Genomic DNA, 288,358 nt, shown 5'->3' on the forward strand with positions numbered 1-288,358 from the left:
TTTAGTGCACTGGATGAGGTACACCACATGTTGTGATAGGCATATGTAGGAGCCGTGAATCTTGTGTTGTGGGGGGTGTTGATCATTGTAGCAGTGGAGATGTGTCTGCGGGTTTTGCGACTGTTGTTCTGTCAGGGTCTGGTGCCACTTTGAGTTGATGTGTCCTGTTCTGTGTGGACCTTGCTTTTTATGATGAGCTTGGAGAGGTTGTGGGGGTTGTTTGAAAGCCAAAAGTGGGGTGCAGGTTACTTAATATAGAGAAATTGTTCATGGCCTCAGGGGCCATAACTAGGTCCAACTATATGTGAAATTTAGGCTGAATATCATAAAAACATTAACAGTATGTTAACAGACAAAACACAAACAGACAAAATGTTAACGGACAAAACACTCAGCATATAGCATATGCACTCAACCAGTCTAGGAGCAGAAACAATGCAATGTTACTTATTTGACTGGTCATGGCTATCTAACATAGCTCGAATATTGAATACTGGCAGAGAACTGTTTGTCCATAAAGTTAAAAAAATCCATTACTTTTGTTTTTAAAAAGTGCAAAAATGTCACCAAATCCTTTGAATAACAAATGTAAGACAGTCACGGTCTGCTGGTGGATGTGCCATGAGCAGAAAGGGGCTAAATTTAGTGGATAGATTATTCAGTTAGGAAGATGGGCTCAGCTTCACCATTGATACAGAATGTGTAATCCAGCTCTGGCATGTACTGAAATTTGTATCACCTTCAAACCTAAGGAAAACCAGCCTATGTCTGAATTGGAGTTTTAGGCTCATGGCCCTACTTTCTCTGAAGAGATTACCAAAGGGGCTGCATCTCTGACAAGCTATCACATGCCGTACAAATCTCTGCAGTGGTATGTATAACAACTGTCATCTTACAACCTATAACTTGGATTTATGATGTTATATTTTAGGGTCCTGAAGTAGTATCTAGGTTAAGGGGTCCAAGCATTAACTTTCTTTTTTTCTTCTTCCTGTTTCCTTTCTTTTCTTGTAATTTCCAATAAGTGTTTTCTTTTAATCTGAACTGGGCTCTGACTGTCTTGTATTTGATATGCTATTTGCTGATGTTCCCAAACGAAAAAGAGCTGTGACCTGAAGAATGGCACAGTGAGATCATTTTAAAACAACCTCAGTACCAGTCAGAACTACAGCCTTCTTCCTGTAGAGCAGTGTGGCAGATGGATCTACAAGGACAAATGAGCTAAGGGTTTGAGATTGTATCCACAGTGCTACTTTTGGTGACAGTTAAACATTTTCAGATCAGTGCTCTGGTCATTGATCCATCATCCCAGGCATTCAATATGCTTGAGATTCAAAACCAGAAGCTAAATCAATTCCGGAACTCAGCATCTTGCCCTTATAAAGAGCCTAGACAGAGAGGTAAAAATATTAGAAAAAAATGTGGGCCTTTCCTGCCTCATTCTGGAGGGGTAACTGTAAACAACAACCAAAACAAAACAGAAATTAATATCTGTCATTTGAGTAGCTTTGAAATGTTGAGCACAAGGTCCTCACAAAGAAAATAAGAATTTAATTTTGTTTTCTAGTTGACAACAATTAAGTGTAGCGAACCAAAGACAGACTAAAATTATTAACAAACTAACAGCATGCCTACCGCCGATGGCAACAGAAAGCTGATGGGTGAAATAGTGATACTCATCAAATGAATCTTTATTTGGGCTTCCTACATTCTGTTTGCTAAATAAGTTAGTAAAGCCACCCATACCCCTGGAGTGTTAAACTGCCGCAGCAGTTGAGCTGTCACTGGTGCTGCTCTATTTTGGGTTCAGCTTTTTGAGTTACATAATCCGTGGCAATCTTACTGCATGTTAACAAATGGGCTGACCCAACAAGAGGCAAGAGACCATAATGGAGAAACTCATAGCAACGGGCCTGGTAAGAACAGGAAACCAAATCATACTAGAATAGTAGTGCTAATCCTCATCTCATGTAAAGTATTGTCGACCCATTGACTTCAAGGGGCCTTCTCTGGGGATGAATCAGGGTTGTATAATGAAGGAAGTTGTTGTCTGTAGGACCCTTGCCTTATTTGTTGCAGAAGCTGGAAAGTGTGTAGTGAATGAGGCAGGCAATTGAGGCAGGAAGAGAAAGGATGGCCTTAAGGGTCAGGCAGTTGAATGCTGCCCTGGAGAATTGGATTCTATCCCTGCCTCTGCTACATAAGAAAAGAAAATATTGCATAGCTGTTCATTCTGTGCAGTGAATGAGGCTGGGATCCTATGGAAAAAATGTTTGATTGTGTAATTAAAGACTGTATCAGAATGCACATGTAGAAAAGGCTGAATTCAGGTTGCACAAGCAACCTGAATTCAGGTATTTCCTAATTTTTGAGTAGTTGACTTTATTTAACGTTCTATTAATGTAGTTTTGTGTGTGTAACTTTCATATAGTCTGCCAGTGTAAGAATGTGTGCACCATGGACAGATCAGCTACAAAATTTAGTTCCATCCAGTGTCTGCCAAAACTGATGAGCCTTCCCAATATTTTGATTAATAAATGTAAAGTCTTTCTACGTAGATTTGCAGCTAAGGAGGCTGTAAGCTATTTGTTTAGAAATTTTTATATTTTTCTTAAAGCGCTCTGCAATGTTTTCATGAAAAGTACCTTTAACAGTGTTTGTTTTGCCTACAATGAATTTTAGCAATGTTTTGTTGAGCATAAAATGGAAATTGTGTAGTTAGATATCCTGATGACACAATTTTTTTGATAAAACAACCTTCTCGAGACAGAGTAATGTTCCTTTAATTCCAAGCATAGATTTCCCTAATATTGTTCAGTGATAGAGAGGAATTGCCATGAAGACAAAGGTCTATACCAGAGCAACAAAGAAAGTTTCAGTACAAAAGGGCAACTGTCTTGTTTGCATCAATTAATTGCCTTAATGTCATTTTTGTTATAAATTGGATGAGGTTATCACATTGGAACCAAAACACAACATAGGGGAAAAATGAACCCCCAACTGAGCCCTTTACTGTGTCCTTGGTTAAGGAAAGGTGAGGACATGCCATCTCTTATGGAATCAGAGGAAGGAGAGGTAGGACAAAACAATATAAAAGGAATTAACATGCTTACTAGCTGGAATGGAGTTTCAGCCTGCAGCAGTATCATGTTAAAAGGTCAATTGAAAGCTGCAGCTGGTTGTCTCTTCCAGATTTAAAGAGCCCTCTACCAGGAGACTGTAGAGAAAGGCACTTTTAAAAGGGTAAACCCAGGAGGACAGAAAATGAGAGGATCTGGAATTCCCAACTTTTGAGAGGTCTAAACAAGAGGCATTTTGACATTGCTTTAGCCCTGTTATGTTAAACTCTGAAATAGATCTGTCTTTCTTTCATTCTGCTATGGCATTACTTGTTTATTATAAGAAAAATCCAGATCTTTCTGCGTCATCAGTTGAATTTTGAGCTTGATCTCTACCACTATATAATCACATAGTAAATGTTTTGAGTGCACTCACAGCTGCACAGGTTTCATAGACTGACCAGGTTTATTTAGAATTTAGTATAAACAAGAGCATGTACTATATAATCTTTGATTATCATTGTAAATTCTATAAATTTCTGCAGTTGTAATAACTTTATTTTAATCTGTGACAAACTATGCAAATTGATATTTTTACTATTAACAATTTCTGTGAAATTTGTCACCTTTATCTATGATTACTAGGCCATTTCTAAAATGCTTCAATGCATGAGATTAGCTAATTATTTTTGTAATTGACCAAATATCTATATGGTATTTCAGAGTTCTGTAAACTTTATTATTCAGATAAACAATGGTTTGACAATAGTCCTAAATCTACAAGATAGAGAAATCAGGAGAGTTTAGTTAGTTATAAAGGAAAGATTGTCTCAAAATCTCATACTATAGAATAGGGACTTGAATCCAGCATCTGCAGTCTTGTATTTTAACTTATAGGTTCCACAACACCTTTATGTGTTCTATCAGGATTGGAACTGGAGGGAGAAGGCCAACCAAACACTATTCCTTGTAACCTAAGATATGAGAAGCAGCTGAAGAACAACTCCCTGCTTATAATAAGGGGGAACATTGAAGGGCCAATGTCGCTTTCAGACCAATAAAGGGAGCAAACTGAGCCCCTAGGAATCACTGTAAAGTATAAGGAGAAAATTACCTAATCTGCTGAAAGCTGCAATTGAATAAGTATGCTTTGAAATCTACAGCAATTCAGGAACAAAGTATAGTAAGCAAAAGAGAGAAATAACATCAGTGACCCTGGCATCTCTGATGACCAGCTGGTCTCAAAGCCAGTTTATAGAGCCTCATTGAATAGTTGTGAAGACTTATTATGGTCTATTTGACTACTAATTAAAGGCATAGATGTGTGCTAATTAGCCTTCCAGAAGGAGCATAACAAGAGCGTGTGTGTGTGTGTGTGTGTGTGTGTGTGTGTGTGTGTGTGTGTGTGTGTGTGTGAGAGAGAGAGAGAATATGAATATTTTACTGTTTTACTTACTGTAAGTAGAGATACAGGGTATAGATTTTTTTTATTTTCCAAGAAAAGTTACCAAGTTTGCAGTGATTCAGTGTTGGAGTAACAATAAATTTGCCAATATAACATTATTTACAATAAATATTAATCAGAAGTGTAAGCAAAATGCAACTTATGTCACACATTTTAACAAATGAAAGAGAAGGTGGAAGAGAGAGAAAAAGTGATTTAAATTCAGTAGAAGAAATATTTTAAAACTACTAGAAAGGTCAAATTACCCTAAACTCCCTGGCCAAGGTTACTGGTGATAGTCACTCAGTGCTGAGAGCTGTTACTAGGACTTGGAATATCACCCAGAATTCTTAGTTCACTCCATATCTTTATTTTTTATTATCTAGACTCTTCCTTAGTTTAAAGATAGCAAGCTCTGAATTTCTTCTAGGTATCTTGATGTCCCAAGGTACCATAGCAAGGTTTGTATAATGTACTAATTACAAATAGATATTGCCAGCATAAGGAAGTATATGCAAAATATCTATACTTATGCAACATGAAGTTTAAGATTCCAGTCCGTTAGCCATCAGAAAATGCAGCTGTGGTTTCCACAGCAAACTTCATGCTGTTTCCCATATAGGTTTGCTTTACAACGGAATCATTTCTTTATCATATGACACATGTGGAAATAAAAGAAAAATGCTACAGATGTGCATCTGCAATTATAGAAGTGCATATCCTTTGTATAGTATTTTATTACTTTAATTTACATTTATCTCACATTGTCTGAGATTGCATGAGCATATAATGACAGACCCTGTTGCTAAACACATACTGCCACTTAGGTGGCACAGCTGAAGTTCTGGCGACTGCCAATAAAACTTACCATCTTTGTTCAGAAGAATAGGCTAGCAAACGCATTAGTAAATAGTAGGGCTGTCAAGTGATTAAAAAAAGTAATTGTGCGATTAATCGCATTGTTAAACAATAATAGAATGCCATTTATTTTAATATTTTTGGATGTTTTCTACATTTTCAAATATATTGATTTCAATTGCAACACAGTATACAGTGCTCACTTTATATTTATTTTTGATTACAAATATTTGTGCTGTAAACAAAAGAAATAGTAATTTTCAGTTCACTTCATACAAGTACTGTAGTGCAATCTGTTTATCATGAAAGTTGAACTTACAAATGTAGAATTATGTACAAAAATAACTGCATTCAAAAATAAAACAACGTAAAACTTTAGAGCCTACAAGTCCACTCAGTCCTATTTCTTGTTCAGCCAATCACTCAGACAAACAAATTTGTTTACATTTGCAGGAGATAATGCTGCCCACTTCGTGTTTACAATGTCACGTGAAAGTGAGAACAGATATTTGCATGGCACTGTTGTAACTGGCGTCGAAAGATATTTACATGCCAGGTGCGCTAAAGATTCATATGTCCCTTCATGCTGCGGCCACCATTCCAGAGGATATGCTTCCATGCTAATGACAGGTTCTGCTCGATAATGATCCAAAGCAGAGCAGACCGACACATGTTCGTTTTCATCATCTGAGTCAGATGCCACCAGCAGAAGGTTGATTTTCTTTTTGGTGGTTTGGGTTCTGTAGTTTCCGCATTGGAGTGTTGCTCTTTTAAGACTTCTGAAAGCATGCTTCGCACCTCATCCCTCTCGGATTTTGGATGGTACTTCAAATTCTTAAACCTTGGGTCGAGTGCTGTAGCTATCTTTAGAAATCTCATATTGGTACCGGCTTTGCATTTTGTCAAATCTGCAGTGAAAGTGTACTTAAAATGAACAACATGCTGGGTCATCATCTGAGACTGCAATAATATGAAATATATGGCCAGGGCCGGCCTTAGGGAAAATGGTGTCCTGGGCGAACTTGTATTTTGTCGCCCGTCGCCCTCATGGATGTGGTGCCCCCCCATTGCCCCTGGCCCCCATGGACTCCCCAGGCTCCCCAACCCCTGCACCTCCTTTCCTGTGCCCCTAACCACTGCACTCTGTCCCCTTCACCCCCAATTCCTGCACTCCCTGCCTGCACCCCAACCCCCTCCCACCTGTGCCCCAATCCATGCACTGTCCCCTTTTGCCCCTAACCCCTGCCCCCTCCCATGCTCCAACCCCTGCACAGTGACCCCTTTGCCCTATTTCCTGCGGCCCACCATAGGCGCTGACTCCACTGACAGCCAAGATCCCCTCATCCCCCACCCCCTGCCTCCGCCCCCCTGAGCACACCTACCGCCTACCTCCCAGTGCTTCCCACCACCAAGCAGCTGTTTGGTGGTGCTTAGGACTTTCCAGGAGGGAGGAGGCGTTGCCAGGGTGGGGATTTGGGTAAGGGGTTGGAATAGGGGCAGGGAGGGGGCGGAGTTGGGGGAAGGGTGAGAAGAGGCAGGGGAGGGGTGGGGCCTCATGGAAGGGGTGGAGTGGGGGTGGGGCCACGGGGGGGCTTTTGTATCTTTGTATGAAAAGGTGTCAGTGATGCGGCCCTTGGGTCAATGTACTAGTCCTCATGTGGCCCTCATGGTGATTTGAGTTTGAGATCCCTGCTCTTGACCATAGTGCCCCTGGGCGGTTGCCCCGGTGGCCCACCCATAAGGCCAGCCCTGTATATGGCAGTATGCGGGTAAAACAGAGCAGGAGACATACAATTCTCCCCCAAGGAGTTCAGCCACAAATTTAATTAATGCATTATTTTTTTAACAAGCGTCATAAGCATGGAAGCATGTCCTCTGGAATAGTGGCCGAAGGGGCATACGAATGTTTAGTGTATCTGGCATGTAAATACCTTGCAGTGCCGGCTACAAAAGTGCCATGCAAATGCCTGTTCTCACTTTCAGGTGACACTGTAAATAAGAAGCGGACAGCATTATCTCCCATAAATATAAACAAACTTGTTTGTCTTAGTGATTGGCTGAATAAGAAGTAGGTCTGAGTGGACTTGTAGGCTCTAAAGTTTTACATTGTTTTGTTTTTGAGTGCAGTTATGTAACAAAAAAAAATCTACATTAGTAAGTTGTACTTTCACGATAAAGAGATTGTATTACAGTATTTGTATGAGGACTTGAAAAATACTACTTTTGTTTATCATTTTTACAGTGCAAATATTTGTAATAAAGTAATAATATAAAGTGAGCACGGTACACTTTGTATTCTGTGTTGTAATTGAAATCAATATATTTGAAAATGTAGAAAACCATGCAAAAATATTTAATACGTTCAATTTTTTAAATTGCAATTAATTTTTTGAGTTAATTGCGTGAGTTAACTGTGAGTAATTGACAGCCTTAGTAAATAGTCTATGCTAATGAACCAAGATAAGATATACACCTCTACCCCGATATAACGTGACCCAATATAACACAAATTCGAATATAACGCGGTAAAGCAGTGCTCCGGGGGGGGGGGGGCTGCGCACTCCGGCGGATCAAAGCAAGTTCAATATAACGCGGTTTCACCTATAATGTGGTAAGATTTTTTTGGCTCCTGAGGACAGCATTATATCGGGGTAGAGGTGTATAATTTGCAGACAGACTTTAAGACAAGTGTCAAAGTAAGTCTCCATTTTTGCAGGTGCAAGTTTGTGCCCCCAGTAACTGTGCCATATTTCTGTGCCCTGGGCACAGTGTATCCTCCCAGTACGCAGCTCCTCCTCATACTCCCCTGTGCAAAAGGTAGGCTAGGCTTAAAGCCACAGTCTTACCCATGTTCTTCTTCTAGCTCTGTGGTCTGAAGCAAGACTTCTGTCACAGAAAAATAGAAATGTAGGACTGGAAGGGACCTTGATAGGTCATCTAGTCAAGTCCCCTGCACTGAGGCAGGGCTAAGTATTTATTAGACTGGCCCTGACAGATTTGTCTAACCTGTTCTTTAAAAACCTCCAATGATTCAGATTCCACAACCTCCTTAGGTAATTTGTTCCCATGCTTAACCACCTTTACAGTTAGGAAGTTTTTCATGAGCACTTCTTCTATAGCACGACTATAACAGCATTTAAAAGAGAACTTGATAAATTCATGGAGGTTAAGTCCATTAATGGCTATTGGCCAGGATGGGGAAGGAATGGTGTCCCTAGCCTCTGTTTGTCAGAGGATGGAGATGGACGGCAGGAGAGAGATCACTTGATCATTGCCTGTTAGGTTCACTCCCTCTGGGGCACCTGGCATTGACCACTGTTGGTAGACAGGATACTGGGCTAGATGGACCTTTGGTCTGACCCGATACGGCCGTTCTTATGTTGCTATTAATTCTAAAACTGATTTTAAAAAAATATTAGGATGAATGTTGGTAGATATTTTTTCCCTCTGGGGATCAGCTTGAAATGAAAAGTGCATATTATTGTTTTGATGTAACTTCTTAAAAATTAATGGAATCTGCCTCCATAGCTCTTTATTAATGTCATCATCAAGCTTGTGGTATTGAAAATCATGATTTACAAATAATTCTTTCTTAGAGAAATACTCAGTTGCTTGGCTACTTCTTGGGAAAGTACTTTCAACCCATTCAAGGTTCTGTAATCGGTTATTAAATATCAAGTTATTTCTTCCTGATTGCCTACATTTTGGCCCTCTTGGCTTTCTTCAGAGCTGGGAGGGGAATAACTTGATGTTAAACTAATATTTTAATCCAGTTATATACATAAAAGATTTTCTTCAGCAAAGGAGTGCAGTGGACCTGCTCTGTGTTTTATTATTTTCAAATATTAACAGTTTCATCAGTGAGGTTTATGTTATTATGGACATTTGACTGGATTAATGGACAAACAGAAGATAAACATAGCTCTTAAGTATTAAAACATATTACCAAGGTGAAATTTATTTTTGTAATGTTGGAATGATAGGAAGACTTTGATTTTTTTTTTCTTAATTTTGAAATCATTGGAGAACCCTGAAACTCATGATTGGTGAAGGACACGTCCCATGAGCCAGACTCATTTCTGGGTTATTATATATTTATACTTCAAGTATTTCTAAAGCACATGTTGCCATAAACAGTAGTAGAGGGCCCTAGTGATCAAAAGTGTTTCAGGGGAACAGGTTGTGGTGATACAAAAACACCTGAAATTTCTTTTACAGAAGGAGGTCCTTGTAAGACACAAAAGCCCTAAAAGTGACTAGTGCTGACCAGAAAGTGGGCATATTTTAAGAAAAAGGTCTTTTATGAGAGCACCCTGCAAAGTCATTCCATGTTAACGACTTCTTTGATTGTCCTGTAGCTACTTCCAAACAGGAGGTGTGGTATGTGACATGGTCCCTGTCAGCCAATGATTGATTTAATACACACTGAAGGTTACTGTTATAGATGGAGTTCATAAAATCAATGAAAATTCCTATCTTGTACACATACAGATGCCTCAAACCATGTCACACCAGGTGTACTGTTCTGTAATCCCGCAGAGCTTTGCTCCCTGTGGACTGGATCCAAAGGTAACTGGTGTCCATGGGAAAGTTTCCATTGACTGGAATCGGCTTTGGATCAGGCCCTTCTTGCTATTAAAACTGATTCTCTCCATAGCTGCAGTTGCTTAGACAAATCTGCATTGCAAAAGTAGCACGATCAGAGGTGCTGCCAGTCAGAGAGGAATCTTACAGTGGTTCTATAAAGGGATCTTATAAAGGGATCTTATTACACCTACCCCTACTGCTTGAATGGCTGGGGCATCCCTGTGCCCTAGTGATTCCCCGCTGTGGGGGGGAAAAAAAAAGCCGCGATCGCAATCGCGACCGGCGGCAGCAATTGGCAAAAAAAAAAAAAAAAAAAAAAAAAAAAAGCCGCGATCGGCGGCGGCAGTTCAGCGGCAGGTCCTTCGCTCCTAGAGAGAGTGAGGGACCTGCCGCCCCTGAATTGCCGCACATGCCGCCCCTCTCCCTTGGCCGCCCCAAGCACCTGCTTGTTAAGCTGGTGCCTGGAGCCGGCCCTGGCTATGGGTTCAACTCCTTGGGGCCATTGGGGTCAGCATGAAAGCTGATGTAATTTGTGCCAGGGGACAGTCTGGTGGACAGGTAGCCTGGGGTGAGGAGTAGAGGACGAAGGTGCCTTAAGTCATCTTAAAAAAATTATTTTAGTTACAGTAACAGCCCCATCCAAGGGCAGGGCCCCATTGAGCTGGGTGCCATTGTACCCTATTCACCCCCTTCTCTGAGTAGCAATAGTAATACTTCAAACAGCTAGGGATGGGGGCCCATCATGTGAATATGTATGAAAGCAGCTTAATTTGTCTACAGTTTTTTGTTAAATCCGAGTCGTTGAATTTTCATAGGACTCAAAATCTTTTTTTAAACAACAAACCTTAAAATCTGGGGCAAATACTACTTGCTTTTAATATATAGGCAGACTGACATACTTCAGGGATATAGATCATGGCAGAAGAATAAATGAAACACTAAGTAACTTTTGTAGGTATTTAATTGCCCAAACCAAAACCAAGGCATAAAACATCAGAAGCGCTTTATTTCAAGTACACTCCAATACCATGAATGTTGATCCTGTCATGCAGCACAAAAAGAAACAAGGCTATTTGGACTAGGCAGTTCTTTACTTATACAATTATATCAATGATATGTTGGCTGAGCTGGTCATTAGGAATCAATTGATTAAGAAGGGAGATGGTCAATGTCACTTTATCATCAACTCTTGTACAACAGAACGCTATTTGGAACATGTATGATAGAACAGAAATATTTACTCAATCCTAATGGATAAGAAGAGATTATTTTACTTAATGCAGTTTAGAGACTGTTTAAAAGCACTGTACAAATTTCTCTTATCTGAGGTCATACTCTTGTATTCTTATGCTATAAACCAGCAGTTTTGAACCGGGGGTCGGGAGCCCCCTGGGGGTCTGTGAATCCTTTCAGGGGGGCCGTGAAGCCACATGGCTGAAACCCGGTCCCCAGCGCTGAAGCCAGGAGTGGCACAGGGTGGCTGAAGCCAGCGCCCCCGACCCCAACCGGGAGTGGTGCGGGGCTGAAGCTGGCGCCCCCCCTCCCCAAGCCCCCGAAGCTGGGAACGATGTGGGGCTGAAGCTGGCAAACCTCCCTCTCCCCCCCCGCAAACCAGGAGCAGTGGGGGGCTGAAGCCAGGAGCCTCAGTGTGCCCCCTTCGCTGAAGCTGGGAGCCCCCCCACCCCCGCCCGCACACAGCCCGTAGCTACCCTCTGCCTGCCCCCTGAGCAGGGCTGGCCTTAGGGGAAATGGCACCCTGGGCAAACTTGTATTTTGGTGCCCCCCCATCACTCCTGGCCCCCACAGGCTCCCTGGGCTGCCCCCATCACCTCTGGGCCCCGCTGCCTCCCCCAATGTTCAATTTGTATTGAAAGAGATGCCAGAGGGTAGAGCTCAGCCCTGGCACAAATTAAGCACTGGCAGGGCAGCCTGATACTGGCGGGTGCTGGCCGGGCACCCAGCTTTGAAGGCAACGCCGCCACCAACAGCAGCGCAGAAGTAAGGGTGGCATGGTACATGGCATATTGCCACCTTTCTGCGCTGCTGCTGTGGCTTGTGGCGCCTGATGCTCGGGCATGTGGCTCAAGGCAGACTTTGCACTGTCACATGGGGTCTGCATCAAACTTTTTGAACTGGGTCCATCCTCTGATTTATATTTTTTGGTTGTGTCCCCCCACAGCCCAGGCAGGCTGGGTGGCCTCCTGAGTGAATCAGACAGTGGAGGTGGCGCCCCCTCCCTGGACCCCACTGTGCAGAGCAGGCTCAAGCCCCGCCAGACCTTGCCCCCTCAAATAGAAGTAAAACTATGCCTATGCCCAAAGGTCCCCCCAGCCCGGAGGTGCCCTCCCCCCGCCCCCCCAGTCCCTGGTATTTTTATAGCATGTTGAAGGGGGCCTCAGCAAGAAAAAGGTTGAGAACCCCTGCTATAAACTATGTATTTTCTGATCTACAGGGTATCTTACTTTTATGCATATATTTTAATAAATTTGTGTATGTGGAAATTACTTTTCACACCGTATGGCCTTCGTTCTAAGACTCTTATGTGATTTTGCAAGAGCTGGCCAGCTTACACATCAGTCTATTAAGAACACAAATTAAAGGTTATCTCCTTTTTGATGAGTTTACAGAGCGACACTTGGTCACTATCAGCATAGTAGTAGTCCAAATTAAAGTTCCCTCTCTCAGCTGAGAGTTCATGACCCTAAGGCCATCTGTAAAGTCACAAAGACCTGACTGGGGAACCTTTGTACTGTGACTGGTGGTGAAGTGGAGATTAGCCAAATCATTACAGAACAAGTTAAACTCTAACCCACTGTCCCAAATGTTACCTGATGCCTAACTTTACCTGAAAAGTTTTCTAAATATGGCCCTCCTAGTGTCATACTATTCACATGGGTTAATTTCTCCAAGCATAGTTGTCGGACTAGAGCATTTTGTTAGGTCAGTTTCAGTAGCACCAATTAGTATTTCTATATACCAATCAGCCTTTTGGCTGATTTTGGAGACACAAGGAACAGAGGGAGTTGGATGGACAGAATTTATAAAACTGTGGTACTAGGGAATATGCAGAACTGAAGAAGAGGAGACAAATTATCTATTATTCCAATATGCGTTGCTAAACCAATAACTTTTGTTAGCCAAAAGATTCCTCCAAACAAAATAAAGTCATTTGGTATAATAATTTATCTTCTCAGATTTCCATGTGCTCATTTCATGCCATTCTCATTTCTGTATCTTCTCCCTACAGGCTATATAAAGTAGAATTAGGAAAGAGGTATGCCTGGGTTTTGATAGCTATACCCAGGACTTTGATCCAGATCATGGGATACACACAGCAGGTTAGCCCATGTCTAGAAATGCCTCTTAAGTTTTTAGAAAATTCCATCCTCTACTTTTAAATAAACTGACCAAAACTTTATGCAAAAAATAGAAAAATCAAAGCTCAGAAGAAAATTATTCCTTTTTTAATTTTCTGGTGCAATTAATTTAGGTTTTAATCAGGTTGATAAAGCAGAAATAAGATTACATTACACTGTAGAAAGTCCAGTTTAACAGATGTATTTTTTAGCTATTTTAGTTTATTACAGTGAAATGGCAGTAGTTTTTGCAAATAATTAAGCATGTCACTTGTCACTACATGCAACTCACTTTTAAATTCATAGTTTGGTTACTATTAATTTTGAGTTAATTTCAGACTGTTTAATTTTGTACTATTGTACGTGTATCTCCATCTTTTTTAAATGCAACTGATAAAGACTGAGTGCTATATTCGGATAGCACAGACTGCTCTGCACAATGTAGGTGGAAACTGAGGCATGGTTTTTGTCTTTTTAATTTCAAGTTAATATAATTGTAGGCTAGGTCCCACTGTCATTCTGAGATTTAATTGTCGGATTAGTTATTATAATAACTGTCTATTGTACTGTAAAACTTTTATAGCTACATGTTCTCAGTAAGTATAAATATGTAGCTTTAAATTTTTCACACGTAGAAAATACATGTCTGAAATAGCATCTCTAGGTTGTTTACCTGTTCACTCTTCCCCTCTAGTATATAAGATTCTTTTACATGCTCCCTTATTTACTCACAACAGTGGAACAACTTTAACTTTTTAGTCACTGTGAGATTTAAAGAGCTTTAGTAAAAAATGCTAATAAGAGTAGGGTAAAATACTTTTAAGCCTGTTTCGTCTCATGTGATTCACTGTGGGATTGTTTTTCTGCTTTCTTGTACAAACTATAGTAATCACATTACCCACCACTGACACAGGCCAGTTTTTCAAGCAGGGGTGCTGGAACAATTTGTATGGGGGGAGGGGGGGCGTGCTGAGAGCCATTGAACCAGACTGTAAACCCTGTATATGATGGAACCACTTCAAGTCAGCGGGTGGTGCCATACCCCTAGTTCCAGCACCTATGTCCTCAAGACAGCAACACTACACAACTTTTTAGGACAGGGCATGATGAAGAATATTGTATCCAGTTGAAGATACACAAGGACTATTAGAAAGCAACAGAGGGTCCTGTGGCACCTTTAAGACTAACAGAAGTATTGGGAGCATAAGCTTTCGTGGGTAAGAACCTCACTTGTGCCACAGGACCCTCTGTTGCTTTTTACAGATTCAGACTAACCCGGCTACCCCTCTGATATAAGGACTATTAGGTAGGAAGAATATAATTACTCAAATTGGAATTTACCCATGGCACCAAGGTTAACAGTTGTACTTACAAAAAAGTACCATGGGATCTTAAATAACCACAAGTGGTCTCATTTACAGTTCTTGATTGGTTTGGAGAGTAAATGTTTTGTCTAGTGAGGAGTATTCCTCTTCTTACAAAAGCATCAACACCACTGAGGCCTCTCTTGTGAATGTGCAGTACAGTTACTAACCTCAAGAGGTTGTACCAAAGGGAATTGACTTCTCATGAACTTCCCTTTTAGTTCAGAAATGTTCTTTATGGGTGATGAATGTTTGCTTTACCTTTACGGTTCTGCTTCATATCTTTTTGTCTTATTTGATTCATCAGTAGTCCTGTGGCTTGATGACAAGCAGTCACTTGTTCAGAGATTTGCTTAATAATATAAATTCACCCTCCTCCATTCTTTGAGTTCAGCCTAGATATGCACATTCAGCATATTTGGAACCTTTTAATTAAATGAACAAAATAATAACTGGTGACCTAGTTAAAAAAGTGACAATTATTCAAAATGGTGGAGGAGGGAGAAGTGGTAAATGACTTGTCTTTCCCTGTTAATTCTTTAACCATAAGCTTTACCGCATGTGTTAGATCCATTGAGAAATAGAAAAAATATTGTTGTACTCCCTCATAGTTCATTTAGGGGGGAATGAAGATTAAGAATAATTTAATAGTTGGAATATGATGAGGAAACATGAGCCCTCTTACTCCTAACGGTGTTGACATTTCTCATCGGAATATTTTAATATCACAATCACCTGTATCCATTTGTGGCTCAGTGGAAGGAGGTAAGCTCAGTGGAAGTTTCCTCCACCACCCACATTTCTGCCACTGACATGCAAATGAAATGGGAGCTAGTAAGTGGAACAGTAGCATAGAAAAATAGGAGTATGGCCAGGAATGGCTAGTGGTATCAGAAACACACCAAGAGACACAGATTGAGAGACTAAAGAACATTATCATAGGAGACTATCTTGGGCATTCAGCAAAAAAAAAAAAAAAAAAAATCTGATATTTTTCTGGCTGCAAAATGGAAATGGATTTATTCGGGTATACAGCTATGTTTTATTTATTTAAGTTATTGCCGTGGCAAGAAAATGTTTTCATTCTAATTCCAGAATTTTTTTTAGAAAATCTAGAATTCATCCAGACTTTATTGTGAAGTCCCAAACTTCTGCTAGGTTTTCTGTCAGTGATGGATTGAACATGGATATATCCATAAGAAATGGGAGCTCAGCATTTGAGAATTTGCATGTGCTGTGGGTAGAGAGAAGTCTTTTTTTAATCTGATTGAATCAACCAGCTGCTGAAGGCTAACCAAGCAATGTGCCATGGGCAAACCTCTGAAGGCAATTGCAATAGACACACTTAGAATAATATGCAGAACACAGTTCTTGTTTATGCGTTTTCCTCCAGTTCTGCTAACTTTAATGACAATCTTCAAGATCAACAAAGAAGTGAACATGGGGTTTCCTGAAGTCCGTCTTCTGCCCAAGAAAGTCATATTTACCTTGCCTGAGGTAGCTTTGGATATTGGAGGAGGCAAGTCTATGAATATATTGTTTGATTTTGGGGATGTAATTGTGCTTCCCTGTAATGATCTAGGGGTCCAAAGCAAAGTAATGGACTTTAGATTCCTAGGCTAGCCTTAATAAAGGTAAAAATCCATCTTCAGAGTATGTTCATCTTAGAAAGTCTTACTGTGTTTTGAAAAATAACGGACACTGTAAAAGAGTGGATGGACTTGAAAAGTTTCTTCCCGTTTCAAAAGTTGTATTGCTTCTAACGATATTCCCCATTGTAGGAATAGGAAATATCACACAAACTGTGGTGTATTATTGTTAATTATGGTAGTGCTTAAGGACCAAATAGAAAACATGTGCTAGACATTGTAGAAACAGTAGTAGACAATGCCTCCAAGAGCTTACAGTGTAAATAGACAGGACAGGTGAAGGGTCAGGGAAAGGGTATAACACACAAACTGCATGAACACTGTGATGGAGGCCAATGTAATGTTAATTCCAGGATTTATTTATTTTATTTTGGGACGTTAGGTGGGGATAAGCTAAATGGAACAAAGGAAGGGAAAGGGATATTGAACGGAAGGTGGTGGGGGGAGGGTGGTGGAGGAAGGAGAAAGGTATTGAGAGACTGAGGTGAAGAGACTGACCGGAGAGATGGGAAGGGCTTGGAGCAAACAGTCATTCAGCACAGGAACCTGAGTGGAATACAATTTCTCTCTCAAACTGATAACTGCTTTTTGACAGTAGAAGCTTTTAAGTGCAGCCACCTTAGGTGGCAGTTGGGAGCATGTAGAAGGGTTCGGTTGGGGGTCGCCCCTCTCGGAGGCGGCTGGGAGCCAGGCCGCCTCACTACTTAGGTCCGGTGAGTTGGGGAATTAGCCTGGTGGGGCAGGAAACAGTCAAGGGCTCAGGCCCTCAGGCAGGGGCTGAGCAAATAGTTCAAGAGCAAAACCCAGGCTCCTGATTCTAAGTGTCTGTCTGGGGTGAGGGGGAGACTGCCACCCATGAGTGGGGTGGCAGGGGGGACGCAGGCCTGCCCACTCCACTGCGTCCCAGCCCGGGGCCCTAACAGCGGCAGGCAGCCTGCTGCTGTGACAGTGGGGATCCTGGCCGCAACACACTGACATCGGCTCTGGGTGTGCCGCAGCCAGACTAGGGTCAGCTGCCCCCGGGCTAGTTCCTACCTCCCCCTCTAGCAGTACCTGCGTCTAGTTGGTGTTCTCCACGGAATCAAGCACCATGGGCTCCTCAGGGTACTCAGCGAGCGGTAGGCTTAACAGCTTCTCCGGGGTCTGGTCGCCATCAGGCCTTGACTGGTATGGCCAGTCCTTGGGTCGGTCACAGGCTACAGGAGTCTCCCCAGCAGGAGCTAGGCCCCCAGCATCTGGCTTCTCCGGCGGCCAGGCAGCTTCTGAGCCCTAGGGTGGGGCTTTTATACTTCCTGTCCTGCGCTTTGACCTTTGGGGGATGGGCGCAGGCTCCAGTGGCTCCGCCCACTTTGGCATCTGGAGGGGCTCGGCGCTCTCTGGGGCGGCTGGGAGCCAGGCCGCCTCACTACAGAGCACTGTTGAGGTTTCTTTTAAAATGCTAACTTAATAAATCTTTAAAACAGAGATGGGCAAAAACAAAGGTGTCTTTTTGATTTAGATGGTGCAAATTTCTCTGACTAGATTTTGGCTTTGCAAAACCAAACCCGAAAGCAGCGATGATTGAGATTTGAGTCCCAGTTTATCCAAACCTACAAAGTGATGAGGTAGTTTTGAATAATGGGCTGCAGTTTTTAAACATATTTTTAAAGTAATATCTCCATTAAAACAAAGGAGAGAAAATATCAACCATTTGATATCGCAATTGTATTCAATTGTGTGTATGGGCAGAAAGAGTATATGTTTAAGAAGCTGATGCTGTTTAAATTGCTAGAAGATAGCATTGGCCTGCTAAACCCAGGGTTGTGAGTTCAATCCTTGAGGCGGGGATTTGGGGATTTAGTTGGGGATTGGTCCTGCTTTGAGCAGGGGGTTGGACTAGATGACCTCCTGAGGTCCCTTCCAACCCTGATATTCTATGATTCTATGACTTCTCTTGATATGTTAATAGAGAAAACATGGAGAAACGTCTCTTTTAAATAACCCCCTTCCTCCAGTTTTCTTCTTGAATTACCTCTATGCATTTCAGATATAAAAGACGGACACCCTTGATTTCATGTGGATGTTAGGAACCTTTGGAAACTTTATCCAGAGAGAATAAAATCCCTTTGAATGATTAAAATAAGTTTCAGTACAAACTAGGCCACTAAGATGCTAAAAATCTCTTCATGGATCAGTCAGTTCACTGCAGAGGAATAGAGGATCTTTAACATTTATATAAGCTGAAATGATGTTTGGCAAGTAGAAAGTATCAAGACTGAAAGAGGTCAAACATACAGCATCATTAAGTTCCAGACTTCCATTTCCTGAGCACGTTTAGCTAAACTTGGAAACCAGTCAACAGCATTTGCAAAATGAGTACTGCATGTAATTATGTTCCATATATTGTCTCTCTGGAGGCTGGGAGATTTGATTGTTCCACTTGTGCTGTTAAGTTCTTTAGTGTTTGTTGTTTCATAAAAATAAATCTCATGCTGGTGATGTAATAAACTAATGAAAATAATGTTTTATTAAATTATTTTAGTTTAGAAGGTATTAGAAGAATTATATTGGTAGTATTTTCTCTTCTACAGTTGAATAATCTCTACCTTTATGTAGAAATGTCCTCTTTCATTTCAAGTATAATACTTAATAGTGAGTTTAGTGCCTATAAAAGGTGTTGAATTGAAAGCCCTAGAAAATGAAGCCCTCTCTCTATATTCAAAAGTACAGATTGGATAGTCAAAAGGTTTTCCTATGCCAATGTGTCTCAATGGCAGCCACCTTTAGGAATGGGAGGCTAGTTCGGTCTCCATAACTATTCCTTCCTGGTGCACCCCCTCTCCCCATCTCTCTCAACAAGTGTCATCATTGTGATGGTCATCTTGTCTGCTAAGAACTTAACCAGCACTACCAGTTCATTTCACATACAATAGCCCAGCCCTGCAAAAATTTCATGTGAATCAGGGTAACTAATATATTTTTCTCTTCCTGGTGAGTAAAATGTTAATTTTCACCATCACAGTAATGAGAGATATGTAGCCTTTGAGACCGGACTGGCAAACTTTCATGACAGTTTGGCAAGGGTGCCTTAGGTCTCTGAAGAGCACGGTAACAGATAACCTTTGGGGTGAAATCCTGGCCCTACTGCAGTCAATGGAAAAACTCCTAATCACTTCAGTATGATCAAGATCGTTTTGTTGGTCAGTAGTGATCTAAGTGCCTGATTGGAAATGGCAATTTAGAAGGAATTGCTCTGTATCACATTGCCCGCCCTTGAGACACAGTCCTTTATCTGCATTAATTTCAGTGTATGCTATAGCTATATTTCTGATCATCAACAGTATTTATTTATACATGCACGCACAGTATCTTGGCTCAAAAAATCAGTTCAAAGCCTTGGCTAGATTCTTTGGGATCATCCATAGAACTGAGGAGGAGCAGTCTGCATTCAAGCAACTAGCATGAGTTCACTGCACTTTCAAGCTGACCACTATGCTGCTGTAATCTATTCCCTACATATCTAGACTGCCTGTGTATCTTCTTAGACATTTTACTTGTATCCATTTCACAGATCTCTAGTTCTACTCTTTAGGCTAGCATAAAAGCGATGTTTCAAAAAGCAAAGAGGAAAATCAATCATTTATTCATGTCCTCAGTTCTCCAGATCCATGAAACCTCAGCATGTGAAACGAATAGTTCTGAGAGCTCTGTTTTCTTCAGGATCAGTGCTGGCAGATGGATATAGCTAGAAGGTGCACTCTGTGAATAAAGCACAGTAAACAATTGCAGGAATCCAAACAAAATGGTAACATCAAGCTGAATGCTCAAGCTGCTGAAGCTCAGTGTTTGAATCCTGTACAAAGCAAAGCCTAGCACCAAGGCTGTCCGTCCCTTGAGAAATATTGGAATCTAATTCACTAGACAATATCTGCCAGGGTACCCAGGGGTATTCACAAAAGCTGCAGTTGCTCGTCAACTGGGCATTTCAGATGCAGAGGCATAAGGAATGGGAGCAAGCTGAGCCAGGCCACAGTAGGGACTCCATTTCAGCCCCCCGCCCACAAAATTAAAGCCGTACGCACCATTCTGAGCAGAGCATCTTCCTCTCAGTGGGCATGGGGATGTTTCTGTGGCACAGAAGGCAGTTTGTATCACACAGCCCTTCACAGGCTTTTGCCTTATTTTCTATCCCTCCCAGTATGGAGAGCTGGCTGGGAGACCTTCGGTATTGGAGGGGTTTGAAAGAACTCCCTCTCAGATCTGCCTCTTCCTGTTTTCCCTCCAAAATCTCTTCTGCCACGTTCTGCTTTTTCTTTGCTGTGTCTCCCTTGCCCTGCCCCTTCTGTACCTCAGCATTTATTAAGTATTAAGAGCCAATATTTCCAGTCAGTGGGCACTTTATTTTTGTGTAGAGCTTTGTTGACTTGAGCAAGAGACATGAAGATGGTAAGGGACTACAAAAAATTGCACAGAAATAATCAGATTGAATAAAATTTTTGCTGATCTTACTGTTGACCTTACACTACTTAATATGAATTAAATATGAGGCCATGACTTTATAATATTCCTTGTGACAGGTCATTTTTATGTACTTCAGTCTTTATTTGTGCATGTAACTATTTATCCAACCACTGCATGTAGCTGTGTAAACGTAATAAATTATCTAGTTGGCGACGACAAAATCCCAAACCAGTTTTCAGAAAGAACATATTTTAATTGTATTTTACCAAACTCTTAGCAAGATTCTTCTTTATTAAAGATTCTAAAAGTCTCCTCTAATATAATTGAAGTGTAATTTGAATGCTACTTAGTTAATAAACATTGAACCAAGGGGAAAGATTGAATGGAGCACAAAATATTTAATTTAGGGGAAATGTCCAAATATAGATAGTACTGTAAGTAATTGTTATATAGCTTGATCCCAAATAGGACTGACTTTCTATAGTATTTTCAGCACATGTTGCTTCTAAAATCCTATAAAATCATATATCCAAAGTTATTAAGGAAAAGTGAGTGGAAAAGAGATCAAATCTAAAAGTCTGTTTCAAATACTGAATAATTTAGCAGTGGCCTACCTGTTAAAGGCTGGTGTAAGGAGCTCCACAAAGGAAGCTGTTTGAAATGCACAAGTTTAGCTCAGTGGTTTGAGCATTGGCCTGCTAAACCCAGGGTTGTGAGTTCAATCCTTGAGGGGGCCATTTAGGGATCTGGGGCAAAAATCTGTCTGGGGATTGGTCCTGCTCTGAGCAGGGGGTTGGACTAGATGACCTCCTAAGGTCCCTTCCAACCCTGATATTCTATGAAAAGCCAGGAACAATGGTTGATACTCTTGAGCACCATCTGCTGGTACTTTATCGGTTAACAAAATAATTACATGTATGTAAACATGCCTTTTACAGAGCACTCTTGTAACAACAGCAAACTTAGAACCAAATGTAGTCATGGGGAGGTGAGACACAGTAATAGCAACAAAGAAAGTAAGTTGATTGTATGCTCGCTTCATTTTAGTACACCAAATATTTTATACAGAAGTGTAAGAGGGACAGGCACCAGGGTAATTTCAGATATACCTCTAGTGATGATGGAAAAATACACCTCTCCTTCGTTAGCCAGGAAGTAGAGGAATACATAATGAAGTCAAGTATCCATAATTGTGAAATTTATTTTAAATCTAGGTCCAAAAGAACCACACACAGGTTTGGCTTACCTTGCTTGGGGATATATATTTTGAAGCCTGGTAATAAAGAACAAAACTGGCAACTAGTAGTTTAGACTCAATATAGATGGAACTGGTTTTGGCAAACCAAATTTTTTTCTGAATCCAGACCAAACCGTCCAAAGGTCTGGGTTGGTTTACAATCCCTTATGCTACTGTCAGCTGGCTGGTATTTTCTAGTGCTGATTGGTAAAGAGGTAGTGAAGGACCCATTTGGTGAATGCAGGAGAACCAGGTTCCCAATGCACTTCAGGCTCCATAGTCATTACTTTTATGATGCAGCATTTATCAGTGGAAGTCCTTTTGGTATGGAGCCAAACTTCAGGTGAGTGTGACAGGCATAGATAAGTGCTGGAATTTGGTGCCGCAGACTTTGCGCAGGATGGTATATCATTGTGCTGTTGGTTGAAGATTTCAATGAAGTATTCACATTGACCCTTGGGGGGAAAAAATCAAGAAACCTACTTGAAAGATGCAGCACTTCTCTTCTCTCTTTAAACACTTTGCTGTTGAAATTATGCTGAAGCTCTCTCCAGTCACTTTAATTGACTGAAAGGTTAAGGACGGTACTGGTGATCACTTTTAACCTTTCTAGCTGATTATCTCTATCAACAAGCTTGTTGTGTTCTTTAATGGATATGTCTATCGCTTTAGAATAACAAGAACCTCAGAACAGCTTTTTCTTCTCTTTCAATATAAACAAATATGTTTAGGATATCTGCAGCATGTGCTAAACTAGCATGAATGGGCAAAATTCTTCTCTGGTGTAACTTCATCAAAGAGGTCAGTGTATCGACTGGGTTGAATTAATTCAGTAAGTCTAATCCTTGTCATGGTGGTATTATTTTATATGTATTCAGACCCACTCAGAGGTCTCTGCTGTTGGGATGAACATAGTGTGAGGCACTGTACATGAATGTACAAAGACATGGGGTGAAATCTTGGTCCTATTGAAGTCAATGACATCAGGATTTCACCACATTACTTTCCCTATTGTTTTATTTTTTTCAGACATTTTGTTAGTTGACCTTGCCTATTTTATTTATTTTTTTATAACTTTTTAAAACTTTTGCACTTCTTAAAAATAAATTGTCCTTGCCTACTGAGGGCATGTATTTATTTATGTAAAATCAAATTTAATTTTGTAAAAGTGGCAAAATAACATCCCAGTCCCCTCCCATCAAACAATGAAATATTGTCTCAACCTCTTTTTTTCCCCTCACACCCTCCCAAAGGGCATCATCTCCTGGCAGAAATAAAGAGCTCCAGGGGCCAAAGCTTGGGTTGCAACTGGGGAATACTTGTTGTAGCTCAGGAAAGTGTGACTCATCCTATCCTGTAACAAACTGAGTTCCAGGCCCGGGGCAGCTGGGCATTGGCCAGGTCATGCATTTTTTCCCATCAACCATATGCTTTGCACTCGCAGCTGGCAGTGTAACATCACCTGAGGTTCCCTTATGCAGGGGAAGAATTTTCCAGCGGCTGGATAAGCCAGTTGTGTTTTTCTGAGCGGTAACAAATGTTGAGTTTCCAGTTGGAGAAGAAATCAGTGACTTAGTTTGTTACACTATGTAATCTCCATCTTGGAACAGAGGTGATCATGTACAGCATATACGCAAGTCCCTCTTCCAGGAATCTGAACCAAAACACCAGTGCTGAGTTCCTAAGGAGGAACTCTGCCCCAAGAATTGACACTCTTTAGAAAGACATGGGCAGAGAGCTGCTTTCAACAGCTCCCCAAAACTAACCTGAATTGAAAACTAACAATGGTGTAGCATTTTTTCAAAGACTGGAAAGGCCTCTCCCCCTAAAAAAAAAACCTTGTACAATTGTTACAGCACCACCTGGTGACTGATGCTGTAACAGCACCAGAGGATTGGGCCTTCATTTTTCTCTTCTTCTGGCTGCTGCCAAAACTTGTATGAGAGGACCTGGTGAAGGGATAAACTGGGGTAATTGAAAATCAAAAGGCTTGCTGTAATAAAGGGATATAGTATATCTTGAATTCTCATATCCTGAAAGCCTTGAAGCTGTGTTAAGGCCATTTCTTCATTTGTTTGACTGCCACTTGCAGGTTGAGAGGAGAAGGAAGGCCAGGTTTGAGTAAGGATCCCAAAGGAAAACTCCTGATCTTGAAATATATTCATTTTCTCCAACTAACGTGAATTGTATAGTTCACAGATATTTATTCAGTCTTCTGGTCAGAGCTGTTTACTATTATAAATTTTGTAATGAAGCAGAAAACAGCAATCCCCTAGTGACTCTTGATGTAGCTTGTTATAATACCATGATGTGAAAAGTACCCTTTCACAGAAGCCTTTGAAGAAATCATTTACATTTGTTTAGTAAATGCAATCTAAAGTAGAACTAATAGAAGAATGAGCTACTCATTCTCCTTTGCCTCCTCCTTATTTAACATCTGTAGCAACAGAGACAACAATTATGACTATTTACAGAGCACGGCACAGCCATTGTAAGTCCGCGTGGCAAGTGATGTTAGATGTTGTTTCATCAAGTTATGGACGCAGCAGTGAAATGAGGACAGACACATGCATGGAATTAAGCAATTTTTATTCAACTCTAGCACAGGGGAGGGGCACTATCCACCCATCACCTATATTCTCCTCTACAGGTATTTAATTGGTTCCGGTGCGGGGATTACAGGGCTCCTTACTGTTATAACCCTTAACTCGGGGTACGCTTTCCTCAGCCTACCCCCAGGACTCAGCTCACTGAGTTCTAGCACCCTTCCCCCACACACACACCCAAAGGAGGACAGAGGGTGCTAAAGGGTGAGGACCTCAGCCCAGGAGGCCACAAGATCTTACCCTATCCTATGAGCCCAAGGCCCATCACCAAAGCCCAGATCTTTTACCTCTGGGAACCCTTCATTTTATTCTGTTAACTGTCCTGGAAACCGGCTGCAAGTTGCAACAAATTTACAACTCTGCTGGGGGGGAGGGGGGGGGGAGAGGAAAAGAGAGAGATCCCTATATAAATATAGTAAACACTGATGCCTATATAGACGTAACTGTATCTACCATTTTTTCACATTTCTATAAATGCACCCATTGCATGCGTCAAACAGAACTTTACTGGCAAATGTTAACTAACTAGCAATAGACTCATTCCCAGATTTAAAGTGAGAGGCATAAAGTGTTCATCGCTCCATAAGGAAAAAGGCTGAATGAACAGATAAACTTTGAAGCATTTCCTAAAGATCAATGAACTAGGGCTTTGCTAGACCAATGGGGGAAGTGAATTTCAAAATCAAATGTCCTGCCACTAGATATGCAAGTCTAGAGTCCTGAGTGGATCTCAGTTTTGATGCGCAAGGAGGGATTTGCTAGGACCCAAAATGTATAGGGTTTTACAGATCAATGTCAACATATTGAATTCCATCTGGAAGCAAACAGAGAGCCATTGTAGTCTTTCAAGCACTGATGTAATATACCTCCAGTTGCTAAACTCACTAAGCAGCAGGATCACAACAGTATTGTCGTCATGGTAGGCATTGGTCTCAGCATTCCAGCAGCCTAATCATTGTCAAGTTTTTTGTAGCCATCGTGGCAGAATTGGGTTTTGAGGAGGGACTTGAAGGTGGATAATGAGGTAGCTTTGTGGATGTTTACCTCCCAGGTGTGAAGGCAGTACAGAAGAAAGCCCAAAGGTGCTTTGTATGACAAGTTAACTAGTGGACAGTGGAGGCTGGCATTGTGGGCCAATTGGAGGCAAGTGCTGACAGCTTGATAGCAATTGATAGGTAGGGTAGGGATTAATTATAAAGGGCTTTCTAAAGGTGAATACAAAGCAGCTTATGTTTGATGCAATAGAGAAGGGGGGAGCCAGTGGTTATATTTGTGCAGTTTAAAAGTAAGGACATGTTGCATTCACAATTGCACCTTAACTACATCTATAATATCCTTAGTGCCCAAGTTTCTGGTGATAATGTATGAACAGAAAAGAACATGTTGACCAATATGCTGAAAAGCAACTAGTGTAGGGTTTTTTATAACTTGAGACTTCTTAAAGGGGCCTGATTTTCAGTAAATGCTGACCATCTGAAAATCATGCCATTTTCACAATTCCTTTTCAGAGCAGCATCATGTTTTAAGGGCTCTGTCTCTTTTCTAGGAACCAGTTGCTCCACCAGTCACAGACTGCTGGCTTTGTCTGCCCTTTCCATATTAAGAAAGCATAGTACGGTGGTGTTCTTCTAACTCAATTAACTCCCTGAGCCAGACTCTCAGCTCCCTCTGATAGACGGTTTACTGAACTGCTGCCATCTAAATCCGCAGTCTTCTGCCTGCATCTGGGGAAGCAGAAGTTACTCCAGAGCTCTCTCCGAGGGTTGTACATGAGGCAGCTCATTGGCAGCCTGGTAGTGAAAGAGATTCATTAGAGACATTGAGGAAGGCATGGGGATTCCCCTCACTTAGTAAGTTCCCCCCATCACTTGTTATGGCAGCAGCAGTTTGCAGCAGAGCCCAGGAGTAACATCAAAGAGCTCCCACCCTCAGAACCTCATGCTGGCACCCCTCAGACTGAATCATGCTTTGAAGATGAAAAGCACTATACAAGTGCTATGTGTTTTCTATTATGAGTAACGATAGCAAATGCAATGTGACCGTGTGTGTGAGCATGTTTTAGCAGAGATCTGTCACTTAAATAACTTGAAGTATAGAGAAAATATGCAGCCAACAATCCAATTTGCCCAAATGAATGTGGGTTTACACATGCATACTAAGTACTCAACCATTTTTTACTCTTTTCATATGACTAACAGAATCAGTCAAGCTTGCTTTTGTCTGAGAACTAGGCCCGCACTTTGTATAAAGGCTTGTTAGGAGGGGACTTCATTTAAAAAAAAAAATCATATCCAGGAAATAAACATGGAGGTTTTCTTACTACCTTTTAATGAAATCTCCTGGATTTACCTCATAAACCTATAAAATAGTAATATTCTGACTAAGAGTTTGGTATTGAGTATTTTTGCATATACCCAGGTCCATCTGTGTATTCTACACAAATGCTTGATTACTAATAGATTTGAATTAAAGTATATCTATCATGGGGGAAAGGGGAAGGGGGCATTAAAGCTATTGACTGGGTGGTAATATAATAACCACATTCCTTTCTTCTACCAGCACCATGTTCCTCTGATCAATAGTTAGTCCAGTGCTGATAGTCCCATCAGAATACTGTAAATAGGGAAAAGCCTCAATTCTGTACTTCCACCCTCTCCCCCAACATCACCCACAGATAGGTAGTCTGCTTATTTTACTGGTCACATTCAGTGTAGGGAGGGGAGTCATACAGAAATTAGTCCTTCCTGTCTGTCACTAAATAGAAATTACTGCTTCTGCGATTGCTGGTTCAGCAAACCGAACAAGATGAATCAGCAAAAGCAGGACAGGAGTGTTTGTAAGTAAGAGCGAGGTTGATGAAATATTGCATGAGTTAGTTGACTCTTTGGTATGTTAGCCTACTCAGCAGGAAGGTGGGCCTGACATGAAAAGCAAAAGAGAACTACAATGGGTCTTTGATAACACATTGCAGAGCTAGATGGGGAGATGAGTTCCCAGAAATGATCCCCCTTCCTCCTGCACTTTAATCCATCCATTCCACCTCCATTGTAGACAGCACTCCAGTTATCTTATTGTAGCTAATGTAGAAAGACGTTCGATGCAGACCCTTTTTGCCTAATGTTTGACATCTTGTAGTTGGGAGAGGGATGGCTTCTGTCCCCTCCTTTTTTCTGAGGGTTTTTCTCTCTCTTTCATTGGTTGAATTAGGAAGTGTGTTTACCAAAAAATGCAATAGATGGCTGGACATCACATGGTCACCAAAAGCTTTGGTGGCACAATAAGTTTGCCATTGATGGACATGAATTGAATCTGGTTGGTGCTCAATCTGAATCCTTTTGGATTTGCTATGATGAGGTCTCCTATCCACTGTTGTTCTATTCCCTAGCTCAAGTCATCATTGGGTCACAAGATTTCTTCTGTCTTCCTTTCTGTCTTACCTAAGTATTTATACCACATGGATTACTATGGTATCAGAATCCTGGGGGCCCTACATCACCCCCTCATCACCTTTTATTTTCATGAGTGAGGGGAGGAATTTTTAGATGGGATTCTCTTCTTCCTTCTCTCCTTGGCCAGTGAGCAGCGCTGCCAGTCAGAACAAACACAATAACTTTGTGCTCTGGCTCCTTTAAAATTTATAACTAAACAGGAGCCTGCAGTGAAAAGGCCACATATATCTTCCAAAAAGTTTAGCAGCTATTTCCAAACAGCCTCCATATTTATGGAGCTTCCACATGCCAGTAGCTGAGCAGGCTCCTTTTGTCTGGATTGGTCCCTTAAAATGGAAAATATTTCAGCCTATTAGACTCTGCTTTGTATACACAGTAGGAGGGAGGAAAAAAACCCAGCTTATGGCCCTGCTCACGTGTGCACAGTAGCTCTCTTCATACTGTAGTGATAATCCACACAGACAAGAAAAGCTCTCAACAGCCTTAAAGAACAAAAACAGTTGAAGACCAGTGAGTTTAAACTATGCTTTTCTCTTCAGAGAACTTTGCCGTCTAGGATTTTGTATGTATTTACTGAAACATCAGTGACCCTTTCTTTCTTCTGCCTGTGACTTTTGGGAGTAGCTATTTGAAAGATTTGTAGCTAGCAGGGGGAAAAAAAAGGCTGTTTGTGGTTTGGAAACTATTGTCCTCCTTGCAGTTCTATCCACTTTATTTTCTTTCCATAGGTGCACATATTGTAGCAAGTGCCATTAGCTTTTTCTTTAGCTATTGCCTGGAGATGTTACTCTTCCATGTGATGGTGGTTTTATTTCTCTCCCCCTCCCCCGCTGCCCCAAGCTTATTTTTCAATCAATAGCAATTCCATTTCTGACTGTCAGAATTCCCTATTTCACACATGGATATTTAACTCCATCCGTGCCTCCATTTTTACAGCACATAACAATAGATGATGACAAAAGTGGCAATTAGAGCTAATTGTCTACTTCTCAGCGGTACCAAGCATCCACAACTCCCACTGAAGCGAGTTGGGAATGTTTAGCACCTCTGAAAAATCAGCATCAAATTTCACATTTATCTTAGTCACTGCACCATTTCTTCATTATAAATAATGCATCTGCATGTTTCCCCACAGTCTCACCAACCAGCCCTTTATGCTGTCTTTAAACCAGAGCTTCCTGTTAATTAGCCCATCTTATTTTTATATTTCCCCCCATTTAATTTAAAGTTATGAAATAAACTGTATTCTCAAATGTTGTGACTACCTAGGTGGCTATAGCTCATTTGTACCGAGTGAAGCTATAAGGGATGTTGCTGAATTGATTTGACAGACTAAAGAAATATGAGAGACTTTTTTGCTTCTTGTGGCATATTGTATTCCTTTTGTGGTTTCATAAACAGCCATGGATATTTTTAGAAATGAAAGTCATTTCATGGAAAAGTTAGGCTAACTGTATTACTTGTTAATGGTATATAAACAGAACTCTAAAAAGGCGTTGCAATCTGAAGAAGCAAGACACTAAAAGGAAAAAAAAATACAGATATCTAGGGCACTAACTTATTTTCTTGAAAAATCCTCTTCACCTATCACTTTATTTCTGGGCACACGTTATAAATTATTTAATAAGACAGAACAAAAGTGGCTGCTATTAAACAAAACCTTGAACCCCCAAAGAAGCTACAAACATCTGAGCTTCTTTGATTTTTATGCTCATGTCAATTGTACCTGCTTCTGTGCATGGACTCAAGAGACTACCCCTGAAGGTAAAAGATTCAATTTCTTGTCCTCTCCGATCAAATTGACAATAAAATTCTTCAGTGATACAATGGTTTTTGTGCTGTGGGCATTTGTTTACTGGAACTGGACTGAGACTGCTAACTTATCTTCATAGGCTACTGAACACCACTCAGACAACTTTCAGTCACTATCAGCCTGGATCAGATTCAAACCAATGACCTAGAAGTTAATGTAGTTGTGCTGCTTAACATAGCCTAGCATAACAGCACAGACGAGGACACACCGATTCAAAGCAGCACCAGGGATCCTACACATGCCTGTCACAACGTATGGTGTACCTCATCCAGTACACAAACTGCCACAATAGCAACTGTGTAGGTGAAACCAGACAATCACTACACTCTCGATTGAACTCGCACAGGAAAATGACAAAAGATTGAAAACATCACATCACCTGTTGGTGAACACTTTCGCAAAGCAAACACTTTATACCTGACCTATCAGTCCTCATCCTCAAAGGAAACCTGCACAGCACGTTCAAAAGACAAGCCAGGGAGCTTAAATTCATAACTTCGCTAGACACGAAAAAAATCATGGACTGAATAGAGGCACTGGATTTATGGCTTATTATAACACTCTGTAACCCACTAACAACCCCCGCAGCTGCTTTCCCTCCCTCTTCACTTCCCCCACATCCCCATGACTGGAGGGGTGTTAGCAGGCCACTTCATCTCGAATGGTCCCTTGAAATGGGACCACTTATGCTAAACAGTTGTTCCACCTTATATTTAGCAGTGACACTCTAAGATAGTTTCCCAGACCTGAAGAAGAGCTCTGTGTAGCTCAAAAGCTTGTCTCTCACCAACAGAAGTTGGTCCAATAGAAGATATCACCTCACTCACTTTGTGTCTCTCATATCCTGGGACCAAAATGGCTACAACAACTGCATATAGCATAGCAATGGCTTTTGCCTCAGGAGTATTCCAGTCCCTCCCTGCACCAAGGCTAATTTCTCAACAGCATCTTTTAACTGAAGGCAGGGCTACGTTTAGGCAATATGAGTCTGTCTACACTACAAACAATTTGCTGGTATAGCTATGTTATACCTGTAATATAGATGGTTATATCAGCAAAAGATTGCTTTTGTTCTACTGGCAAAAACACCTTTTGCTCATATAACTTTGTCTACATTAGGGGCTTTTGGCAGGATAAAAATGTTGTAAAACATCACACCCCCTGAGTGACATTACTAAACTGGGGAAAGTGTTTAGCATAGATCTGGGCTGAGGTCCTAGGCTGTGTGGTCCCCATTTGGTGTGGAGGTGGCTCCAGCTTTTCCCTTAGGAGTGCACTAAGACTCCTGTACTTCTCAATTCTCTCCAGACAGTTTCCCCAGTACTTACCTCAGGGATTATCCACTATGACAGGTGGACTAGGACCACTGCACTCTTTCTTGCTTGCCACACAGATTTCTCTGCTCGCCTGGTGTTTGCAGGGACCCCCCCAGGGCAATGGGACGTGGAATTAAGTCCATATTGAACTGTATGGGGTAGTTCACTCTTCTGGGAACTATTGTTTCAGGCTGCCTGCAGACTCAGGCAGACATCACAGCATTGTTTACACTTGGTCATAGAATCATAGAAGTGTAGGACTGGAAGGGACCTCGAGAGGTGATCTAGTCCAGTCCCCTGCATTCAAGGCAGGACTATGTAATGATTAGACCATTCCTGACAGGTGTTTGTCTAACCTGTTCAGTCCAAGTGTATACATCTTTGATAAACAAAGCATCTCCTCCCTTTTTCCCGCTGTCTGTCCTTCCTGAGCAAGCTATACCCTTCTATACCAATATTCCAGCCATGTGTATTATCCCACCAAGTCTCTATGATGCCAATTATGTCATAGTTGTGTTTATTCACTAGTATTTCTAGTTCTTTCTGTTTAGTCCCCTACTTCTTACATTAGTATACAGACATCTAAGATCCTCATTTGATTTCTTCTCTGTGTTCCCTCATCTCCCCTTTGTCCCTGCTATAATGGCCCATGCGCACGCCCCCCCCCCCCTTAGATTCCTACCCTTCTCCCAGGTCTCCATGTTTTTGACTTGGCTTTTGTCTCCTGCCTCCATCAAACCTAGGTTTAAGCACTCCTCACTAATATCCAGGTACTCTTCCCCTTCCTCGATTGCTGGACCCCATCTGTGCTCAGCAATCCTTCTTCCCAGAACAGCATCCTGTCACATCAAGTTTTCCTTCGTAACCATGACAGCTAGAAATTTACTTTTTTTAATGGAAGCTAAGATTCTGATATAAACACTTTACTCCCGGGGCTCTAGGCATGAGTCTATAATGTTAATGCCTTAATCCAGCCCTGGCTGCAGGCTGGGATCAGACTCCCTTCAGAACACTTAAATGGGCTAGCATAGTCATGCTATACTAATGGCCTAAATTTCCTTTCTTTCTCATCATAAAATATGACACGTGATCTTCGTTTCTCTTCTATAGCCTGCCACCCCCAGTGAGCTGTGAAAGACAGAGAACAGGATTCAAATGCTGATCCCCTATATAGCAATGTCTCACTGCTCAGTCACTAGCATGGCTATCAAGTTGTTTAATGACCTGTAATAGTGCATTTGGCTGGATTTTCTGTATAATTCATAAGTGGGGATATTGTCCCTCTGGATTTGTCTGACACATGGATTTTGTTGTTCCTAATGAGATCTTCACAGGCTGTCAATTATTTATGTAGTTTAAGTGAAATACACAGAATGGGGTTGCTATACTTCAAAATGTTAGGAAAGGAATCATCCCTGATTCCATGTCTCATACCCATATTTTCTCCTTTGTGTCTGTTGTAAAAAGGCTGTAAGTGACATTGCAGGGGGTTTAGAAGTGAAAAAAGAATTAATCCCAGTACTCTTTTTAATTACACCTCTACCCCAATATAACGCTGTCCTCAGGAGCGTTATAGGTGAAACCACCTTGTATCGAACTTGCTTTGATCCACCAGAGTGCGCAGCCCCGCCCCCCTGGAGCGCTGCTTTACGGAGTTATATCCAAATTCGTGTTGTATTGGGTCGTGTTATATCAGGGTAGAGGTGTACCTTGCAAACGGAATACAGTAAGCAAATAGCATCAGCTTTCACAGAAACAGAAGCATGAGAGACAAAGGGGGAAAAGAGATTTCCAACTTTATTTTGGTGTATTGTGTGAACTCTCTTCTACTGTAATTCACAGGTAAATGCAGGCATGTTGTCATTTAGCTATTGTGTGCAGTAGAGAGCTTAGTGCAAGGCATGCATGGGATTGAATGCAAGCAGCGTTGTGTAAACATTTATCCAAAGCCGAAAACTAAACTATCCTTTACTCGTGCAATATAAAGTTTAAGGACATTTAAGATTGTTCTCTGAATCTTGTCTGTACCTTGACAGCTCTATTCTGCTGGTTTTTTGTTTTGTTTTTGTACTTGCTATAAATGTGCATGTTGTTCTCCTCCTCCTTGTCCAGTCATACAGGCTGTATGACGGGCTCGTTGTCTGCATAACTCTTTGTAACGGAAGCCTTCAAAAGATTGGCTCAGAGCTTCCATCCATTAATGTTAATGTGCTGATTCTCTGTAGCCCTTTACCATGTGTAGTTATTTATACCAATGCAAAGCATGACCAAGTCAGAGTGGTAGCATTTTAAACCTGCTTTGCATTCACTTTGTACTGATATAAAGGACTACACAAGGGACATGTCTATACTGCCCCGAAGATTGGACTATGGGGTGTGAATAGCAATGCACACTAAAGAGCTGCACTGTTACTTCCCTGGGTGGATGCTGCAGATGCAAACGAAAAGGTTTCTATTTTGCATTTACATAGCCATCTTCAAACAGGACTTTATTAAAGGTGAACTCTGAACATTTCAGTTCATGCCCGCAGCATCCACATGGGGGAGAAACAGCACAGCACTTTTGAGCGCATTGCTATTCGAACCCCTGTAGTCTGAGCTGTGGGACCAGATGGACATGCCCCTTGGTGAGGGCAGCAGGGAATCAAGCCCTGAGTTTCATATAGTAACTGACATGTATATGTCAAGAACTGTATGTGCAAAAGATTCCACTTTAAGGGAACACACTACAAGTCTTAACATGGACTACGCACTTGCCACAGTATTAAGCATTCAAGTCCGTCTCTGATCTTTATGTACAAGAAGATAATGTATGCTTGGAGAACTGTATCAGTAAGATTATTCATACAGAGCTCTTAATGCTAACACTTTTGATGCCATTAAGCTGCTGTCTCCACATCCTTATTGGTTGAATCCACTGCCCACACTCTCCAAAACTGAAGCCAGTGGCACAAGCCAAGTGAAGAAAAGTGGATTTTAACTCTCACAGGGAGGAAAAACCAGTGCAGTTAATTACTAAATGCTTTCTCATGGTCTTTGCCCATTCAAATTTTGCAATGTGATTATGCATTTAAAAGTGTGATTAGATTTAGATTGTAGGCTAGGTAGGACAGAGACCAAGTCTGCCTTTGTCTTATACGGGATCTAGCACATAGGTAAATACTAAGTAAATCCCTTGCTCCACCAATATTCTATGCTCGTCATAGAGATTTAAGAAACACATACAAAAAGAGTGAGAGTTCCCATGCACTGTCTATATAAAGGGATTTGTAAACGAGAAATGGAATAGAAAGACGAGCACAGCTGGTAGTGAAGGAAAGCCCGCTTGTGCCTTGCACTGTGGAATTTATATGTGAAGTAGTCATTTTTTAAAATGAGACCACCAGAATGCTCCTCTATACCTGGGGAATTTGGGCTACCTGCTGGATATGTGCCAGTTCGCTTTTCCAGTGTACTTAAACAAAAATTTCAGTGTTGATGTGATTTGGTAATTCAAGCTACTTTATTTTATTTTGCTCCTACCTAGCTTGTTTTCCTCAACCCCATTATTCACACTGTTTTAGTTTGTGACTCCTCTTTGCTCTCCCCTTCTACTCATCAATCGGGAGTATTGCAAGGTAAGGAACATTTGTAGAACAAAGAAGCAAGCCTTGCTTCTTTCACTGTAAAACTGACCAGATGGCATTAATCACACCAGCACCACAGGGGAGTGTTGTTTTATCACACAAGGTGAAGCCCTGAAAAATACCCAAGCCCCATTTAAGATTCTTGGCTCATGAAAGGCATCAAAATACAACTGTGTCCACTCTTCATGGAAACCACGGCTTCTTTCAGAGCAGAGAACCCACCAAACTCCCTTGAAAAATACAGGAGCATGCTCAATCTTCAGAAAGCCAACATTTCACAAAGCAAACCTCTCCAGTTCTCATCCTACCTCCAGCCACCCTTCCTGGCAAAACTGTCAAAGTAACGACAGCCAGTCTCCAACAATGGAATGTGTACCAACACTCTGGGTGCTTTGGGCAGAAGCTGTATCTCAGTGCTCATACTATTTACCATCCTACATGCTACTGCTAGAGTAGATGCTCAGCACGACAATGGTTCCTAACATTCCTCTCCAACAGGACTGGTGATGGGTAACTTCTCACCCTCAAAAACCCTCCCCTACGGCTGCTCTTCTCATAATTTCACTTCCCTGAAATGTTACGACGTGTCCTTCTGCCCTCCCGCTTAACCCTAGGTGAAAATTTGACCACAAAAAATTAATTCATGTTGTTTTTACCTCGCTTTAAGGCTTTCACTGATTTTTTTTTCTTGCCTGCCTAAGTGAACATTGCACCCATTTTGTGCATTCAGAACTCCCACCTGTGTGCACAGGCAGAGGGATACCCAGCTAATCTGCTTTTTCCATGCAAATAGCTGTGTGTCAATATCAATGTCAGTGCTATATGGTGGGCACCTAATATCAGAGGGTAGGGCTGACTTTTTTAAATGCATTGATAATTGGTATCATTCAAACTGTGCATAGGAAGGAAGATGATTAATGTATAGTCTCTTCTTTTTCAGATTTCTCAGGGGACATATTTTCACTTATTCACACCTTCTACCGTGGCAAAAATGGACTATTTTCCTCACCGAAAACCAGCAGTATAATGCCCATCTGATACATGCCTCAAGGAACTCTTATTTAAAATCTGTTGAAAGTAAGTCAATGAACAACTTGCTTAAAGATAGCTTTAGTCGGCTGTATGGCTATTTGTGGCTCAAGAATAAGCATAAACTAATATTAGCAGTCTGGCTTTAGGCTATTGGGGGAAATAAAAATGAGCAATGAAGCAGACGTTGAAGTTGTGCTGTTCCCTGACTATTTGGTGCCAGTGCACATCACAAATGTTTTATGCACCCTGACGATCCATCATGTTAGAAGTTCACTGCAACAAACTGTAAATCAGCAGCTCAGTTGTTGCAAGTGTACAATGTGAACTAGAAGATTATCTGCATTGTAAATGAAGATTTGGATTCCTGTTGCTGTGACAGTTAATTTTAGAATTGACGATGTAGAAGTGGGGACTATAGACCACTTGCTGTTTCCTATATTGTGTATAGAGCCACTCTACTTCTGCTTTTATTGTGGTGGTAGCTGAAACATCTTGCAGTTCCTTGTGACTTTAGATCTAAGTGGAAGGCTTGACATTTATATATTGTGACAAAGTTCTGTCCTTGACTCCGTGGGTCCTGCATTTCCTGGCGGATTTTGCTAGCTTCAGGGGCTCACTGTGACCGTCCACGTAGCCCTTCTCTCTCTAGAGGCAAGGATCACAGCTTACTGAGACATTTTCATCATAAGCCAACAAGGGAGGTGAGGAGAAGCAACCCCCCCTCGCACAGTCTCTGTTGTCTCCCAGTCTCAGTGATTAATCAGGGAGGGGAGAGGGGAGCCTGGGCCCGCCCTCTACTCCGGGCTCCAGCCCAGGGACCCTAAAATTAGCAGCTATGGTAGCTGACTTTGGAAATAGGACATGTACAATTCCCTGGGCCACTTCCCCACAGCAGCCCCCCACTCAATATCTCCTTCACCGTTACCTCAGGGCCTCCTTCCTTGCACCTGATATGCTTCATTCCTCCAACAGCACAGCTCCCTCCTATAACTCCTGACACCCACACCTCACTGACTAACTGAGAAGTTTTTAACTAGTTCCAGCCAGCCCTTGATTGGCTTCAAGTGTCCCAATCAATCTAGCTATCTCCACTGCCTTCTAGAAGGATAACATACCTGTTCCTCACTACTTTACTGTAGCCATCTGGCCTTGCCCCATCACAATATGCACACCTAAATTGGTCAGGACTGTGGGAAAAAAACCACACACCTGACTAATGTAGCAATGCTGACGTCCCCCGCCGCCCCGCCCCCCCGTGCAGACACAGCTATGTCAGTAGAAAAGTGCTTCCATCAACGTAGCTAACATCATTCAGGGAGGTGGTGTTCCTATATTAACAGGGAAAAAAACCTTCTGTCAGTGTAGGTTGTGCTTACACAATGGTGCTATGCCGACATAGCTGTGAGGGTTAGCCTCCATAGTGTAGACTTAATCTCTTTTAAAAAATGCAACTACGCTTTAAAAATCCAGTAATGATAGATCGACAAAGGCCATACTGAGGCCATAATTCAGAACTCAGGTGCACATGTACAGTTATCTGGCGACATGTGCACATGAGAAATGCATAGCAATGGGCATATACAAGGTCAGTGTTCTGTCCAGAATCACTTCTTAATCCAAAAAGGAGAGGAGAATAGAAAAAGAATGTATTTTACTGTTCTCAGGCAGTTTGTTTCTTGTAGGATCCAGCAAATTTCTAAATGACTGTGCAGTGGGGGGTGGGGGTCAGGAGGAAAAAAAATGTTACATTATTTTATTTCTAGAAATCTCTTCCAACCACTCTTTAACCCGCTTAAAGAATATTTTGTAATTGGTTCCAGCATTTGGTTTAGTGTGTGGATGGCTTGTCTGGGGGGATTTCTTATAGTTTCTTGGCAATAAGATTTGCATTACTTATTCTGCTTCTACTTTCCACCAAGGTTTCAGTACAATTTCCTTAATGCCATTCAAGTCCTTTACCAAAGCCTACTGAAACCAGGTGAAAGATTCCTGTTGGCTTTGCTTTGGATCAAGTCCTTAATGCGCTTTTTTTTTTCCCCACAAGCAGGGTAAGGTATTTCAGATCAGACCTGAAAATATTGACTGAAGATCATATAGGATTCCATACCCTTAATTTTGTTTAGTTCATCTCTGGCACTGTTTTCCCCTATCCCTTTCATTTGTCTGTTTTCATTTGCTGTGTTTGTCTGATGCAGATGGTGAGCATCCTTGGGTAGGGACCATTTTGTTATGAAATCTCTGTAAAGCTAAATTTGACATTTTGGTGCTATATAAATATAGTATAAATAATATTCATATTACGTCCATATTCTTAGCCTCTGTTTCAGGTTCATTTGAAGGTGCTTCAAGCTCTGTAGATGTTTTAGAAAATCTTGAGAAAATTCAGGTGTTCTTCATTTATCTCAGTACCTTAAGCTCTCGCCGCAAGGTTTCTAAAGTTATTCTTCAGGAAGTAAGTGGAAGGTTTAGGTGAGACAGTATCTCTCATTCTCTAACTCTTAAATTCGACTTGATCTCCTCAGTCCTCCTATTCTGTGGTTTTTTTGCACCTGAGTCACTAACCTCAAATGTGAAATATTCTCAAGCAAGTTTCCTGACCAAAGAATATTCAGTGGAGTCCTTTTATCTCTCTTGGTAGCTTTTATTCTTAAAGAACTCAAACAAGTTAGAAAATAATAGGTGATTAAAACCAACAATGCTTCAGAAACCTGAACTATTTTAATAAATACTCCCGATTGATCTCTTAAAATAGATGATAATACTTTCTCTAAGGCTGAAGTTAAAAATAATTGGACTGAATTTTTTGTTCTGTTCTTTGCTCTCTCTTTTTTTTTTTTTAGATAATGGCACTATCTTGGCTAGTTTCCTGTTATCAGAGGTTTTTATATATATTGGCTGAGGCTTCTTCAGCATCTCTCTCTCTCTCCCCCCTTTGGTTCAGGATGTCTGATCCTATATCAGTTGAAAGCGCTTCTAAGCAATTAGTAACAGTCTTTGGTTGGAGGTATTTTTTTAATTTACTAAATTGTTATTTTTTTGTCCTGTAGCTCTGAGTTTTGGATACAGGGAAATCTGTTATTTTTGTACAGAAAGATGAGGGATAGCTTTAGTGTGGCTTCATGGGTTAAATTGCACTCATAGAAATGATGCCCAGATTAACCAATGTGCACTTATCAGGGGGTAGCCGTGTTAGTCGGTATCCACAAAAACAACAAGGAGTCCGGTGGCACCTTAAAGATGCCACCGGACTCCAATGTGCACTTGGTCACTTCCACAGGGGCCCAATCTCAGGTTTCGCCTGGCTGCCCCTCTGTCATGACAGAGGCGCAGCTGACAAATTTGAGTGAGTGGCATTGTGACCTAGTACATAGGTTACAGGGCCATTCGGGTTTGGCTGGGTCACCCCTGCATCATGACAGAGGGGCAGCTGGGCCAAATTTGAGTGAGTGCTGTTGCAACTTGGTGTTGGCACCTGCCATTAATAGTAGGGGAGCAACTCACCTACCCAGCTGGGCACAGATCCCACAGTCACTGCCATTGCTGGCATCATCATGCCAGCCTGAGGAGGTCCACAAAGCCGAGAGCCCCGAGGTAGGAGTGGGGTTCGGATTCAGGGATACCACACCTACTGGAGCTCAGGGAGAAGAGGGACCAGGAGCAGCACCGTGGCTGACTGTAGGGCAGAGCGCCTTACCCGACTACCCCACAGACCTGGGTCCTCTGTAACCAACCCATCCCTACAGGCCTAGTATAGTGATATTTTAAAGCTTTGCAGGCTTAGGATATAAAGCTTGATTAGTGAATATATCCTCTGATCACTCCTCCCCATGTCTCTCACAGATTTTTCCTGTCCCTGGATGGACTAAACTGCTGAGAGAGCAGAGCACGGGGCAGCAGATAGTCTGAATGAATCTATATTAACCTGTAACAGAAGTTATGATAAATGTGCTTATGGCCTGAATTTGGCCACTTTTTTTTCTCCCTTTCCAAAATAATAGTTGATTCTGACTAGCTTCTGGGGAGACAAAATAAAACTCAAGTACAATGACACAGGGTACGATATGGATCATTGTAAATTTAAGAGGCTCTATTCTGCATAGAGCAAGACAAGAGACTTCATAAAAGGTTTTTTTGTCGCTATGAAATGTAGAATAATATCAAACTGCAGCATCTGTCCAGGCAGCTTCTATGCATGGAGTCTCGTTGAGTTCAGTGGAGTTTCATGTGCACTCTGGGTCATGCAAAGCAACTTTCAAGATCTAGGCCTTAGGCCCTATTGTTCCAAGACATATTCCTAATTTAAGCAGTACTCATCTGTTTTTATTAGTTTAGCTTTTTTCATGTTTACAACACAACTAAAGAATGTGTCTGTAGTATTTATATAAGTTCTTTTCCTGTAGACACCCGAAAATCAAGATTAGGAAGGTGTGATGGGGTGTCCACCCCATACAAGGCCCGACTAGGTAAAAAGCGCCAGTTAACCCTGTGACAGGCTGCACCTGGAGGAGGGTCAGGGTTGATGAAACCTAATGGCTGATGAAGCCCAGCTGGGGGAGGAACTGGGACAGGCATAAAGAGAGGAAGTTGGTGATAAGAGGAGGGCTGCAGTCACTCCTTAGAGTGGAGGGGAGTTGGCAAGAGTCAAGGAGGAGTCCTAGGAGGGAGTAAGTCCTGGGATCCTTCCTGGGAATACAGACTGTGACAAGAACCCAAGAAAACCAAAATAGGAAGCTCCAGTGGCAACCTGGGGGGAAAGGGGTGGGGAGAGGGCAGAGCAAGAGACAAAAGGTGGGAAGTAGCCCAGGGAAACAGCAAAGGGGTCTGGGATTGTATAGACTGTGGTTGCTAGTCACAGCATAGCATGGACTGGAACCCAGAGTAATAGGTGGGCCCAGGTTCCCTACCAGCCACTGGAGAAGTGGCACCATCTGGGCAGTGGAGCAGAGGACTGCCTGAGACACTTCATCCAGCAAGACTTTGTTACAATGGAAGGGGGAAAACGGCAGTGACCTAGGTGGAGGGCCAAGCCACAAAGAGGGAGCAATTGAGTCCAGAGAGAGAGAGAGAGAGAGACCATGGGTCAAGCAACTAGAGGAGGGGGCATCAGACTGGTTGAGAGCTAATTCCCAGATGAGCCACAAGGAGGTGCCCCAACCAGGGCTGGCTCCAGGCACCAGCTTAACAAGCAGGTGCTTGGGGCGGCCAAGGGAGAGGGGCGGCACCTGCGGCAATTCGGGGGCGGCAGATCCCTCACTCCCTCTAGGAGCGAAGGACCTGCCGCTGAACGGCTTTTTTTTTTTTATTTTTTTTTTCTCCAATTGCCGCCGCCGATCACGATCGCGACTTTTTTTTTTTTTTTTGCTTGGGGCGGCAGAAATGCTGGAGCCGGCCCTGGCCCCAACAGTGAGCAGCAAACCCTGTGACAGTTTGTCAAAGGGCTATCATTTATCATTCTAAAACATAAATAAGGATTCTTGGTTATTGAGCATAGTTGCTATAGTAATTTGATGATTAGTCAAATACCATTTTGTAGATTTAGCCAGTCACATCTTAAAAATCCTATTCCACAGGTTTGAAATCCTTAACATTTAATCAGACATTTGCTGTTATCAGCAAGCATGACTTGTTTTCTGAGACTGGTTGCTGGCTGCTACTTGAATGTGGCATTGTGAATTCCAGATAGGATGACCAGACAGCAAATGTGAAAAATCGGGATAGGGAGTGGGGGGTAATAGGAGCCTATGTAAGAGAGAGACCCAAAAATCAGGACTGTCCCTATAAAATCGGGACATCTGGTCACCCTAATTCCAGGGGAGTGAGAAAAGCATGATATCCTTTTCTGGCAATAGTGAAAGTGTGAGGGGAAAGGACAGAGTGAAAGGTAATGATCAGAGAGGCACCATACATAGATAAGTTTCCCCTTCCCTTAGGGTTCCAACCCAGAGTGAGTAGGCTTTTACTCTGAAAATTCAGCAGCCATAATGTGACAGTTGAGAGATGGTTTTCAGGCATATCTCTCAGCTTGCCAAAGTTCAAATCTGTGGGTTAAGAGAGACGCAAAATAACAGTGCAGTAGCTTTAAATGTGCCTATATATTAAACAGCATTTGTTTATAATCCCAGTTTCATGATTGCAAGTCTTTTTGATATAAACTGTAGTGGAGATTTCAGCCCAGAGAGACTATTCAAGTAACTCTTTTTTTTTTTTTTTTTTTTTAAACTCACCACAACAGTCTCCGGAGCAGAGTTGTATTTCCCCTGATTGTTTTCATTTCTTAAAAGCTGGGAATACTAGAAGACACTTATTTAATTGTGCTTGCCTATCTGTTAGGATTGCCTTGTGTAGATGTAAGGAGTTGCATGGATTTGTTTGGGGAGAAGAAATGTTAGTCGGGAAAACAATAAAATATTAGTAAAATGTGTTTATATTTAGCTTCAAGGGGTTTAAAGGTATCACAACTGGTGATTACAGAATATTGAGAACAGTGTAGTCTGCAGTAAATCTGGGTCTCATTGGCCAATGGATGATCCCAAATGGTATATCCTAACCCAATGGGAGCAGTTAGTAGCAATTGAAAAGAGGAGGATAAGAAGCAATATGTGCCACACTGAAACCCTGTAGAGCTTTGACAACATGTTGTAACATGTATGGAGGGGTAAGATGATGAAATAAGACCTCTCATCAGCAGTGTCAAATTCTACCAACAAGTTCAGCAGAAGAATGGAAAGATTCCTGCTGTTAGAATCATGCTGAGATTGGATGATTATCTTAATTCTGTAATTTGGATGGAAGCTGCTGTACTACTCCTCAGATTTCTAAAGTGATGGATTGGAGCTGAGAATTTTCAGCCCGTTTCTCCCCATGGGCATCAGCACCACCTGTTCTCTCTTCCTTTCCCCCTCCCACTCCTTCTTTCCCCCTTACCCCGTCTGCTTACAAGAGGCTGAAAAGAATCCCAATCCCACCCACTTTCCACCTGCACCTCTTCCACCTCCAGTTCTCTCACTGCTTTGTTCTGAACTCCTTGTCCTCAGCTGTTTCCCAGCTTCAGGCAACATAGGGAGCTTGGCAAGACTCAAATACATTTTGAGGTATAAGAAGAGGCTTGCTGGCATGGCAAGGACACAGGGCCTGTAAGGATCTTTTATCCCAACTCAGCTTCTCCACCTGGTGCACAGAAACCCTCCTTCCTCCTTATTACAAATTATGTCCCAGAGATTCCTTTTTTGCTGAGGAATATGGTCAGTGCCAATGCTGTGTAACATTTCAGGATGGGACAGTTTCCTAGGGGTTAAAAATAAAACCAGATGGTCATGTGTCAGAATGTCCCTATGCAGTCTAAAGCTCTTAAAGAGCTACCCTATAAATTTGATTATTTGGCACATTATAAGAATTAGAATACAATCAGTCTGTAGGTGCAGGTACAGCATGGGAAATCCTGTCACCAACAGACTTACTACTGCACACCCACACTCAGACTTCCTACCTCATCACCAACACTCAGACCAGAGTCTGAGAAAAGAGATTGGCTTAGATTGTGCCTTGAAGGGCAAGAGCTTTCTCAGACCAGTTGAGGCAAGCAAACTCTGTAGTTAGATGAGAATGCCCTTTCTCCAGCTGCCCGAATGGTCATGTCTAGAGGGGCTATAATTGCCCTAAATAACCTCATCTACCATCACAGCATTTGGGGAAAAGAGTGATCACTCAAGTATCCAAAAAGATGGGGAAAAGTCTAGAGACCCAGATGATGTGCAGTCATAGGGAAACCACAAGAGAAGAACTATAGAGATAATGTCACAACTTGACTTGCACCTTGAAGCAAATAGAATAAGGCAGCATAGTCTTTGGTTTTACAGGATCTCTGTGGCTAACACTGCAAAACTGTCAAGCAGCTGAGTTATGCAACAGCTAGAGCTTCCCACTGGAGAAGTGTAGATTGAACTGCAATAATAGAATCACAAAGTCATAGATAACTGTGGCAAGTTCTACAGCAGAGAGGGATGTAATCTCTTTACCAGATCCAAATGAAAAACCAATATCATCTGAAAATCTAGAAGCAATTAGACATCCAGAAATTCTGACATTTCAAACCTCTTGCATAAAAGTTTACAGTATATGATTCAGCTCTCTAAAAGGAACAGGTACCACCCTACCACATGCCCTCTGGCCCCAATTCAGCAAAACATTTATTCATTTGATTTCAGCAATACTTAACATATGCTTTAAGTTAAGTACAACTTAAGTGCTTTGCTGAATCAGGGCCTAGATCTCTTTTTCTCTGTATAGAAATGTTTCAGATATGTATGAGTCAATATGTATCTTTAGTTTTTAGAAATTATAACAGCATGTGCTTGTCTATATGGTCAGTTCATGCGTGGAAGGCTAAAGTGCTGTAGATTTACATCCCAGCTTGCCATACGCTAACTGATCATATCAATGAGCGTCTGTAACTTTAAAAAACTGATGAGGCATTTATGTTAATTCCCACATATACTGCTCATGCACATGCAGAATTGTGCCTTTTTCCTTCAGTGAACTATATTTTAAACTATTGTTTCTACTTGATTTTGGAATATAAAGTGTTACCTTTTTGATTCCTTTCAAAAGGTGTCAGTTGCTCATTTCCCTACCCCCAAAATAATAGCAATATAGTTAATGGACATAGCAAGGAATCCATTCTAGCAAGTAGTGTCAATTTGCCATTAAATCCCATATACTCCTTGTAGTGATAGAGATGTAGAGAATATCATTACCCTTATGTCAGCTGTTCACATTTTTGCTTACACACATTTGCCATTCTGAACAGATGCCAATGAATTGAAAGCAATGACATTTTTGTAGCTGTATAATGTGCTAGTATTTTTCTGTGTTTTATCAGATACAATATAACCACCAAAATCTTTCTTAAGAAAGGCTTATGAATTCTTAAAACTAATGCTTAGAGGGACTGTAGAATAAAGCTAATAGAAAACTATTTTAATGATGCAGTTGTGCAGGGTGTTTTCTAAACTGTTTCCTATTAAAAACTGTGTCAACCTGGTACAATGTGATTTTTATATACACGTGTGTGTATATTTATTATTGATACATTGTATTATCTGTCATCTATAGTTGGAGATAAACTTCATAATATGGGCTGTCCTGCAGTATGCAGGACTTTTATCATTTGTAAAGTCAGCACACAGAGAACAGAAGGAGGTTCCCCTGGTGCCCTCCTTCCCCCCACCCTCCAAAGACTCCTGTATATTCTGGACTAGATTCTCCATTGCCCCTCTCCTTGTGTAGTCATTTCCACTTGTGCAAAATGGATGTAAAATGTCGTTATGACTTGGTAGCATTTTACACTCACTCTGCACAGGTGTAAATGACTGTGAGGTGGAAGGAAGTGGACAATCAGGCCTTTTAATCTTTAATATTACATAACGGTATACTTAGGCTCACGTTTCTTTAATCACTGCCAAAGACACTGCTGTTCATTCTTCTCCAGCCAACTCATATTTTCAGGCACTTATTCCTATTTTAATTTTCCAGGGATACAGGGAAAAGGATAAAGTTTAATACAAGATTTTATCATCTGGAAATTTTGTGTTAACAAAATGCAACCAGTACTGTATTATTCCATTGCCAAAAAAAAGGAGTAACCCTGAAAAGTGTTCTCTGCATCTGCAAAAAAAGATTTGAGAGTGTCAAAAGTGCCTGGGACAGTTGTATCTATACAGTCTTCCTTACTCTGTTCTGTTTTGAACCTTGTGAAACAGAAATAAATCTGAAATTTCATTTTTCTTTGTGTGAAATTTTGTCCATTTTTCAATCAGCTCCAATTTACATATCTTGTGGACTTGGTGTCGTGGGAATTCATTAAAATGTAGTTCTAACACAAACTCATAGTGGATTACAAAAGCACTTAGGCATCTGCTTAAGTCCTCTCCTGTTCAGGACAGTACTTAGGTAAATGCTTAACTTTAATATGCTTAAGTCCCATTAATTTAGAATGCTGAAAATTTAGCATGTGTTTAAGTGGTATCCTGAATAGAGGCACTTTACTGAATTGCGGGAGGTCATGGTGGATAAAATAAAGTGGAAATTAAGGTAATCCTAATAAACCAAGGCTCAGGAGAAGACAATCCATGTTTGGAAATAGCCACATTTCTCTTAGATGACCTATATTAATTACTAACAGAGGGGAGTCCGTGTCTTGGTCACTGTAAATACTTTAGAGATTCAAAGTAATTCCTATAAATTATTTTTGATTACACATTTTCTTTCTGTCACTCAGGCTGCTGCTCTTTCCTTAATAATTCACCACCTTCTTACCTGGGCAGACGATTTTCTGAGCAGTTTTGTGACCTAGTGAACTAAAAGCTGAGCGACAGCATTAACTCCAGTTCCCTTACTGTTGATGGTTTGTCAACTCAAATTCAAAGCAAATCTGATCTGATGGATCTGATGGTTTAATTTTGCTTTCTCCCTTAATAATGGTTCGGCTATTTTGCAAATGTGCATTTGGCAAAATGTTTCTAATCAAAAGTGGAACATCTTTAGAAATGCTGTAAAAAGAAATGAAAAGTCTTTATGTAACTGTCTGAATGCTATGGGATGCACGTCACATGGAGAAAACTGAGGAAGAAATGATGAAAGCCTTAGTTAAAAGAAACCAGTTGTTTGCTGCATCAAATGTGGCTTTATTTCGTAGATTTATTTTATTTACTGAATTCAATCTAAAGGGTGGACTAAGTGACATTTTTTTAAAATACTTTAAAATGTGATATGTCTCAGTAAAAATTATTTTCAGTGTCTGGAGCTATGCAAAGCTGGGGGTCTTTGTACCATACATGTCTGCAAATTAAAAAAAAAAATACAAATTCTACCACAGAGAGATGGTGCTCCTCTGAAAAGGATAACAGTGTGCCCTTATCTTTCACATTGCCTCACCAGTCAAGAGGAGTCAGCAATGTTAATCAGACACTTAGAGTATTCACATTAAAAAAAATAAATAACCTTTGTGTGCCATCTCCGACCATTGGATATATTTGCTAATAGCAATCGCAGAAGGACCGCATGCCATTGTAGGCAATCTCATCATACCATTCCCTCCATAAATTTATCAAGCTCGGACTTAAAACTAGTTAGGTTTTTTGCCCCCATTGCTCCCCTTGGAAGGCTGTTCCATAACTCAATCTTCAGATGGCTAGAACCGTCATCTAATTTAAAGCTTAAACATATTGATGGCCAGTTTATAGCCACTTGTTCTTGTGCCAGCATTTGCCCTTAATCTAAATAACTTCTCCCCCTTCTGAGTGTTCATCTTGCAATCATATTGCCCTTTAGTCTCCATTTTGTTAGGCTAAACAAGCTAAGCTCCTTAAGTCTCCACTCATAAGGTAGGTTCTCCATTCCTCTGATCATCCTAGTAGCCCTTCTCTGTACCTGTTCCAGTTTGAATTCATTTTTCTTAAACATGGGAGACCAGAATTACACACAGTATTCCAGATGAGGTCTTCACAAGTGCCTTGGATAATGGTAATAACACTTCCCTATCTCTACTGGAAATACCTCACCTGAGGCATCCCAGGATTGCATTAGCCCTCTTCACAGCCACATCACATTGGTGGCTCATAGTTGTCCTGTGGTTGATCAACACACTCAGGTCTTTTTCCTCCTCTGTAGCTTCCAACTGATAAGTCCCCAGTTTGTAGCAAAAATTCTTGTTGTTAGTACCTAGTGCAAAATGCAAGGTCATGCAAGTACAAAGTGCAAGTATCAAATTTCATCCCATTTCTATTACTTGAGATTTGAGGATTTCAGAAACTCAGCCAGAGGTTATGGGCCTATTACAAGAGTGGCTGGGTGAGGGTCTGTGGTATGCAATTTGCAGGAGGTCAGATGAGATGATCATGATGGTCCCTTCTAGCGTTAAAGTCTATGAGAGCAGATGAACTGATCCAAAGCCCACTGAAGTTAATGGAAACCTTTCCACTGACTGGGCTTTCGATCTGGTTCATAGTGTATTTTTATTAGCTGTCTTTGTTTTTAATTTTAAATCTTCAGAAGTGAAAACATTTTGCTTGTGATTCAACCCCTTTGTCCGTTGGATGCAAACAGCATGGCATTTCTGAAAGTCATTTTCTGTAGTCCTTCAAAGTGGATTTCAACTTCCTCTTCTGAGAGGATTCTGATATTATATAATGAGAACCTCAGGTGCTAAGTATTACATTTATTTATGCATTTATTGTCCATAAGAAGAATGTTGTTCTTTGAGGAAGACTGTGCTTTCATAGACTGATGATATCTGCTCCAAGTGAGTATGCAACATTATGAGAGTGAGCAAGTGTTAATAGTTACAATTGCCGTTAGTAGCAAACATGGTGATGGTTCGGTAGTGTAGGAGGTGCTGTGTTCATCTGGTTAGAACAAAAAGTCTGGCAGCCAGCTGGATTCTGAATTTCTAATTTGTAGTGAGTCACTGCCTCCTTCCTTATAGTTTGTTTTCTTTCCTTGCTTAAGTCATTCTTTCCTGTCCCATCTGGGTGTGTTTTTAGTACTGAAAGTGGCTTTCTGGCAAAAAAGACCTTTTATCAGAAAGTCTGATTGAAAGATTAATTCTTGCCTAATTTGAAGAAAGCTGAGAGAACAGAGCTTACTGGCTTGTGTTATACGCTGCCCCCGTCATACAGAGGCAAGATTCTCACAGTTCCCTCATAAAGCAGGGGTGCCCCTGTTTTCTCTTGGGTTTTCTGATTAGTTACTACTTTAGAGAGCATTGGCAATGGGATAATGCCACACTTTGACTTGTTCTATTTCAGTAAAAGTTGCAGCTGTAGCCATAGTCCAGTTACCAGTGTGTCGCATTCTCTTCCCGCATCATCCAGCGTGGCATTAACAATAGAATGCCCAAGTATTCTCTCTCTTTGTATGTATGGGTCTTGGAAGATGAAGCGTCTACAACACAAGGCAACATCTCTTTTGGGAAAAAGCCTGCTTAGGCTGTTGGCATGACCTCTGGTGCAACTTATGAGATGGTTACATGTGAGCTACAAAGCTATTGGCACAGAGAGTATGGGGTTCTGATGACCTGTGTCACCATGAGAGCAATGCAGAGGTGATTCATGATGTCATAAAGGCACTGCAAGATGGCTCTGGCTTTCCTATATTTCAAGGATTTCAAGCTTATTAAGAAAACCTTGTTCTAGTTCATTTACATTGTGGGTTGGATGGCTCAGGATATTTGGATTTAAGGGCCGTTCACTTTCAAGTCAATGTTTTGGGTCTTTCCCAAGTTGAGGCTGACCAAAAGTTATCAATATGGGTAAATATATTTATTTGGTCACCTATATGATCTCAGGCCAATCCTTGTCACAAAAATCCATTCACAGTAATGACTGTCAGCCTCTGAATTGAGGCCAAGGATTAAATCGGAATAGAGAATGATTTAGCCACTTGCCCTCATCTGGACCAAGACATAGTGACAGGGCAGAGAGGAAAAGCCTGAACTGCTGCCTGTGTTGCACCTGTCCTGTGCAAAGAGGACTTCAGTTTCTAGTGTTGCCAATCTTGCACATCCCTCAAATATTAAATTAGCTCTGAGGAGGCTTAGTTAAGGCCTCTCACTAGTTTTAAACTCCAGATTTAGGTTTGAACGTGTCCGATCTCTCTGATGGGCCACACCAAAAATCTCTTTATGCAAATATAAATGAAGTGCTGTGGGTCCCACCCCTCACACACATGGTAGATGGACTGTCTATTTATGGCTTGTGTCATGTTTTGGGTAGTACTAAATCAGCTAAATAAAATATATATCCTTGATTTGTGGCTTTCTGTCTCATTATGGAAAATACCAAGGAAGAAAAACTATGAAACTGAGCAGTCAAACATGTATGTGGAACCCATATTACGCCACAAAATATTTCTCAGCCTGAAGTGCTTTTCAGAAGATATTTGAAATAATGGGAGGGGGGAACCTAGCATTAAAAATAGTGAAATGTTGCTAGTATACAGATCCATGATTTGACTCGTTCAGACTGACATACAGCTAAAATTTCCAAATGTTTGAATGATCTGTCCCCCGCACTGATTAATGATTATATTTGACTACCCTGAATGTACACATTTCTAAAAACCACAAAAAAGTTTTACTGCCAGATGAGTCATTTATGATTAAGATCTGAAATTTACTAATGCTTGGCATCATTCATCTTCAACAAGCTCTTTAAACTTGACTCTGAATGTCTGCATCCTTCTGGTGCAGGTTTATTTCATCTATTCTCCCAGTCATAAAGAAAATTAATTGTCGTGGATTTTTGGTTACAATGTTCTCTTGTTTGCCCCCCTCCTCTCCTTGTGTGCAGCTATTTTAGAAATGAATGTGTGTTTACTAGGAAAATATTTGAAGCAGCAACATTACTCCCTTTGTACCTCATGTTTAAAACGGTTTTAAAAAAATTCAACTGCTGTATAGTATATATACCAAACTGTAACCCTATGGCCAAATTTAGCCATAATCTATCAAGGTAATGGGCTTTTGTGAAGTGCTTGCATTCTTCTTGTAAGAGGCCCTGTAAATCTTTCCATGTTTCCCTCGATTACTGATTCTAGGTGAACTTTTATAGCCTTCCCTTGTCCAGTTGTGCTAAAAGTTGTAACCCAGCTGGTTCTCTTACCTTTCTGAAACGCAGCCTGATATGACAATAATAAGTGCAATGTACGTAAATTAAATTAAATAAAAACTTATGTGGCCTAGCTTGCCAGCTCACATTTGACTTCATCTCCAACACTTACAGTTTGAATGGACCCATTTTTCAAGGTCTTTTGGGCACCACATCTTTAGGAGGGACAAACCATTTCCTATGCAGCAATTGCTTTCATAGCTGGTGAAATGATTCTTTTGTAGCATGTGTATAAATTTAGTTTTATAAAGTGCTTTAGAGTCCTTTGAAGAGAGAGACGCTAAGAAATCCAAGATATTTACTTACTTATTATTAAACTTAAGTGATAATCCTACCCTATTGTAAGGGCTATTTTCTGAAAACCTAATGCTCACTGAGGGCTTTCTTTCAAGAAATTCCTAACCTTTTGACAATGTCCAGTTGAGCAACAGCTGTTAAAATAAACTTCAGAAGAGTCTGTGTTTGTTTGTTTGTATATATGGATACATACACACGCATACTATAATGCAGGGTGTGAGGGAGAGTATGCTAAAGTGTGGCCTAGCTGGCACAGAGGCATAAGAGCATCCAAATGCCCCTTCGCACGTCAGTACTGGCTACCCACATCATGGGTGGCAGTATGGGAGGGGAAGAGGACTCTGTAGAGCTGCTACTTCCCCTCTTGTGCAGGTGAGCTGGAGGGGGGGAACAGAGGAGGCACAGGGTATAGCTGCACCAGCATGCTGGGGAACATACACTGCATTGGCTCTAGACCCGGCACAGTTTACTCCCTCTTTGCTGCAGTGGCAGAACCAGGAGCCAACTAAAAGTCTGCTCCCAGTGTAACACAAAAAGATATTTCCCCTTACTCTCGACTCATGGCAAAGGCATGAATGAGCCCATGAGATTAAGTGAAAAGATCAGATGAATGTGTAAAGATTAGCTTTGGCCTCTTGATGGAATGAATGACAGATGCTGAATAAAAGTAAAACTTGTAGTTTCATTTATATCCTACACCATTTAACTTGTACCATCTCCTCTCTGATCTGTTCTGATTCCTTAACAATCCTCAAAAAAACCCTTAAAATGGAGTTTGAATACTGACTATATGATAAATAGGTCTGATTCAGCTCTAAATTTTTGTAGGGAGAGTTGTCTATGAAAATAGATTAGCTTCTACTTGTTCAGGAAATAATCAATAATAGGTATTAGATACAGTAGGGGGCATATTAATCTGTTATCCAAAGGCTAGACCTTTCCTTAGATCCAAGGGTATTTAGAAAAAAAAAAATTAATATAGGAGAGAGATTCCCCTCTGGTAGATTTTAAAAACTCTGGGGACAAATTGTCCTAAAGCTACTTCTATTTTAAGGCCACTTTACTTGGTCAACAATTAAAGTAAAATACTAAAGAAAAGCTCCTGATTGCACATAAACAAGGCTATGTTGTGCCTGTCAGTAAATGCCAGAGATGGGACATACAGTGCACTTTCCTTCCCAATTATTTTTGCTTTGACACTGTAAAGAAAAATTTGTGCATGACAGAAAATGAAAAACCCTTCTGTTTTGTTTCCAGGGGTTGTTTTTAGTACACAATAGGCAAAGGTGGCTTCCAGAGTATTTTTCTAACTAAGTTTAAAATATTTCACTTGCTTAAGATTTAATTGCATACTGCTTGTATAAAAAAATCCATTATCTATACAAAAACAAGAATACATTTGCATTTCATCAGCTATGATTGTGGTTCCATTAGCTGCTACGTGCTGGTTCCTAGGCCATGAGTCATTGTCACATACTGGTGTGATTGTTACTTTTCTCAGCAACTGGATGGTACAAACAACCTACAGTAAGCTGCTGAACACATACTGCATCACTCTGCTATAAAACAAGTGAATCATTCTGCAAAGGAAACCTGACTTCCTACCACTTCAGGAAGATTTTCTTTAGCAAAAAGAACTTTTTGTTAAAGTCTATTGTGAATCCCCTGATATTAAATAATTAATAGTAATTACTCTAGCTGGCCTGGAACAGTTTCTGTAAAATAGGTGGCTGATGGCTTTTAAGTAAAGCATTTTATTGATTGTGTTTTAACTAACAATTGGGATTATTTTAATTTTATTAACGTGATCTATAATTGCATCTGACACAAGCAGAAGGCATGGGTGAAATCCTGGTCCCATTGAAGTCAATGGTAAAATTCACATTAACTTCATTAGGGCCCAACTTTCACTCTGTGTCTGTGGTAGTTGTTCCTAACTTCTTCTTAGTTTTTTGGGGTGGGGGGAGGGGAATTCCATCACTGGAAATTCAATAGAAGAAAGAATCCATTTGCAGAGTATGCTGGGATTACTACACTACAATGGTGTCTGTAATATTTATAGTAATATGGTTCATTGTTTGCCTGAAAATTACTTAATTCAAGATGAAAATGAACTTGTATAGCAAATGTAGTCAACTCCGTTCCAGTTAGTTTTGAGTGGGGTTGGTGTGTTGTGCAATATTTTGCAGTATGTACGTTTATATTTTAAATAGTTGTTACATTTGAGGGAAACAAGGGAAGTGTTTATAAAGATCAGTCACGTAACAATGGCTTTCTTAAGAAATGTACAATGTTATCCTGAAAATGTGTTTAGCTTGTCTTAATTATGCTGATATGAAAAAAAAAAAAAAGTTGCTGCTGCAGCAGTGAAAGGTGTTGCTTTGTGTGGTCCTGACAAGATTTCTATTAATAGCACGTGTCATTGATTGTGATGCTGAAAGCCGTGTAAACCAATGAGATAAACTGCCATTGTAGTGTGTGGGGGTCCCTTCAGACTGTCAACTCAAATGATAGAGAGGAATTGGGGAGAGTAGATAACCACCACCTTCCAGAAATATGGCCAGTAACAATCTGGAGATTGGCCTAGTAGTAGCATTTGGTGTCATTCCATTCATTGTGGTTGTCATCATTATTGTAGTTAAAAGAGATGCACTAATGCAGATGTTTAGAAGGCTAGTTAATACAACCTCTCAAACAAAAGAGGTACAGGTCACTGCTGCTGTTGGTGATGGTGATCATGATTCACAGCACCCCCATGAGGAAGACAGCACTAGTTCTGAGGAAATGGGAGAAAACCCGGATTCCCTATCAAGTACATCTTCAAGGCAGGGAAAATAGAAATAACCTATGTATTGGTACAGATATTGATACAATAAATAAGGGAACAAGTAAGGAGTTATAATATAAGTGTATTTATATTAAAAGTATATAAATACAAAGGTCATGTAATATGGCCCTGGTCCAGATAAGCACATAAGCATATGTTTAACTTGAAGCACATTAACTGAACCAATGGGACAGTTCTCAGGCTTAGAGTTAAGCATGTGCCTGTTTGGAGTCTTTGACATTTAACACCTTACTTTTATGGAGTGTCAATTTTATAACTTCCTTGTGCACTGAAAAGTTGTGCAGAAGGAATATTTTAAAAGAGCAAAGAAAATGAGAAAAGAACACTAGAAGTGTGAAAGATGAGAACTAGTTATTAAAATACTCAGTCACTGGAACAGATTGTGAGCCCAGGCAGAGGCAGATCATAAATGCTATCAACATGGTATTTATGTAAATTTATTTTCTTTTTTTAATCATTGTAACTTTGACCTTTTATTGCCATTTATAAAAAAAAGTTAATTGGGTGTTTCGTTTGGAAAAAATGTGTGATTTCCATTATTGTATAGCCTATTGTGACAAATACATCTAGAACTCTGTATTTTTGCTCTCATTTATAGATGGATGTCTTGTAGCCTACCAACAAATCCTGCTACTGCTGCATGTGTGGCAGCACTTCTACATGATCACATGACTCTTGATATGGACGCGGTCCTGTCAGACTTTGTTCGGTCCACAGGGGCAGAACCAGGTCTGGCAAGAGACCTGCTGGAAGGTAAGCATACCCCCTAAACCTTTGGCACCTTTTCCTCACTTTCAGTACTTTCATGCTGTGGTCAATAAAATGTGAAACAGTCTTTTAAAGCTTCTAGTATAGTCTGTTAAATCACTGATTCCTTAGTATCTGTGCCAACAAGCCAATGTTCCTGGCAGTTCAATCACACAAGATTGCACCAGTACAGCTGTTTTCAGCAAAGGCCTTAGAAAATCTCTTATTGTGATAGAAGCTACATTCTATATTAGTTATAATCTTACCTAAAAAGTGAGGCAAAAGGCTTTCATCTTGATTCATACTCCGTCATTTTGAGCTGCCTGCCACGCTCATTAGTCATCAAAAGAAATTCTGAGAGTATGGAAGAATGGTTCCATTAGTTACTTTAAGCTTCTAATATGGAAAACCATACTGAATTTTGAGTGTGTCATGTTCGTTAATAGTAAGAAAAATGAGGATTGGTTTTGAGTGTGTCTTCTAATCTGGGCTGGTTGTAGGTGCTGCCAAGTGTGGACAGTTACAGATGTCTTGATGTTATGTATATAAAATGCCCACATGCCAAGGGCAAATATTTTTGGTTTTCCTCGTATAGCCAAAGTTCAACGTATACTGAGCATCTATTATGTGTTTTTAAAATGTACTGGTGAATATTTCTCCTGTTCCCATTAGCAGATCAGTGTAATAGTAGCTGGGCTTGAATAGTATTTATTTTAGTGTTATGTATTCAGGGCCGGCTCCAGGCACCAGCCAAGCAAGCTCATGCTTGAGGCGGCAGATTCCAAGGGGCGGCATTCCGGCCGCCCTATTTTTTTTCTTTTGGGTTTGCCGCTTCAGCCACCCCGCAAGTGTTTTGTGTGTGTGTGTGTGTGTGTGTGTGTGCTTTGCCCCTCCGGCCACCCTGCAGGTGTTTTGTGTGTGTGTGTGTGTGTGTGTGTGTGCTTTGCTGCCCCGCAGGTGTGTTTTTGTTTTTGTTTTTTTGCTTCGCCGCTCCGGCCCCCCCACAGTTTTTGTTGTTAGTGGTGGTTTTTTTGCTTGGGGCGGCAAAAAAGCCAGAGCCGGCCCTGTATGTATTGTAATGTATCTTCTTTACTCCAGGTTTATTACTCCAAGTAATAAGGAATGATACGGTAGTAACTCTGAAGTGTATACGATGTGGAGTGCAGTTTTACATGTCATACTTGTTTTGTTTCCAAAGACATCTGTGTTACATAAAAATAAGTCCTTAGAACGTGTAACTGTGAATGTTCTCCTTAGCGCTCACTAAATGTAACAAAAGATCTTTGTTTTGTCTGACTCATTTGATCAACCTGCCATTCTGGGCTGAAGTCCATCATTATCTTCATGACATGGCAATTCACCCAGGTTCACTTAGGGAGTGGAAGAACTGGGCCCCATCTTAGTGGGGCTACTCATGGAGTAAAGTACTACTCACTGTGAGTCAGGGTGCAGAACTGGGCCCTCCATGAGGACTTGAAAGTTCTTTAATAAATTCAGTACTAAGAGCCCTGTCCAGTGGTAATATTATGAGGCTCTCTGGGTACATGCCAGGCTGACTTGTTCAAGGACAAGGCTGACTAGGTGACATAGGGAATTAAAAAGCAAAAATAGCTGAGCTGCTTGTGCATGTGGATATCACATGTGTTTGCCAGTGGCCCACAAGCAGCAAGATTTAGTGTTAATATCCGTATTCCTTGGGGTAAAAGAAAAGTTTAAGGATTTTTTGTTGGTTCTTTTAAACATACATGGGATTACTTTCCCCCACCCCCAAATCCCTGTGTGGGCGGATAGAGGAGACTCCTCGAGTCCTTCCCACTCCACATTCTTCTTGGGTAGGTGGGGAGTCTGTCAGTCAGCAGAGTGGTAGAGGGGGGTTGTCTTTTCTTTCCTTTGCATCCCTGGTCGTCTCCTTCAGAGAGAGTGAATCTCCTCAGCTGAGTTTTAGCTGGAGCTGTCCTTCAGTGAGAGGGTTTACAGCCAAGTATCTCTTTAAAAATTCTTCATGGTTATAAATGCTGTATCTCTATAAGGAGGCCTCTGAAATCTATTAGTGGACAAACTTATTTGCATCTTAGTGCTTCCTTAAAAGGGATATGATCACCCCTTTCTTAGCAAAAGTCAGGTAGTTTTGTTATTTACTGTGGGTGCATAGTGTTGTCTAGAAGTTGGAGTACATGTCTGGATCCTGGCTGACTTTGTGCTATCTCTGTCTCGTTTTCTTCACCTGTGGAAAGGGAGCGTACCTACAAAACTAATGTTTGCAATGTGCTTTGCAAACTTCGATCAAAGGCTCTATAGAAGTAATGTTGTTATTGGTGGAGTTGGTGATTTATCACCATTGCAGTAGGTGATGTGATAGACCCAGGCCAGTTGGGTACAACAAAGTAGTAGAAAGCAGATATACTGGCCACTGGATTAGCAGTTTTCTGTTCCCTGACTGACCAGAGCAGGGGCTGCTCTAGACTAATGAGAACACCTGACTCCAATTAACCTCCAAAGAGTCAGGTGAGTCCATTAAGGTAATGTGAACACCTGACTCTAGTTAAGGCCCTTTTGATACTATAAAAGGGCTCACTACAGTCAGGCTGGGGAGAGCCAGGGAGCCAGAGGAGAGGAAGTGCGGCTGAAGGGCTGGTTAATGAAGACACCCTCAAACCATCGGTAAGGGTGAAGAAGGGAGAAGCAGGAGAGCTGTGGGGAAGTGGCCCAGGGAAATGTAGCAACTCTGGCAGTGAAAGGTTGGCTGCCAACAGCTGCTACCATTAAGGTCCCTGGGCCGGAACCCGGAGTAGAGGGTGGGCCTGGGTTCCCCCCAACCTGCCACTACAGAAACACCTCCTGGGAAGGGCAGACAGGCCCCTGTCAGGACAGGAGGCTAAACTGTTCTGAAATAAGCCCTAGAGACAACAGAGACTGTGGGAGTTCTCTCACCAACCTCCTTGCTGGCTTATGATGAAAAGGGCTCAGTATACTGTAACCCTGGCCCTAGAGAGAGAAGGGCTATGTGGAGTGTCCCAGTGAGCCACTGAGGCTAGCATAAACCGCCTAGAAGCGTGGGACCCACGGGGACAAGGTCAGAACTCTGCCACAGTGAATAAAGCTACACTGAAAAGACTAACAAAGAAGTGGGCAACAAGGAGTTTAATTATTCAGTCTAATTCATAGTGTTTAACTTCATTAGACACACACTCCAAATTCTGAGTACAGTACAGACCTGTTTACGCGCGGATGTTGGGAGTCAAGCCGTCACGACCGCATGTTAACGGACCGTGGGTTAAGAGGGCCATGCTGAAATATCTTAAGATATCTATATATATATGTATAATTATCTAGGATTACATACATATTCACAGTGTCCCAAATACTGCAGGCCTATCTGTTAATGGCGCTTTGCAAGAATATAAATTTGAATGTGTAATCTAATAAAAACATTATTACTACAGTACACAGGGGTGAAAGTAACTCAGGACACTTACCGGTACGGGGCAGGGGCAGGGCCTCGGGCGGAAGAGGCGGGGCTAGGAGTCAGCATACCCCAGCCAGCCCTTCCACCCAGTCTGTGCCATCCGAGGTTCCTGTGGCTATTTAAACAGCCCGGGGCTCTGGACACTGCTGCTGCAGTAGCGGTGTCCAGAGCCCCAGGCCCTTTTAAATCACCGGCCCCGGGGTAGCTGCTCCCTTTGCCCCCTCTCCCCCTGCCTGTCGGCGGCCAAGGGGGGGCAAAATGGGCAGGGACCTTAAAGCGCTGCAGGGTCCTTTGCCGCGGCAGCGCTTTAACATTGCTGCGCCCCCCCGTCGGCGGCCCAGTGCTGCTGCGGCAAAGAACCCTGCCCTTTAATGTCCCTGCCCTTTTTGCCTCCCCCGTCAGCGGCCCTGCTGGTAGGGTCCCTGCCGCAGCGCTTTAATGTTGCTGCCCCTTCCACACACCCCCGTCGGCGGTAAAGACGTACAACACATTTCCACTCCGCACTTCCTGTAGATTTCTATGTCAGTGAGTTAGTGAGCAAATCTGTAGTGCTACATAGCAAGTTCCTGTACTGCATGTTAACGAGTCTCGCCTGTTAAATAGGTAGCACTGGGAGGCATGGCGCTCCCACGCGTTAAGCGGATTCGCGCGTAAACGGGTCTGTACTGTTTTTCCTCTCAGACAGGAATTTTTTCAAGCTTATGAAGGTAAAAAGAAAATCTGGGGGGTTTAAGATGTTCTCATAAGGACTTTTCAACACATAAGGATATGGTAGCAGCTTGCTGTGACAGCTGTTAGCATTGCCCAGGATCTTATGCCGGGGTAGTAGTTTTACTTACCAGTTCCTTATCCACTTTTCCGTTCTTGTATCACTCCACATTTTCTCTAATTTAACTAATAATTTCCCATGTGAAACTGTATCAAACACCTTACTGAAATCCAGGTAGATTAGACCTACTGCATTTCCTTCATCTAAAAAATCGGTTATCTTCTCAAAGAAAGAAATCAGGTTGGTCTCGCACAATCTACCCTTCGTAAAACCATGTTGTATTTTATCCCAGTTACCATTTATTTCTATGTACTTAGTTACTTTCTCTTTCAAAATTTGTTCCAAGACTTTGCATACAATTGCGGTCAAATTAACAGGCCTGTTGTTTCTCGGATAATTTTTTCCCTTTGTTAAAAATAGGTAGTATATTAGCTCCAGTCATAGAGTACTACCACCAAATTTGTGGATTCATTAAAAATCTTTGCTAATGGTCTTGCAATTCCATGTGCCAGTTCCTTTAATATTCTTGGATGGGCCCCCCCGATTTGGTCCCATTAAGCTGTTTGAATTTGACTTCCACCTCAGATATGGTAATTTCTACTTCTATATCTTCATTTCCATTAGTCACCCTGCCACTACCCATAAGCTCCTCATTACCTTTGTTAAAAATCGAGGCAAAGTATTCATTTTAGATGTTGTACCATGCTCAGATTCTCTTTAATCTCTACCCCATCTGCAGTACTTAGTGATCCCACTTTCTTCTTTCCTTGTTTTCTTTTTATTTATATGGCTATGTAACCTTTTACTATTTGTTTTAATTCCCTTTGCAAGGTCCAACTCTGCTTGGCTTTTGGCAGTTCTTGCTTTTCCCCTACCCTTTCTGACCTCCAAGAGAGAGCTTTTCTTGCTGAGCCCTCCCATCTTCCATTCCCTGTAGATTTTCTGCTTTCTCTTAATAATCTCTTTGAGATGCTTGTACATCCAGTTTGTTCTGCAACCCTTCCCTGTGAATTTTTCCACTTGCTTAGGATGCCGGCTTCAGATAGCTTCTGCAACTTTGACTGAAAGCAATTCCAAGCTTCCTAAACATTCAGATCCTTGAGTTCTTCAATTCAGTCGACTTCCCCAACTAATTTCCTAATTTTTTTTAAAGGTTGCCCTTTTGAAATCAAGAACCCTAGTTGCAGACCTATTGTTGTTTATCCTTCCATCTAATTTAAACTGAATTAGCTCATGATCACTCAAACCAAGGCTGTCTTCCACAGCCAGTTCTTCTATGAGGTCCTTTCTACTTATCAACACTAAATCTAAAATGGCACCTCCTCTTGTTGTTTTGGTGACTATTTGGTGAAGAAATCTGTTAGCTATCACATCCAGGGATATTTGGGCTCTACCATTAATTAGTACTGCGTGTCCTCCAAGCTATAGCTGGGAAATTCATGTCTCCCATAATCACACAATTCCCAGTAGTATTTATTTCATTAAAAATATTAGAAGTCTCTGTCCATATCCAGATCAGATCCTGAGAGTCTGTAGCAGATACCAAGCACTATCCCAGTGGAGCCTATTTTACCTTTCTTCCTCAAAGTGATTTTGACCCAAAGAGATTCTGCTTTATCCATACCATCATTTCTAATTTCTTTACAGTCCACCTCATTGTTAATATACAATGCTACTCCACCACCTTTACCTTTATTTCGGTCTTTCTTGACCACAACTTACCCTTCAATACTTGTGCTCCAGTCGTGACTACTATTCCACCATGTTTCTGTTTATCCCTATAATATCTGATTTCACTTCCTGCACCAGTAGTTTTAGTTCCTCCACTTTGTTACCCAGGCTCCTTACATTGGTGTGTAGACATCTTAGTTGTTTCTGTTTGCCTTTGCGCAGACTCCTCTCCTGATTAGGTACAGTCATGGTACTGCCAGTATTGCCTACCTAACTGTTACTGTCAGGGGTGTTGGCACTGTCTTTCCTCTTGTCTATTCTCATACCTCTGTTGCTCCTTTATTCCTGTATCCTCAGTTATGTGGTTTTCCTCCTGCTCAATGTTAGAATCAGGCATCATGAACATCTCCCCTGAATTCCTAGTTTAAAGATCTTCTAATCAGTCGTGCCAACCTCCATCCCAGAAATCTATTTTCCTCTCTACTTGGGTGGAGCCCGTCCCATGAGAACAGTCCCTGTGAATGCCTCCCAGTGATTGAACATCTCAAAGCCCTCCTTCTAGCAACACAGCCAGAGCCATCTGTTGGTCATCATAATCTTGTCTCACCTTCACTCTCCTCCATTAGGGACAGGTAGAATCCCACTGAAAATCACCTGAGCCTCCATTTCTTTAACCATCTTCCCCAGCCTGCTGTAGTCAGCCTTGATGCAAGAATCTAGCTATATCATTTGTTCCCACGTGAAGGACAATCAGTGGATTCTTTCCAGCTCCCATTTGGATCCTCTTCAGTTTCAGGTCCACATCCCATATCTTAGCTCCTGGCAGACAGCACACCCTACTGTTCTCAGCATCAGCTCTAGTGACAGGCCTGTCCATTCTTGTTAGTAGGTAGTCCTGGGTCATGTAGCTCTGCCTCTTCCTAGTGTTGGTGCAATTCTACTAGTCCTCTTGTCTCTTGTTCTGTCTTGCAATCTTCTGCAAGTCATCCTGTATCCTCCTGGGGCTCTGACCTCTGAATATCTCCATTGGCCCTCCCCGTCTTCTTACAGGACTAGCCACTCTTCTCTTCTTCCTTACCGTCCCTCCTTCAGTTACAGCCTGCTGTGCCCCTTCTTCTTTTTCCAACTCAGCACACCTGTTCCTGAGCTCTGTTTCTCCTTCACTAGCTGGTCTTTTCCTCTCCCTGGTTCTTGTAGTCACATGCTTCCACTGGGCACTTTCCTCAACCAGCAGTGTACTCACAGTTCTCCAGTCCAGCTTGCATCTGAGAGTCTTGAGTTTTCCCTTCAGCCTCCTCGACATTTGCTTGAATCCCTTCAAAACTCAACCACAGTTTTTACATGCATCTCTAAACCTCGCATCTTCTCTTCCATCTGCTCTATCTGGTGGCACTTCATACAAACGAAGCACTTTTCAAGTACCCGCTCTAGGATAACATATGTGCTGCAGCTTACACATCCAGTCCTCTTCATTGTCTCTTCTGTTACTTGGGTCACTATCATTGTTGCCTTTGTATATACTCTGCTAAATGGAAAAGTTTACCACCAAGGCCAATCTACATCAACTACATCCCTCATAAATGCAGATCTCAAACATACTGTAGTAGCTACTATCATCAAAGACACACGGAGTGGCCATGAGTTCCCTTAGGGTCTATCTCAGCTAACCGCCTTCCAATTTAGGGATGCTCAGTTTTGTCCCATACTATGGTAGCTAGACTCCTGAGGGGGCTTGTTAGAGTTTATCCCCCAGTCAAACAATTGACACCTTCTTCAGATTTAAATATTGTTCTAATGGGATTGACTACAGTCTTTAGAAGTTCATAGAGCCTTGTCATCCTGTCTAGATAGGATTAGCCCTTTAAGATATCCCCTAGATTATATGTAACTTTCATACAGAGGGTCAAAGCTTAATATGTTTTGACCCAGAGAATTTCTAATTGGATTATTAGGCATAGCAGACTATATGCTGTGAATTAGCTAAAATAGACTCACCAGAAAGAGTCACAGACCACTCCACTAGAGCTCAGACAGCCTTGAGAGTTTCTTTGAGGAATGTGCCCATAGTAGAGAGATGTTGGGCAGGTACATGGAGTTCTATATAAGACTTTACACAGCATTACTCCATTGTAGAAGCATCATAATCCGATGCTCATTTTGGCAGGGTTATCTTACAGTCATTATTTAGTTGGACTCCTAGCACCCACCTCCATCACTGCTTGTGAGTCACCATCAGTGGAATGTATATGGTAAACACTCAAAGAACTTACTTTCCTTTCAGTAACTGTGGTTGTTTCAGATGTTTTGTCCATATTCCACAACCTTCCCTGCTTCTCCCCTACTACGGAGTCCCATAACATCCAAATTCTGTATTGATGAAGGAATTGAGAGATGATTGGGGTCATCCCACTCTTTATGGAGGCATGAGGACACTCAGGGCACAGGCACAGCCCCAATGATCACCGCTGGGTTAAAGAATCCAAATTCAAATGCATAGGGTACATGTGCACCATCAGTGGAATGTATATATGGACAACGCATCTAAAGAACCACAATTACTGTAAGGTAAATAACTGTTTTTCCTTTGAAAGGAACAAGTAGTAGTCATTGGTCCAGACCCCAAACTAGATCAGATATGCAGGCATATTTTTACACCTCCCTGTAACATTATGAAAGAAATGTGACTAAATCATAAACTACTGTAGATACTTAGAGAGCACTATACATCTATATCAATATGATTTTGTTCTGTTCTTTACAGCAATCCATTTGAAATCAACAAATTGTATTCCACATTGACAGAAATATTAATGATCAAATATATGAAGGTGTATTTTCACCAGAAAAAAATGTTTTCTATTCTAGGAAAGTTAATTTTCTGAGGAGGAGCCTCTGACTTGAGCTGATTTAAGTTTTTGTCTTAGAAACCTGTAAGGTGGTCTCACAGTCCCCAAAACAGACCATACGTAGGTGTTGTTGCATCCCTATTAACCCCAGTAGTATCGCCTTGACAAATGTATATGCTGCTTTGAGCAATTACTGTCTCCTGTTCCTACCCACCTGAAATGTTAATAGATTTGCCATGCAATTTCCAAGTTATGTTTTTCATCTCTACTTCTACTGCTGAGCGAATAATTCACAGTGAAGAACTTATGCAGTGAACTTACCTCTCCTCACAGACTTTGTGAGGGCAGATGGCAGATTTCTCTCCTTTCTGTATAATTTGAACTTAGTCCACAAATATATTAATCACGATTAATCGCACGGTTAAAAAAAACTAATCACGATTAAAAACATTAATAATGATTAATTGCGCTATTAAACAATAATAGAATGCCATTTATTTAAATATTTTGATGTTTTCTACATCTTCAAATATTGATTTCAATTATAACACAGAATACAACGTGTACAGTGCTCACTTTATATTTATTTGAATTCCAAATATTTGCACTGTAAAAAAGAAAAGAAATAGTATTTTTCAATTCACCTAATACACGTACTGTAATTCAATCTCTTTATCATGAAAGTTGAACATACAAATGTACAAAAAATAACTGCATTCAAAAATAAATGGAAAACTTTTGAGTCCACTCAGTCTTATTTCTCGTTCAGCCAATCGCTCAGACAAACAAGTTTGTTTACATTTTCAGGAGATAGTGCTGCCCGCTTCTTGTTCACAATGTCACCTGAAAGTGAGAACAGATGTTCGCATGGCACTGTTGTAACCGGCGTCACAAGATATTTACATGCCATATGCGCTAAAGATTCATATGTTCCTTCATGCTTCAACCACCATTCCAGAGGACATGCATCCATGCTGATGACGGGTTCTGCTCGATAACAATCCAAAGCAGTGCAGACCGACGCATGTTCATTTTCATCATCTGAGTCAGATGCCACTAGCAGAAGGTTGATTTTCTTTTTTGGTGGTTTGGGTTCTGTAGTTTCTGCATCGGAATGTTGCTCTTTTAAGACTTCTGAAAGCATGCTCCACACCTCATCCCTCTCAGATTTTGGAAAGCACTTCAGTTTCTTAAACCTTGGGTCGAGTGCTGTAGCTATCTTTAGAAATCTCACATTGTACCTTCTTTGCGTTTTGTCAAATCTGCAGTGAAAGTGTTCTTAAAATGGACATGTACTGAGTCATCATCCGAGACTGCTATAACATGAAATATATGGCCAAATGGATAAAATAGAGCTGGAGACCTACAATTCTCCCATAAGAAGTTCAGTCACAAATTTAATTAACGCATTTTTTTTTTAATGAGCGTCGTCAGCCTGAAAGCATTTCCTCTGGAGTGGTGGCCGAAGCATGAAGGGGCATACGAATGTTTAACATATCTGGCACATAACTACCTTGCAATGCTGGCTACAAAAGTTTCATGAGAATGCCTGTTCTCACTTTCTGGTGACATTGTAAATAGGAAGTGGGCAGCATTATGTCCCGTAAATGCAAACAAACTTGTTTTTCTTACTGATTGGCTGAACAAGAAGTAGGACTGAGTGGACTTGTAGGCTCTAAAGTTTTGCATTATTTTGTTTTTGAGTGCAGTTATGTAACACAAATGTAGATTTTTTTTTTTAAGTTGCACTTTCACGATAAAGAGATTGCACTATAGTACTTGTAGGAGGTGAATTGAAAAATACTGTTTCTTTTGTTTATCATTTTTACAGTGCACATATTTGTAATCAAAAATAATAATATAAAGTGAGCAGTGTTCACTTTGTATTCTGTGCTGAAATCAATATATTTGAAAATGTAGAAAAACATCCAAAATATTTAATAAATTTCAATTGATATTCTATTGAACAATGTGATTAAAACAGTGATTAATCATGATTAACTCAAAAAAATTAATTGCGTGAGTTAACTGCAATTAATCGACACCCCTAATTTATTGATTTATTGACAATTGATTTCCTAGAGTATTTAACTGAGCAATATTCTGTTGCGCTCACAGATTTAATGATTGAACTTTTAAAAAATCCGGTTATAAAAGCACAGTAACAGTGCACATAAGCTTCCAGTTGCTCTTAATCTATGGCTAGGCTATGAGGAAGGGGGGTGATTTTTTTGGTTCATGTATAGAAATCTAGCTCTCATTGAATGAGTGCGAGTATAAATAGCAGCGCAGCCGGCATAGCAGGGGTAGTGACAGTGGAGGCATGGCTGAGCTTCCTGAAACCACTGGGTTTCCTTTACCCAAAAGGAAAGATGAGCCTGGCAGTTACCAACCTGGGAATCTAACTCCTATCCCTAGGTACCTATTACAACAAATATTAAGAGAAAAATAAATAGATAAATTGCCATACTAGGTAACTGTCTTTCTGCCCCCCAAGCTTTTATGCCCGGTACAGTACCAGGCGGTACTACAGATTTGTACTGTGCTCGATCAGCCTTCTTATTCAGTGTATGGGATACATTCAGAGAGTTGGAATTCTCAGTATGTAGATGACATACTCTCTCTGTTATCCAGCTGGAGACAGGGATCCCAGTGTCTCTCCCAGGATGTGATTAGGTGCTGCACCTCTTGAGGCCACGCACAGAAGCCTCAGCAAAGTGGAGGAGGAGGTGGACTTTAAAGTTGCTGTAAACCACTATCTGCACTCTCTTGATTCTGCACTGCTTTGCAGGTGGGAGCAGCCACCAACACAATTTAGACAGCCCTGGAGACCTGTCTGTTATAGCAGCTTCCCTCAGTTGCCCTATTGTTACCTGGGGTTCTTTCAACCCAAAGCTCTTGGTAACTTTTACTCTGTGTGAGGAGGTGTCAGGAAATAAATCAGGGGAGACACAGCCGTCCGAACGATAGATGGCTGGCACAAACTGGACAACACGAGTGCTTTCACTTAAAGCTAAACTGTACTTAATCTCAAGAATTTACACATGTTCACAACAGGTTAGTAAAACACCCCCAACCCTCGATAATTACCGAAGCTGAGTGTGGCTCTCGAGAGGCACAGCGGCTGCCGGTGGGGAACACAAGATGTATCCAGAGGGAGAGTCCAGTCCCGAAGAGTCCCACTACTTCAAACTTTCCCCCTTATTTATACGTTAGTAATAGAATGACATGTCACTTAAAGAAAACTTGTTAAGCAAGCAGTTCCAATGGTCAAGCAAGAGGCTTCCTTCTGATTATTGATTAACCAGGTGTGGGGTTTTCCCAGGGTTTGCAGCCTTGAGACCCTGTTAGACACATTCCTGAGGGCACATCCTGCTCTTCTAAGATGCATGTATCAGTAACTTCAACACAATTCTTATCAGGAAGAACGCAGGGTCAAGCTGCCCTTTCTGTGGCACCCAAAACCCCCTCCCCTCCTTCCTTGGTTAAGCTAAGCCTGCTGACTTGGCTGCTTTTAGCAATAAGCAATAGTGGGTTCAGGCACTTTGCTGACATCTCCCTGTACACTATGGGCCACAATGCTACCTTGAATCCCCATAGATCAATTTGCTTAGGCCCCACCCCAAAATGCCCCTCCCACTCTTACACTTCCCCTATGTTAGGCCAAGGGGGTCCTTAGTGTTGGAAGGCAGCCTTACAGGTGCCTTCCTCAGTTCTTGTGCTGGGGCAGTTCTCCCCCAGGTGGATATGTGGCTGTACACTGATCCAGTCCTTTTATCCATCATAAAGCGGCCAGAGCAGGCATGAGGATCATATCCCAGTGTTTGGGTGAAATGTGGGCAGGGGCTATTATTCATTATTTGTATTGTGGTAGCACCTAAGAGGCATTGTACGCACATATAGTAGAAATAGCAGCTGTGCCAAAGAACTTTTACCATATGTATGTGGCCGGAGGGTGGCATCTCTCTCTCAGATGCAGACCTTGCTACCATGATCTTTGCCTTCACTGGACTACAGCAGTGTGCCCCATATAAGGCTATCCCTTAAATCCACTCAGAAGTCCAGGCTACCATCGAATGTAGCACATTATAAAATGCTCTAGGGTCATGATACCAGTGCTTTGGGATCTGCACTAACTGATTCTTGGCTCCAGGATGGAGTTTCAGCTATTGGGTATGACATCCCAAGGCCCTAAATATCATTGAACATTCCCACTTGAGAGATTGCCTATTCCAGGCTAACCCAGCTGAGATCCAACAAGGCCATAATATAAATGGACGGATGGCATCACAACGCTGATTATTTTTCCCTATCTCCACTTTCTGGTAGGGACAGGACATAAACCCACATTTCCAGTGTGCTATAGGTAACTTGGAGAAGCCAAATTAACAGGTGAAAAACTGTTCTTCATGGCCTTTTGTATCTTCACAGATGAATTCTTTGCTAGTTGTTTTCCCTGACAATTTGTTGATGTGTCAGCATTTGATTCAAAATACAACGTCACGTCTGTTGGCTGAAACCAAAGTAGGAGCATGATGGACCTTCCTTATGCTGTCTGCCATCCATTTTAAAATGCTATTTGTGTCTTTTAAAGTCTATTTTCCCCCTGTTCCTTGTAGCATGTACCCTTTATCACAGCTCACACCCTGGGATTTTCCGCACATGATTGTTAAAATTCTGAGGGTAAGTCAAAATTTCTAGGCTCAATTTTGCTAATATGTTACTGCCATCATACCACCTGGTGGCATTATCCTGACAGATACCATATGTTTGGTAGCCTCCATGCAGGTTGTTAGTTAGATAAGACCTTTGAGAATCAGCAGCATACAGGTACTGTTGCTGATTCAGTAAGTGACTCTCCTTCCTATGGCCTGGTACTGAACTAGTTCCCCACCTACAAAGAGCCCCTGGCTATTTTCTGTTCTATCTCTAGGTTTAAGATCAGATTAGAAGTGGTTCATTATCCCTGTTTCCTCTTAAGTATAACATAGGCTTTGCTATCTTGCACCGTAGTCTCACTCTTCCTATTTTTAACCTTGTAACATTTAACTTCAATAATGCAATAATTAAAACTACTAATTAAATCTGCTGTTATTAGCAATTATGACAATTAAAGGACCAGGTGGGAGGAAAAAAAACTAGTTTAAAGTTTTATTTTGATTTTCTGTCTTCAGCATCCTTGCAGTCAAACACCTATTTACATTTTGTTTTTGCAATTAGCTCCCTGATTAGCTCAATGAACTTAAATAGGCATGTGATTACAAAACCAGGCTCTGACTTGAGCCATTTGTTGTAAGTAATAATTAATGAAAGCACAAAATGGTCAACTCTCATATTCATGGTAAATTGTCGTGTGTAACTGTAAATGTTCTAAAGTTACATGCCAGCCTCCAGTGGTGCCAATTAAGATATTTCTTGGTTGGGTGGAGGAGGAATTCTGGTCCCCACCCCTCCAGCAGGGGCCTTCCATTCTCCCTCAGCAGGGGAGTCATCCCTCTCTCTTACCCACACAGCATATGAGCTGGTGTCGCCAGGAGTCGCGTTCTCTGCAGACTGCCCTGCACTCTGCTGTACAGGAACAGACTTCAGGTCACAGCACCACTCATTGAAATGTGGTCAGTGATGGGCGATTGGGTCAAATTTTAGTGGCATTGCAACAGTGCACCCAGAGTGATGCAGATCACTCCAGCAGCAACCATGCTAATTTAGTACGGGATTACTACATTGTAACTGCAATTGTATCTGTGTTTCCTCCTTATGGTCCAATAAGAGCACCGGTTTTAGGTTCTCGGCTCCTTAATTATCACCTCTCTTGGGTGGAGACCCGTGTCTCTTTCCCTCCTGACTAGGGTATTTCCAGGCTGCACAGTTCCCTGCCTATGCCGTGAATTTCCCAGCAATGCAGACTGCCTCAGTAGGTCTATTTTGCCTTCCTTCCTCAAAGGCTCTAAACAGCGTAGTTGTCACATTTAAGTTACCACATAGTTCTTTCTAAGCAAGCAGGTTTGTTCTTAAGGTAAAAGCACTACCGATAAAACATTAAAAATAATAAAAAAACCTGTGCGCATGATGATAAGCTTACAAAAGATCAGCCAAACTCAACCAATGGCTCAGGTGATCAGTCCCTCAAGCCGCACACAGGGGTTTTCCTGTGGTTACAAATTCATAACTCTTATTGAGCGTGTATCTTCAAGAATTTTTTTAATCTGCAACTTACTGAACATACTGTGCTTTTTAATGTTCCTTGCTTTTTAACTTCCTAACAACTGCATGTCCACTTTTGGGATGGGACAATTTCTGTAATTGCATGAGGTAGCTGAGACTGTGAGAAAAGCCCCCATGCAAGTGATCATGAAAAATGAACAAAACTTATGTCGTCTTTTTGGTTTGTGCATCCAGCAAAGCAGTGCCTCCCATTCAGGATTTTACCCACCTCTGCAGTGATAGAAGCAGGTGTCGATCCCCCCGGTCACCCTCTCCACCCCGAATATGCCTGCATGCTTGAGCAATAACTGAGTGAGCAGCTTCATAGGCGTGTGCCGGGTGTGCCCAGCAGGGGTGGGCAAATGGCTCCACTTCCCGGCGCGGCAAGCCGCGGGGTCCACGCTCCCAGGCTGGAGCACCCGGCCGAGCACAGCAAGCCGCCAGCCCCTCCCCCGCCTTCCTCCCTCCCCTGGAGCCATGCCGCTCTCGGTGGGCTGGGGCTCTAAGGGGAGTCGGGCTCTGTGGGGAGTCAGACACGCCCCCCAATCCCCATGAGCCATGCTGCCGTGCACGCAGCGCTCTGGGGGCCAGGGCTGCGCGCTCCCGCGGGGCAGCATTTGGCTCCAGGGTGAGGCAAACATGCTCCCCCATCCCCTGGAGCCATGCCGCCACCGCGCGCAGCGCTCTCGGTGGGCTGGGGCTCTGCGGGGAGTCAGACACGCCCCCCATGAGCCATGCTGCCACGCACGCAGCGCTCTGGGGGCCGGGGCTGCGCACTCCCGCAGGGCAGCGTTTGGCTCTGCGGGGAGGCTAGGAGCCTCCTCTCATGGTAAGGGGTCTGGGGCCAGGGGGGTTGGATTGGATAAGGGGTGGGGGCAGTCAGGGGACAGGGTGGGTTGGATAGGGGGTTAGGGCGGGGGTCTCTGGAGGGGGCAGTCAGGGAGCAGGGGGGATTGGATGGGGCGGGGGTGGATAGGGGTCAGGGCAGTCGGGACAGGGAGCAAGGAGGGTCCCGGGGGCGCAATTTGTGGGGGGGGTCTCTGGAGGGGGTGGTCAGGGGACAAGGAGCTGGGGGGGGTTGGGTGAGTCGGGAATTCTGGGGGTCCTGTCTAGGGGCGGGGAGCGATTGGATAGGCGTGGGAGTCCCAGGGGTCTGTCTGGGGAAGGGTGTGTGGATAAGGGTCGGGGCAGTCAGGGGACAGGTAGGGGGTAGGGTCCTAGGGGGGCAGTCAGGGGACAAGGAGCAGGGAGGCTTAGGTAGGGGGTGGAGTCCTGGGGGGGCAGTTAGGGGCAGGGGTCCCAGGAGGGAGTAGTCAGGGGACAAGGAGCCGGGGGGGTTGGGGGTTTTGAGGGGGGGAAGTCAGGGGGTGGGAAGTAGGGGGGAGTGGATGGGGGCGGGAGTAGGGCAGGGGCGGGGCTAGGGCAGGGCTCCCTGGGTGCACACCCTAATGAAATGGGCTGTGCACGCCTATGAGCAGCTTGCTTCCAACCCTGCCAAAATGCTTGGTCAGCAAAATAGCTGAACTATTAAAAAGGAAGCAGGGAATCTTTTAAGTACAATTCTATGGGCTCTGCTACATCCAAGACACTTTCAAATGTTCCTTTTAAGTGTATGGGACTCAGGGGACCAATAGCACTTTCCATCTTTACATGTAATCTTGCTTTATCTATTTGCGGGGTAAAGGGAAAAAACATCATAAAGCAAGTTCTTTGGATGAAACACAGAGTGTGTCAGCTTTCAGGAGTTCAGTGAACATCTATCAAGCCTTGCTTTCCAAGAATCCTGGTATCCTGGAGAAAGTAAAAACATCAGTTTCTTGAAACCTGGCTCAATGGTCAAAGCAATGATCTTTTTCACATTCATGATTAAGGGTACGTCTTCCCGCCGTATCGGCGGGTAGCAATCGATTTATCCGGGATTGATATATCACGTCTCGATCCCCGAACGCGCTCACCGTTGACTCCGGAACTCCACCAGAGCGAGTGGCGGTAGCGCAGTCGACGGGGGACCGCGGCCGTCGATCCCGTGCCGTGTGGACCCCAGGTAATTCGATCTAAGATACTTCGACTTCAGCTACGCTATTCGTGTTGCTGAAGTTGCATATCTTAAATCGATCCCCCCCCCCCCCCCCCCAGTGTAGACCAGCCCAAAAAGACAAAGCAGCAACAGGATAACGATGGTATTCCTAAGCAAATAAGGCATCCAAACCTATTTCTTGCCTGTACCAAAAACTAATTCAGATCCTAAATTGGAAAGTCTGATCACCTGCTATTTCAGCAAATTACCGAGAGTGAATGTGACAGCTGGCTGGCTCTACAACTAGCATCTGATTCCAGGGGAATGAGAACTGGATCCAACATTATTAATTGTGTTGGTTCAGGATCACATATACCGAGAGTGGGCCACTTTCTATCAACGGAAAAATACCCAGGAGACTGACTGGATAAAGTCATCTCTCTTCCCCCCCCAAAATCTAAATTATTTAATCAACAAGCCTCAACACAGGGATTTCCCTACCTCCACACTATCCCGTGGAAGCAGCCTACCAAATAATTCCCAACAAGACAAGGGACTCATTGGCCATTGGGATAGCAGAAGTATCTGAAAGCAGAATGTGGCCCTCTATATCTTTTTCTAACATTAACAATATTATTTTAAATTAGTCATATCTGGAAAGGAATTTTTGAACTGTGGGAGCCCCTCTAGCTAATTTTCCTTTTCTCCATATACATCCAAAATGTGTTCCTCCAGTCAGTTCTTCTGTTTCATTTACATTTCTCCATATCATTACCCTTTCTTTGTTCAGGAATTTACTAACCCCGAGGAAACTGAGTATATTACCTTCATAGAAAGATAATCAAATGATGCCTAATTAGGGGACAACTCAGGCAAATTGGTACCTTGTTCATTCTGTATTATGGCAACAGAGTCCCTGTACTTCCATGTGAGTCAACCTTTCAAAGAAGCTGAAACCAGGCAAGACTCCCCAGGCAAGAACTTCATTCAATACATAGTTCCTCTCTGGCCACAAAGAAATGATACAGTATATTAAGCCAACACCATAGACATCAATGCTCTCACTTGATAGGTTATCCTCTTCTGATGGTGCTTTTTACTGTATAATTCTACAAATCATTGTTTCAACTCAACACCGTTCATTTTCATTTTTCTCACTCTGTTTATTGTGAGCCTCTTGATTGTTGGAGATACTAAACTGAGACCTATTTCTTGTAAATTTTTCTCATAGCCTGACATTTGCTATTCTGAAGGGCTCAGCTCTTAAGTATACATTGTCTTATATAGAGATATAATTTTCAATGACATAAGTTTAATAGCCAATGTCTTCTGCAGTAGGAGGGAAGGAACATCCACTGGAGAATTTGCCATGTATGCACAGCCTAGTTATAATAGCAGAATCACTTATAAAAAAGACTTCAATCCAATCCAATGGATGAGGGGGAAATCGTAAGAGTGAGCCTCTAGGTTGGTAAATGCACAAAGATGATGAATGTGGAAAAAATGGGCATTGAACGATATTAGGCATTTATTTCCCACTTCCAGTCAGAAGAGAAATGAGTAATCTAAAACATTAGTCATAACTCTCCAATGAAAAAGTAATACTCCCTTCCCCCATAGCATGATTTTTAGTTGATGAAAGTAGCTTATAACATTTGCATGATTTTATAGTATGAATTTGCACTGTCAACATTCTGTATTTATAGAAGTGCTCTTAAATCTTTGACAATAATTGTAAACAAACACTTAAGGATGCCCAGAAGTTTCAGCTTGAATGACACCTGCTGAAGTGAAATGCATCATTACTTGTAGACATATTTTCATACAGTATCACCAGTGTAACAAACAATGGCACTTTTCTACATGTTAATAAACGAGTTTCTCTGGGCCTCCATTTTAGCCCTTATGTGGATGAGTTTTCTGTTTTTCAGAACCTTTCAAGTCCAACTATTCTTTGCTGCTATTTCTTTTACTTGCTCTAATTTATTTGAATTGGCACATTATAAATCATCAAAGTCAAATTGAACTTTGTGAGATTTTTAGCATTTTGTTTTCCACTAACTCATTGCTTCCATGTAGCTAATTAGAAGTTTAGGACATGCAAGTACCAGTGTTGCTGCTTTGTTTTCCAAATAGTAAGAGAATGGGCTCTCGGGGGACTGGCAAATTCATAAGGGTTTAGGTTTGAGGGAACGTAGGCTAACAGGAGCCTATAGACTTCAGACAGCCAGACACATAAGATTTGTTGTTCTCCTACGCTGTTCAGAATTTGTTGAGTGCCATGTAAAAATATTTTTACATGGCACTCATGTCCTATGTTCTAACAACATTTTCATAGGCTCTGTTTTATGCTATCAATTCTACAGTTGCTTACTGGGTGGATTTGTAGTTTTACCTCCATTGGATTCCATTGCTCTAATAAGCATAGTATGCAGTGTAATTGTAGTCGTGTCTGTGCCAGGGCATTAGAGAGACAAAATGGGTGAAGTAAAATCAGCTTTACATATGAGGTTATAAAAAGTAGACTGCAAGCACTTCAGTCAAGTCTTCATGTGTGTCTGTAAAATAATTGGCACAATGGCGCCCTGACCCTGACTGGGGCCTTTGAGCCTTTTCCTAATAATAATCATATCTTTTATAGGACCAACTGCTGTTGATGAGACAGACAAGCTTTCAAGCCACACAGAGCTCTTCTTGAAAGCTTGTCTCTCTCACCAACAGAAGTTGGTCCAATAAAAGATATTACCTCATCCATCTTGTCTGTCTAATAAACATTTATTATCGTACTCCTCCTTCTTTAATATTTTGGTGATTTCTAGTCACGATTTTCAAGTTGAACTGGATCTGACAAAAATATGAGCTGCTCACACTAAAATGAATCTTCAGTTATCCCTACATTATTGCTGCTATCATTATTATTATTATTAGGACATAGCTCAAAGGCCCAGTTAGGATCAGGGCCCCATTGTGCCAATTATTTTAGGGGTCCACAAGAAGACATAGTCCTTGTCTGAAGTGCTTACAGTCTAATTTTTATGTAAAGGTGAAGTGCAAAGGGCAAACAAAAATTGGGGTTTTACCCTGGGATGGGGTGGACTAGCCCCAAAGGCCCCCTGCTGGAGGCCTCAGGGCTCTGCCACACCCATCCCAGGAAAGGAACAGTGGAGAGGTCCTCCAAGCAGGCTAGAGTGGCTGCAGGGGAAGCAGCCAATAAGGGCCCAGAAGGGCCATATAAAAGGAGCTGCAGCACAGAGCAGTGGTTGGTTGCTGTTTGGAGCTGGAGAAGAAAACACCGTGGTCCTGGGTGGAAAAGTAGAAGGACTATGGACAGCTAAGTAAGCTGGCAGGGATCAGGGGAGTGAGAAACTCCTGGCTGGCTACTAGGACTGAGCCAAAGACAGTTTGCTAGCAGGGACCGGAGGAGCAATGAAGGAGTTCCTGGCAGTCTGCGGGGACTGAGAAGGGACTGAGCCCAGGGAGGGCCACAGGAAGATGGTGTTTCCAAGGAGGAAGTCCTGGGGATTCCACCCCTACCAGGGTTGGACTGATTTAAAGACTGCAGACACACCCAACCAGAGAGGGCACTCATGAGAGGTGGGTGCCAACCCCATTACATACCCTTTTTCCTTTTTTATAATGTCTAAAAAGGTTGGCAGCCTCTTAAAAAAAGGGGATGGGAGTTGCTGAAAAATCAGTATTGTCTAGTCATATCTGCTTGGGTTAATTGGAGTCATACACATGAAGATTGTGAGCTGTCTCATTCCTTAATTAAAGAGTCCAGTATGTTGAATCTTTAATAAAGACTCTTTTTTTTCCTCAAGGGTGTTTATGCCCCTGAGTTATAAGTAGGACAAAAACAAACAATTATAGTTTTAAACAGTCAGAATAAAAATCACTTTGTCTTCATCAGATTTCACTTGTATGATATTTCTGATGTCACAATAGAGCAATTCTCCAGACATCTGTAGGATCTTTTGGGAATAACAAGATGGACCTGACCTGATTTCTAAACAACCAAGGGAATTAAAAACAACCAATGGAGATTAAATATAAAAATAAACTTTAAGACCTCCTTTATACAACATTCAGGTCACCTTTTAAAACTACAACTTCCATCATGGTGCAAAAAAAAAAAATACACCCACTATGAAAGGGGTACTATTTATACAAAGAATAATAAATACAAAAACATGGAAATGCTTCAGGCTTAAGGAGGAGGCAAATATTTAATTGACCACAGCAGTTGGCAGCCTCTGAAGGAAGCTTTATTGTTGTTTTTCTTTGGTGGAAAAAAGATGGTGAAATTTAGAGCCTGGATCCTGCAAAGTGCTGGCTTCAAAGGGTGTTGAAGGCACCTAACAACTTGCAGGAGTCACTCAGCACTTTGCAATATTGAGCCCTTATGCCCAACCTCTCCCTAAGCCTCACTTAGTTTCTCAGGGATGAGCAGGAAGAATTGCCTTTGCTTATAGTCACAATAAAAATATAGCTCAGCATAAAATTATAAATATTAAATTAGAAGTTAAATATGAATGAGAGAGATCAAGTCATGCATACCTTAGATTAAAGGGACAGCTCATTTATGTTTGACATCTTGGCAAAATAGTTTTAAAAGCAGTGCATGGCTAGTGAACTTGTGTATCCCTGCCAAGTTCAGGATCAGGATTAGTGTACGTGCTGTGTTCGTGTCAGCTGGAGGAATCAATGCACTCTTCCTGCACCCAGCTCTTCTGAAAGACTTCCTAAATTTCATCTTCATGAACCAGTGCTTGTTCTACAAGGGCCTGATCCAAAGCCCACTCAAGTTGGTGGAAGGACTCCCCTTGACTTCAATGGGCTTTGGATCAGGTCCCTCAATGCCTGGATCCATAGATCTGTGTGAAGAATGGATCCTTCCCTTTTTTCTCATTCTCCATCCAATGTTGAATTCTTATAGCCCAGTAGCAGAGCATGGGAAGGATTTCTTTTCCTATCAAATAATCTTAAGGAGTTGCATTGCCTTGGTGGGCCAGGTGTTAGAATTTTTGTGTAATACACAACATTTGGCATAAGTCATTTAAGAAAATAATTGATTTGTCAAATCAATTTGTACCTTGATGGTTTACACTGATTTCAGAGCAGAAACGTGGCAGTGGGTGTGGATATGCTTAGAGACAATTAGAACAGCAGTTGCCATCTCAACTGGAGGTCCGCCAGCCCTTTCGGGGGGCCACCGAGCCCTGTGGCTGAAACCCAGTGCCCTGAGCCCCAGCACTGAAGCCGGTGCTGTGCTCCTTCCCTGCCCCCCGCCCAACAAGGAGGAGTGCGGGGCAGCTGAAGCTGGTGTCCCGCCCCCCCAAGTCCCTGAAGCTGGGAGCGATGTGGGGCTGAAGCTGGGAGCCTCACCCCCTCTCTCCAAAGCTGGGAGCCGCACTGGGAGCCCCCCAACCCGTACACAGCCCCTAGCTACCCACTGCCTGCACCCTGAGCTACCCCCTGCACGCACACAGCTCCTAGCTACCCCCTGCACGCACACAGCTCCTAGCTACCCCCTGCCTGCACTCTGAACTACCCCCCTGCCTGCACATAGTCCCTAGCTACCCCATCCCTGCACCCTCAGTGGTTTTCAAACTTTTTGAACTGAGTCCACCCTTTGAGTTATATTTTTTTGGTTGCATCTCCCCATAGCCCAGGCAGGCTGGGTGGCCTCCTGAGTGAGTCGGGGTGGAGGTGGCGCCCCCTCCCTGGACCCTGCTGTGCAGAGCAGGCTCAAGCCAGCACACCAGCATGCACATAGTGTCTTTGTGTTTAGAAACCCTGTTTCAGCAACTCTGACTCCAGCAGCCTCCTTTTTACACCACAGCCACACTCTGGTCTCCACCAGCCTAGGTTACAGTAGAAGGGAGGAATGTTATGCCTGTGATAATGGCTGTCAAGCCTGCTAAGCTGTTATAGCTGCTCAGTGCTTCTGTTCTTGGAGCTCCAGTGCTATAAGCATTAGCAGAGAGCTCAGCCTGCTAATTCAACAGACCTGGTGTTACTCATAGGGAAAGACGACAGACGTGGTTCGGAGACAAAGGCACTCAGGTTTATTGCCTTCAAAACACAGTCCTAATGACTCTCACAACTTGCACAAGTACATTAATAAACGAGTGCTCCATGGCAGGGAGTGGCTCAGTCAGCAGCAGGAGTTTCTGCTGTCCCCTCAGACACAAAAAGGGTTAAGGCAAGGTACTCTGACATCTATGATGAGATAACTGGCTCTGTGGATATGGGGAAAGTAGTGGACATGATCTATCTTGACTTCAGCAAAGCTTTTGATATGGTCTCCCACAGTATTCTTGCCAGCAAGTTAAAGTATGGATTGGATGAATGGACTATAAGGTGGATAGAAAGCTGGCTAGATCATCGGGCTCAATGGGTAGTGATTAATGGCTTGATGTCTAGTTGGCAGCCGGTATCAAGCGGAGTGCCCCAGGGGTTGGAACTGGGGGCAGTTTTGTTCAACATCTTCATTATGATCTGGATGATGGGATGTATTGCACCCTCAACAAGTTCACGGATGACACTAAGCTGGGGGGAGAGGTAGATATGCTGGAGGGTAGGGATAGGGTCCAGAGTGACCTAGACAAATTGGAGGATTAGGCCAAAAGAAATCTGATGAGGTTCAACAAGGACAAGTGCAGAGTCCTGCACTCAGGACGGAAGAATCCCATGCACTGCTACAGTCTGGGGACCGACTGGCTAAGCAGCAGTTCTGCAGAAAAGGACCTGGGGATTATGGTGGATGAGAAGCTGGATATGAGTCAGCAGTGTGCCCTCGTTGCCAAGAAGGCAAACGGCATATTGGTCTGCATTAGTAGGAGATCAAGGGAAGTGATTATTCCCCTCTATTCAGCACTGGTGAGGCAACATCTAGAGTATTGTGTCCAGCTTTGGGACCCCCACTACAGAAAGGATGTGGACAAATTGGAGAGAGTCCAGCAGAGGGCAATGAAAATGATTAGTGGGCTGGGGCACATGACTTACGAGGAGAGGCTGAGGGAACTGGTCTTATTTAGTCTGCAGGAGAGAAAAGTGAGGGGGGATTTGATAGCGGCCTTCAACTACCTGAAGGGGGTTTCCAAAGAGGATGGAGCTAGGCTGTTCTCAGTGGTGGCAGATGACAGAAGAAGGAGCAATGGTCTCAAGTTGCAGTGGGGGAGGTCTAGGTTGGATATTAGGAAACACTATTTCACTACGAGGATGGTGAAGCACTGGAATGGGTTATCTATAGAAGTGGTGGAATCTCCATCCATTGAGGTTTTTAAGGCCCAGCTTGACAAAGCCCTGGCTCAGATAATTTAGTTGGGGTTGGTCCTGCTTTGAGCAGGGGGTTGGATTACATGACCTCCTGAGGTCTCTTCCAACCCTAATCTTCTTCTATGATTTATAGACTGAGACAAACAACTGGGATAAACCATTTACGTACCACCTTATGTTTCTTGACATCTGTTTGTTACCTCCTTTTGTATCTTGTTCCTAATATCTCAGACAAAACATCCCTATTCATTACTTTGTCCAGCGATCTTACTTTGTACTAGATTGGGGTGTATCTGTACTAGGCTTTTGAAATATATTTATGTAAATATCTAGTGACTAGTACTTTTTAGGAGGGTCTATGTTTTAGCAATACTAGCAGCAACTTTGCCAAGTTTATGTACCAGACAGTGTACTTGTAAGCATCTGCTTTGATACATGACCAAACTTTGGTTCATGGCCTCTGATTGAGGCCTCAGGTCTTGCACCAGGCCCAGTGCTCCAGGCTCTCTCTATCTACTAAAGTTACTACTAGCCAAATGATCCCAACACAACCTCAGTCCCAAATTTCCCCAAACCATCTGCCCTGATGTGTCCAACCCTCTTCTGGAACACTCAGAGAAGTAATAAAATCCATTGCTGCTTTAAAAAGACAAAAACACAGTAGTTTGTTGTAGTTAATCACTTCAATTCAAACACAGCACTGGGTTGGTTTACTGTAAAAACATGTAACAATTGTATTAACAAAAGGACATAAGTTAAGTTGATACCAAGTAGAAGGAATGATATTAGAAAGGGTTACAAACAAAAGTAAAAATATGCTTTCTAATGGCGATGACCTAACTTCAATAACTTATGATCTTAGTTTTCTCAACAATCTTGAACAATCTTCTGTTCCCAGAGATTTCAACCCGCTTGGTTGAGGGATCAATCTTCCTCAGCTGGCAAGAGCTCTTATGGCCCCTGGTGTCTGTCTAGTGATGTAAGCCAAGATGTTTTCTTCTCTTTCTTTATATTGTCCCAAACTCACTGTTTTGTTCCCACACACAGAATAACTTCATGCTGTTCTTCCCTTCCTGTGGACTTCCCATCCCCGTGCTGATTCATATGTAAATGAGGCTGCCATTGGTTTTGGTCACACATTGCTTAATTTCACTGGAGACAAGTAGATAGCTGCCTTCCCTCCTGTCTGGGAGAAAAACTGTCTCTCTTCGTGTGTTCACAGATTTTAAAGCATAATGTCAGTGATTATTCATGATTCCTCATGTATTGTTAATACAGACATTTTACAATGGTATTAATCACCAATAAATCATTAGCTGTCATAAAAGACCTTATTTGATACACTTTTATAATGCAGTAGTATTGTATGTAATCAGTTCATTCAACTACTCATCATTAGAGCATCAGACCTTCTATTTTTATAGTCCTGTAAACCATTGAAAGTTCTTCTCCTTCTGGGAAGAGATGCCATGCGGTCTAGTGAAGACTTTTTGCTGATTTCGCCCCAGCTGGTGATAGTTGAATTGTTACCTCCACCCCTTGTTAGCTTGATGGCTTTGTTTACCTTTTGTATAAATGCACCTTCATTGTCTGTCTGTCTGACCAGACTGGTCAGCCAAGCAAATACACATTCCATTGTCTAGGGCAGGCTGGGCTTATGCGTTACTTGCCAAACACATTTTAAGAACATAATTCTAGTACACGTCCATAACTCTTTGAACACATCCTGTACATATATCATGCAAGAATATTAATGATCTGTGAGTTGTTTTCCATGACACCTTTTAAATACAGATTATGACAACAGTGTTAGGTGTAGTGACTATGTCAGGCCTGACGAGCCACTGACACAGAGTACTGAAGACAAATGGGCCTCAGTGTCACAGTTACTATGAAGCAAAATGCAAATAAAAAGTAAGCACGTGATTCATTGAAGGTGAGGCGATAGACCTGGGATGAGGTGCATTATCATGATACTGACTTCCCATGTATCCAGTGGAAGCTGGATGCTTTATGAAATTCACATACTTGGGGACAAATTCCCCACTGGCTTCATTTGGAGCTGCATTCACTTATAGCAGTAGTGAAGTTATCCCTTGGACTCTAAAGTATTGATGACAGCTCTAAGCACACCTACAAGAGTCTTTTGGAGCCTCACCAGCTACTCTTTAAAGGAGATTGTAATTTTTTTCCTTAAATGAAAGTGTTTTGTTGCCAGTCACTGCTGGGTGCAGATTAACATAATCCATGTTTAGATTCATGAAGGAGCTCTCCTGACAGTAAAAAAAACAATAATTAAAAACAAAACCCCAGCATTTAAAAAGATATATTTTAAATGAAAAGAGCATGTTGATCTGCAAAAACAGATGACACCGTGCTTTTCTGCTAAGCCATCTGTCCATGTAACATTTCATCAGCTGCTTAAATAATTGTCATCCACCTGCGACTTGGTATATAGCTTAATCAAGATATGTTCTGTTCACCCCCAATATAATCCACCAAGAGATTGGATTTTGGATTTCTAATTCTGAAAATGCATGCAATCAAGTGGATTACACAGCAGAAACTCATCACAGATGCAGTTAGTTGGTGTTTTCTTCAAAAAACAGTGTGTCTAAGTAGAATTAAAAAACAAGGTAGCATAAGTAATAAAAAGGAGAACCACAGCCCCCCACACCCGGCCAGAGCTTGAGAACAGTCCTATGACCCAAAGTGTGAAAACTTGACTTCCTGGGCAGTCTCTTCTCTCAAACAGCCATGTCGTGGCCCTCATAATAGACATCAGTGCAAGGGGAGAAGGAAGCTGAACGAAAGTAAACTCCTTGTTCTACAGAGACCAGAAAGATCTCCTGCACCTTGCCAGTGCAAATTTGTGTGACTTTCTATTAATCCATTCTAATAGAATTTTCACACAACAGTAGTGATATCGAACTGATTTTTTTAACTTGAAAATCATGGAGTGAAAATCTTACTTTTAAACTCAGGCTCTGATTTTAACTCCGTTTTTCATCTAAACATTATGCCAAGAATACAGCTGATATAGAATTTCTCTTGTCTTATACATATGAATGTTTTTGTTAATATATGCATACCAATGGGAAGAAATGATGGCATTTAAACTGAACTTGGGGATTGCTTTATTTATTGGCAGCTAGTTAGTAAAGAGTGAGAGAAACTGGCAATTTCTGACTTGTCTATCCTTTAAAAGAGTGTCAAGCGTTTTTTGCCATACTGATGTAAATGATGCATTGGCTCAATGGAACGAAATGAGAGGCATTTTGCAGTGATGAAAACTAATAATCTATCAACAACCTTGAGAGCCAGACACTAAATACTTGTCATTTCTCTGAATACTTTCCTGGCATTAGGTAGCTTTTCCCATCTAATGCCTAGATTCAATAAATACTCTCATGCTGTAAAATAGCTTTTAGAATGATCAGTGCTAGCAATAAACATAAGAAACAACACAACTCTTGCTGTGGAAAGGACATTTTTGGCCATTTATTTTTTCTCTTTTTTTGTTTTTTGTTTTTGTTTGTTTATAACCCTGCTATATTACTATAATCATTTTAAATATCATCTGGATGGAATATTGGGTTTCCAAAGTCTCCCTTACAATATTGTAAAGGTATAATGTCAGATCTCTTCTCCTTACGACATCACCAATTAAATCAACTCAACAAAAGCAGCATTAATATAAAGAATAAAGGGGCAGAAATATGCTATAAAGCAGGATAGTACTTGAAGTGATAAAAGAGAAGAGAAAACATTCCAGGTTCCTATCAACACAAGGGGAATCTGTCTCCTACCCTAAAAATGTAATGGAGGAAACAATCACAGACACTAGTGATTTCACTAACTGCCACCCAGTGCCTAACCTCCCTTTTCTAAACAATCTCAGGAAGGGCAAAAATCCCAAATGATAGTCAGAGAGTGAATGGAAGTGCCCTGAAATGGCTCACATCCTACAGTGAATTAGAAGGATAATTCAAGGTCCGAGAAACATCACCTACAATGAGAGACTAAAGGAGTGCAATTTATTTAATTTATCAAAGAGAAAGTTAAGAGGTGATTTGATCACGGTGTATATTTACTTAGATGGGGAAGATATCTGATACTAAAGGCTCTTTAGTCTAGCAGACAAAGGCATAATAAGCTCTACTGGCTGGAAGTTAATGTCTTCAAAGTTCAAACTGGAAACATGGCACACATTTTAAAAGTGAGGGTAATTAACCATGGGCATTATGAAAGGTGTGGGAAATACTCCATCACTTGGAACCTTTAAAATAAGGCTTGAATGCCTTTCATTAAAAGGTGCTTTAGTTAAGACAAAGTTCTTGGGCTAGAATCACTGGGTGAATTCCATGCTCTGTGATATTCTGGTGGTCAGAGAAAATGATCATAATGTATCTTCTTGTCTTAAGTCTGTGAATACTGAACTCGGATGGTAAGTTCTGGGCAACTGTTCCTCAACCCATAGAATCTCACAAAGCACAGTCCTCCCTCACATATTAATCAACATCAACAAGGTCTTCAGAGAGCTATTGACACTAACAGCTGAAGTACGGGTAGTACAAAGACAACATTCAGCTCTACAACATTATCTGTAAAGAACACCAGGCCTTATCTTTCTCAATGCCTTGCATCTGGATGGAGAGCAGCTGGCTAAGGCTGGAAACAGGCAGGACTAAGGTGATGCTGATAGGAGGGAAGAACTCCAAAGAACTTCTCGCTCCTGTAACATCCCCCACTACTGAGGGCATTTGCCTTCGGTCAAATCAATCAATGGCCAAGTCATTTTACCTAGGAATGAAGTCACCCTGAAAAACCTCAACTGGTACAAAACATTGTTTAGCAACAGAGATTGCCATGGACCCTTCATCCTGGTGCACTGCATTCCTGCACTGGCTCTGCAATGAATACAGAGTCCAGTTCACAGTCCTTACCTTAATATTAGCAACTATTCATGGGATTGTTCTTTTCTATCTGAGGGTTTGCCTCTTGTCCTCTGTGACTGCCCATAACAGCTACATTCTCCCGGCATCCAGCTGGTGACTTAGAAGAAGATTCATGGGTGCAGGAGACAGAACTCTTCCAGCTGGACCTAGGCTATGAAACTTTCTCAGGCCTCAGTAGGACTCGCCATGTTCAGAAAAAAATGTAAAATTCAATTATTTGTCTTGACTTTCCTTTTATACATATGCAGTTCCTCTTACATACATGCAGGCATATACACACGCAACATCCAACAATCTGATCACATAACTTACTCCTACCTGCTTGGCAAGTAGATTGATATTGTTTTGTTTTTAATTCTATGAAGGTGCTCAAAATCTAAGGTGATGGCTGACACAAGAACCTTTAGTCATTCAGGTTCCAGGGGCAGCTATTTAACTATTTTTAAAGCTATACTGTATGGCTTGCCAAACATAATTCTGAAGGCATTCAGGATGGATAGCTAGCTGGTGACCCATAAATCTCTGTGGTTATACCTTCTTTCAGGTGGGCTTGTCATTCTTAAAGGGGAGAATTAGATGAACCAAAAGTTTTCTGCCCAAAATGCCTGTCTGTTTTATTGATTAGTTATTGAGCTACATTGTAGACTCATTTAGAGTGTTCGGTCAGTTTAATAGGCTAGAACAATGTGTTCCCCTCCTAACAGCATGCTGCGGTTTTACAGGTATTTATGGGGACAGTTGTCATTCAGTGGATTTCTAAATATACAGAGTGACATCACATGTTGGTTTCTCACAGGAAATGTTCCTAGTATACGTTTTGCAGGAATTAAAATGTTTGCGATGGTGTAGAACTGTGATGAGTTTTTCTGACAGCAGGACCATTACTGATATTGCTGGGGGAGAGCTGAGGGGCTTGTTTGCTTTTTGCAATGATTTATTTCTGGCAGCTTGACATGGTTGTTGTGATTTATTGTAAGACACACTGGAAGTGTAAGATTTTACAATAAGGTTTTTCACAAACAAAAATGTGGACCAAAGAGTTTAATAACTAAGGGTCCAAATCAACAGCATGTAGCTTGTGGACTCTAATGCACTGGTGGGGGTGGGGAAGGGGAAAGGGTGGGGTTGTTTCCTCTCCCTATAGTATATCTTTTTAAAATAATCTCAGACTCACATGGTTTTGTTTTTTCCAGAATTCTTTGTTAGGTCACGAGAATATGTGAAACATTTCCTACAGCGACAGTATTCACATAATAATTATCTAAATTCTAGCTCTCTTAGGCCCCAGCCCTGCAATGAGCTCCGTGCAAGCTGATCCTTCGGCCCTGAAAAGACCCATTGACTTTAGGGGGCTCTGTGCAGGAGGATGCTCACTCTGAACTCATTGCAGAAATGGGATCTAGGCACTCATCTATTAAATACACAAATATAAACAAAGACAAAAATATTTAAACAAAGATTCTTTCATTCCCTGCTCCCCCTTCCCAAAATGGAGGATGGATTGGCCCCACTCATTGCTGTCCAGTTTGAACGATGCCTTTCAAAGAACTGTGAAATGCTAAGGTAGCATGTGTTTTACCTCCAGGATTGTCCTGGAGTCTCCAGGAATTAAAGATTAATCCTTAATTAAAGATTATGTCTCGTGATGAAATCTCTAGGAATTCATCCAAAAGTTGGCAACCCTAGTTTTGCCTTTTGTTCTAACTCTAATTAGAGAACAAACTAAAAAGCAAATTGTGCCAATTTTAATTGTATTGCTATATTGCCTCCCCCCACCCCACCCAAAAAAATGTTCTCTTTGTATAAGGACTGTTTTTCAACATGACTATCTCTTCCTCTGACCTTTTTGTTCCTTGTAGGCCTGAAAAACCTTTTGGCTTAGCCTCTTGTTCGATGTCCTTTTCTCTTTATGCTTCTATGTGTATTATTTTTATACTCTTACGCACTTCATTCTGTAATCAGTTCCTAGCTGTCTTCTCTATGTGATGTGTAGCACTTCGCATATGCTTCTTTATATAGCACTTCTTTAAGTGCTATATAAGAGCTAGATATTATTATTATTATTATTATTATTAATGTATTTATTACATACATGTACAGCCTCGTGTGCACCATCTCCAGAGCTAGAACACTGGCTCTGATCCAGCAAAGCCTGTGCTTAACTTTTAAGATGTGAGGAGTTTCATTGACTTGAATGGGGCTACTCACATACTGTTAGGAAGTCTTTAGGTGTTTGTCTCTCTCCCCCTCTCTTACAACACAATCAATTCTGAAATTTCTCCAGGGGGAAGAATACATGACAAATGAAGTGGATAAATATTTTACATTCCTTATATGTGGGCTATTTTTATATTTCAAAATAATAAGGGAAAACATACCTAGGTACAGTGGTACCCATTGAAAAGCTTAGGTCTGATTACCTATTGCATTTCTGAAGAATGAGTATGCTTCCCCCCAAAAGGTTGTGATATGTAGGGTCCCTAAAGCAAAGCTTTAAATGTCAAAGTGCAAAACTCTGCTGCTTTTCCATTTCACCTCTGCAAGCTGATAAGCTCGTTAAAATGCAGAGTGAGCTAGAAATATTTTTATTAGAAGAAGCAAATCCAGGCTGTGTCAGAAGATCACATTGGAACTCTTCCAAGAGTGCAGCCACAGTTTATAATTTTTTTTAAAACTGCAGTATTTAGTTTGATTGGATTTTAAATAATCTGCATTAGGGAATATTTAATGTAAAATCCAAGGTAGTGGTGGTGGTATTTTAAAATAAAAGATGGGCAAACCTCTGACTTTTCTATTAGCACAATTTATTCTAGTTCAGACTAGGGGGAAATCATTATGTAAGCACTGTACATTTTTCATCACGCTGAAATGCACAGACCTGTTATAATGGATACTTCAGACAGTTTGTACCTGGGAGCAGAACCAAACCCTGCCAGTCACTGGTAACAGGGGAATGTCCCACCCACTGGAGTGCCCTCCAGTTTGTTTCTACTTCCACAGTGGCAGGTGGGCAGCTTACCCCAAACCTCCCTCCTGCAGAGCTTTTCTGAGGAAAACTCCAACATTTTATTTCACATTTTCGACTGGCAGTTTGGCTTAGTAATTTGCCATCTAATTCCCAGTCGTGTCCCAAGGCTGCATTTGTCTTTTGGGGTGCTTTCCCCAAGCTACACTTAACCTTTTGAGATCCTGCCATGCCTAGTGCTGCTCAGAAAGTCAGAAAATGCCAAGGATAAACATCAAGATCTGTTTCTCCTGCTCCACTCCTCTTATCTAGTGTCTCACTGGAGGGGCAGGGGAGTGGTGAGGGTCCTTCACGGAGGTCCATCTGAGGTCACCTCAACCCTATTCCCCTGAGGTCACCTTGGCCCCATTCTACCAGAGAAGCCATCTTTGGTGACAAGTGGCTTCCCTCATCTCTAAGGGGAGTGATACTGGAAAGGTAGAACACCAAGTGGAAGATCATACCTATGTGCTTGGAGCCTGCAGCAGCAACCATTCCTGAGTGCAAAGCCTAAGAACCTCCTCCCCCTCTACTTCCTTTCTGGCTGAGAGAGGAGTGACCTGGACCCAGCACAGACACCACTGACTCTGGCAAGTACAGTAAAGGGGCCTTCAGAGCCAGTCCCCTCCTCATTGTTAACACTCATTGTGCTCACTTCTGAAGCAGAGCTGCCCTAGGTTCTCTTCTGATATTCCCAGCTGTGTCCTCCAGTGGAAATATAGCCCCATTGCCCACGTGGATCCCATGCAGTAGGAAGGGGTTGGTCTATGGGACCTCCCCATCCACGTTGAGTTGGTCCCAAGGCATCAGGTTTCTGGGAAGTTCATTCTTGAACACCAGCCCACTCCTTGAGAGATCCAGAAGGGGCATAGAAGAAGGAATAGTAACCCAGCCTCTGAGGGCAGAGAGCTTTAATCACCTGAAATTAGGGCTGTCAAGCGATTAAAAAAATTAAGCGTGATTAATCGTGCTGTTAATAATAGAATACTATTTATTTAAATATTTTGGATGTTTTCTACATTTTAAAATAGATTGTATTCTGTGTTGTAATTGAAATCAAAGTGTACAGTGCTCACTTTATATTTATTTTTATTACAAGTATTTGTACTGCAAAAGAAATCGTATTTTTCAATTCACCTAATACAAGTACTATACTCTTTATCATGAAAGTTGAACGTACAAATGTAGAATTATGTTAAAAAAAATACCCTGCATTCAAAAATAAAACAATGTAAAATTTTAGAGCCTGCAAGTCCACTCAGTCCTACTTCTTGTTCAGCCAATTGCTTAGACAGACAAGTTTGTTTACATTTGCAAGAGATAATGCTGCCCACTTCTTGTTTACAATGTCACCTGAAAGTGAGAACAGGTGTTCTCATGGCACTGTTTTAACCGACATTGCAAGATATTTACATGCCAGATGCGCTAAAAATTCAATGCATTGGTGACCTTCCAGAAAACACCATCCTAGCCACCATGAATGTGGAGGCTCTCTACACAAACATCCCACACACAGATGGAATACAAGCTGTCAGGAACAGTATCCCTGATGATGCCACAGCACAACTGGTTGCTGAGCTCTGTGACTTTATCCTCACACACAACTATTTCAAATTTGATGACAATATATACCTCCAGACCAGTGGCACCGCTGTGGGCACCCGCAAGGCCCCACAATATGTCAACATTTTTATGGCTGACCTGGAACAACGCTTCCTCAGCTCTTGTCCACTCATGCCCCTTCTCTACCTATGCTACATTGATGACATCTTCATCATCTGGACCCATGGGAAGGAGATTCTGGAAAAATTTCACCACGATTTCAACAGCTTCCACCCCACCATCAACCTCAGCCTGGTCCAATCTACACGGGAGGTCCACTTCCTAGACACCATGGTGCAAATAAGTGACGGTCACGTTAACACCACCCTATACCGAAAACCCTCCGACCGTTATGCCTACCTTCATGCCTCCAGCTTCCATCCCGGACACACAACACGATCCATTGTCTACAGCCAAGCACTGAGATACAACGGTATCTGCTCCAACCCCTCAGACAGAGACCAACACCTACAAAATCTTCACCAAGCATTCTCAAAACTACGATACCCACATGAGGAAATAAGGAAACAGATCAACAGAGCCAGACGTGTACCTAGAAGCCTCCTACTGCAAGACAAGCCTAAGAAAGAAACCAACAGAACTCCACAGGCCATCACTTACTGTCCCCAGCTAAAACCTCTCCAACGTATCATCAGTGGTCCACAACCCATCCTGGACAACGATCCCTCACTTTCACAGGCCTTGGGTGGCAGGCCAGTCCTCGCCCACAGACAACCCGCCAACCTGAAGCATATTCTCACCAGTAACTACACACCGCACGACAGTAACTCTAACTCAGGGACCAATCCATGCAACAAACCTTGATGCCAACTCTCCCCACATATCTACACCAGCGACACCATCACCGGACCTAACCAGATCAGCAACACCATCACCGGTTCATTCACCTGCACGTCCACCAATGTAATATACGCCATCATATGCCAGCAATGCCCCTCTGCTATGTACATCGGCCAAACTGGACAGTCCCTACTTAAAAGGATAAATGGACACAAATCAGATATTAGGAATGGCAATATACAAAAACCTGTAGGAGAACACTTTAACCTCCCTGGACACACAATAGCAGATTTAAAGGTAGCCATCCTGCAGCAAAAAAACTTCAGGACCAGACTTCAAAGAGAAACTGCTGAGCTTCAGTTCATCTGCAAATTTGACACCATCCGCTCAGGATTAAACAAAGACTGTGAATGGCTAGCCAACTACAAAAGCAGTTTCTCCTCCCTTGGTGTTCACACCTCAACTGCTAGAAGAGGGCCTCATCCTCCCTGATTGAACTAACCTTGTTATCTCTAGCCTGACTCACTCTTGCTTGCATATTTATACCTGCCTCTGGAAATTTCCACTACATGCATCCGAAGAAGTGGGTATTCACCCACGAAAGCTCATGCTCCAATACGTCTGTTAGTCTATAAGGTGCCACAGGACTCTTTGCTGCTTTTACAGATCCAGACTAACACGGCTACCCCTTTGATACTAAAAATTCATATGTCTCTTCATGCTTCAACCACTCTTCCAGAGGACATGCATCCATGCTGATGATGGGTTCTGCTCGATAACATTCCAAAGCAGTGTAGGCCGACGCATGTTCATTTTAATCATCTGAGTCAGATGCCACTAGTAGAAGGTTGATTTTCTTTTTTGGTGGTTTGGATTCTGTAGTTTCTGCATCGGAGTGTTGCTCTTTTAAGACTTCTGAAAGCATGCTCCACACCTCATCCCTCTCAGATTTTGGAAGTCACTTCAGATTCTTAAACCTTGGGTCGAGTGCTGTAGCTATCTTTAGAAATCTCACATTGTACCTTCTTTGCGTTTTGTCAAATCTGCAGTGAAAGTGTTCTTAAAATGAACAACATGTGCTGCGTTATCATCTGAGACTGCTATAACATGAAATATGTGGCAGAATGCGGGTAAAACAGAACAGGATACATATAATTCTCCCCCAAGGAGTTCAGTCACAAATTTAATTAACATATTTTTTTAACAAGCATCATCAGCTTGGAAGCATGTCCTCTGGAATGGTGGCCAAATACCTTTCAGTGCCAGCTACAAAAGTGCCATGCAAATGCCTGTTCTCACTTTCAGGTGATATTGTAAACAAGAAGAGGGCAGCATTATCTCCTGCAAATGTAAACAAACTTGTTTGTCTTAGCGACTGGCTGAACGAGAAGTAGGACTGAGTGGACTTTTAGGCTTAACGTGTTACATTGTTTTGTTTTTGAGTGCAGTTATGTAACAAAAAAATTCTACATTTGTAAGTTGCACTTTCACGACAAAGAGATTGCACTACAGTACTTGTATGAGGTGAATTTAAAAATACAATTTCTTTTATCATTTTTACAGTGCAAATATTTGTAATAAAAATATACACTTTGATTTCAATTACAACACAGAATACAATATATATGAAAATGTAGAAAAACATCCAAAATATTTAATACATTTCAATTGATATTCTATTGTTTAACAGTGCGATTAATCGCAATTTTTGAGTTAATCACATGAGTTAACTGCAATTAATTGACAGCCCTACCTGAAATACATCTGGGGTAGATCCTGAGCCCAACTTTGTGCCTTCTTTGGAAACATCAGTATGGGGACAAATGCCAATAGAGGCAAGGTGTTTGGGGTTTCTACTAGAATTTTCCCTCTTATTGGAAGAGGACCAATTGTTCCAAACAAGGTTAGAGGATCTCACACATAATATGCACAATGTAGTTTTTAATTTTAAATGAATTTAGAAAAATAGCTAACCAAAGTTTTTCCAACCTCAAGATTTAGTCAGTTTGGCCTTGATTCTAGTCTTGGGCATTAGTTGGGATTTTATTTTGCCCAGTTTATTTATCTCTACATATTGTGATAAAATACTATACTTTACCAGACTGTTCCCTAACACAATACAAGTAAGCTACTCAGACACTACCTTGCTTTACTAATCCACTTTAAGGAGATTTTCTTTCTATTGTGTAATTATATATTGCTGTATCTCTGCCTTCTGTTTTTACTGTGATTGACAGAGCTTCCTGTTCTTGTTATTCAGACAGTGTTATTTAGGAGAGAAATTCTCGCCTACACCTGTACCTGGCTTTATTTTTAATTTTCCCTTTGATCTATGTGCCTGCTATCTCTGACACTAATTAATTCAGAACCAAATGTCTGTCAGAGAGTATATTTTCTATCCTTTACTCCGCTTTATTTGTTGCATTTTTCCATATACTTCTCTCTAACAAACACCAGTTCTGTCTCCTGGCAACCAGGGGCACTTGTATGTGAATCCAGTGACTGTTGACTCCTAATCTTTACTGAACTGTTTGGGAATTCAGACCTCTAACTGATAAGTAAGCAAAGCCACAGAAATAAATGAACATTAGGAATGGTAATAAAGTTGCAGTAATCTCTCCAATGGTTTTATAACAGACACCTTTCAGTTCTGTTAACTTTTACACCTGCTGACTCATGTAGCACATGCAGGTGTTTTTGCAATAAGTGTTCAGTAAGAGCATTATTTCTCTTGACCAAGATAATTCATTTCTCACCCAACTTTACAAGTCATAAAACTTAGTTAAATTTAGTATACTAAAAGGATTCACTAAATGTGATTGTAGAGATGGATTTAAACTGTTTGTCTTTCAAATCTAAAGCATACAATAGTAATAGGAACAGGAGTACTTGTGGCACCTTAGAGACTAACAAATTTATTAGAGCATAAGCTTTCGTGGGCTACAGCCCACTTCTTCGGATGCATATAGAGTGAAACATATATTGAGGAGATATATATATACACACATACAGAGAGCATGAACAGGTGGGAGTTGTCTTACCAACTCTGAGAGGCCAATTAAGTAAGAGAAAAAAACTTTTGAAGTGATAATCAAGATAGCTCAGTACAGACAGTTTGATAAGAAGTGTGAGAATGCTCTAATAAATTTGTTAGTCTCTAAGGTGCCACAAGTACTCCTGTTCTTTTTGCGGATACAGACTAACACGGCTGCTACTCTGAAATAGTAATAGGCCTGAGTTCAGTAAAGTAGGATAAGATTTGTTAGCATTTGGGCAACATGTCTGCTTGGCATTTGTTTAGAGAAAAGCTGTGATTCAGGGAACTGTAGAGACAATAGGAGGGACAATGTGAGCTCAATCACAGATCCTAGCGAGCGCCCATTCCTAGCCACCCATTAGGACTACTATGAGGGAAATCCAAGCCTCTGTGTTCTGGGTCCCTAGGGTGTTTCAAGCTTCTGGAGCCTGAACAGAGTCCAGACCTTGCCCCAATCTCAGGGGCCCTAAGCACACCCTCAGGGCACAGACCTTCTATCTGGCAACCCCTTTGAGTATTGGAACCCGCTGTCCAGCTGCTTAGCCCCCTTTTGCAGCACTGACCCTTCAGACTCCCTGGTACTTAAACATCCCCCTCTTCCAGAACTCCACCCCTAACGGTGTGAAGCTTCTGGTTACAGTTTACTTCTCTCAGGGGCACAAAGCAGTTCTGCAGCTGTCAGCCCACATGTACCTCGCACAGTCCAATACCTTTATGTTCTTTTGTGCTGAATCAGGAGAGTACCAATTATGCAAAACAATACAACACTAAATGCATGTCTGTGCCTCAGTTTCCTCATCGAGGGGGGTTATAGCAGAAGTGTTAATAGGATTGTGAAGCAGGGGTGAGGTGCAGCATGGAACTGATTGAAGTTTTTGATGGGGAAGAGTATTCTATCCAGGGAATGTCCTATGTGTTGCTGGCTGGCACAGAACATTTTTTGAGGGAGCCCTCTGTTAACATTGTGGGAACACATCACGGATCATACAAATTCTATGTTTCATTTGCTGAAACAAGGATACACAGAAGGGGTTTTCCTCCCCTATAGGCTTTAGAAAAACTTTTTGGCCATTTGAGGCACATTCTGACACATTCATTTTCAGCTGTGTCACAGAAATACAAAATTAGATTATTTGCAACTTGGTGTTAATGATTACAGCTCATCTGCAACTGTCACAAGCTCAGTGCATATTTTTTCATGGAGTGTTGCTTAAGCTGACAACCCTACATCCTTCATGTTCAAGATACACTTATGTGCTGCTGTATCTGATGAACTGCTATTAATAGAACTGTGATAGGACTTTGCAGCGTTACTGTTAAATAACACACCAGCTTTCACCCTGAAGTGCCAGTGTTTTGTCCCGCACAATTGTATTCTTTGCACAATGTCCTCCACTGCTTCCATAAAAGCCAGCTATTCAAGACTATGCATCATTCAGTGTCAGAACACTTTTCATAAGAGTAGCCTAAATAAAGGACTTCCATGATGTCAGTCCATTTCAAAAAACAGATTAATAGGTGGTGTAAACAAGTAACATGAGCAGCATCTGGAAACTATCCAAAAAGACTGATTTGAAATAGTTTGTTTTTATACTCTCAGTTATAACTGCAATTCTTTTATCTGAGATGACAAAGCAGTCTTTCAAGTTTTATCAAGTTCTTTGAAGTCCACACCAATCGGTATGCATTTATTCATCAAAATCTGAACTACAGTAGTACACTGTATACCCTAAAGTGTATTGTTTCTAATAGAGAAAATACTATTAATACTCCTACCTCTCCAACAACTCTTCCTGTACTTTTGTGTGGGAAATCACTAAACATGCTCTTTGATCCCTTCTAATCTTTCTCCCTCACCAAGGTGACTAATGATCTCCCTCATAGGTAAGTCAAAAGGGAACTTAGATTTCAAGAATATCTACTGCCTCTGACACTACTGATCACTCGTTTCTCCTCTCTTTGCTCCTCCTTCAGCACCACCTTAAAACACATCTCATTCTTCCATCTCCATTAGTATCCCTCAGTGTTTTGTCCTTAGTCTCCTGGCCTTATCTGCTCCTCCGGTTTCTGTTACCATCTGCATATTGATGATTTCCAAATCTAATGCCTGACCCTCAAGCTCCATTCTTCACTCTCACATCTCCACGTATCAGGCATCTCCTGGATGTTCCACCACCATTACACCCTGTTTCTCCACAAAATGGAATTCTTCCCTCTTCACCATCTCTCTTGTCTGCATCCATTAACAGCTTCATATATCTCCCAAGATCACAATTGCATGCAGGTTTGTCTACCATCTTTTTCAAACATAACATTTTGTCATGTCTTAGCAGTCAGTGTAGACCAGATATCAAAATCTGCATCATGTCAGCTTATAGCAATTAAACGTTGCTGAAGCGAGAAGGAAAAAAAGCCATTAGCTCTCAAATTATAAGGGTTAAGTCTCAAAGAGAATGAGGAGGATACAAATTTGCATTACAGACAAGTCTCTGATTCTTGTCTCTCCATCAGCCCTGCTTGGTTTCTTGATTAATCCTATAGAATGTTCCTCTTTAATATCATCAAAATTGATCCTCTTTCCTTATTATCCCCATTGCAAAAATCTTTTGTCTCTTGTCTTGATATTGTAACTTCTCTGGCCTCTGTCTGTCCACTACTGCTACAGTACTTTACTGCTGTACCAGTCAGATCACCCTTCTCACTGGATCTTTTTGCTATTTACCTGCCCCTTACTGCATTAAATTCAAATTCCCGCTTCTTACCTTCAAAACTATACATAACCTCACTCTCCTCTACATCTCTGGCTCATTTTCTCCCACATCCTCTCTCATGCTCTATATTGCCCCCAGGTTTCTCTTCCTGCCCTCCTACTTCTTCCTTTTTCTCACTTCTGGCTTTCTGCTTTTGTTCATGGGCAACAGGGAAAGTAGAACATCTATTATTGTATTTTCCTGGCAGGAAAAAGGCAATTGAAAAGAAGAAAGTCTCTTTTAGGCCCAGGCGGTGAGAGAGGTAATTGTGTTGATTATGGTCAGTACTTTTTTCTCGATTCAATCACTGCTACAGGGTGGTTTATGGAACATTATTGCAGTTCCCGCAAAGAGGGAGTGCAGTCACACAGCTGCCATGGGGTGGATGTGTGGGAAGGATGTGTGGGAAGAATATACATGGTGAAAGATGATTGAAAAAGCCTATGCCAGCCATTCAGGCTGGCTAATATCCTGAATCACCACTTCATTGATCTGGAGGGCCTCTTGGCATACACTCTTGGTTGAGGATTTGCCTGCATTCAGATGCCTAGGGACTGCAGGAAATAGAAAAAAAATAAACTAATGGTCTTTGCCTGTGTCAGTGCTGCTTTAAGATATCATGTTTTGCTGCTGACTGGCTGTCTCACGTGGGAAGCAGCTACGGATGTCCAGGTGTACTGAGGAGATTTGAAAAGAAAGAAACCACTTACTTCTCTGTGATTTTTTTTTTTTTTTTTTAATTCCAAGTCTGCAGTAGCACGTTCATCTGCCATATCATTTGATGGAGCGTAACGCTACACAATTCAGAATTTCAATGCAGTGCACTTCGATCAAGTCCCAGAGACCACACTCCACTTTTATTGTGGCAAAACTCCCAAAGAAGGTGATTGGATTTTGTCATAGTGTAAAAGCAGACCTCCGGAAGCCTTGAGAAGAGATTATTAGGAAAATCGTCTGGATCCTGCATTCCTTCCATACTCCTGCTAACTTCATCAGGAGTTTGGGATATGCTAGGAATGCAGGGCTAGAATGCTGTTTGTAATGAGCAGACGTGCCAACTCTCGCAGATTAATTGGGAGAGACATGATTTCTAAGTAGAATTAAGCCTGACTCATGATCTCGTGAGAAAACTCTCAAATGTCAGGGATTTTTTTTTCAGCTTGGCTGCTGGGGCCCCCACTGTTAGCAAGATATGTGACCTGACAGCACCTTAAAGGCTCAGAAACTGGAAGGGAAATAAAGAGAACTCACATTGATTTGAAAAAAGAATTCTCATGATTTTGGGGGGGTCTGACTCATTATTTTCCAATGGCGAGGGTTAGCAACACTGAGTGTGCTTTAAATTTCAAGAAATACAATTGAGTGCTAAACTTTTATCTGTGTGGCAAAAACACCACTTTGGCCCCATTGGGACAGTCTTAGAAAAAAATACTTCCTGATTGTTAGGGCTTAATATAAGCATGTTTGCTTTGCTTATGGCATGTGAAAGACACACTGCATAAGTAGTCAATCTTAAGGCACATGTAATGTATGCTGCTGATTTTGCATGCTAGTTCTTATTTGAATTAACAAATAAAACCCTATTCTCGGGATTGATCAAGTTTGTTTATTGTATGCTCTGCTCTGTTGCTTAAAAAGGAAGAGACAGAATTTCTGTTTAAGCAACTGGTTTTGCTCAAGTAGCTTTTGTTGCATGTTTGATAATTAAAATGCTGGCTGATCTTTTACATTTTTTTTTTTTTATCCTTGTGATAGTATGGGCAGTGAGTGTTTTAAAATGGCTTTCCTCAAAGTAATATAGAGAACAAAAGTCTGATGTAGATCTGAACAATTAAGACTGAGTGATGTTATAATTAACATTTTACTGTTGCAATTGTTTTATTAGTCGTACATCAAAGAATAGAATGATAAAAGGCAGATGTGTTCTTTTCTACGGTTAAGGATTCATTTGAATGTATGAGCAGTTCCAGTTAACAATATCAAATTAAGACAAAACAGCTTAAAGTTCATAATGATAAATCAGGGGATGGGTAAGAGGCTTTTATTGGAGTTGATCCATGAAATTAAAGTTAACAAAAATTTAACAGATGTTTTAAATAAATACTGTTAGCTCTTAATTAAATCACACTCAGTGTGTGATCTTTCACTCCCTGCAGCAGAAATTGTACTAGTTTACACAGCAAAATATATACAAAAACCTCCTTTAAATGTGACTTTCTTTATGACCGTAAAGTATGTTGAATAAATGGACAATGCGCCGTATGTGATCCAATGGATAGGTTTATATACCGAATGAGAGAGAGAGGTTGAGTAACCCTAAATGATGGTAGGCACTTTGTGGACAAGTTGCTTCCTAAGGACTATGATCTAAAGGCCTTATCCTGGAAACAAAATAATTGCAGTAAGAAGGCTGAGTGTTATTTGTAGGATCAGGCCTTAACTAGATAGACAACGTAAGCAAAAAAAGTGCAATATTCAGCAGCTGGTGAAGTGACCATATCTATCTGTGTATCTTCTGAAGTGCACATGGTTTGTTGGTTCCCCAATTATTGTTGATTTTAAAAGAAAAATATCTATTAGTTCTCTGTTTTATTCAGAGCTATATCCATTTTCAATTATATGAGCCATGTCCCTAAAATGAATGGCAGTTTTGTTAGTCATATCAGACATAGCTATAAATTGTTAACAGAATATTACCTTCCACCTTTTGGCAGGCAAAAACTGGGATTTGACCGCTGCTCTGAGTGACTATGAGCAGCTCCGACAGGTACACACAGCCAACCTGCCACAGGTGTTTAATGAAGGGAAGTACTACAAGCAGCAGGAAAGAGACCCACCCCAACAGGTGAACAAGACTGAACGACCAAGTCTGCAGAGACAGGATGACATTGCTCAAGGTAAATGCAGCTACTTGACCACCTTTGTGGACAAATAGCTTTTTGGATAATCAAAGTACATTATGCAGGTAGTAGGAACTAAATTATCTGCCACCAGATAAATTATCTCATTGTTATTAACTTTATGGAGTTGCTGATGGGTTATAACACGAATTTGGATATAACGCGGTAAAGCAGTGCTCGGGGGGGGGGCTGCTCACTCCGGCGGATCAAAGCAAGTTCGATATAACGCGGTTTCACCTATAACGCGGTAAGATTTTTTGGCTCCCGAGGACAGCGTTATATTGGGGTAGAGGTGTATTCAAATTTAGGGTTTTTAGAGACAGTGTGACGTTAACTCTGAGAGGAGTGGGCTAGATGAAGTTTGTAGACTTTTCCCATTTCTAATTTCCCATGTTGTGTGAGTCCAGAGAAAGTTCCATCATTTCGGTCATTGACTTCTTGATCATTATTTCATGATAAAGGTGGCACTGGAGAAGACATCTGTTGAAGTAACTTTTGTCATGAAAATGTCTTAGTCTCTTGATTCCACCCCCATAAAAAGCTGATATTGAATTAGTATTTGAAACAAAGGAAAGGGGAAAAAAAACAAGGAACAATTTTCAGTTATAGCAGTTGGTTTCCATTACATGATTATAAGCATTAGGATTTATTTTTTATATTCAAATCGCTCGCTCTCTCTGACTATTGTAACAGGTTTCTTCTAGTTTAATTCACCAAAGAGTTGAGGCCTACATTAAAGGTTAATCTATGGTATGCCAGCTTCTCACATTAAAAAAAAAAAAAGTAAATAGTGACCCGGCAGGAATTTGTTGTCATGAAACCCATCTAGACCTGAGTCCTGTTAGCTGAGGATCTGCCCCTAGGAGTGCTACAGTGGTGATGCATTCATGTATGTGAGAAGCGTTGGAAGGGAAAATAATTCTTTTTTGTTTCTCAACAATTTGTCCCTGACCCCATGGGAAAAAAGACAAGACAACAAGAATGTGGTTTATAAAAGCCATGACTTTATTAAGTAACTGTGAGCTGTCCAGCGCAGACTATCCTTCTTTTGTAATCCATTCCACCCGGTGGAGGGCTGCTGTCAGCCCCTACCCTTCTTTTGGGGTGTTGGTTGCAGCACTGTTGCTACGACCCTATTGCCCTCACTCCATATGGGGGTTAAGAGGGAAGGGAAGACATGGTTGTCTCTTCACTGTACCAGGTGTTAGAAGCCCCAACCCCATTACCCACCTTCGCTAGGAAATACCTTCTCCTAATCTGCTTCCAGTTCTGGTTTATCAGTGAACTAGACCCTTTATTGAACAAGTACCTGCACTGGGTGCCTGCCAAGTTGCAACAAACTGAATTTTGCAAGCTAACCTACCCACTGGGTCCTTGGGCTACCAACAGAACACTGAAAAATCCCACTTTGCCCAGTCCATTCTGGCAGTGAGGGAAAAATTCCTTCTCATCCCCAACAAGGTAACTAGCATGAGCCCACAACAAGGACCAAAAGCCCCAGTCCTTTTCTAATCCCAAGGAGAGGGAGCTTTTCTTCTCAGTGCAGAATGGGCCTCTGAGCAGGGCAAAGTGCTTACAAGCCCTCCCTTGGGTACCTGGGAGCCAATAAGCTGATATTGTACCTTCTGTCTAACCAATCACCCACAGAGGCCACCATCCCATGTCCCTCTCCAGTGCTTAATTTGTAATGAAAGTGCCAGAGCTCAGACAATTAGGTGCCGGGGCTCAAGTAAATTTTTTACTTTAATAACTGATGCGGCAAGGCTAGAGGTGCTGGCGCTATGAACTGCCAAGCCTAGCAGTGCCAGGGATCAGCCCTGGCACAAATTAAGCACTATCCCTCTCCTCAAGCCCACAAAGAGGGGGACAGTGCAGCAATCCTTAAAGGATGGAGAAGGGGTTTTCTTTCTCCTGCTGGCTCAGGCAAATACCCCCACACACACTCCCTCTGAGGCTGCAGGGGTGGGGAAGGGTGGCAGCATTGCTACTGCTACTCCTAATTTAAGGAGCGTCATTGAATGGCTCTGGAAGCAGCCTTTCCTCAGTTGCTACCTGCTGATCAAAACAAGGCTTTGGAAGGGCATGAGGAGGGAATTGTAGGGCTTCTTTTGACTCAGTCTAAAGTGCTGGATTAATCAGAGTTAAAGAAGCAAAACTACACATAAAGGGCTAGAAGTCAATGAACTATGCCCGTTTACATCAGCTGAGGATCTGGGCCCTTGTCTAAAAGTCAATGTTTTTAAATCACTTGTTTGACATTGAAATGGCCACTTCATGTTTGCTATAAGCAGTGCCCCACTGATACAAACAAGGGAACTGGATGCCAGAGCTCACAGTAACTTTGTCACCAACTCAGTGTGTTCCTAGAGCAATTCAAGTAACCTGCCCTGTACTTCAGTTCCTTCATCTACAAGTGGGAGTAGTGAATAGTGCTGGCTAAAAAGTGTAGGGAAAAAAGAAACAAAAACTTCATCAGAATTTCCCCCCCTTTTTTCCCAACATTCAAAAACTTGCTGAAGAATGTCATTTGGATTTCAGAATTAGATAAATTTTGACCAACTTTAGTAATAATAAACTTTTGGATGTTCTGAATGTTAATTTATTATTATTTATAAGAGAGAGACAGTGGGTGAGGTAATATCTTTTATTGGACCAACTTCTGTTGGTGAGAGAGACAAGCTTTCAAGCCACACAGAGCTCTTCTTCAGGTCCATCGATATCTGCCACTGAGGATAGACCTGAAGAAGAGCTCTGTGTAAGCTTGAAAGCTTCTCTCTCACCAATAGAAGTTAGTCTGATAAAAGATATTACCTTACCCACTGTGTCTCTATAATACGCGGATACCGACATGGCTACAACAACACTGCATATCATATCTACAAAGTAATTTGAGTTCTCAGGATGAAAGGCAGTAGAAATGCTGTGTGATGCATCCATACGTCTCCATTTAAATAAATAGGATTTGTGTGTGCATGTGAGAGAGTGGAGTTAGGCTCACATGGTACAGTAATGTTTCTTATTTACAGCACTGTACATGTTCACGGTCTGATCACTAAGAGCCAAGTTTACAAAGATTTGGGCATCTGAGGATGCAGATAGGCACCCAATGGGATTTCCAAAGCTCCTAAGCAGGTTAGATGTCCAACTCTAATTGAAAGTCAATCAGAGTTAGGCACCTAATTCACCTAAGCACTTTGCAAATCCACTAGGCACCAACCTGCATTTTTTGGTGCCTAAAGATCTGGCCCAAAATCACTCACTAACTAAATCCTCACAACTTCTGTGAAATAAATAGGGATACTCAGATTGAGAGGTTGCATAAATTGCCCTCGGTCATTCAGTGTCTCCATGATCATAGTCCTGTGCACTAAGTGGTCCTTCTTCTCAAATTGTATATAGTAATTTGTGAAAACAACACCTAAGGTAATGGGAGGCATACGGTAAAGCTACTAATTTTGGACAAGCACGAAAACCAGGCAGCCTAGAGAAATTACTGGTCCCAGGAATATCAACAGGAATAATGGGTGGAAACTGAACAAAGAAAAATTTATATTGGACATCAAGGGGAATGTTCTGTCAGAGGGCTCTGCATAATTATGGAATTGTCTCCCAAAATAAATGGTAGAAGCCCTATTGCTTAAATCATTTAAAACTAGACTGAATATGTTGTAGGGGGAAGACTTGCATTGGTAGGGGGATGGCGTAGATGATCCAGCCTATGTAGGTACAGTATTTTCAAGTCACCCAGTAGGAATTCTGATTGTGGTAAAGGTCCCTTGATTATACAGTTCATTCAGATTGCACAAAGCAACAATGAATACTGAGTAGTGAAACCATATACATAAGAGTAAGAAAAAACCTTGCATTGTGCACTTTTAGGGAGTCTTTCATTTAGGAATCCATAGTAATTTTTGTATCTCAGGAATTATATTTTCTGGAGTCCATAATCCATTTTTAGTGTGTGTGTGTAAGATTTTGGACTATCCAAAGATATCTCGCATAGCATCTCAAACAATAATAAATGTAGGCAAAATAGTTGGCTTTTCAGCACATATCTTCACAAATTTATACGTATCAGATAACAAAGGAAGGCACTGATTGACAGCCCAGAACTATCATTGCAACAGTGCATAACTAATTAAGGAGGCATTGTCAAAAGAATATTAAGTATTTTTAATATACTAGGCAGTATGTTCCCTAACAGTTAATGGCTTCAATATTAAAACTGAAAAGTCCATTTTAGAGCTGTTTTTCTTTTTCTTTTATTATTATTATTATTATGATACTGTTCTTTGTCATTTGTTTTTAATTGCTTATAGATGAAGACAGGACTTAGAATGTTAAGATTTAACTTCTAACATCTGTTACTATAATATGCTAACAAACAAGATGTTCCACCAAACTTTGGGAATATTTTTTCTTAATAGCTACTGTAGCATGCTGCAGGTGAACCCAGGAACTGAACATAAGAATTGCCATTCCAGATCAGACTAGTGGTCCATAGAGTCCAGCATCCTATTTTTGATGGTGGCCCATTCTAAGTGTTTCAGAGGAAGGTGAAGAAAACCCTATAAATGTACTCACTGCAACTTTATGCAGTGTGCGCTTGTCTGGCTAGTTGGAAGAAAAGGGGTTATTGTCCCTTTAAAGAATCCCCCTGCAACTAGCAGCAGGAAGGGGAAAAGTTTACCCGTATAGACTGGAGGAGGAACAGGAAAAGGCTGGATTAGGTGTGGGGAGGGGGGAGGGTACTGCCCTTCCAGCAGACCACCAGAAGGGGGAGGGGTATTTATCTCCACCCACCCCTGCTGCAGAAGAAGCTCTCTTTCACCTATATCAGGCCGGCAGCAGCTCACAGAAATGGTGGGTTTCCTCTTCTAGACAGACTGGAGCAAAAGCAGCAGCTCCAGATCAGCATGCAATAGGGAAAGGAAAGGGGGACACATGGGAGAGTGTGCAGAGTTAGGGTACCTAGCCCACAGGAGGAAGGAGAAACAGGTAGTAATGGGGGGAGGGTGCTGTGCCGGCATCCCAGAGCACAGAAGAAGGGGAACCCCCCTAGCCAGTGGGACACCAGGCTCTCATCAATCCGTGATCAGCAGCAGCTGTTGCAAGTAGGCGGCAGAGGCAGGGCCGGCTCTAGGCACCAGCAAAACAAGCTGGTGCTTGGGGTGGCAAATTTTTAGGGGCGGCATGGCCGGCGCCAGAATGCCGCCCCTAAAAATGTGCCCCGGCCGCCCTAGCTCACCTCCGCTGCCGCTCGTGCGCCGCTGCTCCCCCCCCCTCCCAGACTTGAGAGCCTGGGAGGGAGGGGGAGAAGCGGCGCCCGCGCCGCGGCCACTTGGAGTCTCCCCCTCCCTCCCAGGCTCTCAAACCTGGGAGGGAGGGGGAGATCCCGAGCGGCCGCGGCGCGCGAAACAGCTGTTTCGCGCGCCGCTGCTCCCCCTCCCTCCCAGGCCTGAGAGCCTGGGGGGAGGAGGCAGGGCTGGGGATTTGGGGAAGGGGCGGAGTTGAGGCGGGGCCGGGGGTGGGGGTAATTAAAAAACGGGGGGGGGGGGGGGCGGCCAAAATTGTTTTTGCCTTGGGCAGCAAAAATCCTAGAGCCGGCCCTGGGCAGAGGAAGCTGCTGAGGTTACAGGCAGTCACAGGGACCCACCATGTGGCACTGGGGGCTCCAGGAGCAAGGATGGGCTGAAATCAGACTCATCCCAGGATCACAACAGAGACAGAAAGGGCAGCAGCTCAAATAAGTGTGACTACTTCCCTCCCTCCACCACCACACCCACAGAAGCTTTTCCTTGGGTGAGTGGACCCCTTAACGGCCTGGGGGCTGATGGCCTAGCTGAGCTCTAAACTCTCTTCCCCAACACACACCCCAATTCCATATGCAGGAGCATGCGTGGTGGGCAGCCTGGGAAGCATGGGGTGAGTGGAGTAAGCACAGAGCAGCCTGAGCCAGAAGAGGAAGGGCTAGTAGCTTCTTTCAGGTGGAGGGGGGCTGGCTGTGCCCCCCATATCACAGACTAGTGAGTGGGTGTCCCCTTGGGTGGGCTGGCTGGGCTCTCCCCACCACCAAGCGGGAGCACATATTATGGGGGGATCAGTCCAGTGTGCAACTAAATGGAAGCACCTGGGTGAATGGGGCAGGATTGCTGGCTGTGCTCATCCCCCCCCAAGTGTGTGGCCCCTCTTGGGGGTGGCAGAAGGGTGGAGACCAGGTGGCTGGCTAGGCTCACCCCACCACCAATAAAGCTGTGAGGGACAGGAATGAGAATAGGGGGAGTAGAGGGACATTCCCAGAGTTTGGAATTTCTTATCTGGGATTTCCAAGGTCCTAGAGTCCAGGCATTAAGGGGTAGGCAAGCAGCCCCGCGGGCACTCTGCAGGCTACACAGAGGTGCAGGACCAGGGTGCAGGCAGCAGCCAGTAGAACATGACTCTCCCCAGTTGACAGAATGTTACATATCAAATCTTAAACCCAACTCAGGGAAGGAACTTAGGGACATGGGCCAATGTCATTGAGAGAGCTCTGCTGGGAGGAGGGGGCATATGGTAACAGAAATGCAGGATGGCTGCAGGCAAGACTCCCGCTAAAGTTGAGAACCAAATTTTGTGAAACTGAAGCACAGCTCAAGGCTGGCTGTTCCCCAGGCACCAGCTGAGATGGGGAATCAAAATTAGGGAAACAGGCATGGCTCAGGGTTGCTACAGCCAAGCTCCCAGCAGATATTGAGAACCAAAGTCAGGGAAACTGAGATGTGACCCAGAGAGGCTGTAGCCAAGATCCTAGCTGAAACTGGAGCACAGGCCAGTGTTGCTGCAGCTAAAACACAAGACAAAATTGGGGAAACTGAGGCATAGCATCCAAGATACATAGAATCATAGAAAATCATAGAATATCAGGGTTGGAAGGAACCTCAGGAGGTCATCTAGTCCAACCCCCTGCTCAAATCAGGACCAATCCCCAACTAAATCATCCCAGCCAGGGCTTTGTCAAGCCTGACCTTAAAAACCTCACTAGGTAACCCGTTCCAGTGCTTCACCACCCTCTTAGTGAAAAAGTTTTTCCTAATATCCAACCTAAACCTCCCCCACTGCAACTTGAGACCATTACTCCTTGTTCTATCATCTGGTACCACTAAGAACAGTCTAGATCCATCCCCTTTGGAACCCCCTTTCAGGTAGTTAAAAGCAGCTATCAACTCCCCCCTCATTCTTCTCTTCTGTAGACTAAATAATCCCAGTTCCCTCAGCCTCTCCTCATAAGTCATGTGCTCCAGCCCCCTAATCGTTTTTGTTGACCTCTGCTGGACTCTTTCCAATTTTTCCACATCCTCCTTGTAGTGTGGGGCCCAAAACTGGACACAGTACTCCAGATGAGGCCTCACCAATGTCAAATAGAGGGGAATGATCACGTCCCTCGATCTGCTGGCAATGCCCCTACTTATACAGCCCCAAATGCCGTTAGCCTTCTTGGCAACAAGGGCACACTGTTGACTCATATCCAGCTTCTCGTCCACTGTAACCCCTAGGTTCTTTTCTGCAGAACTGCTGCCTAGCCATTCTGTCCCTATTCTGTAGCAGTGCATGGGATTCTTCCGTCTTAAGTGCAGGACTCTGCACTTATCCTTGTTGAACCTCATCAGATTTCTTTTGTCCCAATCCTCTAATTTGTCTAGGTCCCTCTGTATTCTATATCTACCTTCCAGCGTATCTACCACTCCTCCCAGTTTAGTGTCATCTGCAAACTTGCTGAGGGTGCAGTCCACGCCGTCCTCCAGATCATTAATGTGCAACAACTGGGAGACTGTGGCCTATAACAGAAGACTCTTTACAGAGGTGACACCTCAGTCAAGGGACCCTGACTTTTAGCACACTTTGAGGCAGGGCAGAGAGAGGAAGCTGTCCCTGAAGAAGAAACATACTGTTTACCCAAAAGAGGGAAGATGGCTTCCTCATAGGCACACAGCCCAGGGGTAGAGGCAAACCCCCAGGAAGGCGTGCCATAGCAAGGGATGGGGGTGGGGGGATGAATCCTTTCCTCACTGACACTTGGTAATTAAAGCCCAGGTGTAAAAGCTCACTTAAAACCAGCTTTGCATGTGGAGGGCCACCTGAATACAGTTTTTTTTGTTTTGGTTTGGGTTTTTGGGGTTTGTTTTTTTAAGCAAGTATGGATTCTAAAGAAGATACAAGCCTGTTGATTTTGTTCCACACTTGCTGATAGGTCTTTTGTTAGATTTGCTTGTCTGGAGACAAATTAGAGACAGGCAGGTGTGACCGAATGTACCCCGGTGTTCACACCCTACACACTATTGTAATAATTTTTGTACAAGGCATGTCTTGAGAGGTATCATTTAAAAACTCACTGTTTGCTGATCAGTAATATCATGGCAAAATGCACGTAGCAGCATTATATGTGAAGTTATAAACCTAAGGTGAGATCATGACTAGAAGTATGTTTTCCAGAGAAGTCTGGGAAGCCACTAAACCAGTTCCTCAGAGACAAAGAGAAAGTTGACACCTCAGCCAGGTGTAAACAAAGCTGATTGACCCTTGCCTGCTTAGTGGCCATTCTTTGATGGGAGAAGGGGCAAGGGCAAAAAATCTACATTTTAGCAAAGAAAAAGCATGGAGTTCCCTTCCACGCAGACTGCCTGCCTTGCTCCCAGCTGGAAATGCTTCTCAAAGGGGGGAGAGGACTATAAAAAATGGGCAGACACCCGAAGAGAGCTCCTCTCTCTCTCTGCCCATTGATTCACTGCACCAGAAGGGACAAAGGAAGCAGCCATTGGATTGGGGGAGGGATCATGACCTAAGAAGTTTGGTCAGTAAGACTGCTGAAAGTATATGATGAGAAAACTTTGCTTTGAATTTAACATGGCTTTAAGTTAGGCATCAGTAGCATTTTATCTTTATTTTTGTAAGCATTTCTGACTTGTATGCGTCGTTACTTGTACTCACTTAAAATCTCTCTCTTTGTTTTGTTGTTTTATCTAATCCAGTGTTTTTAAATTGAAGGTGTCTGGGAAACTCCATTCTGGGGTGGCAAGTTGTGTGCATGTTACTCCTTTTAAAGAAATAACTAATCTAACTTGTACTGTCCAAGAGAGAGCTGGGCAGTACAGGACATACATTTCTGGGGGGGAGAGGGGAATCTGAGACTGGTCGAGTGTTGGGGTCACCCTGCAATATAACCAGGGCTGGCGAGAGCCAGAGTGTAACCCAAGTGTGGCTGGCAGGCTGCAGTTACACACAAACGCTCAGGATGTGGCTGGCAGGCTGTTGAGCAGCCCAGGTGGGAGCTACTTCAGCAAGGCATTGTAAGGCACCCAAGGTTGCAGGGCAGGGATCACACAGCTGCTCATTAGTCTGGATTATACCCTGGTATGTCACAGCAGGTATCTCTATTTCGTTAATACACTGGCGGGATCACAGGGCTGCGCCCTAAAGGCAGTTTACTATCCCTGCTGCATTACAGCAGAATGCCATAGGAAATGCAGGACACTATGTTCAGCTGTCTTTAAATTTCCCCTCTGCGATCATAGAATCTGATAGATGTAAAGTAGCAGCGTGCCCCCAGTTAGAGACTCTCACCACTTACTCTGGGCTGCAATTCACAGGCAAACGTTCACCCCAGTGGAAATTAATGGGTGCACTGAGTGTGTATGTAACCTATCCCCAGCTAACAAGCTTGCAATCTTTTCTGAGGCATCCATGATTACTTTGCATGAATGAAAAGTTTCACCATCCACAATGTCAAACGCCAGGTGGTGCCCTGGGGTTGGGTGTTTTATACTTGGCTGTTGTCAGCCTCCTTCGAGCCAATTAACTGAGGGGAAATTAAAAGATGGAGGTTTTACTGAGTGTTGGACAATCCCTGAGACAGTACGATAGGGTTTCCTTGAAGAGAGGATTGGGTGCCAGAGTCAGACCTGAAAGCTGAGTGGAGCACAGCCCTGCGGGAGCTTTTTCCATACCTCATGGCGGTGATTACCTACGAGAATGAAGTCAAGTAAAGGAGGTAATTCAGGCAGGAGTTGGTAATGGGCAGTTCTTCAGTCACTCAGAGTATGAAGTGGGCAGAACTTAAGACTTGGTACAGGGAACCAGGGAGGAACCCATTCAGGTGCAGTGAAACCTCTGAGGCCAGGTCTACACTACTGCGGTAGTTCGACGGCTGGCAATCGAAGTTCCGGGTTCGATTTATCGCGTCTGGTCTGGACGCGATAAATCGATCCCGGAAGCGCTCGCCGTCGACTGCGGTACTCCAGCTCGGCTAGAGGAGTACCGCGGAGTCGACGGGGAGCCTGCCTGCCGCATGTGGACCGCGTCTGAACCACGGTAAGTTCGAACTAAGGTATGTCGACTTCAGCTACGTTATTCACGTAGCTGAAGTTGCGTACCTTAGTTCGAATTTGGGGGTTAGTGTAGACCAGGCCTGAGACGTCTGATTCTCTATTGACCGCTTTTGTTTAATGCAACACAACTAGCACCTTGAACATCCAGGGTTGTACTGGGAGTGTGGGAGTGACCCAGTACAACCCTGGAGCTATGTCACTATCAGGGGTAATACAGGGTTCAGCAAGGAAGGATTTAGATAGGGCTTTGGCATTTGGGGATCTGCGGGAGGGAGCTGACTTCCTGACTCTGAGTGCCAACAAACAAATTAAGGGATGTCAAGGAGAGTTCTAATACTGCAAGACCATGAGAGAGCCTGGGATTGGCGTCATATAGCAGTCAGACTTGCGTAGATACTACTCTTTTTTCATGGGCAAGGGAATTATCTTGCAGAATGAAATTTCAGTTCATGGCAATGTCAAAAAATGCATACCGTTGACGCTCCTCTGGTGAATTCGTTCAGGGTTGCACGGGCTACACCCCCATCACAACTTGGAATGGGAGCCTAACAAATCGAGCCTATTGATGGTAGCATCCCAATGTATACAAGGTTGAAGCCCCCTGTTGAGGATAATTCAGTAGTTTATGTGCTAAACTTTTCATGTTTATTCCTTCCTTCAGGATCATGTGAACAAGCCCAGGAGTTGGTGACTGGATGGGTGGGCATAATATTGTGCATTTGGCCCACAAATTCACTTTTGGGCCTCATTAGTGAGGCATCTCTGAGTTGGCATGGATGGAGGGGCACTCTACAAGAAGCAAGGGAATTAGTCGAGGAGGGGCATGCTCTGGGACCTGCTGATGCCCCTTGTACACTCTTTGGTAGGCCGGGAGCAGGCCCTGGATGTGATTATCGTTCACGTTGGTGAAAATAATTTGGGAAGGTGTAAGGGGGTTGTCTTGATAAGAGGGATTTGGGGCAGATCCAAGATTTTTCCGGGGGTGGGTGTGGCAACTATTTGGTCTGACATGTTACAGCGCAGGGTGTGTCAGGGAGCAGTGAAGCCTCCAGGGGTAGTGTTAAGACCAAGAGGTATACAAATAAGGAGATGGCTAAATTCATACATACCCAAGGGGGTTTGGTAATTTCACATCCAGACATATCTTACTTGGCAAGCAAGTTCTTCAGAGGATGGGGTACACCTATCCGACTGGGAAATGGGGTTATTTTTGTCTGCTATTAAGGAAGGAATCAGTGAATGTGTGGAGCCTGGTTGCAGGGTTGGGAGGGGGGGGAGTTCACAGCCAAATAGAATTGCTGGCACCTCCTTGTGGCAGATGTTCAGGGCAGATACTCATTATGGAAGGGATATGGTTATTGGATAAAATGGATTGGAAAAGGATGTAAAATAAAGCATCCCTTTAAGGGAGCTGAGGAAACGGGGGGAGGGGGGGTTGGGGCTCCTACGTCTGTTTTAGCAGGGAGCCAACACACCCTCCTTTTCTAGCTCCCTTAAATCTCTTATGAGATGGCTGGGACCAGGTTGAGGATTATGTGGAAAGGATTAAGGGAACAATGATGACCTGCACTGTACAATTTATTGCCAGGTACACCCATATATTTTAAGTGGCTAAAGTTGCATCTAAATAAACCACATCCATGTTTCTTCTGCCATGGCCAGACAATGGACCTGCCTTTAAGGAGTTTCTTCCTAAAGCCAAACAGTTAGCATTGACTTTTGCTGAAGTACGACAACTTAAAATAATTTTAAAAGTTTATCCTATGCAGCTGTGGATAGACTTTTTATCCATATATCCATGTCTAGTCTTTTAGTTTAATGCTCCCAAGCTCTGGGTCTTCATTATGTTTTATGGCTATTAGTTCCAGAGATGGCCTCTGTTATGTTTTTAAAAATAGCCTTTTATCAGTTTTATCGAATAACTCCTTGTGCGCGTATTGGGAGAGGTAAATTAGTGCATGATACTGACCTTCTCTTATCCAGTCATCATTTTTCTAAAACTCTCTCATTTCCTCTTTAAACCGTCTCCATCTTTTCAATGTCTTCTCATACAGAAGGTTTTCCATGCCTCTAATCTTTTTTTCCGCCCACCGTGTTTTTGGGCTTGTTCTATTTCTGTCTTTTTGGAGATAAGGTTACTGGAACTGAACATAGTGTTCCTGGTGAGGGTGTGTCGTCTAATTATAATAATGTCAGTAGTGCTTTAGAGCCCACTCTTTGTAGATCCCTATGTTTTGTTTGCCTTACTGACCTCTCCCTCTATACATTGAGTAGATGTTTTCACTGTTCTGTCACATCAATAGCTGGCCCTTTCCTAACACTAGCAACGTGTATGAGTACTTAAAATTATTCCTTTCAGTGTGCATTAGCTTGCACTTGACTACATTGAATTTCAATAAGGATTTATAGCAAAATAGGACAAAAGTTTTTTTGTTTGTTTGTTTTTGTGGTTTTGTTTTTTTATAAAATAAGGTTCTCCCTTAATATAGGCTTGCAATATTCATTCTTTGTGAACTGCCTGTTATTCCTAGGATCGGGCATATAAAGTGAACTTGTCTTTATAGCAGAATAATGATGTTGAGATTACTTCTGAGTAGACTTTTGAGATTAAAGCAGAATGTGGTATGTTTGATGTTTGGAGTGATGTGAGATAATGGTTGTGTGCTGAATTTCATTTGATCCATAACAAGTTAACCAAACTTAGGGGTTTGAAATATATAATAGTTATGGTCTGTCGCAATCTCCTAGTATATATTTCTTCAAATAAATCCTTGGGAACACAATTCTCCAAACCCCAATTCTACAGAAACACTTCTCTTTTACCATTCATTATTTTAAAAGTTAATCTGTCCAGTCAGAGCCACATTCATCTGTGATGTGCACAACTTCAGGGCAGGAACCATGTGTTCTTTTATGTTTAACAATGCCCAGCAAAATGGTAATAAATAACAATAATAATAAATAGTAAGTCCTCAAATGAAGGAAATGGAGTGCATTTGGAATGAGTTCATTTGTTAACAAAATACCATCATAGGAAAGACAGGGAGGCATTCCTCCTGGTCTCATATGTCAATTGTACCACCGCCTTCCAATTGCCTATTGTTAGGATGAAGAAAGTATTGTCATAAAATCATGACTCTTTTTGTAATGTTCTTACTTTCCTCAATCTGTCTTGGGTTCCTCCACAGAAAAACGACTCTCCAGAGGTATTTCTCATGCCAGCTCAGCCATTGTCTCCCTTGCTCGATCACATGTAGCAAATGAATGCAGCAATGAACAGTTTCCTTTGGAGATGCCTATATACACATTCCAGCTGCCAGATCTTAGCGTGTATAGTGAAGATTTCAGAAGCTTCATTGAACGTGACTTAATCGAACAGGCAACAATGGTTGCTTTGGAACAAGCAGGTGAGTGAATGCTCTGGGTGTCAGCGTGATCTGACACTTGATTTAACATTCTTCGATCACACTTCATTACTGCAGCTGGACCATCCTGCACCAGAAATAAATATGAGCGAGCAAAAACAAATATTGTGTTCTTTGGAATATCGCATGCAGTTCCCAGCTCCATCTTTAAGTCTCTGCAGTAATTAGTGGCAGATTGGTTTACTAGAACAGGGAAACTGAGGTAGAAAAGAGGAGAGGAGGAAGAGGAGGGGAAGGAGAATGATAGGCCAGGAGAGTGAGACTGATCAGGTGGAGGATAAGGGGAGAGAATGTTGTAACCCATTGAATGCCATCAGTCAGTAGAGTTTGGGATCATTTATAGCACTATCCTCAGTTTCCCCATCTATAAAATGGGGATAATGATGTTTATTTGCTTTGTGAAGTGCTTTGAGCTATAAAGATGAATTGAAGCATAAAATAGTGAGATATTTATGATTTTATATATATAAATATTAGTTAAGCCCATATTAAATCTACATTTAAAAATTGCATGTGAAATTGAATTTAAAACTAGCAAAAAATGTTTAAGAACATTTAATTGTAAATGATATTTAATGAATGAGAGACTCTGAGATGGAAGTTAGATAGCAACTTCCTGTTGAGAGACAGCCAGGGTTTCAATCCTGGCTCTGCTGATGACATTTGGAGGTTGCCATAATTTGAGAGACAGTGGGCATAGCTGCGAACTCCAAGGAGCCCCAAAGACCACGCTCCTTGTATGAGCTCCCTGCATCTCCTGCTTCAAATGCCCAGTCCCCCCACCACCTTGTGTCATTCTTAGGCTCTAATGAGCTTCCAAGTAAATTGCTTCACTAGCCACAATAAGAGAAGTGCTTGCTCAAGTGTACTCCTTCTGCACTGGCATAAATAGAACATCCGTTTCACTCATTGCAGCTATGTCTCTTATCTTTCCTTAATCTTACATCAAAACCTTTACATTTTGAAATGCATTTTGTCAATTGGGTAGGATTTGCCCCAGAATTTAAAGGGCATTGTATCAGAAACAGTTAGTGTAACGTTTTTTCTTCTTCCTCCCTTACACTGAAAATTCTGTCATGCTTGATTTGCTTACATCGCAGTTTTACAGGGTGGTGTACATGGTGTCATGTCAGTTAAAAAATGTGTAGTAAGCCATCTGTTAAAATATGGAGTTAATTGATTCTATAACATGTGTGCACTAGAAGAAAATTACTTCTGAAAATCAAGAGAAATTACATGTAATAAAGCCTTGACCTTAAGAAAGCCTCGAATCTGCATTGAGCTGTACTGTCTTCTGCTGATACAGCACCTTTTGCATAACATAGTTAACATTTTCCCCAATACAACATTTTTTTATAATGGATCTATTTGCAATGACTTATTTTAAAATGCTATATTTTCATTTAATACACAGTTATTGGCTAGAGATGGAGTGAGCTGGAAGCCCAAATCCAAATAGTACAGGAGTGTGGGGTATATAAAATCCAGACCCAGACATGGATCTAAATTTCACAATTACAGATGACCAAGTAATGAGCAAAACCCTGAATATGAACACCACTGAACTTTGGATGGGGAATGTTGAAATCCAGACCTGAATTTTGCAGCTCAGGTCCATGAATAGTTTTAACTAAAACTTAAAGAAAATAGAGATGGACAACCATTAGAGTAGAATAAAAACTGATTCAAATTGTTGACCAAGAGTCAAACTGAATCCAAACTAAAACTGTTTTGTGAAGTTCAAAAGTATTTAACATGTATTTTTCTTATATCTCTGCACCACTCTGGGTTTGGGCCAATCGCAGAATTAAAAGTTCCAGTTCAATTTTTATTCAAGTGAATATTTGTGACTAATTCTTTGAGTTATTTCCCCAGCTCTAGTCAACCATAAAATCAGATCACTGTAATTAGAAGCTTCCATATGGTGCAAAATAGCAGCCATACTAAAGAAAGAGTTGCATTTCACTCATTGCATTCAGTACATTGGCTCAGTTAGTTGTTCATGACACACGTGGTATTTATTGGCTGCAAGAAAACAAATGATCTTAGAATATGCTCATCCTTTTCCACAGCTCCATTTTTGTACCTCTTTTTAAGTTAATATAGAAATTAATTATAATTAGACTGATGATTAAAACTATGTGCTACAACTTAATACAAGGGGCAAACAACAGAGGAATAAACAGTGATTTCTAGATGGACTGTTAGGGTTTTATGAATTTTTCTGTAGCTGTAGGAAATGTTTAACAAATAACCTGCTCTTCTATGGAAGTTGTCAGAATTATCTCTGTTTTCAATAAATTGTTATCTTTAGTATTATAATTCAATATATATGGTTTCCTGACAGCTTAAGCTTCATTGTGATCAAAGTACATAATTGTCCTCCTGGGTTTTTAAGTTCCAGAATAGTAATTATTTCCCTCGTTGCCATGATGAGAGGTAAACAACGGACCCTCAAGAAACAAACAAATCATTCATAGTAGGCTTTAAAAGTCCAGGCCAGTCATTTTGTGATAATACCTAGGGCAAGGTCACAATCCTGCACTGAGTACCCGCAGATGCACCCCGGCACCTTCATAGTTCTCAGTGCACAATCAGGGCCACATTTGGTTCATATCAACCATTTGTGGAGGGGCATAATGAGATTTACTCACACAATTAAGCTTCCACAATCTATATTGTAGTGGGTCTTTGAGCCTTTCTTCTTGATTAATTCATGAAAGTACATCTTGAAATTGGTCTTATTTTATGAGACAAGTTTATATATTTTTCATAGACTGACTATAACTTTGTCTAATAAGGAATCTAAACCTTGAAAAGCAGCATTTCATAACTGCTGTGGGGAAAAAATTAAATCTCTAATTTTAATTTTAATTTATGACTGGTTTGGACTTGTAAGTCAGCCATGAAAGTCATTTGAAAAAATATACCTAAAGTAAATAATATACTGTGGGGTTTTTAATAAACACATTAATCTGATGAATGAAGCATGAAATGAGTACATCTGTACTGGTTCTATAATATTTAATTTAAACTTTTACTCAGATTTTAAATTAATGTAATGAATGTTTAATAAATATACACAATTTTATAGAAATATAGGTAGCATCCATAGCATCTAAGTACAATACATTGAAAACTACTGCAAGAGAAGGCCAGATCCTCAGTCCTACCACACTGTCTTTGCCCAACTCTGGTGACATAAAGGGCCCATAAAATCATTTCTATTTGCCACTTGACAAATACCCATGTATGTACAGCCACCACTGCTGCTCTGCACTATAATCATCTGCTGTACAAATTATATGATAATCTATTGTTGGATGTACATTGGTGCATTTTCTTTGTTTGTTGTTACAGTTAGTAGGTAAGACAAGGGGAAGAGGAGGAGTGGGGTTATCATCCAATCAGTAGCAGCACTCAGAATTTTTGCCACAAGTCCTTCATGTGAATAAACAACATTAAATGGTTAAATAGCCTGCTTCCCTAGCTGAGTGTGGGTTGATTTCTAAGTACCAACTACCAGGGGAAGGGCAGGGAAAGCAATTTAAGCTGGCTCCTTCCACCATCAACTCCGTAATCCACCCAGTTCCATAGGCCTCCCATATAACAGCAGAAAACACCATTGTCAAACTTTCGCAGTGTTTCTTAGGCACTTTGTTTTAATTACTGTTTCTCTCTGAAAACCAAATTGAGACCCGGTGTAAGTCTATAAGTCTGACCACAGAGTATAAAACCCTACATGGGGAACAGAAATTTGATGATGTAGCAAAACTCCCGCTGACCTCAGTGATGCAGCACCAGGCCCTCCAGGAGAGAAATAGATAAGGCCAATACTCCCTACTACAGATTAGTGCTATTTTGCCATACTAGAATGAGCTTTCCACTGTTCATATCATTACTTTCTAAACACCACTCTCAGACAGAACTCCTTCTTTAAATCCTCATGAGACTTTAGGACTTCCTCGTCTATACTGCAAAAAAAGACCCACAGCAGCTAGTCGCAAAGCCCAGGTCAGCTGACTTGGGCTTGCGCTGTGGGGCTCAAAATAGCAATGTAGTAGTTCAGGATTGGGGTGGAGCCCAGACTCCGAGACCCTCCTCCTCTCGCCAAGTTTCAGAGCCCGGGCTCCATACTGAACCCAGATGTGTACACTGCTAGTATTAGCCCCATAGTGCAAGTCCGAGTCAGTTGACCCTGGCTCTAAGACTCATTGCTGCAGAGGGGTTTTTGCTGTGTACCCTAGATACAAAGGTTGACATTGTTCTCCTATGTCTTATTAACTCAATTATTGTTTATAGGTAACTGCAGAATCGTATTTCACAAGTTTGGTGACAATTCGCGCTTGTATGTTTGAGCACAGGTCTAGTGCTTTATATTAAACAGTGGCTACATTGCATTCCATTATCATTAAAGGAAATGGGATTTCTATCCTGAATTGCAGAAAAGTAGAACTGCAAACAGTGTGGAATATAACCCAGGAATATTTCTTTTGTTGCAGTCCTGAGTGCAAACCTCCAATGGCTGACAGTTTGGATAACAACAGCACTGTTTTCCAAATGTGGACTAAATGATAGGAATCAGATTACACAACAAATGGAAGATTTTTCACATACAAACATACACCGATGCATACATGTGTGTGTCCGTCCATCCGTGTGTCTCTCTATACCTAGGGTCCCTTCCCTATTGGAGTAGGAGAGAATTGCTACAAAAACCACAACAATTCTTGTTATTGTTTCCGGGACCATTATTAGGCTGGGACTGAAATGAGGAAGGGAGTTACTATGGGGATGGGCTCTAGAGAAAACCGAAGATTGATAGGCAGGATAGTTAAGATTAATGTTTTTTAATTGAACAGAGGCAAAATATTTTATTACTATGCTTCACTATAACCGAGTATAACAACAATTTTAAACCCCTATGCACGCCAAGATATCAGTATGCCTAAACTTTAATAACTCTTAAGTGCTGAGCCTGTGTTTTCTGTGAAGAGCCTAGCACAGTTATTTTGGCCTGGGTTTCAGTGTTCATATCCCAAGAGCAAAGCCCAAGGAATTCTGAAACTTGGTGCTTTCAAGCAGTTGATAAAAGTTAGTCTTCATTAAGCCAAAAATATAATTGTCTTTTGGAAATTCTACAATGTTTTACTTTTCTGGGAGCAGATTTATGCAGAAGAGTGTGCAGGGAGAAAAGCGAAACCCATTCATAATTCTGGGAGATCCGCATTCATTTCCTGAGTACCAGGCTAGAAATGCATACTTGCATAATTTAATTCTAATATGAATGATACAGTGATGGACAGTGCTGTAACTTCTTAGAAAAACTGATGTCTTAATTTTGTGAGACTGTATTAAAAAAAAAAAAAGCCGAAAAGCAGTATATGGCGACTCACATGTCAAAGTTATATGCAGCCGTTTGATCAAGGCAGATCCTCCTGCCTCATTTTATTTTTTTAACATTTTTGTTTTCATTTGCATTCTAGTTGCTGTATTCTCTAACTGTCTGTAGCGCTTATGTACCAGGCCAAAAGAGAAACACTTAATTTGATTGTGCAGTTTTACGTGTTCCTTCATGCATGGCCCAATGCTGCACTTCAAGGACATAAGTAAATGATGAATAGCCTCTCAGGCACTGCTAGGGTGTGGATTTCATATCACCTAAAATAAAGGAGAGAGCTCCTGGGTGAAAGTCCTTTCTCTGAAGGACATAATGTATCTATGGATATACAGCACGATCACAATGCTGTGTCTGAAAAATACAACAGGTCACTTAATGATTAATGTTAGACTCTGGAAAGCTATCTTTTATTTTGTTTACATCAGTACTTATAGGTAAATATTTATAATCGGGAAGAACCAAATCTAAAAACTTTTAGATGCACATAGAATACACAATTACATTTCAAAACCTATAGCTTTACAAACTGAAGTATGTAGTGGTGGTGTAGCCATGTCGGTCCTAGGATGTTAGAGAGACAAGGTGGATGAGGTAATATCTTTTATTGGACCAGTAGTTGGCTCTCTAACACGCTAGGACCAACATGGCTACAACAATACTGCATACTTCTGAAGCTTTTAAAGCTGTATGTTTTGTTATTACCTCACCCACCTTGTCTCTCTAAGCTGTAGAAGTGACTGATGCAGAGTGGCTTTGCTGAAATTTGGATCCAACATGCCAGCTATTAAGGAGTGCTCCTAGCACATTGCGTGACCCATCTTCTAATTCTTACGGGACTGAGTAGTTCCCCACTGATTTAAAGAGTTTGTACTGTACACATTTTAGAATAACTATTATTATAGGATTATGAAAGGAAGACAGTGATTGTTTGATCAAGTCCTAACTCTGCAGGTCTCTGCTCTAATTGTACAAGTAGAGAATTATCGTATTAATCCACTGTTACAAAAAATATTTCCAAAAGTTATCCAATCCCAGCTGTTTAAAACAGTCTTCAGACTATGAATTGTAATTGTCTTTTGTTTTTTCCTGTGTATGAAGTTGTTCCCTCATTCTATGTGTATTTTAAATTGATCCACTCACCTAATCATATTTTAGAATAATGTATATTTTTAATCATGACAGAGTTTAAATTGGCATTGGCTCCTACTGTCACAAAAATGAAAAGCATATACATATACAATAGGCAACATAACCAAATTTATTTAGGAGCAGAGCATCATCATCCTTCAAAATTCATAGCTGATTTGCATTCATCAGGAAATCAGATTTTCCCACATCAGACTATCCTAATTTTTCTGATTTCAGCATGTAGAGATTTAAATGATAAGAAATGGCACTTTTCAGGTCAGTTGTGCTGCAATAATAGAACTAATAGTAGGATGGGAGAGACTCATTCTACAAAGTATGAGCAGAGAAGGAGAGGTGATAATCCTTGAATTAACACTACTGATTCACTGGATAAAAAGTGAACCACTTCTGTACTGTCTCATCTAAGATTGAAGATGTCTCTCTGGACTGTTTTGGTTTGTTTTTCTAGTTTAAGAGAAAGTCATGATAGGATTGGCTGATCTAGGTTAGTCATAGAAAGGCTGCCAAAAAAGCTGGGGGACATTTTCAAAAAATTTAGGATTTTTACTGATGTCAATATTCAAAACATTCAGCCAGCTGCTGCTGTTTATATATAATCTTATCTAATGGGTAAAAGTGGTGGATGCCAGCATTTGACTTGTGTGCCAGGTCACACAAGAATTTGAAGAGGATTATCCGTAGTGGATGAGAGTCCTTTTGAGGCTGAGAAGAATGTCCAGTACTAGACTTGTTTTCCAAGCGAAAGGTATTATTTTGGGGCTTACTCTTTTGCAGGGGAAGGTGGATCACTGGAGAAATAACTTGTCTGGAGAAGTGAAAGGAAGACAGTTTTTTCATGGGGTGAAAGATCTACTATTGCAATGGTCTGAAGGGGCAGCCTAAAAGCAGATTATCTAGAAGTTTGAGATAGGTTGCTGCAAATATCACAAAGCAAGAGGGTTTATTAGCAGACAGTCACCGGTCAACATTATCTAGAATTATATGAGAATGCTCTAGACCAGTGGTTTTCAACCTTTTTTTCATTTGTGGACCCCTAAAAATTGTCAAATGGTGGTGTAGGCCCCTTTGTAAATCTTACACACAGTCTGCAGATCCCCAGGGATCCGCAGACCACAGGTTGAAAACCAGTGTTCTATGGTAACAACAACCTTTTGCAGCCCCCTTAGACGTAGTCTACGGACCTCCAAGGGTCCACGGACCACTGGTTGAAAACCATTGCTCTAGACTGAATTGCCCACTTTTACCCCTCTATATTATTCTCCCTATGTACTGCCTGTTTTTTGAAATGGTTTGTATTAATTTGCTTACTGTGTATGTGTAGTGTTTTTACATATCTGGGAGCCCATATTTGCCCCTGAGGGACTCATGGTGCGATCTAGCTCTACTGTGAAACTGTGTCCAGCTAGGTTTTCCAGAGCTGTTGAGGGCACTTCAGGAGTAATTCCTCCTTTCCCCCTGCTGAGAGACATAATTAATAAGTGACTATGCATCAAGTCCATGCAAGCTGCATAAATAAGACTGTAAACACATTTCATTTATTGGAAGGTGAAACCAGAGCAAGAAAATATAAAATCAAGAATAAAATAGGGCAGGAACATGTAACTAAGGCATAGTGTGTACACACACACACACACACACACACTCTCTCTCTCTCTCTCTCTCTCCACAGAGGTTCTTTAATATCACACATTCCAACTGTTGCATTGAATTAGGACTGCTCTTATGTGTAGCAATGACCTTGCAATAGAGTGGGTAAGGGATATTTCCTAAGTTGAAAGCAACAGCACATTAGTCTTTGTAAGGGACAGTCTTTTAACATAGTCAATTTTGTTGCCGATTTTGATCTTGTGTCTGCATTTTTATTGCAGTTTTGTATGAGAGGACATTAAGGATTATGATTACACATCTAATACATTCTTGCATTATGTAGTCTACAGTATATCAAATCATGGGATGCTTCTGTGGCCCAATCTTTCCAGCTTGCTGGCCAAACATATTTTTTCAGAAAGTTGAAGAGCCTCCAAATCAATACTGTGGAATGCACGCCCTGCCTTGTTCTGCATTTGCTTTGGGCCACTTAGGCAGTGCAAATGAAGCTAAAACCATCCACAAGTCTCCTGCTGATGATTTCCCCTAGCAACGAGGGTCCCAGTAGGCACATATCTCGGACGTAGCTAGTCTTAACGTGTCCCTCTCTGCAGCCAATGGTGCAACGGGCATTTTGGAAAGGGGTGTGTTGGAGGTAAGAAGGCAAGGTGCCAAAGCACACTCAGACTATCCCTGGCCCATGTGTGTTCTCAGGGGTCAGTTGGTAGCTGGTACAAGTTAGAACAGTCCCCAAGCAACTTGTTATTGCTTCTCCTCTTTTTCCCCTTTACTCAGCTGCCTAGGATAGCTGTATGTGGAAGAGGTACTTTGCTAGCCACTCCTCTAGGGTGACCAGATATCCCGGTTTTATAGGGACAAGTCCCAATATTTGGGGCTTTTTCTTATATAGGTGCCAATTACCCCCCACCTGCGTCCCAATTTTTCACACTTACTATCTGGTCACCCTACTAGGCTCAGGCAGAGGCAGTCAGTTGTTGTCTCTCTCTCCCTTGGGTGCCTACAGCCCAGCAAAGAATCAGGAAACAGAGCAGCCAGAATAGCCTTAGGTTATGGGTAGGGATTGCTTTTCAATTCATAGTCAAATATACCTTTTCTTCTTCATACAGTCAGCTTTGAGGGTTACAAGTGGTTGCTGGGCCACAACTTGGACACCTCTCTAATTCATATGATAAAATTTCAGGAATGTCACTGTGTGTGTCTCTCTGAAGCCTACAATATCTGTAGAGTCACCTGATCTGGTCCAGGGGCCCTGTGCTTAACCTGTCCACAGGGACCAGCTACCCTGTGACAGTTAGTGTCCAAGATACAGTTTTAAATACATCTCTACCCCGATATAACGCGGCCCGATATAACACTAATTCGGATACAACGCAGTAAAGCAGTGCTCCAGGGGGGCGGGACTGCGCACTCCGGCAGATCAAAGCAAGTTCGATATAACGCGGTTTCACCTATAACGCGGTAAGATTTTTTGGCTCCCGAGGACAGTGTTATATCTGGGTAGAGGTGTATGTCATGAAATGAGCAATGGTCCTGTAAAGCTGCTACTGAGCTCTCTATCAAGTCGTGTTAACGCTCAAGGAGTTAGTTTCCAAAAGAGCGGTAGAGGTATTAGTATAATTTTTGCTATTGCACTTCATCAGATAGAAGTTGCTTTTTAAGCAGAACTATTAAGCGGTGCTTTGTATCTTTAAAAATTAAATAATAAAAAGTCAGAGGCAAAAGAGGCAGGATTCCAGAGGCAGGATGACCATAGTGGCTGGCTACAAGCAAAGGTGCTGAAACTAGGGGGTGGGGGGTGCTGCTGCACCCCCTGGCTTGAAGTGGTTTACTTATATACAGGGTTTACAGTTTGGTTCAATAGCTCTCAGCACCCCCGCTATAGAAATTGTTCCAGCACCCCTGGCTACAAGTGAGTCAAATGTGCCACTACCACAGCATTTAACTGCCCCTCTCAGAAGCAGCGGCCCCTCTCAGAAGTATTATCGCCTAGGCCAACAAGGCCTAGGCCTAGGGCGGCAAATTTGCCAGGGCAGCAAATTTGCTCTTGCCCCCTCCCTAACTCCACCCCTTCCCCAAATCCCTGGCCCGCCTCCTGCCCCAGGCGCGCCGCGCCGCGCTTCACTCCTTCCACCTCCCTCCCAGGCTTGCCGCGCTGGGAGGGAGGGAGAAGCGAGTTGCAGCGCACTCGGAGGAGGCGGAGCAGAGGTGAGCTAGGGCCCGTGGGCGCGGAGAGTAACAGGGGGCCGGGAACCGCTCCCCGGCCCACCCCAGCTCACCTCTACTCCACCGCCGCCGCCATCCCCCGAGCGCGCCGCAACTCCCCTTCTCCCCCCTCCCTCCCAGGCTTGCCGTGCGAAAGCGCTGGGAGGGAGGGAGGGAGGAGAAGCGAATAGCGGTGCGCTCGGGGGCTAGCGGAGGTGATCTGGGGCCGGCGGGCACGGGGAGTAACTCTTGGGGGGGGGGCAGGGAACCACTCCCTGCCCCAGCTCACCCCTGCTCCACTGCCGCCATCCCCCGAGCGCGCCACAACTCCCTTTCTCCCCAGCTTGCCGCAGGGGAGCGGAGGTGAGCTGGCGGGGGGGAGGGGGGGCGGCAAATTTGTTAATCCGCCCCTGCTCAGAAGATGTGTCCCACTATGAAGATTTGAGAAAGGGGGAGCTGAACATCTAAAACATCTATTATGAAACCAATAAACTGTGAAGGTGCAAGTGGTGGCATCAGGTGGTGTCTGAATGGAAGACAAACTGAATATATTACAATAGAGAGAGAGAAGTCTAGCTTGTCCTTAATACTGTCTTGCAAAAACAGAAATAAACCAGTTTGAAAGATACCCATTTCCATATGGGACTTCACTTAAGCTGCTTTTCTAACTCCCTCCCCCAAAATCCATGTAACTGGTAGATGAATGTAATGGTTAGGTTGAAAGAATAGCAGTGCAGTGGTTTCTATTAAAGGCCACATGAAGCAGGCCTCTTTGTTGCCAATGCAGATGTGTCAATATTTTATAAACCACAGACTTGTTAATATCAACTGAAAAATCATGGTAGCCACAAGCTGGCTGAAAAGCAAGAGAGCACCTCGTGCTCCTAGAAGGAATGGCTATTGATGGACGGGAATGACTATCGATCCACAGAGATGTCCTCCTATGGTAATCAAATGCCCCTTGATCTACTGTAAACATTTATGAACACCAAGCTTTAGGGTTTTAAATTAGCGGTTTCCTGGTCTGTGTTGAAGTGCAATTGAGCCGTCCCTTAAGAAATACATAGGTCTTGCATGTTTTAGGTGTTTGTAAGCCTACTTGAAGTGCTTTAACTTATCACTGTTGTATTAGTACCAAAAATATTCTGTACAAGGCAGGTGACAGGTTGTTATTTCACAGCCCATAGAAACAGGAGTTGCTAAAAACAATAACTCGTTATTTCCAATTTTATCTCTCCCAAAGCTATCCAGTGGCTCTTTAAATTAAGCTATTCAAATGCGTATTTAATTTTGAAAAGACTGGTTTGGGTTGTTAAGCATGTACCAACTGGCTATTGAATTCATGTAGTATTACCAAGTTCATTTAGTAATCGATCTACAGTACATTTATTGCGTATTGTACAATAACTTTTAATCCTGAATGACTGTTTTAATTGAAATTTAATGAGACAATTATGGTCTGATAATGAAATAATTGATTATTAAAGACACATTTATTGATGCTCACCAAAACTATTGTATGTGGTGTTTGTATGCTTCTACTACTGCAAGCAAGCTTCAGTATATTTATTTGTAATAATAAGCATTAACAGGCAATAACAGTCTGATTACACAATATCAAATTTGTATTTGAGAGCATTAATTTTAAAAGCATTGTCAGCTATCCTAATACTATAGATATTTTTCATCTTCTCTTGCAAATGGATTGTGTGTATGTAGTATTTTTAAAGAAAGTTATTTTAAAATAGCTATACACTGTTCTAACATGCAAAAATAGTGGTGTGGGAAAATCATGCCACTGATTTGTGCAAACGAATTTCCTTATCCAAATTGCTGCTTATCTCATCAGTATCATTTCCAAAAGGAGGAGAGGATAAAGCCAGGAAAAGACATGATAAGTATATGTTAATTGATTGATCAGCCACCAACTGCTGACTTCATTACCTATGGTATTAATTGCAATTTTCACAACTGACAGCCTTTCAAAAAGGATGTGGGGAAATGCACAAACTAAACAAACTATTAGTAATCACCTGCCCCATAGTGTTTTTACAATAACTAGTTCTGATCCCTTTGTTTACATAAAGAACATAAAGGTGCCCATTTAAACGCAAAAGAAATAATATCTGAAAACATGCTCCACCCAGCTGGCACACACAAATCTGTGAGCCAGGAATTCTGAGTTTCTAGTCTTGGCTTTGACACTGACACTCACTCTCTCTCTCTCTCTCTTTCTCTCTCTCTGCTTTAATTAGCTCACATACGGGCAAATTTTCAAATTTTATGTAGGTCTCTAAAGATGCAGGTGGGTGCCTAGTGGGATTTTCAGAAGTGCTTGAGCAGGTGCCTAACCTGCTTGGGTGCTTTTAAAGATCACATTAGGAGCTTATGTATATTTAAGTGCCTAAATACCTTGGACAATATGGCCCTTAACATCTCTGTATCTCATTTTCACAATCTGCAAAATCTACCTCATAGGGTATTGCAGGGATAAACTAGTTAATATTTGTAAAAGGTGAAAAGCTAAATAAAAATATTGACCGTGGGCTGGACTCTGCTCTCATTTACAATCATTCTACATTGGTATAACTACTGATTTTAATTGCCTTATCCTGATTTGCATTAGTGTGAGAGAGAGGATAATCAGGCCTGAAAACACTAATTCATTCCACTAATTCATTCTCCAGTATTTAGTCAGAAGTAAAAACAGAACCTTTGTATATTGGAGCTGACTTACCTAGGATACATGCTTTGTCTGAGTAACACAAATGGAACGCTTTTGTCTTATTAGATGTTTTTTGTAACGATGTAGTCTGTCTTCTGTTTATATAGTGCCAATGATCATTAAATTAAACACAGTATTTGAGAATAGCATAAAAAAAATTAATCCAAAGTACTCTTGCTGTCTTTCATTTCAGCCTTGGGTATATTTGAAGAATGTTTTCAATGTGATTTCCCCACCATCTCTTCCTATCACAACTTCTTCATTTCTTCAACTTCTGGTTTTGCGAGTAGTGTTACATGGGGAGGATGGACTTGCAATGGGCTCTGAAAACCTCCAGAGTTATCCATCATCCCTGTATCCTCCTACATATGTGCGTTCAACCTGCCTTAACACATACTCTCCTGTTTTAACAGACACTTTCTTTTCAGGTCGACTGAACTGGTGGTCCACAGTGTGTACAAGTTGCAAACGTCTTCTTCCATTGGCTACAACAGGTGATGGAAACTGCCTCTTACATGCTGCCTCATTAGGTAAGGGAAAGTCTGGATTAGCTGCTTCTGGTACATAAAACCTTTTATTGAAGGTTTGCTACTTTTCTGTATTTCCATCAAAGGTTTATGGGTGCAAAGGCCTTTTGCTAAAAGGGTGCCTCTTTGGGTACATCCACTCTGCAAATAAAACCCTGCAGCAGCTAGTCTCAGAGTCTAGGTCGACTGACTTGGGCTCACGCTGTGGGGCTAAAAATAGCAGTATAGACCTCCCGCTTGGGCTGAAGCCCGGACTCTGAAATCCAGCAAGTAGGGAGGGTCTCTTTTTAGCCCCATCATATGAGGCCCCCAGCCTGAGTCAGTTGACCTGGACTCTTGAGACTCTCTCATTGTTTTTTTTCTTTGTTTCTGGAGGGGGGTTTTGCAGTGTAAACATACCTTTATATAAGCTTCTCTATTCTTCAGCTTCTCCCTGTAGCAATGTTTGCAATAAGTATCTATCTATACAGCTTGCATGATGAAGGTAGAAGTTTTCAGCTTGCTTTCTAAGGTGGAGTTGAAACAACAAGATAAACCCTAGCCTCTAAGCTAGTGTACATTTTCTATAATGATCCTGCAGTCCTGGTGCAGGCAAAACTCCTGTTGGCTTCAATGGGATTTTGGCTGCATCATAAACACAGGTTCAAGCCCATAATCCTCTGATGTTTGTTAAATGTGCATCCTACTATCATTAAGAATACAAATGCAAATATTTTTGGTGTGTCCAGCCTTTGGGAAGGATAATTGTATGGGTGAGAGAGATTAAGGTAAATTACACTCTTTCCTATGTATTTACCATTGATTTAAAGCAATGTTTTGTGTAACTGCAAAGTTTTGTACAAAGGGCACCAAAAGAAAGCCCTGCGACTACATACTTGGAAGTGTAATATGCTGTTTATTTCCTAATAATCACTTTTGTGCTGAAATATTGCACCAGTAAGACTCAAAAAGTGACCTTTATCTTAAAAGCATGGTTATTTTGTAATCATTTTGCGTCATTTTGTTTTTGAAACATAAAGTAAGAAATAACAAGAAAACAGATTTGAATACTCTCAAAGTATCTTTTATAAATAGTTGTTTATCCAATTCATCTCAGCTACAAGGGATTGTAAATTATTTACAGCAATTGGTCAGGGCATTTTGACTTGCACGCTTTGGAACAAAAATATTTAATGCCAATGGCTGGCAGTATAATAAATTAAACATGGCTGCCTACGGGTGCTTGTCATGGTGAGATCTCTGATTCTCTTTTATTATAGGTTACTATTCTCACTTACATGAAGACGTATATTTTTGTTATCTTAAGAGTTTGGAAGCCTGTGGCTGCTTGTATTTTTAGGCTTCCAATAGTCATGAGTGCCTGTCTCTTTACTGGGACTTAGATACCAATGGACATGTATCATCTCTGCTGCATGACAGTGCAAGCCTGTGGGTGTCTGTGCTTGAGATAGCCACAAGTGCCTGTCGTTATCCTTAGCACTCTGATGCCTGCACATTCAATTAACTCTGGAGCTAAAATGAAGACCTGTGCATTGAATGTTCATTTCCTTATAGCAACGTTGAAGTCATGCAAAAACAAAATTACCAGACAACTCAAAGCCATAGTCAATTCTTAACCAGACTTTAAAGTTTGCTAGAATTCAGCATTATTCTTCATTAGCCTATTTATGCTGACAGTTTTCATTAGGAAAGCTTGAAAGTAATGAATAGGAATCATTAGCTAGTAAGATTTATAATGTGCACTGCTTTTTTTTTTTTAGCAATGTTATTTATGTTTCATGCAACTGATTGTTTCTATTTCATAACTGGATCTCTGTTACTCGGTGCACTTTTGCGCTCTAGGGATGTGGGGATTTCATGACAGGGACCTTGTGTTACGAAAAGCACTCTACACCATGATGAGAAGTGGAGCTGAAAGGGAAGCATTGAAGAGAAGATGGAGATGGCAACAGACACAACAGAATAAAGAGGTCTGTGTGGCCTAGAGAGTTTAAACCATTGTGTAACTGATATCATTTAGGGCAACATTTTTATTCCTACCTCTGAGGTTCTATGAAAAAGCTTTTGCTCTTACTGAATTCCTTGTGCATCTATTTTGCACATGTAGACAAATATTTCTGCATGAAAATCAGGCATGCAAAAGCAGATGAATGTTTACACCCACAAAGTTACATATGCATAGCTTTACACCTACAAAATCTAGGGCTGGTTTGGGGCCACCTGAATATTTGGGGCTCCAAATTTAAATATATTATTTATAGAGGTGTTAAATGATTAAAAAATAATCACAATTGTAAGATTTAAAAAAGTTTGTTTTTTTTACATAACTGCACTCAAAAACAAAACAATGTAAAACTTTAGAGCCTACAAATCGAAGAATGAAGGGACATACGAATGTTTAGCGCATCTGGCACATAAATACTTTGCAACACCAGCTACAACAGTGCCATGCAAATGCCTGTTCTCACTTTCAGGTAACGTAAATAAGAAGCAGGCAGCATTATCTCCCGTAAATGTAAACAAACTTGTTTGTCTTATTATTAGCTGAACAAAAAATAGGACTGAGTGGACTTATGAGAGATAAATTGAAAAATACTAGTTCTTTTGTTTCTCTTTTACATTGCAAATATTTGTAATCAAAAATAATAATATAAAGTGAGCACTATACACTTTGTATTCTGTGTTATAATTGATATCAATATATTTGAAAATTTCAACATCCAAAAATATTTATAATAAATTTAAATTGGTATTATATTATTGTTTAACAGTGCAATTAAAACTGCGATTAATTGTGACGATTTTTGTAATCTAGTTAATTTGTTTTGTGTTAATCGCATTCATTAACTGTGATTAATTGACAGCCCTAATTATCTACTGAAAATTACATTACAAAAAAATGAAGACTGTAGATTAAATCACAAAGGAAAAGAAAATGTCATTTAAGGACCAAATCTCTATGCTGAGAAAATTGACCCAGATTTTGAAATATGTATTTTTAACTGTAATCCTCAAGTAGCCTAAAATTAGACACCTCACTTTTTCCCCAAAAAAATTTCATATCCAAATATGTGCTGGAAAAAGCTGTGTTTGAGAGCAAAGCCTTCCCCCATTGATATGGAGGACCAGCCTGCTGCAGATCCTCTAGCAATGGGGCCAGATATCTGGAGATCTCACATGGGCTCCACTATTGCAGAGGATAGGGGTGATCAGCAGTGGAGTTTGCCAAGGAAGGAGTAGGGCCTGTGTTTTCTGCAACTATGCAGATCCACCAGCTGTTTTGCATTCATACCTATACAGCAGAGGCACAGAAATCATAGGGGCTACTGCAGTCTCTGATGCAGTGGTTGCTGTTGAGCAGCTCCGCTTTTATCCCCTTCCAAAGTTCCCATGGAGCCGTTTCACACCCAGTGCTCAAACCTTTCCAGCAGCACCCAACTTAGTTTCCCAGGCTGTGTGCAGGAGCAGGGTTTGCCCTTTTGTGCATGCCTCTGCTCACCTGATCACAGTGAGGGGGTTCAGCAATTCCTCCAACATAGTCATTACAAATGTGAAATCATGTGGCCATTTTCTTTGCAGGCAGCCAATTGTTGAACACAAAGTTAATTGGTTTTAGGATTTAGTTCTTGCCTTTATCTACACACACCCAAAAATTTTAAATAGAAAAGCCTTTCATTTAAACAAAAAGTCATTCTGCCTGTGGTAAGGGGATACAGAATTCTTCTTTTATACCAGCTCATAGGGGAGCTGCTGGCATTGCTTCGCTATCTGGAAAGCAGAGGGAAGCAGAACTGGATCTCACCAGCACCAGTTCTAGTTAGGCTGTTGAAAGAAAATACTCAAATTTCTAGAGTTTTCTTGATTAACAGCACCTTTGGATAGCTTAGCTGCTGTTGTATTCAAAGCTGATGTGCTGTTCTGAGGTTCGTTCTTCTTTTCTCTCAGTGTGAGAATTTATGCTTCCATCAACGGCAAGACATAGTGCAGATGAATTAAATCAATAATTTTCCAAGTACTCCAGCATAAATGCTGGCCATACACAACTAACTGAACATGACCAAAAAGCTTTGGCTGGTAGTTGTGCTATTCATATATGTATTTTCCCTGCTTGCTGTTGGCAGCAGCACTAATGAGAGCAGCAGAACTGAATTACAGCACTAATAAGCCCTTCCTGACCCTGTCAATGGGAGACAGTTGAGCTGTCATTGGCTAGGCATTCTCTAGTCTGCCTGAAAACACAATGGACTGAGGTGCCTACCTGCCCTTTGTGCCTTTGGAAATCTCCCCCTCCAATCTCCAGGGGAGTGGGAGAGAAGGTGTCACAAGTACTGCTGTCCCCGGCCTATCAAGGAAGGTCTGCAATGTAGAGCAAGGGGGGGGAAATTCAATAATTTAGTCACCATGTCGGTCGACCCAAAACTATTTGCAAATTTGTGTCAAGTTCATGAAATAGTTTTGACCAAACTGAAAAAAATATTAGTAATGCTGAAACAAAACATTTCATTTTGACCCGACAAAAAATTTCAGGCATTTTGACAAAAGCAAAGGAGGACTAAATTCACAAAATGTTGGTGGAGGGAAGAAATTGGTTTTGGTACTCTCCTGGGATGTGGGAGACCCAGGAGTCAACTCCCCCTCCCCCACCTCCACCTCCTTCTCCTTTGTCTGATATGGAGAAAGAATTTGAACTTAAGTATCCTATGTTACAGGTGAGTGCCCCCTCCACTATGAGAGATTTTGGTATGTGGCTTTCGCAGTCTCTCCTGTTAAAGCTGTTCTATGTTGTATCAATTATTAAGTAGTCATTGGCGTGAGGACTTGAACTTGGATTTCCTATACACTAGCTGAATTCCTTATCCACCAAGCTATAGAGTTACTCTCACCCGCTCAGTCTTTCACTGGCCCAGTGAGCATTCATTGTCATCATGAATTACTATGAATTTCCACTATGAGTGACAGAGAATAGTCATTGCGTCAGTAATAAGATCAAAGATCCTCAATGGCACCGGAACCTGAGAACCAAAATGGAAGGAATTTCACATGCATGTGAGATGACTGGATGCCCAGCTACCCAGTTAAACAATTGCATAGGGCACTTTTGCAGAAGCAAATTGAGAGCCTCCAGCTGAAAATTTTATCCAAAATGTAGTAGCCGTCTTTGATCTGTTTTGATAATTTGGTGCTGTTTGATTTGAAAAAGTGATACTGTAATAACCCAGGGCAATTGCATGTCTTATTCAAATAGCACTATAAATGAAACACAACATATGTTGTTAGGACATGATGTCTACTATCTGATACTGGTGATATTTTTAACATCATATCCTGAAATATACTCTTCTCTCCCCTAGTCGGGTTTAGTTTATACAGAAGAAGAGTGGGAACGGGAATGGAATGAACTGCTTAAGCTGGCTTCAAGTGAACCTCGCACTCATTTTGGCAAAAATGGAGGCACTGGTGGTGGGTAAGTTGCATTGTAACAGATTCTTATATCCTTTGCTTCTGTAGGATGGTTATACTAGCACATGCCCTAGAGTAGTACAAATAAATGAGGAATTTCGTGGGACATCATTCATCTAACTGTTGCATTTTTCATGTTGTATGCTAGAATACTTACTCTGTAATCGTGCCCATCATTTTATTGCAGCCTCCGAGTACAATGATCGATTCGAGCTGGTCAGATAGTTCCAAGGTACCTGTCTCTGCAGCCATTCAGAAGAACCAGGGCTCCACGAGCCCCAGTTTCTTGCTCTCTGGAAGTAGTGTGGTGGCAGTAGAGTCCATAGCCAGGGAGATGGAGGGTGTGTGCCTTTCATCATTCAACAATGACTTCCCTGGGTTATTAAACACCAGCCAGAAAGATAGCCATTACTGGGACCTTGGGCTTGATGCATGGAAAGTAGAGGTGGGTAGAAAATAAAAGATCTTCAGGACTCCATCAGAGAATCCCTCAATGTTGTTTTAGAAGGTGGTAAAGTGGTGCTCATTTGTCATCTTTTCACAACTCCTTATGTCAGATTCCTAATGATAAATTTGTTTTACAGCAATGGCTTGTCTAATAAGTGAGATTATATGACGGGTTTGCCTGTGATAGCAGGGAACTGGACTCAACCCAGGAGGTGTCTTCCAGTCCTATGTCTTATGTTCCTATGTTTGTCCATAATTTTGTGTTGTCCAAAACAGGGCAAGGCCTTTGACTTGCACAGAACATGAACTAAGTGAGATTTGGATGTGAGAGGTGCCAGCTGGTTCAACAGGTCATTAAAGGGTCTTGGTCCTATAGTGCCCTGCTGAGATGGCTGATCTGGGGGAAGTTAGCCAGCACTTATGTAGGTTACTTTCACCACAAGCAAGCGTAATCTCATCAAAACAGTGCATAGGAGGCTGTTAATAGGGGAATACATTCTAATATGAAAATACCATATCCCTGCCACTAGAATCAGAGCCAGAAGTCAGAGTTACAGAGGACCTGCAGAGTGAACTTCTTGGGGTTTTGGGAAGTGGGCTAGAGAGCCTCGTTTGGCTGCCTATTTGCTGATGGAAGGAGACTGAATTTAATCCTATAGTAGTAAATAGGAAAGACATTTGAAATGAACTTGGGATGCCAATAAAGGATAAACCAGTGTCCAGTACTGGCACATTTCTTCTTGCAGATCTCTCTTGCTTTGTAGCTCACAGGCAGCAAACCTTCTAAGAGCATTGTTGGTAGTGTACAATGGTCATTAACTGTCAACAGTGTCTACTTTTAGAACATTGCTTTTCTTCTAATACAGTCTATTTGGAAAGGAAATACCGAAATCAGACTGAACTTTCAGCTGTCCAAACGACATACAGATATTTTACATGTTCAGATAAGAAATGAACAATAGATTTTTTGGACATTAAATTTGTGTGTATTCTATACAATGCATGTCAGGCTAAATCCTTCCCTCATTTATACCTGTGCAAATTCCCAGTGCAGTGAACTGGGTTGCAGAGAATTTAACTCAATACAGCCATGTGCTATCACCAGGGCCGGCTCTAGGATTTTTGCCGCCCAAAGCAAAAAAAATTTTGGCTGCCCCCCCCCGTTTTTTAATTACCCCCACCCCCGGCCCCGCCTCAACTCCGCCCCTTCCCCAAATCCCCAGCCCTGCCTCCTCCCCCCAGGCTCTCAAGCCTGGGACGGAGGGAGGGGGAGCAGCGGCGCGCGAAACAGCTGTTTCGCGCGCCGTGGCCGCTCGGGATCTCCCCCTCCCTCCCAGGTTTGAGAGCCTGGGAGGGAGGGGGAAACTCCGAGTGGCCACGGCGCGGGCGCCGCTTCTCCCCCTCCCTCCCAGGCTCTCAAGCCTGGGAGGGAGGGCGAGTAGCAGCGCGCGAGCGGCAGCGGAGGTGAGCTAGGGCGGCCGGGTCACATTTTTAGGGGCGGCATGGCCGGCGCCGGCCATGCCGCCCCTAAAAATGTGCCGCCCCAAGCACCAGCTTGTTTTGCTGGTGCCTAGAGCCGGCCCTGGCTATCACAAATGAAGCAAAGTATTATTACAGAGCATGACACACTTTTAAAAATCTAATTATGTTCTGAAGGCAGTTGGGTGGCACAGGATATAAGCCAGGGGCAGAATTTGGCCCTACAGAGAAAAAGTCAGTTGTGACATTACCACAAAACATATTCCAAAGTACCCAGATTTTGGGGTTTTTTTTGGAAGAACAAAAGAATTTTTTTTTGGTGTATATAAGAAAATACACTACAATAGATAGTTGTAGTCTCATAAGGCCTTTTGAAATCTACACACTACTTGAACTTTGATTCCATGTTGTTGTGCATTGTGTTACCAAAAGCCCTCAATGAAAATAATGAACCTTTATATTGCAGAGCTTGGTATAGTTTATTTTTTTCTGTCTTTGTAAACTGTTATGATTCGTCTATAATATAAATAATATTATCAAGCCAGAAAATTATTTAAATATAGTTTTCTCAAATTGAAATTGATTCGCTCTTTGTTCTGTTGAAGTTAACAGTGGGATTGTTGCTAGAGAGGTCACATCAGAGCATACACATCAATTTCTAAGGCCTTATATGATCTTTCTTACCTGATTTCCAAGTCTGTTCCTCTGGATTCGTTCTGCAAGAATGTGGTAGATTGCAGTTACTTTGATTAAACTCTGGAGGTTGTAGAATGAAACTGTGTAATGTCAGATGGGTAGTTATTGGGAAATATTTTCATTACAAGACAATGAAAGTGGGTACAGCCCTCACACTTTGGCTCCCTGGGTGGTCATCTCTGTCAATATAATTATGTACATTTTAATTAAATTAGCATATTGGAGCATACTATGGTACTTGATGAGGTTTAGGGTAAGACCAAGTTCTGTGTAACTTACTACCAGCATGTATTTAATTTGAAGTATAAAGAGGTCTCCGTTAAAATGGAAACAATAAATTATATTTTTAGACATTACTTAAGGAAATAAAACCATATTGTTTGTATAATAATTAAATATCCTTACTGCACAAATTTAATTGGATTCCTTATAGCTTTAGGACTTAACATGAAATAGCACTGAACGCTTAATCAAAGTGCACTTGTTCATGAAGTGCAGTATAGTTTTGTTTGCAATAGACCGGCCCTGAGAATACAAGAACTTTAATTTTCATACCTGAATAGGGGGGTGTTATAACTAAAGTCATTTATTCTCTATTCATTCAGTGCATTCTTTTCTCTAGTTGCTGTTTCCCCTGGAGAAAATTGCATGTTATAAGTAATTAGACAAAGTGGAGGCGTAAACCACAGTAAGGATAAAATATCTTTAGAAAAAGTGTTCCTACTCTCCACTGTGCTGAAGCAGAATATGACATTTTCTCAGCATTTTTAACCTTTAGATGTCAGGACTAAGGATTTCCCTGACACAACATTTTTATTTTTATTTTTTGCAAAATGTTTACTGACCATAGTGTATATATATTTGTCCTTATATATAGAAGATAACAAAGAATAATTTTGCTCTTTTGTCTTCTGTGTTTCCTCTAAATCTGCCACAGTCTTTTAAAATGTAGTTCAGTACACATTTCTGCTACATGCAGGTACTCAACACCAGTTCCCACAATCTCATTTTGTCCATCTCATGCTGTATGTATCTCATGGAGCACACAGCTCCAATGTATTCGGTTAGAGATGTGCTGAAATGGTGGTGGTTGTATTTAACAGAGACACACACCCTTTTTAAAAATTCTCTTTTCAGTAAGCTTCACCTCCCTCAAGTTTTTTTTAAAAGAAGTCTAATACCATTTGTTAAATCAAATATAATTTAGTTCAAATTGTTGTTAAATAGTGACATGTACTAGGCTTTTCTCTTGTTGGGGATGGGAAAGTAGCAATAGGAAATGGTCAACAAATCAGATGTGAATTACAATCCTAATATACACATTAAAAGAATAGTGAAGACTAACCAAAACTAGCTGAAGAAATTAACCTGTAAAAGTGTATAATTTTAGTACTCACTCTAACCATTCCATTGCAAGGAATATTGACTGAATAAATGATTCTTTTCAATGTACCATACCAAAAATTACTTCTTAAACTAATGCATCATCTAAAAGGGAAAAGAACTCTTCAAAGAATAATATTTTTGTCTGACAGTGTAGTGTACCTACCAGTTATTTACTGTCCTCAAATAATGTGCAAATCAGCCTTTGAATTATAGATGAGGTAATCTCCTTTGGTGCCAGAACTAACTAAAGCATCAGAAGTCACGTACCCATCAAAAGAAAACCTCAGTAACAAATGTGTTTTGATTTGTCACCACATCCACCTGTGAGTTAGTTGTATTTATTTATTTGTTGTGAGTCAAATGCATTATAAGAAATCTGCAATTGTCTGTGAACCTCCAGAGGTTCTTTGAGAATCTTCTTTTTGTCAGAGCAGATGCTGAGGAATTGAAGTCACCGAGCAGGAAGAAGATAAAGAGAATCGAGGAAAAGCTATGACTTGAGTTCTTGCCTCCTACACAATGAATCCTGCAGCCAGTTTAAATAGGATAATTAACCATGAAACAGTCATTGTTTCAGAAGTGATTTGTACACGTTGTCCTAAGTGGTCCCAAAAGGAATCTCAGATAATCAAAATCGTTTAACCAAAAGCAATAGGACTGAATGGAAGATCCAAAAGGGAACTGCTTCAGTTTGAGAAAAGGTTCTTACATTTTTTATTTTATTTTTAAAAAGGCCCTCACTCCCCTTCTCTCTCCCCAGCCCCCACCTCCACCTAGGTGCCCCTTCATAGATAGTTTTCAGTTAAAGGGCTTTAGTGACTAATTGGATTGTTATTATGACAGTTCCTTCACGGACAGATACTGGGGCCAGCCAAACTCTTGTGATGTGATTACATTTTCATACCTTGCTTCTTGCAAAGGGATGAGAAGATAACCTGGGAGAAGTGTAATGATTTCTTTTAACATCTTCGTCTTTCCATGACTCAAGTAGATTTACACTTAAAGCAGATTCTGTAGATGAATAGTATTTTGGTTTTAAGACTAACAGGAATGTTAGCTTCTAATTCAAGACGTTGTGTGCTTGATATTGTTAATGTTTTGTTGTCACTATTCTATAAAACCAAATGGTTTTAAGGGGTTTTGTTTGTTTGTTTTTAATCACAACAAGATACTCAGAATCTTCCCATGTGTCATCTTCAACACAAACATGAAGAGGGAAAGTAGGGAAAAATCAGACACCTAGTTAGGAAATAATCCTTAATGCACAGATGACTCAACTCAGGGGGCTTCAAACTTTAAGTCCTAGGAGTATTTCATCAATGTATAGGATGAGCTGCTTGCTACAGCTCGACACATTTCATTTGAAATGGAATTAACCTGAAAAGGGTCACTAAAATAGAATTATAGGATTGGAAGGGACCTTGAGAGGTTATCCTTGCACTCATGGCAGGACTAAGTATTATCTAGACCATTCCTGACAGGTTTTGTCTAACCTGCTCTTAAAAATCTCCAATGATGGAGATTCCACAACCTCCCTAGGCAATTTTCCAGTGCTTAATCACTCTGACAGGAAGTTTTTCCTAATGTCCAACCTAAACCTCCCTTGCTGTAATTTAAGCCCATTGCTTCTTGTCCTATCCTCCAGAGGTTAAGAAAAAAAATTTCTCCCTCCTCCTTGTAACAACCTTTTATGTACTTGAAAACTATCATGTCCCCCCTCAGTCTTCTCTTTTCCAGACTAAACAAACCCAATTTTTTCAATCTTCCCTCATAGGTCATGTTTTCTAGACCTTTCATCATTTATGTCGCTCTTCTCTGGACTCTCTCCAGTTTGGCCACATTCTTCCTGAAATGTGGCGCCCAGAACTGGACATAATACTCCAGCTGAGGCCTAATCAGCGCAGAGTAGAGTGGAAGAATTACTTCTCATGTCTTGCTTACAACACTCCTGCTAATACATCCCAGAATGATGTTCGCTTTTTTTGCAACAGCGTTACACTGTTGACTCATATTTAGCTTGTGATCCACTATGACCCCCAGGTCCCTTTCTGCAGTACTCCTTCCAAGGCAGTCATTTCCCATTTTGTATGTGTGCAACTGATTGTTCCTTCCTAAGTGGAGTACTTTGCATTTATCCTTATTGAATTTCATCCTATTTACTTAGACCATTTCTCCAGTTTGCCCAGAACATTTTGAATTTTAATCCTATCCTCCAAAGCACTTGCAACGCCTCCCAGCTTGGTATCGTCCGCAAACTGTATAAGTGTACTCTCTAAATCATTATCTAAATCATTGATGAAGATATTGAACAGAAACGGACCCAGAACTGATCCCTGCAGGACCCCACTCATTATGTCCTTCCAGCATGACTCTGAACCACTGATAACTACTCTCTGGGAACAATTTTCCAACCAGTTTTGCACCCACCTTATAGTAACTCCATCTAGATTGCATTTCCCTAATTTGTTTATGGTCATGCAAGGTCATGCAAGACAGTATCAAAAGCTTTACTAAAGTCAAGATATAGGTCTACATTGACCTAGCTCTGACTGTACAGACTTTGACAAGACTTCTATGTGGCAAAACTACTTAGAAAAAATTGTAATAAAATATTGGTTCACAAACTTTTTCATTGAATGTCCACATCTTCATGGAGAGATTTCCTTGAGGCCCACCTTCCCTCCACACCCATAGTCTCATACCACTGTTATGACAACTATGGTAACCAGGAGCGCCGCCAGCTTTTCTGCTGCCCTAGGCGGCGGAAGGTCCCGCCCCGAAATGCTGCCCCCCACAGAGGCGGCGGAAGGTCCCGCCGCCGAAATACCGCCGCGGTCGCCGCCCCCCAAATTGTAGTGTCCTAGGCGACCGCCTAGGTCGCCTAATGGGTTGCGCCGGCCCTGATGGTAACTGCACACAGTGAACAATTAATATTAAGGGAATATTTAATATATTTGTAACTGTCTGATAATAAGGGAAACAATGAGGTGAGCCATCACCATATGATCAGCCAGCCATCCACAGATCATCAGCAAGTGCTGCATAGACCACAAGTGACCTACAAATGCATTTTGAGGACCTCTGCAATAAAATATGTAGAGCTGGTCAAATGTTTTGACAACTTTTTCTTAAAAAAAAAAAAGTTTAATTTTTTATTTTTCTACAAAAATAAGTTCGGTTCTGAACTGTAAATACAAACACAGAGAGATTTTTATTTCCTTCCTAGCCTCTGCACAGGACTCCTGCACTGTGCCACCAGGCACTGAGGCACAGTGTAGGGCAGGCTGCCATAAGCAGCCCTACGCAACTCCCTTTGCAAGCCCTGTCTCAGGGGGCAGGTGAGGGGAAAGGACCAGGAGGGGGATATTCCAAACTGCACACACACTGGAGATTCTACATGGCTCCAAACAGTGGATTGGCCTATAGGCAGACCTCAGGAGGCTACTATAAATTAAAGTACACTTAGTGTTGCTCTGATTTATATCAGAGGCAGTATTGGTCCCTGAAGCAATCCAAAATCCCAAGGGTATACAGGTGACTTAAAGCCACCTTTGTAGCTTCTACCCCTTGGCTGCATGTACTTGCTGCATTTCCTGCATCTTTACTTCCTTCTGTGTAAATTTGAATAAAGGCTTCATTGGTGTCTAGGTTCCTAATAGTCACCAATTTTAGGAGCCAGGATAAGTCCATCACCAGGAAAGAATACACAAGTGATGTATTTGAGTAGCTTTAACAGAGCTCGTACTCAGTGTGAACACCCATCTCAATCCAGAACAGCAGCCATTTTTCCATTCCATCATGTGCACATTTTTTAAAATTCAGGGTCCAAGCATTTCTTATGATTTTTCAGGACTTCTAGTCCGAGACAAAACAGGGAAGTGAACCAATCTTTTTTTTAATATGAAAATGTGGCAGTTTGATTTTTGAGAAAAGCTTAAGGTCATGTCTTATTTTATCAGAGATTTTTTCTCATCCACTTGGTTACACAAAGTTCTTAATTACTGTAGTAAATAATTATCTTTTTTATTTTAATTGAGGCATTAAGGGGCAGAAAATCATGAAGATCATGTTGGTTTGTTTTGTGGCCTAAAGTTTAGTTGATGATTTATTGAAAAGCAGTTTAAAAGCAAATCTATAAAATGTGTCCACATATTTACTGATCTGAAGAATGTGACAGTCATGAAGAAGTGCCCAGCATATTTTAGACATAAAATACGCATATACTGTATGTCAGACTGAGTAAGAATCATTCAAACATCGCTGCAGGGAATTCTTGCATCCTCCAGGGTGACAGGATCACATACACAGCCACTTAACCAGGGTATTGTCAGTAGGAGTAGTAGCAAGTTGTGAGTTTAAAAACAATTTTTTTTTAACTTTTGTTGATGTTGGAGAGAAAACAAAGGAGTGTTTAAAAGTGTAGGTTAGCATAAGTGTTTTATGTAGAGTCAGCTCATGTCCTTTATTTATTTTGGAGAATATGATAAACATCTCGTCCTTCCCCAACCTCCTTTCCAAATTCTTGTATAAGTATGTCATATTATTCTGGTAATTTAAAAAGGACTTAAGGGGAATTATCTCATTGGCAAGACAACAAGACAGAGAGGTCACTTTGCTACAGTCCATGTCGTCTTGTTTAATTTGGGAAGTTGCCTCCTTTGTACTCATTTGTGTGTGTGTGTGTGTGTGTGTGTGTGTGTGTGTGTGTGTGTGTGTGTGTGTGTGTGAGATATATATTGGTTTTCTCCATTGGGAGATGAAGACTCCCTGAAATGCTAAGTAACAATCCAAGCTATTAAAACCTCCAATACTCTTGCTGGTCAGGAATTATGTTTGCCTCCCACCCCTGTGCTCTAGCACACCTGGCATACCTAGCTATATCAGATGCAGTTTAAAGCAACTCAACATGTTCTAGGTTTAAATTTACTATGATTGATGTCACACAAGACATTTTTTCAGTTTTAGTTGAAAAATACAAAAAACTAAGTGATTTGTTAAAAAAAAAATCACCACTGATGGACATGATAGAGACTTAACTCAGAATACCAAAGAATTTAGTAATCATGAGGAATTAAACAAAAAACTTGTAAAATAAATGCATCTTAAAAGAAATTTGGTGTCGAGTGTGTTGTCTATGAGGGTTTACATAGTGGAAAGATCATTTGGATGTTCCTCTGTCATGTTCCTGAGAAGGCCAGCCTGGTAATGCTTCTGTAAACAGATGCATTAACCTGATAATGGTCTAAGTATCCAATCATTTTTTAACTGTTAAATGGGGAGTGACCACAATGACCTTTGATATTTTTACATTTTCTTTCATTAGTCGGATTAGTTCTGTAATTCATACATATGAGTTTCTTTCTATCCCTTGGTATTTGGAGAGCAAATGCCAATGGGAGATTAGATAAAATAGCTTCAGAGGGAATAGATATTTTAGTGCTATATTGTATTTCCTAGGCACTACTGAAATTTGTATTTGAAGTTTTGTATTTTGCTAGAAGCAAAATTTGTAAAACAATCTAATTGTGGTCTGTTCAGTTTCCTCAGAAAATTATACACTTGATATTCTCAAAGAATACATGAACTTCATGATCTATATTAGTGACAGTAATATTAGTTGTATCCGGAGGCCTCACTCATATTGGAGCCCCACTGCACTAGGTTCTGTTCAAATGCATAAGAACCAGCTATGGCTCCAAAGCTATTACAATCTGTGTAATGTTAGAAATAAGATGCAATAGAAGAAGCTCTCTCTTTGGAGGATGGAAATTTGGATCCAAACCAAGCAATGATGTACCCATGGATTATGGTCCTATTGAAACTGAGTTGTATAGTCCTGTTGTAGTCCCATGCAAATGTAAGAGTCTTTTCAGGATCAGAATATTGATTAGTAGGGTGTTGCTGTAAGTCACAAGATGTTGTCTTTCAGTTCACACTTATGGCTGGGCTGAAGTCTGTAGTGCAAGATCATACTCTGGCTTATACATTTCAGGTGGGAGGTTGGGTGCATGATGTAGATCTCACCAAGGACTCCATTTTGGAAGAATTATAGAAAAAAACATTTGCTGGTTCCTGTGGGTAAATTTGTCGTCATTTCTACACAGTCCCTAAACAGCTAGATACAGATCCTCGGCCAAGGCTGAGGAACACATAATAGAGTTTAGAGGAACTGGGGGAGTGGACAAAGGTTGCCATTTAACTCCTCTGATTCAAGGCCAGCTGCAAGCAAGGCCACTTCCCTGGCATAATTTAGAGCAATCTGAAGGCTGAACAAAGTGATGCCAGCAATCAGTGATCCCCAGAGACCAATATGGCAGCCTGGAATCAGGAGAGCATTAAGAAGCTGTGCAGATGCCTTCTTATCAGCAGCCACGCCCCTTATGCTGGCAACAGGGGTGGATTGGTGTAGGAGCCATTACACTGGATGATCCTCCCAGGACAGTGCTGGCTGTAGGACCACTTTGCACCAGCAATTTGGCATAAAGTAACTGCAGTACAGCACAGGTGCCAGGTCTGAGGGCCACATGCTGTGCGGTTGCTGAGTGCCCTCAACACCCATTGAAGCTAATGGTAGTTGAGAGTTCTTAGCACACCTCTCAGGATAAGGTGCTAGTGGGCTATGGTATAAAGAACAATAAGTAATATGATTTCATGAAGAAATATCTTGCCAACAAACTTGACTGTTCTTATTTTATAGAATTATAAAAATATACAGTATCTGCATTTTAGTGAAATATTTGATACATTATCATTCAAAAGTTTACTCTCAACTACCTTTAATTGGCTTGGACATAAGCACAGTCATATGGACTGAAAATTAATTGAAGGACCTTAAATAAAATGTAATGATGAATGGCAATGTATCCGGTTGAGAGGATGTGGCTAATTGAGTACTACATGGATTCTTGTTAGGCCTAAGTATTTTTCAGAATCTTCATTAATCTTCGGCAAAATCATGAAATTCATGGCTGATGGTAATGAGGAGGAGGAGATCTGAACACAGTAATGACCCAGAAACAATACAGTGTGGCCTAGAGAACTTGGAGAAGTGTGCTGGCCATGACAAAACAAGACTGAATGTGGAAAAATGCAAGCTGGGGGCTGTCACAGATCCATGGGTCTGCTCTGTGCCCTAGCCTGTAACCAGTCCCTCGGGAGTGACCCCTTAAGTATGCCAGGCTCCAAAGCCCCATGCAGTTCCATAGGGGCAGGACTCCAAAACTGAGCCTTCAGGTGCCAGTGAACCCTGTCTACCTTTGTGGCTCCCAGCAGCAAGTCCAGCAGAGCCAGACTCCTCTGGGAGGCTTGTCCTTTACTCGTTCAGGGCACAATGCTCCCAGTAAGTATTTGCAGCAACAGCAGGCATCTTTTTCAAAACAAGATAATTTATTAGTCAGCTGGCATACAGAATCTGAAATTCCTCAGGTTAGCGTGGAGTAACAAAGGTTAAGACGGAGCTCAGCCTGGCCAATGTCAGGGCTCTACCCAGCCAAGCTGCTGTAGAATTTTGGCCCTGTCTCTCTGTCCCTTTTTCCATGTGTGCGCACGTGCGTATGTGCTGTGTCTCTGTGAGCTCAGCTCTTAACACAGCCACCTGACACCTTTCTCCTTTGTTCTCATGCTGGAGGCCTTTGCTCAGCTTCCTTGCACAGGTAAGGAGAAAGAAATCTCCTTCCTCTTAGGTGTTTGTCGGTAGGTGTATGTCGTGGCCACTGGGGTTTCCATTTGTCTCTTCGGCGCCTCCATTCAAGGTTTAGACTTTATTCAGCTTGTTAATGATTCTGGTTTCCAACCAGGCTGCTGAGTCACCACCTCATCCCTTCCCTGTATGCTCAGTGCATAGCAATGCAAAGCCCAGAGGAATACTGAGGCGTGCAGAGGAATCATAAAAATATTACCAACATTTCCAGATTTGTCATAGGGGCAAATAACAGGAGAGAGAAATCTGAACAGCATGAATGGGATTGTGAATATAAATTTTGAAGAAACTTAGTGATGTGATATTGAAGGGGGGAAAAGGACAGTGGAATTTTGATCATATATAGAGACATCATATCACTTGGCCAAGGAGGTCACGGTCCCTCTCTACACAGCTCTAGTGCAACTGCACCTCCAGTATTGCATTCACATCTGGGGACTTCATCACCTGGGAGATATTGACTAACTGGAGGGAGTTGAGAAAAGAATAACAAAAAAGATTAGGAGACTGGCAATATTGTCTTATGAGGAAAGAGACAAAGAGCTAAATACCTCTGTCATGTTGTCCTAGTACCAATGAATCTTTGGTTCTTTTTGGCTAAGCAATGATTATGGAAGAGACATAACAGTCTGCAAATATTGGAAGGCAGTAAACACCAAGGAGGTAGAGGAGTAAGGAATAATGAGAGGAAATTAAGAGCGAGAAAATGTAAATGGAATATCAGGGAAAGCTTTCTGACAGATTGAATAGATGCAAAAGAAAAGTGACATCCCCATTGCTTGGTACACTTATAAATGGAGTAGATAAAATACTAGCGTATGTCCTGAAGGGAACAAGCTACACTGGTAGGGAGATGGACTAGATATGTTCTGTGATTCTGAGGTTTATATAATACCAGCCCTTCAACTTTAGTCTGCTCTTCATACATTTTCATTCTACTGACACTCCCTGAATTAGGTGTGAAGATTTTATGTGAATGTTTTCAGAGGGGATGCAAGATGCCAGGACTTTGGCAAGGTTACAATATTTGGACTGCACCTCTTAGTGCAATGCCCCCTCACAATATTCAATTATTCTCTCCTGACAAATATAATATAATGAAAATTAATATTAAAATGTGTATCTGAATCACTCTGATAAGCTCATGATTCAGATTTCCTCTGGAAAGAAATGAGCGAGTGGGTGCCAAAGCAAGAGGGAGTCGTGAGTGAAGGATACGTGCTGCTCTTCAGAGTTTTATAGCATGCAGCATGTGTCAATAGCTTATAGACTGATCAGATGTTTCTTTTTTTCTCTGTTAATGCTACTTGTTCACATTGAGCTGTTTGTAAATTTTCCTCTTCTTCTTCTATTACAAAATTCTATCTTGTGTTAAGTTAAAATCAGATTAAAACTGGAAGAAATTTGGCCTAAAATAGTGGTACAAGTCTAGTGCATCTATCCTCAGGGTTTTACGGTGAAGTCATTTTCTGGCAATGCGTTGTATGGTAGTTCAGGTACTGTACATGGCAATCTTACTATCACTCTGTCAAAATCAGACCGTAGCATGAATTTGAGCCACGCGTGTTGGGCCCTGATATTCCCACAGATATGTGATGTATGCTATCTAGACTTCAAAGAAGTTTTTTTTCTTTTGTGACTTTCTGTTTCCATGAAACATGTGGAAACAGTCCTAGTGTACACATGAGTAAAAACCAGAAATATGTGACCCTAAAGTTTGATGGGAAATTCTAGACACATTAAAAGAGAAAAGCTCTCCTCCTTACCCAGAGAAGAATATTCCTTGCCTTTGAGAAACTTATGATGTTACACTAATTCCTTCTGACCTGGCTTTTCAGGAGCATATGTAAACTCTAACACTGATTCGGAGGAAAGAATAGTGATAAAAATACTTATATCTAGTGCAAACGGTAGCTGATGATCTTTGTAGATTCATCCAAAATACTGAGGGGGAAATAAAGGAATATTTAACTGGTACTGCTAGAATTTAGAAATTTCATTTACTTCTCATCCTTTTGGAAATGCTTCCGTAGATTCCATAAAATTTTACGATCTGGTAAATGTGGTTGCTGTATATTGAAAACATACCTGAGCTCTTAGTGTGCTAAAAGTTTGTTTTACGTATTTGTAAGCATTTTGGGGCAGGAGCTGTCTTTTTGTCCTGTGTTTGTACAGTGCTTAGCACAATGGGATCCTGAGCTGGGACTTCCAGGTGCTACTGCAAGACCACTTATAATAATAATAATAGATCATTTAAAATAATAATCTCCATCTCCAGCCCAATTGTGGGCTCAGAACTGGATTCTGATTTGTTTGGTTATCATATTTAGATTGTTATAATGTGGCTGTTACCATGGGATCTAAGTACCTTTTTGTGTAAATAGATGCATTTATTTTTGGCACTTCTTCCAACTGACAGATGTCTTTTGCAGACTAGCTAATCTCACTGTAAAAACAACATGAATTGTGAGAGCAATATTAAAACGGTGGCATATTTAATCATAATAAGGTTCCTGCACTGCATGTTATTTCCACATGATTTTGACTTCTGAGCTCTATATAGCATACGACATTGATAGTTGTGGAACAGACCCTATTACCAGTTCAAAATCATTTCTGTTAGATTTCCTTGTGTTCTTAGATCACCGGTGAAACTTCTGTTAGGACATTCAGTGACACTATTGTCTGTGGTCTGTTCTCTCCTTTACACATGGAGATTAATGCATTTAACTCCCTTTAATACTAACAGGAATTATGGCTGAAGTCCATGTCTTCAGCACCAACCATACCGGGAAATGGGCTTTTGCTTAGTGGACCAAAGTGACCAGTATGGAGATTGTAAACTCTGTGGGGCAGATTCTGTCTTTTGGTCTATGTTTATATTCTATCTAGCACAATGGGGTCCTGCTCCACAATAGGTGCTGCCACAAGACAAATTAATAATCATAATAATGATTAATAATAACTAATAATCCATTTTCTCTCTCCACAACCTGGATGTCAGGCAAGGGGCAGCTATACAATTGATTGCAGCCATTACTAATAGCCCACAACATTCCCACAATCCCACGTGGGATTAGTAGCCAATGAATTCACATAATTTGGAGATCCGTCGTGGCTACAGACACCCATAAACTTCCTTGTCAAACAAAGGGTAGAGAGTATACCTCCATGGTTGTTCACCTTTTCACTCCACCCCCACATCAATCTACCAGTTCTCACAACATTTTGGGTTTCCCACCGCATGATGATTTCATCCTAGCTGTGTAAATCCTCACAGATTTAGAACGTGCTTTTATGGTGGTTCTAGTATTTGTTAGTGCCCTTTCTCTTTTCCATCTCTCCCTGTAATAAAAGGTCAGACTGGAGTATGTTCTTGACTTGAATCCTAACTCAGTACTGTCTTCAGAGTGTAACACTGTGATCTTTTTGGTCATTTTGCCTCATTCAATTATGAGAGGAATCTCCGTGTGCACGTGTTTCATTTTGCTCCAAGCTTTTTGGTGTTTTTACATTAAGATGTAAAAAAAAAAAAAACCAGTATAAAAGAAAAGATCTAGTATATTTTTTAGCCTTTGTCATCTAAGTCCAAATACTCATTCACTCTTTGGAAATAATATCCAAATTCACTGAGTTAAAGTGTGAGGTCAGCCTAAGAAATACTGAAGCAGGTTTAAAATAATCTTCTGGGAGAGACAAAGAGAGAGACAGTTTGGGGAAAATGAATAATGGGAAATTACGTGAACTGGGATCTGTTAAATCATATACACTGGGAACAAATAACTTCTCAGCAATATTCACTTTCCCTTTCAACCTCCTTCAATTTTCACAGTTTAATTAGCAATCATGGTAGACTGGGAATCGCAACACTATCGCAGGGTAAATTGTGAAGTAAAAAGTGACTTTTATTGATGTAAGAAATATTTTAATATTTAAGATTAAATTTCTAGATCCTTTCATCCTAAAAGATAGTAAAATGCTTCACAAATGTCATCTATACAGGGAACATTTCACCTACTTTGGAAATGCAACCCCTCTAGAATAATGTGCACCCACTCGTTAACAGCTCATAGAGCTGCTAGTCAACAGTTTAGGACAGAAAGTGAAGGAAAATTCCATAGCATGAAGTTGATGAGGGAATTTTAGGTAGAAAGAATGTATCCAAATTATTACTTGATCAGGAAATCAGTGTTTACCCCCTGAGTCTTCTGAGGTGTCCCTGGGATCTTTGATTGCCACAGATAGCACTTCTTTGTTGTCTCATCCAAAAGAAAACACATCCAGCAGCCTAAGGTCTCTGAGTCCACTCCTAACCGCATGCTGAATCATTGATTCAATACTAACACAAAGCAAGGATTGCTACTTCCTGAGTAGCCAGCACCACTTCCTGCTGCATCATGGTTTTTCCCTAGAGTTCCCTTACCCAAGTACTAGGAGTAATAGTAGCAGCAGTATTACATAGCACACACATCACATCTGCCCCTTATGGAAGGTGATTATAGAATGGTGTTATAATTTTTGAGGGAAAGGGCAGCCTTTACAGTCATAGGATATGTGCATAGGGTTGGTATATGGATGAAGGAGACCCTCAAAATATAGAAGTGGAAGGAAAAGTCTTTGGACCTCTTGTGATCTGACAATTGAAATTGCCATTAAATCTTTTGATGAAAAAAATGAAACATTTGCAAAAACTTTCATTAAAAATTTGTTTTGATTTCCCCCCCACAATCTCTACCAACTAGCATCTTGTGTTGCTACCTACCCTATCTGAGGTCCTTGTGCATCTTCATCCCAGTGGTGGCTGCATTTCTTTGTGGCTGTGTGGATGTTCTTGTAAAGCATGTTGAGTTCCATCAGGAGGAAAGTACACTATCCTGTCAAAATATATGAACTAGATGATTATATAATTCATGGTACAGAGAGGATAATTCTGATTCCCCTCTTTTACATTAATGTGTGTTCAAGTTGCCATATCACTGAAAGACAAGAAATAATCTGCCAATTAAGCAAACGTGTATTGCTTAAAAAATTGAAAATATGCATTTGAAAAAATAGATCTAATTTCTGTGAATTAGTTTGATATATTTCTTTCTCTTTCTTTAGTATTGTGATATAAATTATTTCTCTAAATTCTCAAAAAAAAATTAAAATATGCAGCCGCTATATATATCCTCCCCTTGGAGATTTGTTTTTTACTTCAGTTTTCTCAAAAAGTCTGTAATAAGGAAAGAAACCTCTTCAGTGAGACATGTGAAGAATAGACAAACAGTGAACCATTGCTTCTGGCTACCCATTTGTCTGTATCTTTTGGATGGTCGCTTACGGTCACAGATTTCTATAAAATGTTCTTTTAAAGAAGGGCACTCAAGGTTCAGTTCACTTCCACTCTTTGTATTGCTTTCTGAAAACTTTCAAAGCTGCTGTCTCAGCAGCACTTTCTATAGACAGTTGATTTATTTCACAAGGTACAGACTCCTAGTCAGTGGTTTTTCTGACTTTTTCCGTGTTTTACAAAGGCAAGAGGATATAGCATTGCTTAGGAAAAATCCATTTTCTCCAAGTAAGGCTCTATAAATGGCATTTATTTAACTGAATATTGATCACAACATAAATCTCATAGGCTTATCATTCCTGAGGTGCAGGAGAACTGGAGGGTGAAGTGCAGAAATTGTCTCAGTAAAAGATATGGAAGGTACAATATAAGAGTGATGCACTGGAATTGTTCATGCACTTCCTATACTTCTAGATAAGATTTTTCAGCTAATTCCTCACACACAGTTTAAATATTACTCTAGAGAATTACACAATCTATAGAAGTTTTGCATGCTAAACAGAAAAGGGACAGATATTCAGTTATTTGTATGTCAGCTAGAAATCTGGACCATGGCCCTTATGACAGAGAAAAATCTCTCCTTAACTCACACCATTCCCTATTTTCAAAAAATGACAATATTCTGCAGCTATCTGTACCTGTACCAAAGCATTCGTGCAAGATGTAGCATTTGGGGCCATTACTATAGAACACTGAAGTGCTACTTTTTTTCCTGGTATGTGAGAGACAGACAACAGAGAGACTGAACACAGAAAACCTTTATTGATCCTGAATATGGGATCTGTTTTCACCATGACAAAAGATTAACAATGGAATGCTGTATCCTGTGTAATAGGACATGCGTTGGTTAATACATTTCTTGGTGAGATGGAAAAGTAAACAGTGATGCAGTAATATTTATAGGCAAAAACATTATTTAGGTTAGTCAAGACTAGAGAAAACTATGAAGAATTCTTGTAGGGACCAAACAAAACTAGGTGAATGGACAGTAGGATGGCAGATGAAATGCAGTGTTGCCAATGCAAGCTAATGCACACTAGAATAATAATTTCTCAGACACATTACTGAGATCTAACCAACCAGGAAAAAGAGCTGGTTATCATAGTGGATAGCTCAATGCAAACTTTTTATCAATGTGAAGCAGTGGGTAAAAATACAAACAAAAATTCAGTGTACATATAAAGAAGATTGAAAACAGTACTGAAAATATAATGTTATTATATAAATTATGCTTATTATAGTAATTATTATACTAATATTATACTACTATTCATATTATATTTACAAGTTACACTGTATTAAATTCTAATTATTATGCTAATATTTGTATATTGCTTTTATATACATCAGTGGTACAGTGTTCACTCACCTGATTAACTGTGTTCAGTTCTAGTTACCCTATCTCAGATAAGATCTAGCATTGACAAAAGGGGTTAAGAGATGGGTGACAGAATTATTAGAGGGATGGAAAAACCTGGAACAAATATTGAAAAAGATTAGGGTGACTGAAGTAAATGCAACTCCCCACCAAGTCACCCCATTGACTTCAGCAGGGCAAGGATTTCACCTTAGGAATGTTTTTCATTTGGAGTTAAAATGAATCAATGAAGACAGAAAGGGGCTTTGAAATAATGTTGTAAATAAGTAAATCCCGTTGTACATAGATTTGTGATTCCACATCCTTCAAGATATGAACCAAAAAGTTCTATTTGTGCATAACAATAAGAAGGGCATGTGTGTCACTGTTCACTTTTCCATCTCACCAAGAAATATATTAAACAATGTGTGCCCTATTACACAGGATAGCGCATTCCACTGTTAGTTTGGGAGAATGTCTAGGCTGCAGTGCCAATGTTAATTTGTCATAGGTCTGACTCATCATGGAATCTATATGCTGTGTATGTTTTAAATAACAATCAATTAGCTGGGTATAATTTCCTCTCTGACTGTCTCTCTCCCTTCTTGCCTATCATCTTCAGGTTTTTAATGTATTGTGTTATTCCCTTCTACCACCATTGCTGACAACTTCTCTGCCCACTAATGTGCCAGACATAACACAAGTCGAGGATTCAAAATGACTTAATGACATGAGGGTTAGTAGGGAGGAGAAAACAACAATACTATTAGAAAAACTGCAGACGGAGGAAATACAGACTTATGTAAAATTTTCAGTAGTTCTTACTATTGTGGTGACTGAATGGCCTCCAAGACAGAGTTCAGCCAAGTCGAATAAAGGGCTTAGTTTATCTGCAGAACAGAACATATGATAGCTTTGTTCTTGAAGTCTGGATCAGAGATTAATCCATGTGTACAACAAATGAAAAACCTTTTTGGCCTTATTTGCGAAGGTGCTGACCACTTGTAGCTCCAACTTTTGTCTTGGAGAGACTAAAGGCCTGATGGAAAACTCACTGAAGTCAATGGGAGGCTTTTTATTGACTTCAGTGGGCTTTGTATCAGATCCTCAATGCTAATTTAAGGGAAAACCAGATGTCTGTGGCATTCGATGACCAGCATTTTAGGGCAGTATTAAAGATCTAGAAGATGCTGGCCCCTAGTCTTTAATATACTATGTCCCTGTTGCTGCTGCAACTTCTGGGCTGCTAGATGCCAGAATATTTTTGGTTTTGAGTGTGCTGTATACTTTCCACCCTGTATCTCAATACGATGAAAACATTTGTGTTTGTGTACACATACATATGTACGGTATATATACATGTATGTGAAGAATGTAGAATCTTTGAAAATATGTATTTGGGGGGAGTCTAATTCATTTTTGGTACCACAAATCTTTCTTTTTTTAAAAGTAATTTTACAAAGTTGTTTAGATTTCTGAAACGACATTCTCAGGAATATGTATGACCCTCTAGATGTAGATGTTGGTTTAATGCTTTCTATTTGTCATGTTGACTTTTGTCCTTGCGGCACTTGATACTACTAGCTATCAGTATATGGACCTTGTATGAATCTTATAGGTACTGACCTGGGTGCTCGATTGAGCAATTATAAATTACAAGTCTCACCTTATGTGTCACAAGCATTGTAGATGTAATTTTTGCTGCTTGCCTAAGCTTTGTACTCTATAATTCTCTTGGGTAACAGTGATTAGGAAATTTAATCTAGGTTTTCACTGCAATGCACATGGCACCTAGATTCCTCATTTGTCTCTTCTAATGGATGTCCAGCAGTTATGGCATTTCCCATTCTCTGTCATTGCTGGTGCCTTTCAGACATGAGATTATGAGTAGAACAGAAACTGTCTGAAGATCACCCCAGATAGGATTGACATCATTCTAATTTGCTAACAGCATCGTCTGCGTACTTGTCTCCTCCAAGATCTTTTTGTAGGCAATTTGTTCATTTTGGCCACCTTTGAAGTTAAGGACTCTGGTCTAGTAATGGATATGATCTGATGTACAGAATTATCTTCTTACTTAGACACAAAATGTCATATCAACAACAACTGTGAAATATTACCAAATAACTCCCCTTTCTTGGGCAGCTAGATGTTAAAAGGCCATTCTGCTCTTTCATCATGTAGAGAAAGTATTATAACTTTCTTTCTGGTGTCATTAAAATAAGCTTAATTGTATATAAAATATGAAAGGAGAAAAAGCTGACATGTAGAAGTCTTTTCAAGTGCTCAAGAGCATAAATTGACCTCCAATTACATTTTGCATTGTTTTTCTAAATTCCTTTCTTTTCATGCATGACATTTTCCAAACTTTATTCTAAGTTACTTTCTCATTATGATGCTGGATGAGCTTTAGAGCTACTTAGGCTATTGTTGAATGTTCAAAATATAGACTGGGGGAAAAATTGGTTAAAGCTGCATTTTTTAAAAAATGTCTGTAAAAGCAAAAACATTAATGACCAGATATTTTGACTTAAGAATTGCTCTTAGTTTGATATTTGTTTTATTCTGCTAGTGCAACACGAGGTTTTGTCACTGCACTGTATATAGTACTCCGAGCTCAATCTAGCTCATGTCAAAGTCAATGGAAAGACTCCCATTGACTTCAGTAGGAGCTAGATCAGACTCATTACGAGGTCACCATAAATGAAGGAGTCAGATGTTCAGTAGTTTATTCTGTAGTCCTGTATAGCATTTTGACTTTCATGATCTCTTGTCTTAAATGTGAGCTGCTTACATTGCTTCTTTTTTGTATGACTTCAGAAACAAACGTCAGTAAATGGACAAGAAAATTAATTTGAAGGAGATTCCTCATCTCTTCCCGACCCACACCCTAGTTTTTTCTTTGTTTTTATTTTCTTTTTTGTGCATATTTTGATACTGATTAAAAGACTTAGAGGCACAGGTTTAGAGACTGAAGTCCTCTCTCCACAAGGCAGGTATGACATTGGTAACAGAAGTGCCAGCTTCCTACACTGCCGTACCAATGTGCCTCAACCTTTACCTTGGAGGTGTGGGGGAATACTTGACTCTCCAGCCTTGGCTTCTCTACAGAGGATGCCAAAGGTGATGGTAATTTTAGTGATAGGGACGACCATCCACTAGGAGCTTGGCTGAGAATCACATGAAACTGGTGGCTACCAAAATGTATCAGATGGTAAAGATTTCAATCACTACTAATCTAACCTGAATTTGAAATGAAGACTGAAAGAGAAAAGGTTCCATGTGTCATTGCTAGTTCTCTTTCTATTTGTCTATTATAATAACCTTGAGGGGGGGGAAATCTTCATTTGTAAGTTGATCAGCTGAGGTCATTGTGCTATGTTTTCCAGAGTTGATAATTCAGAAGATCCAGTGTATGAGAGTTTAGAAGAGTTCCACGTTTTTGTCTTAGCACATATATTGAGAAGACCAATTGTTGTTGTAGCAGACACAATGTTAAGAGACTCAGGGGGAGAAGGTAAGTTTTTCATTAGCACTTTATGCACCTAGCTAAAACAAATAAATGTAGTAGCAAAGGAATTTTAGAGCACATTATAACAGTCTTTTTATAATGATGTCCATAAACGAGGGGTACCAGTGCAGAGCATTTCAGGGATTTTAGGTCTGTGGAGCCCATCATCTTTCATGTGACTTGATTCATGTGTCTAAAACCATATACAGCACTGTGAACATTTGCCCCATTTTAAAAACAATATTGAAATTCAGGGAATCCATAACAGATTTATAGGGCAATCAAGCTCTGTTAGCAAAGTTCTAATTCTGCTGTATTCTTTTCTCCTTCCATACTCTGCAATCATCATTTCTCTATCAGTGTTTATGCTTCTTTTTAATTTTTCCTTCATATGCATTTCCTTCTAAAGTTTAAGCCCTTGTTTAATATAAAAGTCACCGAATTTAAAAACACATTCTATAGTTGTATGGCTTATCTGAAGCACATTGAAGTCATTGACTGCAATGGGCTTTGGATCAACTCCCGGGTCTAAATACATTTTTAAGGATAGATCAACTTTTTATATTTTCCTATTGACTTACTAAAAGAGGGTAGGCAAATATTGCAATTCATGTGGACTGTACCATGTGAATTAGGACACCAATAACAAACCACTAAATAGTGAATTGTGCAATGTATCATCAAATCAAATAGTTTGCAAACAATTCGTGCACTAAAATGTGTTCTGAGAAAGTGGTTTGAACCATTTCAAGTAATGAACACATTTATAAAGTTCAATTTGTTTGCACATAAAAAAGTGAAGTTAATCCAATAAACTATTCACTATGAATAATTTGCCCAGTTCCTATTATAGTCCTATTTTTTTCTGAATGTTTTTGCATATGTTATCCTATGATGGGTCTTTGTATGTAGTAACACTTATTATTAATGTCATCTCAAAATTCCCACTATAAGCCCCTGTTTACAGTTGCTTATAACTTTGCCAAACTATAACCACTTAGTCTAAAATTTTCCATGCTGAGTGTCTGCCTTAGGCTGAATTCTTTTGGAAAATTTCAGCTAAATTTGTTTGGCTGTTTCTGAGAACGAAGCTGGGTGGACCTGTATTGTTTGCCCATGTTAAAAAAAAATTCTAGTGATCTCTTCTTTGAGAAGCTCTAACACCCTTATGCTTTGGAGCAGGGATTTGAAATTTGGCAGGGCTGGCCTTAGTGTCAGAGAAGTGCCTTTTGCCATCCCCATCTAAATCCACCCAAATTTGGCGAAGTTCTGAGCCTTTGAAAAATCACTGTTCACACATGCCCAGGGCCAGACAACCTTAATTATGGTATTTCCTAACTTGCAATCTTAATAGTGTTCTCTTAACATAGTTTTCAGAGCAGAGCTAGAACCTTTAAATCCACCCCCCAAACCTCTGCCACTTGAGGTAACAGCATAAGTGATAGCAGTAGCAGGCTGTCATTCTCTATGTGGAGCAGCACTGGGGAGAGGGAGAGGGTATGAAGCACACACTTTGCCATGAGCAAGCATGAACTGCAATTTTTGTAAAGACTTATACACTTGGATAAAACTATATATATTTTCCCTAGCCTCATTCTTGGAAATTTCTGAACCATTTTGGCTAAAATTTATCAAACATCTTAGCCTGACAGTCACCCAGCATGTGAAATTTCAGCTCAAATGATTATAGTTTGCCAAACTTATAGGCAACCAAAAACAAGCTCTTATCCTGGGAAGTGTTGCCACCATCTTATGAATAGGCAGTGCTAGCATCCCTGCCTATATTGTATAGCGAATAATGCACAGTTAAATAGATCATCACATAAAAAAGTATTTTTTCCTGGTGCAGATTTTTCCATACTTTTTCCCACATTTTTGTGTTACTAATGTAAAACAAGTGTTGAAATACGAGTTTAACTGGGGCAGGCTTGAAAACTAACCGTGTTTAACACGTAGATAGTACTTTCCTCTTCAGAGTGCCTTGCAAACATTAATTCATCTTTGCTGCCTCCTACCAAGCTGTGAAGTAGGTAAGTGTTATTAATTATCCTCGTTTTACAGATGGGCACACTGTGGCAGAGATTAAGTGATTTTTCTAAAGTCACAGAGGGAGTCATTCTCAGAGCTGGATTTAGAATTCAGGAATTCCTAGCTGCTAGTCTGTTACTCAGACCAATAGACCATGTTTACCTTTCCATGAGAAATGATTTGTGGTTTTGTGGGGGCAAAAAAAGGTGTTTAGTCACTGCTTAATGGGATATTGTTCTGAATGTTATAGTTATATGAAACTTATGACTTGCATTACTGTCTCATGTATAGTATAAGAGCCTCTGTAAAATAATGAGGCTCCTGTATAATAATACATTAATTGGTACTGTACTCCAATCCTTGACTCTGGGAGCCAGCCTTACCCTGCTCTGCTGTGAGAACCCCCACTCCTGGGCTGTTCATGCACAGCCTCTGGCGTGTAAGCTGCCCCTTGGCTTATGTAACCAAATGACACTAGCCAATATCTCCGGTCCCAGACACAACCCTAGGAACCTCCGTCTTGCAGTGTCCAGTTATGCCTGCTCGACGCTGCAATCTTATATGAGTTTGTCAATTTAACAAAGACATTTATATGTACCAGGCTTGTTATCCCAAGGGGAGTCTCTGACATGCTTCAAACCAAATGCGCTGCTTCGGGTGGAATAAACAAACAGATTTATTAACTATAAAGATAGATTTTAAGTGATTATAAGTCAAAACATAACAAGTCAGATTTGGTCAAATGAAATAAAAGCAAAACACATTCTGAGCTGATTTTAACCCTTTCAATGCCCTTACAAACTTAGATGCTTCTCACCACAGGTTGGCTGGTTGCTCTTCAGCCAGGCTCTCCCCTTTGATCAGCGCTTCAGTCGCTTGGTGTGGTGTCTGTAAATGTGGGTGGAAGAGAGTGAGAGAGAGCATGGCAAATGTCTCTCCCTTTTATCATGTCCTTTCTTCCCTCTTGGCTTTGCCCCCTCCCCTTCAGAGTCAGGTGACCATTACCTCATTGCAGTTCCAAACTGACCAAAGGAAGGGGGGTGACTCCCTCGAAAACCGAACAGCTTCTTTTGTTGCTGCCTAGGCCAGCGTCCTTTGTTCCTGTGAGGCTGGGCTGGGTTTGTCCCATACCTGCCCTGATGAGGTGTGAACTGCCTCTTCGTTCTTGGAGAGTTTTTGCCTGGGCTTGCTTTAAGCCATGATGATACATTTTCAGCCCCATAATGTATACATGAAATTATAACCTATAACATTACTGTAACAATTACTATAACATCACTATAACAACCAGGCTCAGTGCATCATGAGCCTTCCAAAGACCCAATATGACAAACTTTGCATTGAATACCACACAATCATTTTATAAAGATGAACATGGGGGTGTAGGGTGTTCCCCGAGGTACAGAGAGTCACAGATACTTTAAATTTTCAGGCACCCATTCTCTAAAACCTCTGCCACTTTAACAAAAAAACTAGAAAATGTAATGTATGATGATAATAAGTTGGCCAAATCAATACATGAAAAGGGCTTAGAAAAAATCCTTCCCCAATATACAATAATTGAATGAAATATCAAAGAACACAAAGGAAAAAGGAGCACAAACACTTGAACTCTCCCCTTGCAGAGACAATACTCATAACAAATTGTAAATGAGCACTACATATGCAACAGTAATCAAAGAAAATCTGTTTGGCAAAGAAATCTAGTAGCCAAGAATATAATCAGACTACATTGCCAAAAAAAAAATTGATACCGCATGTTTGGTGCCAATAATGAGAAACTTTTCCTTGTAACTAAAAATATTCCATGGAAAATTCAATTCTGCTCATGTGTATCAGACATGAAGATCCTGTTGTTATACGGTTACATCTTCACTAATAAACAATTGCAATTAGGGGAGAATTTGGGACAGGAACAGAATTGTTTCATAATTATTTCTAAATTGATAATTCCTTTAAAATTTTACCATGAGACTTGAACTGTTCTTTAGACTATTTTCAACACCAAAGAATTAGGTTTTCCCCTCACTTAACACTGCCTGCTGAAACCCACATGTAGCTCTGATAATGTTGAGTAGTAACTGGTATAAATTATATAAATAATGTCAGGGTCCATTTATTCTCTCCATCCCATTTTTTATTGTTTGTTTATTTCAAGAAATCTTGCATCTGTCTTTGCAGCATTTGCACCTATCCCATTTGGAGGAATTTACTTGCCATTGGAAGTTCCACCTAACCGATGTCACTGCTCACCTCTTGTCCTGGCTTACGATCAAGCGCATTTCTCTGCTCTTGTATCCATGGAACAAAAAGATCAACAGAGAGAACAAGGTATGCTGAGAAATTTCCTATCTAGTCAATATTTTGTGGTGGAGTGGAATGCAAAGTGCTAATTGCTGGTTTTTATCTATCTAAAAGGAAACTGCACCCATTGGATTTTACTGGGTAGGCTCATTTTAATCATCTAAGAACAAGACTGGAGCCAAGAGCTCCTGAGTTCTAATATTTGCTCTAATACTGATTTTCTCTCTCTGACGTGCTCTTAACCCCTTTGTGTCAGCTTACATATATGGAAATGAGATACTACTTACCTGTCTTACACTAGGGATCCTGAAGGCATTCATTAATTAGAGTTAGTAAAGTGTTCTGAAGATGAAAAGTGGGTCACGCAGTTGTGATTGAAAGCTTACATAGGGTATGTCTACACTGCGATGAGGAGATATGATTGCAGCTCATGGAGGAGCTCATAGCCAAGTTAGTTTTGATCTAGCTAGATCAAAGCTAGATCAAGTACCAATAGCAGTGTAGTCAGGGCAAAATGGGTGGTGGCCCAGGCTAGTTTCCTGAATACAGCCCCTCCCAGGACCTTGGGTAAATGGCTAGAAGCTGGACCATGCTAGTCATGGCTACACTGCTATTGTTACTGGAGCTAGCTTTGGTCTTGCTGTGTGCTAAAGTCACACCTCCCGATTGAGGTGTAGACATACCCCTAATGAAAAGTATCTTTTGAGTTGTGTATTAAACATATTTTTCCTTTAAAAAATCAGTTAACATTTTTATTTCTGATCCACTTGCTGACATCTGTTCTTCTGCAAAAAAAAAAGTGATAGCAGCTGTATAAAAATATTTTACCATACGTTTGTATACTAGGTTTCAATCTGTTGAAATATTGGGCTAAGAATGAGAAGAATCTTAGTGCCAGATTCAATCCTACATCAAGAGTTGAGGAGCTGGTCATGGCTCCCTGACCCTGAATGCCGATCTGCACCAGCCTCAACAATGCTTAGGGTATCTGCTCAGCTGTTCTAATGCAAGTCTCTGCTTTTCAGGTTCCCTCCCCACTCTGAACTCTGGGGTACAGATGTGGGGACCCGCATGAAAGACCCCCTAAGCTTATTTCTACCAGCTTAGGTTAAAAACTTCCCCAAGGCACAAATCCTTCCTTGTCCTTGGATGAGTACTGCTGCCACCACCGTGTGAGTTAGACAAAGATTCAGGAAAAGAACCACTTGGAGTTCCTGTTTCCCCAAAATATCCCCCCAAACCCCTTCACCCCCTTTCCTGGGAAGGCTTGAGAGTAACTAAGGTGGGCACAGACCAGACCCTTGGGTTTCTAGGACACTAAAAACCACAGTCAGATTCTTAAAAAACAGAACTTTATTATAAAGAAAAGTAAAGAAGCACCTCTGTAAAATCAGGATGGAAGGTAATTTACAGGGTAATCAGATTCAAAACACAGAGGATTTCCCCTCTAGGCAAAACTTTAAAGTTACAAAAATAGGGATAAACCTCCCTCTTAGCACAGGGAAAATTCACAAGCTAAAACAAAAGATAATCTAACGCATTTCCTTGCTATTACTTACTAGTTCCGTAATATTAGATGCTTAGTTCAGATATGGCTTAGGGAGATGTATTTTCCCTGCCCTGGTTCCTCGCTGACCCAGAGAGAACACAAAGGAACACAAAACAAAAACCTTCCCCCGCAGATTTGAAAGTGTCTTCTAGGGGAAGTTTTTTGTTTTGTGTTCCTTTGTGTTCTCTCTGGGTCACTTCTATTGGTCCTTTTGGTCAGGTGCCAACCAGGTTATTTGAGCTTCTTAACCCTTTACAGGTAAAGGAAGGATTAACCCTTTACAGGGTAAGGAGGGATTTTATGCTACCCTTAGCTGTATGTTTATGACACTGGTGTAGGGTCCTTAATGGACCATATGCTAGTGGAGGATAGGCCTAATTCCACCACATCCCTCTTTTCCACAGCACAAACCCTATTCTTGGGGTGATGGGATAGCTAGTGCAGACCTAGATGTGGCACATCTGTGCCAGCTGGGATTTCTCCTGTGCCAGGGTAATTCTCTGCTGACTTTTTGTAGCCATTCTCCTGCTGCATATGTGTTTCCCATTACAGTTAGAAATAGGAAGATGGTAAACCCTTTCAGTAGTAAAATTCTTAGGTTTCTTTAACTAGAGCATCCTAACACGTTGCAGGCTCAACCATCTAGCCTAAACCTGAGGCCCTACTGGGCCCATGTTATTCCAAAGCTTGTAACTTCATGCAGGGTGGTGCCCAATGAATCCACCCAGACTCATGAGTGTTCAGGCCTCCTCACAAGTCCATTCTCCCTCGGTACTGATGGAAAGGTAAAGCTTAATTCAGAGGAAAGACCATTAGTGCATCCTGATCTCTGCAGGTTCAGGAAAGCCTCTCTCCACAGACCCCAATAATATTGTCCCCATTGAGGGAAATCTAACCCCAGCTGCAAGGACAACTCACCAAAATGTGTGATCCTGTGAAACAAACCATCAGTTAAGTGAATCGCAAAACTCACACTTACTCAGCAAGTGCAGACATTTCTGCTGATTGAGACTGATACCACACCAATCAGGAACGCAAATGATGGAAGAGAGGGTGGGATTTGCATGATGGTGAGGGGTAGAGCAGAAAGACGCCTGCTTCCTCTCTGTTCTGCCTTTTATGGATGGCAGTCCACTGGCCAATCCCGCGGACTTCAGCAGTCCCCTAGCCAGGAAGGGCTGAAATGGTCCAGCCTGCACTTTGGTGTGGCTCACCCTCCCAATCCAATGCCATCTGTAATAGCCAGCGCCTCTCATTGACTGTTTAAGTTACGCTTTTGGAGGGTACCATGTAGTCTGAGGAAAATGTATAGCACGTCAACAGCAACATTCTGATTGTTAAACCAGAATGGAAATTGGTTTATGGTCTGTGACACAGCTCACGTATGTACGCAGATGTTGCAGATGTCCATATGGCAAAAATACATGTCATCAATCAACTTATATATCCCTTTGCTGGGGAAAAAAAGTGGCAGCTTTCATTTTGCTAGTTTACGTGAAATTATTTATGTTGCCTTTGAACACTGTGTTCACATTTTCATACATGTGCAAGCTGTGTGCATGTGCGACGACAATTACCGTGCTTCTGCATGTAGTCACAGCAACTGTGCGTGCAAGGAACATTTATGCAGATAACTGTTCATTGGCTTGTGCACACATAATCAGCTAAATCCATATGTACAGGCAGTTATAACCACTTGGACATGTATGTACCTTGAGAATTTCTAATTGAATTTTGGGGGGAGAATGGTTGGGGGAGTTACAATACACTATCATGAATAGGAAAAATTGTGGTTAAACATTAAACAATTCTAGTTTTCCCCAAACAGCCACTAGATAGAGGCAATATTTTATACTGAACTATAAAACTTTCATATGAAATCAGCTCTTATGAAAATATCAAGTTGCTCTTCTACAGATGGTAATTATTTCTAGACATTGAAAGTTTAACCAGTTAGCCACCAACAGCAATTCTTCACCATTCTAAGTGACATGTACAAAGATATCCTCCTGACATTAGTACTACAGCATTCATTTCAGACCTCACTTCGTCTGATCCCTGACGATACATGTTAGGTGCCATTTAATTGTGCAAGATGCAGTTTTCCTCAAAGTTGATTGTTACGCTATCTATAGTGGCTCATGACCATGTCTATAGTGGCTCATGACCAGGGCAGACTGTCAAAAACAGGACAGACACCCCAAACTGGTTTTAGATTTCACCAAGCCAGTAACATATGTGAACTCCTGGATCACTTTAACAGTCTCGCCATGCAGTTACAGACAGTTCCCTTAGACTCTTCAGTCTATCTTGCCACCAAAGCAAACTGGACTTAGTGATAAATGGTCACTTACATCAAAAAATCACACAATATTCAGGTTGCTTCCAGTGTTATACTTATAAGAAGCACACAAGATCTTTTATAGGGGAGAAGGGAAAAACGCCCTATTTATTGAGAATATAGCAGTTAGCATATGCTTTTCAGTTACACACACACACACACACACACACACACACACACACACACACACACACACACACACACACACACACACACACACACCATGCACACAGTCCTGCCAGTTGATGTTTATAGTTACCAGTCCAGAGTCTGGATCAATCTAGTGGCCAGCCAGATTGGTCTCTGTCGGTCGCGATCCGATGCTCCTGGGGTGTGGCAAGACGAACCCAAACCCCATGGCAAAGCACTCTGTTCTTATAGTCTTTTTTCTCTGTTGAAGTTTATGGATTTTGCTGTGTCAGTTTATGACCGGTTACTCCTTAATTGGTGTTATCTTTTGATGTAAACATTCCAAAACACCTCCGAGAGGGTCATCCTGTCCCCGATTTGATTTAATCAATTGTCTTTAGGTGTGCCAGCCTCCACCTCAGGGTCGTCAATCTGCCCTTCCTCAATCATGGATGCTCGTTGATGGTTCTCTGGCATCAAGAAGTCATGATAAGTGTCTTCGCTCCTCCTTTCTTGACCATCTGGTTAACAATGGCCTTCACACCTTATCTTTTCCTCATGCATGCATTCCTCATTCACACAAACAATCTTTTACAGAGACCTTTGAGAATACAAACAGCAGTATTTTATATCGAGCAAAAAGACATTGTAAATTAAACCTTGCTAAGTTTATAACCAAAACAATTCACATTGAGGCCCAGGCCTTCAACGTTCCCCTAATCTACTTAACATAGACACAATACAGGATCCTGTCTCTTACTAAGTAAACCTTAAAACAAAGAATTAAAAAGGGCCCAATTTGTAATCCATAGCACGTGCCTGGGGCAGCAAGCCGCAGGGGGCAGCCTGCCGGTCCCTGTGAGGGCGGCAGTCAGGCTGCCTTCAGCGGCATGCCTGCGGGAGGTCCGCAGGTCCCGCGAATTCGGTGGCAATTCGGCAGCGGGTACGCCGAAGCCGCAGGACCGACGGACCTCCCGCAGAAATGCCGCCGAATCGGCGTGACCAGCGGACCGCCCGCAGGCGCGCCACTGAAAGCCGCCTGACTGCTGTGCTTGGGGCAGCAAAACACATAGAGCCGCCCCTGTTTCTGCTATTCAAAAAGGGTGGCTGGCAGGATGAAATCAAATCATACATTTATTCTCATAGTACAGTTATAAAATCCTGCTCCTACACCAGTTCAAAAAGACCAGTCATTTACTCTAGATCAATTGATACCCTAGATCTTACACCAAAGACAACTCCTGTAGGCAATCCTGTAGTAAACTATCTAAAGGTTTATTAATTAGGAAAAGAAATGAGTTATTTACAGGTTAAAGCAAGCAAACATATACACACAAATGAGTTATCCTCTAAATCCTAAAAGTGACAGAGTTGTAGTGAACTGTCAAAGTGTCTTTTAGGGCAGACCCCAGAGGTAACCCCCAGGATCTCTGGCTTCACTTTGGCTTCTCTGGCCCTGTGAGAGTTCAAACAGCAAGGAGATGAAAAATCTTTGTATCAACTATTTTTATTTCCCTCTTCCAGCGTTCAAAGCAATGGGACAAGGCCTTCTGCATGTACTTCTCCATGGGTGGATAGGGCAATTAACAAAGCTTTTGTCTTATAATGGCCTACTTAAATTTTGATAGTCCTCCTGGATGGGCAGGGGGAACGATTCCAATGCCTGGGTTCACGAGTTCAGAGCAAACATTTTGCAAAGCTATAAAGCAAAACTTACATATTTTCTTATAGCATGGAATACCGACATTACAGGTGAGATAAATGCATGCAGCAACTTACAAGCATTTCATAGAGTCTGAACACTGAATACATTATTATAAGATAATACCTATTTTGAGCAAAAACTAACATCTAGGTGAACTGATTTGGTCTTCAGCTATGAGTTGGCAGTTCTTAGCTAATGCCTGCAGCCTGGACAAGAGCTGGCATCTGGTTAATGGTGCAAATGCAGTTTTCCTCAAAGTTGATAATGGATACCTGCTTTTGTTATAATGAAAAGGGACTCTGTTTTTGTAAATGCCACATGGATTACAGCTTGACAGATCAGTACAATACAATTTTACAAATATCTCTTTGTACATATAGAATTTTCACATGCAAAACTCTTCATCTATGTGAAGAGGGTGAAATTCACCCCTGTTCAGAAGGTCAGCATAATGCCAATGTACTACGTACTCCTACTTAAGTCCTCAAATATGTAATAAAAATGGGGATTCTTTTGTTTATGAAATAATATAAATGGTTTTTCCTCCAATGGGAGCCATCAAACACATTTTAATGTCTTTTGCAAAATGTACAGAAATTATTTTGAGTTATTCTTTTTTATAAATTTCGGTCTGAACTATTAAATCATGGAAGCTAAGTCATCCACAGATAGAGGCCACTTTTGAAAATTTGGGCATATTTTCTTCAACCTTTTTACTGGACCCAGAAACATTTGCTGCTGGCTGACAACAGAATGGAGAGTACAGGTGCTGGCAAAATCACTAGAAATAAACAATGTGACAAAAGAAGTTATCACATTAAAAGTCTAAGACAACTTAGATTGGGAGCTCTTTGGGGGAGGGCCTTTTTTTTTCTGTTCTGTGTTTAGCACTTTACACAGTGGGGTCCAGTCCATGACTGGGGATCTTAGTCATGATGGGTAATACAAATAATAACTAATAATAATAATTACAAAGTTTTGTGGGAACATCATGACAATTAAAATTGTTTCCATTAGTGTATACTTGCACTATTACAAATTGCTACATATGTGTATTAAAGAACCAATCCTGCAAATACTTGCTATTGGGCATAGCACTAGCTATTATGAATGGTCCCACTGAAGCCAAGTCACAGTAGTCAGCATTATGCCCAGTGGCAAGTGTTTCCAGGATCTGCTCCTACTACTATGGAAGAAACAATATGATATTTTATTGCATTAATTGAAAAAGAGTATGTTGTATAATTAACATTATATCATACAGAAACACAAGGGCAGAGTTAAGGTTGTGTGTGAAATGTTCATTTTGTCATTTTCTGACTTTTGAATGCTTAAACAGGCCCACTCACTGTACACTTATTTGTAGATGCGCTTGGATGGAATATAAAATAGAACAGTTGTCTTTTCTACTATGGGCCAGATCCTGGCCACTATTCCAGGTGCTTTGTGACATTCCATCAGCACAAAGCAGCTGGTCTTGTTCACTTGAGGATTCTTCCTGAGCGGAAGTCTCCAGTAGCGTAACAGCTCCTACACCAATTCCCATAGTGGCCACAGTGTTGGGAGCATTGATCGATCAAACAGGGTATGGCAAGAGTTTCCCTATGCTCTAGTAATTCCTGGCTACTGTAATGATCCCCTACTGCTCTAGCTTATGCGAGGTACCAGACCAGCCTGGTATGTCACCAGCCGTACTATCAGGGGAACATAAATGTGGCTTAGTGGTAGACATCTTTGCTCCCCACCTCTTTGGTTCTGCATTTAGTAAAGCTCTGTTCTGCCACAGAAGCTAGCCCATAGTCATTAGCTGAGTCAGAATTCCAGTTAGTTTCTTTTAGTAGATCTGAGTGCAGAAGAGGTTATCATCCTACTCTACATACAGCTACCTGGATGAACACTATCTCATTCAGACTCATGACAGACTTGGCACCAGGTTGTAACTGAGCTATTGTGCAATTTGAAAGACACCTCTACCTGCAAAGAAACTGTCCATGAAAAGTTTCAGAGTAGCATTGAATCTATCTCCCCTTGTAAGTATTTTCACACTTGCTTCTTATCAAACTGTCTGTACTGAGCTATCTTGATTATCACTTCAAAAGTTTTTTTTCTCTTACTTAATTGGCCTCTCAGAGTTGGTAAGACAACTCCCACCTGTTCATGCTCTCTGTATGTGTGTATATATATCTCCTCAATATATGTTTCACTCTATATGCATCCGAAGAAGTGGGTTGTAGCCCACGAAAGCTTATGCTCTAATAAATTTGTTAGTCTCTAAGGTGCCACAAGTACTCCTGTTCTTTTTGTCCATGAAAAGTTTCATTGTATGAAGTTCAGCTAAATACAATCCATTACTCTAGAGGCTTACTGTTTCGTTAGAACCACCTCCCCCTCTTATATTCTTTATCAGTGGTGGGAAGAAGCATTTCTAACTAGACAGGTCAAAGATCAGAGAAACAAACACTGATTCACTACTGGTGGAATAAATAGTAGTTTGTAAATAGCAGTTCAATTGTGAATAATTAACCTAGGATGGCAAGTATTATTTGTTCAATGAAGAATCTACCCAGAGTAACAACCACAAAAATCTGTTTATAATGGTGATAGCCTTTGTTCTCAAGTGGCCAAAATACCGTCTGCCTGGGGAATGGGCTGTGTCATTCACCCCTTAAGATGGTTCACTTGGAGACCTCACAGAGCAGATGGAGGATTTCAAGGGTCTGATGACTGACTTTTGAGGTAGCTGGTGGATGTGATTGTTACTACAGAGGGCTCTCTTTCCCGTCTCCTTTGATCTTCACACAATAATATTTTGTGTTAGGATGAGACACAATAATAACAGAAGATATATACAAGCCACAAATGTGAAGTCAAACACTGTGGGCATTTTTGTTTGTTTTTTATTTGAATGTGAAAGCCCCAGTGCTTTTGTAGCACAGGGGTGATAGAGATTCCCATCTGAAGTTGATTCCCTCTCTTCATCAGATCAATTTCAAGTTATTTGAAGATACTTTTCTTGGGGGAGTCAGGAGGAGACAACTAAAAATGGGTCTCTTGATTTCTAGACTGTTACTGTGAAATAAGCAACTGTCACATTGAAATTCTTTTAATCATGGGTGTTTAGCTGATTATTCCTAAAAGCCTTTATTCATGAATTTGTCAGTTCAAAGGCACAGTAACTCTTTTTATAAAGCCTGATTTCCTGTAAGTGGATAAATGTAATGGCTCTACTCCCAACATAGCTCAAAGCATCCTTTGATTTAAATGTTACAAGGAGACACTATGAAGTAAATAGCTCCTGTGATTCTGTGTAGCTTACATCCCACAAATTCTCTGATCAGTTTAGAAAGATTAGTGTTAATTACTTGACAGGGTCTGTGAACTTTTGGGGAAACCAGAAAAGTGGACAGTTTAGTTTATTTTAATTGATTTGCGGTTGTTTTTCACATTAGTTTGCTAGCTATAATTGTGTTTGTTTTTCTAAGCTTTCCAATTGTATTTATTTACCAGTGATCCCTCAACAAAAGAGAGACCAAAACAAAAAAACCTCCAAAATTTTGTTTAGGTCTGGCCTTGGCAAAGGCATATATGCTGTAAGTGCAAAAATGTCAGATATATAAAGGTTTTAATGCAGTTCTCTTAACCAAAGCAAATTTCAGTCATAATCCTTTTAAAAATATTACAGATTAAACTGTCAAGATGTAGCCACTGCTGCTGTCGTAGAAAAACATCGCCTTTCTGAAATTTCTCTTCTACATAATTTAGTTCTGCTGCATTGATTCTATACAGCTTTGCTGCTACTCTCTGTTTTGGCTAATTCTCAAGGATAAGCGCTCCAGTAGGCAGCTGCATCTCACTGATTAGTGTAATCACCTCTGTGGAGGCTCCACTGAATATGTATAAAATTTAAGGGGAAAAAAACTGTCATTGCCTTTCCCCTATTTCACTCCTTCCCTTCTTCCTGTCCCTCTGCCTCCAAGCTCTCCCCCCACACACTCACTCTTCTTTCACTTGCTCTGAAAGAGATGGATGTCAAGATTTTGACAGAGTTTGGAAAATTGTCCTTGACATTTACGGTTTCTAAAAAAAAAAAAAAAAAAGCAGCACTAAAAAGTGAAGAATTATAGAAGAAGCACAATAAATGTTAAGTCTGCTTTGGTTGATGTTAATTTTGAAATGGTTAGTTAAGTGACAAGAAGTGAAGGGGAAGCATGGCTACGAGTTGATTGGAGTATAGATGAAAGCCTCATAGCTCCAGGATATTAAGCGGAGGATATTCAGGTGCTCCTAAGCATATTATTTTTAAACATATTTTTTAAATGTAAAAGGATCAAAGTTTTCATATCTTCCATGAGATTTTGGTATTAAAGCTTAAATGTTTCACTTGTGGATAACAAGTGGCCCAATAATAAATTAATTGCAAAACCAACAATCCTGCAGGTTGTGATTTGTGGCAAGCAGACAATGTGGATTTACAGATACTCATGTGGGAGTGTTGCCTAGTAAGTACAGTAGACAATTGGAAGCCGAACTCCTGGTTCCATTAACACCTGACTCATCTTGTGACTTTGGTAAAGTCATGTAACTATTTTGTATCTGTTTGCCAATCTGTATAATGGGTACAATAATACTTACTTCCCTAGTGTTGCAAGGTTTAGTTAATATTTAGGAAGAGCTTTGAGATCCTTGGATGACAGGATCCAGTCCAACCTCCCAAAGTGCAAATTATTTTCACTAGAATTATTATACCTCAGCAAACAAATACATTTAGGCTGAAATTTTTCAATGATGCATAGGGGATTTTGGAGTTCAATTCACATTAATGCATCCAAACTATGTAGGCAGTTTTGAAAATCTCAGTCTAGGTTTTTTAATACTTTATTTCAAAAAAAGGAGTAAGTTTAAAATTACTATTAAAATGATGCATTTTTACACTGAACTTGGTGGCTTTCAAAGACCAACACTCTTCTTACAGAAAATTTCTATAGACAGAAAGCTCTTACCTATATTTTTTAAAGGATTCCTTTACATTTCAGATGCACCATGTTGGAAAGCTGATTTAAGTGTGTATAACCATTGATTAAAAATGTATCTTGTCCAGCTGTATTCCTGCAAACTGCTGCTCCAGCACCATCACTGAAGAAAAGATGCATAATTTTGGATTTCTTGTGCATAAAATCAAAGTTGTAGCTCTAGCCTGCTGTGAATAAATCATACCCAATTAAGCTTCTAGTTCTGCTTTCAAATCAAAATCACAGCTAATCAAAAACATATCAAGTTAGGCGGAAATCAACTAAACTCAGATTTGTGTTTGTTCCTATTGTGTTGGAGGGAAACGTATTTACTAAGGAAACAGGGAGAGTTATAAGGTCAGCTTGGTGCTCTACAAGTGATATGTGCTAGGAGAAATGAGTTTGAATCCCAGACACTGTTTCTCATTCACCGACAAAGCTGCAGACGTGTTTTAAACTCCCAAAGGAAGGCATATACCCCTGTTACACAACAACAAAACCCGCTGGCTTTTCAAGTCTCTAAAGTCTTTCTGCTTGGAAGATAATCATGCTACAAAAATGCACAAGGTTGCAGCTAGAGAGGAGGATGTTTATAAAAAGGAGGGTGAGGAGGAAAGAAACTTTTATAACACACCTTCTTCTAACATCTTCATCCAAGACTTGAACACCCAGTCAGGTACTCCTGTGTAGAAGTTTGGATGAGGTTGTACAAAAGAGGACAGTGTCATACGGTGGCTTTGTGCAGTATTGAAGAAACACTTGGTATTAGAGAGCAGTGCTAAAAACGTAATACAGAAATGAAAAAACTGAATCTAAATGTCAAGCGTATGATGGGAAAATCAATTCAGTAAAACCATTGAGCCTTAAGTGGCACCTATCTTTGATTTCCTTTTTCTCCTACATTGAGCACCTGGTTTCCAACGGCTTATGTTTAAGGGATTTTTCAGGTAGGTGCTTGGCAACCAGTTTGGCCTTTGCAGGGAATTGCATTGTGCATAATGGACATGGCAGCTGTCTCGCAGCTCACCAACAATAACAACCAGTAGCCAGCCAACCCCTGTGAGAATTCTTTTCACAAAGGAGCCATTTCCTAAACAGTCCTAAGGTACCATTCGAAAATCCTCTCTGAAATGAAAGTCTGCAAAGCAAATTCATACAATGAGCTCAAAGATGCAAGTTTTGAATATATCTTTATGGTAACATTTCATTACAGAGGTTTGTAGGAGGTCTGGTGTGTGTTAGCCAGTTACTGACTTCAATGGATATTTGTATAAATTACCAGTTGTGGTGCAGCTTCTGGATTTTAATACACACCTCCATCTTAAGCTTTTTTTCTTTATAGTTTTTTAGTTCTTGCATTGATGATTTTATCTGATACATGATGAGGAGCAGAAAGTTCCTGAGATAAGGGGACTCTCACCCATTCAGGGCTTTGAAGGTGAGCTTGAGCGCTTTGAAATGGACCCACTGGCAGCCAATGTACCATGCAAGATACTGGTATGAGGTATTCATACAGTCAGCTCTGCTTAGAACAAGGGCTGCTGTATGCTGCACTATCTAGCTGCAGCTTCTGAGCCCCTAGGATTAATTCAAGGGGGAAAGAGTTATATTCGTATGAGGGTAATAAATATGTGGGTTGTGGTTCGTAGATCTACTTCCTAGAGGAATGAACACAATAGCTGAACAAGCCAAAGGTCAGAGACATCCCTGTCTGCTGTTACTCCCTGGGTGTCTAGAAACACTGAGTTGTGAAGCATGATTTTGCATCTGTGTGCCACTTTGATCCAGGTAACAGACTCCTGCAAAGGAGGGGCAGGTCACCTTTTCAGCTAGTTCCTCAAAATGCTGCACTCTTCCCAACTCATATAACTTCTGCCTTTAGCCTGCAGCTCTTGACCCTTTCCCCACCCCCACTCCCCTTATTCAAACACTGGATCACTAGGGAAATTACAGAGTGCACATTTATTAAGATGGGGCATAGAGCTAAGTGTCATCTACATACTGATGGCAACATCAGAGCCTGTAGAATCTTTCCTGATGGCCTTAGGAAGATCATGAATAAGAGAAACGATAGTTCCTGTGGGATTCACCATGTGAGGGTCTTTGAGGGAAGAGGGAATAATTTCATCTGAAAGAAGAGAGCAGAGTCAGGTCTTGTAGATGGGTAAGCAGCACCTCGCAGTCCATGGTGTCAAAGGCTGTCACACGGTCCAAGAGAGCTCACATTCACATTTGGCCTCTACATAGTTCTGACTAGGTCATAGCCACGTCCAGCCCTTTTCCGCAAGATGAAAGATGCTAAGATGCAAAACCTTTGAAGGACAGGAAGGGGAAGGGTAGCATGGGAGAAGAGAACCTCAGCTCTCCAAGCAGGACATGACGGGCTAGGAAAAAAGACAAGAATCTGGCTTAAAATCCACTGCCTGAAAGCCAGAAATTCTGAGCCAATGTGAACCTTGGACAGAATGCTTCATTCAGAGACTTACCACACTGAGCACCAAGAGATATGACAGGTGAATAGTACAAAGAGATGACATTCTTTGACATAAAAATATGTCAGCATACTCTTTGGTTACCAGTAGAAGCTGTTTCTGTTTTCCCATTATTTGAAGACATATTTGAAGTTTTCTTAATAAATATCAGTTTTAATATCATCTTTTGTGTTAAGTACAAACGGAAGTCCCTCTTGCCAAATGCTCTGGAGAATTGTCGTGTGTCACATGTCAAGGATATTTACTGTTACTCTTTTTCTTCTTCCTGAAGCAAACTTGCTTAGGGATGAAGCTGTGTAAAGGGGATCAGTGGGTGGTTGTACTTTTGAAAGGAAATTGATCCTTCCCAATAAGTTGGTCCAATAAAAGATATTGCCTCATCCACCTGGTCTCTTTCTCTATTCATGTAATACTGCATTGTCACAGATTTTATAAGAGCCTCTCTGTTGAGGAGAGCTAGATTCTCGGTGATTGCCTGTTTTTAGCAGCTATGTATAAACATATTGAGTGTGCAGTGCTTAACTACCTCTCAGGGATATTGTAAGACTTAATTACATGTTTGTAAAGTGCTCTGAAATCCTTTGATGAAAGACGCTATGTAAGTGCAAAGGAGCGTTATTACTATTATTTATTACTTCTAGGCACAATAGTCTAATTCTTGTAGTTTTTAGGGTTCATGTGAAAATGACCCCAGTGCTCTCCCAGTCAGGATCTACAGTGTATAATTTAGGATATTAGGATTTTTCCTGAAAACAATCCAGTAGGATAATAAGGATCTTTCATTGAAGTAAATGCTAAGAATGAGTGGAAATTTTTACTTCTAAATTCGCACTAGGTAACATGATGCATCACAAAGTTAATTTGGGAAAAATATTTAAATTAATCAATCTTTATAATGTTACCTTTATACAGACGTATTTTCTCTTGAGTTTATCTTCATCATCATAGTTGTATTACTATTAAGCATGTTATATATTGTAGCTAATCAGAAAAAAGTTCATTGGTTAAACTGGAGACCATCTTTTTAATAAAGAAAGCTTGTTGTGCTTGTTCGAAAGCTGCGTTCTTGTACGCTTGTACGTTCTTGTACGCTTGTATTCCTGTGGGTAGTAATTGTACTAGAGAGTGAGTGAGTTGTTGTACGATTAGAGGCCATCGTTAGGAAGCACAAAAAATAGAGAAGCAAATTGAGAAAAATAGAGAAGCAAAAAATCCGCAAACCAGAAGCACAGTGTGGCCTGGTTCTTGGTACTCTGTCAGTTCCTGCAAAGTAGAGCATTGATTGGACAGCAAACTCAGTCATTTTAGGAAGCGTGTTTGTGTCGCATTCTGATCTTTAGAGACTACTCCCACCTTTTCATGCTCTCTGTATGTGTATATATATATCTCCTCAATATATGTTCCATTCTATGCATCCGAAGAAGTGGGTTGTAGCCCACGAAAGCTTATGCTCAAATACATTTTTTAGTCTCTAAGGTGCCACAAGTACTCCTGTTCTTTTTGCGGGTACAGACTAACACGGCTGCTACTCTGAAACCTGTCATTCTGATCTTTGCATTTCTGAATGGGATCTCCAAAGGCTTGTAGCATAATTGGTACATGGCAGGATGGGTGTGTAGTTTTATGCATTTGACTGTTTGAATATTGCTTGGTCAATGCCACTCTGCAGTTATAATGCCTCATGCATGTGGTTAACTAGCAACCACCAGAATTTTGTTTACTGTAGTGCCCAGTGGTGGCTGAGGGAGCCCCCAAAATTGCAGTTTAAAAAGGGATGGGAGGAAGACCCTAGCATGTACTTGTCACAGCTCACTTGAGTAAATTCTGCAAACAGGCTTACTCTCCTCCCAAGCCTTTCACCGCCATGACATCCACACACTCAGAAGGGTGATGAATGCTACTGTTCAAATAAACTCCATTCTCTATGCACTAATTACAGTACTCAGTAAATTAAACCCTTTAATGCCACCTAGTGACATATTGCTATTATTACAAGCTATTATATGTTCCTGTTATTTATTGTATATTGCCAACATATTTTATTTTTAATAATTAGGGAACACATTTCCCTTGGTGGTGGTGAATATAATCTTGAATGATCAAAATGTTGGTATTAGAGATAATATAAAATACTCTTTTTAGAGATAAGTAATCTCCTCGGGGCTATTTCATGTAATTGTATTTGCGTGCAAAAGGTGTGGGATAACTGAAAGCTGTTGAAGATCCCTATGGGCATCAATGTAATTTTAAATATTGGGTTTGCTTGTATATTATTTCCCTCTGAAAAACTTCTTAGGGATTTACTCTTTCTTATGCCCTAGACTGCTTCACTTAAATTGAATCATACAAGCAAAGACAGTGACAGGCTAACCACAGGGGCAGTTGAATCAAAGTAGTACTTAGTGTGACCTGGTTTTGTATTGCATGCTAGTGCAAGTCCACATGTGGTTCAGCCAAGCAATGTTTGGCATAAATCTGGGGTGGTGGGAATGCTACACCATTCAGGCTCCAGCCTGAATGCTGATAAATAGTACAGCAGCCTCAGGTCTAATGTAGTATATGCAGCTGCCAGTGCTCTTCAGATACTATTAGGACAGCCAGGAATTAGATGGACAGAGAGATGCTCCAATCATACCCATTTTTTCCTTGCCACACTGGCAGCTGGGGCAGGGAGCGAGTGATAGCCACAATGATGTACCATATCACCACAGGAACGCCCTATCTGAGGTAATCTTCCGAGGGTCAGATCCACCAGGCCGTATTATCCCTAAATATGCAGTGTAGCTAATACATACCAAAGAAAAACATAAAAATTGTTCATAGTCCTATTGAGAATAGAGGGGATTTGTGCCTATCGACGTCTGTTAAGAATTGGGCTTTTTTTTTTTTTAAATAAATACAGTGTAATTATAGGCAGTAATAAAGATTTCTTCTCCATATACGAATAGCATTGATCATGTAATTTGAGAGCTTTGGAAGAAAGATAGCTTTGATTGATTTTGTTTTACTTGGACTATGTAGTCTCACCAGATGAAATCTGGAGCTTTGACTTATAAGTAAAACTCCATTAGCATTTATAGGTGAAACCCCAGTGACTTATCATTTTGCCCTCATATACCCCATATCTAAATTTGTTCAACTCCTGTACATATATGTCGCAAAATTTGTCAGTTACTGAGGAGATAAAGGTGGATTACCTTGCTCACAGGTCCCCAGGAGGAACCCTGTTTGTCTGGAGAGGATTTTAAATCATATTTGTCACCAGTGGTTTCCTTGAAACACATTTTGACATGTCCTTGAGTTTTATCGCTTTGATCAACACATTGGGTAGTTCTATTAACTGTAAACTGGGTCCTATAGGGTGAAATATATCAGCTGGCTAGAACCTGCCAATAGTTTTGTCTCCTCACAGGCTGCTTATCCAGGTTTTTCGTCTTTGTTCATATATTCAGAAAAAAAAAGAACATTTGCCAACTGGGGCAGAGACTGTTTCATGAGGCTTACCTAAGAGCTCCCACACTACAATGAAGTGCTTTGTCAACCAGCCAGCAGTGAAATGACTCCTCATAATCAGGTTGAAATAATAATTGTGAGTTGTATGACAACAGTCCTTTGACCATAATACATTTATCATAAAGGTTCCTGGAGAGAACCTATTTGGGCATGTTATTTTGCAAATAGCTTTAGAAATACTTTAAAAAGTACACTTGGAGGACATTGAACGCTGTCATTCATCGATAGCTGCAATGACTTTTGACCTGTCCAATCTGCAGCAGGGCTTGTTAACAGAGTTATAGCAAGGTTTCAGCTAGGACTGTTCAAAAGAAAATCCTTGACCATACTGGAGCAGCAAACAACCACAAATTATGCAGGTAGGCAATTGCAGGGTACTTGGACCTACCATGTTCACTCTAGAAATTAGTCTGAAGTGTCTTACTTACAGTCCTTGAACTTTACAATTGCTTCTGTCATACCGGATCTCACCTACAGGAAATCAAAGTTACTGAATAGAATGTACCTCACGAAACAGGCAGCACAGTGAAATTTTAAAGATTCAAGACTTAGCTATTAAACTGTGCATGAAGAGAGTAATATTCCCTCATCCTAACCTCAAACTACCCACAAGAATGAGTTTATGGTTTATATTCTCATCACAGGGCTGCAAAAAAATTCAGATGGAAGGAGCTTCAGAAGCTGTGCATATTTATGGAGATGGTACAATATTATAACCCTTAATGTATCTGTTTAGTGATTAAAATATATTAGAGGGCCTCTGTCAGGACAGTTTAGGCCAAATTTATGATTTGTACAAATAGCTTTTACAAATATCAATAAAAATGTTATATATAAAAACAGCTCATTTTAATGGATTTCTCTGAAATCTGTGTATGAAAACTGTTCATTGTAACCTGTCATTTTCTCTTACAATGAAATCAAACAAATCTAAATGTTTTTGTTTCTCAAGGTGCATTTACTTTCCGGGGAGGAACTAAATGACAATAGTAAAGGGCTTTTGGTTTCAAGCTATGTCGTGACGTCCCAACTCACAAATCACAATCTGTGCTCTGCAAGAGCATGCACCACCAGGACTGGGCATGTGTTTATCCTTGGTTTAGTTGGGCTCTTTTCTTGCTTGCTTTCTGTAACGTGCTGATTTAATATATTTGTGAGGAGTATAATAAAGCCTAAGTCCATAACAGTTGCTTAATTAACTTAATTTGCATAGGTTTAATAAGTTCTGACTGCACTTTACTTTTTGGACTGTAAATGACACTCAAAACACATGGGACTTGATTTTGTTTTCACTCCATCATTTATGTTCCACTGATATAATGCCATAGAATTCAGTGGAGGTACTCCTGATTTACATCAGTGTACATGAGATTGGGATCAGGCCCAGTAATCACTTCTACTTGGTACTGATGCCCTTTGGAGTGCCCCATAGGGCAATGACTTGGTGGCTCTAATGCAGAACTCTCCAATTAATTTTGAATTGCAACATCATATGCTATACTTGTCATCCAAATGACAAAATACTTGTCATTCAAAGAGCTAAAGTCTCTAACAATACTTATTTCCATACCTGAACCTAATGGCAATATATGCAGCTAAAACTGACTAATTGTCCACAGTTTTATATTTCATACAAGAACAACCTGGACAAAAAAAATGTACTACAGTATAAAGAATTGTACTCTATTGCCAGTAGGGGGCAATCTTGGCATAGAATTTGTACACAATTCTTGCTTTCCTCCTCATTCCCTCTCCCCCCCCCCCGCCCATATTCTTTTGTGTAGAAAATCAAATTAAACAAGAGGCAAAAAATAGTTTTATAGTGGAGTCATCATCAAATATGTCTAAATCAGGCACAATTAATAGTTGATTTCAGCATGATTATTGTTACAAGTGCAGATTATACATCCTGCATTCTGTTCTGTGATCAACAATAATTATCCAGAAATGCTCCATCTTCCAGTGTTGCTAATGTATATGTCTGTGCTGCTGGAAAACAACAGTTAAGTATTGTTTATGGTAAAGGTAATAACCTCTGAATTATTCATTGCCATGTGGCTGGCTGGCTTTTCGGAGTCCCTTTGCCCTTTGGCTTTCCTTGGGTGAATATTTACAGTAAGTCATTTAGGCTAATGTTAAAGAAAATTAAATTTCTTGATTGGTTGTCACTAGAGCAGTAATGGGCTGCAGAGATCTGAGAAAGAGGAGTCCCCTTCCCAGCCCCGCTTCAACAGCTTTATATTAAATGTCATCATACAATATGTTAGCACAGAGACTAATCTTTTAAAAAAAGTGAAACAGAAGAAAATTGCCAATTTTAATTCAAACCTCCATTACATTTCTCACAATGTATTCAATTAAGAATCTATAAAACGTATTGTAGTAGAGTCTTCAGCATGCTCAGTACGCAGCACAGCTGCTAAACTTCATTCCTGAGGCAAACACCAAGCAGGCAGAACAGCAAAAAGAAAGAAAACAACAGTGGGGGGATAGCCCAGTAGCAGTGATCCTTTCAATGGGCTTGAGCAGTCCTTAAATAGCATGCTGACTGGATCATGCATTGAGCTTTGCCTCAGGCTCTTAAATACCTTAACTGGCAATCATTGCCTGAGTCAGAAATCTCCAGACTCCCTCTCTGCTTCATGTTTCAATTTTGAATGCTCTTATCAACTTTATGGGCCATAAGAACATATTGAGAACATGCAAAGAGTGGCTCAGAATACACAGGGATGGCAGAGCCTTGTTCATGCCCTAAGCAACAGTTGAAGAATTTAGATTCAAATTATCAAACTTTTATTTCTTTAGCAATGAAAAATGAAAAGGTATTAACTATGAAAGACACTCACACGCACATTATGTATATTGTATATATAAGGTGTGTTTGTATATATAATCTGCATGGTGCTAAAATGGGGGGTTTATTTCAGCTATTACTGATACTTATAATGTAATATATCCCTGTAGATGTACATTGTGCATTACAAAATGTCAGGGTCCTTGCTCCAAAGAGCTTCCTTGGTCTGGTCTACACACAGATTTTGTTCTGCTATAACCATGATAGCTTGTGGTGTCAGATATATACTTACCCAGACAGGTATGTTGGTAGAACCCCTCGTGTGGATGCAGCTATACCAGAATAAAGGTCCTTGATACCAGTATAGCTCATTCCCCTTCCCATACATGAATAACCTATATCAGTATAAGCCTGTTTATACAGTATAACTGCATCCACACTAGAGGGGGTTGTATTGCTTTAACTGTACCAGTAGAGTTAAAGTTGTACAACTTTGTAGTGTAGACAAGGCTTAAGAGGCTGATCCTTCAACTCTCACTCATGGCAGTAGCCCTAGTTCATGCTAATTCGCCTCATTAGTTGCAGTGAGACTACTGGCATAAGTACAGGCTACAGCACTGAATGCAGTGTCAGACAAATACAGAACCAGAGATTATGGTTCGGATGTGTGTGGGGGCGGGGGGGGGGAATCAGTGTCAAAATGCTTCACAAAAGGCCTGGGTTTAGAGGAGAGAGGTGGCACATATCACACAGGAATTGGGAGACTGTTTTGAGTATAAGAGGCCTTTGCACCATATTCCTGTACTGGTTCTTTCCTTCAGCCAATTATTTCTTCTATGCTTTTCCCAGCTAAACCCATTTCTTCACTCCTGATTTCTTCTTCTCTTCAGCGGTGATCCCTCTGACTGACTCTGAACACAAGTTACTGCCTTTGCACTTTGCGGTTGATCCTGGGAAAGACTGGGAGTGGGGGAAAGATGACAATGATAACACCAGACTGGCCAGGTAAGAACTCTCTGTAATCTTAACAATAAGGTGTCTTGAACCCATCAAGCCTGATCTATGTTCCGGGACACTCACTAAGAGAGAGCTTTATTGGGGAAAAAGAGGTGGGTGGTTCTCAACCTTTACTAACATGCCGTGAGCTGCAGTTAGTCTGAACAATGCAAATTCTCTCCTGCGGTGAAGTGTGAATATTGATTTTCCTTGGATGTATTTTTAACTAATTAGTCATCTGTTCTCTTTCCTCTGTTTTTCTTCAGCTTGATTCTGTCTCTGGAGGCAAAGCTTAATCTCCTGCACAGCTACATGAATGTAACTTGGATACGCATACCATCTGAAACACGGGTAACCCTTCCCCCCGTCTAAACAACAGAAGAGAAATAAGCCACAACAGGGCGTGTTCATAGCAGAGATTGCAGGGTTCGGCTACCTGCCTTGTGCCACCTCAGGAGTGAACCAATAGCCAATAAAGGCACACAGACTGGTGTAGCTCCCTGATTTTGGAATAAGGCTTGTAAATTTTTCATCTCATTTTCTTTAAAAACACACACACACACATACACACACACACACACACACACACACAGCTGCATGGGTGTTTTTGCAGCATGCACTCCACTTTGAAAAGTAGTTTCTAGTAAAACTCAACTATTTGGAATTATTTTTCTCTAGTTTTTTTGTTTAATTCTCTCTTTATTTTTAAAGGTTTCCTGAACTATTTAGGCCCTTCTCTGCATTATGCTCCCATATTCCCAGAAGGTCAGCTGCCCTTTCAGCAGCATTTTACTGTCTAAAAATCCAATTTCAACTCAGTTTCTCTTATAAGAACTGAATTTGGACCACTGGATAGCTCATAGCTCCACTTTTACATTAGAAAGTGGCTGACAGGGCCACAAACTGCTGCTAAAATGGCAGCCTGGCACCTTGGGAGGAGGAAGCTATTTAAAATGGTGCACAGCTGGGACCTCATCGCTGAATCTCTCTCACACAATTCCCATGCAAATCATATTAAAGGAGATGGGGGTTAATCTAGTGTCAAAAAGTTGATGGGCGAGGACAAAGGTAATTAGGCACCCAGCTCAACCGGGGGTTGAAAAGAGAAACAGCGAAGGTCTGCAGGAGAAAAAATTAGTTTTACAAGGTGCAGTGTATGTTCATTGAAGGCGCCACTCCTAGTAAGAGACTTCCAGAGCCTTTCTTTCCTCTGTCAGCTCCAATTCCTCCCACATACTCTCTGCCCATTCCTTTCATTAACAGATCCTCATTTCCCCCCCTTGTTCGTGAATCATGTCTGGTCCCATTTTGGTGTTACCTACCACCTCCCCTTTGCTTCCACTGAATTAATCTGTCTGGACAGACAAGCCCCATCTCGATTAATTATTATTATTATTTATTGTATTAGCTGACAGGCTTATGGGCTGGCTTTTCATTCTTCTGCAATGTGGGGTGGACATTGTTTTATAAAGCAACTGTGAACCTCGTTTTTAACTGAACTGAAGAAAACTCCTAGAGGGAAATCCTGGCCCCATTGAAGTCACTGGCAAAACTCCTATTGATTTCAGTAGAGCCAGGATTTTATCCTTAGTGTTGGAGAAGATGATAAATTTGTCCTTGTTCTTGCATCCAATATTCATCTGTAATATAATGTGTATAAGTATAGAGTACTGCTGCGCCTTCTGTTGTTTGTATGGGTGTCTTTGATTCAGTGTCTATACCAGAGAAGTAGAGCCAGTTCTTATTGAGTCACAATGTATAAGTAACTCTGCTGAGAGCATAATGTTGTCTCACTTGTGCTTTTGCACATCTAGATAGTAATAAGCTAATTATTGACAGGTTTATTTTGGATGGGCAGAATGGCATAACTCATAGTAATTCCCCAGCAGAGCTGAAACTTTTCCCCTATGGAATGAGGGTGAAATTGTCCCTTTTGCAGAGGGCATATAGGTGCTGGTGCTGGGGGTGCTGTCACACCCCCGGCTTGAAGTGGTTTCCAATATATACAGGATTTACAGTTTGGTTCATTGGTTCTCAGCACCCCTACTATAAAAGTTATTCCAGCACCCCTGGGGCCAGCACAAGCATATGCACCACTTAAGCCTTATTTTGAGGACTTATTTGAGACATAGTACCAGTACTGGCTTTTTGCACAGGGATGAATTTTGCTCTGAAGGATTATGGTTAGTTAAACTTCTCATATTTGCTGTTTGGCAGATGTAAAGACGTGGTGCTTCCTGGTGCTGAACATGCTCAATATCCATTGTAGTGAGTGAGTGGTTTGGGCGCTCATCATCTCACAGTATCAGCCCTCTACGTTAGCAAGAGTTTCACCAAAGTGGCCAGCTGTTGCAGTAGTTTTAAAGTCTCTTTTTCCCAGTTCTGGAGACTTATTTTTATCCCGGTGGTCACAAATGAGTTTATGATCTCAACTTAGACCCTAATGAACACTGGTCTCTATCCCAGACATGTCTCACAATTTAGTATGATTTGCAGCATCTGTTCCAGGGAGGCTCAGAATTGAGAGGGTAGGGGTGTTGCCAGCCAGGACTGAGCTGTATTCATAGTTTGGGAACCTTGCAAGTTACTTAACTGTTATTTTCATAGCATTTGCTAGTGCTGTTATTGTCCGGCTTTCATGAATCCCCATAAAATTATTATAGCGATGTACCTTGAGAATGGTGTGGTAGCCTAGCTACCACAGAGCACAAACTGGGCAAATATCTCACGTATGAGAGAGGGAGTGCAGATTTGAACTAAGTGTTAATGTTGCTCTTCAGAACAAAATTGACACTAAGTTAATAGTCTTGCAGAATTGTAGTTAAATTTACTAGCCCTGGCATAAAATCAGTTACCAATCCTTTACCTTGACGGTGATGATAATGAAGAACTTTACTCTCTCACCCAGCAAAAAATGTCACTTACTCTCAACAAGTGGGTGGGTAGAATTTTGCAAATTAGAATGAACATGTGCAAGTTTGAAAGCTGCAAGAATTTGTAGTGTCCCATTTGGGATCCTTTTGTAACTATTCTGTGCAAACTGTTGTGTAGTTTCACCTTCAGGCATGAACCGGAACTCAGATTTCCACATAAATGTTAACTCGTCCGCATTTTGTGATTGACAGTAATGTATTTTTTTTATAAACTAATATTGTTGCAGAATATACACTTATCTCTGAAGTAATATACCTTCTGTTTTGTTCATTGTAGGCCCTGTAGGCTACAGAGGTTAATTAAAACTTAACTTTAAAATAGCTCTGTGTAGATTTAAAGCTACAAGTTAGAGCAATTTGATGGGGGATATAAAACGTAATCCTTGTGTAAAACTGATTTTATTCTATCTAATCATAACTAATTTCCCCTAACAGGCCCCTTTGGCCCAGCCAGAATCGCCCACCGCTTCAGCAGGGGAGGATGTTCAGTCTCTGGCCGACTCAATGGACTCAGACCGAGATTCCATCTGTAGTAATTCAAATGGCAGCAATGGCAAAAATGGTAAAGAAAAGGAAAAAGACAAACAAAGGAAAGATAAAGACAAAAACAGGACGGATTCAGTTGCCAATAAACTCGGAAGCCTCAGTAAAACTCTAGGAATTAAGCTGAAAAAGAATATGGGTGGGCTGGGAGGGCTAGTGCATGGGAAGATGAGCAGAGCAAACTCAGGGAATGGGAAAAATGGCGACATCACAGAAAAAGTCAAAGAGAAGAAGTCGAAGTCTCGCAAAGGGAGCAAAGAGGAGTCCGGACAGTCTGCGAGCACGTCTCCATCTGAAAAGACAACTCCCTCTCCTACTGACAAGGCGAGCATTTCACCTGCCGAAAAGATAAACACAAAATCCCTCTCTGACAAACAGTCTGACCCGTGGAAATACAGCACCGATGTAAAGCTCAGCCTCAACATTTTGAGAGCTGCCATGCAAGGAGAACGCAAGTTTATTTTTGCTGGCCTTCTTCTGACTAGCCATAGGCATCAGTTCCATGAGGAGATGATCGGCTATTACCTGACCAGTGCCCAAGAGCGCTTCAATGCCGAGCAGGAACAGAAGCGAAAGGAGGCTGAGAAAAAAGCTGTTCTCAATGGGTCATCTTGCAGGAAACTGGAGCAAGAAGCATATTCAAAAGACAAGTTAGAATCATCTCCTCAGGACAGGGCATCACCAGTCTTGCCTCAAAGCCATACAACTCAACTGGTTTTAAAGTTTAAAGATCGCACTAGTCCCACTCCAGGGTCATTTTCTTCACCAAGTAATAGTGCTAAGAAAAGTGGACCCGTTCCGGTATCTGCCCACTATAGCCATACTCCACCTGTTCAAAGGCAAAGCGTTATCCATTTGCATGATGTCAACTCCAAGCCATCAAGCTTCCAAGATGATAGCTATAAGCCAGTGGTTGGCACCTTAAAAACATGTGCCACTTATCCCCAACAGAATCGATCACTGTCTTCACAGAGTTATAGCCCAGCGCGGATATCAGGTATCCGTACAGTGAACACAGTGGAATCACTGACCTACGCCATGCCTACCGACCACAAGTCACAGACATTTACAAATGGGTTTAATACTGGTGATATTAGAGATTGCTTAGAATATGCTGATGAGGAGGCTCCTCAGATCTGGTTGAACAATGATAAAAACCGAGGCAGAAGCACAGTTTCCCCAATATATTCCATCCAGCAGAACCGTTGCAAGAAAGAGAACTGTTCCTTTTATGGTCGTCCTGAGACTGAAAATTACTGCTCATACTGCTACAAAGAGGAGTTAAAGCGTAGGGAGAGAGAAAGTAAGGGACACCGGCATTGAGGATTGTGAGGATCCTTCCCTGACTACTTAGTTTAACCATTTTCTTACTTGCAAAGTAAATAGCAATGGATTATGGAAAAAGGAATCCTAAAAAGGGAATGATGGGTAAATAATGTCTAGCTTGTCACTTTTCTGGGGCAGTGCAGAAATAAGAGGATTAATTTATCATAAAGAATTTATTATTTTCCATTTTGTCAGTGTCTTTTTTACATACACTGGTAAGCTGAAAGGTTGTTTACTCCTTTGTCAGTGCTGTGTATATGTTTGGTCAAAAATGTACTAATGGTGCCTGAATTTACACTGACATCACTCAGGTAGTAGAATGACAGGGAAAAAGTCATAATACTGGAGATGTGGTATTGTAATAGGATAGTATCTGCCTCATATACATTTGAAATTCTATAGCCATCATAGGGGTGATTTTTTTCTCAATAGAAAGTACATTTTTCATAGCCCCTTTTTTTAGAAGGGTAGTCATTTTGCATACTGCAAATTTTTAACATAGTGACATATTACATTACTGTAAACATTTTGTATTCATTTAGTGTGAAACGCAGTGTCTCCAGAAATATGTGAATGAAGGTCTGGATTCATGAGGACTGTATCTCCTCATAAGCGTAGGTGGTTGCGGATTTTTTCCTCCCAGTTCAGTAAAAATCTGAACTAGTCAATCCATTTGTTAATTGGTTGTGAATTGCAAGACAGATACTGGACGTTGTTAGAAATATACTGTGGCCCTATTACATGCAAGATTTTGCATGACACACAAAATCCCAGCAAATAATCTTAGTCACATGAATTTCAGCAGCATTTTTATGGCTGTGAAGGTGGGGAGAAATCTATAAAAACTACCTTAAAGGACTTCCAGAACTTGCTCACCAGCCAGAATTTTTTCCACAGTCTAGGGCTGGATGAACTGTTCAGCACAAATAATATGTTGCACGAATTTAATTCCCCTATCCACAATCTGACTTCTTTCTGTTATTAATTTGCTCATTGTCCAAAATTACTGGATGAATGGTTATTGTGAAAATATTTCCATCTAAGCACTACTTGCAATCTATTTGTTGCAACTGTTGTTTTGAGTCTTTTGGACTGAATGACACCCCCCCCCCCCCCCCCACACACACACAAAGAGTTTTCAAGATATCTGTGCAAACACTTCCAGCATGAATACTCACGCAAATGCAGATTTGTGCAAGTCTTCATATCCAAATATTGACATAGGTATTTGTGATACTTCCTTTCCCCTTTAGGAATAAAGTGTTGTTCTAATGGATGTTTGTGAAAAGCAGATAGAGGGGGGTCACAAATACCATCAAAATACATTTGTGGTTCTTATTCCAACAAGTTTTCCTGAATGTTATTTGCAGTTTTCATGCCACCAACCAATGCAAGTATGGCAATAAAACAAACTCAGATTTTTAATATTGATACACTTGTAAACAATGGCTGATTTTTCTGTCTGTCTACATTCATGAACAATAGCTCATTTCCTGCAGGTAGACAGAAAAGCACTTGCCTTCAGGACTCTCTTTGCTAACTGGTAATTCTCTGCCATTCTCAGGATCATGAGTCCAGTTTTATTCAAGTATTGAACAGCATTTTTCCTGGGCCACAAGTGGCTCAGGGCCTATTCTCACCGTACATACTCAGATCTTACACGTGTATAACTGTTAATTTGAGTACAGTTGCTCCTACTTAGCATGGTTGTGAGCTCAGTCAGTCCCTTTGGCCCTGATTCAGCACATACTTAAGTCCATTCATTTTCAGGAAAGCATTTAAACATGAGCCAGAGCCCCCTTGAAATCAGTGGGACTTTGGCACATTCTTAGTGTTAAACACATATTTAAACGGTTTGCTGAATCAAAACTTTATTGACATTTTTATTAATGAATCACCCCCCTATAAAGATGAATTTGTGAAAAATTGATGGGCAATATCTAGCTAGCTCTTTCATGAATTCAGACCTGTATTGAACTGATATCCATTTTTTCATGAAGGGAACATGTTATCAAGCTGAATGAGTTATTAAAGCTCCCTTTATTGTCTGACTCCCCCTTGTGAAGCCCAGAATCATGTTCTTGGTTTTGTATGCTGGTACACAGAGTCTTTTTTGGTTAGCTGTGGTGATTGAGTATATGTTCTACTTGCCAAAGAAATCTGTGATTTCAGATCACCTTACAACAAATCAGACATACTTGATTGCATTTGTTATAGAGAGAGAGACAGAAAAACAGAAAAGACAAAATTTCATGAAGGAAAGAAATATTAAATAATTATTAGAGTAGCAGTAGCATTTGATATTCCTATAAATGCTTCTGTATAAAGTTAAACTTGAGAAAACTGCACTTAGCATCCAGTTGCTCCTGTCCATTTATTTGATTCAGCTGCATCCTCTTTGAATAAGAAGAAATGTGGTCACAGCACATACTTAAAAAATACATAATTTACTCATTTTAAGTTTTAAAAAAATAATTCATTTAGTAAGGTTTTAGATGCAGTACTCGTCAAAATAAGAGGTTTACAAAGTCAATATTTACAGAAGTAATTACTATAGTCCAAATTACTTACCTAGAATATTTTGCAAAGTGTAATTGATCTGCTGAATAATAACACAATTGTGTCAGCATACCCAATCTTCACAATACGCAATGTCATACTTAGTTTTCTGATAATTTTTCATAATTTATTTCTTCAATTATTTAAAATAAATCTATTGTGCGATAGTAGTGCTATTACACAGCCGCCCCTTTCCTCAGTTTCTTTAATAACTTATTGGGCCTTACTAAATTAGCTCAACACACGGTTGCCCTCTTCTGAGAACTTTTTCCCAGCATCCCCTTCTCATACTGTCCCTTTACATTTGGTAGAGATAAGCAGGTGCAGCCCTAAAGTGGCCATTTTGCAACTGGCTGCTGCTAGCTCTATCTTCCTCCCCTGCTCGTGAGTCTTCTTTATTCCGGTTATGCATGCACCCAGTGTTCCATATCTGATTCCTGAGCAGAACTGACACTTATTCCCATTCGCTGCTAGTATTTATTTTGTACTAGCATGGTGCTTGGCACTCTGCACTCCAAACACATAAAGACAGTGCCTGCTCTGATAAACTTATAGCATAAGGACTCAATCTGACAAACACTATGGTGCACACGCCCTTTGAACTGAATTTGCAGGGTCCAGCCCTAAAAGGGAGGTTCTTGTCTATCTTTCTTCAGAGATAACTAGAAAATGCTCATGGCTTGAGTTCACCATCAGTAAAAGAAAATCTTCAGTTGCTCCTCATCCAGCACTTAGAGACCCTGTGCCCCATGTTTGCCATTATAATGAGTAATATATTTGTAACTCCTATACTTTTTATCTTAGATCAAGTGTAACCCACTGGTCAGTGTGTTATATGTACCCCTCTGTGCCTGACCAAGAGAGAAAGTATACCTCTTAACAGCTTTCAGTTAGATGAGCTTGCTTTTTAGCTCATGCTGTAGTAGAGACTCATACTTTTAACTTTGGAGATCTCCAGTTTGATCCCTAGTGTTAGCCAAGTTGGTGGCCAATTATACAAATACCATCGTTTACTTTTTCAAACCTGTTTTTGTTTTGTTTTGGCACTCTCTGATCATGGCACAGCAGCTGGCTGAATCAGCCCATCATTTCTCCTCCTTATGCCACAGCTCTTGCTTTTAGATGCATGTTTGCAGTATTGAGGAAATTGTGCTGTAAATGTAGAACACAAAACAGTGATAGAATATCATCACTTCTGCTCACTCTTCATTGGAAGCCCCAGTTTAAACAAACACTAAATGCACACACACGCAAGATACATTCATAGTCACCAGAAGAAACGTAGGTTAGAGGAAGTAGGTATTGTTTAAATTTTTTGAATGTGCAGTTATTTCCGCTAATCAAAAAATTTTTTTTAAGCAAAAACCCTTATGGAAATATTTTACCTTGCTCACGAAATCTGCTCACAATAGAGGAGGCATATAATCCATAATAGACTTTTGATCACACTTTACATTGATTCCATTTATAAATGGTTCATCAAGGGTTTATAAATGACTGCTAGATGTTGTAAGTATGTTACAGACACGAGTTTGCACATGTGATAGTAATAATCATATCCAGTAGAAGGGTGTTGTAGATGGTCATAAGCAACTTAGGGTATGTCTACACTGTGATTAAAAAAGCCATGCCACTGAGTCTCAGTGCCTAGGTCAGCAGGCTCAGGCTGTGTGGCTTAAAAATAGCAATGTAGATGTTCAGGCTTGGGCAGGGTCTCAGAGCCCGGGCTTTAGCCCAAGCCTGAATGGCTACACCGCATTTTATAGGCCAAGGCCAGCAATGCTGCAGGTCTTTTATTGTATCCCTGTTGACATGTTGGACTCTATAACAACTGATTAACCATTTATTAAAAATCTATTAATTTATTAAGCTTTTTAAATTATTTATAAGTGCACCAATTATATAAAGTGTGACCAACCTTTCTTTAGCAATTTGCTCTTTTTAAATTCAAAGGTAATGTACAAAAGGGTTCTGGGGGAGGAAAGATGCTCCATTTGGAATTTTGTGTGTTGCTCATTTATTAAGAACTTTAAATAGGCCCTCAGATGAAGGCTGAGAGTTCTCTTAAATACAAAAAGTTCTAGGATATGAGCAGTGTTTCATGATGCAAGAAACGTCAAAGGCATGGCTAGCATGGTGTGATTCCAATTGCTTACTTAGGCATGCTGACTGATTGCAGATCAGTGCAAACTGCTGTAACAATCACAGCCTTTGTCCTTCTGTGATCTGCGGGCACATCCCGGTTCGTTTTATTTTTATTGTGGTGAATGTGTTGATATCAAATAATGCACAACTGGCAGAATATTGCTCTTTAAGGTCCTGATCTTGGAAATAGTTACACATGTACTTCACTTTATGCATGTGAATAATCTCCCTCACCCCAACGAGACTGCTCATGTGCAAGGAAACATGTTTATCAGTTTGCAGGATTGGGCCTAACCTTTCAGCCAAATTTGGCCCCCTTTAGGGCAAAATGCTGCTCATTTTCCTTAGACAGAATTTCCAATGACATCAAGGAGAATTTTTCTGGAGGAGCAGCAGACAGGAATTTGTCCCATCAGCCAGATCCAAGGGCCAGCAAAGTTAATGGAAAGAATCCCACTAATTTCAGTGGGCTCTAGATCAGGCCCTTTGTGCACACAAAATAATAGAAACAAGCTGACTAAGGAAGCAATGTCTTCATAACCTTGGGAATGTTTCGTGCATCATTAGATATCCATATCCAAATGGAAATCGCAGTAATTTGTAAAAGACCAAGATCCAGAGAAGCTAAATACCTGACCCTGACTGTAAGTGGCTTTTCAGCTTAATCCATTTTAACTCTTTCAATGTACTGCAAGTATATTTGTTTGAAGCTATGGCAACTTCCATAGAATACCACCAAATAGTATACAGCATAGAATTTCAATTACTTCAGTAAACTACACTACTTTAAATTTATTGGCGCATTAATTTCCTGTGTATATGATTAAAAAAAGAATAGTATATTGTTAAAAAAAAAGGTATTTGTAAGTGTGTTCTGTTTGTAGATTTAAGGCTGTATTATGTTGGAATTTTACAAGCCAAATTTAAATTGTAATATAGATATTATTTTTATATTATTTTCAAAATATGCTACAGAGCAATATTTTGCGCCTTTATTATAAACAGGGTTGTCATTTTAGTAGGTTAACTTTGGAAATGTTGGTAGAAATTAACCATGAAAAGAAAGCTTTGTAAACATTCTCGTAAATTCTGAATGTTGTTTGTTGTTCACTCCAATGTCTATTGAAAGTTGGAATATATGAATGTTTTTTATTGAAAGGCTTTACATTTTTGTTTATATATTTTGGTACAGTACTTCCCTCTCCCCACTCAACCTCTCCAACGAACACCCTTTTTTATGAGCAACTTCAGAGTCATTAATTCATCCAGAAGGTTTTCTTACCTGAATAAAAAAAGAAGTCCCTACACAGAATGTGGTTGGGATTCATAACAGTTTGAATCCATTTCAGTAGATTTATTGGTTTTTTTAAATATGTTTATGGAATTGTTATTCCTACCAAAATGGAGAGTGAGAATGAGACACTGGTGTAATAAAATAATACCTGTAGATTGTAAATCACTCTAGATTGTGGAAATGTCAACTTCTAACTGGTAAATGCATTTTATCCTACTGTGTATCTCTGCCCAGCATGCCTACACATACACCCATGTTTGCATATCAGCTTCTTGCAGATTACATTATTCAAATTTTATTTCATAGTACTTTGCACTGTACATATCAATATCTGATGAACTGTGCAAAAAAAAAAGACTTTGCTACTAATGCATATGTAAGTCACAAAACAACAGGTACAATTTTTCAGATGCAGGAATTGTTGGGTATTTTTAAAAAAACAACTACTACTGATTGTATTGCAATCAAAATTTTCAAATTTGGGTGCCTGAAATTAGGACCCTAAATCCATATTTGGGCTAATAAATGAGTGGCCTGGTTTTAAGAGGTGCTGAACATTGACTTCATTGGGAATTGCTGATGCTTGATGACTTCAGAAAATCAAGCCAGTTGTTTAGGTGCCTATAGGTGATCTTTTTTGCCTGTGTGAATTCAGGGTTTTTTTTTTTTTTTTTTTTTTTTTTTATTGCTCTCTCTTTTTTGACTCAATGAAAACTATATGCCCTTTAGTGATTTTCATTTTCTGTGTAAATAATTATGATTATTTATAAAGTGATCACTTGGGTATGGAGAACCTGCCTTGGTGTACCAAAATACAGTATAATTGTCCATTTAATAACAACCTACTTCTTAGCAAGGCTAGGATTCCTCAGACGTTAGGGGAAGTGTATCTTTATTTATTTTTCCTTGCAAAGCCTGACCACAATAATTTGCTTCTCTTAGGTGAACATGCTGTTTTGACCCATCTGTTTTACCTCCCATTACCTGAATGCATGTACTGTACCAAGGGAATCTAAATGGCTGATGCACATTTGCACTGTGGAACACACAGCGTGGGTAAAAGCCACCATGTTCCAAACAGCCTTAAAGTTATGACTCTCTGGGGACCGAGAGTCATTTAACTGGATGCAGCCTGTGTCCCCACCTCCTCATTTACCCATGACTGTAAATTGCTCTAGTCTGCTGTAGCCTGCATAATTATGTGGTGCTGTAAAACTGTCTCCTCTGTATGTTAATTTAAATCATAGGTAGGGTTTGTTTGGGTTTCTTGGAATAAAAATGGTCTTGAAAGTTCCAATTCTTTGATAACTGCCAGTGTGCTGGAAAACCTCAATGAAAAGGAGGGAAAAGAGAGAAAAAGTAATTGGGCAGGTAAATGGTGGGTAACATAGTAACTACGGCAACAAAATATTTAGTGGAGTACAAAGTTCTGGATATCAAAAATCATTGTCTGCCTAGGCTTGTGGATCATCCCACATAAACTCAGAGAACAGAAGCATGTTGCTTTGCCATTCATCTGTTTAATTGTCCAGACCTGTTCATTGACAATGCTCATTCATTGTTTTTCTCCCCTTGTGGAGAGGACTTTATTTGTAACATTGCCTGAAGTTACAAAGGCATGGTAAAATGTCAGAACTAAGTCAGTGCCTAACATTGCTCCATTTATTAATTATAATTGGCTTTCTTTTGACTCTCTTAATGCTTTTCATTAGAGTGAAATGCAGTTTGAAAACTGGTGACCCCATTCTGCTCTTTCTTACGCATCAGTTTTACATCAGTGCAACGGCGAAGTGATGCCAGATTTGCATAGGTGTAACTGAGGAGAAGGCCCTGCGTGGGCTCTCATGTAGAGGTGTTACTGCTTTGTCACAGAACCAAATTAGAATGTGGCATGGGCCAAATTTTGCCCAAGTGAAGTGGTAGTTTGCCAGGAGCCGGGGACCTGTGCCTAATTTGCTCAAAATAGAGCAGACTCTGCCATAGTGGTCTTTTAATATGGGCACTGTCCCCTGGGCTCTTCTGTCCCTGTGAACAGCATCTCTATATCACAGACCATGGCAGTGGAACAAGGCCTTGTAGAACTCTGTTCGCCTGCACTTTGGCCAGCTTGGCTTATGTCATTCAAAATAGGCTTGTCCCCATTTTTATTAAAATATGCAGGATATCCAGTAGCAAAATATGACATCAGTCCCACACAGTCTGAGGTAGTGTCCTTACGCCGCCTTTCTTTTAACTACATTAAAATGTTGACATCTGAGATGAACAGAAAAACAGCTATGCAGGGACAGTAAAGAAGCTGTTGGCTCTCAGCATTGCAAATTGTACGTTTATGCTCTAATATTAAGAGAAATGTACAGAGGGTTTTTGACAGCCTGTCTCTCATTCAAGATGCTGTGTACTGTAAATGCAGTAACTATATAATGCACATTGTGCTGCTACAATAGACGGAAAGCCCTTTTCCCATGGAGCTCCTCGGGGAGCTTTGCATGCACATAATACAAAACTCAGTTCATTCAGCATAAGCCAAGGAGAACAAATAGGATTTAAGCCTAGATTAAATAATAAATGGAATTAGCCACACAGACTTCAGTAGTCAGGGAAGTCCAAACTGTAGTATTATACAATGTTAACATTAATAATTTGAACAGGACTTTGCCCCAATTAACTAGATTAGGTTCATACACTTTCCTCAGGGGAAGAATGAATCTTTCCCTGTTGTTTCCCAACCCATCACTTATTCTAACGGTAACCCTCCTGTTACATTCAGACAGTGTTTGTCTTCCATGATTTAAGTAGAGACATTTTGTTGTGAGCCGTATATGGCTGTTGTGTTTTTATTGTACTCTTCAGTTCAGTTTTCTGTTAGTATTTTGGTGGCAAAATACTGTTATAAATATGTCATACTGCCCTTCAGTTGATGGTTGCATGATTGGAAGAATTTCTTCTCTTTAGAAGGCCTTCTTCTCCTTCCTTGACATTTGTGATTGTACATTTTTCTTCGTGGAGAAAGATGGATCAAATTTTCAAAATCTGCACACTGTTTACATGTATTCTTGACCTTCAATATACATTTTCTATTGCATAATTCTCCATGGTTTAAGCCAGATGCATCTCAAACGAGGGCAAGTTTCTTTAGGATCCACCCCCAAGAGAATCCACCATATAGGAACTATCTCTAACTCAGATCATTCGATTGTCACCTTATTATCACCAACTATTATATCACCTGCCGCAAAATTATCTGTACATTTTCATATCTACTGATAACTTTCTTCCTTTCTCTCTTTAAACTCTTGGACAAATTCTGAAATTCTTACTCCGTCCTCTTTATGCAAAATTCCCATTAGAGTCAGTGGGAGTTTTCCATGAGTAAGTAAGATTTGGTCCTCGCATAGAGAATGCTTTGTCTAAAGTATTGAAATAGCCTAGGGTCCCACCCATTTGATTTTTTTAAAGTCCATTCAATGGTCTTCATGCAATTTTAACCAAAGCTAGTACAATACAATTTTTAAAAAATCAGAATAGGTGATGCAACTCTTCCTAGTAACCTAACCAACTCAGAATTGTAAGAACTCTATATAAATGTAGAGTAAATGTATTTATACAGGACTGTCAGCAATGTTTAAGCAAATGTTAATGCAGAAAAAAGCAAACTTCACTCATTTCTCTAGGGCAAGCATTAAATTTCTTGGCAGTCAACCAATTCTCATTTTTTTGGAGCTTGAGCATAGTTTATTGTGGTCTTCTGTACATTTCTTAAGAGTTTTAGAAGAGGATTGTTTTAGAATTAAAAAAAATAATATGGATATAATAAGCATATCAAGGCTTTATTTAAAGCTGAGGTGACTTTCCAGGTTTATTCAATTTGATCATTTTCATTTAAATGTTCATCCCCTGTGAAACAAGATGATTTATTTTACCCCTACCCTGTTAGTAATTGAATGATGTGATTGCTTTCCATCACTTTGGTCTGAAGAGAAAACATTTGGTCATTTTTAACCTGCCTCCCATATCATGTTTAAATTGATTGTTCCAAAGAAATGAAAGCATTAAATAATGTTAAAAGGTAATGAATATTTTTTGCGGTGGAAAGTGCGAGTTCTTGAGAACCTTTTTTACATGCAATGTTCATTCTGATTCAATTTAAATGTTATTTTTAATCTGATCCATTCTTTGACAAAGATGATGTAAGAACTGTTTTTAGCAGTTGGATTGTTACTTTGTAAAGTATTAAAGCACTAAACCAATTTTTGCAATAGATAGTAAATCTTGCTTTCGTTTCGGAAAACTTCCAGTTATAACTGTTGCACTTTTTATAGCAGAACTGTATTTAATTTCTTTCTTTTATGAAAGATTACTATAAGTAACTGATAGCTCTGTAATCTGTGTGAATTGGCTTCTCCATTATTTGAAACAGAGAGAAGCTATAATGCCTATTCAATAAAATTAACTTATTTGTAAAGTATCCATTTGTCTGAATTTTTGAGCAAGCCTTTCATGTACTGTACTACTAATGATTATGTCAGGAAAGCAATAAGGCCTAGAGGGTGAACAGGCAGGGAGCATGCTGCAAGCCTATGGGATATCAGTTAGCTCACCACAAGACTTCCTTCTGGTGGCACAAAAGTCACCAGCATTGCATTTTCAGGATTAAATTGCCTAGATTAGAACGTGCTCACAACCTGCTGATTAAGCTCAAATAGGCTTGATTTTTTTTTTTTTTATGTGAGAACACAATATATATATTTCAATAGATCAATGGTTCCCAAACTGGGATTCGCGAAATGTTACAGGGGGTTCTCGGGAAAAAATTCCCTAATGGCGGACAGAGCTGTCCCTAGGGTCCCTGGGCAGAACGGGGCCAGGAGCCCAGAGCCCCTGGACTTCCAAGAGCCAAGCAGATCAAAGAAAGCAGATCTATCACACTGAGGAGATTTAAACTTCAAGACTCTTTATAAGAAATGGAAAGGGAGGTGGATATTTTTTGCTTTTTTTAAAATTAAATAGGCAGCTAGTATTGTTTTTAAAATTATTATGAAGAACAAGTTTAAGCTTTGTTGTAACGTGCGTTGCTTGCCTGGACTGCTCAAGACCTGAATGCTTGTGTAAGAGGAACTCTTTGAGCTGGCTACTTAAATACCTTCATGCTGTTTCACATCTGATATTCCTTGATGAAACATAGGAGCCTTGTCTTAGGACATAGGAGCTTATTCAAGGTGATACAGGCTACGAAAGTGAGATCTTGGAAGAGTGTTGCCGTTTTCATAATGTAATAAAAATACTGTAATGATAATAAATAGTGTGTAATAAGCATGTCATAACAACACATTTTATATTTCCAAGATCACTGCTTTTATAATTTATACTCAGGTAAAGGAGAAAATCCCTGGAAATATTCATTTTTAGGAGGGGGTTCGCGAGACTTGAAATTTTAGTGAGAAGGGTTCACAGGTTATTAAAGTTTGGGAACCACTGCAATAGATGTTCCTAATGTATATGTACCATACCCAAGGAGAGAGGGGAATCAGAAGAGCCAAAGCATTGAAGTCAATGGGACTTAAGCACACGTTTAAAGATGAGCACCTGCTGCAGTGCTTTCTTGAATTGGCGCATAAGAGATTAAAGCTAGTAGAGACGAGAAGGCCTCCAGGTCAAGGCAGAAGAATAGTATTGACAGGGTAGAGTGAAGAAGGTTGACTTCATTTCGCAGGGCTGTAAGGCACAGGGACAAAAGTAGGGACTCATACAGCAGCTTGGAGAAGAACTCTGGGTTGAAGGAACTGATGAGCAGGAGATAGAGATGGGAGACCTCAGTAGGAGAAAGGTCAAAAGAGCACTAGGGATTTCCAATATGCCATTATAATATATCTCCTCCTGACCAATGTATAGAGGGAGCAGCGTCTGCTTTGATCAGGGGCAGGGGGAGAAATTGCTATCTTAACTGAGGCCAATGTGGAAGATGTGGTGGTTAAACAATGTATCAGATATGGACTGGTTGCAGGACTTACTTATTCCCACCAGATGTGTTCATCATAAGATCCTTTACACATCTGCCAGTTATGGGCGAGATTCTTTTAAATAAAGTCTTTTACACACACTGTCACCTACTGGATGAACAGGGTAATACAGTTTAGCATGCCATTACACCCTCTATGACAGGAGAATGGGCTAATTTTTGGATGAAAAAGTACACAGTATTCATCCTTGGCTCTTCACAACCAGACATCAAGGCAGCATTCCTGCATGGATCAAAACCAGGATCCAGGTTTGTGTAAATCCCTGTAAATGGAAACTACCAAGCTGGGCTCTGTTCTAGGCAGATTGAGGCAAGTTTAAAACAGAATAAACTCAGAGTCTCTTTGCCTTTGGGGCTTTAAGTCATAACCTTGGCTTTCTACTACAGCTTAGTGGTGAGTTTGCATTTACTGTAATTGCAGACCACAGTGGGTGGGGTCATCCCCTCCTTCAAAAAAACAACCCGGGGGCAGGGCAAGGAGTGGGGAGGCAAGAAAATGTCCCTTCTTGGAGTGTTTCCCTGATTATTTCAGGAGGGTGCTGGGCTTGCCCCCTTCAGGATAGGCCATGGGACCTGTTCCCAAACCCCAGGGATCCACATGAGGCCAGGGCTGAGAATCATGCTAAGGTTTTTAACCCTTCCCCCACCCACCTCACACACACTGTCCATCTCCAGCCATGGCTGCTCCTGGGAAGAGGTTCTCTGGGAATGATTAAATAGGCCCACTCTGCATTACCTTTACTAGGGAATCTCCAGGGAACCAGAATGGGAACAATGTGCCTCTACCCCTACCTGTGTTGTCTCATGCCCCCTGTCCAAGACTTGGGGGTAGGTTAGTGTCACGTAAGTAACTGTCTGTCCTCCACCATGATACCTGTCTCAAGGGAATGGTAAATGATGCTGTGCTTGCCTTATTGAAATTCTGTGAGGTGGGCAGATGCAAGCCCGCCCACATCTAAAGAACCCTCCCCCAACCTTTGGGGAGGAGCTACTAGACCCGGGACTCAGCTGAAAATGGGGGACAACTAAGGAAGAGCAGAGCCAGGAGTGGAGGTCACAGGGTCAAAAGTAGGAACCCAGAGAGGGACACCAAGCAGAGAACCCTGGACAGCGTCCACTGCTCCTCCAAGCTTTCTAGGGAGCCAGGAGATGCCGCCCAGAGGAACTCTGCCCACATGCGTGAGACAACGGAGGAACACAAATAGGCCCCACAATCACAGAGCACCTCCCCGTCCAGCATTCTCCGGGTGTTATAGATGGCTACTTTGGCCAGTGCCAGGAGGAGGTTAACAAGGAGGTCTCATACTTAGTGGGGCCACGGACAGGGTGTGTATATACGAAAAGGTGTGGAGAAAAATGCAGCCAGAACCTCAACAGGAGGTTCTGGAGGAGCCAGAAAAGGGACTACAACCTGGCGCATTCTAGATAGACATGCACCAGGGTCTCCCTCATGCCACAAAATGGACAGGTGTCGGGGATGGGGGTGAACCACAGCAGGTATGCACCTGTGCTCACGGCTCCATGAAGGAGCTGCCAACCGATATCCCCGGCGGGCTGTGGGACCAGGGTGGAGTACAGGCTGGTCCACCGGGGTTCCTCACCCTCCACAGTCAGGCCCAGCAGTGTTTGAAACTGGGCCCGAGTTTGTCTGAAATGTTCATAAGCCTTAGAGAACCACAGAACTGGTATGAGATTTGATTTTGCAACAAATCACCAAACCGGGTGAGTTCATGTGTTTTCTTGGGTACCATTGCAATTATTTGCCGTAGCTCTACTAGCCTCGGGAAAAGCTATAACAAAGGTAGCATGGTGAAAGTTAACATGAATCATTCATCCATAAACATTACTTGCTCACCTTTTTATGAGAAAGCTACATTTGGAACAGATGCCAGGATTCAAAAATGAGTTGAAGTGCAGCAATCTCTTGGTACAGTACTGAGGAGGTCAAGATCAGCTGAGGCTCTTGATTTAACAGACCCTTTGTTTAAATAATAGCAACACATTTTCATCTAGGAGTCCTTGACTCTGGAAATTATTTCCCCTTCCTTGGTCTGGCAGATGCCAAGTTTTCAAGACTTTCTCTTGTTCTTGCAGATGGAGTATGCTGATGGTGCTAAGTTTTGATGAGTTAGGAGGATCTGGTTACTTGATATCACTGCAATTTCTATATATATGTCCATAAAATTGTTTGTGTGCACCCAGAACAGAGCTTTGCCACATAGATAAATACAAATAATACCTGCAAATCACAGTTGGATATAAAGTACAGGGACCAACTTCAGCTCTGTCTTTTACTGAAGTCAGTGAGATTTGTGCCCATCTACATTTGAGCTGAAGTTGGACTGAAGTTAAGTCCAAAAACATTAGTTTTAATAACAGTTTGGGATGCAAAAATGTTAATCCCAAAGCCTCACTTTGTAATACTAAGAAATAGTGTCATTTGTTCATGTGAACTGAAGCAGAGTCACAAGATTAGCCTGGCATCTGATCCAGTTGTGAAGGCCTGTCTCTGATGTTCCATCTTCCATGCTGTGTTCCAGGAAAATAGAATGCTTTGGACATCCAGAGGTTTGACGTGTTGGTAAGAGATTCACCTCAAAAATGTTTGTTTTTCTTGTTTAACCAATGTTTTTGACTCAACAACAAATTACAAAGTTTAAAAAAAAAAAAAAAAAGTATCCTGACCCAAATTCAGATTATGGATGTGTGACTATGAAAAATAACCTCTCCCTGACCTTTTGCCAAAATCAAGCAGATTCAGATCCAATCCTTTGCTGAAGATTGAAAAAAATGGTACTTCATTAGTTTTAATTTTTAATACTCTCTCCTGCTGATCTGGTTCCAGCTGGGATTTGAAATGGAAGTGGCCCCTACTATGCATTTGTGCAGCATTTTGGACCTGACTGGAACAGGAAATACTGAACATGGGTCATCAGTGCCCTGTCAATGCCGTAAGATGTCTAGAGTTTGGGAGGGGTAAGGGCAGTGCCTGTCCTGAAAGAGGCCAGTCCTTCATCTTGACAGCCCGAGAGACTGACATTTTCTTTGTACACAGAATAGGTGTAACACAGGCCGTGGCCGTGCAAACTTCCCCCACAATTCCCTCATGAGGAAGGACACCTAAAAAAGGGAGTTTCTAGTTCAGTCTTTATGCCCACTCAGCCCTTACCTTGTCTGTTGAGGTATCCAACAACGGGTGCCAATTTAGTGGTGTGACAACCTGTCACCTGAGAATTGGACTGAGCCCACCAAACTCATTTCCCATAGGCCGCTGAAATCGGTCATAATCTGATGGCTTTTTAGTTACTGCCTTATCTGACCAGGTTTTGAATAGAGAGGACCTTATACCTCTTTACTGGTAAACTTGTATCACATTTCTGCCCTTGAATATTGGTGTTAGGAAATTGTCACAGAAACCAGTATTTTATTAGTCCTCATAGGGGTACCTTGAAAATCTGGGTTTAAAAGGTTTGCAGAAGAATTGAGATTTAACATTTTATTATCAAAGACAATTGAGTCCAAATAGCAAATACAAATGACATCCAGCTCATTTGTATTGTATCATACTGCATGTCATTTTACTGTGGCCTGAACTGATGGCTCCAAAAGCTCATTATGGATATAGCTGCAATTTAAAAAAAATCCAGAACATTATTTATTGGGGGGGGAATTAGAGGGCATGTAATTATGACATCAGTTGTTTTATAACCCCTTTCAACTAATACAATTATCTGTCTACATGCTTAGAAATAAACAGATCCTGAAGTAGAGGGTTTGCAAAGAGGTACTGTCTGTCTAATCAGTGACACAGGGGCAAGCATTTATCATTCAGTAAAGGTAGGAAACTTTTTGCATTTAATAATTCCCAGAGATTTTTCCTAGCCACAATTTTTTTTCCAGATCTCAGCCATGCATACAGTAAATGACAGTTCCAATTCAAATATGGAATTATCATGAAACTCTTCAAAAAGAAGCCTGACAATTCTCAAAGGTGTTTTTTCATACGTGCTCATAGGGCATGATTGCATCTTTAATGTGAGAGAGGGGTTTTACATTACACCGCTGACGTTCTCCAATTTGATCTGATAATCCTTGCAACTGTTCCTGTAAAGTCTGGAATTTATAAACTAGAATCAGTGTAAAAATGTTGTGATACCTATTCTGGAAAAATCTTTATTTGTGTAAGAGGCAATTAAAGATGTTTTGGTTTGGAATTTGTTAACGGGGTTCATGGTGTCTTCTCCATGGTGACAGAGGTTGTTCAATTATATAGTGCTGGATGCTGTGTAGACAAATGAGATGGACCTAGCATCTACTGTGAATAGGTTGGTGCTCGGAATGATAGCATGACCTGGGGAATCAATACAGAAATGGAAGAGAAGTGGGTTAGGGCACAGAGATTATAGATACAGGTTCCTCCTTTTCTCTTCTGCATTAATGTTGATAATACCAAATGTAACATAAGGCTTGGGGCATGCTGAGAGGCATAAATCGAGTCCATTATTATCAGTACAATAACAGTTTAATCCTATTACCATAGCACGCAGTATTCTATCATGCTTTAACCTCTCAGTCCAAGAGTTTCTTTGGTTTCCACTAAGATCCCTCCTCTTCAATCCCCACTTCTTTAATAATTTTTTTCTATTTTTATCAATAGGCCTCAGTCCCAGACAGATTATTTTAAGGCTCTGCTTTTGGTATTTTAAAAATATATTTAAACATTCTCATTGCTTAATTCCATCACTCAGAGAAGCCAGGCTCTGTGATGGATTTTGCATGTGGTTGAAAAGGATTCCTTGTTGATGATTACATTTGTTTTTTGAATTCTTTTTTCTCTGGTGAATAAATTGCCTTATGGATCGGGAGTTTTTTGCCAGTTGTTCTGGAAGTCAGAGCCAATCCTACCCGAGTGCAGAATTACAGTATGAGGTACGCCAGCAGTAGCACTGCAGATGAACAGTGTGCAAAATCAAAGACAGAGCTTAGATTTATTTTCAACATGGCTCTTCTGCCTTTCCTTAGTTCATATTTAATAACAGTTAAGTGGTGAAGTGCTGTCTTGTGGAAACTCTTCAGCTCCCTTAGCAAACACAATATAACATGCAATTTTTACAGTTTTGTAGCATATTTTTACTCCTGAAATGTAATCTACCGTTTTCAGCTCTCTTTAATCATAGTGATTTTGCAGAGAATACAAAATGTTCCTTTCTGGGACTTAGAACCTAACTTTATTTCCTTCCTTGATTCCCTTCTGCATTAATTATCTCTCCTAAAAGGGGATAGGTGGAGTCCAAAAGTATCCAGTGGAGTTTTTCAGTGGGAAGTTACTAGCCAGTCTTGTTTTATTCACCACATGCTGTTGTTCATCCAGTCCTGTGTCCCACAAGGTTCCTATGCCCTGAGTCTGCTGAGATTTCAGTTTACTCCTGCTTCCCGTAGCAGTTGTTTAGTACATCTGCTTTTGCGATAGAATGTTCAGCAGTGCCTTAAGGGACAAATCATCCCATTATCTGGTCCCAAAGAAAAGATGCAAGGGTTATGTCCGCCCTTGGGTACTGAGGGGCCATTTCTGCACTTCCAGGAAAGTAGCTTGATTGACCCCTGCCTTTCTCTCTGTGTGTACAAATGACTTAGCTCTATGCAGGCAGATTAGGGATCTAATAATTTAGCACAGAGGTTCTCAAACTGTGGTCCATGGACCACCAGTGGTCTGCGAGCTCCATTCAGGTGGTCCGTGGATAGTTCCCTCTAAGGAGCGCGCTCGGAAGCATACAAGAGAATGAAGGGCCACCCACCTAATTAGTGGAGCCACGCAGACGTGGCTCCACTAATTAGGTGCCTGGACCCTGGAGAAGATGCACATGTAAGGTGAGGTAGTGGCCTTGGGGCAAATAGGGGGTAGCTGGGAGGGGGAAGTGGGGTGAGAAGAGGAGGTGGGGGGAATTTGGGATGTGCAGTGCTGCAGTGACCAGAGAAAGAGGCGACTTTCCCCCGCTCCAGGGCTGCGGCTGCCGGGGAGAGATGGCCCTCATTCCCAGCCTCAGCTCTGTGGCTGCTGTGGTGGGGAGAGACCCCCCTCCTTCCCAGCTCCAGCTCGGGGGCTGCCATGGCAGGGGAGAGAGGGCACATCCATCGCATTAGAAAGGTAAGACTACTGATATTCAAATATGAGTTGTGTCTTTTATTTGTAGAACAAACAAACGTTAATTATTAAGGGGTTTTTTATATAGCACTTTTATCCAAAGCACTTTAGAATAGTTAGCTAACGGTACAAACAACATTTGGAAAGATCAGTGGTCCACTGAGACCCTCAGCAATTTTCAAGTGGTCCACGAAAAAAAGATTGAGAACCACTGATTTAGCATATGACTGAAGACTGCGACTTTTGTTGTTATGAGACTAGAAGATCTGGATGTATGCCATGTCTCCATTACTGCATAAACTCCATGTACCTCAGTTATTCACAACGTTGGAGGGATCAAAGTTGCTATCAGTATAGGAACAATCATAAGACAAAAAGGGGGGACATTTAACACAAAGAAGGAAAAATATACTCTGTCGGGTCCTGATCTGTGGTGATTCAGCATTTTGGCATAGGAAACTTGGTTTAATTATGGTTTTGGTCTGGGCACTGAAGGGAGTGCCCATCCCATCCCCCTTGGCTATAGATGGTGGCTGAGAGGCAGGCTCTTAAATACGGGATATTAAAGTGAGGTTGCAGGCGGCCAGGGGAGTGGAGGGAGAAAGGAAGTGGGTAGGAGTATTGTCGCAAATGAGTGGGATTTCCAAATATCCATCTGACTTGCTAAGGAAAAAACAAAGCCTGAGGGGAAAATCTAGAGCCTTTGATGTTTAGAAATAAAAGCTAGCAAACTCTCGTCACCATTTATTGTATGTGGCAATGAATAGGTAAAATCTTCTTGCCCCAAAGAGACTCAGGAGATAGCCAAATAGTTGTTTGTCTGTTTCTTGTTTCTCCTCCACTGGAAAGGTTTTGGTATGTTTGGATTGTTGGTATAAAGGGCAGGGGGAGGGGAGGAGTGTCTCTCTTTCCGTTGCTGTTATGTTTTGTTATGGTTTGTATCTATTTTGTCTCCAGGATCTTACAGAAATGACTCACTTAGTGAGTTAGCTCTGCAATAAGAGAGCCTGGGAAAATGCAAACACTCACTTCTTAAAGAGGCAGGATCCATTTACTGAGGAATGACATGCTGTACCCTCCAGTCTGTGCAAAGTGTCACTATCAGAGCCATCTTCCTCCCCACCGCGTCACCCCTTTCAAATCTCTCTCGATTGCTATTTCTACTCATTGTCACCCAGCCTTATTGTTTTTTCTGATGTACATGCGATCCCACAGAGAGGTGAAGCAGTCCGTGCAGTACATGCAGTAGAGACAGCATGGCATTCATTTCCCTCCTGCCCATACGTGGCAGGCTTGCTTCCATAAAGAAATGCACATAAAGTGCAAAAGAAGAATATCCTGGATTTAGATGCTGCCTGAGGGCCTGTAACACACCCACTGAGCTGGAGAACAATTGCTTCTGGCTTTGTTGCGTTTTGGCCTGCCTGTGAGTTTGCCTCAGCCCGGCTGGCAGGCTCAGGCCCACTCTTGCTCAGTCAGTAAAGTTTATTCATTGACACAAAGAGAGCAAATGTTAGCTCAGCAAGGGGCACTGCCAGCAGCAGAACCACAGTAAGGGCTTCTCTTAGCCCAGCCCTGATAGCACCCCCTCTTGTCAGATGGATCTTCACTCCAGCCAGTGGTAGTCACAAGAATAAATTTGCCTCCTGCCATCGCCAATCAGTAGGGTAGGTTGATCCTTTATTTACAATATGATGAGACAACAATTACATTTTAGAGTGTTTTTCTCTTTGAGTATGTAGAGTAATTAGCAGGTTATTATTTAGGCCCCTCTAGCAGAACTTCACTTATAGGCCTTAAGGGCCTTTTTCCGTCTGAAATCCCACGCTGGAGTCTCTTCCTAGCCTCATTTAATCTGTTCAGTGAGTTGCCCAAAGCACTATCCTGACTCCCAACAAATGCTCTCTCTCTCTTATTCTCATGCTTCCTGCACCTCTCCTGCTGTAGCCTGCCTCTCAGATGTTTGACCTCCAGACTCCCCTCCCAAGTCTGGAATATTGCTCAAGAATCCCATTAATGCCTTCCCCCATCTCAACACTTATGCCCTAATCATTGCCACAAACTCACTGCGGTTAGGCACATCTGCCTCCCCTGTTTAATTGGCATATGATATAGCTCCCTACTTTTTTGCTCTATACCTTGCTGTTAGCAAATAGCACAATCTGGTATTTGAAAATACCAGCTAGCCAGCCCTGAGATTTTTGAGCCCAGTGGGTCTAGGCTGTACACTTTTGGCCTGCTCAAATGTTGGTTGGGCTTTCTGATCCTTTTGGCCTTCATATTTCTCCCATCTTTTTTTCTGCTACAGTCTCCTTTCTCTCTGACTTCTCCTCTTTCTGTCTCTATCTACACTGCATTTATATTTTTGTAGTTCTAATTAGTCTCCTGTGATCAGTTAGCACATATACTGTGGGTTTGTTTCCTTGAAAACCAGGAGGAATGAACCTTAAGGAGGAGTATTCTGACACTTAGAGATTCAATTGCAGGTAACCGTAGGAAAATCCCATTGTAGATCCAGCTACGTGATCTATTATCTTCTGAACAGATGGACATCTGCCAAGGTTATAAACATTTAATGGTAAAGTGTTGAGTCATAGGCAAGGCAGAAACCTCATACATTTATCAACCTGACAACAGCAGTTTCTTCTATGAATTAGAATGTGTTAACATGTATATTTAAACGTGAGGGTGTCTGGGTGTGTAGGCATATAACCTTATAGTATTAAGGTAGCAACTCAGTACTTATGGTCAAGAAAGCACTTTTATTCTAAACCCGTATTTTCAGTGGCTTCTAACTTTCCCAAGAAATGACCTTTAGAAGGGAATTTGGGGGTTTTTCATCCTACTTGCAAGTTTGAAGAAAATCTATTCATGTACCCCTGCATTATTCAAACATATGGGGGAAATGGATGCACTTGACTGTCTAATGCTGCATATGCAACACATTTCACAATCATTACATTCCCTTTCAGCATTAATGTGCGCTTTTCTGTTTTCTCTATAGTTGGTGGTAGTTAATTTCTGAAACTATATTTTTTAAAATGTGTATTTCAAGGCTTCTGCATTGTAGAAGAACTTTCAAGTTAATGGACTATAGGAAATGTCTGTGCACTCGCTTATTTGATTTACACAAGCTCGACTTGGGAAAGCTTTTCTTTCGCCCAGGGCCAAGCCACTGAAAGATGGTAGTAGACAGGGAATTGAAGAGCTCTTGAATGTATCAGGCCTTAAAATTTGAATTTTAACCACTCCCATTGAAGCTATTGATCACCACTTACCCTTCACGGATTGATCATGCTCAATAAAACCGCTGAAGCCAGCTGCCCTCACTCTGCTGCCCCTCCCCCCACTATCAGCAGGCACGGATCAAAACAACAAAACTGAAGCCAATGGGATTATTGGGAGCATAAATCTTCAGTAAGGATTTCTGGATTTGACTCGGTAATCATAAAATCCCAGTAAAAGGCAAAACAGAGCGTATATATGTATCAATCTCATGCATAGAGTTTGTGTTGATATTAAATTTACTCAGTTTTACAGTAATACTATGTTTAGTTTCATCAGATCTATGACATTCAAAACCCTGTAAATGAAATCAGTATCTCAAAGCAAATCTCTGTTTCCACTAAGGTGGGTTTTTTTGTTCTTGTTTTGTTTAGATGTATAATAAACCTTCTGTTGTTTTTTGTCCAACTGAAAAGTAATTATTTCAGTTTAGTAGAAAAAATTCCTAGCAGCTGCATAAATGCCTTTACTCTAATGCCCAAGGAAAGGAAAATGACAGAAATAACAAATCTTTTTTAATTATAAATTTTATTTTAAAATGTAAATGTCATTAACCATGCATACAAGTTAAGATGCTATTTTACAACTGGGGTTTTTTTATTTTTATTAATTTTTTTTTTTTTTTTTGCTTAGGACATTGTTACAATATATACTCTATGCAGTACAAAATACATAAAAAGTTACAGCAGAGCAAGAATAGATCAGCATATAACTGTACAACTGTAATACTTCAATGTAGTGATTTAGAAAGGTAAAAAGTGACCCAGGAAAGCATTGAAATGCTGTTGATAAAACTGTCCAGGTAAAAATGATGTGTGTAACATCAAATTTCACCAAAAGTGAAAAATATGTCTATAAAACATGTGTCCGCGCATGAACATGTGCGCGTATACACACACACAGTGTACATACACAACTAACTATAGTTATAACTGAAGATGGGTCTAAACCCCAAAGTTCAGATGGAGATTCAAATTCTCCCAAAGTCCCAAGATGTTTGTTTCTATGATTTTGGGTCAGACTCATCACTAGTTATAACAAAATGGATACCTATCATTGCTCTGTCGACATTCCCTCAAATATTGTTTCTTGCACTGTATATTTTTTATTCTTTTGGGGGTAAACAAGCACTATTTAGTTATGTTCTCTTCCACCTGTTGGCTATATAGTCATCCCCAACGCTTAAAAATATATAAACCCATTATACTGCTCACTGTCATAGTCTACACATGAGCATCTATACGCACAAACATGGGGCATATGGGAGTAACAGAGCACCAGAAAGTCAGTTTGGGGGCATCAGTTGGTGAAATTAGCAACGCAAGTGGCTATGAGAAGGCAAGCTTTAAATATAAAGAGTCTTATTTTCCTTATTCTTTGTTCATAAAGCATGTCTCAAAACATAACACAATTCACGCAGTACAAAACTTAGAACTCACATCAGATACTCTGACTGGACAAAGCCAGGTGTGAAATCGAATGAGGACTTCATGAGCTCTCACATGGCCATTTCCTATACCTGATTCTATACTGGCTATATAAAACATACAAAAAGCATTGAACTTCTTGATACAAGGTAATGAGGGTTTAAAGCTGTACAGAAGTTGCAGGGCTAGAATTTATTGCAAGTAATAATGCGGTAAAGAAGGTAGGGTACATAGAGAAAACACGTCATCTTACACAGAAATTAGGTGTTCCTATCAAACATAGGCTTTTGTTGTTTTGTTATAAATATATACCTTTACCATTACCCAATGTAAACAAAGAAATGCTATAAAAGCAAGGAGCCAACTAGTTTGCAGACTTTTAAGGATGTGGGGGGCACCTCATATGACACAGCCCGGCTGCCTAGAGCTTACCATGCTGGATTCCTTTCCAGGAAGCAGGACAGGAAACTGAAGTTTTATGGCCATTAATGCACTTTGGGTTTTGCACTGAGGAAAGTTAAACTATGTCCAATGGATCATATTGCAATTTTCTGGTAACTAGAATAAATTTGTATATATAAAAGTATCTGAGTGGAAACCCATGGAGGGAACAAACTATTGTCCTCAAATCGTGCTGGTTCCAGCTCAACAACAAAATTAACTCCTTAATGTTGATAAAACATAAAGCAGAGTTTATATCAAACTGTGTGTAGTTTATAGTCAATCAGACTTCAGTTTATTTTAATGGTCGTTTAATGGAGAAGAACAGCAATCTTTACAATTTCCAAGAAAACTAAAATGATCATTTTCAATGTTGTAGGCTCTTCATACATCATGGCACTTCAGTTTAACTAGAGCAAAAGGAGCTAGGACCTGGGCTGGGGACAACTGTAAACAAATCCTAAGGGTTTTATTGTTTGCTGCTAGCCATATCAACTGAGTGCTTGGGTCGAAGGAGATAAGCACGTGACATGAAGGAGTGGGCAGAATTTGTACCTAGCCAAAGCAGTGTATCCTGATCTTGCAGTTTGGGTGTAGTAATGGGAGGCTAGTTTTTAAGTCAGAATGTTGGATAAAACAATAAAAGGTTTGGCGTTTGGGGTCCATGTGGATAAGCATCCAGATTTCAAATGCTTTATCTGAACAGTTTAGGCTACTTGAGTCTGCAAAAACTGAGGAATGAGAACGGAATCTTATGATATTGCTGCCACTTCTGCTTCTGGAGAAATGCTGGAAAAACCAAAACTGTGTCTTTAGCTAAGAGAATCTTGAGAGAAGTGCTGTTCAGATTCAGTTCTAAAACAACCAATGGATTGGATTGTGGGGAAGGGATTCTTCATTGTGTCTCTGAATCAATTTACTGATCCATTAACAGATGCACTAGTGTGGGTCTGTTGAACATTATGAACCTAAATGTTCATAATATTTATGGCCACTAATGTAGAAAGCATTTAATGTAAGTTTTGAAACTCTAGCCAGGGTCTTAACGCATGACAGATCTGAATATTAACTACAAAATTTTATCTCTGAGGTGGAAGAAATTCAAAAGTTTTGAAGGTTTGACACAGATACTGCCCCAGTTTAAGAATAAAATTGGTCTCATGGCTTTTCTCATGAGATTATTTGGTTGAGTTGGGAATTCCATTGAGAACAGCTTGCATTCAATATTTTTGCTTCCATCTAACTTTACAGAATGAATCCAAATATTTTTGGGAGCAGGCAGATAAAAGCTACAGTTTGTTGTTTGGGTAAAAGATTTATTCAGAACAGTTTTACTATCCTCTTCCAGTGCTGCTAGAGCAGCAGGGACAAACTTTTGCTGTAGCTAGACTGAGACTGTCAAAGCATTTTGCTTATAAACTAATCCATATATTTACCTGAGTTACATTAATTCATAGTATACCCTATAAACTTGAATTTTGCCTTCAGAGATAGGTCAAGAACCTGTTTTAAATCAATGTCACCAAGTATTATAATGGGTGGAATTGAATTGTATTCTGCAACAGAACTAAGAAGAAAATAATGCTTTCTTTGGAAATGATAAAGCATACCCGATTGAAGCCATAACATATAAAGGCCATCACTTTTTTGATGAGTACTTTGTAATCATCCTTTGTTTTCAGTTTTGTTTCCTGTATCATTATCCCTATAGTAAGATTTATTCATGATGAGAGAAATATTTTTACACTTAATGAACTGATTTAAGAGTGTGTGCACTAGGCACAACTGACGTGTACAATTCTCTAAGCTAGTTGTCTTTTTTGTCCCTTTACTAACTATAGCACAAAAGCACTCTTATGAGCTGCAAAAACTATTGGAAAGTAAATTCCTGCTACCTGAATTGTATTAAAATGTTAACGTTGTGTATTTTATCAGAAGAGATTACAACAGTTGTAACTAGGGAGGTAAATGAACATGGCTTTTCCTAAACCAACAGTGTTCAGGCAACTCATCACACAAGTTAAACAATAATCGGACTTCTATCAAAAGGCTTTTTCCATCCATCATATGAAACCAGAATGTCCAGCCTTATGTGATTTTACAATTCAACAGAAAAAATTGTTTTTGTAAAGGTGAAGTTTGAAACAAATATACACAAAAATACTGAAATATCTGCACTTTAACCTGTGTTTAAGTAGTTACCAATCATACAACTGAAAGAGCTCTTGGAATTATCAACAATGTAAATGGTATGCAAGTACCTATGAAACTACTTACAAATCTATAATGTAATAGCCTCTCGCAGTTAATATACAGTACAAATTTTTTTTAAAAACCTAGTAAAATTGGATCAATGCAAAGCAGCAAGTAAGATATGGATCAAGACTCCTTTGGAATGTGGAGGCATTCACTTTATATCAAACAGCAGGTTTGGTGTATTGAGTTTCTTTTCACTGTGCTACACTTGACTGCATTTATTCTTTACAGTAATGTGAAAAAAATCCAAAACCAAAAGCACCTGAATTTTTAATATGCACCATCTGAACCAGCCAATCCAAACAAAGTATATTTTCTGACAATGAGGTCTCTGTGACATCACAATATTCTGGTCCTTTGCTATATTCTATACCATTTGTAAAGCACAGATATATACCTGATAAAGTGGTCTAGTATTAAAAATTAATAGAAAAATCACAACTCCCCTTTTTAATATACAATGTCTCATAGGTGAAGGGGATATTGCTTTATAGAATGCTGCACTACAGGTGAAAGAGAAGCCTGAAGTATTTTTTGAGTTAAAACACCATTTTTGTAACACTTTTTTAAAAATGCATGTTTTTTGTTTCCTTTTTATCGGTGACCACAGTTATGATGCAACAGTGTACAGAAACTTTGTCTTAAGCAATTTCTTTGCGTTAGCATCCAGCTGTACAGTAGGTAAGTACCTTGATAAAAGTTTTGATGGGCATTGGTTCAGCTACAAGGTTTTCTCCGTTCTTTTTTTTTTTTTTTTTAAAGTGTTGGGGGGGGGAGAAAGTTGTTCAAGTCAATGTGGTTTGCTTTAATATTTCGTTGGTCCCATATTCGATAGGCAGTGCAGAGAGAGCTTATAACTCAGAGAGATAGAAGACAAAATGCCTCCAAAATTCCATACCACCTTGCTGGAAAAGCTGTTACCCAGTGTCAATGTGTTTCCTTGTGTTTAGATTCTTTGATTAAGGCATCTCATTTAGAAATCTTTCTTGGAAGTTAATCTAGCTTTAAAAAGAAAAGTTTATCCAACTCGGACAGGAAGATTTTTGCAACAGGAAGTTGGTTTTTGGAGCATCTGCGGTGAGAAATGAAAGGATTGCTTGCTCTCAAAAGCAAAGGGCAGCTGCATGAAAAAGTGGGCCCCCCCAAAGGTAGGATGTAACTGAAATCAAACAATAAAAGAGCCTGGCACTAACTTCCAGTACTAGTTTGTTTGTTTTTTCTCCACGTGTGTGAAAAAACCTAACAAAATGTTTCTGAGTGCAAATATATTTACCGAGTAAGGTTGTGGCAAAGGTATGTCTTCATTGTACTTATTGTGTAATATAAATAGCCATCCCTGAGAAAGGAGAAGGGGGTGGGGGGAGAAAGCCCAACACAACTGAATTGTAACTGTATATATGCTTGTGTTGTGCAATCCCATCTCTCAAAACTGCTCGGACACCTGAGGTGAATTATAGATGGGTTTTTTAAGGTTTTATGGGTTTTTTTTATATATAAACAACAATCAAGAGCATCTGTTTATGGCTGTAAAACGTATGAAATATTGAGGCAGCAGGAGCCACTAAGTGGAACATTAAGATCCATCTGTCCGTGAGGTTAGACCAGCCACCTGTTTGGCGAGGTGAAGAGTTCTTGTTTTGAAGTTGCAGTGAGAGGCAGCTACTTACTGATTTGAAAAAACAAAACAAAATAAGCGACAGTTTTAAAACGGTGTGCAACACAAATTCAACTCCACAATAAGTGTCAGAGGCAAAGTGCTGACATCCAGTGCAGGTAGGTTTATGGGGAGCTGGCGGGGCTGATGGTGGGGCTTGATGCATCCGAACGGCTATAGTCACTGACAGACCCCGTTCTGGAGCTGCTGCCACTCCGCCTCTTGAGCATGCTGGGGTGGAAGTTGGCATGGCGACGGGCATGCTTCGTCAGGTGGTCGCTGCGCATGAAACGTTTCTCGCAGAGAGGGCAGCCGAACTTCTTCTCTCCAGTGTGAGTGCGGTAGTGCCGGGCCAGTTCGTCGGAGCGAGCAAATTTCTTGTTGCATTCTTGCCAGCTGCATTCAAAAGGCCTCTCTCCTGCGAAAACAATGACATGGTCTTTGTAATTACAAGGGCCAGCAATGCAAGCACAGTGTTTCTCGTGTTTTCTGTAGGAAAGAGGAAAATTGTGGGAGGTGGGGATGGAGTGGATGTCATTCCTCCCAGAGGGAGGCAGATAAAAGGTCTATTTGTTGTAGAGGAGGCTGTTGTTGTATTCCAAGTTACTGGGAGTTCCATGTAACGAGTAACTCTAGTGAATGGTTTGATCTTCAGAGGTACGGAGCACCTGCCACTCTCAGTGAAGGCAAGGACAGCCGTGGGAGCTCAGTGCCCTGAAAATCTGGCCCACCCTATGTAACTATGGACTTTATTGATCCTATCTGCACTGCCTGTGCATCTATGGAGCACTCTCTGAACCCCCAAAGTGATATATCAGCATCCATTTGGCTCACTGTAAAACCTGAGAAGATTTCACAAGGTCAGTTTCTGTGGCGGTTCACAAAAGTGATGATGAAGTATCTGGACTTGATACCACCAGGACCATACATAGATTATACAAAGAAGCAGTGTTGTCCAGTAGATAGGGCACTGGACTGGGAATCAGAAGACCTGAGATACAGTCCCAGACCTACCTCTGGCCTGCTGCATGGCCTTGGGCAAGTTACATTGTCTCTCTGGGCCTCAATTTCCCCATTTGTAAAATGGGGATAATGGTACATACCCTCCTCTGTAAAGTCCTTTGATATCTATGCATAAAAGTCCTATCTGTTACATGTAACACACTTCTATAACCCCCACTTCTGTAGTAGCTGAGTGGCTCATAAAATTCATTAAAAATATAACAGGTATATTTTATTAATCTGTATCTTCTAATTTTCTTGTGATAACCAACTTTTTAAAAACTTCCTAGTTATACTAACTTATGCTTCCTAAAATTGTGGATAAGTGTATAGTGCTATCTGTAATGCTTAGAGGACTGCAACTATTCTGTGCCAACAACAGAAGTAAAAATATTGCATAGAATAAACCAAATAGAAAAAAATGCTTTTTCTGAATATGGGCCTCCCAACTAGACCCTGTAGGTATCTTTGATTCAGCCAAATTTCTGGGCCTAATATACAAGCTGTTGGCTGGCTGAGGCTCCTTTACTCGGGATGCCTAGTGTGAGTATGTCTAACACGAGCTGGTAATTATACCCCTGGTTCCCAGTGTAGACATACCCTTAAAAAGACATGCAGTCTTGATGTACTGCATCTTTGATATTGCTGGGGCAAGCAGCACTGATAACAGGCCTGATAAAAGTACTGATAAATGCCCCCTCATGGGATTTTAAGAGGCATCTCTGATTAGCGAGAATAGGATTATGTCTCCCATGCACAGGAAGCGACGATCGTATTCTTGCTAATCAGGATGCATGCTTCATCTTCTGCAGACGGAGCTGAGAACTTGTTCCCGTAATGGGTGAGGGCAAAGGTGAGCTGAAATCATGGGGGTGCCTCCATGCAGCAGGAGATACCAAATGCTTCAGCATTTAAATAATAAACAAAGCACATACTCCATAAACAACAAGGAGTCTGGTGGCACCTTAAAGACTAACAGATTTATTTGGGCATAAGCTTTCGTGGGTAAAAACCTCACTTCTTCAGATGCATCAGAAGAAGTGAGGTTTTTACCCACGAAAGCTTATGCCCAAATAAATCTGTTAGTCTTTAAGGTGCCACCAGACTCCTTGTTGTTTTTGTAGATACAGACTAACATGGCTACCCCCTGATACTTGATACACATACTCCATGTTTCATGACCACCAGGTCTATGTTGTCCGGTAAGCATATAAGTTTTTCACCTTCTCAATTACATCAAGCTCACGTTTGTTCCTGTGACAGTATCTCTGGATTTTTAATCAACTCAGACTACAAAGGAAGGAGGTACATGCTAGGGGCCCCCCAAATTTTTTTTCACATAGTACTGAGCTGGGGAGATTTAGTATCGCCAGCAACCCCTGTGGGATCATGCCCACTGCAGCTCCGGATCCCAGCACCTCGCCTGCTGAGTCCGCGACATGCTCAGCCCCCACTGGATTGCAGAGCTGAGGCCGGCTCCTTTCTTCAGGCATTGTGACCTGGCGCACAGGATCACAGTGCCACTGAGGTTTGGCTCATCCGCCCCTCCGTTGATGGAGACAGAGGAGCAGATTGGCAGTGAGTGAGTGGTGTTGCGACTTAGCACACGGGATCACAGTACCACTCATGTTTGGCTGCTGGACAGGCCGAACCTGAGTGGCGCTGTGATGCCCAGGTGCCAGGTCCCAATACTATTCTGGGGACCCTCTCCAACAAGGGACTTGGGGGGAACTGCCCCTTTTTCCACCAACACTGTCACCCTCTGGCAACCCTGCTAGCAACGATACACACCATGTATAATGTGCATAAGGCTGTAGGCGCCACTGGTGCAGACACTGTGAAATGCTAATAAAGCAAGATGTACAAGAACAGAAAAGTGTGAAACTCCGCCCTTAACATAAGTGGTTATGTTAAAAGGAGCACCCAGCCAGCACATTCATGTAGCTATGATGGCTAACAAAGCTTAGAAGATATTCAATCCCCAAACACACAGCCTCTTTCTAATCCTCCTCTCCATATATCACAAGACTAGCCAGCTCTGCTGTATGACCCAGTTTCAGCAAATCCACAGGCAACATTATGACATCTGAGCATCAATTTATTTTCCATTTTGGGAGTGGGGAAGGAATCTTCTAGGGACCCCTCATTTTTCTCTTCATTCCACAACTCAAGGGCCCTGTGTGAGATTGACCCATGTTAGCTGATGAGTGCTAGATGCAAAGGCCATAAAAACCCCACTTCTTGGATCGGGCAAAAGTAGTACATTTCAGTGATGCAAGGTATGTATTATACCTTCCCTCCCTCTCCCCACCACCATGCTCCTAGAAGCATGTTTTCCCAGCCACTGCCACATTGGGGAGCAAGGGACACATTCATTTTCTGTTTAATTCTTGCATGACCCTGTGAAATATTCTACGTTGTCTCCTGTCTAATTTTTCTTTTTGCTTTCCCTCTGAGTACACTGCACATGTTTTACTATGATAGATACGCTTTAACGTTTCCATTAGCTCTGCCTTTCGTGTGTGTAAGGGGAAGGGCGTGTTTTCTGTTTCAGTATTGCTCTTGCTGGGCCTGGAGGAAGTGTCTGATCTCTTTATCGCCCAGACTAGTTTTCTTAGTGTGTGTTTTCATAGCAACCAGAATCAGCAAATGCTGTTGGCAGGGAAGACTTTCTCCATTCAATGGCTGCTTTTAGATAGAGAAGGGAAATGTTAATTTGGAATACTTCTCTTCTTTTGTTAGCCTGACCATGAAGAAAAAACAAAATGGTATCTCACCTATTGGTCAACTAGCTCATGATCAGCTGCTATTTTCTATGTCCAGTGGTTAGTACCGTGCAGCAGGCACAATGCCTCTAGCAGCCCTGGAATGCTAGCATAGCTGCTCCTTCACATTTGGAAAGGATGCTGTGTTCACTCTTTGTTCCTTTCCTCCCCACCTCCCTTCAGCCAGCTGTGTTGACCAGCATGGAGTCCCTCAGAGTAGAAGAGACCCCAGGTCCTGGAGCTCAGAATTGGAATAGTACCTGGCCCATTGTGCACTCATAGAGAGCCAGTCATTATGGGCCAGAATGTGACATCTGTCCACATGGCCAGTCTGAGCTAATAGAGGGGCATGGCAATAATTATAGTGAGGATGATGGGCATTAGAGCAATAAAAACGGTGAAGCTTGAAAATTCCCAAGAGTATAGGAGGAGAGGATCTTCCTCCACCAACCGCTGTACTCTTCCTTTCCATGCTCTCTTTTCCCCCTTCCTTCCAGTTCAACCTTCCTCGCCCTCATTTCAGTCATCCCTAGTCATGTCAAAGTTTGACTAATTTTCTTTCTGTAGTTGCCTCAAAGTTTCTTGGCCTGGTGGAGTCACCTTTCCCAACCATGACTGGCAGACAGGGTTGCTTCTAGGGGTTGTTAGTTTTCTAAAATGCTTCCCAACTCTGGGGTAAGTCCTCCTTAAAGAAAAACTCCACAGTGAAGGAGCCCTGGATGCCTAATGTAAAGAAACCAAACTCATTACTCTTTATAAACATCAGCATGAGGGCAGGAGCAAAGCTGCCTTTGGGTATTAATTAAGGTGAGTCCTAGCTGCAGTATTTCCTCCAAAGCCACATATGGAAATTCTCAGGCTGCCATCAGTCTCCTCCTCTCTCACACAAAAGAGAAGTGGTTTTCTGTGCAGGTAGGCTATATAAGTGGCCTTTTACTGGCAGTAAAGCAATCAACAGAACTGGAGATTATATGACTTGATTGCTTAATTGTATCAGGGAACATGCAGCCACAGTACATTTTTCTTGCATAAGCATTACCCCATGGACACGGTGTTCTCTCCAAACAGCTTTCAGTATTAAAGTAGCTCTCTCCTTTGTGTTCTGTGAAGCAAATCCTGCAGCCCTAGCTCACGCAACGCTGAAACTAATGAGAGTTTTGCCTTAGTAACAAACTGCAGGATTTGGCCCTAAAGGTTAGTGTAGAAATATTGCATGGTGACTGAAAACTAGTGTAACAAGTGAAGAATGTGTATATATTCTTCAAACTGTACCATGGCTACCTGAGAATCCCTTTGCTAACAGGGAACATTATGGACATTGGTAGCAGATCTTGCCACACACGAAAAAGAAGTCAATCCCGAAAGATGAACTGCAAGGGCTTAAAAAAAAAAAAAAAAAAAAACTCGTATGCAGGCTTCTCAGAGAGGAAATAGGTGCCTGGCTATCTTACAAGGTATGGAATATTCAACAACAATTTAAATAAGTTGGATCCCAGAGATCCTAATAAATCTGAACTGCAACCTCTCTTGTTCCTCTGACAGAGCACATAACATCATCCAGCTTGTGTCTGGAGTTACAGCATGAAAGTATAGGACAGATGGAAAAATAACACATTGGAGAGCTACATTCAACTGATCTTAATTCAAAATTACACAAGCAGGAACATTCTGACTTCTTCCTGAACTCCAAACAGGCCAAAGGGAAAAACTGTGCTAAGCCCTTGTGTGCCCTGTTGTGTTCTGGAAATCTGAAACACTCACTGCGTAAATGTGAGGTGCGGTGCTGGGTGTTATCTTGCTATAGATAGTGTGAGAAACTTGTCTGTGCTTCTGAAAAGGATTTAGAAGCAAGTAGGGTCAGTTTTAACAGGGGTTCATGTAAATTGTGTCTGAAACCACCCTTGTATGATGATTTCATTTGATAAATCTGTTATCTGTAATTACGCACGCTACACATCATCATGGGAGACGAGAAATACAGAAGTGGGCCAGATGTTGGCCTCTATTAAGTCTGATTTGTGCCACTCTGTAGTACATAGCTGACTTTAAACCTGGTCTATGTCCAGCTGAGGATTCTCCCTTGCATGCCACTATCCTTTGTAGTCCTTAGTGCAGGGAGTATGAACAGATTCAGGCTGTGCTCCTAAATTGCTGGACTAGCGCTTAGGAGGTCATTGCAGTCAGTGTAACTCAGAGCGATTTGGAGGCTGTTCTAAGTTGTGCCAGGACCCGGCTGGCCCCCGGTTCAGGGGACAGGGGGGTACAAAACCACACCTGCCCCACTTCTCAAGTCCTTCATGGAGCGCTGCTCAGGCAGTCCCAAGTATCTAGTCCTAGTGTGCAAGTGTTTAAGGTTTGGCTAAAAGCCACTGTTTATACACTAAGGGTTACGGCTTTGAGTGTGCAGCTGACACGTTTACCCTTTCCTGAGAAGGCCAAGAGGAAATGGCAAAGCTATTTTGCTCTCAGTAACTTTCATCTGTTTAATTTTTGTTGCTAAAATAGTCAAAAATCCTTTAAAAAGAGATGATTAATGAAGAAAGACGGTGGTGTGAATAATGCATCCTTTGATCAACTTTCTAATGCCCCTGATGTTCACTGCCACATCCCTCTCTCTCAGTATCTAACAGCCTCGCTCTTTCTGCCTTATCCCTGCTCCTCAGAAAGACTCTTGATTTGTTCCCCTGTGACCTGCCACAAGCTGAGGAGTTGAGAAGGGCCAACTTGCATCATGTCATTAGCCATCTGCAGATGGTGACAGCACAACTGAGCTGCTTGCAGCCTGATTCCATGTGGATTGTTAGCTATATGCAGTGGAGTAATATCTTATTTGGCAATGTGCCACATGATAGGCATGGTGGAGGATGGTCTCTAAGGTGCATGTGTGCTCAGAGAAGCTGCTTTAAGTTTCACCAACTTAGCTGGACAGTTGCTTCTTCAAGTGCCCAGAATCTGCACAGAGGCTAGAAAAGAGACCAGTGAGTTTGTGCAAGCTTAAAAAAGAAAAAAAATCTACAACTAACTGAGCTGCCAGGACAGACTCTGAAATGTGGGACATTTTCAGTTTTATAGGACACATGGTCAAAGATTTGGCAATCAGAACTGCCCCATTAAAAATGGAACAGCTGTCCACCCTAAGGCTTAGAGCATTATTAAATCTAAAACTAATTACATGGAGGTTCACATGCTTATAACTTAATATCTTGACTTAGCTTATGACAGCTTCTACTGGTCATGTTTGCTGCTCAGAACACACAGAGCAAGTATGTGTTCTCCAAAGAAGTTCTATTTATCCTTGATTCCCTGAGACATCTCAGCTGGAGGCTTGGTGACCACAAAGCCAGAAATTTTGGTTCCAAAGTGAACTGTAATCTGGTCATTTAGTTCATGGAAGGGAATTGCATGTTGTCATCAAAACAGAGCTAGAAACCTGAACATGCCAACTAGTACCATCCTTGTATTAAAAATGTAGAAATTCATAATTTAGTGTTTGGGTTTTTTTGTTTTGTTTTGCAACAGGCTGAGTGGCTGCTGAGGACAGGAGGCAGAGGATCAGTAGAGAAGCAGCCAAAGTGTCCCTCCTCCAAAAGAGGAAATGCTATTCTAGGAAAGAACATTAGACCAATGCAGTCTAGTTTATTGGGATTGCACTCTGAGCGAACAAACTAATAGACTATTTTTAAAAATAGTCTTCAAATAACACTGGCATGCACTTGAGAATATTTCCATTGCCGCTTCATGCCTGTTTGCATAAAGGCACTTCAAGCTGGTTGAGAAATGAAACCCGTAACCTCCTCAAGGCTACAGAGGTTTTAAAATGTAGCTTTGATGCTATATAATGGTGCTTTCTTTGCAGAGAATCTAAAGGGAAAAAAATAAACTCCCAAATTTCCATATTCCTGTAAGTGGAAACTCATGCATTTCTAAGTTGCAAAATTTATTTTTTCCCTTAGCATTTTCACTTTCTTTGGTTTTCACAATAATTTTGTCAAAACCCAAGATGTATGGGTTGGAGATTCTAAGCACACACCAACCCAACTGAGATATACCCACCAAATACCAGGCCTACCAAGATGTTGACAGGATTACTTTGATCTTCAGTTTTCCCTATGCAAGAGCAACTACTCGAACTGGAACTGAGCAAGAACTGCAACCAGGACCGGCTCCAGGCACCAGCTGAGCAAGCTCGTGCTTGGGGTGGCAGATTGTACGAGGCGGCATTTGGCCCAATCCTAGGGCGGCACAGCTGCTTTTTTGTTTGTTTGTTTTGTTCCGCTCCGGCCTGTAGGGGGCGGCGGCGCGGAGGAGGGGAGCGCCCTGCAGCAAGCCTCGCAGGGCAGCCCGCGTCCTTCCCTCCCAGCCGACCGCGGCGCGGAGCCCTCCCAGCAGGCGGCGCGGCGGTTGGGGCCGCGGGGCAGCGCCCCGCTGAAGCCCTAGCCGCCCCCTTCTCTCTCCCCCCCCCGCCCCCTCCCCCTCTTCCCCGCTAGCCGGGGCACCAGTGCAGGGAGTCCCCCTGCACCCTGGCTCCGGCTTTGCCGTTTTTTGCCGCCCCCTTTTTTTTTTTTTTTTTTGCTTGGGGCGGCAAAAAAACCAGAGCCGGCCCTGACTGCAACAACCACCAAAAATCTTCAATTAGTTTCTTGACCTTTTAAATAACTGTGCTTTTGCTGCACTTATAACCATTCTGTGTTTGCTGTGCATGAATGTTCATGCCATCAATTTAGACTGGGATGAATGTTTCTCTAAAAGAGATTTTTCAAAGTTGCAAAACTTCAGCTTTATTATACTGTGTGTGAGGGTCAGTGCTGAAAGTGTTTCTGTACTTATTCAATGTGGGAGCAGAAATTATACGAGCAACTACCACCGCTCAAATAGTGAATGATGAACACACACTCAGTTACTATGATGATGATAGCCATAAAAAGCAACGAAACATAATTAGTGCAAAATTCCTACTCTATCCCTAAAATTGCAGTCAGTTCCCCCCAAGCGCAAAAGTAAGTAATGACCTTTCCATTTGGTACAGTCCAATGTTGCTTTAAAATTTTAAGACATGACTTGACCAGAGTGGAAGCCCATTCCACCCAAACACTAAATTATGAATTTCTACATTTTTAATACAGTACATCCTCTTAGTGAAATACCTCCTCACATTTCCACATATATTCTCTCTTCATTGAAATCCAGCCCTTCTAATACAAGTCTGTCCAATGATCTCATGCGGATCCTGAATCTTATCTCTGTAATAGTGATGGGGTGACCAGCCCTTTGAGGACCCCTGCTGGAGGCCTCACAGTCTTGCCACACCCTGTCCCAGAAAAAGAGCAGTGAAGGTGGGTCCTCCAGGCCTTCCTAGAGAGGCTGCAGGGAAGCAGCCAATCAGAGCGCATCAGGCTCACATAAAAGGCGCTGAACAGGTCAGTTTCTGGTGGGGACCAGAGGAACAAGGAAGGGGTGCCTTGCTGGAGTTCTAGGGCAAATCAGAAGATGGGTTCTGGTGACACTGACATTCTGTGAGGAAGAATTTCAGCCCTGAAGTAAGGGTAAAGAGGAAGGGGTTCTGTGGGAAGTGGCCCAGGGAATAGCAGCAGCAACAACTACTATTACAGGAAACAGCAGGTGGTTGCTATTTATAGGGTTCCTGGGTTGGACCCAGAGTAGTGGGTGGTCCTGGGTCCCCCCTGCTGGCAGGGTGGCCTAGGCCTTGAGAAGGGGATAAGGGTTGTTTAGAGGCCCAAGTGAAGGGCAGGACTTAGTCTCCAGGCAGGAAGCCCTGGGGGCACTGCTCTATACCAAGGCAGATGTGGATTTACAGCTAGCCCAGAAAGGGCTGAGAACTGAGCCCAAAGACAGGGCTAAAGATACCAAGAAGGGCACAGTGATAGGTCCTGTTGGACTTTTGTTACCCTGGAAGAGGTTCATAGAATAGAATCATAGAATATCAGGGTTGGAAGGGACCTCAGGAGGTCATCTAGTCCAACCCCTTGCTCAAAGCAGGACCAATCCCCAACTAAATCATCCCAGTCAGGGCTTTGTCAAGCCTGACCTTAAAAAACTCTAAGGAAGGAGATTCCACCACCTCCCTAGGTAACCCATTCCAGTGCTTTACCACCCTCTTAGTGAAAAAGTTTTTCCTAATATCCAACCTAAACCTCCCCCACTGCAACTTGAGACCATTACTCCTTGTTCTGTCATCTGGTACCACTGAAAACAGTCCATCCTCTTTGGACCCCCCCTTTCAGGTAGTTGAAAGCAGCTATCAAATCCCCCCTCATTCTTCTCTTCTGCAGACTAAACAATCCCAGTTTCCCTCAGCCTCCCCTCATAAGTCATGTGCTCCAGCCCCCTAATCATTTTTGTTGCCCTCCGCTGGACTCTTTCCAATTTTTCCACATCCTTCTTGTAGTGTGGGGCCCAAATCTGGACACAGTACTCCACATGAGGCCTCACCAATGCCAAATAGAGGGGAATGATCACGTCCCTCGATCTGCTGGCAATGCTCCTACTTATACAGCCCAAAATGCTGTTAGCCTTCTTGGCAACAAGGGCACACAGTTGACTCATATCCAGCTTCTCGTCCACTGTAGATGTGAGTGGCCCCTGTCACAAATAGCCCTTAGCTACTTTAGAATAGTGTACTTTAATCAAGCCACCTCTTTGTTATTTTAAGGCTAAATAATCCCATCTTCATTAAGTATTCCCTTCAGAGGTATTCTCCATTATACTGGTCATCTTTGTTGCCTACACTATACACTAAGTTGGAGAGTGTATCATTCTTTAAGTGAGGAGGCCAAAACTGGACACATTATTCAAAATATGTATAACAAGAGCCCTATAAAGTGGTGGGTTAATTTCTTTGGATTTAAAAATATACCACTTTTAATACAAGCCAGCATTTTATTACCCTGCATACTAACCTAAGAATCTGAATGTTGGATTTATCACCACACCCAAATCCTTTTCCTTCCAACATATTAACAACCATTTGAGCTCTGCTTAGCCTAGGTATTATTTCTGCCTAAGTGCATCTCTTTGCACTTAAATACATCACATTTCATGTTCCACCTTCAAATTCAGTAACCTAATTCCAAGCCATTTCATACTAGGAAACAGTAAGTGGCTGAAAGGTAAGGTAGGGTAACTGAAAAAACTATCCCAAGACAAAGCTGCCTGGAAAATTTAAGGGTTGAAGGATGAGATTTCTTAGTTAAAATTTCAATTTTTCTCCTCCTCTCCCCCCCTTCCCCCCCTATGATTTCAGATAAGAGTGAAATAAAAACCCAGTTAAGTTGCCAGGACTGTCATTTCAAACAGTGACTGCAGAATGTTCTATTTTCACAGACCATGCTGCAGGCTGAGTATTTGTTTTCTGGGCATGTCTTAATTGTGGTAACTTATTAACATTCTTTATTTATTTCTTGGCAGCTTTTCCTGAGTAAAGCTGGAAGCTTGACATATGAGGTTTGTTAAATTGGCAATTATCGTTCTAGATGTCAAATGTCTAACGAAAGCACAACTTCACCTGTGATTTCAACAAATGCTTCGCCTCTGTTCCTAATGCTCACCTGAATGGCTGGTTCAATTTGCTGTTTTTCATCAAATTGTGACAATACTATAGAAAGTTTGAAGAATTATTACTGTTTTTACTTCCTTTTAGACTTTTTAGTTTATAACAATGCAGGATTCCAGAAACCAACTAACAGGGTCAGGGTTAACAAAAGGTCTGCAAACTCCCCTTAGCAGCCTTCATAAGAGCTGGTACTGTATATAGAAATCAAATGTGCTTTATTAGGCACATGATGAGAAAGTGACTGAGGGGCTGCCCTCCATCGTTGCAGTAGGCCTTAAAGAGTCTTACATGATTTCCTTTCAATGTTCAGCTACGAGAAGTAAATTGTCTAGTGTGATGCAAAGCTACTTGTGTTCCTATGTAGGTTCAGTCTTCCTGAGCCATTCTGAGAAATAGTGATAGAGTGATGCAGCAGTTTACAACAGTTCTGCTTTCAAAAGAATGAAGTTAATTAGAAATCAAACAGGACCACATTGTTCAAATCTGCTAGTCATCTGCTCAAAATGATATTCAAACTGAATAAACTAGCAGCTGAATGAGAATCCTACACCTAACAGTGATTTTTCTCTTGCCCCTTTGAAATGGGGACTTGCTGCAAACTTAGTCTATTCAGACACTAACTTTCTTGTATGTACTCTTGTGGAATTTTTGCCTACACTGTACCATTGCAGGTGCAAAGCTGAGTATTTGTGCCTCTAATTATTTGATTGCAGGTACAAACCACATAGGTTTGCAAGTACTCAGATTTGCACCCACAGTTTACTTCAGCAGGTGCAAAAATGCACGTGTAAGTTGTGTGGGTGCAAACTGGATGTGCAAAACAGTCTTTGAGCTGCACAACTCCATCAATGCTCATGTAGCTGAGGATATGAGTCTAATACTGCATGTCCTGTCCTCGCCTTGACAATAGTAAGTAACTTTGCACATCTACAGAGATCGTTTTTACCCCTAGGATTTGTGTACTTTACAAAGGTCAATAAACCTTCACAAAGCATTCCTGTGAAGTTCTTTACAATCCCAGAGCCTTTAAATTCCATCCTGCTCTACAAAGTGAATTCCATTGGGGAAAAACACCAGGCTCCTGTAAATAAAACTCTCTTCCTGAAGAATAGGTGAAATGTTAAGGCTCCAGGCCTGTATCCCTTTCTTCAGCATAGTTGTTAGGGGCCACCTTTTCAGAGGTGTCAAGTACCCTCACCTCCCATTATCTGTAGCATCCCTAAAATCAGGCCTTATTCTATGGGAAAGTCACATAAGTCAGTCGCATAGTTAGAAATTAGACCCAATAGACTTGACTTCCAGTCACTGCCTTACCTGCTAGACACACTTTCTCCCCTTCCAACAACAACATATGCCTGCTTTATTAGTGTTTCTCTCTCTCGCTCCCATACACACTGATTCTTTATCATGTGAGGGAAGTCTGTGTCAGGTTGTGTGTTTACTGAATATGATCTTATATGATCTTTACTGAATATGATCTTATTACCTGCCATGATTTGTGTCTAGACTCCTATCAGCAGGGCAGGTGGCAGGATGATGAGTGGTACAGAGAAGGCTTACATCAACCACATGCCACTTTCAGCTGTTCCTGCACAAAACGCTAACAGTTCAGAAGCAGAGAGGCTGCAGGGGACAAAAATATCAAGACACAAGAGAAAGCTAAACTTCTGGACAGTCCTGCCTGCAGAAAAAGCTATGTGCGGGGACAGGGGCAGAAGAGTAAATGGGGGCAAAATAGGGTGACCAGACAGCAAGTGTGAAAAATTGGGACGGGGGTGGGGGATAATAGGAGCCTATTAAGAAAAAGACCCAAAAATCGGGACTGTCCCTATAAAATCGGGCCATCTGGTCACCCTAGGGCAAAATAAAACAGAACTTCATTTTCTGAGGGCTGTTAGGAAATTGTCAGTTAGGCTTCCATACATTACCCAAGTGCATTCGCTACTTCCAGCTGCATTTTTGTCCTTTGAAGAGAAATTCTTCAGGCCATTAGTCCTTAGCACTGTATAAACTAGTGCTTTTCCCACTGACATTTTGGACAACAAGTAAAATTAAAGCTGAGTATTTTTGTTAAATGTATAATGTTGTCCAGCACACAGTTTTCTTTAAAATAAAACTTGCACAAATCCCTGTTGGCATGCAAATAAATGATAATACATTCTAAGGGCCTGATTTTGCAAAGGAGTTATAAAACTTTAAACTTCAGGGCATCAGCCACTTAGGACAGAGGTCAGGAAAGAAACTTCCTGACACACCCCAGCACTTCACACTAGTCATGTGCATCACTCAGAGTTTCCCCTTCCTCCAGAACAGGCATAGACCTCTTCCAGAGGCAAAACACCAAATATGCTGTCCCACTGATCTGATCTGGTACAGCAAAGCCTATGTGGCAATCACACTAATCCAACTGCTATGCCAACAGCATTAAGTAAAATCTCCAAACCAAACATATTCTAAATATCTTCACCTGGCTCATATGGATTAATATGATTCAAACACTATTTCACACACAATTACAGAGCAGTAATTGTCTCTTCTCTCTAGCCACATGTACTTTACAATCTCTCCATTGATCTTCACTAGAGGTCATCCAAACATTGATGTATCCTGGTTGGTGGTTTTGAAACTTGACTCTTTTCAGTAAGTTGAAAATTAATAAAAAGACGATCTAGAGTCTTTATGGGGATTAATTTGTTTCAGATGCTTACCAGAGCTAGATATTGAAAGGCTGGTGCTGCTATAGCTACAAGTTTCTGTTTGTTTGGTTTTTGTTGTTGTGAACTTGTACCATGAAGCATCATGCCTGCCATCTCAAAACTTTAATCAGGTAAGGAGAGTGTGTACACACATGGTGTTTTTGTCTTATCGTTTTCCTATCACCTGTGGATGAACACTTTTCACAAAGCGATTACTCTGTTTCTGGCCTATCAGTCCTCATCCTCAAAGGAAACCTGCACAATGCTTTCAAAAGATGAGATTGGGAGCTTAAATTCATAACTCTGCTAGACACTATAAATCATGGACTGAACAGAGACACTGGATTTATGGCTTATTACAACAATCAGTAAGCCACTAACCCCCTCTTTTTGTCCTATGACTGCAGAGGTGTTAACAGGCTACTCTATCTTGAATGGTCCCTTAGAATATGTGGTAACTCCTTATGCTAAACAATCTTGAATTTAGATGTGATGCTTGAAGTATCTTTCCCAGACCCGAAGAAGAGCTCTGTCTCTTGTACCAACAGCAGTTGGTCCAATAAAAGATATTACCACACCCGCCTTGTATCGCAAAACTAAAGCTTTTACCATCAATGCTAGTCAATTCCTGGCTTCTAAAAATCATCCTAAAGAAGAGTTTGCTTTGTCTTCCTTCCTCACACCCCACCCTCTGTCATGCCTCTTCCTTCCTCTTTTGAACCCGTCACTACAAAAAGCAAGTTCATCAGGGCGAGGCAGGATACTCTAAAGCAGTGACAAGAGCAGCGTATAGGTAGTGCCTGTATTTATTTAGTGAGCCTTTGTGTGTGTGATGTGTGTGTATATCCAGATTTGTATGGAAAATGCAATCAGATCCAAAATTTGCAGGGTGAATATGCACAAGGCTTTAGTCTCTGGGAAAAGTAATCTTCTGAGGCCTAGGGCAAGAAGGAAACGAGGAATGATATGGGTGTGTTTGTGGCGAGAAGTAAGGTCTGAAGCAGCGTAATAAATATTTGGGCACCAAAATAAGTCTTTGATAAGCACTAGCCCTACTAAAAAGGGAAGAGAGGCAGCTGAATGCTCCTTAGCTAGGATAACCCTGAATACAGTATGGTTAAAGGATTGAACCAAAGCTGCTCTTGTAGTAATTATTCAGAAAAATCACCCCCCTGCCATATGTCCACCATTTAGGTAAGGAGGGAGTGTACATCTGGCAGCTCAATTTGATGCACTAGTAAAACCTATTGGAGTAGAAAAACCAGCAGAATGACCATGCTGAAAGAAAGGAGGGGAGGGACTGAGAGGAGGAGAAAGAAGAGAAATGTCTTGAATGTGCCAAACAATCCATTGCAAAGTGTTTCGCTTTATTGTTTTGAGAATCTTTCATATCCTTCTAAGTAAGAGCCATGGGCCTATCTTTAGCAGAATTCTCATTAATGCCAATGAGAGTTGTGGATTGAGAGTATTACATGCCCAACATCCTCCCCAGCTCAGAAGTCCCTATTACATGGCTGCCCTTGGTGACAGTGAGAAGGTGATCAGCTACCTCTAAGAATATTTTTTTCCCCTCCTGAAGTGTTGAGATTATATAATGTACCCAATTGAGTGCTGAGATTCTATGGAAACCAGGGTTTCTGATATGCACACAATGGCTGGTATTCTATTCTTTCTCTTCTAGCTTCCTTGTTCTTCTACATAATCCATTGCAAATTGAAAGGTATTGCCATCACATCCTGATAGGTACATGAACCAGCTGTCAAACAACATCTTACATGTCAGCATGCCATATACTACTTTTTTTTGGTCTCATCTAACACCCATGCACATATAACACAACACTCTGTATGAAAGGATTTAACAGTCATTTTCACTCCTGCTGGACATTCTCATTCGCTAGCAAAACTGGAGTTTTCTAGGTAGAACAAATGCTATCAAAGAGCCCCATCTCATGCAAATAGAGGTGTGGCTGTTTTGGAACCTAAGTGAATGCAAGTATGAATGACGGTAGTGAGAGCATACCCTGCACCTTCTCTAACGATCAGGACCAGTGCAAGGATATTTTGCACCCTAGGCAAAACTGTAGGACTGATGAAGGAAATTGTTTTTAATTGTTCACTTTATTAATGCAACTTCATAAGTAAAGTTTTATGAATGAAATAATATTCATTCATAAAACCGGTTATCCCAATAACTGGCTAAATAACAATTAAGATGCCTGTTAAGAGCCATAGCTGTTCAGTCAGCTGCCTCTGTAAGTTTCACTATCAATCCAATTCCTGCTTAAATCACTGAGACTTGCACTGTTTCAGTAGTGTAACTTCTGTTCACCATTTACTATACTTGTCTATATTGTAACTTCTGTTCACTATTTGCCATATTGTAATTCAAACCCCATTTTAAAATGCTTACTCCATTTTGTAAGGGCTTGCTGCAACCTTCATTTTTGCAAACCCTGCTGTAATCTTATTAGTTTAGTTTAGATGTGTGAATGAGGTATGTATGGATGATGGAATCAACCTCCAGCCCCAGCCTGTCCTGATTAAATAGAGTTCAAACATCAACGGCTGAAGATGCAGACAAGAGCCCTAACAAAGTAAGAAGAACCCACCCTAAAAAGAAAAGGTACAATAGAAGGAAGATCAAAGCCCGGTCCGAGGCTGAAAGTCATGTCTGCAATTGACGGGTGATCAATCACCAAACCCAGAGGCAGCATGACACAGCAAGACCTATAGACTCTGGATTCAAACTAAAGCCTACAAAAAGGATGGGTGAGATGGAAAACTTTGGGAGAAGGGTAACATTCTGCTGCCAACATGGAAGGGTATCGGTGCATGCCCAACAGAGACCCAGCTCGTCCTTGTGCCCGGCTTTCCTGGCCAGTTAGCCGCCACAAGCTACGAACCCAAGCTGCAAACTCAAGCTGCAAACTCAAGCAGGACTGGTAACTATGCAGCAGCTGCAGAACATCTGATGGATGTGTGTGTGTGTGAATGTGTGTGTAAGTGTATAGGTATTAGGTATAATGTGTGTGTATAAGAAATAAGTAGTAACAGAAATAAGTAGCCAAACAATGTTATTTACTGTTATCTTTTATAGTATTATTATATTTACAATAAATGTGGCATCTTTGCCTTATCCCTCTTAATAAGATCCTGCTGGTTTTTATTCTATTGGTATAACAAAACTTCCACCTTGCGCCCCTCCTCCCCCACCCCTCCCCACAGAGCATCACTTATTATAAACTTTCAAAAATGAATACTGCATAATGTGGCATTGTTCATTAGAATGAATACAAGGGGGTCAGAGGAGATGATCACAATGGTCCCTTCTGGCCCGGGGGAACCTATGAGCAAGGAGGAGGCTGAGAATGCCCCCAGCTCACAGGGTCTCTAAACGTTCCGAGGTTCTGAGAACTTTGCCCTCCGGGGGGGACCCAGGGGCAAGAAGGGCAGAGCTGGGCTCTCCCAGGGAGCAGGTGAGGATCTCCCTGGGGATCAGTGCTGGCTCCCTGCATTGGCACAGTGCCACCAGGGGGGGGTCGGTGTTTGGAAGCGGCACCTGTGCCAGCCCTTTCCCCTCCGTCACGCTGCGGGGTTTAGTTTCACTTTCCCTCACCCAAGGCACGGCACATTGGAGGGCGAAGCTCACCTGAGCTCAGAACCACGTCCTGCCTCCCCCAAGGGCTCCGTCCCTCGGCCGCGCTGGTTGCCGCGCCCGGACGGCTGTCTCCTTGCTCCGCCACAGGCTCCCACTGACCGTCCTGCGCTGTGCCCCTCGCTGCGGCAGCCTCACTCCACTTATGGAGGCCTCACTCCCCGCCCTGCCCCGCTCAGCTGACTCTCATGACGCCGGACACCGCTTTTTGGCGCCCCCAAATCTTGGCACCCTAGGCAGCCGCCTAGTTTGCCTAGTGGTTACACCGGCCCTGCTAATGATGTATATGGGATCTGTTCTGGTCTGCACTTCTGTATAGGCCATGAATATATTGTGCTCCCTTGTTAAGCCAATGAGCCTTTGACCCCAGGAATATATCTTTATTATAATAGCAGTCTTTAGCCCCTTTGCTTCTGGAATTGGTCCGTGAATTATGCTGCTCAGCACTTTACAAAACATAGAAGAAGACATGGTCCCGGTCCCAAGGAGCTTATATTCTAAAACAATACAATCTAACAGAAAACCCTGTATCGTGCTATTTGATGGGTTTCATCTCAGCATTATGTTCCCATGATTACCAAGCATGTAATTTCTACTTAGTAATTATGGGAATTCCCACCAGTTCTTGATCTATTTGGAGCACCAATTCCCTTCCCTATTCCATGGGCTGCAAAGCCCCTCTCACAGGAGAAAATAGAGCAGTGGAAACTCCACGGCCTTAAAACAACAGAATTTTCCACTTGACTTTCTCTCTTATAGCTTATTCCAAGGAGAGGAATCAATATCTAACACTTTGACTTTTGCACTTATAGTCAAGATAATTAAATTGCTTTGTGCTAAGCTGGGGAAGTGCTAAATCCAGACTGTGTGTTTGGAGGAGAGGGGTGTCATCCAGCTTTCCATCATCTTCCAAAGCACTTTGAAATATCAGACTCTGGGGTTTTGGAGAGGTCCCCATCAATTATTTTATTTCAATTAACGGCAATATTAAGGTGAAAGAAGGACAGATTTTTTTTTTTTAAAACAACCAGTGTGACTGGCAAAGAGGGAAGAATCCTGTAAAAAAAAAAAAAAAATAGCCTGCGAATATAAGCTGGGGTTTCCTGAATGACAAAGCAAAAGGATTTTTCCCCCTACCCAAAATCCTACACTAAGAGAATGTTAAGGTTGGAAAGTCAAGAGTTAGGAAATTGTAATAGTCAAATCTGACTTCTTGCATAACCCTGCCATATAATTTGACCCAGTAATTCCTGCATCAAGCCAATAGTTTGTTGAACTAGAACATTCTCCCCCATGCCTGTTATACAAAGCACCTTGCCTTTAGCACAGTGGGTTTCAAACTTTTTTGTATGGGTAACCCCTTTCAGATAGTAAGCCTCTGTGTGTGACCCCCCACTTATACATTAAAAATTAGGGGGTGTAATTTAATGGGGGCTCAGGGCTTTCAGCTCCACAGAACTGACAGTTTGTGACCCCTCCCATGTAACCACCTTACAACCCCCCGAGGGGCCACAAACCCCAGTTTGAGAACACAAGTCTGAGAAGCCTGGAGTATGGCTAGCGTGACCAGATGTCCCATTTTTGGGGACTTTTTCTTATATAGGCGCCTATTGCCCCCCACCCCCGTCCCGTTTTTTCACAGTTGCTATCTGGTAGTATGGCAGTATCCCTGCACTAGCCCTGAAGGAGTTAAATTGGGCCAGGTGGACCCAATCAGCCAATTAAGCTGCAAATGGGGGAGATTTAGGCTGTGGGGAGGCAGTTAATTAGAAGGAAGCTCACCTGTGAGGGAACAGGCAGGGCTTCTATAAAGCCAGGAGGCTGGAAACAGTGTGTAGTAAGAAAGAAATTGGTAGGCTCTTCCTGTGGTAAGGAAGCGGTGATAGGGAAACCCTTCCTCCCAGATTCTTAAGAAAATGGGGTCTGATTAGGAAGGCTGGAGAGTAAAAATCTTGGAGAGGCATAGGGAGAATTAATCCAGGGGTGAGAGAGAGCAGTAAGGGGGATATAGCTGCAGACTGTAACTGCTTGCTACAGGGCCCTGGGCTGGAAGCCAGAGTCAAGAGCAGGCCTTGGTTCCCCTACCATCCACTGCAGAGTGGTATTGCTTGGGGCAGTGAGTGGGAAGACTGCCTCAGTCTCTATGGGTGTGACATAGGGCAGCCGGTGTGAGGACTGCCTGATGCTGCTTGTTCAGAAAGACACCCACACACACACACACCCCGGAAGGGGGGAATCACGGTGACCTGGCTGAAGGGCTGAATCACAAAGCTGTCGGACTGTGATTCAGTGAGCAGGAAGAGGGTGTAATGGGAGAAGCGAAGGGGCACTAAACTGGGTGGAGCTAATCCCCAGAACTGCCTGAAGGGGTACCACCCTGTGGGGAGTAGAGCACCCTGTGAAACAGTGGCTAGCATTAAGGAGAATGTATTGGATTTTTTCTCTCTTGTTGAGCAATATTAATGATTCAATTCAAGCCTTGTAAAATGACAAGGGGGCCACGGTGAGGGGTGTCTTACAAATGCTGCTCATTTTTCCTAGTTATCCCACAAACTGAGCTCATTTAAACATTCAAAATGGAAAATAATATAGGTCCTGATCCTGCAGTTGGTTCTACTCAGGCAGACCCCTGAGTCCACTGAAGTCAAAGGGGAGCCTTGTGGATGCAGGGGTAAATTGTAGGATTGGGGCCTTACTTTGTAACTTGTCGCTTCATGTTACTCTTACCACAAGCACCTAGCTAATGTCAGCATGCGAGTCAGCCATGGGATGATGATGAGGCTCACCAGTAGCAGAGTAAATATGGTGATTAATGACAACCTTCTGTAGACAGAAACTGAAGCCAAGAAAGGCAACTCCCCCTACTCACGGTAGCCTTGCTGCTTCATGCACCAGGAGGAGAAAATCCTCCCTGCAGCTGCCACAACTGAATAAAATGAGTCTAGAGGGAAACCTGTGGTAGAAGCACAAGGTTTCCATTACGAACTGTTGTCCAGATCATTCCTCCACCACCTCGGAGTTAGTCATAGGAGCCAGCCTGCTCTGTGAACTCAAAACAGTCCCAGCAGAGAGTACATTAGGCAATTGTCAGTAGCTACACCTGGGCTTGGAAGATATATCCCTCTAGGCCTCCCTTTTTTCTTTTTTTCCTCTCAGTCCATTGTTGCTGTAGGGTGTGATTGCTAAATATTTGTAGTGTCACCCTGGATGACTTTGTTTAATTCATGTAAATTGGTGAGTAGTGGTGGCTTAATTCTTCTTTGGAAATATCCTATAGAAAGTGTCTCCAAAGATTTCTTTGCAAAGTATAAATTTTGCATGTTTCTAGTCCAGTGTGGAATACATCATAACTTGTCTGTTGAAATACAGGGGATTGGAGAGGTGTGATGGGGTAATAAAAAGTTATGAATCACAAGACACATGATACTAGAGAAGCCCTCAGAGGGCTGATAAGACCCCCTAGCTGAAGTCCTCAGAACTACAGCCACCACTGGTACCCCACCCCTCCATCCACAGGCTCTATGGGAGAGGGACATCACTGCAGAAGTTCCCATTCCCAAGAGAAGGGTGGTAGTAGGGCAGAACCTACACTCAGTGAACCCAACCATTGCATGAGGAGGTGATCCCCAATCATCATTTTGTAGTATCTTCCATATCAGGACCTCACTGCAGTTTACTGAAACGAAGTTGTGGATTTTGTCGAGTTGTTTCTTCTGCACTTGGGCCCATAACTGCAGCCTGGTGCCTAGCCAAAACAACTTGGTCAGGGCACTAACCCATACCAAAAGGTTGGAGGAACATTCCCACAAGCTGTGTTACAGCCCCTTATGATCCAGATCCTGATTTCAATGGGAGTTATGCACCTACATACCTTTGAAGACCTGGACTCAGTCCTAGAACAGCTCTTCAGTGAGCATCTGTGTAGCAGTGAGTCTTCTGTCCCTGCCTTTCTAATATCTCACCCTTGCATGATGGCACTCATGACCTGCTGTGGAGAAGAGCGCTGCACCATCTCAGGAGTGTATACCCTCAGGTTCCTCCCTCCCCTTACATAATAAAACCACATCATATGGCTAGTTGGGGGCTCCCAGTGTCATTGGAGTTGTTTCTTCATCATTCCCTGCTTTAGTGTCTGAAGAGTGGTATAATACAAATAGGAATGATGCAGGATCTGAAGTAATTTCCTTTCTGGGAGACGGCCCTTGGTTATTGATCAGTCTTGTGGCCTGTCATCTACTAACTCTCAGCAGGATAGTAACAAGAAAAAAACCTAAACCAATTTCTTCCAAATAGAAATCTGAAGTCATTCTCCTCCTATTATATCTACCACCTATAACCAAAATCTAGTTAAATTGGTAGGTCTTGAAGTTATTGTATATGAATTCCAATCATTTTGGGGGGAAATGGCTAGAAGCTTAGAGTTGGATCCAAACTAAAACCTGAGACCTGAATAACTCTGAACTTTGGGGACATTGGAACCAAATCTAAACATCATGTAGTGTCCTCAGTCTGTATGGTGGATATAAAAATGACCTCTCTATTTAAACTATATCACTGATGGAACTTTCCAATCCAAATACTTGTGATTGATTTAGACCCTTGTTTTGGTCAGTGAGTCAAAACGGACCTGACTTTCTTTGAATGTACTTGTTCTAAATTAATTTCAGATTAGAGGTTGCTCACTGTTTGCTATTTTTGTGATGTCTGATTGGCTGCTTAAATATAACCGATACCATCTGGTTATGTCATAGAACCCACAAATCACGTAGAAGTGTTTCTGCTCCCAGATTGGATGACAAACATTTTAAACAGAATACTCATTTGCATTTTGTTAATATGCATCTGGTATATACTGTGGGTGAATGCCAGAATTTATGCATCCTTAAGGATCCCTGAACACTGTCAGTGATATCTGGCAACTGCCTGAATTATTGCAAAGAATAAATCATCTGACCTCCATAAATCAGTCTCTTCTCTATGGGCATATTCATGAATCCATTTTTATGATTCGTCCTGTTATATTAAAAATTAACATGCTCATTGAGAACAAAACTTAATGGAAGGCTTTAAAGAGATGACTGCTGCATCATAGAGTCTGACAGAGTAACAGGTTCTTCACCTAGGACTTGGACCTGTGATTTTTAGGCTTTGGTGCCCAACCCTGCAAGATCCCGAGCACCCTTTGCCCCCACTGAAATTCACGTCATATGGCTTCAGTGGGTGTTGAGGATATACGTTGCATTACAGGAGCACCTCACAAGATTGGCTGAGGGGTCTGTTTACAATGAGCCAAGCCAATAAAACTGTCCCTGGCGGCAACTGCAAATTTCTCTGTGTGAACTTTAGGGTTTAATCAGTAAGCCCACAGTGGCACAGCATAGCCAAGGCCTGTGACTTTAGGATCACAGAAGATATGTTATAACAGAGTGACATAAACTGATACTATGAGTTTGTTAACCCTTATATGAGGGTGAGAGAGGTGGGGATTTATTTTTATTCTGATCATGGATGGATATTTGTGCATGAGCCATCGGGGGTACTTAAGCAGTTTATGAGCAACCTAAGCCAATGAAAACTACTCCAGCTACTGTGAATGGTAAGCTCTGAGAAGTAGTTTTATGGGCTGATAACCAAACAGTAGATCTGTGTTCTCACTGCCTGACAGAGTGCAGTTGCCTTTTAGTGTGTATATAAACCTGTCATATTCACTTTATAAAAGTTTTTGCCCAGATTTTCAAACCTCACTCGCCATTATAATCCAGGCTATACATTTTTCTAGTAAGGAGTCTGTGAAATATTTTGAGTTTTAATCCATGATCCTCCGTTTTAAAATGAGTAAACTTTTAGAAAAGCAACATTTGCAGTTCAGCATTGAACTCCTACCAGTCACCATCATAAACCTACATGCAGTCACTTAATTAGGGCAAGCTTTTTCCACATTAATGGGACAACTGTCTAACAGAAGTCAGTTTCATGTGTGCAAGACTTCCCACCTTTTCGCTACAGGCGAATAAAGAGAGTAAAGAAGCCATGCACTACTGTTTACTCTTCTCCATTATTTTTCAGTCTTTCATAGGCATGGCCTCCTTGAAATTGTACATCTTCACATACAGACAGAGAAATTTATGTTACTTTTAATTCTGGGTGCCTCCATTTTTTGCCCCTTGTGACACCTTAAAGTGGGCCTGATTTTCATTTTCTGAAAATCTGGACCCTTTACAATGTCTCAAGATAGGCTAATGATTTTGGGTGTCTCCCCCTCCTCCCCCCTCCCCCCCAACTTTTTTTTTTATTTATTTATTATCATATTCTAAAGCCAGAGGGGACCATTGAGATCATCTGTCTGTTATCCTGTGTAACACAGGTCATAGAACTTCCCCAAAATAATTCCTAGAGCATGTCATTTCGTAAAACATACTCTTGATTTAAAAATTGTCAGTGATGGAGAAATTACCATGACCCTTGGAAAACTTTTTAGTCCAATGGTTAATTACATTCACTGTTATAAAACACGTATATGAAACACTTTTGCTATGAAATTCCTTTAGATCTTGGATACAAGACAGCCATATTAGAGATACCTAAATCTGATTTCAGTAAATCAGAAAACAGCCAAATTTACTTGTGAATGGACTGACCACATTCTTCAGTTGAGTTGTGCTGCTTTTTTCAACTATTAAAACGGTTTTATTAGTATTTAATATTGGCTTATTTTAGTTTTATTATCAAAAACCCAAATCTGTGCCATCTTGATGCTCTAACAAAGTAATGTACAAAGATAGCAATGGGTAACTTCCTTATCAATCCCTGTTACAACTTCTTACAGTTTTTATTTTAAGAAAAGTCTATTTTAAAAAATAGTTAGAAATGTATGTTTAAAAAAAAAAAAAAAAAAAAACCACACATCAGAAACAAAATATCAAGCTGGTGTGGTAGCAAAATGTGGCTAATAAATGAAAGGGAAATCAAACTAAAAAGCTGCAGTGAACCTTTCTCTGAAAACCCTATAAAAGCTGCTAGTGTTTGTAAATTTTGATAGATGGATGATTCCTTAACAGAGGCTCTGTGTTCTATAGGCAGCGTGTATGTCATGTGATGCTATAGCTGCCATGAGTGCTGCTGTAACAGGTAGGCAAGCAACAGTAGGAAGGTCCCTATTAATTGCCAAAGCTTAAATTACGAGGGCCTGGGACAAAGTTGCCTTGTGCACTAGTATAGTATCTCAACTTAAGAAATGAACAAACCTAGCCTGTGTTAAGCCTGCCCTTTTAAGTGGGGGAGAGGAGAATTGTGATTCCTTTCTCTCCTTTTGATATTGTGCACCTGCTGTCTGGCTACATTGAAATAGATTTACCACAATTTGCATTTACAGAGGGAAAGGGTTTTGGTGAAATACTCTGCAAAATGTATGCTTTTATTGCAGAAAAACTTCATGTCTTCCAGGAAATCTTCTCTTATGGAAAAGTCCTGTAAAATGTAATGCATGCTTTTCTATACACTTTTTTAATATCCTATTTTTATATACTATTTTTCAATAGACAATTACATCCCTGTTATGGAATTCTACAGGATAGCTCAAATGACCTGCAGAAAGGATATAATTCATCCTCTGGCATAGGTTAGAGCAGCCCCAGAAAATGAGCGGCAAGCAGGTAAATGCATAAATCACAACCAATGCCTCATGAGGCGAATCCCATAGGATTTCAGATTTATTAGCTTGCAGATGAGAACATGAATTCCACTGAGACTGTTGCAGCAGCTCTACAACTAAGAAGACAAGAAATGCTGTGTTGCCCAGCTTTCATTACAAGTGCCAACAGAACACAACTCGCATCCAAAAAATGTCAATTATTTGTCAAAAGAAATAGTATCAAACATGTCATATCAGCTCCTTACCATGCTGCCACAAATGGATTAGTTGAAATGCTTATCCAGACATCCAAGCAAGCAATTTGTACTATGATTCCAAATAAAGATAGCTCACAACACACTATTAGGAATTTTCTTTGGCCTATAGGTACGCAGAATATTCGACTACAAATGAGATGTAACCTAAAGTCTTGCCTAGACTTGTTAAACCCAATCTACAAACCAGTCATTAAGTGATCAAATGGCCACATATAATTGTGCAGTTTTCACATGGGAGAAGACTTGGTAAGAGATGGCCCCGTATCCTTGACTTGTGTTCAGGGAGTAAAAAGGAAAATTGTTGGAGGTGAGGTGGGCAGGATTTGGTCCTCCGCCTAAACTTTTTGTCAAAGCTTACGAGTCTGAGAGGTGGGGAAATCAGTTATTCCTTTACCCATCAACAAAGAAGTATTTATTTATTTGAAATGATAAGCTGGACTTATCAGTTATCTTACCAAACCTTTGACCTTAATTAACAATAGCCATTTAGGGTAAACAATCTTGTTTTAAACGGGGGGGGGGGAGAGATGGAAGGAAATACTGACGGACCAGAGACAAGTTTAAAATAGTACATTGTTAGATGATTGTCCTTTGATAAGGTCAGTGAAGTTGTTTTCCCTGGAAGCAGTGCAGCTTTAAAAATTCCATATGCCGAAGGCTTGCTAGCAGAGATAATGGGCCAGTTTCTTATATGGCTTTTAACTGACAAACAGTTATGTTAAAGTCCAAATTTGATTTGCCCTTCCCTGACTAGACCTTGTTGTATGAATCAGGTGAGAGCTTACACTCAACCTGAAACTACACATTTGTTAGGTCTAGTCACTGTAATAAAGGGTTCGGTCAACCTCATACTCTAAACTAACTTTAAGCAGCAAAACAGCAGCCCAGATCCTCAGAGGGAATTGGGGGCCTACATTTATTTTGAGGATCTGGGCCAATGTGGGTTTGTCCTGCTTTTGAAAGCTTGACATTTTGCTGCGAAGGTGCTGCTTCCAAACATCTGTATTTTGATAAGCAATGTTTAAAACCCATTTCTCAATAGGGCTGTATCTGTAGGCTCTGTAATGGGAGCTGTGCAAATTACTACAATGAGACAATATGGTGTCTGGCAATCTCACTCACAAATGTTCTTCATCTGTATATTGTCCAAATGTATGAGGCAGTTTCCAAGGCTGACAAGAGGTTCATGCCAAACCATTTGTGGCAATTTCATGTGTAAGCTTGCCTATTAATGGTGCATGTGGCAGAGATGATAGTGTAGCCTGTTTGACCATCTTTTTCTTGAAAGCCTCTGATGATGCCTATCAATTAAAATTGGTGCCTGAACATTAGATTTCTTCTCCTGAATTCCAGTCACCGGCAGCTGCCGAGTTAAATCTAAGATGGTCCCTGGGGCACAGGCATGCCTTTTAAAGCTGTTAATATTACCTCAAAGATCAGCAAAAGGAGTTTTAAAACAAAGAAAACCCCCTGGCCTGCACCTGAAGTGTGTTCGCCTGATCCAAAGGCTGGTGAACACTGTGGCCGAACTGGCCCCATATTCCATATTTCAGCATGCAACAGTCACTACTATTTTACAAAATTCATTCAAAGTAGGAAGAAAAGGAAAAAAGTAGAGCAGGTTGGTAAGAGGAAAAAAGGTTAATTATTGCACTAAATAATTAGAAACTGCTTCACTTCTGATCTACTGTGCTCTCTGAAAGCTTGTGTAAAGGAGATATTAGCAAATGTGTGAAATATAATCCTTATTAGAGTTAATGAATGTTGAGTTCCTATACTGTCCAGCTACAGATCCTGTTAGGGGAAATCTGTATTTCTATAGGCCTTCCATGGCTGGCTATAAGAGGAAGTATAAGAAACTGTTCTGGTGCTTGCTTGCCTGGCATTTTCTAGTAATAAAATATTGTTTCAAACCTGATTTGTTTAGATTTAAACATCCAAACTCTGATAGCTTCTGTCTCTGCATTTGAGAGTTACAGAACTCTGATCAGAATGAAAAAGAAGTGTTTGAACATCTATAAAGTTTGGAGAAGTTAGGAATGGAACTTTAGAGCTAGAAACAGAGGACAGATTGTAGCTATAAGACATGTATTTGGAGGTAGAAGCTGAGGTTATAGTAGTTACAACACCTTATCGGATCCAGAATTTAGGGGATTAGGAGTTACTACAGAAAGCTGTTACATTCTGCATGACTCTTCAGGGATCAATTAAACCAGTTTCCCAATTTTTTGGAATCTGAGCTTCCCCCAAGGAAAGTGAGACCATTTGCGCGCACACACACACGCACACACACACACACACACACACTCTCTCTCTCTCTCTCTCTCTCTCTCTCTCCCTGACATGTAGTTAAAGCGTTTCCCACCTTAATATATACATCTTCAGGCACTTCTTCCCAAACACCTCACTGGGCATACAGTTCTTCTTTGCTTGCTTACTTTGATGAGCAGTGAAATAGAATACTTAGCAATTTTTATATTTAAAGTATCACCACTGGCCTCTGAGAGCACCCACTGTAATGAATGGATTAGGATCACACCTTAAAGCTACTGTTTCAGGTTCTTCACACATTCAGGTAGATGCTGCATCAGTCCCACTGTGTTCACATTCTGAAGTTTTTCATTGCAACCATAACATCTGTTCTGGGGAACTACTAAGAACTTTATCCATGCCACTTCCGGCTAATCCTCGGTGCCCTCTCCCCACGTGGGGCATGTCCCATACTTTGAGAAACATTGACTTAAACTATCAAGCATCAACAAGCTCAACCCACCCACAACACCCCCTGTTCAGCATAAAACGGGGGTGGGGGAGAGAGTGAGAGCACTATAAATGTTTAACTAAACAAGTTGCACAAAAGGGTGTGGGGTTTTTTGGTAGATGTTATTGATGCCATGCTTGTTAAACATGCAGGTGGTGAGGAGGGGAAGTGGTTTCTCTCCAAATGAAACACACAATTCTGTGTTTTTAAAAATAAAGCTGCATGTTTCCTTATCAGACATAGTAAGGGACAGAACGTCATTGAAGGCAGGGGCGTGGTTAGCCAGAGATAGTCATACCTTGGTGTGTAAAAGTGAAACTGAGTCCATTATTTTAACCAACTCACTGCACTTTCTTAATAGAGAGTTAGTTATGTATTCCTTGGCTTTTATAAATACTCTAGACATCTCATTTAGAGACCACTATAGTTATGATTGCCAACCAATCCTATTTTCAGTTGCTTAAAACTTTGTTTGAATTTTACCTTTTGGGCTGAAATTTGCAATGTTGGTTGTCAGACTGAGAATGAGCAGAAGCTTTTGTGGTGTTGCTGTGAATGATGAAAGTATAGGGTCTGGGGGCAGTTTTTTCTGCTGGGGAAAAAGGGTCTTCATATTTTTTTACTGAAAACTTCAAGAGTAGATAGGAACATGAACCTGGGCAGGGATAGCAATTCTGGTTAGCAGATGTGCCTTCAAGTGATCTAGTGAAAATAATTTTTTGTTTTGGCTGGTTTATAAGAGTTTAAAAACCGCACTTTGCTAATTTTATTGTATAACAAAATCCAGGGTGTATATGCAAAGTGCTAACTTTGGCACTGTTCATGCAAATGTATATCGACTGAGTGGAAATTTCCATTGACTAGACTGTCTCTCAGTTCTCCATTAGAAGTGTGTTCAGAAGAGAGCTGTGTGCAATTCCTTGCAATAGGTAATAATGTTGGTGGCCTGGCAAAGTGTATCTATGACCAGAACAAAACAAAAAAGCCAAGGAAAACCTGTTCAAATACTACCCACCCTGTCTTGTCTTACCTGCACACTGGTAGCTTATCTGCTAGTGTTAAAGTTACATATGTATGCATTTTTTTAAAAATCCCAGGATATGTACTGAATGAATACATCCATGGAAATTTAGTAGTATCTATACAGTATCTTCATATTTATTTATTATAGCAATGCCTTGCATCCATGCAAAACACAGTACATAGGTGTTTGTATTGCATTATTTTTACAAGTGTAAACTGGTAGTTTCACGCCCTAATTTATAGAGTGGCTCTGCACATGCACAAAAAATACCAAATAAACTTTTGTGCACTCAAATTAATAAAGAGCTTGATACTCAAATGAACTATTGCAAGAAACATTTGAATAGGGACTAATAGCTTGCAGGCCAAGTTCCAATCATAGTCAACTGACTCTATTCTAAATCCCTCTAATGCAAACACTGACAAATGTTTAGCTAGAGAGGCTCAATTCACCCCAATCAGCTGTTGCACATCATCTAGATCAGGGGTAGGCAACCTATGGCACGTGTGCCAAAGGCGGCACATGAGCTGATTTTCAGTGGCACTCACACTGCCCGGGTCCTGACCACCGGTCCAGGGGGCTCTGCATTTTAATTTAATTTTAAATGAAGCTTCTTAAACATTTTTAAAACATTATTTACTTTACATACAACAATAGTTTAGTTATATATTATAGACTTATAGAAAGAGACCGTCTAAAAATGTTTAAAATGTATTACTGGCACGCGAAACCTTAAATCAGATTGAATAAATGAAGACTCGGCACACCACTTCTGAAAGGTTGCCGACCCCTGATCTAGATTCAACCCTGGAACAGGGCAACTAGTGTTTGCACCACTACCTTTCCTCAGTAGAGAGCATCTTCAAAGTTGGAGCTGGTGTAGGCTGTCCAGCTATGTACCTAATCAGTACATCCCTACCTGCTCTGATCACACCCCTCCCACCTCAGACTCTGGCTGCATACAGGCCCATGGCAGCCTGTGAGGTTGCAGCAATGCATGTCTCCTCTGTGCAGATCTTCCATTTCAAGGGACCCACTTGCAGAAGCTGGAATAATTCATGACTAATGTTGCCTTGCAAGTTTTGTGGTGCAATTTGGTAGAAGTATTGCCTATGATAAAGCTAAGGCAGCTTATTGATCTATCTGTTACAACTCCAAATAGTAATCATGGTAAAAAAAATTATAGTTTCTGAGAGTGTCACAGAAACATTAACTGATGACAGAAAATCATTGCATTGCACAAGAGGTCATTTAAGGATCTGCTCACTTCAATGCTATTTGACTTAGCCAAAGTTCCTGGTTAACAAGTGTTTTTATATTAGGGTTGAGGGGAAAAAACACACACCCAAACTCATGAGGTCATTTTTCCAGTGGTAGCTGCAAGATGGGAAGCTGAACTTTTTTAAACTTTACTGTTATCCCAAGTATAGGCTCTATGAAAACAGCTGAGTCTGCACAACCTGAAAAATACAGGATGTGTGTGTCTGACTTCAGTGCCTGTACTTAAATAACCCATATTGTCTAACAATATACAGTAAGATATTTATCTCACAGCCTATGTGAATCTAGCTAACAAAAGCCAACTAACTGGGTAAGGGGGAAAAAAAATCTAGAAAGTGAAATACTATAAAAAGTACCTTTTTAAGGGTTGTTCTTAATTTGGACTGTGGCCTAGTTTTCAGCTCCGTCAGCAATATCTGACTTCCAAACAGCTGATCCAAGATTATTTGGACGGTGGGAGTTGGAACATGCTTAAGCTATAAAACAGAACTAGAAACCACATGTCCTATATAAACAAGTTCCAGGTTTCTGCTCTTGGACGTGCCATAATCATGTTCAGCCAGACAATAACACAGTGCAACTCTTGTGCTTTAAAGGTTTTAAAATGCCTTGGGGAAAAAAAAAGAACTCTGTGCACTTGTTTCATAATGAACTATGATTTGGCAAAGCTTTTGTTCATCCAGGAACCATGTCACACACAAATATTTCCCGGAGTCCTACAGAGAGAGAGAGAGAGAGATGCTTACATCATGGCAGCAAAATCCTCTGCAGGTCATTCAAAACACTTTTCCATAGAAAAGTGACTGATTCCTATTGTAACCACAAGAAATGTTGCTCTCTCTGGTTTATCCTGGGGTCTGTGGCAGGAAGTAGGTTTTGCCTTTAATCTGTGGGAATGAGGAATACAAATACAGGTGTGTGGAGGGTGATCTGTACTTGGCACTGCCAAACCTTTGCTTGTAAGAGCCTGCAGTTGCTTAGCACTATTTAGTGATTTATCCCTAGCTAATCGGTCTATGGAGCCTGTGATGTTGCACTCTATGACTTTATGAAAGTATGCTGATGAGTATGAATATAATGTAAATGGAATATGCTTCGTGCAAAATGTCTCTTGTAAGGTATCATTACAAAGCTTATAATCTACTGAGTGTGGTCATCCTATTTGTATAAATGTACCACTCTTGTATCTGAAACTAGAAATACAAAATATAACTATGAGGGCCTATTGTAATTATGCAAAGTGTGGGACATTAATGGTGATTTGGAATCTTGATGACTCCCATTAACCAGGACAATTGACTACAGATGGCTCTCTTTTACTTGTAAGTTTTCCTGTATACGTGTGTGCTGGCAAGTGGGTAATGAAGTCTTACAGTAACACGTGATCATGTCACCTGAACTGGAATCCATCTTTAATCTGGTGCTTTTTCATTGAGAAGGAGAGGGTGGGAACCCAGAAAGGGACAAAGGATTCCTGCCTTATGCAAAAGATATATGTGAGTGGAACAGAACAAAGGGGAGGAGGAGCCATCATGAGAAATCCCCTAGCTACCACCTGAGCTGGAACAAAGGCTATGCCAGGGGAAAGGACTGTGCCCAGATTAGGAAGGCGTCCAGTCTGTGAAAGAAACTTATTGAAACATCTCTGAGGGTGAGATTTTATGTGTATTCAGTTTTATTATTGTATTAGGCTTAGAGTTGCGTGTTTTATTTTATTTTACTTGGTAATTCACTTTGTTCTGTCTGTTACTATTTGGAACCACTTAAATCCTACTTTCTGTATTTAATAAAACTTTTTACTTACTAATTAACCCAGAGTATGTATTAATACCGGGGGGGGGGGGGGAATAGCTGTGCATGTCTCTCTACCAGTATTATAGAGGGCAAACAATTTATGAGTTTATCCTGTATAAGCTTTATACAGGGTAAAACGGATTTATTTGGGATTTAGACCCCATTGGGAGTTGGGCATCTGAGTGTTAAGGACAGGAATACTTCTGTAAGTTGCTTTCAGTTAAGACTGCAGCTTTGGGGCACATGGTTCAGACCCTGGGTCTGTGTTGGAGCAGACGGGCGTGTCTGGCTCAACAAGACAGGGTGCTGGAGTCCTGAGCTGGCAGGGAAAGCAGGGGCAGAAGTAGTCTTGGCACATCAGTTGGCAGTTCCCAAGGGGGGTTCTGTGATCCAACCCATCACTGAGCCATTAGGAAGCAGATGGGCTTATTATTCCAAGGCGGTGGGCGGAGGTGAATTGGCACCCAGTTCTCTCTGTTAACTTAGTATTGCAAAATATTAGACTTGCATTAAAATGACTAATTACCTTGGGACCGAGCATCCCCTCATATGTTAAATGCCGAAAGAGGGAATTTTGGAGAATGAAATCTGAGATTCCTACATGTCGTCATCCCATCAGGTGGGCAGTGTTTACCCCCTGCAGAAAAGGTTCTCCCCAAACCAGCAGATCCTGAAGAATCTGCAGGAAGCCAGAGCTACTTCCCTAGTACTGCCTTCCTGACCACAGCTCCCTGAGAGTGCTACTCCATTGGATCAACCCAACCAGAGACTGACTGGTCAGGGTGGTCCTCAGGACCCCTGGCAGGGGACCTCACAGAAAAGTTAATACAGCATGGGGCTGTATTTTTTCCAAGGATTCTCCATGGGGGGCGGGGGGAGAGAGATGCACATTCTCTCATGACCCACCTGCTCCTTACTCCCCTCTCACACCTTGAATCCCAGACCAGCAGCAAGGCCCCTGCTGGGTACAGGTGGGGAGGACTGTACCACAATGAAGGTGCCTGGAGCCGGCCCTGCAAGTGGCTGTGGGCTCCACCATAAGGCAGAAGCATGCAGGGGGATGTGCAACCCAAAATTCACCTTCTTCCCTCCCAAAGGAAGGTCACTGATCATGCTGTTGGGGACCTTCTGCAGTGCAGGGGTGATACCTGGACAGAGCTTTTCCCTAATGGGCATGGAAAGGCTCCCTGACCGTCACTCCTGAAACAGCGAGAAGGGGAATCTTTGCCAGATAGGTCTCTAGCTAATACAACAAACAGAATTTGACTGAAATTTTTTTTGGGGGGGGGGAGTTTCTGCTCTGGGCCAAATGCTGAAGCCCTTACTCAGGGTTTTACTGTGCCCTTCCTGATGCAAAACTATTATTTACTATGAAATATATTTTTAAGCATTTTTTTTAAATGGCTTTTGTCCTTAAATAGCAGTCTTAACCAGTATCCAGCACATGTTGCCTCAGATTTAATTTAATTCCCAGAGGTTTTTGAGTTAGGAGGGAGGAAGCCACTGTTCAACCATTTGTTTGATCCTGCAGCAAAGTGGCAATATCACAGTAACTTCTATGATATCGCTCCAAGCTCAAGCAGAAGGCAAAGCTGGGCTGAGAATGACAAAACTCTCTACAAAACTAAGGCTTCAGTAGGAGCGGAGGGGGACTAGCTGTGGGGAAGTGACTAGCCAAGGGCATTTCCAGTTCTAGAAATGTTTTGATCACATCTTAGTCTCATATTGTAAGGCAGAAAAATGCAGCTAGGTGTATTTGGTTTTGTATTTTTAAGAAAAAACACAAAACCAAATACATCTGCTTCATTGATAGTAGCTTGCGTGTGACCAATGAGTGCAAATTCATGCATTAGCTTTTGCTAGAATGTCCAAAAAATACAACCCCTATAGACAAGGAGCCAAATTGTGGGCCAGAGTTTTTATTCAGGCAAAACTAAGTAAAAAGAAAACCCTGGGCTGAAAGGCAATGTGAAGATCAGGAAACGTAGCCCTCTTTAGAGGTTAGTAATACTGTAATGTAGAGCATTATTAGCCAATCAGATCTCATATCCAATTGATTTAATCCCAATCAACTGTACAGAATTAAATTAATACTGTTATTTACCCCTGAGCCATTGAGACAGGCCCAGAGTAGCTTTGTTCTTTCTGGATATCTGACTTCATCTCCCTTTTAGCATCTGAGTCTTAAAAGCCTATTATTCTTTGACATTCATGGGGACAATTACTCAGACATTTCTGATTAAAATATTCAGAATACATGTAACAATACATATATGTTTACTTCATGTTTCTACCTATGGAGGTAAATATTGACAGAGTCTTTGGATAATGACATGTTGATGTCATTGGCCCAGATTTTAAATTCAAAAGGGGCTGGAATTCCACTGGGTTGTGGGTTGTTGTTTTTTGTTTTGTTTGTTTGCTTTTTGGGCAACCTGACTGGCTCTTCACCATGTGGAGAACCCTTTGCAAATGTAAAGGCTCTACATCTTCCTCCCTTGTATAGAGGGAATGTGATAAATGAGAGGGGGGATAGCTCCCTTTTGTGAACACCCAGCCAGCCAGTTAGCTATGGAATCCCTCTTGGTGGTGGTTCTCTACTTGCTTTACCTGTAAAGGGTTAACAAGCCCACAGGTAAAAGGAAAGGAGTGGGCACCTGACCAAAAGAGCCAATGGGAGGGCTAGAACTTTTTAAAATTGGGGAAAACTTCCCTTTGTCTGTGTGTTGTGGTTCTCCACGGAAGAGAGGAACAAGGCAGCAGTTATGCTGTGAGAAGCTTAAGCCAGATATGAAAAACCATCAGATCATACCTAGAGATTGTTTATCTGAAACCCCAGATATGTAAGTAAATGTCTAGGAAGACACAATTAGGTTTATTTCTTATTGGCTTGTGGACTCCTCTGTGCTACCCCCAAATGCTTTTTGTTTTGCTTGTAACCTTTAAGCTGGACCTCAATAAGGTTATTTTTGGCGTTTAAATTTTTAAGTGGGTATTTTAAATCTAGCAAAAGCCTAAGTTCCAGATGTATTTTCTTTCTTTATGTTTTTAATAAAATTTACCTTTTTTAAGACCAGGATTTGATTTTTGGTGTCCTAAGACGTTTGTGCATGTTGTTTAATTAGCTAGTGGCAACAGCTGATTTCCTTTGTTTTCTTTCTCAGCTCTTCCCCGGGGGAGGCCTAAAAGGGCTTGAGGGTACCCCCCCCCCCACCTTGTGCCAGAGTGGGGAATCAGCCTTGACAGGTATTTGAGGGTGGTAGTGGTGGGGTGTTTAGAATAGTTAGATCAGGGTGCTCTGATAGACTGCTGGATGACTCCATAGGGAGATGTAGCAGCCCTGAGAGTGCTCTAGCTTACACCAGGGACAGCTCTGATCCCTGTCTGCCTCCAGAGTCCAGGAGGCACAAAGGTGGTGCACAGCTATCTTACCACTTGGCTGCAGCCCAGAGTCAGGGCTGATATATCCCTATTAGTTACCTAAGAATGAAGGGTAGCAAACTAATGTGAGGGCCTTGGCCATATGTACATGATGTTACTCTACATTTACAAGGAGTTCTATTTTTAAACCAGCCATTGAAACTTACTTGAAGGAAATGAGGATGTTCCCACTGAGCAGTACAGATTGTTATGACACACACATGTAACCAGAGTCATTGCAACTCGTTTGTGTGGTGTGTCTTTAAATGTAGGATTTCTAAAGGGAATGCTAGGAATTCAATAGCAGCGATTCTAGCAGGGTGCACTGTAAAAATGATAAACAAAAGAAATAGTATTTTTCAATTCACCTCATACAAGTACTGTAATACAGTCTCTTTATCATGAAAGTTGAACTTACAAATGTAGAATTATGTTCAAAAATAAAACAATGTAAAACTTTAGAGCCTACAAGTCCACTCAATACTACTACTTGTTCAGCCAATCGCTAAGACAAACAAGTTTGTTTACATTTATGGGAGATAATGCTGCCGGCTTCTTGTTTCCAATGTCACCTGAAAGTGAGAACAGGTGTTCTCATGGCACTTTTGTAGCCAGCATTGCAAGGTATTTACGTGCCAGATATGCTAAACATTCATATGCCCCTTCACGCTTCGGCCACCACTCCAGGGGACATGTTTCCATGCTGATGAGGGTTTCTGCTTGATAACGATCCAAAGCAGTGCAGACAGACACATGTTCATTTTCATCATTTGAGTCAGATGCCACTTGAGGAGGGTTGATTTTCTTTTTTGGCGGTTCGGGCTCTGTAGTTTCCACATCAGAGTTTTGCTCTTTTAAGACTTCTGAAAGCATGCTCCACACCTTGTCCCTCTCAGATTTTGGACAGCACTTCAGATTTTTAAACCTTGGGTCGAGTGCTGTAGCTATCTTTAGAAATCTCACATTGGTACCTTCTTTACGTTTTGTCAAATCTGCAGTGAAAGTGTTCCTAAAATGAACAACATGTGCTGGGTCATCATCCAAGACTGAAATATGAAATTAACGTAAAATATATAGCAGAAAGTTGGTAAAACAGAGCAGGAGACATACTATTCTCCCACGAGGAGTTCAGTCACAAATTTAATTAACGCATTTTTTTAATGAGCGTCATCAGCATGAAAACATGTCCCCTGGAATGGTGGCCGAAGCGTGAAGGGGCATATGAATGTTTAGCATATCTGGCACGTAAATACCTTGCAATGCGGGCTACAAAAGTGCCATGCGAATGCCTATTCTCACTTTCAGGTGACATTGTAAATAAGAAGCCAACAGCATTATCTCACGTAAATGTAAACAAACTTGTTTGTCTTAGTGATTGGCTGAACAAGAAGTAGTACTGAGTGGACTTGTAGACTCTGAAGTTTTACACTGTTTTGTTTTTGAGTGCAGTTATGTAACCAAAAAAAATCTACATTTGTAAGTTGCAGTTTCACGATAGAGACTGTATTACAGTACTTGTATGAGGTGAATTGAAAAATACTATTTCTTTTGTTTTTTATAGCACAAGTATTTGTAAATCAAAAATGAATATAAAATGAGCACTGTACACTTTGTGTTCTGTGTCGTAATCGAAATCAATATATTTGAAAATGTAGAAAACATCCAAAAATATTTATATAAATGCTATTCTATTATTTAACAGTGCGATTTAAAAAAATTAATTGCACTTAATCACAATTAATCCCTTGACAGCCCTACAAAGAAACATTGCAAAACTCTGCTCACCCGGGATGAGCAATGATTTTGAGGACAAGGTTGAGTGAAATAGTATACTTTTTTTTCATTATAGTTAACAATGTGGCAAAGAGCAAGTGAATGGATTTTGCTCACTGCTAAATTTTCATGACATTAGTGAATGTAAATGAAAGTAAAATAATTTTTCTTCCTATGCAAATTCAGCAGATGTTTAGCCTATAAAGAATAAGGGCACCTAATTGAATAGAAAAAGGCCATGTTATAATATGTGAGCTAAAGTCTCTTCTCCAGCCGAGCTGTGCTCAGTGCAGGACTGGGGAAGGGGAGGAAAATCTGGCTTTTAAGCTCCTTTTACACTTCCCTGAGCCCCAAGGCTGCTCTAACTTACACCTTGCTGCCCACAGCCTAAAGGGGCCATTCCAGCAGCCAGAGCTCAACTTGGCTCAGGGACTCTCTGGCCACACCCACTTTCTTGTGGCCATGCCCTTCCTCTGGTGTGTGGAAAGGGGAGTGGTGTATGATTTGCGAAGGTGACTGTAACCCATCCAAAGATTGTCCTGAGTTTTCAAGAGGCAAGTTAAGAAAATTTTAGGATTGCCTTGCACTGCCTTGAAGCAGTGCAGAGCAGCTGTTGAAGGCCCAGAGATCTGACCCCATGTTTTGTGCTTCCCAGAAACTGGGAAAATGGACATTTAGCCTACAGTGTCTATTTTTTCATCTATATTATACTGGTTACTCTTTATGCTTAAATTGCGTGGCTTTCTATTATAAAATGACTGAGGCTGACCACAATCTTTGAGCTTAACTTTATTACATTAATATGGGCAGCCACATCTCCTCTTATATCAACATGTTCAGGCGAATATGTACAGCTTTTTCTAAAGGCTGCTCTCCACTTACGCTGCAGAGGGGAGCAAAAGCAATAAGGAATTGGGTAGTGATGCAGAAGGGAGTTGCCAGTCCAACTAAATTAACTCCTCTTCTGCACCTTCTCCCCTTCTTGCAGCAACAGAAGGATGCAGGTGCAATGGAAAAATAAAAGCAACACTGCCTGAGAGGGAGTAACGAGGGAGAGTAAGTCCAGACAGCAATGAGGGATCCAGATTGGTTCCCTTTATGCACTCCTGAATCATGATCCAATGGGGAGGCAAACTACAGAGGTTTTTCAAATTGCACTCCCTTCGCCAAAGCACCAGAGCTGGAGTTCGTCCTTCTTCAGAGGAGAATGGGAAGATAACTCTGCCAGGTAAACTCTTCTCTATGTTTTGTTAAAGTTTTTGTTTAGGAATTTCCATAGTTTTAGAGGTAACTGTAGTTTAAAAAAAACCAGAATGCATGGGACCTTTAGGTCAAAGGGATCAATATAACTTAGGACATAGAGATTTGAGCATCGTATGAGATCTGTGTGGATCATTCATTACACCGCTTATGAGGTCCACAGGAGTCCCTGTAGGATTGAGTTTGGACTTGAAATCTACACTCTTATAGTGCATCTAGCTTGCTGGTACACATTAGGACTTTAAGAACTCCGTGGCCTGTGATTATATTGAACTCCAGACCATCCACCTAGAGGTGGGGTGCGGGGGGACATGAAAAGAAGGTGTGTATTTGGGGTAGGGAGGATTGAAAACAGAAAATGTTTCACTAAAATATCTAGCTCTAGAGCTTGCAGGTTTATAAATCATATGGCATTCACAGGCATGGGAGTGGTTAATTGACATGGTGGTAAAAAGTCAGAAGCCCAAGGAGCTTTTTCTATACTGGGCTCACATTGGCAGGCTCACCTGTACAGCTGGACTGGTAGATGCACTAGTGGAGAATTATTTTTGATACAATTCTCTACTGCAATCAAGGTCTAAAGAAAGAAGGCCAAGTTGGTCTCCTTGGTCATTCAATCCTTGTTCCCTCCACCCAGACTACAATTGCTAACTAGTGCCAACTAGGGTTTTTTTGCTTTGAACACCGGTCCACTAGAGACTGGACAGAGCCCACAAAAGGGATCTCCTGTAGGGTTTAAACATCCATTAGATAGTACCAGCTTTCAGGCCCTACCAATCTGGCTTGGATTTGGACCAACAGCATCTGAACTGATCCTCAGCCATCTAGCCCCTTCTTTCCTGGGTGTCTCAAATGTAGTGTAAAAACCTTAATTTAGGAGTACAGTAGCAGACTGCTGAGTACGTTTCTCAAGCAAGTCACAAGCTGTGCTATACACGTATGTCTCATCGCAATCACAGATATCCCACGTCTAGCCTGAAGTGCTGTTCTTAACCTTCAGCTTGCACATGAATACAAGTTATTCCAGTGCTACAGAATGTGAGAGCAGTTCTGTTCCTTAAAAGACCTTTGTACTTTCTGTGGTCACAATTCTTCGTAATCATGTTGTGGGGTGACTACTGAGAGAACTGTTTCTAGCACCTTCCATCGGAGGTTCTCAAAATACATTACAAACTTTAATTAACAAAACCTCCCCTGATCCTGCTGAGGTGGGTATGCACTTCCACCCCCATTCTATAGATGGATAAATGGAGGCACACATGGTTTCTTTAAGACCGCGTTAGAGCCAGAAAGGAGAATTCAGACCTCCTGAGGTCCCTGTTCCAACCATTAAATCCCACCACACCGATTGTAAAAAAAGGAATGTTCACCCTTCCCCTAGCCATGGTTACCAGTTTTATGTGCTGAACTCCTGGCCTGGTGTGAGCTATTCTCAGGCTTGTCACAATTTGTATGATATTTGGAGGGGGAGGGGGGATGGAGAGGGAAGGGGATAAAGATTTTCAGTGTCTCATTGAAACATGTTGTAAAATGCTTCGTAACAAGAGCAAGAGACATTTATACCTGTCTGAAACTGAATCCAAACAGAGACAGTCTTGTTGCCAATGAGGGAAACTTGGCAGGACTGTTTTCTTGCGTCGCCAGTGTCTGTCTGTGTGGGAAGCTTTGAACAAAGACGCTCTAGTCCCCTAGGGTCCTGGCACTCCCAGGGCAAAACCAGTCCCTTCCCCTCTTTTTCCTCTAACACTCTCACATGCATGCACTCCTGCGCTTGCGCGCTCAGTACGACTAGCTACAACAACAACAAATTAAACCCTACAGTGCTGGTAAACTTACAGGAAAGGAAGATTTAAAAAAAAGAGAAAGAGCTGGAGCAAAGCCAGCGTCCCCGAATGACTCCAGCTCACCAGCCCGCCCCTGAATGACGTGCTCCACCCCCTCCTCCCCAGAGGGCAGCCATGGCTAAGCCTTGTTCTCTTCATAAGAGAGAGGAGTTTCCCTTCTCCCTCTCTGGGTTTCTAGTTAGTTTGAGAGCTCAGGAATCTTGCAACTTTATCTTGCATTTAAAAGGAAAGCAAAGATGAAGCATAAGGGGGCAATGTTAATAGACTTTCCCCAAAAATCAAGCAGCAAAACCCTTTGCATCAGTCAGAGGAAACAAAAGCTGGGCAAGACACAGTGCAAGGCAAGCTGGCTACGGTACCAAGGATTCAGCATGCCTCTGGCCATGTGGCACAGGGAATATGTCACCACCCACACACAACTTAACACTCCATATTACCCTGTCCGCTTCCCCAACACCGAACTCAAAGCCTAAAACCAGAAGGGCTCTCATCCCATGTGCCACATTGGGGGGGTAGGGGGGGGGCCTGTGGGATGTCATCTGCATCAAAGCTAAAACTAATTATGGCTGGTAATTTGTTCCAAGTATTTAGTTTTTATTTTTCCTTATGCTATTTATCTGTGGCCATACTTGAATTGTTACAAATGTGTTCGTTGTTTGAAGTTCTTCAGAGAACGGCCCATGCAAGCAAGCTCTAGTCTGTGTGTGGTTCTCAAGGTGCTCGCTACGACTATGGCTGCGAGCGAGCATTGGCCACCTAAAGCTTGCGGTGCTCCCTAACGGCTGGCCTAACCCTTCTCTCTCTCCAGGAGTGGGGTTTGGCTAAGTTTCAAGATGGCCATGTTAACACTTCCAGCACACAACTCTGTGTGGCCGTTTTCATGTGAGTACTCACAATATTTTTACTTTTTCTGTGTACATTCTTGCTAGCCAAAAGAAGTGCTTGTATGAAAGTTCACAGAAAACAACTTAAGAGAGTCTCGAACACTGGTCAAACTCAGCTGGTGGTTTGCATTCAAATGGATGTTTGTACCTGAGGATGTGGCCAGCTGCCACCACAGCCCCTTGGAGATTGTTCTTACAAGTGTATCGGGGAGGGGGAACACAGGAAATACCTCCATGGGTCTCTCTCTCAACCTCTCCCCATTCTCTTCTGGGCCACTCAAGTGTCTACTGCATAGAAAGAAACACACTGACTCAGGTGTCACTAAAATGTTTAATTTTAAATTCATGGATGTGGGTGTTGGAGCTTGCATAGGACGTGATGGGCTGCTGATTTCAAGGTAGTGCCAGAAGCAGAGGGTAGGGAGCTGTAGGCAAGAGGGGATGCAGACATAAGAAGCAGTGGGTGGGATAAGAGGAATTACATGAGGGGGGCTAGCAGCTGAGAATTACAGCTCTGTGGAACCGTCTACTTACACCTCTAACACTTCATACGTACGACTAAAGCAATGAAAATAATAAAGTTAGCTTCACATGGATGACAACTAGAATTATTATTCCCCAAAGTTTTATTGTGGGCTTGAGTTCTGAAAGATGAAATCATAATGTTGGCCAAATGCAAGTTGGGGGAGGGGTCTATTTATTAATTTATGACAAATTGTAATGAATAAATCTTTGGCCAGCTAGTAACTAACCTGTGTGGGTCCTTAGATGAGCTTTGAGATGGGAAGATTTGCCATAAACTTTTTCGCACCCCACGTAGTGGCATTTGTGCTTTTTCTGGGGTGACTCGGGGTCAGCCCGGTTTCTTCCCCGTCTGCTCCTTTGTTTGGGGCTTGGCTCGCTTACTGCAGCCAGGCTAGTAGGTGTGGCTGCTTTTCCTTCTCCACGCTTGCCGGCTGGGGAGACACTTTCCTCCCCAAACTCCTGAGGAGGAAAAGAAGGACTTAGTTTTTCCCTGTTATCGATGCTCTCTGTTTTTTCCATCCGAACGGTGGCAGAATTTGGGACATGCTGGTTAAGATCTGCTAAAATCCTGGCCACCACAAACAGCGACGATCCATTGTCTTTCCCGGTCTCTCTTACTTCCCGCTTATTTTCTCCATTTGATAGAGGAGGAGGTACTGCTGCATCAGGTCGGGGATCTGCGTCCCCTTTGGGACTGTGGATAATAGCACGATTGGACATAGAAACAAGGCACTCGGCTGCAAAATGATCCACGTATGCTGCTGTTGCCATTTTTCATAGGTGTGTTTAAAAAAAAAAATTGCACGTTTTCCCTTTTAAAAAAAAAAAAAAAACACAAAACCAAGCAGACTTTTCCCCTCCTATTTCTTAGGATCCCTTTGTAGAAGCCAGGGCTGACTGAGCAGCTATCCTAAATGCACTCTGTTTGTGAAGATTGCACCCAGCTTGTCACTAAAGAGAAAAGGCATTTAAAGTCCAATGAAAGAAAAAATCATAACTCTGGCAGCTTGTTGCTTTAAGTGGGAATTAACGTTGATCTTCTAGAGTGCAATGAAATGACAAAAATGCAGTTTCTCTAACCCGTCCATTGCATTGTGACAGTAGAATAAGCTTTCTCCGTTATTGCTCCTCTGAGTGTTTCAGAGCCCCGTGGGGGCGTGGCCTGGAAAAACATCTGGGTGTGATGTCACAGAGAGCCACATCCTGGGTTGATCAGGTTAGCAATGAACATAGACTTCAGCTGCTGCTGCTGCTGCTGCACTGAGAGAGAGAGAAAACAGCACCGTACAAACAGAGATGTGGCTGTGAGCTTGAAGTCAGCAAGGGAATAAAAGCAGGCAAATGAAACAAAGAGTGTGATTGGTTCGGGGAAGGTGTTGCATAGGCCAATCAAAGTGTCTATGCGGAAACCTCCACATTTGCAAATTTCAAGTAGCCAATTAAATTCTTCTTACTTTATGACTCAGCAGGAGGCAGAAATTCAAGATAATCTTTGGCTCATTTCTGTGAAATCTTCCTTGCAGAAACAAGCTCATTGATTCTGGGTGTGTTTTTCTATGATACAGAAAAGGAATAGGCTGGTGAACTGAACATACGCACTCTCTCTCTCTCACGCTCCATGAACTTTAGTTTTCAGGATTGTGCAATGATTAACCACGTCATTGTTTTCTAATGTTATTCCTTCTGTAGTTCCTTAACAACTTCAGGGCATCGTGTATTTAACCTTTTACTAGTTGAGGCAATTTAATAGGCATTGATTTCTAAAAGGCAGGAATTAAACAACTTTCTAAATGTGAATGAGACAACTAGCATAGGAAAATGGAAAGCTTTACAGAGTCTCAAGGTATGGCTAAAAAACTGGAGTTCCTCTTTGGGACTAGATGGTTTTATGCTGTCAAAAACCAGGTTTAACTAAGTACAAAGAAACACTGTTTAAAACACCACCTGCATAGGCCCTATAAACAATAGCACCTTTTCTGGCTATTTAAAAATAAAAATGGCAATAACTTTTTTTTTTTTTTTATTCCCAACCAGGAGAAATAGCCTGAATAGTTTATAGGGTATTTGTTTTTCTTATGTTAGTGTGAGTGAATGAATAAGCGGGTATGATGTGTTTGGGTGAAGAAGTTATTGAGGGAAAACATAAAAGTCAGTTTGAATTTAATTCTTAGTTTTGTGGTCATTCTTATTTCTTGTTAGTGTGTTCATGGGCTAGTAGTCCAGTGCTTGTGAAAGACCTGTCTCTCACACTTATGAGCCTTTTGTCACCCCTTTTCTGGGAGGAAGCAGACTTCAAGGTCTTGCCAATTAACCTTGTCAGAAAAGTTAGGTTGGGATGGGATATTTCTGTGGAAAATTTTGACTTTTCATCAAAAAAATTTGGCCAAAAAAAAAAAAAACAGTTTCTGTCAGAGAAAATAGAAATAAGATGTTATTTTCAGTTGGTTTAACCTGAACTAAAATATTTCGGCTTGTCAAACCAAAACATTTGTTTGAGTAGTTCAACCTTAAACATAGCCATAGCACATTGTGGGAGTTGCAATTCGGGTGCCTCGTGCTCTACTCTCCCCTAAGGGATGGTCTCTCTGGCTGGACTAGATCTCCCATAATCAACCAGGTCTCCCCTCTCACTGCCCCCCAGGGAATCTTGTGGCAGATGTAATCAAGCCAGAGAGCTCGGTCCACAGACCAGAATGCAGAAGCATGAGATAGCTTAGTGGCTCAGCAAGATGTGGTTAAATGTCAAGTTGGGCCAAAACATTTTGATTCAGGAATATCAATGTTTTGTTTTGATCGAACATGTCTAAACAAAGTGTTTCACCATTTCCAAATTGAAAGTTTGGGGTTTCGCGGGTACGTTGAAATTTTCTGCAGAAAGCAGACACTTTTCATAAATAATTTTGTTTCTTCAAAAACCTCACTTTTCAAGTGAAAAACGGTTCTGATGGAAAGTTTCTGACCAGTCCTACTCGAAGACCAGTATCCTCTTTGTGGCAGAAATCCGATGAGACAGTCATATTTACACAATGTACACAAGTCCTGTTTCCGGGAATGGGGTGGTAACAAATGGCACACACTCAGCTCCGGTTTGGAGAAACCGCAGGTAACGCCACACAATGCTATCCCAAGAAGTAGATGCCTTGGTCCTCTCTCTCTCCAGGGCCTCACACGGCATAACTATAATAGTATAATTATATCACTCTGTGTATACCAGTGTAACTCCCCCTGTGGGCACTCCTATTCCAGAATTGGAGTGCTTTTTTCCAATTGAATTTGTCACTCTGGAAGCTAACATATACCAATATTGTTGTGCAAATAAATCTCCCCATGTAGACAAGTCCTCAGACAGATCCAAATGTTTAAGAACATTGTGTCCCCTTTCTCCCCTCTCAGCCCCTGCACTTTATACCTGGAAAGCCCTTGTCCAAGACATTCCAGATTGCATGGCCTTTGTCTCTCTTGGTCAATGTCCTGGCTGTTAATCCTCCTTGTGTGCAGCTGCTTTGTAACACAAATGAAGCACAGAAGGGTGTAATGGCCCTGACAGACTCACACGAATAGCCCTTAATGACTCTCTGGGTGTGGTTAATGCATGGCATCTTTAATTATTTTTCTGGAGAGTTTCACCCTGGGTGCTTATATTTTAATGGCCCCTGATGTACATGACATTAGCACCTTTTATCCTAACACTGTCCTACTGCAGGGAATATCATGGGGCAGCCGAACTCATGGAGAAAGCTTAGGCTGAGATTCATGTTCTGTTGCTGCTTTGAGTTACCAACAAACCCTAGGTAGGGGGTGAGTTTGGGTACTAATTCTCTCAGAGCACACAGTAACATTGTCCAACAACAAATAGAACTTTCATTTGTATAAATGTGCATAAAATTGGAAACAGTCTACTTAATTGTAAACTCCACAACAAGCCCACCCCAGCACAGTCCAATTTGTTCCACTGCCCACTCCAAGCACAGCCAGGATAACATGCCTTCCAACAAATTGATTCTGCATTTATTAAAAACACCCAACACATTTAATTCTGCCCCACTCCACACCCAGACTTTGGATTCTGCCCTCCCAGACATACAACCAATACTTGATTCTGCCACCTCCCCAGAGATAAAACAAATGCCCCACACACATTTGATTCCCCTACCTTTTTGTTAATTCTGTCTCTGTTGCCTTTGTTCTTTGCCAAGTCACAGCTCTGCCTCTCCTGCTGGCCTCTGCTCCTTGCTCTCCCTCTCCTCCCACAAAAAGACCAGCTGCTGGAGTGGAAAGAGACCCACCACCCAGATTCTTCATCCTCTCACCCTCCAGCCTTGGCAGTGGGGGCCAACAGTGGGAGCAACTTCAGCCTTACTGCACGCTGGGGGTGGGGTCAGCAGTAGGAGCTGCAGAGCTCAGCTGGCATGGAGTTTGTTTCCCATCCAGCTCAGCTTTAGTGCTGGAGATCCTATGTTTCCATGGGGGCACAAGCTGCCCGTCAGCATATGGAGCAGCTCTGATTGGCTTCTTTGGCCCAGGAAGTAGGGGGAATAAAGGTAGCCAATCAAACAGGGATTTCCATTTAGGCTGAGGGGTTTGCCTACAAACCCTAGAAGACTTAGACAATTTGTATTGACATGGGGGGGGGGGAACCTCATAGGCTTAGCAGGACTTCTGAGTTTAGCATCCATCCTTTCTTCCTTCCTGGTTGGTAACGCAAAAGCAATAACATAACTCTTATTCTCCCTGAGGCTGGCTGCCCCTAGAGTTCCCAAAGAGGAAATGAAGGAGACTTCACTCTCCGAAGGTAGGCCTCCCAGGAGAGGAACATGGAGATGTCCCTGGAAGATGTGAGAAGGGCCATTTAGCAGGCTCTCCTAAGAAGATACCAGCAGGTTCTATGCCATGCTCTGCTATGTGCTTTTATCACATGGCTGAGCCAGGTGTATACTTGCAGGGGTGGGGAGGGGGTGAAGAAGAAAGTTGGCATGACAGTGGTGCTTTACTCTGTCGTTACCACCTGACTGTAAAATGAAGACATTGGGGGCTTTGCCAACATCTGCTTAGGAATCCGAGACCTCAAGACATTTTTGTTACACTATTCTCATGAAAGGAGCACTGTCTTCCTTTTTTTTTTAATGTGTAGAACAGCAGACTATAATACAGCATGTTTATCATCCAGACATAAACTTCCAACTGTTTAATGGAAGATTCTGTAGCAAATCAGTATGAAATAGCAAACCTTAACTATTTACCTCTGTAAGCAATAGCAGTAACAATCAGACTCTATGCAAAATGATATCTTAGTGGTGTTGGGCTGTCTTCATACCACTCATCTTTCCCTCATTAAACCAGTCTCAAAACCATCATGAAAATTTACCAGACTAGACACAAAATCTACTCAACTATCCTTTGTTGTGATGATAGATGATGATTTTTTTTGTTCTCATGAAAAAATTATTCACCCTGCACAAGTGGGCAAGTAGAATTTTTGCAGGGCTGCACTAGATCCAAAGTTGGCCTGTATTAAGCATATTGCAAGTGTTTACTTGTATTTTCATCAGACAGGCTGAATCATGAAATTGAGATACCAAAAATGTTTTACTGAAATTAATCCTACTTCCCCTTTTTAATTTTCTCATGCTATTGGGCTATGGTTTTGCAATGCTCTTAGTTTAGAGGAATTTAGGCCATATACTGAAGTGACAGCTCCTTTCTATGTTCTGTTGATGTTTTTCTATCTACTCAAAGAAGTAAATTGGCCTAATTTTTTTAGTTTATTTGTATGTATGGGTCCTTCTATTCATAATACATAGCTTAGGCTTCCCTTTTATCTACAATGCATTATGGTGATTTTAAAATAAAGGGCTAGTTCGTGGGCTGCAAGCCAGGGTGTGAATGCACAGTGAACTAGCCTGCTGCACACTGACTGACTGTGTGGACTCTGCAACTGCACACTAAAAGTTCCATAGTGTGCTTTGATGTATGGTGTGCTATGGAACTTTTAATGCACAGCACGCTCGTACGCCGTACATTGCCACCCCACCTTGCTGCATACTAACCAGCCATGTAGACAAGCCCTAAAAAATAGTATGGGATGGGCATTGGCAAGCAGCAGCCCAAATTAGCCACCCCAAGTACATACCCACGGGCTTTAGGTGGGTTTGTACTTGAGGCGGCTAGCCCATGCTGCTGCTGCCCTTGCTACCACAGCTACACTACCGTTTTAGCGTTAGCTCCATGAGAACTCATATGTCTATGCAAGCTGTGAATGGCACCCGGAGCTCCAAAGGTAGATATAGCCAAAGACTCAGTAGGCCAGATCCTCAACTGGTGTCAATCACATAGCTCCATGGACTTCAGTGGAGTTATGCAGATTTACACCAGCAGAGGTGTTTGTCGTGGGTGTACGTTGGAGCAAATATTTCTGTTTTGATTTTTGGAGGGCTGTGTCTGGGTTCTAGGGGTACTATTTGCATTTGTTTTTATGTGCTTTTCTCGAGTGCCTCCGGAAGATCTTCATGGGCTTGAAAGAAAATGGCTGATGTGGTCTCTTCTTGTTTCAGTGCCTGGAGGTGGCTATCACATAAAAAGAGCAGATCTCATTTTATTTTGGCCCCCTAAATGGTTTCCTGACAAATAAATGAAAAAGGTAAATACAAACGTGTGTGTGTGTGTGTGAGATACCTGCATTCACAGGCCTCTATTTCTATGCAATACTTGTGTTCTCCAGTGCTTGCCTCAGGCTATTTCTGACCTGCAAAGCATAGCTCCATGCCCTGCAAGGGGCCTCTGAGTGCCATGGGCTCTCCATGGTCCACACCACCCGCTGCAGCACCACACCAGTGCTGCTGTTTTCAGTCACTGGACACCCATGGAAAAGGGAGTGTGAGCATAGGGCCCAATCCTGTAGCTCTTTCTCAGGGAAGCAGTCCTGTTGCTGCTAACAGAGCTACTCACGTGAGTAAGGTTTGCAACCATTTCTGCAGTGATGACTTCTCCTTTGTCTTCTGATCACACAAAATAAGTCAATTATTTTACTTTGTTGCTGTTTTTGCTACACAAGAATCCAGCTACAACTCCACGTCCATACCACTCAAACATCCTATTTTGCTGTGAAGCTAGGGTTACCATACGTCCGGTTTTTCCCGGACATGTCCGGCTTTTCGGCAATCAAACCCCCGTCTGGGGGGAATTGCCAAAAAGCCGAACATGTCCGGGAAAAATGCCGGCCGGGCACTTCCCCTCCCGCGGCTGCTCTGCTCCTCCCCTGACTCTTCGGCTCTGTTTAAGAGCTGAGCCGCCCGAGCGCTATGGGCTTCAGGCAGCCCCCTTGCCTCTGGACCCCAGCCGCCGGCTGGGCACTTCCCCTCCCGGGCTCCGGCGGCGCAGGGTCCGGAGGCATGGGGGCTGCCCGAAGCCGGTAGCGCTCGGGCAGCTCGGCTCTTAAACAGAGCCGAAGAGTCAGGGGAGGAGCAGAGCCTCCGGCCGCGGCGGCTCTGCTCCTCCCCTGACTCTTCGGCTCTGTTTAAGAGCCGAGCGCTTTGGGCTTCGGGCAGCCCCCATGCCTCCGGACCCTGCGCCGCCGGAGCCCGGGAGGGGAAGTGCCCGGCCAGGGGCGCAGGGTCCGGAGGCATGGGGGCTGCCCGAAGCCCAAGCGCTACCGGCTTCACGGTTTGCCAGGCAGCCTCCAGACCCTGCGCCCCCGGCTGGGCGCTTCCCCTCCCGGGCTCCGCTGCGCTGGGGAAGCGCCGGCCGGGGGCACAGGGTCTGGGGGCTGCCCGGCAAACCATGAAGCCGGTAGCGCTTGGGCAGCCCTTTTCGCGTGGCTGGGAGTGGGAGGGAGGAGGGGGCGAGGTTGGGGTGGGGAAGGGGCGGAGTTGGGGCAGGGCTGGGGGTGGGAAATGGGCGGGGCCAGGGCCCCGTGGAGGGTCCTCTTTTTTTATTTGTTAAATATGGTAACCCTAGTGAAGCTCCACTACTGACATCACACATGGCAGATGAAACAAAGACAATACACACACAGACAATCATTCTTTCATCATTCTCTTTTGCTGATATCATGTTCCTCATAATGCAGTGGGGGACAAAGGATTACTTCATAGACACAGTCACACTCTCCATGAAATGTTTCTTTGATGTTCTAGCTACCTCTGACTCTCCTTATGACATGATGAAGAGCTAGTTTCAGAAACTCCGCCATTCGTTTTAGTATCCCCTAGCTCCCAACACTCTTGGGACAAGTCAGCTGGAGATGTCAGATACTTGCCTAGATTCATGTCAACACAACAAACAATGTAACACCAACCCTTGAAGAGTTTAAAGGAATGTGTTTTGAAACCCTCTAAGAAAGGCTTAAATTGAACAAGTGTCCCTTCCCTTGGTTCCTTTTTCACAGGGCAGAGGCAAAAACTCTAACAAGGAAAAATCAGGAAACCATCCTTCTTTGTATAGCTAGTCTCTTATTGCTCCCCGCAGCATCCAGCTCTGGTCTGCCTAGGCTTTTGAGACGCTGGCTTTCATACATGGTAAATTAATGGCTGGTTGGTGGAGGTGGTATTCTTCTTAAAGCATAGGGATAGCATCTAAACCCCAGCCCTGTGCTGGGGTATATATATCTGATGACATAATCTAAAACTGGTCCTACAATTCTTCAGTCATACAAGGACACTAAGCTAGAGCAGGTTTTTTGTTTGGTTGGTTGGTTGGTTTTTGTTTTTAAGTGTTAGGAAACATTAGTAGCAGCTCATGTAAGTAAAGCAACATATGGGTGGCAAGAGAGGTAACCAGGCTCAAAGCTCCTTCAGAGAGAAAGTTGAGTACACATACGACCTGTAATGTGTAAATCAGGATTTTTGTGCAAGAAACTAGTAGTTGTGTGCACCTGTATCGGGAACGTGCAAAAGTGTATCTGCACAATTTGCAACCTTTTGTAAATCAGAATTTAAGTGACTAGTTCAAAAGAGTTCCGAGACCATCTCTCTTAAAAAGCGGATGTTCAGCAGAGGTCTAGACTGAATTCCTCTTTTCATTAAACAAATAGAGCAAAGGTCAGGCAGCCCTTTGCTGAATGGCACAATACTAACTTTTAAGAAAAGAATTCCCAGTCCATTAGAGAAGCCAAAACTGTATGTACTGCTTCAGTGTCACTTTCCACTTTAGAGAAGGGGTCTGTGGTCTGCATTTTTCTGATATTTGGTCTGCTGGCTGACTTGTGAACGGGGATTGGTGTTTGATTTGGGATTGGTTAACAGGTTCTGATAAAGTAACAAGCGTGCCCCTTCATTGATCCCATTTGAAAATGAACACACCTCATTCTCTGTTGCTCTGCATCTTGTGCTGTCATTTACACCAGTGAAAGGCGAAGTTAGAGTGCAAAGTCGGAGTAAAATATGGCCTATCAGAATAGTAGTGTTCTACCCCCACATTGCACTGCATATAGTGCAGGGCAGTGGAGAATCAGGCCCCGAATCTGCATCCCCATTGATATGCATGGTAAAAGCATTACTATGTATGATTGGTTTTTGGTTTTGGTGGGGGGTTTTTCTGGAAAGTAAGAAATCTGGAAAAGCAAAGGCAAGCAGCTTTGTTTCTCAGTAGTCATTTCTTTCCTGTATAAGAGCATGAAATAATGGCCCAGATTTTTAGATCTATGTGTCCTTAATATTCAAAAATGGTTGGTTCTGTGTCTAATTGATCACTTGTGCGTGCTGTTACCGAGGCTGCCTGCATTATTTGCACACACAATGACTGTGGTTATGCCTAGACAAGTCTAAAAATCTGGGTTTGTGGGTATGGGGAGAGGGAGGGGAAGCCACTACATCTTGTGTAGGGAAATTATTATTTACAATCCTTTTTTTTTTTTTTTTAATCCATTTATGTTCGTCATTTTCTTGGCGAGAGTCATTTGCAAGTGAGTGGGGTTGCCTGTCAGCCACTAGTTCACAGCAATGTTTACTTAGCAGCAAGATACTCTGTGAAATGCAGGGCTTTCATATTCAAGTGGCAATGTTTCATTAATTTTCCTTTTGTTAGCCCTCCTTTGTACACAGTACAGGACTGGTGTATGTAACATAAGATCAGCCCTATACAAAGCACCATGTGTGTGTGGGCCCATCCTGCTTCCTCCCCACCTCTGCATCCCCATGATGCCACTGATCCCACCACAACCCAGCTAGCTGCCTCTTGCCTGCCTGCAATCCTCTCGGCCTGTGCTAACACATTTGTGAGGCTCTGTGAGGTCTCTGGTGACTCCCCTCCATGGACTGGGAAGGCAAAAGGCAGAGCTCCTGCATATCTTTCCAAGCAGGAAGTGGGAGAGAACAAGTAAGAAATTCAGTTTCTGCCACAGTCTGCTGGCAGCAGAGAGTCAAATAAGACATCAAGGGAGAGTTGAGGATGGTGCACATGTGGGCTGGTTATTTAAGCAGAGCCCCTGGAAAAGCTGTGGCCTCAGATGTGACATGGAGCTAAGGCTGACATGGGCTATTACTGTGGTTTCTTTCCTCCTGGAAGCAGGTCCTGAGATGTTAGTGCTGCTTCCTGAAATAGTGATCAACTGCGAGTCCTGAAAGGGAACGTAGCTAACAACCTTGTCAAACACCCAAAACAGGTCATCCTCCTAGTATATGAGCTCCACAAGCCCAGGGATGAGAGTGCCTTGATTGCATGCGATGTACAGGCCTCCTTTTTGCTGTGGTCAAACCTCTGGGCTGGCAACCCACAAGTAAACACCTTTTGCTTTTAATTACCTCTTTCACCCTCCTTTTACCCTTCTCTCTCCCAGCTTGTAATTTTCACTAGGTTCCTCTCCAGCTAACATTACAACAGAGCAATTCAATGGGAGCAAAGCTGTAGGTCAGTAATCATAACATACTATTAATTTAGTCATCGTATGTTGTGACCGGTAGTTCTGAGATGTCTAATCCTAACGAATAGGCAGCAGTGCCAGTGAAGGGCTTTTTAATTGTTGATATAAAAACTCAAGAATATTGGGGAAATGTAACTTTCCTCCCATAAAATATTCATAAAACTTGAAATGATGAAAGGCAGTTCTCCATCTGGTGCATATTTGCATGGAATCAGATCAAAAACTGAAAACAACTTCTTTTAAGCATCATTGCAATCTTAGTAACATTTAAAGCCAGAGAGGAGGAGGAGGAGGGTGGTTAGGTTAGGCACAAATGTGGGAAGAAAAACCATAAATATGATGGATTAGTCTATTTTCAGTCTCTGCATGAGGAGACTGGGACTTCGGGCAGAATTTGCTAACTATAAAACCCGAAGCTTCTTGTTCATTAATGCAAGTGATTAAAGTAGAGACAATGCATTAAGAATATTCACTTCTACTGCATTTGATCTACATAATCATTCTTTTGGGTTTTGCTTACTTCATTTTGATGTTGTTGTTTGTGGCCCACAGTTATTTATCCATTTATAACCTATAATCTTCTACACATGGGATTTTTTCCCAGGGCATAAATATTACATGTCACCACTTTTGCTAAACTTCATGTCATTCAAAACCATGGGAAAAAATACAGACAAGAATAACTAGCCAGTTCTTAGATGAGCAAACTGCTCAAGTAGCTTTCTTATTAAATAATATTAGGGTTATGCCCACATACAATTGTGTCCACACTTCTGCATCTGTGATGAATTGCAGGTGCATATACTAGTAGCCACATATCCAACTGAGTTTGGGGTGCACACTCAGAGTCAGATGTCTAACTGCTAATATATTGTGCTAAGACAGGTCAGTTCTGAAAATCAGGGCCCTTATGTGAATCAATACTAAAGAGAAGAGTGTTCACACTGAGTAAATGAAATGAGGAGGCTCTAACACTTATTATTTAATATTTATTACTCAAAACATTTACATTGGTGCCATAAAAATAGTGTTTTACAGAGGCAGATCTTGATGCATGTCCCAGATAGCTCTTTGAGAAAGGAATCTTCTTTCCTTCTTCCATTCCTATCCTTAGTTAGGTTTTACACTATACCCACTGAACCATATATACTTGTGTATAAACCAATTTGTAAAAACTCCTTGTTTGCTATGTAAATATTAACTAAAAGGATAAAAGCAGCTGCATATTTAGTTGTTCAGCCTCTGGCACTCTTGCAAAATATCCAGTGAGAAGTGGAACAAAGCATCCAAGCCTCTGAGATTCCTCTGACCTGAGTTGGGTTACTGGCTGCAACAAGGAGGCAGCACACAAAGTGGTGGGTGGCAGATAGGGCTCAGTAAATTACAACCCTCTGTGATTGATTAAATGTGTGGCTATCTGAGCCATGCAGCTCCTGGACCCTGGAGCCCCCATTCTGACTCTTCTTCTGATCATCATCATCTTCCTCCACCTGAGCACTTTCTTTGTGCCTCATTTTAGCTGCTGCAGCCTCTGGCTTCCCTGACCCTTGGACTCCGATGGCCTTTTCAGCCGCCACAGGAGATTTGCCTGACTTGCATGTGGTTTTTCCCTGGCATTGCCCTCCACTTCTGCAACCAAGAACTTTTATTGTAACTTCCCCAGAGGAGATTTGCCAACTCCCTGAAACAGTGAGTGGAAAACTAAAGCTACTTTTTCACTCTTGTATGCATGTCTGGTTCATCACTGCTTCGCATTCTAATTCATATTGCTAGTAAATGCTATGAATCATATTTTCCATGCAAGCATTATATACTCTTGCTCAAGAAAAGCCACGTAGAACCCACCTATCCTATCTTTCCTCTTCTTCTTTGCGATTTATTGCTCTCACTTGAGGTGTTGTGTCTGAATTTAGAGCCCAACCCTGCAAATATTTAAAAATAAGATTAATTTGACTTAAATAGAACTACTTATACCCTGGATGTCCCCAGTTGCCCAAAGAGTCCCTTGGACAGCTGGTATAAATCTGAGAAGTTGCCCTCATTTACCCTGGGGCCCAACTAAGCACCAGGATCAGGGCTACAACACCCCCGCACTGAGATGTACCAAGCATGCTAAGCTAGGAGCTGGGCCGTGTCTTGACTTGTTCTTGTAGAATGCCCAGCCAACTTCTGGGAGGCCAGAAATTATTATATTAATTAGCTGCCATAGTTTCATATGTCAAAGATAGGAAGCAACATGCATTGAAAATATATTAATTCTGATCACTTCATAAATTACATGTTGTGCATTTTAAATATAGGGTTAAATGGAGCAGATGTTACACATGTAACTTGTATTTTATATACTTGTGTAACTTACATACAGACAAACCAAAAAAGAAGAGCTCTCCTCGTGATATAACATAATCAAAAGCAACAGAAGTTTCTTCCTTGCTCCCCAAGTTTTTTCCTGACCCTTAAAATAAAGTTCTGGGAACCTTTTTATTTCTAGTAACTTTCAGCCTTATCAGCTCTGTGAATCTGTAGGAGCAGTTGTGTTCTCAGTGCTTTTGAAAAATGGATCACTTATTTAGGTACCTAAATGGAGCCGGAGGAGGCTCACCTTAGGCACACATTATTGAAAATCTTACCCATGCTTAGTGTAACCTGACAGGGTTCAATTATTTCCTCAAAACAACATTGGATTCACTTATTATGAAAAAGGCACATGGGCCACTGTAACTTAAATAAAATTAATTCCATCTCAGGGCTCGGGTGACCTTCATAAATCATTCTAATTTCTCTCTTGCTGGAATACATTTCTTGGTAGAGTTATTTCCCTGTAAATTATTGCAGTCCACCTGCTAGTCCATATATAGTAAACATATTGCAACACGTAATACCCTTGAGAAAGCTCTTATCAGAGCAGCACTTATCTCAACAGCTCACACTTCATTAGGTTTTCCTAGAAACGTGGAACAATAATAGAACAGGGGAGAGGGCTTTCCAAAGAACAGGGGTGGGGCGGGGGTTGTCCTGGGTTACCTCTGATATGTTACCTCAGATATGTCTGGCACTTGTCATTTGATTGTGATCATCTCACCTTTGAGGAGTGTGACCTATCTCTATGGATGAAGTATAGACCAGTGGTTCTCAAATATGAGGTGCAGGAATGTGTTAAGGGTGGTGTGAGCTGTGCTTTTTATTTAAAATAAAAAAATAAAAGCTCCGGTTGTCAGCCCCAGGGAGCTGGGGCTCTTGCAAAAGGGCTGTGCCCACACGGGAGGGGGGAAGGGAAAAAAGGAACAGGCAGACCCCTGGCTGCTGCCCAGTCTTGGCCTCTCTTCCCAGCTCCCCTGATCCCTCACCAGGAGGCAACCCTGGCTCGGGATTTCCTTCAACCGCCTCCAAATCCCTCACTGGGAGGTGGTGGTGGGTATCTGGTTGTCAGCCCCGACAGTCTAGTCTCTTACCAACTAATTCTTGGTCTGCAGATCGTTCGTGAACGGTTGAGTGTGAACGTTCAAAATCTGCAACTCAGGCTATTAGTTAGTTACCTAATTTGCATGGAAGAATTTCTGTTTCCTGAATGGAAAACTGATGTAATTCACCAGCAGCAATATGGATTTTAAATTTGCAGTTCACTGTTGCAGATTAGGCAGTTTAAAATTTGCTTTCAGTGAATGTTCCAACCTTTGAGTTTTTAAAATTTTTCTTTTCACAGCATTTATTAATCATGATAGTAAGGCTTGTTCAATAGACTATTCATGGAAAGCCAGCACAAGAGGGATTAAATACAGTCTACATGGATTAATTTAAAATTTGAACAAATAGCTCTAGATTTCAAAATGCTGATTTATCATCTGATCAGATTGTCAGCTTGAGTGAAGAAACTGGCCTTTGACTTTTGTGCCCATAAATAAAATGGAACATGGATAGTTCAAGGATAAAATATTGACAGGATCTGGTTAATTCAGTTTAGACAGTAGATTTGTGTACTTTTGCAGTTGGCTTTGAATGGCTGAATATGTTCTATTAAGGGAATATTCATTGTCTGATGAGCCTGGTCTTCCTTTGGTGGGGATGTGGGGTTTTTGGGTTGTTTTTTTTTTAATATTTTCATCAGTAATTGCAAAACTTCAATGCTATTCAGCAGAGAATGTAGAACACTTTGGTATTCATCTGCCTTTAGGGCCAAATCCTGTTTGCAAAGCACAACCAGACAAGGAGCTCAGGATCACTGCTGGAGGTGGCTCAATGGAGCTACATAGTAACATGCAGTGTAGCTGTAGTCATGTCGGTCCCAGGATATTAGAGAGACAAGGTGAGTGAGGTAATATCTTTTATTGGACCAAGTTTGTCTCTGTCATCAGAAGAAGTTGGTCCAATAAAAGATATTACCTCACCCAGCTTGTCTTTCTACATAATGACAGTCACCTCTGTGCTGAGGCAGGGGCATGGAGTCCCTGCGGTTTGCCCTGCTCTCTCCCCAGCCCCAAATACCCTGCAGAGAAGAACTCCACAGTGTCTCCAGGGTCATGTCCCTCTGTGACAGTGAGGAAGTATGGATAGAATTTGTCCCTTTGTAATATTTATATTCAAATTCTGCTTTTCATTACACTGGTTAAACATTTACCTGTCTAGTTTTATAACACGTTGTGAATGCTCTTATATTTGGCATGGTTAATCTGTCTCCTGGAACCCTTTTCATTTTTCAGAGTATAGCTTAATGTGAAATGCTCATTGACCATGAATAAGTAGCTGATGGTGCTCTGTGTGGCAGGTGCTGGCTAATTGCATGTGTTCATTTCACAGCTGCTATGTGGTCTTACTATCCAGCTGAGGCAGATCATGAAAGTTCATCTGAACCGTGACTGGTCAACAACAATCTAAGACAATGGTGTGTTTGTTCTTACATAGTGACAGTAAAACGCCACAGGGCAATGTTAGCTGTTTAACCATTTTTCACAATTTTGTGCAGCACAAATGCTGAACAAAGCACAGTAAATGAGTGACGTGATGTAATGCATTTTTCCAAAGAATCTGGCAAAAAGAAAATGATCATAAATCTTTTCAGGGAGTGGGATGCTTTTTGAGAAAATATATGGGCCATAATCTAGAACCCTCAGTTACAAGTATACAGCCTTCCTGATTTCAACACAGTTATGCCGAGATACAGAATTTTGGTCCTATGTTTCAAAATAAGAAAAATCACAGTGGTTTTCCATTAAAAAAAATAACATAAGAGATTCAGTAATTCCTAGTGTTGACAGTCCCCTCCCATAAATGTCTAGTTTGTGAACTGCACGGATCAGATCTGCGGGTTTTATAATAAGAATCTTGTGCTGGAGAAATGAGAAGACATGTTTCATTGCTTCTTGTGGCACTCATTAGCATGCTGTAGTTACAGCAGGAGTCTGTCAGTTTGTGCTTTTTGGACCCTCCTTTTATAACTAGGCTGAAATTTGATAATTTTATATTGTATGTTTTGTATGTTGTAACCAGCAGTAACTCTCTGAGGTAACCATATATGGGCAGTTCACATGAGAACCCAGTAACGTTTAACGATATATGGAAATATTTTTTTGAATTACATGGGCAAAAAATCAAATATGACATGAAGGCAGTTTTAGGGAAAGGTGCTGTTATGAGTCAATATACAGACACTTGGGATGAAATGAAACTCTCACTGCACCCACATTGTCATGAAGGGGATTGTGTGAGGTAAAGCAGCCTTTGTTTGGGCAGTCAAACCTCCTGGGAGATTCCTTTGTATCGCAAAGCAACTGCACAGAAAGGAGAGCTGAGTCCTAGTCCCAAACTCACCTTCCAATGGCTTATGTTCCTAGGTGGGCAGGATTGGGCTAGGGGACTTCCTACATGAAAAGCCCTGGGGATTAGGGAGGGATAGGGAACAGTGTGTTTAAACAGAGATATTCCAGAGAGCATACAGCTGCCTAATGGTGAAAGGGCAGGTGTGCTTTGGCTTTGTGTTTCTGCAAAAGAGAGCTGTACCTTGTATGCAGTCTGGCCCCAAATCCACAAAGATATCAAATCTGTCTCCCATTGAAATCAATGGGAGGTAGGCGCCTAAATCCGTTTGAGGATCTGGGTCGCTGTGACCGCCTCTGACTAAAAAAAACAGTTTATTCATTCTATAAATAAATTACTCTAACAAAATACCCTGACTGTCACTGACTCTTCTTCAAGCAGTGTACAGCTTTACAAGGCCCCCACATCTGTTACCGCTTGGCAAAGGAGCTACACTACAGCAGGAAATCAAAACACAAAAATGTGCACTTCTTCTCTGTCCTCATTCCCTACTATGTCTTTTACTAGGCGGTAGGTATGAAATGTACTATTTCCCCAAATCCTCTACTCCTGCTACCTCTCCCTCACATGTTCATAGCCCCAGTGGTTTCTTCAAGCCCTCCTTATTGTTGTCCCAATTCAGGAAAGCATCCATATTCAACAACTTAACTTAAATGAAACTTAAGCATGTGCATAACTTAAGTCCTTAAGTTGTTTTTCTGAATCAGGACCTGTAAGAGTGACTCAGCCAATCAGGGAACAGAAACAATAGCATGAGATTCAGGTGATCAGTCACAACTGAGGAATTGATCTCAAATACAGCGGGTCGGAACTCACAATGAACTGATAGTGAGCAATCCATAGAATAAAAATGTTAAAGAAAACAAATTTTAACAAAGTAAATTCAAATAACAAATGTGAGGATATTGCAGAAAAAGAGGCTAAAGTTGTCAAGGAAAATTATTCACCTTGAACTGTTCAGTCAAGCCCTATTTTGATTTTGGAGAATCCTTCTCTTTACTGGGGCTCTGAGGTTTGAGTTTCCCAACATTTTCCATCATTTGACTCATGGAGGGCTATTGAAATAACCCACCTCTTACTGAACTGGTCTCATTCCATCCACAGAGATGACTGGAATGTCTGTCACAAGCAGTGAATGAAACAATAAAAAAAAGAGCCATTCTCAACATTTCACAGTGGCTGGTGTGAACCATCGGGCAGGACACAGGGTTCTGATGGTCCTGACACCACAACACACTGCATATCCCAACTATTAGCCACACCTCCATTGTTCCATGCACAAACACACAATATTCATGTATAGTTCAACAGCTGTAATGCACCGAGGTAAGTAAGTGATGCAATTACAGGTAATGCTCACAGAATACATATGCAAGGGAACCATTGGGATCCTTACACAAGTCTGGGAAAAACTATATTCTGTTTATTAAAATCTTTCTAAGCAATAAAACATTTCAATGTTAATTAGCATTTTCCATGTTGTAAATGAAATGCTTTGATGGGGAGGGAAGAAAAAACATGACTTGACTGTAAAATTTACATTAGCAAATATTGCAATTTACAATGGACTGACATTTCCTGTACATACAATATATAGTGCTTGGAATGGGGAGGTATTATAGTTTTGCATTAAGTAAGTAAACAGAAGTGTGTCTCATATGAAGGGCTCATTAAATATCCCCCCATTAGTCCATACACAGAATATCACTGATATCACTAGCTATCTCTCTGTCCTTCCCCACAATCTCTAGACTTTGGTGCAAGAGTCTTCTCAGATTTTCATCAGATCCTGCCATCTGGCACAGACTTTCTATATATCTCTGCTTCTTTGGTTTTCCATCTTATTTCATAGTTTATCTCCGTACCTCTCTTCATGTCTCTGATTTTTTGTTTTGTTTTGTTAATCCTGTCAGGTATTTTGGGATAGCGCTTGTATGGTAGATGCAATAAAACAACAGCCTGCGCTGAGTACCCTTGGGTCAATGGGAGTGAAAGGAGCTCATCGCTTAGCAGAACATGGCCTTAACCTTCTATTGTATCAATAGGAGTTTCACAAGCAGATCACTAGCAAGATATGGCTCAGACTGTTTGTTATTCTGACCAAGATGGTGAGACCCTAGTGTAATAATATAATCCTGAGATTACTGAAGCGGGGTGGGGGCCTGTGTAATTCTTGCAAAGAGTTTGTCTTGTTTCTTCTGCTATGGCAAGTATTTTTGGTTGCTCTAGATCTTGGCAATGTTGATGATACTTGACAGCATTTTTGGGGAGTTAATGCTTCACCTCTATTTAAGCTTTTCTGAGCTCATTTAAATAATGCTGTTAGATACCTTCCGGTATTTTATTGCTTCCAAGGAGATTTCTAGTATTTACTCTTTTTTTTCTCTTGCTGCAATCAGTTAGCACATTTGTAGCATGACAATTTTGGTAATCTGTCAATGTACTGCTTATTAATTCTGTTTGATATCAGGGGCTCATGATTATCTGTAAGATTGCAGACTCCATTTTGAATGTGGGGTTGGTTTGCCTTCTCTGTTTCCTTTTACCTCGGTATTGGACTGGAATGCCAAGGGGTAGCACCACAGGGCTAAAAAATAGTCACTAATGTAAATGTTCTCCCATTGAAATCGAACCACTTTAGACCACAGACTGGCTCCAATGCAGATGAACCAGTCTTCCCAGGTGGACTGGTAACTAAGCAACTGGTAGGGGATTTTGATCATCTGATGAGGCTGATCAGGGAGTCCTCTGACAAAGGGAGCTTGAGCATTTAAAAGGAGGGGCCCTCAGCAGCCAGCTGGCCCAGACATTCCATGTTCTGGATGCAAAGCTGTGTGCAGAAAGGAGAGGAAGGATCCTGGACTTTTTAGAGGACTCTGGCCTATACCCAAAGAACTCTCCACAGTGGTGAGAATTGAGGTAGCAGAAGGCATATAGGTGTCTACATCTGGGTATTTCCCATGCTAAGTAAGGAGTAAAGTCTCTCTGTTGGCTTTCACTGTCACATGCCCCTGAAGTGTTAAAGTGTAAACCAACAGGCTCACCCCTTCAGTAGGATTCTGGGGAACGTGCAAGAGCAGCTGGGGAGGCTTAGGGGAGACCGCACTAGTTTCAGGGCGTAGGCAATTGGACCGTGGGGTCCCCCCTGCCAAGAGGGGTGTTGGCAAGGGAGGCTCCAGGCACCAGCACACCAAGCGCGTGCCTGGGGCAGCAAGCCGCATGAGGGCAGCAGTCAGGCTGCCTTCGGTGGCATGTCTGCGGGAGGTCCGCCGGTCCCACGGTTTTGACGGCGGGTACGCTGAAGGCGCGGGACCGGCAGACCTCCCACAGGCATGCCACCGAATCCGCGTTACCAGCGGACTGCCTGCAGGCATGCTGCCGAAGGTTGCCTGACTGCCGTGCTTGGGGCGGCAAAATACATAGAGCCGCCCCTGGGTGTTGGACACAAGGTCCGTACCCAGAGTGCATGCCTAAAGGCCCAAAGCCAGGCACAGTGTCTAAACTCTGCCCAGCTCCAGCAAGCTAAGGGTGTTTGGATCCCCTGAGACCAGTCCGGTGAGCATCCAGCAGTGACAGCTCGACAAGATCTGTGTGACGTAGTTCCCAGAGAAGCAATGGGAACTGTAGGTTGGGCCGCAGTGCATGCTGGGAAAGGGGTTGAGCTCTAAAAGAGCTCCGTTTTTGCTAAGTAAGAGAGAAAGTGGGAAAGAAGCAACACCTAGAATAGGGGGCTCTCTCTAAAATGAGCGGGATATAAAGTGGGTCACCCAGCTAAGTGCCATCCAAGGAAGAAGCCTGTGGGGGGCCAGAGAGGAGGCCCCAAGGCAGGCAGAAGACTGAAGAACCTGAGGAGGGATAAGCTTGGTAAGTTTTGGTAAAGGACTGTAAATCTGAAACTAAGGAATTTTATGGAAGGGTAAAGTATTTGGACTTGCAGTAAAGGCAATAGAAAGAAATGGCTTGAGACAAAAGAAATATCATGGGCTTGAGACCTGAACTGGGCCCCTTCTTATTGTCTAGGGCTGGGGCTTCCAGAGAGAGTGGGAGGAAATCCCACCCAGTCCTTCACTCCCCTCCATCTAGGGGGAAGATGACTGGCCATGGGTAGCGGGCTGTGGCTCAGGGAAGGTAAAGGGCTGTCCTTGTTTCGCTGAACTTTTCATTGCCCTGGAAGGGTCAGAATCTGCCTAATGCAGCTGGCTAGCCAATCACTGAGCAGAAGCCAAGGCAGTCACCCCACTGGATGATGGAAAACTAGGCTGCTTGGCGCACTTACTGTAAAGCTTTTGGAAAATAACTGTTAAAACATAGAAAAGAGTCAAGTCCACAGGGGTTGGGACAAGAAGTCTGCCTTCTCTGGGTTCATACTTTATGCTGGTTTCCAAGCCCTGTACACTTGCTGCTTCTGCCACAAGATGGATGTGAGAGTAGACATTGCTTCCTTCCTGCCACTTATGGGTGCTGTGCATGTTGGAGCAATAGGGAAGGAGCAGTTCTTGTCTCCAAGTGTGGGAACTGGACTTCTGCTGGACCCTTACATGGGCTGCATGGGACACATGTCCCGCCCGCACCAGGCAAGGATGAGGTGCAACCTGGCCAGGTTCCCTTTCTGTTTACCATGTGAGTTTCTGCATACTAGTAGAGCTCTGGTTTTGAGGAGCCTTAACTAAGCCCTGATTTAGTTGTGTAATTTCTGTAGCAGAAAAAGAGATCTGTATAAATCAGAGTAAAAGTAATTTCATGGCAAAGGATACTGTGCTATGAGGAGTGTTTTTTTTCTGTAAAAGAATGTCCTCTCTGTACTAACAGGGAAGAGAAGTGCAATAACAAGTGTGTAATTCCTTCATAACCATTGTCAAAACACAGCTAGGAGAACGGTAAAAATTTTCAAAAGTAAAACTTTTTAGTTATTTTATTCACTTTCAATGAGACTTAAGCACCTAAATGCCTACGTCACTTTTGACAATGGGACTTAGGCACTCAAGTCACTTAGGTGCTTTTGAAATTTTTACCCTAGTTAAAGGAAATGAACTAGTGCCCAATTCTGCATTCCTTGGGCACCCAAACCTCCCAGTGAACAAGGAATGCAGGCTTTGACTCCAGATACAGAGAAGCACATGACAACAGCAGTGAGATTAAAATGTTATAGGGAGCTGCATCAATTAGGAGAGCGTGAGGTGGATATAGAGAGGCTGATCAGCCTAACAGCGAAGGAGGTTCATTTCAACATCCCCAATCCCAGCATTATTTCAGGATAAATATTTACTTTATATGACACTGGAGATCCTACTGAAGGGGCACTTTCCCACCCCATGAAAATATTTAGAATTGAACACATGCTAAACAGGCACAAATATCCCCTCAAACCTCATTTTTCTACCTTCTGTTTTAAAAATCAATTATTACTATACCAGCATAATGGTCATTCCTTTTAATCTTTACTTAGTACTGTACATATTGTACCTTGACAAATTTGATATACAAGTTAAGGCCTCGATCCTGCAATGTGATGTGAGTGAGAGGACCCTGGTGAAGACCATTGGGCTCTGCAGCAGCACAGGGGTTCTCCTGAGATAATGTTTTAAAAATGAGTCATCTCTCCGTATGCAGAGACTCGTGGTAAACAGAGCACCAGGCCAAGTTCCACCTCATCTTTGCCTGGTGCAGGCAGGACACAATGAGTCCCATGCAGTCCATGTAAGGGTCCAGCAGAAGTCTAGTTCTTGCACTTGAGGACAAGAACTGCTCCTTCCCTATTGCTCCAAGCATGCACAGCACCGATAAGTGGCTGGGACGAAGCAAGGCTACAACCCCTTCTTACTCTACTCCTTCCATTGCACTGGTCCAAAAGGAATGTTGTAGCAGGCGCAGCAATGCTCCCTACATAGACTAGGTTCCTCAAGGAGGCTTTCTATCTGTCACATTCAGAATTCTTTGTGGTGCCCATTACTGGAGTCTGTCCCTGAGACACACAATCTAACTCACATTTTTTATCTCTTTTTCTGGCAGGTTGTTTAAATACTATGTGCCATCATAGATCGAGCAATGAGTAGCTTGTACTTATGATGCCACAGTGTAACTGCAGGCATAGGCGCCGACTTCTGCTCCTGCTGATGGGTGCTTGACCCCCCTCTACTCCGGCCCCGCCCCCATTCCACCCCTTTCCCCAAGTCCCCACCCCCGCCCCGCCTCCTCCCTTGAGCGCGCTGTGTCCCCGCTCCTCCCCCTCCCTCTCCCTCCCAGAGTGCCACCAAACAGCTGTTTGGCAGCAGGCAGAAGTGCTGGGGGGGGAGGAGCGGGAACACAGCACGCTCAAGGTAGGAGGCGGGGAAAAGGCGCGGGGAGCTTGGCTGCCTGTGGGTGTGGAGCACCCACTAACTTTTCCCTGTGGGTACTCCAGCCCCAGAGCACCCACGCAGTCGGCACCTATGACTGCGGGAAGTACTACCTTATTTTAAGGAGTAATGTCCAGAAACTGAGTTTTATATCTGGCATTGCTGATGGTACTTGGAACGAGGATAGTGGATAGCAACATACTGTATCTGCTTTTCCTGTGAGCTTTGAAACACAGTGTTTCCAAAAGACACTTGAATTTTTCAGAATTTCTTCTGTCCATGTCTTGGCTTTAAATGGTTATATATAGATATGTGCATTTATTTTTTGTGCTGCAAATATAAAAGAATGTACAAGGATCTCTTTCTAATACTATAGAGAAAAATAAGCACATATAATAAGTAGAGCTGTCCAGAAAATTTCCATCAAAATAAAGTTTGGGGCAGATGGGAATTTTTCCACTAAACTTTTTCTGATTTCCTTCCCTCTACGCCAACGCACTAACTCTAATAAGAAGGATGGGTCTGTGTTTTTTGTGGTAAATTAACTATTTTAGAAACTGTGACTGGCATATCAGACTTCATGACCCTAGAGCATGCTGCAGAGCTATTTTGCTGACTCACCTTGGCAGCCAGACCCCAGTTCAGGGATATAAAAAGCTGAGTGGCTATCTGCAGAAGGAACAGGAAGCCTGGCAGGGGGAGAGAGAGAAGCCCTGTGATGAGGAAGGAGTTAGGGTTAGGTTCAGCTTTTTGTGTTTTAAGTATGGTTCTGGCTCATAGCTGGGTTACTCCAGTTCAAACTAAAGGAAATTCTCAGCAATGAGATGATGGTTTGGTCAGTAGCCTATGGGCTTTGGGGGCTATCCACCAATTTATACTAGTAAACATAAGCAACTCATTTCTAATAAAAATGTGCTCAACTTTTGCATCTAGGGATTTTTAAAATGAAAGGAAACTGTGCTCTCTGGGATTTGTAAAGTTTAGAGAAACAGCAACATCAGAATAGAATTATTATCCCCTAGGTTCATGAGCACATTTCAAAATGGATGTATTTATTTATTTATTTGCTTGTTTAAAGCAAGGGAAAATAATATTTAATAAGCTCAATAGGCAAACAGACTGGACAGGTGAGAGATGAAAGGAAAATGAGAGTCTGAGCTGGTAAGGACTGGGAGTTATCCCAGTCTAGAGGGTATGTGTAAGGCTCTTCACCTCATTAAGTGTCACCAAAGCTCTTAAAGCTGTGCTTAAATGGTCCAGAGGGCTTCAGTAGCAGTTCTGCACTTGGATGAACCTCACCCACAATGTGCTTAGCCCTTGAAGACAATTTATTTAATTCTGTAAGGCAGCCTTGGGCAAACATACACAGTGGCAGTGATGGATTTTGCTATGGAGCTGCATCCAAGGGCACACTGCTGCTGTGCAGGGCTTTTGGGGGAAGGAATAATACAGGGAAAAATAAGAGAGGAAATGTGAAAAAAAGGAATACAGGGTGAGTGTGTGTGTGTATCAGGAGGAGGGGGAGTTAATTCAGAGGTGACAAGCAAATCTGTTTAGGAAGAAAGAGAGCTTTGAGGGGGGAGGCGTTCCTTTGGTATTAGCAGGGTATGTTGTTCCTCCTTTCCCCAAAAGAACATGTGTGACAAATTAAAGCATCTCTAACTGGGAAATGTTTCTGATCTTCTGTTTGCATTTCCTAATTGAATCAGATGCACTGGGGCATGGCTCTGTGAATCTGGGCCACACTGAGTTCATCACATCAAATATTTGCATTCTTCCCCTTTTCCCACTTAAATTAAGACATTGTGAAATTCTGTGTGAAATCCTATTGTGTAATGTTGCCCAGAAAGACCAAAGCAAGAGCATCTTGAGTAAACTCCCTTAACGCATAATTATTTGGCTCTTATTTTAAGGTCACTGGTTTAGCTAATACTCAGTGGGAAATGCGCCAGTCATCCCAGCTGGCACGCAATCACTGGGGCCAGGAGAGTGAGTCAAACCTTCGAAGTGGCACTGCAGTGCCTGCCAGCCTATGGCAGCCCTGCATGGTTAGGAAGGCTGCTATTGGTCAAACCCCAAACTTCTAAAAGCTGCTGAGATTGTGGGGTGGTGCCAAGTGGCACCATGGCACAGGCTTCTTCCTCTTTCTCACATTCTGGTCAAGGCCAGATGCTGAAGCATTAGATATTGCTGATGGCTGCCTCACTCTTACTTCGGGACAACATGCGCCTCCTGGACATGGGAACTGATGTCATCGACCTGAATATATTGTCAGGGATTGAAAACGCAGTGGTGGTGACAACAGCGGCTTTTTGTATTACAGTAGCTCCTAGGGGTCTCAACTGAGATCACAGTCCCACTGTGCTATTGACAGTATTTGCCTGGCACTTGGCAGATGTTCTGATGATGAGGGGGTGGGGTTTTGAGTGCCAAGAGCCAAGGCACTGATGGAAAGCACACATCTGCTCATGGAGCAGGAACTGGAGGAGGGCCAATGTCAGCCCAGGCAGCAGCAGGACACCATGTGGGAGGCAGCAGGTGAGAGGGTAGTCAGACTGGACCCTAATTGGATCTCTCTAACAGTCTGGTCCATTAGTAATCAGCACTGACTGACGATTATGCTTGCCAATCCCTTAAAGTGGGGAAAGCTCTCTCAGTACTTCACAGGATTCTAATTAACATGCTTTTGACACAGCTCAGTCTTAGGTTGGAGCAGGGGAACCCTGGCAGCCATTCTGGATTTGTTGAGTATCTTGGAAATCAAAGCAATAAGTGATTGCAGTGCATAGGGTGTCGTCGTCATCGTGTGCCCCCTGCCCCCCAGCTGCACTTTTTTTGTTGAAGCTGGATCAGACACTGTTATGTTGTGTCTCATCCTTATGCAAGTGTTGGTTCTCCAAGATCATTAGACTATGCATGACCACTACCGCTGAATCCGTGCAATGGCATAGTACACCATAACCATTGTCTAATTGTTGAGCCACCCCTTGTTTCTTAAGCCAAGAGATACAGTGAATAGAGGCAATTCTTTTAGCTTTGGCATCATACCACACAAGTAAGCAATTTATAATTCCTGCCATTTGATTGAATCTTACTCTTGGCTGAAATGTGAATGTATAGTACTGTTAAGCTTTTTCATATACTATGTTTGTTCATGGGCCAGCCTTATTATGCAGGATCATATTTACTACTGGACTAGCGTCAGGAAATTCTTTGGTGTGCTGAACTTTGGAAGTACACTAGTCAATCACGTACATGATGCTTGTGTATGTGTGATCCACATTCTGTACAATGGAAACCATTAGTTATTAATACAGAGACTAACTAATCTGCCTGGGGCTACTGCTGTTGTACCTGTTCTGCAAGAGTAGAGGTGCCGGGAAGCTAATACTTGCACTGACTTTAGTAAGAAAACTCAGATTACTTCCACTCCAGGCTATGCACGATGAGGACTCGGCTAGAGAACTCCCACCACCATTAAAAAGAAACTCTTCCTTTGGTGGAAATTCACAAATGTTGCTTGGTTCTATGCATGGTGCTGGGATGATAACAGGAAGGTCTGTGATACTAACTACCATTAAAAGCTGCCCTCGTCTCCACAACAGCCTAAAGTACCCTCGTGGCTCTGGCTTAACCTCCTTTGCACCATCCCTTGATTTTACCAGGTGTTAGTCTCCCTCATTCCATGAATCCTAAAGTCTCTTTGGCCAAATGGTGCTGCATACCCCAAAGGAGAAATTCTACAAGGGACCTTAGCTACTCCCGTTCTACCTTAGGTCCACCAAAGTCTGTATGTTCATGTTCTCACTAGCCTCGGTGGCCTCCTAAGAAGATTGCCACAGGGGTGAGTTGGAGTTAAGATTACTTAACGCCTGTTTTGCTTTCAGTCATGACCTGTCTTACCATGTGGTCTCAAGGGAATATCTATTATTGGAGGGCATTGATCTCTAGTTTTGGAGTGTTAACTCAAATGCCCAATGGTGATGATTTAAATGTCAACAGTAACTATTTAGCCATTTGAGAGAGAGGAAGACCTACACAGTCAGCTCTGTGTCAGCACATTTTTAGCCCTATGAGTGAGTAGCACTCTCTCATGTACTTCCACTTTCTACCATCCTTCCCACCCATGCTCAGCAGAACCTGCTGATTATATTTTGAACAGCTGTGCCATTGACAGCAAGTGGCATCTTATTTTGAGCTTGTTTTGTGGGGAGAGGCACAGAGCCCAGGAAAGTACCATTGACTCTTTCCTCCCGTTTGACCCCTGGATTTGTGGAACCACAAACAAGAGTGAAGGTGCTTAGGCAGTGCATTGTACCCTTTTCCTTTCTCATTGTCAAAGGTAGCTCTGACAGAGTTTCATGCTCACCTTGCAACCCTATTGCTGGAGAGGATAACAGGGCCTACTCCTGCTGCAGAGCTTACATGAGACACAGGTAAAGGAGAAGCCCAACGGGCCATTTGCTTTACTTGTGTTTATGGCCATGGGCCTATTTTATTGAAGGTGGGCTCAGCAGGCAATGTTCAGATCCAAATACGGCTTAGTCTAGATCTCATGTCCTATGAAATCTCATTAAATTGCCAGCATTTTAGGCTCAGGTCCCATGAGAATGGCAGTTCTTGCCGAATTTTTGGCTACATTCAAAATGAAAACGCAAAATGGATCCAGCCTGGAACCCAAAATCATAATAAAGCATACAAAAACAGGAATTTGAATCTTAAGCTAACAGCACAGCTCCCCAAACATACATACTGTAAAGCTGAAGGAGTTCTAATTCAAGAGGTTTTGCTTTTGACCCATATCTTGCTTTCATAAGCGTAACCTGAAGTGCCATTACAAATTAGTATGTTTGCATGGTTGGTTTCTCTTTAAGGAAGGGAGGAAGAAAACAAACAACCCCCCCCCCAACCCTATGAAATCGATTATATGGAGTAGATTACAATCTTACGATCTGGCCTGAGTAAGGAGTAGCATTGAGGGGAGCAGGGACCTAACTGTGACTGAGTTACTCCTTGCCTCATTTGGGAAGTAAGCTGTGCTGACCCTTTTCCTAACATTGCTCCCCTTCCCCACCCCTGCCATGGGTATGCAACCAGGTTTGTAACTGAACTCTATTAGCAAATGCAAATTTGTAGAAATTTTACACACACAAAGCTGAATTATTCTCAATTGTTCATATTTTGTCTGTACCCAAACTGTTTGGTTTCGGTGCTTACTAAACTAAATGATAACATTTACAACAGCTACTCAGATAGCAGCTAGTTCCTCAGGTGACTTCTAATCTTTTTTCTTTTTATTACAATACTGAGAGATTAGGGCTATGGCAAAAGGACCACAGCTGCAGAAACACTTGTTTTTCTGTTCTTGTGGTTACTCTTCAGAGTTAGGCAATGTTTCATTTCCCAGCAGAACTGCTCAACAGCCCTCCCCTCAGAAGTGTCGACATTATGCAAATGTGTGCGTGAGGAATGTTGCTACAGTACGAACTAGTTAAACTTTTTAAAGTTTAATCACTTGGCTGCTGCAAAGATTAAAAAACCCACAGAATTTCCCTGAGCGAGACCTGTGCAAGCTGAACTCTATGTATTTTAGCACTGGGCTTTTTGTGTGTCTGGGCATGAATAGCAACTACCTCAGTGCTCAAGTATTCTGCTATTGTGTTCCATTATGATTAAAGGTGTAAATGTGTAACTTCAAACCCAATAAGGTTTTTTTTACGTTTTTCCTTTAAAAAAAAACCAAACACAACACTTAATCTCACCTCTACATATATTGTTTTTTAATGCTTTATTTTCAAAACTGAAAGGGCTAGGTTGGGTAAGGATTTAGGGGTCAATTCATATGTTCATTAAGTACAAAATTTTATTACCTTCCTTCTCAGAAGCATGGGAAAGTGTGACCATCGTCCATCTGCAGACACTGGCTTCCCGCTCATTCCATGATCCAGTCTAAAATTCCCTTCCTGTGACTTCAGTGGGGCTAGGATTTCTCCCCTTGTTTTTAAAATCCTCCATATACTTGTCCCAGCCGTTCTCTCAGACCTAGTCTCTCTCTTTGCCTCCTGGATTCTTCATCTATCTTTAAATCTCATGCTCTTTCCTGTTATCACTCTTATTTTAATTTCGCTGCTGCACTGTTAAACCCATACATTTTGTGGGAAAGAAGTGACACACAGAAGAAAATTGTTTTACAGACTATATGCTACTGCATGGGACACCAAAGTACAGTATGGGCCCCCCAAAAATTCTCATTACTCTTACTTCTAGTTTTTAGAAATTTGTTTCTCAGCAGCCTTCATAAGCAGCTTTATACACCGCGTACACTGTTCCGGAGGGGGTGTCTCGTCCTTTCAGGTCTGCCTCCTATCTGTACTTATCATACTGAGAGTGGTAGAGCATGTGTAAAGAGCATGAGTCAGTCTCCTATACTTCACTAAGTGCTAATGATTCATTGTACAAGACATCATTCTTAGAATTGCCAAGAATATATCTGCACTACTGAACCACTTGCTTCTCTGGAAGATTTTCAGGGGGAAAAAATCAACTTTAAATACAACTTGATTGTCTTTCATCCTCAAGATATCTTAATTCTTTATAAAGCAATGAGTTAAAGATTGCAATAACCATATAGATAAATGGTTTGGTCATTGTTTCATGGGTGCTTAATCCAGCACAGGCCCAGCCCTGCAAAAACTTGTGCATGTGTTCAGTTTGACTACCATGAGTACTTCCATTGATTTCATGGTCGTAAAGTTAAGCACATGTATAAATGTCTGCAGGATCAGGGCCACAGATTCCTCAGTAGAAGGCCCTCACTCACTTTTTTATGACAGGCTATTTGATGGTTTTACCTCTTTTACATTGTTTTGTACATCGTTTATGGCTTTGGCTTTCTTTCACTAAATTTTAAGTTGCTGCATTGTACCTGAAACACCTTAGGTTTTGATCATGTACTTTCTAAATGTTAATATTATGTTGATGATCATGAGAGTCATGATACCGTGATGTTAAGGGGTGACTTTTGAAACGCGTGGGGTACATTACACAGCCCTCCCCCCCAATCTGACTTGGGCTCACAGGGTCATGCTCCAGGGCTAAAAATAGCAGCATAGATGCTCTGGCTGGAGTCTGGGGTCCTAGATCCTCTCCTTCACCAGGTTTCAGAGCCCAGGCTCCAGTCCGAGCCTGACTGTCTATGCTGCTATTTTTAGCCCCATAGTGTGAGTCAGTTGACCCGGGCTCTGAGATTCCCTGCTGAAGGTCTCCTTTTTGCTGTGTAGACCTATCTGTGGGTGCTATTGTACAAAATGTGGTAGGAATTAAGATATGGCTATGTGAGACCAATCGTGTTGGCACAGAATTCACAGATGGTAGCACTGCTCATTTTGGTGTGTGCATACATTTAAGCCATGTCTGTGACTATGGCCACGAGGTATTTCAAGTACAAAATATACACTGCCTGGTTTAGAAACGTCGCTGTCCTCTCATAAGATGGTTTTGGAAACTTAGAAAATGTAGAAAATTGTTGGCCAATTGTTAAAAGGCCAAATACGCTGTGGAGTTCTACGAATTATGCATTTCTGCTGTGTAGCAAAACTTAAAGATGGTTCTGTAAGACTTCAGTGGGAGTCCTTTTTGCCAGAGACTTTGATCCAAGGCTGAAGACATTACAAGCTGTGAAACTTATGTTCAGCAGCACACATTCATTACAAAATATGGCAAATTGTGTTTTCATAAGAGCAGAAAAGTGAAAATTAATTCCCTCTAAAGAAATATTTAATAACCTAACAGTTTAAAAACTCATTTCCTTCATCTGTTTGCTTCTAGACATAATTTGTTCATTATGTCACTTGAATCTAGTAACTGCCTTATTATAATAACAAAATATCTACCATTGCAAAGTACTCCTGGTGTCTTATTTCTTATACAGGGAGGGAGGATAATTTTGTGATTAAGATGAGGACTTAAAGTCAGGAGATCCTGGCCATGCCACAGATTTCCTGAGTGGCATCATGCATGTCCTTCAGACTAAAGATTTCAAAATTGTCCATTAATTTTGAGTGCTCGTTTTGACATGCCCAACCCAAGAATCCTAAGCCCTAAATTTCATAGGTACCAAACACCCACCGGTTCCATTAACTTCAATTGGAATTATAAGTGCTCATTGCCTCGGAAAATCAGGCCATGAGAGTCTGAAGCTGAGCACCCCAAAAGCACCTAACTCTAGTGAACATAGTGTAAAATGTGGGGCTTCCTCTCTCTGACTTCATTTCCCCATCTTTAAAATGGGGATCAAGTTTCCCTTTTCTACAAGGATATGCATCATGGCTTGTAAAACAATTTCAGATCTTCTAATTTAAGCATAAGTAAGTGTAAAGTAGTATTTTATATACATCAAAGACTTGGTGTGCCGGTTCGTTAATGCTGTATGGGTCCTTCCTGGCGTTTGCTCACTATTATTTGAAAATAGCTGATTTCCCAGTTAGTTACAGTGCCAAACAGCTCCCTTTGCCACTAACACCCTGTGATGTACCAGGGTACAATCCGCACTGAGTAGCTGTCACCCCTATTCTGTAACCTGGGTTCCCTTTACAATGCCTTGCTGCTCACATCCAGCAGCACATAAGTCTCTCCCCACTATGTCTCTGTGTGTGCTGCAGCCAGCCACACCTTGGCTCCGACCAACCCTAAAGTTTACCACAGAGTGACCCCAACACACTCCCAGCCTCAGATTTCCCCCCGAAACGTAAGTCTATATTGCCCAGTCCTCTCCTGGACAGTGCATATGTATTGAGTCTGACATTCCAAAGTTTAAGGGAATAATATGCACACCCCTTGTTTCCCCACATGGAGTTACCCAGACACTTCAACTTGAACACACTGGATTAGATAAAACAATAAACTATAAAGAGAGATTTTAATAAACTTGTTTAAGTGACTACAAGTAATGAGGCATAAAAGTTAGAAATGGTTACAAGGAAAACAAAGATAAAACACTTACTGGTGCCTAACTTAACATACTACATTGGATTCAAAGCAAAGTTTCTCACCACATGATTTCAGCAGTCTTACTGGCGAAACTCCTTCAATCAGGACCTTTCCCCTAGAGCTCAACAGCTGCTTCCTGTGAATGCAATGGGCAGGGAGAGCAAGATGGGTGCTTTGTCCCTCATTTTTATAGTTTTAGTCCCTCTCTTGAAAAACATTTCCAGCTGAAAGCCAGGACTCAAAGAGTCTAGATGGAAGGATATTCCCTGCTGTTTTTTTCACCTGTTTGAACTTCCTTTATCTGTTCTTCCTGCTTGATGACTGTTTACTGCTTAAATGCAAATTAAGCCGCGCACAGGTTCCTGTTCCTTTGTTTAGGGCAGACCTGTTTGCCAACTTCTGTTTGGGCAGGGCTGTAGGGTTTTGAACATATGTTAATAACACAATACAGTGAAAACCTATAACTTCACATACAATGTCACCACACCTATTTTACCAGGACAATACTGACCAGCAAATTATGAGTTTTCAAATGATACCTTACAAGGCATACTTTGTACAAAGATTATTACAATAAGGTGTGAATGCAAGGGTGTATTCTGGCACACAAACATAGTGATTTTCCTTCTTCACTCAGCTTCCTGGACTCTTGTATGCCCTCCCCACAGACCCTCTCCCTCTTCCCCACCCCCCCAACATGATTCCTGTCAAAGTCCAGTTGGGTTTTAAGGTGCAAATCCAGACCAATGAGGGTTGTCATTGCCTGCCCCATAATCCTGGGTACCTCTCAATGCTTTGCTGCTGTAGGTCCCAACCTGAGCTGCTCACAACCAGCCTATCAGCATGCAAGTCTCATCCTGAGTGTCTGCATGGTAGACAGCCCAGGTTCAGCAGCTCTGACCCCAACAGCATGTCTACAGCCCCACTCTGGCTTCCACCAGCCTTGGTTGCTACCTGTATAGTGACCCCACCACACTCCCAGTCCTGAATTTCCCCCAAATTGTGTGCCCTGAAGTGTCCAGTCCTCTCCTGGACAGCTCAGAGAAATAATAAGGTTCATTTGTTCCTCTAAAGACACAAAAAGCACATCACAGCTTATTAACTTAACTAGGGGGTGTAAACACAGCATTGAGTTAGTTTATGGTGAAAATGAAATATATCAGCAATATATAGTATTAAGTGAGTTCAAGTATAAGTAATGAGATACAGTTACAAGTGAAACAAAACACATTTCTAAAGGTCTAAAATTTAATCTAGCAAGATACAGGCCTTGTTTAAGATGGCTTCTTTCACCAATCATTTTTCTTTCCAGGCATGGCTGACTTTCCATCATTCAGAACCTTTCACTAAAGTACAAGGTGCTGGCTTCCCTTGTTGTCTTAGGTTAAAGATCTTTGCCCAAGCAGGTTTCTTGCTTCTATTCAGTTCCAGAGACTTCAAACCCATGCCCCCATGTATATACATGATGCAAGATTATTAATGGTTGACTACGCCAGTGTGACGTTGCACTCCATACGTTTTATGGAAATATGCTTATGAGTGTGAATATGATGTCACTGGAATATGCTTTATGCAAAAGGTCTCTTGTAAGGTATCATAACAAAGGTTATAACCTACTGAATATATTTCTCTATTTGTATGCATGTATCATTCTTGTATCTGAAACTAGAAATATGAAGTATAACTCTGAGGTCCTATTGTAATTATGCAAAGTGTGGGCCATTAATGGTGGTTTAGAATCTTGGTGGCTCCCATTGACCCAGACAATTGGTTGTAAATGGTTTATTTACCTGCAAACCTTCCTGTGTACGTGTGGGCCAACCCAGGAAGAATGGCAACTAGGGGTCTTACAGTGACATGTGACCATGTCACATGATGCTGGAATCCCTCTTAATCCTTGTGCTTTTTCACTGATGAGGTGGGGGTGGGGAGAAGCACAGACAAAAGATTCCCACCTTGTGCCAGAGCTATAAAAGGGGATGGAGCAAGACAAAGGGGGCATCCAGTCATGAGAGAACTCCTGCTTACCACCTGAGATGTCTGCTGGATCTAACAAAGACTGTAGCAGGGGAAAGGTTTGGGCTCAGACTAGGAAGGAGTCTAGTCTGTGAAAGAAGCTTATTGAATATCTATGAGGGTGAGATATTACCTGTAATCAGTTTCTTAATATATTAGGCTTAGACTTGCGTGTTTTTGCTTTATTTTGCTAGGTGATTTACTTTGTTCTGTCTGTTATTACTTGAAACCACATAAATCCTACTTTTTATACTTCATAAAATCACTTTGTTTATTAATAAACCCAGAGTAAGTGATTAATACCTGGTGGAGCAAACAGCTGTGCATATCTTTCTATCAGTGATATAGAGGGTGAACAATTTACGAAGTTACCCTGTAGAAGCTTTATACAGAGTAAAATGGATCTATTTGGGGTTCAGGTTCTCAGGCTGAACACTGGGTGCTAGGAAAGTCCCCATTAACTGAGGAGCCCCTGGGCTGAGTGAATCTCAGTTGCAGTGAACTGCAGAGAGGCATGGCCCAACCTCTGGGTCTGTACTGGAGCGTCTAACTCAGCAAGACCAGAGTGGAGGGGGCCCTGTTCTGGCAAGAGGGTTGTTCTTAGTGATATCCCAGCTCATCGAGTGACAGTCTTGATGGGAGTCTCTGTGACCAAACCTGTCACAACAGTCAGTGAGTTATTAGTTTTCAAATGATACCTCACAAGGCATATTTTGTACAAAGATTATTACAATATTGTGTAAGGTGTGAATATAGAAGTGCTTAGTGTCACAACCCACATTTGGGAAGTCAGTCCTGAAAGGGGCATACCTAAGTAGCTAGGGCCAATAGCGTGTTATCTTTTCCCGTATATTTCCAGTGAGAATGACTTTAATTTTAGGTTAAGTAAAGTCTCCGTGACAATGTGTGTCCTTTCTACAGATCACAATTACTGTGAGAACAAAGTGGCTGCATACAGAGCTCTTAGAAACTTAAAGGTGCACTGCATCCAAAACAAAGGCATCACTGTTTCCTAGCCACACCCACCATACTGTAGCATTGGTGTTAAGTGAACACAAGGATACTTGCTACAGGATTTTTCTAACCACATGGGTTTTTTCCCCCTGTTTTCTGCCTTTCAGTTCCATAGCTCTTTGCTTAGGGTTACCATATTTCCACAATCAAAAAAGAGGACACGGGGGAGGGGGGGAGGAGGGGGGAGCCCCACCCCCGCCCTGCCCCCATCCACTCCCTCCCACTTCCCACCCCCTGACTGCCCCCCTCAGAACCCCAACCCCCCCTGCTTCTTGTCCCCTGACTGCTCCCTGCTGAGATCCCCCCCCACCCTAACTGCCTCCCTAGGACCTTACCTGTCCCCTGACTGCCCCGACCCTTATCCACTCGCATGGGTATCAGGGTTGTAGAAATTTTGGTGGTGCCCAGAACCCACCCCCTACCTGCCTAAGGCTCTGGGAGGGGGGTTGGGTGGGGGGAGGAGGTCTGGGGTGCAGGTCCTGGGCTGGGGTTTAGGGTGCAGGAGGGGTGCAGGGTGCAGGCTCTGGGATAGAGTTTGGGTGCTGGGTGCAGGCTCCGAGCTGGGGCAGGGGGTGGGTGTGCAGGAGGGGGTGAGGGGTGCAGGCTCTGGGATGGAGTTTGGGGGTGGGAGGTGGTGCAGGCTTTGGGAGGGAGTTTGAGGGCAGGAGGGGGGTGTGGGAAGGGGGGCGGGGGTTTGGGAGGGAGTTTGGGGATAGGAGGGGATGCAGGGGTGAGGGCTGTGGGTCTGAGGATGAGGGGTTCATGATGCAGGAGGGGGCTCAGGGATGGAGCAGAGGATTAGGGTGCAGGGGGATGAGGGCTGGGGATGAGGGGTTTGGGGCGTTGGAGAGGCTCGGGGCTAGGGTGGAAGGGCAGGGTAAAGGCAGCCTGTCTTCCCATTAGTGGATGGGGGACGCTAGGACCCGGGGGCAGCAGACAGCAGTTGCTGCTGGCTCTGGCAGTAAAAGCAGGCAAGGGAGAAGCAGGCAGGGAGGGGGGGTTCACGGGGGGTGGCAGGTGGAGGCCGGGGACCCATCCAACACTCCCCCTCTCCCTGACTGCCCCCCCCCCGGACTCCCCTTACCATTCTGGCTCCACGTGTAGGCAAAACACGCTGCCCGGTGGGTCGGTTTGTGTGTTACACAGGGCTGCAGACAGAGGGAGGGGGGAGCAGGGGAGGGCTCTGGCTGCTGGAGGCCAATGGGAGCGGCTCAATCGGCCCAGCCGCCCAATCAGCAGCCGCACTCTCCATGGAAGGGAGGGAGGGAGGCGAGGGAGAAAACCCCCCCGGACATTTTAACCTTGTTACCAATTCCTCCCAGACGGCTATTTAGAGACGCAAAAGCCGGACATGTCCAGGGAAATACGGACGGATGGTAACCCTATCTTTGCTGCTCAGCCTTAGCCAGAGAGTCCATGCTGCAGAGCACTGTACCACAGTTCAATTGCCATGACAACATGCCATGGCCCACAGTGCAGTCTGTAGCCGCAGCACTACCTTTCCATAAGGGCATGGGGGTCAACAGTTCTGTGTAGTCACAAACTGGATGTCTGTGCCCCCACACAACCCCTAAAATTCTTGTGGGCTTGCAATAAATGAGCCCCCCCAGGAACCAGCATTCTGCAGTGCACAAAAAGTGTCAACCATAAGCCCCGCCCCCACCATACTAGAGCTTCAGCAATTCCACTCCCTTTCAGGTTCCGCATGCCTCTGGGAAATGGATTATGTGGTCCCAAAGCATTTCCAACGTCCGCACATAGATTTTTTTCCCCCCTCTCACTCGAGACTTCCTGTCTCACTGTTTCACCTATTCTTTTTTTTTTTTTTTTGC

At 41.6% G+C, this 288,358-nt stretch overlaps 2 protein-coding genes across 2 annotated transcripts; one reads left to right on the plus strand and one right to left on the minus strand.

The window, feature by feature from the left end:
• Positions 1-54,246: 54,246 nt before the first annotated feature.
• On the plus strand, positions 54,247-182,121 carry OTUD7A (OTU deubiquitinase 7A). The gene is made up of 11 exons (XM_065412413.1): positions 54,247-54,397; positions 97,512-97,694; positions 111,247-111,465; positions 124,997-125,098; positions 126,938-127,065; positions 130,447-130,559; positions 152,341-152,468; positions 156,672-156,821; positions 177,217-177,331; positions 177,589-177,673; positions 180,691-182,121. The coding sequence occupies exons 1-11, from the start codon at positions 54,247-54,249 to the stop codon at positions 182,119-182,121; spliced, it is 2,805 nt and encodes a 934-aa protein (XP_065268485.1).
• Positions 182,122-208,481: 26,360 nt separating this feature from the next.
• KLF13 (KLF transcription factor 13) lies at positions 208,482-252,805 on the minus strand. The gene is made up of 2 exons (XM_065411823.1): positions 251,735-252,805; positions 208,482-209,761 (listed from the first exon to the last, which is right to left on the minus strand). The coding sequence occupies exons 1-2, from the start codon at positions 252,276-252,278 to the stop codon at positions 209,469-209,471; spliced, it is 837 nt and encodes a 278-aa protein (XP_065267895.1). The 5' UTR covers positions 252,279-252,805; the 3' UTR covers positions 208,482-209,468.
• Positions 252,806-288,358: the final 35,553 nt, after the last annotated feature.

The sequence above is a fragment of the Emys orbicularis genome, chromosome 10 (assembly GCF_028017835.1).
Source record: "Emys orbicularis isolate rEmyOrb1 chromosome 10, rEmyOrb1.hap1, whole genome shotgun sequence".
Classification (NCBI taxonomy): Eukaryota; Metazoa; Chordata; order Testudines; family Emydidae; genus Emys; species Emys orbicularis.

Bases quoted from the DNA above. Each gene is read 5' to 3' on its own strand.
- KLF13 (XM_065411823.1), bottom strand. From the start codon at position 252,278: ATGGCAACAGCAGCATACGTGGATCATTTTGCAGCCGAGTGCCTTGTT. The intron at 209,762-251,734 runs GTTAGTTACTAG...TTGTTTTCGCAG, and splicing joins TCATCTAAGGACCCACACAG to GAGAGAGGCCTTTTGAATGC.
- OTUD7A (XM_065412413.1), top strand. From the start codon at position 54,247: ATGTCTTGTAGCCTACCAACAAATCCTGCTACTGCTGCATGTGTGGCA. The intron at 130,560-152,340 runs GTAAGTTGCATT...TATGTTTTCCAG, and splicing joins AATGGAGGCACTGGTGGTGG to AGTTGATAATTCAGAAGATC. The intron at 177,674-180,690 runs GTAACCCTTCCC...TTCCCCTAACAG, and splicing joins GCATACCATCTGAAACACGG to GCCCCTTTGGCCCAGCCAGA.